Source organism: Electrophorus electricus, chromosome 15 (assembly GCF_041902795.1).
Source record: "Electrophorus electricus isolate QZ-2024a chromosome 15, ASM4190279v1, whole genome shotgun sequence".
In the NCBI taxonomy this organism is placed as follows: Eukaryota; Metazoa; Chordata; class Actinopteri; order Gymnotiformes; family Gymnotidae; genus Electrophorus; species Electrophorus electricus.
This window is the reverse complement of record NC_137511.1, coordinates 6,061,398-6,322,500: the sequence shown is the minus strand read 5'-3', so window position 1 is coordinate 6,322,500 and position 261,103 is coordinate 6,061,398. Positions and strand designations below refer to the sequence as shown.

The following is a 261,103-nucleotide window of genomic DNA, read 5'->3' as shown; positions in this document are numbered from 1 at the left end:
CCCTGAAGTGGAGCACCATAAAGCATTAAGCAAGTGGGGGGGTTGCTTTGTTTTCAAACTCAACACTTGTAGCTGTGCTATTGGTTCCTGCACAGCAATGTGACATTCAGTGCTCACTTACAATATGGTACCATAGTTCATTTACACTGAGTTTTGCAAACTTTCCATAAATGTCATACTAAATAACGCACAGCAGCGAAGATAAAATGGTATCCTAAAAGCCATGGGCACACAGTTTCTGGGAAAGAGTGTGTTAGGTAATAGGACCTATGTTGAGTTAAAAGGGGATGTAAGATTAAATGAAGAAGTGGCTGAAACAAACCATATACGAATAATACAGAAGGTATTGTTTTGGGGGGATGGGAGCTTTGAGAAACAGCGGTTTTGCTCACAGAGGTACTTTTATTACCCCTGCAGACATTATACTGCAACCTTGCAAATCTGGAGCACCTATAGCACAATGATCAACCACTGAATCCTCATAGTAAAGTAGAAGTTTCCTTTTTATGTACCACAAGCAGGAAAGCTTGTGTTTGAGTCAAAAATATAGGATGTTTGCTCCAAACCAGAGAGATCTACAGTTCCCCACAGATGGTGTTGTGACACTGGCATATCAAATAAACAAATAGACCTAAAGGCAGAGGCCAAAACATCAACAGATTTAAAGGATACTGCTGTTATGTAACAAACTAAATAGTTCACCTTACACAAGTCCTACTCCTCCTTACTCAAAATTACTTTCATAAGAATTAAAACACATATTCAAGGTGACCACAGTTCCTCATTTGTCTGTAATGTGTTTTCATAAACATTGTTTAAATTATGGCTTTAATACAATGTTTACAGAAAGCAATGAGAGATATTTGCACTACTGTGTGTAATGTAAAGAAGATTGCTGTAAAACCAAACATAAGGCTAAAACATTGTATTAGCACACTGTGGGATAAGTATTGTTTGGTTACTGGTTGTGGTTTTGGGGATGGATAGAATTTTTAAACCAACATTCTGCAGTCAACATTCTGACTGTAGACTATTTGTACTGGGGGGAAAACGCTAATATATGAATCATGCTTCTCTCCGTCTCTCTCTCTCTCTCTCTCTCTCTCTCTCTCTCTCTCTCTCTACTCTACTCTCTATTGATAATTCCACATAATCAATATTCAGTATAGGTAGAGAGACAAAACAAAATGGCAGGATCATATGCAAGAAAATTTGCAAGGCATAATAGAAAGTGACAGCCATGAGAGGAACTGCAGAGAACGGTGGAGAACATCAAGGCCAAGATCCTGTGGGACTACAGATCCAGACAGATTTTTACATAAAACAGTATGGAACAGTATGGAAAAACAAAAAGAACTGACTTGTTTATTTTATTCATCCTGTACTAGAAACACTACAACATGTTGTGTTACTTTGTGAATTTATGCTAATGTGTGATGTATTACTTTGTAAATGTAATGTTTCTAACAATACTAATTTAGTGGTTAACTGTAACTTCATCTTTTCTTTGAATAACACCTATTAAGTGTTTGGGCACTGAAGGCATCAGTTCACTAAGTTTAGCACAAGAAATGTTCCCCATTATGCACATCTACAGCTGTGAATTTGGACAAGGACTTTGTTGCCATATTTTGCTCTTAATAATGTGCCACACGATCTCAGTTGGAGGTGGGTCAGGGCTGCAGGCAGGCCAGTCTAACACCTGCACTGTTTATGCAGCCATGCTCTTATAATGCATACTGAATCTGGTTTGGTGTTGTCCTCCTGAAAAATGCACCTATGTCCCTGGAAAAGATTTTGGATGGCGGCATATGTTGTTCCAAAATTTGTGCATATATCTCTGCATTAATATTAGGACAGATATTGGCTTTTGGCTTTTGACAGCCTTCATGGTGCATGTCTTCTTTGGCCCAGAGAACACAATGGCTGTTTTTCCCCCAACAAAACTATTTGGAATGATAACTGATTGAACCACAGAACACACTGTGCTACTGTCCATCTCAGATGAGGCCATAAATCAGTGCTGCATCTATATAATGTTAGTGTATGGTTTCTTCTTTGTATAATAAAGCTTTATTTATGGATGCAACTATGGATGCACTGGTGAATGAGGGTGACTAACAAAATCCTACTGATGTATTGCCAAGCCCATGCCATAATATCCATTTCAGATGTATGTCAGTTTTTAAGACAGTGATGTCTGAGAGATCTTAGATCACACTTAGAAGTGGTTTTCAGCCTTGGCCTTTACACACTGAGATTAAACCTTATTTCTGAATCTATTGCTTATATTGTGTACTGTAGAGTGTCTAAAATCCCACCAATTTTTCTTTGGAAAACGCTGTTCTCAAAGTGCTGGTTTATTTACTGATGATTTACTTAACATCTCTTAAACATATTACCATTAGAAGCGTAGGGGCAGCAGGATGTGATGTTCCTGTGTAAAATCTATGGGTGGTAACAGATTGTGGCCCTTTTGTCTCTGGAGGAAACAGGCACAGCTGGGAATGTGTGCCTTAAGGAGTTCCCGCAAAAGGGCATTAAATTGACCATTTGTATTTTGGTTATATAAGTGTATTTTCCTGGCATGTTTGATCTTGTTTTGTAGCATTGTTTAGTGGAAGAATGTCTTCAGTAGGGTCATACAGGTTCATTCAATAAGGGTTGCATAGTATATCACATAACTCCTGAACATAGTCTTCCCACCAAAGATGGAACATAAAAGCATAAAAGTATAATAAGTTATATGTACCGCCAATACTGTTGTGATTGGTTAATCTGGTGTTGATAGCTGCTGTTATGTTTATATGCTGGGGGGTATAAGAGAAGGTAAGACATCTGTGCTGGGGGCATTTCTATCACCAGGCACCCTGCACCGTCATGTCCAGCTTGATGCATTGGTTACATAATAGTTTGTTGCTTTGCTTTAGAGTAGTTGTTTTTCTATTGTTTAATAATTTAGGTGTCGGATATGGGTTTGTGTGTGCTAACACCAATTCCCTTAGTCATATTGTATTTCCTCTGCCCATGTTTATCAGGGAAAACCTCGAAGTAATATTAGCAATACAGTAAGGTTCTGACAAACCAGGCTACTGTTTAGTAATAAGGAACTTTATAAAATTGGTTATGTATATTTTTCATAACCTATACTGAGTTATCTCTAGTAAAGTTAAATGCCCAAACTTCGACCAGTCGTTATCATATTTTGGAGTCAAATTCAGGATAAATAAATAAGATTATACATGCATTAAACCTTCAGCTGCACCTATCCATTCTTGATTGTTGACAAGCAGAGTATCTTAATTAAACTAAAACCCCTACAGAATTATTGTTATATATAATTAGAAATGTTGTATATTTTACTCCTCCTTACAAAAGTATGACTGAAATGTATGTTTTTAGAATGAATAATTGCTTTTGAATGTTTTAAGTGTGCTGTCTCTATTGAATAGCATTTTTGCTTCTTGCTCTGAATAGTCAAAGTTTAATGAATTAATGAATTAATTTCTATTTTATATATTTTCATTAGAAAAAAAATCCAAAGGATGATTGTGTAAGTGATAATAACACCAGAGTCAGAGTATGGCAATGGCATGGCAGTAGCAGTGCGATTCACTGGCATTTCAGCATGACTTATGTAATATGGGAAAGTTTTGTGCAAGATTTCCAGTAAAAAAAAACCTTTTCATTTGGTTTGTCAAGAAATTTCTTAACTCTAAATTGTCAGTTCTAAGTTGTTATTCCCTTTTTTAGTAAATTTTGTCAATGCAGTATGTTTAATGCAGCATGTTTAGTATGTTCCAGCAATGTTCCAGTTTAATGCAATTTAGTTCCCCATCTCACAATGCACTCCACAAACACTAGTCATATCTAATGCATTCACCATGCTCTGTCTTTAAAAGGTAATTAAACATGGTATACGAAATTTTCTTGGACTTGTTGAATTATTGTTATTTTCTGCTAAACTGAAAAGCAGGGTCAGTCTGGCAGATGCTGATGCTGTGTGGAGGAATGTGAACGAAACTACCACTGGTTCCTGGAATACCTCTCACTTTATCTACAATGGCTTTCGTAGAATTACATAGCTACAGTTCCTGGAACTTCAGAAGGTTCTTTGTTACAACAAGCGCAACTGAGTAATGGTCTTTCCACAGCTGACTACAATATTTGTTCTTTCAGTTGTTAGATACACATGCATATAAATTAAACTGCTAATCCACCAGCCATTTTCCTCCTCCAAAGTCCATAACTCTTATTCATATACTTTGCTATTTAAGGCACTTCAGAAATTTTAATGTGAAATCCAGCCTTAGGGTCTTGGTTGTTAAAGACTGTGACTTGACAGGCTGTTTTTTAGCAAACATATTTTGTCATTGGTTCTAAGTACGAGGAAGACCAGTAGGTATTTTTGTAAAACTGTTGATTTTTTACCTAATCAGTAAAATGCTAATATTCTCTGTCAAGTGAAACACTGTATATTCCAGAGTTAATCCTAAAGACTAATAGATGTAAGCAATTTTCTGGTTGCAAATATTGTATAACACTCTGATGTTGGAACGATGTTGAATCAAACACTGTTTATTTGAGACATAAAAAGTTTTCAAACTTTTCAAAACCAAGGCACTGCAGAGGCATTAGCAACAGTGTTGACCTATCTGTTGTACAAGTATAGAATCAAAGGGATCAAGTTATGGCTACAGAGAACAGAGAAACATGCTAACAACGCTTAGCTGAAACCTTTGCCTGAGGGAGGAATTCACCATAGTTTTACACTGCAGGGAAAGCATGAGTCATGCTTCTCGGATGGTTCTTTGGCATGAGCCAGGCTGGAGGCTTTTCCTCTGACCGCTCCTCATTCTCAGCAGATCTACCAGTACCACAGTCAGTGCAAAAGAAGTAATGTTGCTATGGGGACAACTTTTATTTGTATTTAATTTAAACTCAAAACCCCTCTGTTTAGGCCCAAGAGACAGTTTCATAAACAACAAGTATCAAGAATGCGTCACGGTGAGCACGTGTATCCGTGGCAGCTGCTCACAAGAGAGCTTTAACCCAAATTCCAGAGCTCTTCATCGAAGAGTAAGAAAAGAAAACTTTTGCATTTGTTAACATTTTTCTGCAAGGACATTGTTATGTTCAGATATGTTCTGTTTATTACTATGCTAAGTACAGTGAAAAGACAATAGTTTCCTAATGTGGCACCATCACATTGCAGAGAATAAGCTGTATGAAGGCTTGGATTACCATCCAAGAGTGAAATGCAGTTCACCACTTTAAGAAGCAGATTTAAACAAGACCTGTAATGAAGATGATGCTTATTCTGCTTTTCTAAAAACCTGATTGGTCAGTATTGTAATAATAGAGTTGCATCAGTGAACACTGTGGGAAGTATTCGCATTATGCATGAGGACTGCGACACATCGTGGCCTGTATTGTTCCAGTGACGTCACTCTGAAGTGTGATCAACCAATCAGTGAGGTATATGGTGATAACCCACTGCCAGTCAGACAACCTAAAGTTGGTAATCAAGCTCTACAGGCCATGTCTTGCTCAAGGCAATTTGTGGTGGGAGGGGGAAGGGTTCCTGACAGGGAGTATGAGTCATCTCAGTGTCTGCAAGCAATTCCTTGAATGACTGAATTGGGCAATGACTGGTTAGAACATCTCCTGGCACATGTAGAAATTGCACCTCCTAAATCTACCACCACCACCATTACACATACTCACACGTCCAAACACATAATACTTCCATTCACAAAGTGAATACTATTAAAAGGGAGTGACATATTATGCTTCATGAAAATAAACACGGTGAATCAGTTTTTCACTCCAAAGCTTTGTGTTGCTAGGTAAGTATAATTAAATTTTTTAGCTATCTTGTTCACTGTCCACAGGGCATGCTGTCTCTTTGTTCTTATAGTGAGGTTTAGTTAGCCATGTAGTGCCCAGGTATCCCTCTTTCACCACCTAACTTGACATATTGTTACGTTTTAATATTTGCGAATGAACTTAGATGGGTGTTTTTTTTAATACTGTCCTTTTGAAATTGTGATTTCTGCTTAGTTTCATTCAGCATCTGGAAAACAGGCCCTTTGCCCTCCGAATAAACATGCATCCCTATTCCCGCCAACAGTGGCCCAATCCTGTGGTGAGCTATGACCCCTCACTCAGTTTCAACAGTGAAATGCAGAGCTGGAGATCTACAATGAAGAAGCCAGTAATACAACAACCAGCAATGTATAATACTTAGTGAAACTGGTACCACAACTGTGGGCAACGTCCAACCACACGGGTGCTGGAGAGGCCTGTGGGACCAGTAAGTGTTGTTTTCACAGATGAACTGTGCATTAGCTAATGTATACTGTATATTTGCTTTATATATAACATGAGCTCGCCTTCAGATGGACTATGTCCTCTAATAAAAAGAAACTTTTATATCCAATAAAAAAAAAATCACACAAAATGTCAGTGTTTTGAATAACAGTGTATAGTTTAAGTGTAACTAATTTTAAATATATAGTTTTGTTTTATGTATAATGGAATGAGGTTAAGAGGTTATAGAGGTTTACATTGTTTTAATTGCATTAGTTGTAAAGTATGAATGTTCTCACTTTTTTAAATGCATGTATTAACATGCTCACCTCAGCTTTAATCATTTCAGTCAGTCGAAAATATTGGAAAATATTGTCTTTTCAACATTGTAAATATTCAAATATTTGTATTTGTGATAATGCATTTGCTGCTACTTCCCACCTTTTATCTTAAATCCTTAACCTAGTGCAAGTGTAAGAGTTATTTTGGATTTTGCTTTACAGGTATGTCTTGTTATTAAACCAATTTGTCTACACACAGACAACAAACACTCTCTTCCCTAATTATTAACTGGTCTGAAATTCCATGGTGGTAGTGGTGATGTGGAGGGAGGTTAGTAATGACGCATGGTGGGGCACATAAAGGCTGAGTGTAGCGTGTGAGAACACATCTGTTCCTGAAGGTGACTCAGACCTTTCTGTGTTCTCTCTCAAAGCTTTTTTCTCCCAAAGCTTTTTTCTCCCAAAGTTTGCTAAAAGTCCAGTCAGGCCTGAACCTCAATCCAAAACCACCTCAGAATCTTTGATGAAAGCTTACTTGAAGAATATGATCACTCTTTGAGGGTTTTTCTGATTCTTGACAATTTGTTTATGTTTGATTTGTGTTTAGCATTTTCTATTTGATTAACAGAATAATTAATCTCTCTCTAGGTTGGTGGAAATTTGTCTTATCTCTCCATCCTGCATAATTAGATCAGTGTGTGTACATAGTGTCTGTCAGGTAACTAATCAAATTCTCATTAAATCAAGAGGCTTTATATTACATCTTTGATTCTCAGTGGCTGAGTTTCCTAGTGTAGTGGTTAGCGTATAGCTGTTCTGTGGGGTTAGATATGATCTGCTGTGAAATGAGTCTGACTCTGCAGTTTAGGGTGATGTTCAACTGCTGGATCACATGTGTGTTTATAATCATTCCTCAACACAGTCCATTCCCCCAGCCCCAGCCTTAGGTGTGGCCATATTTCATCTCTAAAGTGAGAAAAATCACAATATACATCATGCTTCTTTAATTGGGGTATGCAATTTTTGTGTGTGACATCTCATTCAGTGTCTTCATTTGAATAAGTACTTTCAAGTTTTGTTTTACCCCACTTTCTAATACCAGTCCACTAATTATCCACAGGAATAAAACTTTTAAAATGAAGAAAAAAATTAAATTATTAGTGAATACAGTCTTTTTCTTTGAACATTTTTCTTTGTCAAGTCTATGGTTTTCCCAGTGAAGATTTTCTATGGCCCATTATGAGATGTTAAAATGTTTGATTGTTTCCCATATTTTTAGTGAAAACCATGCCACGGTGTCATAGAGGTTTTTGTAAGCATGTTTTTAGATTCTTGGTGCACCTTGCATTGTTGTCTTACACCATTTTGTCTTGGAGACATACTTCCTTTCCACACTATACATTCCCACAATAAGAAACTTTTTTCCTGTCTTGCTGCTACAGAGACATATGGAATATGGCAGTTTGGGGACTAACTGCTGCAGTTTTTCCACAACAAACCACAAACAAACCCAACTCAACAAACAACACAACTCCTCATGTGTCCCCTGAATTGTGGCTGCCATCTAAAACATGTGACAGGTTCAAAACACATTATTAACATGCTAGAGCTCGGTGTACTGCTCCAGCATAATCTAGAATGTACACAGTAGGCTCAAAGGAATGGGTGTCATTAGAGGTTTCCAGTGGAGCAGAGTGTTAGTTGATAAAAGATAATATATGCATGTATTGTTTTACATCATAATTACACTTTTGCTCACTAAAATTTTAATTCAGCTCTCATTTGTTTCTATCACATATTTTCAGCGTTTTAAGTTACATAAGTGCATAAATAGAATTTTGCATACAGTGAACAATTGATATTGTGTTAGTCATTGTGACTAATTTAAAGAAAATATCTCTTTTTGAAGTTGCTCTATTGCAGCCTCATGGTAGTAGTAGTAGTAATTTATTCTGTTTCTCATGAAAAATGTTCCTAAATGAATACACATAGAAATATAAAATGGATTTAGTTTAGTAAAATTGAAAAAGAAAAAAATTTAATAACAAACAGGTATTAACAAAAAAATGTAATAACAAGGCCTTAAGCATAAGACAAATCAAGCTTTCACATCTGTCTTTATTTGCCCTTTTTGCAGTTATCTTTATGAGATCTGTTATCAGTTACAAATACACAAACTAGACAGCCAGTATATCTGGCTGTATATCAGTACATAGACAGCCAATATATCTGGCACCAAAGCTCAGGAATCAGGACAGATTTTGATCCCTGAGGTCTTGGCTCACCTGCTTCACGAATCATCTCCCTCCTACTTCTCACTTTTTACTACACATGTTTCATACAGTGGAGTCCTGTCTTACTCACAGATATACTACAGACCCACAACAGCTTCACTTTCACGAGTGTCTTGACTGGGATTTTTATACTTTAGCTTCTTAGTCTTCTGTAATCCCATTGTTTTCCGGTGTTGCTCTTTTTATGTACTGCTAGGTGTTACTTAACTGATTAGGTGGACTGTGCAAAATTGCAAAGCATGTTTAAAACATGAATTGTGCTCCATATATGAGATTTACTATTTACAAAAAAAATCTAGTGGAAAATTGTAATAAAATTGGATTTCAAGATGGTTTCTTGATTAATCTGTTTTATATATGCATGCATTTCTGTGTGTGTGTGTCTGTGCATGCGTGTGTGTGTGTGTCTGTCCACTGACAATAATTAGTACCACTACCAGTGTTACTAATTAATATTATGAGTTTACATTAATTAATAGCATTTTTCCTCCACTGGAAATATTCTGTAGCTGCACTTGTATGGATAGCATAGGCATAGAAAAGCATAGGATATAAGGTAAGTAGAGTAGATTTAAGTCAGCTCAGCAGTAAAACAAAACATTATCTTATATAATAGAGCATAAACTGATTAAAAATATTCTGTTTTCTTTTTGTTATTACCGGCAGTACTGGAAGAGGTTTGCAAAATGTGTTGGTATGAGGCCAAGTAGTACATGAAGCTAAGGGTCACCAGTAGGGTCTACCTTTCTTTTGAAATGGTAATTGTAAGTATATAATTCATATTATCCAAGAAAATGTGATTAGTCTAGTTTACAGAGTAATAATGGGTCTTTGTAGGGCAGGAACAATCTTATAGAGCTTATGCTAAACACAGCCAGTGAATCTAACACGCACACTCACACACACTCATGCAGAGAAGGCAAGTAGCAGGATTGCCTACTCTGCCTATCCTAAAATGACACATTACCACCAAGGCTACAATCACCACTCAGTAAAGCCAGGAAACCATACTCTGTTTACGGATCCAAGCCAAGTAAAGAGGGTTTGTCCCATTTTTCCAACAATGAGCTTCTCTTATCTCAGAACTAACACACCCTACCTCCCCAGGCATGGGGCACTGAGATGTCCTCATTACGTCACACACTCAGTGTGGGATCTGGGATCCTGCCCATCTGTTAGGTGTTTCCAGGAAAGTTGGCGGGGATTTTGTTTTTGTCCTATTTTCCACAAATAGTGAGGTTTGGACAAAGTAATGAAAAGCAATCAAATAAATCAGAGATGATTCCTACCAAATAGGATAGGCACAAGGAAGTATTTGCTGAGCTTCATTCACATTTTTAACATACAAACAAAATATTTAAGGCAAGTGAAAAATTGGTGAAAATTTCTTTGAACCAGTGGAGAAGCCATGCATGATGGTTTTTCACCATGACAATGTCACCTAAGGACAAGCTTGTCCTGTAATGCACATTACTAGTGCGGTGTAAACAAGCTTCTCTATTGTTGGATGCTAAATCAATTGAATAACCTTGTCTTTTCTTTGTCTGTACTGTCAGTATGTGCAGTATTGTCCGTAGGTTTCTAGTTACTGTTCATAATAATAGCACATCATGTGTAAAAGAGAAGCCTGTGCAGTCGGTGATGGTGTGGGCTGGGGTGGGGTCGGGATAACGTTGTGGAAGAGAGCTTGAATCACAGTCTCCCATGGATGTCTTGAGGTAAGGGCTTTGACACATCTGAACCAAGGGAGACTCCTATATCCTTCACAAGCTGATTCTCTTTCCTGCCCTGCCAGCCTACACTTTTCATGCATATCAACAGCTATCTCAGCATATCCTACAGTTTTTGTCAACACCTTCCCTTTCATTCAGTTTCCTTTTGCTTCCCATTTGTCACAGATAGCCGTACTTACCATATAGTGCATTGTACTTATCCATCTGTTTTGGAGAGTTTAGTAGCCGTCTGAATGCCCTTCTATATTTGTGCTGCAGCTTTATTCTGGTGTGCTTTAGGAAGGAAGACACATTGTCTTATAGGTATTCCGTTTGCGTCAGTTGCTGTCAGCAGCCACGCCACATTCTTTTTGGAGGATGCGGCGGGGGGGGGGGGGTTGGGCAGAGATTGAGAAAACATTTCTGCATTTCTAAGTGATAGTTTTGTGAAAAACACTCCACATTTCCACATTTTCATCTGGTCTAACATTCTTTCTAGCTTTAGATTGGTCTAACATTCTTCCACTTTTTAAATTTGGGTCGTAAAATTTTATTTTATTTTACAAGAAAGCTTTCTGGCAGCAGAATGGTTATGACCATTGTTGGCAGCAGAATGAAGAATGCTATTACAGCCTAGCTGTTTTTATATGATAGTAACATATTTTAATTGCATTTCCTCACCTGTTAAAACCGCAAACCCTTATAACAATATTTAAATTATTAAAATATAAATTATTATGTTTTGGGAGATCCCAAGGAAATACCAGGATGAAGCTTTGATCCAGGGGGGAGGATGAATAGCTAAAAATATTCAAACATGGCCCAAATACATCCAAACATAATATTTCTATAGCCATTCAACTCAACTAAATTCCCACAACAATCAAATAACAAACTTGCAGGTCAGTTAATTAGTGAAAAGGAGCAAATTACTCACAATGTATGTCCTGTAGTGAGACAATGACAGAGAAAGGCAGAGAAATATGCAGATAAAATGCTGACAACTGGTTAAGAATCTCCAACTTTGAACTTGCTAAATGTTATTCATCATCTGTATAACAGTGGCAAAGTCCTTAGAAGCATGGCTGTAGCTAACCTTTATGTTTCAGACATGCACATTCAAAATGTGTATGTGTATAGTAACCATTGTGTATCAGTGGTTGCTGAGGGAGAGGGGGTTGAGGGGATGATTTCTTGAAGAGTACTCTAACAACAGAAACAAAAGTATTGATTTGATTTGACAGAAGAAAGCACTGCCTGTAAATAGACTCTGCATAACCCACACAGTCCAGGCCTAAATCCAATACTAGGTCAGATTTGTATGGTATGTCACTCAGCTCTGATGGCATGCTTGATTTCAAACACACAGATCTATGCTGCTTGCTAGATAAAAACACCCCAACAGTAAATTTCTTGAAATGTTTTGAGTCTGACCAAATGCATTATACTACTTTACTATGTTTGAGAATGTGTGTATATGTAAGTGTATATAATGTGTATATACACTTTACTTTTTACTATTTCTGGTGTATCTAAATATTTCTAATGTTACTTGTTTCTTATAAATGGAAGCTATCAGACTATGCTGAATAATGTGTCATGAGAAAATGTGCATGTACTATCTTTGATACGTCATGCCTTTGGTACACTATATGGTCAAAAGTATGTGGACACCTGAACATATCAGACATTCTATTCCAAAATCATGTGCTTTATCATGAACTTGCCACCCACCTGTTCCCCCACAACCCACCTCTTTGTGGTCATAACAGCCACCACTCTTCTGGGAAGGCTTGCCACAAGACTTTGGCATGTGTATGAGGGAATCTGTGCCCATTCAGTCAAAAGAAAATTCATGAGGTCAGGCACTGATGCTGGACGAGAAGACAATTGACATGCCAATTCATCCCAAAAGATGTTGAGTGGCTTTGAGGTCAGAGCTCTGTGCAGGCCATTGGAGTTCCGACGCAGGGGCAGTCATGTTGGAACAGGAAAGGGCTTTCCCCAAACTGTTGCCACAACATCGGAAGCATGTAATTGTCTAAAATGTCTTCATATACAGGAGAATTAGTATCACCCTTCACTGGAACTAAGCAGCCTAGTCCAAACCCTGAAAAACATCCTACGCCATTTCTCCTATTTCTCCTACACCAAACTTCACTGCTAGCCCTGTGCAGTACACTAGGTAGCCTTCTATTGGCTGACAACTGGAATACAAACCCAGATTCATCCATCAGACTGCGTAGTGAATTGTGCTTCATCATTTACTTTTTCACTGCTCCGGACCACAGTGGTGGCGTGCTAAACACAACCCCAACTGACACTAGGCATTGCATGCAGTGAGCCTAGGCTTTTTGCAGCTGCTTGACTGTGGAGACCCATTTCATTAAGCTCCCAACACACAGTTCTTTTGCTGATGTTGTTTGCAGGGGTAGTGTGGAACTCAGCAGTGAGTGATGCAACAGAGAATTGGGGATTTGTGCACGCTGCATGCCTCAGCACGTGCTGCAGCCCCTCTTTGAGTTTGCATGTTCTGCTATTTTGCGACTGAGCTGTTGTTGCTTGTAAATGCTTCAGCCATTTAACAGGGCCACAGATCTAGCAGGCCAGGCATTTCACGCACTTGTTACTTGTAGCAGCTGTAGCATCAGTGACACAGTTACTGAGCTCTTCAGTCTGACCCATTATACTGACAATGTTTGTCTATGAAGAATCTATGGCTATATGGTTGATTTTATACACCTGCTAGCAATAGATGTGTCTGCAACAACTGAGCTCAATTATTAGAAGGGGTGTTCACAAACCTTTGGCCACATATTGTACATTATAATTGTTATTTTATTATGAATCATAATTTTTACAAGCTCAAAGATTCATGCTAATGTTTATGAAACAGGCACAATGAATCCACTGATCGCACAACCTGCCTATTTTAACAGTTATTCCGATTTCAACTTTCATTTCATATTTCAAAATAACCCTAGATCAACATAGAAGCATTCCTGTAAGGAAGCAAGCTCTAGTTAGCCATCACATATATCTAGGAAACAACACATTCTGCTGTGGCTTCTCCATTTTCAGGAAATATGAGGGTTCAAATGTGGCCTAAACCAAGTTTTTCTTTAAAGCTGTAAATGTGGGTTGTGGTCACTGTTATATGAATACCTTTGGTAATGGGATAGGAGAAAAATCGTGTCAGATATCAGCTTGAACAGAAAAGATGTATGCTGCCCATGTTCTTCATGTTCCAGTAAGCTGACTCTCTACCACCACAGAACCAAAGGTGAAACAGAAGTCAAACAAAGCTACCAGCAGGAGCATCTACCAGATAATCTATACTGGTACATTAGATTATTTTTTTCTCATGCCTTCTTTATTTTCAGTTCTCACACTATCTGCTCATTTGCCTCTCACACCCTCAGGCATGTCTGCTGTATCTCTGCATCACATGCTACTTTGTGAGAATTCTTCGAACTCACTTCCACCCACACATGCCCTCTAACCTCCTCTCTGCAAAGCACTCATTTTAGGGCAAGTGTGTAGGCAATAGTGTGTATGCAATACAGACATATGCACAATTCTTAGTATAACCAGTGTATAAATTGCTTTGGTGGTGTTACAGGTGTGTATGGTGAGTGGGTTGATATTTATCTGTGAGGTGCGTTAATCAAATGTTCTGGTGTCACCTTTTATTCTTTTAAACTAAGCAGACAGAAAGACACTTCTCTGGTTTCAGTCCTCTTAAGTCTAGTATAGTCTGCATTCCTCTACTCATCTTTCTTTTTTCTAGCACGTTACTCTTTGTCTCTGCCACATTGGCATCATAGCTTTTTGTTGTGCTTTCATGTTATAGTGAACATCAAAATATACTGAGAGTGACTCAGGTCTTTTCACATCTTCCCATTGTTTATCTTTTTAAGTTGTCTTCATAAATTTGTGGCAAATATTTTAATGTTAATAATATTTGTGGCAAATTTAGTACACCACAGCCAACTACATAATTTAAATTGGTGAATACAGAAAGAAATAGATTTACTTTTTACAGTTGGTGCTGTTAAAAAGTAACTAATATACATTACATTCATTACAAAGCATAGTTGTTTTTGCATATTCGACGACCCTTTGTCAATCTTTGTGCAAATACACAAAACACACTTTGACTTTGCAGGTGTATGTCAGTGCAGAATGCAAGAAGGTTTGTGACTTTTTCAGACAATGTTGAGTTTTGCTTCATTTAATTGTGTTCCCACAGTGTTATTTACTTTCTGGATCGACTTGGTTACTGTATTTAGGTGCTTATTTCCTGTTGGTGTCTTTGCAACAATACTGCACAGCACACGTTATTCATTTTGCACCACAAAACATAATGAGTAATGCTCATATCCTTGGAATATTCTGATATACTTAATTATATTTATGGACACTGCTATGATACCAATATACCAAATATTATTAAAACTTTCAAGCAGTGAAGAGAAAAAATGTCAGTTGTCAGGACATTGTTCAAAACAGAGAAAAGAAAGCATGGAGAAAGGGCACAGTAAGGAGGGGGGAAATGAGGTCTTACAGTAAAGGAGCGTGAGTTCGAGCTCCGCTCTACCCCGCCCCTTCCTGCCTGCGCTCTCTAACTCTCTCTCACACACACACATTCTCAAACATATGCACTGCCCCCTTTCTCTCTCACTCACTCATGCAAACAAAAATTCTCTTTTATTCTGTCTCTCTTTCTTACACGCATACACAAACACACACACACACACACACACACACGCACGCATGCACACATGTGAGCAGTAAAGAGTCAACTCAATTAAAGAGACTCTTTCCTGGAAACCAGGCTCTGATGGCACAGGAGGTATGTAGGGAATGGGAACCATGTGTGTTAGTTGGGGAGGGGCTGGAGTGTGTGTATGTGGGTATATCTGTGTGTGTGCATGCATGTTTCTTCTATGTGTGTGTGTGGGTGTGTGTGGGTGTGTGTGTTCGAGTTGGACAAAGGAGTACAGGCAGAGACAGATAGAAGTAAGATAAAAGAATCGCATAAGCAGAGGGTTAGTGAGGCCTCAGTGTTTATGAAGGCAAGGGAGCTTGGAGGCACTCGGCCCTTTGCTATGTATAATTACCTTGACATTACGTGGAATTCATCTTAGCCGTGCACATTATTCTCCATAACTCTTTTTCTGTCTCACGTGCGAAGACACACAGCTATGTACTGCCATAAGCCATTAACTGTTTGACCACAGAGTGCCTATTGTAAATCTCTCCCACCAGCAATCTTTCATCTCAGCCTGCACACTGTGACCTCCCACAGTGCAATAACCCCTGAAAAAAGGCCCAGCCATCCACTCTCTCAGTGGAAAAACTTCATACTCTAGACAACATAGATCCAACCCAATAACTCTTACTGGTTTATCCCACTAGTCCTCATGAAGTAGAGTGTTTAACAGTTAAATCACATTTCCAGGCTATAGAACGTATGTGTAACATTCACATGTAATGTGTGTAGGCATCTGAGTGTATTTACGTATATACGTCTTCTCCAGTTTGTATGACTGTGTTCAGGAATGCTTTCACAGCAGTTTTCTGATGCTGATGTCATGAACCAGTGGAAATGATGGCAAATCAGAACTGCTTTGCAGAATGTCACACCAGCCAGGCGAGGACCACATATGGATGTGGAGGGGTAGAGGCTGTAGTATAATTAGTCTGAAGAATATGTACTTAGCACATTTTATTTGTCTAGTTTTTTTAAGCAGGAGCAACCACTTACAGTAAATGCATTTGAGTCTGATGACTGTCTGAAAGGAATGTGAAGTGATACAGTACACAATGAATTCTTTCTCTTTGGTGACACAGTTGACATCGATATGCATTAATGTGAATATGCAACACAAGTAAAGCATTCATTTCCATGCGCGTTCCACATTCCACTCTCTCACATACACAAACATACACATACACACACATACACACACACAGACTCACACACACACTCAAAACGTAGTCTTCTCTGGGCCTCTGCATTCATACAGGATGTATAAAAAACAGCCTCACATTCCTTTCCTGTTAGGTCAACCACAATATGGGGCTGATACACGAGAGAACTGGACTACTTCCCAGTGTACACAAGCCCTCTGCACTCCTGTTACTCCCAATCTCTCAGTTTTTTACGCATACACGTGCGCGCGCACACACGCACACACACACATAACACACACTCAGGTGAATACACAACAGAAGATCACTTATTCAGAAATATCACGGGACAATTTTAGCAAAATAAATTAAAAAAACTAAATCAATAAATCAGTAATAAAGTAATTGCCTCCATAACCAGTTATCTGACTAGATGATAACCCTTTAAGGATATCAAGCACAAATCTAAATATTAGAGTGTATTTATAGTTGGGATTTTAGCAGTCATTTGTATTTACATACATTTCATTGCATAGAAAAAAAGAAAAGTTAGTTAGTGAAGACATTCACTTTCAAATTGCTTTAGTGTGAGCATGATGTCAGTTTGACAGGTTTATAAACATTAATAGAATGAATACTTGAGTATGTATAGTATTAACAGTAGTATAAATATTAGAGGCATTCTTCCACCTTCTATAAAGCCTTTATTCATGTTACTACCTTTTGGTTCCTGCATGTTGAACATGCATGTAAAGTCTCTCTGCTTCAGTTTTAAAAGAGAACAACTGATGTGGTCACACTTTGCATTCTAAAATCACAGGATGTGCTGTACCTTCAAAGCAAAATGGTTATGCATGACAGAATAATTCACAGTGACAGTAATTGTGTGTTTATTTCACACACACACTCACACTTGTCTGTATAGTTTTAACCATAATGCTAACCCAACTGTCATATGTGTGTGATTATCCCAACCTAGAACTTATAATTTGATAACACTCTGATAATCATGGAAACTGATGTCTGAATAAAGAGTTTCAGTGCAATTAAATTGTCTTCAGGAAATTAATAGTCCTGAATAAACATCCAAGTCTTCATAATGCAAACTCAGGAGAGTGCCAAACTGTAGTGTATGGTAATGTTTCCAGTAAGACCATCAGAATGGTTTACAGGAATGGTAGAGAATGGACATCTGTGAGCTAATCTACAGGAAAGCCCTGATTATAGCTCTTGCTGATAGCAGAAAATGTCAACTTTCAGCCTGTCAGTTTTGTTATACATTTTTTTTGTCTTTCTGCAGAGTGTATCTAGTCTAGAGGAAGGAACATATAATACTTTGCATATGCAAAAACAATACTGTATTTGAGAGGGAGGATAGAGGAGTTGTCGGGAACTTAGTGGCCTCCGGGGCTTTGTGTTTATCAGGCGTTGACTGCTTGAGCCATGCTCACAGCTTTGTAGCTTTTGTTTATGGACACTGCCGGAGCTGAATGGAAAGGAGGAAGGTTCAAAATGAATGTTTAAAAAGTGAATATTTCTTAAATTAACTGAAAAGAATACACCAGGAAGTAGTGGCAATGTACAATGCAATCAGTACATTTGTGCATGTGTGGGTGCATGTGTGTGTGTCTGCCACATTTTATTTAACATAAAAATATTTCCCCTAATATAAACCAACAGAATCTACCTCTCTTCCCTCTGCCTGGGCCCTGCACACACACTAACATACATATCACAGCTTCTGTTTGGATGGCTGGCACTAATGAGCATGGAATTTGCCCATAATTCTCAGGCATGAGCAAAAAAGAAAAGAAAAAAAGAACAGAAGAATTCATTTTTCTTTTTTTCCACTCTGAGCAGGCAAGTACAGAGACTGAATCAGCCTCTGATTTCCCTTGGGCCTACATCTGAATGTAGACTATAATATATATAAATATATATATATATATATATATATATATATATATATATATATATATATATATATATATATATATATATATATATATATATATACATACACACACACATACATATATATATATGTGTGTGTGTGTGTGTCTGCAGAGACCCACTGCTGTGTACATTCCTATGTGCCCCTGGTGATATTTCGAATGTGTAATGTATGCCTATTAGCAAAATGACAGGAAATCTTACCAAAGAAATTTATGATTTTCACTACAGGGGCCGGCCTGTAGTAAAAAAAAATCAATATCTATGTACATGCTACCTTAGCCAGCTAACTATGAACATGGCATACCTAATTGAAAAGCTTTTGCCAAGGTTAACCTTCTGTGAAAATACCAGAATAATTCAGTGAGCTTGGCAAACTGCATAAATCATTATTATGAGATTATTGTGAGATGCCTGGTTAATATCTAGTCTGCAGCATAGGCAAGTTGTATTTGAAGATTAATTTTATTATTGAAAAACTACAGTGCTCTCGGACAATCCAAAATGTAAATAAACCTCAAACCTGAATATTTAAGAAAGCGTAACGGCCAGAGTGCCGCAGGGCAAGGAGCAGGACGTTCAGACTTCCTCGACGGTAATAGACGTTTATTGTCAAACACAGAAGACAAAGGCACTCACATAAACGGTGTAAACGTAGTACATGAAATACAAACACCAACGAGTAACGATACACGTACGTTCAGGTTGAACGACTGACAACACAGGAAACACCAACGTCTGTTTAAATACACGCAGACAATACACACTATACACTCTGCAGGTGTGCGCAGACACCATGGGCGGGGCTAAAACAAAATTACAGTAAATTCCCACTGCACGCGGGGGGAGCGGGGTCGAACCACGTGACCAGTGGCAAGCGGAGCAGTCCGTGACAGAATGTAAAAGGAGAATATCTATGTTTGTGTAATTATTGGGCAGCTATTACTGTGCAGAATTATTATGCAACTAAATGAAAAACAGACATTTTCCCCACCTCACTTGTTTATTTTCATCTGTTAAAGTGAGAATAATAAACAAACAACTCAAAATTTACAAATAAACATTTCTGACATTTCAAAAAAATCTGACCGATATAACACCCTTCTTTTCAATAACAGTCATAAGCCTTCCATTCTTGGAGTCTGTCAGTTTCTTAATCTGTTGACAATCAACTTTTTGCGCAGCAGCAACCACAGCTTCCCAGACACTCTTCAGAGAGCTGTACTGTTTTCCTTCACCGTAATTCTCCCATTTAAGAAGGGCCCACATGTTCTCAATAGGGTTTAGGTCAGGTGAGGAAGGGGGCCATGTCATTATTCTTTCATCTTTAAGGCCTTTAGAGTACTTCGATGCATATGATGGAGCATCGTCCTGCATGAAAATCATGGTCTTCTTGAAACATGCAGACTTTTTCCTGTACCACTGCTTCAAGAAAGTGTCTTCTAAAGACTGGCAGTAGGTTTGGGAGTTGATTTGAGTCCATCTTCAACCTGAAAAGTTCCAATTAGCTCATCTTAATACCAGCCCATAGCAGTACCCCACCTCCACCTTGTTGGTGTCTGAGTTGAAGTGGGACTCTGTGCCCGTTACTGATCCAGCCACGAGCTGATCCATCTGGTCCATCAAGAGTCACTCTCATCTCATCAGTGCATAAAACCTTTGAAAAATCTGTCTTTAGATATTTCTTGGCCCAGTCTTAACGTTTCACCTTATGTGTCTTATTCAGTGGTGGTTGGTTTTCAGCCTCCCTTACCTTGGCCATGTCTATGAGTACTGAACGCCTTGTACTTCTGGGCACTCCAGGTAGGTTGCAGTTCTGGAATATGACAGCACTGGAGGATAATGGGTACCTGGTCACTTCACGTTTGATTCTTCTCAAATAGACAGTTAACTTGCTCCTTTTTTTTTCTCTACACGTTTCTTGTGACCCTGTTCACTATTTGCAACAAAACATTTAATGTTTCTGTGATCACACCCCAATATCTTATCTTAAAAATTAAAAAGTGCTGCATCCCTCTGAAAGACTTTTTACAATTTTTGACTTTTCGGAGTTAGTTAAATCTCTTTTTTAGTACATTTTGCCTGAGGAAAAGAAGCTGCCTAATAATGATGCACTCTGTGGTATAGGGTGTTGATCTCCTTAGGCCACACTCTCCCTCATTATACAAATACACATCACCTGATACACTTAAGTCCAATAAGCATTCAAGTTTATATGACTTGGTGTTGGAAAATATGCTTTTGCCTAATAATTGTGTATATAAATCTGAAGAAGATTCTAGGTGAGTAGCTGCAATGTACTGTAGTACAACATGTAGAGATATTCAAAATTGTTGTAAATTGTTGTAAATTGTTGTACTAATTCAGAAGCACCTCATTTGCACAGCTGATAAAGGGCCTCTGTTTCTCTGGAAACTATATTTACTTTACTGCAAGAGAGAGAGGGAGGGGTTCTCCAGAGCATCAGGACATTTCGGAAAGATGTCCTTCATTAGCTGTGATCCAAAACCCTGAACCAGCCTAGTAACTGATGATTAGCACTGGGATTGTTCCGCAGTCAGGAGCACAATTTGGCTCTAGACTGCTTCACTAGCTTTGCTTTTCACCAACCTTGCAGTTTATGTTCAAATTTAAAGCACTGGCAGTAGTGACAATAATGAACAGAATAACACACTAATAGATTCAAGTTCAGTATCAGGTGTTAGCGTTAGCCATCAAGACTAAGAGAGCACTGTGTGTTCTTCAAACCTTCAGAGAGCATTGTGTGTTCAGAACATACATGTGTTACCCTTTAAATGAACTATATGGTGTTACAATAGTTTTGTAAAATGAGGGTCATGATGATATAGGATATTCAAATATTTCAGATAGAGGATTAATGAATTACAGGATTTATCAAAAGATGGTTTTAGATAAATAAAAAGACTTAAATGCTACTCCGTCACACATACACACAAACACACACACACACACACACACACACACACACACACACAAACAAACACATACACCCACACACACACACATACCTATTGTTAGCCTTTGATTACTTTGATGACCACTGTCCACTACAAATGTGTATATTCTGCATTTACCAGTTTCGGCCTATATTCAATTAATGTTATAACGTTATTAAAATTATTATTGTAACGTCCAAAAGAAGAGGACATCAAATAGACTCGTCTTTTTTTAGATAGTTCTTAAAAGATTGACTATATAGTCAAAAAGATTGACTATATTGCCCTATTGTACAATACTCAATGGTAAAAGTTATTTACAAATGAAGTGTGAAGAGACCCTATTTAACTGGTATTACTACTTACCTGCTTGGAAGGGACCTTAATATCATGGAACATTATGAATGTATTTTATAATATTTATGACAGTAATCTTCTAAAATCCTTTGTAATATTTCTGACAGTAATTCTCTAAAATGGTTGAACCAAGTAAATTTGCACTGGTGTATCAAGCACTGTTTTTCTCCAATTTAATAATCAAATTAGTGCCAATGCAAACCTTCTTACTGTCTCTATGTTACTGATGCGTACACAGAGCAAGTAATGCTTTGATGATTGTGTGGGTAAACTGAGACTATACAAACAAACAATGCAATTAATTACTCTATTGATTTAATCCTCTCAGAAGCACTTGTCTATGATAGTGTTGTAACAACAGCAATTGCTAACTGTTGTTCAGTTTTGTGAAAGGAAATAACCCCTTTATAGTCAAGCAAAACTATTCTTTTGCTAACCTGATTTGCTACGTTGCTCAAATAGATTATCTTACCATTTAATGCATCTAGCTTGACTTTGGAATTCATTCAGGACTATAAATTGCATTTCATTCTGCTTTTAAATTGTGTTTTTTTAACTGCTAATTTTACAGTGTGAAAGGAAATCTGATAACAGCTTTTACTTACAGTGCAATATAATCAGTCTGTGAGTTGGTAATCAGTGAGACATTGTTAAGTGCCAAGATCTGTATATCTTGGAATCTGAACCTGAGAACAGAGTATAAACATCTCTATGTCATCTAAATGCAGTGGTAAATTACCACTTGACAGATGGAAGGAGGTCATCTGTAACAATAGTTAAATATTTTTGACATATTTAATGTTTTCAGAACTGCTTCATTCTGATTTCATGATTTGATTACACATTTCTTTAAAGAGTTTGATATGATGTGGGACAAACCTATAAAGGAAGTTATTAACATTGAGGTGAGAGGAGGCACAGAGTTGGGTTTTGAGCTGAAGAGAATGCACAAGGTGACATCCTGTGAGCACGCAAACAAAACATGAAAGAGTTGAAAAAGGTGAACTTCAGGCCTTTGTTTATGACAGAGAGAGAGAAAGAGAGAGAGAGTTGTGGTGTGGTATTTCCATCAGCGTGTATGTGTGTGTAGCAGAGGGGAAATGTATTTTTTACACAGAATGCTTAAGTGAAAAAAGGATTAGTTAAACCATATATACTATCATCTGTAATAGACTGATGAATAAAAAATTTGCATGCATTTCCTCAAGAACTTAAAGTACACAGTAAGATCTATTTTGTAAAAATATTACTCTTTAATATAAATTATTGAAATATTTTATAAATATAAATATGTGCAAAGTTCCTTGCTGCATTTTCTGTTGTAATGCCTTTGTTTTCAGATTTTCAAGCTTGCACTCTGGGTCATTAGACTAGACCTTAAGATGCCACATCTTTATAAAAGACAGAGTACAAAACATGTTGTCCTCTTGTGGTGACACATGTAAACAGCTTCTCAATTTGTCAAAATACAAAAAAGCAAGAAGTACAAGTGGAACCATAAGCCCTTCCATTGACTCACAATACATTCATTTAACTGTAGACAGCATGTCCTGTTGAAAGAAACACTATGTTACTGTTATTGAATGGGCAATATGAGGCATGACATATTTCTCATTAGCACATACAGAACAAACATGTTCCTCTGTTTTTAGAGGAACATAATCCTCCATGTCAAACTCCAGGATCAGCAAATAAGGGTGTTGCATACTGTGCTTGGCTTTGTTTCACAGCACATTAACTGTCAACTCTTGGAAGTTTGCACTGTATTGTAATTTCATCACCAGCATGTTGATCTATAATCATCTGCCATTTCCCAGCAAAACCAAAGCCTTGGCTGTCGAGGGCATAGTTACAACAGTCCACTGAGTTTTCCTTCAGAGCGAGCCGGGGGCTGAAACCGCCTGTAGTAACAGGTCTCTCCTGTCTGCTTTGATCCTTCCGTATCAAATTCTTTTTATTTTTTCAAGCGTCAGTCTTGTGTTGTGACCGGGCACGGTGGCCATTGTTGACACAGCAGTGCCAGTAGTGAGTAACTGCCCCCTTGGCCACTGCATGCCTACTTATGAGGCAGTTACACTTGGCAAGCCTCAGTGGAAATGTATATGTTACTGCAAACAACCAGCTCTGAGCACTCCTTTAAACACATGTGGCCAGAACTCTCCTTTCAGCATAGTCAAAATGTCATCTGGGGATGAAACAGAGTGACTGAGCTTTTTTTCCTATAGCAAAATGCTGCAGAATCCCATAGCAGCACGCTTAACCCTTGTACTGACTATCTATCACTTGTGTTAATCTTCAACAAGGTCCATGTTTTCCAAATGAACCTGGAAACTAAAAGTTGGAGGCAAAAAGATATAACTGTCACCTCTGCTTACTCCTGTCCATGGCTGCTCTGCTGTCAGTTCAACAGTTTGTCCCGTTGCATGCGAGTACATACTTTGTGCTGTCCATCACACAGCAGCCGTCTGCCAAAGTTCACACTATAGCGGTCAAAGGCACAGTAGGCCACAGCTGGCCAGCAATACTGATAGATGCTGAAAATGTTTCAGAGCAGTTCACTCAGACCCTTAATAAATTCCAGAGTTCACAATACTGCCCTGCACTCCAGCTTCATATGGGGTTTTGCTGGTCAATTCCACGACTGCTCAAGCAGTTCAGTACATCTGAAGACAAACCTGGTTCTGCCTCTGTGCTCCAGAACTATGTGGTGATTATTAGATGGGCGCATCATACTCATGTAGAAACTCTTGGAGCGTTTGAGGCAGCTGGTCCCGTTTAGTGGACACGTCTATGTGGCCATTGAGAGTCTTGCGGCAGAGGTGCTGCAGTGTAGACATGCTGGAGGCCAGAGGCCGTAGCAGCTCCAGTGGGATTTTCTCTCCTCCAGAGTAGATAAAGTATGTACTCCCATCCACTGCACTGCTGCCCCTGACACTGTCCACTGCAGCTTGTGCCACAGATGCAGCCCCTGCGCCTTCAGCAGAGGGCATGTAATGGTGTACGAGTTTCAGGACACAATCAAAGCGTGGTACGGGCACTGCTTGTGAGCTCCGGGGGTCCGTCTGCAGGAAGAAGGAGCAGGTGTCACACTGGATGCGCAGATTCTTGGTGCCCGTGGCTGTTTTCACACTGAGGGTGAAGAAGTGTTGGTGATCCGAGCTGTCACGCACCAGGAAGGTGCCAGGAGGCTCTGCATTCAGCAGGGAACTGGCCTCCTTCCCGCTCAAGGCACCCCAGTAGAAACCGCTTTCCTGCAGTTTCCGCACAGCCGCCAGCACCATCTGATACTGGGCCCTGGAGCTGAACGTTTTGAAGCGGTGGTGGGGCCGGCACACTCCGCTTTGAAAGGGGCTGCTGCTCATGACGCTATCAAGCCTGCTGTGCGTTACCATGGCGCTCTGCTTGCGCCCTGTCCCGCCCAGCCTCCGCTGGTGCTTGGGGTCCAGGGCCGAGGGGCCGTCCCAGCCAGGGTGCACATGCACCAGGGAGCAGCAAAACAAAGACCAGAGCTTCGTCGCCTCCTCAACATCCAGAAGCAATAATATTTCAATGGGTATGGAAAACAGCTAAATGAAAAAGCAAAAGAGAGGAAAATGTATCAGTATTTGCACAGCAGACAGCAGTAGATGCATGACAGATGTTTGAGTACTTCTTGGTGCCAGCTCTGATGTTATCTGTTCAATTCAGATTAAAATTTAAATGGGACATATTCATGAACAGGGAACACTGTGTATGTGTAGATGTATATTCCACAGTGTAACTTGCAGTGTCTAATACACACACACACACACACACACACACACACACACACACACACACACACACACACACACACACACACACACACACACACACACACACACACACACACGGTAACTGGTGTGCAAGAGAAACTTTTAGTTGCTGCTCTGCTATGAACACCTAATCCAGGCAACACTTCGATCGCACATGGGCTTTTGAAAAGTAAGATATGTGAATGAAGTTCTTCATTTATTGTTTATTGTGAATGACCCGATTCATCATTCATATCCAAAGGCCTCTTTCTCGTGTTGCATTATAAATACACCCTGACACAAAAGCATGGAAAGGCAACCGAACATCTTTCCTTCTATAAATGAAAAATGCTATTTTTTTTCAGCATATTCAGGAGAATCAGGATATTACTCTAGTGAACTCTTCACCCAAAGGCAGATTTTAGGAAGGCAATCGCTGATCATCGATGCGCTTTTCCGTAACTCAAAATCAGCTGGTAACATCTCACTGCCGGCGCCTAAGAGATGAGTAAATCTAACACGCCAATACAAATCACGCGCGGTTCGTCACAAAATGCATTGCAATGGACTGCCATATGCATCACGGATTAGGTGTACAGAGCTTTTATATGGTTTGCATACAGCATAATTTCTAAATGGACATAATAAACGAAACGGTTATAATTACCTTGAAAGTCTTATCCGACCGAATCTTGAACTTGCGTTTAAACACAGAACTATATAGCTTCTTGTGTGATCCTTTTATATAGTCTACGCTGTAAAATGCGTTTGTAAAGTGATGGTCTTGTAAAAGGTTTCGTGTCAGACAATTTGTATTCACTTTGAGCACCCTCTCACGTCTCCCCCCGATGAGGGGTAGTGGAAGTACTGTTCTCTTCATCGAGTGAGCCTGATATTTCTAAAAGGCTCCACCCCTCCGTTTTTCCAGTAAGCAACCACACACGTACATACGCGCGCGCGCGCGCGTGCACACACACACGCACACACACACACGCACACACGCACACACACACACACACGCACGCACACACACACACGCACACACACACACGCACACGCACACACGCACACACGCACACACACACGCACACACGCACACACACACACACACACACGCACACACACACACACACGCACACACACACACACGCACGCACACACACACACACACACACACGCTTTCTCTCACTCTCTTGGCGGACTGCCAATAAATAATCAGCGTGACCTTTTTCTACGGGACGATTCCTGGTATTCGGAGTCCTCCCTTCCCCCTTCCCCGTCAGGCTACAAGGTAAAAAAAGTTGAAGAGCCCTTGCAGAATTAGCTAGCTGCCTACATACCCTCGGATGACCGCAAATAAAACGCTTTTAAAAGACAATTTTTGCAATGCCTAAAATTAGTCGACGCGTTAACACGCAGCCAGCCACCAGTAATCATGTTCTTTACATGCAATAGCTACCATTACATATAATTACCATTACAATAATAATAATAACAATAATAATAATAATAATAATAATAATAATAATAATAATAATAATAATAATTTGTGTCGTAACCAGCTTTCTTGAAATTAACTAAAATGCTCACGGTCACCATGCCTAGAATGTATGCATGCTCACTTGGTGTACTGCCCTGTACGCCATCTATAGGGTAAAGACGGAAGTAAGAGACCGGGTGGTTCATACGTTTAAAATCCATAAATAACCAGTTATAATGATGTGTACAGCTGATAAACATACTGTGATGTCATGAAGCATATTATCTTTAAAGATCAAAATAGCCTAAAATATGCTTACTTAGCAAATGCATAATTGTAGAACGCATTCGCCAAGGATATAAAATCCTATTTTATTCTCACATGGAAATATGACAGTGTGTATGTAATTTCTACTCTAATGTCCAGGACAATTAAATAATATGTAAAGTGTAGCCACACTGATGGGCTTCTGACGCTCGTCTCATGTACCTAATGTCATAAACATAAAGTTTCGAGTGTTCAAAAAGGCTTAGGAAAAAATGGCGGCGCCCATGACTTGGAGGAGACTTGTGAACTTTGTTTATACTCCTGCTGTCTTTGGAGTATTCTCTAAACTTTCGGACAGACTATTTAGGAAACATGACAAGATCAGAGGGTAAATTCAGACTACGCCTATTCAAATTGGGAAACAGAAGTAAATTAACCGACAGCTTCGCAAGGAAACGTGATATTTTGCTAGGTCGTTGTCGTATATTGTGGCTACCGCTAGCTAGCTTAGTAGCTAACGTGCTGCATTGTTCTGTCTAGTGTGGTTAACCACCTCAACACCAAATTGGTTTTAGCACATTTTATTGACGTGAACTTACAACATTTATTTCAGTTTTTTATTCTAATTACTGATCGATTTTATGTGAAATACTGCACTAACAATTGTATGCTACTATGGCTCGCTAATAGGATGTTTTAGAAAACTTATCAATTCAAACTGTAGCTACATGAGTATTATCATTTAGTTTAACAGCCCAAAATAAAATTACGCTGTGTTTAGGCTTTATCTGTTTGTATGCTTGGTTTTTTGTTTAATAGACTCATGAGAGTCTGTTAAGATAAGAAAGACTAACATTTGTCTGTTGGACTTGCCCTATCATGGATTTTCCTCTTATAACCATTCCCTTTGTTGGAATATTCATTCATCTTAATTCATAATCACTCATAATTTGTTGCAACATAACCAACTGCTTGAAATGGTTTTTTCTTCAAGAGTAGAGTGTAACATGATCCTGATGTAGTCCCACAGAGCAAAAGTCAACACCATGTACCTGCATAGCACTGTTAAATATCATACACCCAATACAATGTGTACAGGGAGCTCAATTGCGGGCAGGAAGATTTGTTTTTATTCTTCACAGGGTTGCTTCTGAATGATGCTCTTTTGGGACTGCAGCCATCTTTAGTTTGTGCTTAACCTTTTAGTCTTCAGTCTTCAGCATGTGAAGTGCATGCTTGGTTAAGTTTAGATTGGACTTTTTTGCAGTGGTCTGTTTGGTGTCACTGTCCTGCCTGCATTAGTCTAATACATTGGGTTATATTTGATCAGCCATGATTCTTATTGAGAAGAGAACCTGCTGTTCCCCACAGCAGCCATATCACTGGTGAAGATAAGTGAAGTGAAACCAGTAGTAATACAAACAGCAAACCTAGTTGCTATCATAGTTCTCTCTTTGCTGTGTTTTATATGTAAAGTGTAAAGGTTTGAATCATGGCAGTTCCTTTTTTTGTGGGCCACTCTTATTTTCCAGATAATTTTGTTAGTTATATATTGTATAAATTGATTGAATTAAGCAAACTGCTGCATTCTGTTCTTGACACATATTAGTGACTTGTATCTTGGGTGACTGACATTATGGAAGTGTGGTCTTCTGATATATGGTTTTTCTCCCTCTGTCTCTGGGTCTGTATCTTGAGGGATTTTCTAGATAACTGAAAGGAATCTGTTGTCATCGTAAAGTAATCTTTCTGCAAGAGTCATCACAGGTTTCAACCTCATTGTGCGATGTCAAGCAGTTGGCATGTCTTTATTATATGTTCTCTTGGTTGTACTGCTTATGTTCACTTCCATCTGCAATTCTTTTATCTCAGAGTTGTCAGACACGAACCATTTATAGAGTCTAGAGAATAAGCAATACCTATGGTTAAGATTGGAATGAGTGCCACAGTCATTTATCACATATGGGTGAAAATACGTTTCAATTAAAGCTGACAATCTATTAAGCAGTTTAAAAAACAAATTTCAGAATGGTAAAAAAAAACAAAAAACATGTCTCGTAAGCATATATTTAGTTTTGTTTGCTTGTTTACCATGTTAACTGGGTTGCTGAAGCATGCCTGTAGCAATTGAGTACACAGGCTGGTTAAAAAAGTGGGGAGGGTATAAGTGTAATATCAGTTAACAATATCTTGATTGGCCTGTCTAGACTTTTTGCACTACTTCACTGAACTATATTGACAAATATACTGATATTGACAAATGTCTGGACATCATCTGGGCATTTTGAGTTATAATGCATAAAAAACAGGTATGTGCATGTATAAACTAATTGGTAGTGGTGTTTACATTGTGATGGAATATGGTAGCAGAATGCAATCTGAATCTGCTGTCAGAAGGCATGTCATTCATTGGAATTATCTAATAATTTGTCATAATTACCTGTGGCACAGCATGTGGCATGCATGCATTTGCAGTGACTATATTGAAATGGAAAATGCATGCTGCTTTGTTCTGATTGTGAACCAGTTACACTGACCAGTAAATTTGGGCTGATAGACAATGTCATCATCAGGGACTGAGAGACTTCTTGATGTTGAGCCAGTGTTTTGACGTACCACCATGACATCAGGGATTATACCCTGCCTGCTATAATTCCATTGTCTCTGCTATAATCTAGAAAACTATATTTATCACATACCTGGAGATTAATTTGAGCCATAGAGCTGATGAATATGTATTTTAATGAGTCTTGAGTCCTTCCAGTGAAATGAACTATCAGCTATTTCCCTTTTTCTGTGTAATCAACTGTTTTTAAACAATGTCATTGAACATTTAAGTGATTAAAAATGTCACATATATGGTTTTTAATTGCAAGGACCCAATTAACTAATAGTAATTAATGTCATTAATTTAATAATTATTGAAAAAAGTATCTAAAAATGCCTCACTACACCCTTCTTCCAGCCATGTTCTCGTCCTTAACAATGTTTTCCTGTAGACATTGTCATATGCCAGTTACGTAGATACTGCCCAACACCAATGATCAGATTTCAGAGAGTAAATATTAAAATATCAACTGAAAGTATAGACAGAACCATTCACTCATGTGTTCTGTTGCATTTTATTTATTTGCTTTTGGGGTATCTCCCATCTGTGCTGGGTGATTGATTCCTTGCATGCTGGTCTAATAGATGCCTCCCAATTTCTGTTTGTAGAAGGAATTGTACTTGTGTGGTGAGAGTCAATTCAGCTAAGAAAAACATTGTCTGGAATTGGGGTATGTAGAACTTAAGATAACCTTGGTGTTTAGCAGTGAATCTGTATAGGGCTTTAAAGGTGGTGTTCATGCCGTCTCTCACAGGCAATGTTCTTGCCCTCCTGTCATCTGAATACAGCAGCCTCTGGCAATGAACTTGCTATTCTGTTTAAGGACCATTGCTACTGTGTTGTTGAGCATATTGAAATAATCAAGTGTTGGAAGAAAATCAAATATAGTAGTAGCTTCAAAATATGTAATATTCTGCCCAGTAAACACCAAGAGTCTACTCTCAAAATCAGCATTTACTTAGAAGGATCTGATACAAGCTCTTAGTATTTTACCAGATGTTTTGTAATGAAGCAGTTCTGCATTAAATTACATTTAGAGTGTCTGAGGTTTCTGTTGTCTAGGACTGCCATTTTACCAACATGCTGACATTCTTTATAACCGCTGTCACCGACCCAGCAGGATCTGGCAATGTGTTGTGGGATTGCTTCTGTTGGATAATCAGTATTGTATTAAGAAGACCCATCTGTGTTCACAGTACATTTATCCTTTGGCAAGATCTTGAAGCCTTAAGACCTGCATCTCACAGTGTGATTTCACTTTACTGGAAGAGAATATGTGAAAAGGTTGAGTAAAGGTGCTTTGTTTTTGTTATTTTAAGTCAATAGAATTTCCAGAAAGTACATTGGAGTTTGAGCATGGAGAAGTGCCATCTCACCAAGTTACTTTGTAATATGGCCTCCATCTCAGACTGCTTTATCACAGTTCTGGAACTGATCAATCCTTTCAATTATTTATTGATTATTTATATGATGTATACATCAAAAAGATGACAAATAAATACATAAAAACAATTATCAAACGTTGCTGCCATCAGGAGGAACTGAAATAGGGGAAAAAAATTGTGATGTAAATGAAATAGGGATGTAATTGTGACAGAAGAAATTAACCAGAAATGACATCATTGTCTCAGCAATATTTTTTGAAATGCCAGAATTTAACTTCAATGTAAATTTATCGTCCTCACAGATTTCTGTGCAAAGCTTTAGTCTGCTCGATTCATGGCAAAAAAAGATAGTATATAGATTAAACTTGTGTTGGAAGCTTCTCTTCCTGTATGAGATCCTGTGACTGACTTCTGCTAACTCCTAGTCTTTTGTTTTCTTCTTGCGGTGCCCCATAGGTCCACCCTGCTACTCCTGCCCCCTCTTCTGGCCGGGGCAGCTCCTGCACCACTGGCCTGCTCCAGGCTGCCAGGCTCCACTAGAGCAGAAGGGCTTCATTCCCGCTTCTACTGGATTGCTGACCATGTTCCAGCCTTCAAGGTGCCCGGGGGTCGCATCCGTGTGCTCCGCTCCCCGGATGAGTTCTATCAAGCTATGAAGGTGTGCGTGTTGGCCTCTGCATATTTCTGGGTGTGAAAGCTAGATCCATAACTAGTAGGCCTATGCCTTTTTTTTGTTTTAAAACTAATTATTACGTGAAGGCCTACCATTCAGCCAGAGAATATGCTTTGTGACTTTATGTACCTAAAAAAAGAAAAGGAAAGCAAATGTCAAGCTATTATCACATCTTTTTCTCAGAAAGGTTACAATACTTGATTTGCCAACAGAGTGTGTTTTGCCTAGACAGGTTTGAATGTACAATATTTAAAAAGGCTGATTTTCTGGTCTAGAAAGGTGTGCAACAAGTTATAGAACCATTTATCAGAATTAGCCAAATCACATCCAGTCCAGTTTGTAGATTTTCTGGAAATGTACTGACTATCTGTAAATGTACATGCCAGAAGGTGATTTAAGGAATTAAACAGTGTTCTGAATTTTATTTGATCATAGTCTGACCACTATTGTTAATATATAAATAGTGTGCAAAAAGTGAAATATGATCTTTCCTGTATTATGAAACCTAGTTTTTATTTGATTGTCAGATATGAATTGGGATTTGAATGAGTATTACGTAGTATAACTACCACAATTAATAGCTGCTAGGTTTTTTTTATTTGTTCTGTTAATTTAATCTGTTGACAAATGATATGATATTAAGGCATTTTGAGCGACTGCATACTTTGTCTGACTAGTTTGTGAACTGATACTAGTGTCTGTTTCATTTCCAAGCCATGAAAGTTTTGTGTTTTGTTAGTACGCCTGATATTTTTACTGATTGCATGGCTTTCTGGTCACTGATATTTTATATCTTTTCATCACAGTATAATATTCCGTACCTGCTAACATCATTTGATCTTATTGCCATTTAAGCAATCTTCATGTAGTGTTGGCTTTGTAACCACAGATGTCATTATAAAGCCTGTTCTTGATTTCTTGCTTGTTACTGCCAAAGAGTAATTTTGTATGCACTAGGCATGTGTTTAATAGGATGTTTCATTGATAACAACCCTTGTAGTGTTAGTCCTTGTGAAGCGGTTAACTTCACTATTCCCAGTATTTGAAAGGCTTATAAAACCTTGAATGGGACTTCAGTGTAGGAAACATTAGTAGGCAGCTGGGCACTAGCATGGTAACATGCAAACTTAAAAAATTAATAGCCACTGCATAAACTAGCTTCTCAACAGCCTAACCCATTTTATTTGCATTATCTTTAATGAAAGTTTGTAAGGTAATTTGTATAATGCACGGTGCTCGTAGGTCCCATAATTTTTCAGTTGGGAAATCTTGTCTCCTACAAAATTGAAAACCCCTCCAAGCTGACAAGCAGTGTACTGTAGAAAATACTAAGTTGTACAATAAGTTTTATTTTAATAACATGGTAAAGATATGCTACATTATGTGTTTATGCAGGTACGCATCAAGACAGCCAAGCATCGAGTGGTGATGGCCTCCTTGTATCTTGGCACAGGACCACTAGAGCAAGATCTTGTATGTTTTCCTCATGTACTACAAGTTTCAGTGAAGGTCTACTTCATATATGAGTTACATATATGAGGGTAGCCACTGCTGATACATTAAAAAAAAATTAGGCTGACATGCAGACAGTAGCTTGTTAACTTAATAAACATGCCAAGAGTAGCTGGTCAAGTTTTCTGTTGTTTTATTTTGTTTTGTTTTGTTTACTTTGCATGAAGGTTGACTGTATAGAAGAGGCACTCAAGCACTCGCAGGAAGAGGCTGCTGCTGATTTAAAGGTGTCTGTGCTGCTGGACTACACCAGAGGATCCAGAGGCTAGTGTCGTCCTTCACGTTATTTCTCCTGCTCTCTATGACCAAATGTTGCTCTCCACTTCAGTTTGAAGTACACAGTACACTTGTTAGCATGTTATAACATGAGCACTATGACTGTATTCCTGAGAAATGGTGAGAAGGAAATAGAAGCGCATAAGAAATCCCCACCAAGTTCCCTACTTCCTTTCTGTGGAATGATTGTGGCCCATGCGTGTAATTCATAACATAATCTGCTTTGCTTATTTTGCAGTATGCTTCCATCATACTGCATGCACATTCCACTGTAAAGGGTCTTTTCTTGTACTAGGAAGAACAAACTCTTAAGGGGTCACGTTATCCCCTTTTAATGCAATATATATATAAATATGTAAGCCATAAATATCCCTGTCAAGGTGGTGAATTATGTGCGAATTTGCTTTCTCTTTTCCAGGAAAGAATAATTCACGTACAATGCTGTTGCCTTTGCTGCAACGTTACCCGGAGCAAATGAGAGTTGCTCTATACCACACTCCAGACCTGCGGGGCCTGTTGCGCCTCTTTGTTCCTGACAGGTTTAATGAGACCATTGGCGTGCAGCATATCAAAGCTTACCTGTTTGACAACAGTCTCATTATCAGTGGGTATGGACAGTCAGACAAAGGCACACACCCACTTCTCATCAACTGCAGATACCTACAGTACAGGCCTTGTAGTAGATGCATGCACATTTCAGTTTACTACACTTAAATATGTTTGTTTCTGTATGCTGCTGAATGCACCATCCACTCTTCAAATATTGCATATTTTGCCTCAAGTATGCTTCATAGTTCAGTTATTGCTTTAGGTTTCTTATTATACACTGACATGTTAAAAGTCATGGGACAGAAGCTAGTATCGTGTAGGATGCCCTCTAACCCAGCAAATTGCAACAACTCAACATGGCATTGATTCCACAAGTGGACAGAAGTCATCAGAAGGGATGTTGAGCCATGCCATCTGAATAGCCATCCACAACTCTGTGGTATTTGTAGGTACAGGATCACATGTGTGAATAGACCTCTCCAACACATGCCATACATGCTCAATTAGGCTCATGTCAGACAAACATGCAGGCCACCCCGTTTGTCGGAACTCTCCAGAATGCTCCTCAAACCGATTCTTGACAAGCTGGGCCCAGTGGCACAGTGCATTTTCCTGCTGTAATATCCCATCATTGTGGAGGTACTTGAAGTCCATGAAGGGCTGCGAATGGTCACCAAGCAGTGAAAAGTAGCAGGCACTGGTAAATGATGCGTTTAGGCAGACCGTCGGACCCAAACCATGCTATGAGAACACATCCTACACCTGTATAGAACCACCATTAACCTGCATAGTGCCTTGTTGACAACTGGGGTCCGTGGCTTCATGGGGTCTGCACAACATACTAACCCTACCAACAGCCCTGAAACAACTGGTACCATGACTCATTGGATCATGTCACATGTTGCGAGTCCTCTAGAGTACAGTTAGCAACCTCACAAGCCCAGGTAAGGTGCTGTGTCCAATGTAGTGGTGTTAAGTTCAAGTTTCAAGTTTGGTTTATTTAGCACATACATAGTCATACACAGTATAACTCGCAGTTAAATGGTTTGAGAGTGCTCTGTCCAAAATGAGGAAAAAACAGGGGTGCATATGGAACTATATATATATATATATATATATATATATATATATATATATATATATACAAAAATATATTAACAATGTATGTATAATATATGTATAATATGGATATACACAATGTACAATGTATATATGGATATGTATATATGTATGTACACAATGTACAGTTCCAGCTTACAATTGACATATTTACAGTTACATCGTGGTGGTGGTCCCCACAGTTTATCAGTTTCCCTGATTCAGGGCCTGAATGGCCTGTGGGAAGAAGCTCCTCTTCAGTCTCTCTGTCTTGGTCTTCAGGGAGCGAAAGCGCTTCCCTGACCTGAACAGAGAGAAGAGCCTATTGTTGGGATGGGTGGGGTCCTTCACAATCCTCCTGGCCTTGGTCTGGCACCGCTTGTGATAGATGGTCTGCAGGTCAGGAAGTTCCGTATGAGTGATGCGCTCTGCTGAATGCATTACCCTTTGGAGTGCTTGTCTGTCCTGCTTGGTGCTCTTCCCAAACCAGACTGTGATGTTCCCTGTGAGGATGCTCTCGATAGTGCAGAGGCTTCTCTTAACAGAGGCACTCTGGTGGGTCTTCTGCTCTGATATCCCATGGAAGCTAAAGAACGCTGCACTGACCTGCAGTATATGTCACCTCCATTGAATGTGGATGTGGTTTCTACCAGAGTCATTCGTCTGTTCACAAGAACAATTCTAGCCAGATACCAGTGGTCACGATCACAAGCACCCGTGGGTGGCCATTGTTCTGTCCCCTGTAGGTGATGTCTTCTATGACATATTCCTTGTACACTTGACACTGTGGCTCGAGGAATGTTAAATGCCCACATAACTTTGTAAATGGAATGTCCCATCTGTCTGGCACCCACTATCATACCTCATTCGAACTCTGATGATTCATGTCATCTTGCCATGAGCACTCTGGCCTGTTTTCAGCCTCACTCACAAGATAACACCTCACAACTTATACAGGTGTGGGCATCAATGCCACTTCATAATCTATTTACATACTGCATTCGCATGACTTTTAGCATGTCAGTGTATTATTGATTTGCCATACAACCCAGTCATGATAAAGTTAACACAACCTCAGGTAGGGTGCAGAGATAAACAGTGATAAACAACAGTGAGTGGATAGAGTCAGCATGAAGTGGTCATTTGTATTGTGTCCTCTTGCAGGGCCAATTTGAGTGAATCGTACTTCACTAACCGGCAGGACCGTTATGTGTTGGTGGAGGACTGCGCAGAGGTAGCCAATTTCTTTGCTGAGCTGGTGCATGCTGTGAGTGACATCTCACTGCAGCTGGAGCATGATGACACTGTCCATGTGATGGAGGAAATGGTGCACCCCTACAAAGGCAAGTAATAGTGTTGACTGAACAGTTACAGAATGATGAAGGTATGTAAACAAGTATGCCATCTAGATCATGAATTCCTTCATGTGATTGAGGAAGTGTTAAGAAGACTGACAACTCATCAGAACATCTGCTACACAACTGAGTTCTGGATTGTCTTCACTGATGCATCATGGCACTCCCTTGTGTCCTCCCACACTAACTCTTGCCTTTTGTCATTCTTGAGCGGCTGTTTCCATGTTGCACTTTTTCACATTTCCCCATAGCTGTAGGTTTGTGACCATAGCCGCAGGCTTCAGAGATGTTGGTTTTAGCAGTGCCAGAAGTGGTGTGTCTTACACTCCAACTGCTTCGTGGGCTCAGAGGGGATCACGGACAGTGGTGTGAGTGATTACGCGTAACCCAAGCGCCCAGCACTGTAAAGCCAGTACCAGCCCATGATGTAACCACTCCAGAAGGGGACTACAGTTTGTCACAGAACCCAGAAATAGAGTGATGATGTCACTTTGCTGATGGTAAATGATCTGTAGAGGGAGGGAGAGTGGAAAGGGGAGAAAGACGGGAAGGTGGAATATAGGCCTCATTGGAGTCTGTCGAGACTGTGGTAATGTCAGGGAGAGAGAGGCTGATGGGCAGAGTGTGGAATCTATAAATGAAGGATAGGCATAAGTAGGATGAAATGCTGTCAAAACATGTATGTGGACTTGCATTACTGACTTTGTTCACGCTCAAGCCCCCATGCCTTTTAAGTGTAAAAAGAAAAAATAATTATGCAGAGGCATGATGAAGGCAGAGCCTGCAAGTTCTCCTCCCACTAAACTGGAGCGATGCTTCATTGAGAAGTCCGTCCGCTGAGTCTGCAGTTCATTGCCTGTGTAGATCCAGTAATTGGATCCTCCTGCCTGTCGGTAAGAGCGGCTGAACTCCACGGCCCTCTTAACTGGATGTGTTTGGTCCTCAGAGGCTTCGAGGGCCTGGGGTTGCTGGTCTGCAGCCTGTGGGGAAAGCCCCTGTCTTTGCCATCAAAGCACAGCTTGTTTTGCTCCACACATATTTGTGGGTTTTCTTCCCTTCTTTAGACAGCAAACAGACTTCCGATCAGCCTCTCCCACATCATTCTCATCACATCCTTCTTGTGGAGTGCACAACCAAACTGGCCCCAGATCAGGAGGTTTTGCCCGTATGTAACGAAAACACAGCGCTTTTGTACAGAATCTAATTCATTATTTACAGATTGCATCTCTTTCTATGACTCACTGTGGCACATTATGTCTAGCAGAGGCGCCAGGCTTTGACAGAGCGCTTTCCAGATGGTCAGCAGTTATTGACCCATGTCTCTGAGGTTTGCAAGATTATGCATTTGCAAGATCCTTAGATATGAGCAACAGCCTCAACTGAAAATGTAGTATTGGCAGTGTTCAATACATGTATCTACATCAGCCATGAAATGGACTGTATTTTGCTTCAAGTCTGCTGAATTTAAAAAAAAAATACTAAAAGTGCTGAAAGTTGTTTGCTATTGCAATACTTCTTCACTTGATGTTAATGCTAAGATTATTCACACTGGAAGCAATGTATCCAAAAGTTTCACATCTTACTCTGATTCCCAGGTAATCGGGTGGACTTCTCATCCTCAGCACATCAGCGAATTATGGGTGTGATAAGTGTGGCCAGGGCTCGGCAGCAGCTACTGGAGTTGGGGCACTTGAGAGACTCGGACTCAGAATTTGAAGGTGGAGAAGAGCATAGCGACACCTGGCTCTTCCCACTTGTGCAGATGAAGCCTTTGGGCATCCAGCTGGATGAGGAGGTAACGCAGCGTCTGCTCATGGAAGCAGGCAAAGATGCTACAGTCTACTTGACATCTGGCTACTTCAACCTGACACAAGCTTACATGAGGCTGGTGCTGGGAGCGGCATCAGACTACTGCATCCTCATGGCTTCCCCAGAGGTCAACGGGTTCTTTGGGGCTAAAGGAGTGGCAGGCGCTATTCCCGAAGCTTATGTCCACCTTGCCCATCAATTCTATAGCAAAGTAAGCAAGATTATTTTAATTATTTGCTGATATTGGTTTATCTTTTCTCCCTATAAAGTTTTTAGGGCCATGTTCAGTACATATAAATAGCTTTTATTTAACCTGTTTTTGTAGTAAAATGTAGTACTGCTGCTGCTTTCCACCAGGTGTGTAAGCTGGGTCAACAGGGTCGTGTCCAACTCCATGAGTACCATCGCCCCGACTGGACATTCCATGCCAAGGGTGAGTGGTATTTGACTCTCTGCCCTGTGTTTACACCTTCACCTTTAAATACACTGTATTATTAGAGGCACCATGGGGTTAGGTTTCCATTAAACCCTGCGATGGACGCTTCAGGATACCTGGAAAACTCATTTTTAATGCACGGGGTAGGTTTCCCAGCATCTCTGGGCTGCCGGGATCTCCTCTGATCCTTTCCCGCTCGGCTTCAGCCTACTGAGGCTCTGGTGTTTTCTCTGTAAACCAAAGGAATGCACAGACCAGATTCTTTGGCTTTTCCTTAATTTTGAGGCGTTTCAGCCTTACTTTTCTGAGACATCCATTAGGACAAATTGAAAGCAACAATGGAGCCAAAAGGATCAGTATTAACCTGTTCCTCCTCCTGTTCCTGATGTTTTCCATAGCTGTGACTGCCAGGCTATTTTTCTTAAACTAAATGATTATGATTTTCATATGCAGTTTCAAGACGTGAATATTTTTAATATTCTCAATGGACAAAATGGCCTCAAATACACATTTTTGTACAGATCTCTCTGACCTGGAGCTGAGATAGAGAGAAGCAGGAGTGAGAGAGCAGAGACTAGAATAGAGCAAGGAGTGAGAGAAAGTGAGCCAGAGTTCAGTAAATATGGGCAGCATCAGTGGAATTCAATTTCATGGTCCTGTTGAGAAGTCCTGCTTATTAGATAAAGCCTTGTCAATGCCGTCATTTCTAGTAAACAGAGAAGCAGAAGTGGGAATAGACAGGGTGCAGAGGTCCCCTTTCTTGAGCAGGAAAAGGAATCAATGACCATTAGCTGGCATTCTGACGCTGGCCCTTGGCCTGCATTGGTCCTATTCACCCCGGGCAAAAGACAATAAGCATCTTGACCTAAGTGAGGATGAGAGAAGAGAGAGAATATGGATATGAAAACTCTAACTAGTACGGTTGGATGAACTCCAATTACCTTGAAGGCATTTTGAGATACATAATTGATAGTTTTGTACATACAAGGAAATCCTGAGGAATAAGTTTCTTCCCGTCAGCTGTGCAACCTTATATTCAGCTTCAGCTAGAAAGAATGCTACCTTAGGGCAAAATAGTTCTCATTGTGATGGCTTTGTGTAACTAAGACAAGGTTTTCCTTGTTTGAAGTCTTTGCATCATAGTTTTGTTCTTGTTTTATCATTTGTGATATAAATTGGGGGAAAAAAAAACCACCCTGCATATTGTTGGTGAATCTTCTGTCGTTTGAAATGAAGACATGGAAAGGTCTGTTTGTTCTGAAATGCTGAGGTATCATATTTCATATTCAGAGTTTCCTGTAAGAGCTGAATGGAGGCCACGTGGTTTTAAGTTCACAAATCCTGTGCCAGCAGTGAAATGTAGCCAAATTGAAATTATGCTGTTTAAGCCGGGTAATGCTCACACAGACTCTAGACCTTAGAAACACTTGTGCTTTCTCCAAGAAACCACATGTAACCTTGTCTGACTGGGCAGAGCATATCTGAATATTTCTTTGAAATGCTGTTTTTCACTAGTTGACTTCATTGGAACAATGTTCATGCATGTTTGTGTGCAATGAGAATGATTAATGTGACTGTTCTTCCAAATTCTTCCTCTTTTCTCTTCTAATTTCTTACTAGCCTATTAAACCTCACTTCCATTTCTCACAGGTTTGTGGTACTACCTTAAAGGGAAAGACGGCCCTTGTCTCACTCTTATTGGCTCCCCCAATTTTGGCTATCGCTCAGTACACAGGGATTTGGAGGCACAGATTGCCCTAGTAACAGAGAATGAGCAGCTCCAGGCCCAACTACACCAGGTTAGATTGTCTCTCATAATGGAAATATGGAACCCTAAATTTGAACAATAATTCACTAATTGCAAATATTTATACATATTGGGTCTTGTATAATCATTTATTGATGGTACACAGTGTGCTCCCAACCTTTCCCTTATTTATTTTTTGCTGAGGCTGGTTAATAAGCCCATTATACTCACTGCAGTTTACCATTTAGTATCCTTAGACCAAGGCCACATGATGTTTCTGGGAAACATATACAAGTGGTAATAAAGCCTGAGTAACCATAAATGGGTTCAGAGGCTTTTTAACTCTATGGATGACTTGAATTTCCTGTCACTTCTTATCAAATGGAGGTTATGTAAGTTTACTGCAAGGTCAGTCAAGTAATGTTCACTGATGAGTCAACACTCCAAACTCCGCCTCTAACCAACATTCTAAACATTGGCTAATGTAGGCAAAAGACCAGTCCAGAAGTCAACATTATCAACACTGATGCTTGTATACAAATGTGAACAATTAAGCATAGATGTTTCTTCAGCTCCAATAAGTAGAAGGTAGATGTTTCCATTCACTGTACTGCTTTCCAGTAATAGCAGCAGTAATAATAATACATTTGATTTATACAGTAATTTTCTTAAACCAAATAGTTTGACAAAGATTGGAAACACAGTAAGTTGTCAATGAACTATGCTTTTTTTCCCCCCCTCTTGATAATCTTTAAATATTTCTGCCATTTCCAATCAGTCATTGAGGCATAATGCTTTTAATTACTGCTCACAACTGCCAGTAACAGTCAAGTGTTTTTGACTGCCAGTAACAGTCACATGATAATTCATGCTAATAACACTCAGGTGCTTAAGTTACTGAGTCTTTTGAGTCTTTTTCATACTTGTTTAATGTTGAATATTCATATAAATAATAATAATAAGTAATACATTTTTATATTTAAGTGATTACACTCACATCTGTTACATTTGTTTACTCTCTCTCTCATCTCCAGGAGCAAGAGATGTTGTACCAGAGGTCCACAGAGGTTTCACACTCCACCTTTAAGCAGCCTGACCGCTATGTTAAGTTATGGGTGAAGCTGATCACTCCTCTCATTAAAAACTTCTTCTGAGAATGCACATTGCCTGAATTGCTGAACTTCTTACAGTTCAAACCAAGTTGGTTCATCAAATACAGGAGTTCTCTAGAAGGGTTGCCCTCCACAGTTTCATTGATTTAATTCAATGAGTGTGTGGTAGTTTACTAATGAGTTAAACCAGATGCAGAGCAGGAAACAACATTCCTTGCTATTGTAAGAATTTCAAACCTGAATGCCACATTGTATTCAATGACCAGGTTCTTTGGATCCATGTAAAATAAATGTATATAGTTATTTATGCCAGATGTCAACATCAACACCTAACTGATGGAGAACAAATGAGACCAAAGTCTCCATCTCTGTGGATGAAGTTCACAAATGGAGCAATCAGTATGTTCCAGTTTCTAGACTTCTCTGTGAAGTTCTTTTTACTGGGCACATGCCAAATGTCTATGAATATACTTGTAACAAACCCAAAGCTGGCGGACAGTGGGTTTTTAAGAATGTGCATTGTCACTGCAGTGGTTCTTCTAGCCCAAAGGCCATCACATTGTTGAGTGTCAAACTAGCATGGCCAGACCACAGCACCACAGCCTCAGTCATACATTATTCCAGTGCTATCATGCTTCAGCTACTGAACTGCATTGTCATTGACCACCTTAAGGCCTCACTTGCTAACAACTTAATCAGACATAATCTGTCTGTAATGCTAAATATTGAGATTCAGAGGAACTAGCACTGTCTCCCATTTGAAGATTACAAAAAGATAGGTTATTTAGTCACAATTTAGAACATATGTGGTCCAATGGATAAAGTTCTTTAAGTCAACAATAGCACTGGGTTTGTAACCCTCTAAAGTCTAACACATTGCTGGTTATGTGAAAAGGCATGTTGTAATATTCTATTTAATAAACAGAACACAAAAAACTATATATTTATTAGTACAGCAAAGAATGAGAGTTAAAGCTTACTTTTAAGTACTAACCTTTCAAAAATATGCTGATTGATGACCCCACAACAACAAAAAAACAAATGGTCTCTGATTCTTAAAGTGCTGAAATACCTTTTTATAATTTTTTTTGTTAGTTGTTTTTAATAGTGCTATTAGACTGCCCCCTTGTGAATGTGCCTGCTGTCAATGACCATAATGAAGCATCATGCTTTTGGTAGAAGTTAATATTTTTTGTTTTTATGAAAGTGTTGCCAAAAAAAGGATGTGGAGAAAAGTAATATTTTAAGTTAAATTTCAGTCTCAAATATGAGCAAAATTGTTAATTTAAGATTTTAGCATGTTAAATGTCAAGCACAACATTTAGTCATTGTAAACTGTAAAAATAAAGGCACACTGATGTAATCAGAGTTCATTGTCTAGACACTGAGAAGTCGGCATACAGCTGCTAGCACCCACTTGTTCGGGTTTTAGGTTAAAGTTCCAAACACATGCGTGTCTTGGTCATACACGTTCTTGGTCTCCTGGCAGTCCACTGGAATGGCTCTGATGAAGATAACAGACATGGCAGGCATCATCTCCTTTAGATGAACATCAGCAATCACACCAGACTGCAAGCCCCTGTCACCAAAAAAATTAATTATTTTATAGATAAACCTTATTCCAAAACATGCTTGATAATTATTTAAACGCTGAATTTGGCCATCGCTTCTTTATACAACAATGCCACTCTTGTAACTGTCACTAATAGTAACCTCAACTCTTCTGTGTTATATGTGAAGTATTGTCTTTTTTATTTGGTGTGTCTTTGGTTAACGAAAGTACAAAGGTAACAGATGGGTCACAGCAAATTGGAACTTTCTATTAAAACTAAAAGGTTTGGCATAGTCTGAGAACTGGGAAGATTCTGGGGAAGTGGACTATGGTTAAAGCAAACATGGTTACTTTTTATTGTGATCATATTTAAACCCTATTGGAGTAGTCCTGTGAGATTAGTAAGAAAAGGTTTTAAAATCCTGCTCTAAACAGTAACTGATTTCTCAACAATTTGCTATGCACTGGTTGAGCGTTTGTCAATTTGGAGGTGCATTTAAATAGTTGCTGATTGATACTGCTTGAAGTAGTAAGTAAAAAAATAGTTTCTTTTGTAGTTCTTTCTGTTTGCCTTTCTGATCTTTTAAGATGTTCACTTAACTAAACCTGAACATTGATGTAGACAAACACAAATGATCACAAATGTTTTTTTTTATTCAGTGACATGCTGACTTCCACACCTGGAGTGCTAGTTAATCTGTTGTACTTGGAGTGTATGAGGCTTCATGTGTCAGCCATTCTAATTAACTATACCATAGACTAAGTACAGAATGTCAAAATATCCCTCACCCTCACAAAGGAATTTGATGGATGATAAGCTATAGCATGTTCATGGGGACATTACACTTATCAAAGTCTATAAAAATCAGTTTACATTTCAGTTTATTTGAATATTTATTGGTAATAGTAGTTTTTTATTTGTATTTTTGAAAGACTGTATGAATAGAACATTTGTCCACAGGTTGTTAAACTAGTGGAAGCAGTGGATTTTTTAAAATCTCATTTATAAAGTCAGTAAGTGTTTAGTATGTTTGAAGGAGACCAATATGCAAGTTATGGAAGTTTTTTCAAGCTGTCTTGAGTAAACACTTTGATGCCCTACTGGAAAAGCTTTGACTGTGGGTCAATTGGTCTAACAATACAAGCTTTAAAAAATAGATTTCATTCTTTCATGCAGTCTGAGAGTATGTATTAATTTTCATTGTAAAAATGTGTTTTAGTTCAGTAGGTAATGTTTTAAAAAAATAAAAGTTTGGTTGTCATTTCAAGTGGGTTATTTCACCTTTCTACAATAGTGGTGAGATCTTAACAAATGATATCACAACATATTAGAAAAATGAACATCTCAGTTTCCATAAGTCCATGGACAAAAGCACCCTTTCTGAGTGTACTGGTCATGTCTTCCTTATTCTTTTTAGTCACATCTATGGCCAGACACGTCTTATCTAAAGGCCATCAGTTTTTCCTGGCCATACACTGCAAGATGGCAGTGAGGAAATCTGGATTGAAAAAGAAAGCCAGCCAAACTGTAGCAGGCATGGCAACGTCAGCTATCCATGTCTCCCGTTCCTATAGAGAGAGAAAGTGTAGAGTCAGTTTAACAGGCAAACTTGACTATAAATTCTCATGGGAACTTTGGAGTGCGTTTGGCATAATAGGACTAATTAAAGACCTAGTTCTTGCAATTGTATGTGGCAATAAGAATAAGTATTTCTCATACCTTGACCCTCAGAAGGAGGTCAGCATACCAACCTCCCAGCCCCTGAAGAGCGGGATAAGCGAGCTTTGTCCGGGACTCTGGAAGAAAAGGGCATTCTGTAGCTCTTCCATGGCTGTAGTGATGGTGAAGTCTCCATGACGACCACAAACAATGTTTCAACTTGGCATGACCCAGAATTTTATGTTTGTCATCTCTTGCCAGTGATGCTCCATGTCCCAAATAAATGTAAAAAAAAACAAACAAAAACAAAACCTTAAGACCTACATTGAGTTGAGAACACCTTGGTTAGTATATTCATTCTCTCACATTCTGCAAAATTGACTGCAAAATTGTGTTCAATTTTTAAACGGTCAGCATCATTCCTTTTCTTTATATTAATATTAATATTTTTACCTATATGGAAAGTTTTAATTATTACATTATCACAATTCTACAACTAGACTGCTGATAGAAATTACTAGGGCCGTAACTTATACATGTCTGTGTCTTGTACGTTATTTTTGACCCCCCACCCACACTTTTATAAATGGACTTTGTAGCATCAGATGTTATTTACAGCAAATAAAACTGACCTTGTAGTCTAAGTTGGGTGGTATGGGAAAACCAGGAGAGAGCTGCAGTTCCCCCTCTGGCATCTTTGGCTATAAATACTCTTGTAGATAGGTCCTGCATAGCTTTCAATCCCAGTCATCAGTTATCCATCGTACATGATCTCACCAACTAAGAAGCCGCGATCATCCCAGGGAACCTAATGTAAAGGAAACAGGATGGTATGCTAGAGTACATTAAAAATGGAAAATCGTCACTTTTTTTCTTTCTTTTTTTTTAACCTTTGCATTGGCTTCTAATTAGTTGTAGAGCACATTGATAAAGATGGTCAAACCTGTTCCAGCCTTCGGCTACAAACTCGCGTCTCTCTGCCACAACAGCATGGAAATAACACGGAGCAAAGAAAATGACTTTGAACTCAAGACTCCTTTGAGCACATCTCCAAGGTGTCCTTAAAAACATTTTTAAAAACTGAAAAGCAATGTGTCTGACATCATGAATGTGAATATGCTTATACTAAATTGGCTCAGTTTAAGATGTTGTCACATCTTTTTGTAACTTAACTTCTTAATCAGTTATTGTGAAGAACAACACTTTTATTACTGCTAAGTATACTTAGAGGCAGCAACTTTGGTAGTGTTCACTCATAAACACATGGTAACCATCATGGCTGCCAGTACTGTATTTTTCTACCCTCTTATCCAGAGTCCCCAGCCACTTTTCCACCAGACGGATGTTCTGAAAAGAAAATGCACAATGAACAATTTTTAATTCTACAAAGAGGAATTAGTTACATGATTTGAAGTTTCTAAAAAGTGACTGCACTGCCCTCTGCTGGTAAGTACCTGCAGAAAGACCCAGTGTCCCTTGACTACTGTTCAGTCTCAACGTTTTGCCCCAGCCACAACCTCTTGACCCTGACAAAGACACATTGTGTATTTTCCATTATCAAATGTAAAGCCCATCTTCTAATCTGCAAGAAGACAAGTTGTTTTATTAGATTTTTTTTAGAAGGGAAAATAGACAAATGCAGCATGCTCATTTAAAACAAAGTTCGGTTTACTTTAAAAAAAAAATATTTTTTAAATTGATGCAGCCTTTTGTTATATCAAAATGCATGTAGCTAGTCTACTCTTCTTACTAACAGAATATATAGGCTATTTCTAAGGTTATACATAACTGATCCAACAACTTAAAGGGCTCACAATGCTCATTCATCCAAATTCAAGTTACAAAGATCCATTACAAGCTAACAGACATTTACTTATGAAGTCAGCAGAATATTAGTGCTGACTCTGTCTCTACAGCTTCTACAGACCTACTGCCTCTACATCCTTTAAGGGATCAACTCCAGGAGAGACGATGAAGAACATCTGGGCTTCAAAGGACATGCAAACTCCACATTGCGGCCTTCCACATACTTGGTCCCTAGCTTTTCCTCAACAAAGTTTCTGCATGATTCATTATAGTTAGTGATGATACATTCGTACATAATCTTTATTTATGTCAATGTCATTATTTAAAACACTTTATTTGGAAATAGAGATTCTTCATTATATGACATTCACATATATGATAATGCCTATATTGTACAATCTATAGCAACTCAAAAATTATATTCTTGATGGATATTTCATACAAACAAACAGATCACATCAAAAAGGTCATTCTCCCACCTGATAGCATAGCACATATGGTCAGGTCTCATGCCTCAGTTTCTGTAAGCCAGTCTTGTTTTCCCACTCTTGAGGAAATTTATCCTTCTCTGGAGCCTCAGACTCCATAAACTTCTTCCAGCACTTGGCAGAGCCTTCTACGTCTCTGTCCAGGTTCTTAAACTCATCCATTCCAGCCAAAGACTACAAGGTACATGTCAAATCAGTTTTTCATTTAATCTCTATTCTGAGTGGTGGTGATGGTTTGCATAATTAAACTATGTTGAGGTCATTAAATCAGTGTTATCTAAACCTTTATGCCACCACATTTTTGGTTGGAAAGGACATCAATGGGTGATACAAGGCCTGCTTTAAAGGGGAATCTCAGAAGGAAATCCAGCTTTACAGGGTTGAACTCTTTCTTCATGACTAGTATCTACAGAATGATAAAGAGCAAATTAGAAATGTATTCCAAGATGACTGTTATCTGACTGTGAGATGAGATTCTAAGTTAATAGAGACACTAACATAGTCCTTAGAAAGATATCTACATACTTGGAATGTCATCTTATAACTCTCAAACAAGCAGCGGTTGGTGTACATGAAAACAGAATAGATGATCTCATTAATAAGGTTGCTCACTCTGTTTTACATCCTTTGCTGACTCGTGTGCAAAATAGCTACCTCAAAACCATTACATTTACAGCATTTAGCAGACACTCTTATCCAGTGTGACTTACAAAAGTGCTTTGTCATTTACGTATAGAATACATCCTAGCCAGTACAGCAGGTTAGAGTCCAAAATACTGTAGAAATACAGGGATCACTGCTGATGTCTAGAAGTACAAAATACATAAGGTCTATCTTAAACAATGATAAGTGTAATAAACAATAAATGTTTGTTAATAAAGTTTGTTAAACAACATCAGTGTAGTAAACAATACCCTACAATAAGTATTAATTTAGTCAGTCAATATAGGAGCAGGGTCAGTTGTCATTTAAATATTCCAAGAATAGAATGGCTCTGCGTTTGAAGACCGCAAAGGACTCTGCTGTCCGGACAGCAAGTGGGAGTTCATTCCACCATCTCGGAGCCAGGACAGAAAATAGTCTAGAGACTTGTCTTCCATGACACCTGAAACATGGTGTTTCAAGCTGAGCCGTAACTGAGGTTCGATGTACTCAAGGTACAGATTGAGCTTTGACCATTGACCTCATGTATGAAGGGGCTGGTCCATTTTTGGCTTTGTAGGCAAGCATCAAGGTTTTAAATCTGATGCGTGCAGCTACTGGAAGCCAATGAAGGGAATGCAGCAGCGGAGTAAAATATGAGAACTTCAGAAGATTGAAGACCAGTCGTGCTGCTGCATTCTGGAGAAGTTGCAGAGGTTTGATGGCTCTTAGAGGAAGACCAGCAAGTAGCGAGTTGCAGTAGTCTACCTTTGAGATCACAAGAGACTGCACAAGCACCTGGGTAGCTTCCTGTGAGAGAAAGGGTCGAATCCTTCGTATGTTACTTATGTGGATTTGATTGCCTCTTGACAGTTGCTCTGACCTTTCCCTCAATCTCAATTGCAGTGGGCTTGATGGTTTCCAGTTTCACCACTAATGCTGTGTCACCAAGGAAGCTACCTGAGAGACGCTGAGAGACAGGCCAGCAGAGAGTCCTCTAGCTGCTTTAGTACAATCTTAAAGGTGTTTGGCCAGTTCTGCCTGAGGGTCAGTAAAATGTAAGAGGACGTTTTCCCTTTTTGCTAGTTGACATCATTTAATTAGCTAATTATAATAATAAAATATAACATAAAGCTACAGCTATCAAAAACCTTGTGGAAACATACAGTATTACATACTACAAATAGTGCATTAAAAGATGCAAACACTGAGCTGCACCATTTCTTGGTTCATAATAACAGAAAAGCTAGAAATGTTGGTAGAAGTATTAATGCCTTGTAATACTAGACTGAATTTATGCAAAAGTTCTGGGTATGAAAGTATTACTGAGCTGTATAGCAAAACATATTTCACATTCACTTTCACTATAACACAATATCCTTCTAAATGCTTCTTACTAATTTTTTTATCCGACTCACTACTCTTACTCATTCTCGGTAACTATGCCTGACTCCCCCACCACCCCGTGAGCACTTTAAGGCAGCTCAATACTGGCAAAAATAAAACCAATGTCTGGAAAGAAAAGAAATTAGAGAGAGAACTGTTTCTCTCTCTGGCCACTACAGCAGCTAATAGTTGATCCTCCAGCATGTCACCAGAAAACTGACCATTGTGCACTGTGCCTGCATCTCTGGTTTGTAATGAGAACTGAAATACTTTGAAGAATGAGTCAAAAATTAGGATGACATTCTACCTCCTAATCACCAATACGAATGTATCTGTGGATTTAGGCCAATTTTAAAACTGTCAGTTTCACTTGTTTAAAAAAGGCCTTGAGTGCACCACGTTTCAGTCACAATATTTACTTCTTAATGGTGCTCCTTCCAACCAGAGGGTTCAACACAGGTTCTTAAGTCTCACTAATGTTTTCAACCAGTAATACATATCCACTGAATACAGCATTTTCTATACTGTCAAGGTATCTAGAGAACAAATGTCCCAGAAGAATGATTTTGAGGTTGTCTCCATATATGTTCTTGATCCATTTGATCCCCTGAAGCTGAGCATCCACTATCAAGGGCCAACACAGAGGATGTTGCAGAGGATGGTGGTATTCTCATCAGACATGTGGTCACTAAGGAGGCCCTGTTTGCTTCATGCTGCTATATCAACATCAGTAAGAAGTGTCAGATGACACCCTCTGTAATAGGAATGAGGACCTGAAATAGATATGTAGGAGTAAAATATACTAGCAGTTTGATATACTGTAAAGTTGGACAATATAAGTTCCAAATGCTTCTTGCAAATTACAAACATTATTACCTTAAATTCCTTGAGGTAAGGCAGCCAGTATCTGTCCATGAGTTCTGTGTAGTACTTATTTGTGAAATATCCAACGTATGACACAAAAGCTGAAATAAGCATGATAAGCATGATGAGCAACTAATTCTGACTAGCAAATTTTCTCAAATGCTAAAAAGTCTTAGTCAGCAATTAAACGTTTGAGCAAAATTCACTAGCATTAATTTACAATTCACATTTTCAAATTCTGATGTAAATTAAGTAATATAAGCATTTTACCTGTTGGCAAGGGAGTCTTTTTAGTAGTATTAGCTTCATCCTGGCAGTTCAGCATCTTCATTTGTCTGTTTGAGTTCTGCTTCTTGAACTGCCAGTTTAGTTTTTGGATCATCTGCCTGTCATACATTTAGAAAGAGGTTTTTTGTCAATACTCAAGACAATCACAAACTTCTTGATCTAAGTAATTCTACAGTTTAAGTAATTTAATTATTTCTAACCTCAGCTGAGGTATTCTCCAGTTTGGTCAGTCCATTCTCAAGTCTATCAATTTTTGAGAGAAGTTCTGTCCTTTTCACACTAAGCAGATTTTGATAAAGCCTAATTTATTTCAGAAAGGTTTTTGAAGTGGTGTAATTATAGTGTCAATTTAATAGGAGGTATAACCTTGACATGTCATTCACCGTTATGTGGACATAGGCCATTAACTGACTTAGGGAGTCCTTGATTTCAGGCTAAAGAGAAGGAGGAATGCATCTGTAATTAGCTGTAATATTGAAACATACGTATTTTGGTCAAAACAATCTGCACTGCCATGTATGCAAACTTGTATCACACATAAAAATAATATTTACATGTGCATCAACCTTTTTCCTTTTTTTTTCATGTTTTTGTTGAGTTGATAATCTATGAAGAGGGGGCGTGGTACAAGAGTTCAGGGCTCATCCCCTTTCTGAGTAGATCACTGTAGTTGGGACTGATCGCTCAATGGGGAGGACGATCGTGAATGGATTGACTGAGAAATAGGGAATCCCAAGAACGAAAGAGAGAACTTTTTTGGACACACGAAAGTATAAGGTCGTGGGATTTCACTTGGGACACCTTTCGTGTCTTCTCCCTCCATTTTCGCTCAATGGAAACATACCTGGAACTATATATATTTTTTCCTTACCCTGGGGAATTACGAAGTTTGCTGAGGGATTTGCAAACATCGTTTTCAGATCTACCAGGGTGGACCTTTGTGTGAGCTTTGAATTGGGAAAAGAGACCGCCGAGTCTCCACCCCGGTTTGACTTGCTCACTATTCCCCGATTATGAACGCTTTTACTGTTGACATAAAGGTGTGTTAGTAGTAGTTCATTTTAGGACAGTTCCTGTGAATCCAATGCACTTCTCAAGTCTATGAGAATGTTATATATGTTGTTTATGGTATAAAAAGCTGCACTGATGAGCAGTAGTAAAACTGATGCTGTCAGTCTGGTGGTTAGCATGTTTGCCTCTTATCGTTAGGGTGTTGGATTTGAGTCCCTATAAAGGTTAGGTTGATTGGATACTCTAAATTGTCATGTGTGTATGTCCAGTGCTGGTTGGTGCTCTGTCCTGGTCGTAACCTCCGCCTCTTTGCCTGCAGGCCCCCAGGGGGCTGTGGCTTCTGATCAAGAGTACGCTGTGTGCAAAATTGGCTGCCGCTTCTCATCAATTGTGTGAGTGTAATAATGAAAAAAAGTGATATTTGTAAAATTGTCCTTGAGTTTGAGAAAAGTGTTATATAAATGCAAATAATAATAATGTTAGTATGAAATTTGTCGAGGTATCTATTTGAGGGTACAATAAGTTGGCTGAAAATTATTTTGTCAGTGATTTTCCCAATGAACGGTAGATTTTAAATGGGTCTGTAATTATTTAAGAGCTGCTTCCATATTTTTCTTTTTTAATAGAGGCTTCACTACTGCGGTTTTAGTGAGTTAGGAAAAATGCCCGATAACAGTGAAGTGTTAACTATCTGAAGTAAGTTGGCTACTATTAAGTAAAAACATTATTTAAGAAACTAGTCAGTAAAGCATCAAGGTTGCAAGCAGATTGTTTAAAATAGCAACAAACTGGGACATTTTCATGACAACTTTGCGTGGTTATGGACAAATTGCGGACTCCTCGGGGGATAAAGACTACTGGCTTGTCTGACATTGAGAATTGTAGTGCTAAAAAAGGGTGCAAACCCATTACATCGTTCAGTTGATAAACAGACCCTGAATTAGTATGTTGTCAAAGTTCTTCATTTGTCAACCACCGTGAAGAGTATTTTGCTATTGTTAATGCTATTGTTGATAATGCCGGGGCGGGGGTATGGTAGCATTTCTCAATAGTGCTTTCTGCTAGCATAGCTTTAGCTTTAACTGGATGAATCATATCCATAACACTAACTTTCTTTGAGTTGAAGTTACCCAACAAATTACCCAATGGTGCCCGGCACATTTTTGCACCTGTGCTGTCAATTATAAAAGTGATGCACTGGGACTTAAGTTCTAGTGAGGCCCAAATATCAAAGATCACACAGTAATTATTTGATAAAGCTGCATCCTTAACAGCCTGATATGTTAAGACCATTTGAAATCACCAAATCCAGGGTGTGACCATGATGGTGAATGCTGCTAGCCACATGCTGAGAGAGACCAAAAAATCCAATAAGGCACAGAGATCCTTGGCATAATTGTCCTTGGGATTGTCAGTGTGTATGTTAAAATCACCAACAATTACAAAATGTTGAAAGTCAGTGGAAATAAAAGTCTGCAAATTCATCAATAAAATCTGCATTAAACTTTGGTGGCTGTTACTGTTACTAGTAATATTCTTGGCATCGCTTTCAGAACTGCACACAGATACTGAAAGGATGTAAAGTAACCAAATGATATCTACTTGCATTGGAAGTAGAGCATTAAGTAGAGAAGCTGTACCTTTCCAGCTAGTGCAAGAGACATAACATTTGGTGGTTCTGACTCGATTAATACAGTTGTGGCACTACATTCATTTAACCATGTTTCAGTTAAAAGCATAAAATCAAGTCCATGAGCTATAATAAAATCATTAATTAAATGAGATTTGTTTGTGAGGAATCTAATATTGAGAAGAGCTAACTTAAGGTGTGTGCTTTGCTCCAAAAGCTGTGGTTCACATCTTACATCCTGCAGATTGGACATATTTACAGTATCTGGCATGTACTCCCTGTTTTTGCTATTTCTGATAAGCACTGGAAAGGGAGACATTTACCTCATCAAGGGCAAATTTATATTAGTTCAAAACAGTGGTGCTTGGATAAATTTAGTTTTGCACTGGAGCTATAAGGCTAACAGCTAACCAGTAGTAGAAGTTTATGGCCACCAATTAGCTTCATGCACACTGCATGCTGAAATCATCCTACAGTGGCCTCATATTACATCATTTTGCTAAGAAATACCATTTCTACATAACAAAATCATAAAACAGCAGATTTAGTCTGTATTTAAAACTGCAAATATACAAATCAGATTCATACTAAGTCTACCTTATACTCAAATCACTTCTAACTTTCCATACAATCATGACCTCAGCACATACCTTTCTGCCTGAGTGTTGTGCTTACATGAAATAATAAAGTTGACTAATACCAAATTATTTGCAAAAAAGTAACATTATTCAGGCTTTGAGACGGTTGCTAATACATTTTGTAGCTATGTAATGTACTTTTGTTCATTTTTTTAACCTATCAATTTGTTCATACAGTATCATAATTTAATATATACTGCAGTGTATAACTGTGTTAATAATACTGTTCCAAATTTTAATTATAATAACCACATATGCTTACTCTTATAATAGTTGCTGTAGAAGTAAATAGCCTATTTCTACAGTCTCTCTGCAAAGCATGCTACAACACCATGCAGGCACAAGATGCAATGTTTGTTTAGCAACTTGCTAGTTGTAAAGACATGGTTAAAAGTAATGCTAGTTCACCCATGTTGTTTCACAGTGTTGTCTCAGCTGTAATCTTTGTATTTTTGGTTAGGTTTTTTTTATTATAAAAATACTTAAATAAATAAAATAGATGGACAAATTGATAGAGAAATATGTTGTGGAATGATTTTAGAGATTTTGTGTTTGTTCAATATACAATATTCAGTATATTTTAACTATACAATTATAGTACCAAAGACAATGATAATTTTACTCACATATATGATGATTGGACATTTTCATAGCATCATACTTTCATACCAGAAAAAAAACTATAAAAACAAGTTTACTTGTTTTTTACTAAAAGATCTCTTCAAGTTCCAAGTAAAATTAATAGCAACAATAACATGTGTAACATTCTTCTAGTTCAGTGAATGAATGAATGAATGAATGAATGAATGAATGAATGAATGAATAGGAGAAGCATATGTGCAATGACATACACGTTTACCTTGTAACTAGATTTTTTTGTCATTGATATACATGGGATAAGTGTGGTAGTTTTTAAGACATCATTAATAAGGTTTTCAACAAGATCATAGAACCTATCTGAAATCCCAAGAGATGGATAGAAGGCAGTACTTCCATCCTCTAGTTCTTCAGAAACACTTCAAATAAGGGAAGGTTTATCTGTTTACAGAGAAATATAAACTTAGTTCAACAAAGTCTGCTTAAAGTCTGTGATTATATGATGGATTATAGGAATATATAAGTAATTCTAGACCACTCTTAGCACTGCATGCATATTTGTAACATGGGCACTGAGAGATACATGGACAAACTTAAAGAATCCACCCAGAACTTTATCATCAATGTAGTCAACATAGTCCACCCAAGAGTCAGAGCTTTCCTCTGCTCTAAATCATCTTTTATTTTCCTAGACATAAGGGAAAAAATAAATTAATTATACAGGTCAACACAATTAACATGTTTTCATGCTTTAAAATTGGATGGATTAGTACTATTGTCAAGGCATGAAGCTTTTCTCCAGATTTCTTAATACTTTTGTACTTTTTCTCTACAGCAGGCCTTCTGTCAAAATCAAGAAGTGATTATTTTTTATTGTCTTTCCTCTCAAACATAGGACTTACTGTCCATCCCTATAAAAATATTGCAAAATAAAAGACAAAATTCTCATAAATTTTGGACTAATAAAATGTGACAGACATTACACTTCCTTACATTAGATTTACACTGCCAAACATTTAGATTTTGCCATTTGAATCCTGCTATGGAAGTAATGCATTGTGTCTCTCCTCTTCTTTATGTACTCTCACACACCTAAAAGTAACAACACAATAGCTTTCAGAAATCACTGTTTGTAAACATACAAATTTAATTCCATTCATCATTAGTTTAGTAAGTTTTTTAATAGTCATAATCACAATAATGTGCTATTGTTCAACAAACAGAAAGGTTCTTTATAAGATCGTCACCTTATAACATCACCTTGTTAGTTATAATGAAGAGACGCCTTAATTAAAAGACACCCAGTTTTCAGGTCTACATTTTAATCAGTCCAGATGCTCTAAGTTCTTAAATCTTAAATCTTATGTCAAAAGAAAAGGAAAAGAGGAGCTCAACCAGTCGTTCTTTTATGCACTGCAATGCTATCACCAAAACCTGAACCCGGGTCCCAACTCTGAACAGTAGAAAAAGTATCTTAGTTGATTGCCACTCTAAACATGGGCATCTTCCAAATGCTGTAAATGTGAATATACATGTTATACATAACTGAGATCCAATCACAATGTACAGAATAATCATGGTAGATGTTACAACTTTCAAATATATACTGTGGTTCCAGTATAAATTGATTATCAATTTAATGCCATTCTTATCATTCGATACACTAATATGAGCAATCAACCTTTGCTATTCCAGTATAGGGAGCTTCAGCATATGCTAACTGCTCATTTATGCTTTTCAGTTCTTTCTCAATTAGTGGAAACTCCACAGGCAGTACTGTAGCTCAAACCTGAAAAGCAGCACTCAAAGCATAAGATCACCCGAATATGCATTGCTTTTCATCCATACCTGATTGTGCCAGGACACAGCAAGGTCCAAACTGACAACATATTTTCTTAAAATTTCATATTTGTGCACATCATCTGTGACTACCTTAACCACTGATCCATAATGAAGCCAAACATATCAAAGAGCTGTTGACATAAAAGGAACAACATAAAAACATGCAAGAGGTCATTAGTTAATATTAACTCCCCTACTACTTAGTACTCTCAATTATTATATTTAATGAACAAAAGAAAAATGTAGAAATTGCTGAAAAGTTAGGGGTTTTGGCAGAAATAGAACTCTGTGGGCAGTTGACAGTTGATTGTATATCTAGGAGATGTACAATCATCAAAAGCCTGGCAATGGATAGTCCCAAGCCTTCTCTCATGGTGTAGAATTTGGTTCTGAAGTTCTCCGAAGTCTGTATTGAAGATCTGCAACATTAGAAAGAATTCTAAATCTTATTGTGCTTTGAAAGCTCCATGACCTTTTTTGGTTTTGGTTATCAACATTTGTGTCAAAGTACATATCTCAAACATGAAACATTGTAAAAGCAAATTAAATAAAGCAGGTGATACATGCAATAATTAGTTAAAAGGCAACAATATTGCAGACTTACCTTACCAGCTATCTATTGCATATTTGCATTCAGCAAACATCTTGATGAGCTCAAGAACTTCCTCATAAATTCAAAAGACTAAGGTAGCCACTTTGTAAACCTCCTAGAAAGCAAAGGTTTAACATGTACTTAATGTTGAAACCTTTATCAATTTTGAAATATGTTGTAACCTTATTTTGTGAACAGCACAACTGCTATACACAAATTTATCTGCACCTGAGTTGTTTGGATACATTTTTTGCAACATTTGCAATCTTGTGAACACAAGATATGAGGGGAATTCCCAATTTTGTTTTCCCATCCTGAACAGTAGATTTATAAGTATTATTGAGCATGTAAGTTATGTGAAGACAATATTATAGATATTTTAAAATCACAAAAAAAGAGCAGAGCTTATATATCACATTTACCTAAAGTAGTTGTCCATAACCATTTTACACTTGTCACAGGTTTTTCTGAGCACAAACAATCTAAAGACAACTATGGTGTATACTAAGATACGTTTGATACATACCTGCTGGTGTATGCATTCTAAATTTATGAGTCTGTTATTGCAGAAATCTAATTCTTCTTTAGGTAATGGATTGAATCCATCTAATATTGGCTGAGCTGAGGCTTTATTTAGAACCTCTGATACTTGATGGGTCCAGTCAATTATCATTGTCTCAAAGGCATGCATCAAGCTGCTGTCAGTGGTGAGACATTCTGAAATGATGAAAATGTGAACGTTCAGTTAAGCCAAATAAACTGATGAAACCAGTTTTATAGTACTGTCAATGGAAGGTATTAGATACCATAAACTGGCCATTACACACCAGTCTATGTTAGTTCACAACAAATAGATATAGCTAGATTGAGTTAAAGTAAATCTAACCGGTATGTGTCTCCAATGGCATTTGAATGTTTAGGTTATGGAAGGAATGTCCTTCCTTCAGTCTGACCTCCCATTACAAAAACTTCATTCTTCAACTTATGCACACGATCTACTGCTACACTGGGCCAAATTTTCGTGTTGTCTTTATTTTTGCGCGAACGTTAAATCACCTGTAAAGGAAAAGCGTAGTTAACGTGAGCTAGCTGCAGTAATTTCAATAGATTCTAATTAACTTCTCTTCTGCTAAACCAACCTCAATTACACCGATCACTACATTCACGGGTTAATTGTAACGTCTCCATTCGAATATTATCCTTGTTTATTATTTCAGTTTCCTTTTTAACAAAGTAAACAATTGTTTTTAAGTGTCTGGGGAAAGCCGAAGCCAGCAACAAGTTGGCAGGCAGCAAAGTTCTGGTTTTTCAAAAACGTTCCCGATGATGGTACGATTCACCTCGGCGGCAATTTTTTTTGCCAGGTATCTTGTTTCAGCTGTAACGACTTTGAAGTAATATTTTGCAAAAATTAGATTCTTTCGTCCTCGACCTCCATATCGTCATCTGGGGTTTACTAGCTGGTCAGTTATGCTAGGTAGCTACCTAGTTTTAAAATAACGTTCGCTTATTGCAGTAGACCACTGAACTTGTCGCTTAGTTGTCGCTGTCCCGGTCTTATATCTATGTAAGGAAATAATTCCGTCCTCTTTGATAAGGTGCGTCCCGAATATGTACTACACACAAATACTATGAAGTAAATAGTATATACTAATCTTAATAGCGGGGACGTCAGTACACATATATGAATAGGGCACTAAACCCCCCAGGAGATTTGCAGAAATTAAATATAACCACACCTGCCCTAAATGCTGTATTGGTTAATGCAAAAATCGTTTTTGGTTGCTTTTTAAGTAATGTTACATTAGCGTTTGTCATCAGGGTTCCTCTGTTATCTTAATGGTATTTTCATTAGCATGTCAGTGTGATTTTATTTTGGACAATTATAACAGACATCCAGATTTTGTATTTTGTTTACTTTTATGTTTAAGTTACATAGTCTTCGGCAACATTCTCTGATACGGAGATCCTGTCTCGCGCATAGCGAGACAAAAAATTATTGAGATTTTAGCAAAGCAGTACAGAGCGATCGTAATTGTCAGAGGTTGCCCAAACTTTAAATCTTTCCGATTCAAATTGTGATTTCAGAGATGTTGTACGTAGCATCACCTCTCCCAGGTCCAAGTGCCCCTTTATCTCAGTATATTCTAAATTTGGACACGATGATACGGTTGAATAACAGTTACGTTTGCTCACAGAGAAGCTCACGGTACTGCACACTGACTTGACGTCCTTAGACTACTTCTCCTGCTGTTTTCAGTTAGGCTTCGGTTTGCGGTTGTCAATTAGCTGTCACAAATCTGTTAGCTGGAACTGTCTTGTAGGTGATATAATGCGGTTATCTGATTTTCATTGACACACACACACACACACACGACCCTTCCCTTCTGTTAATATCTTGCTCTACAAGTCAATCTGTATTCAAACCAGACTATTCAATTAAACTAGACAAAGTGGTTTTCACCCCTTAATAGACTAATCATTGAAAAATGGATGATATACCAGAAAGGGATATTAAGTGTTCACCTAATTTATTGATGTAATTTGAATACGCAATAGCTTTAGCCATCTTAGGTAGTAATATTCCTGTTCATCTTTAGATAAATCCTTTAGACCTGAAATTTCTACCATTGGAATGACACGCGACATCTGTGGTTTACAGGCTACTACACTGATAACTACTGGAATGCAATTGATAGAATGAAGATCAACATGCTTACTTTCTTTGAAATTTTAACATGTACTAGTCATGCTGATTTGAGTACCTACTCTAAAAACCCAGTCATAGAAGCGCAGAGCAGGGAACGTGTGTAGTTTTAACTTTTTAAAATACTTGATAAAATCCCAGCCAATACCAAACCACTGGTCTATTTAAGATATAAAACCAATCTAGACAACCTAAAAACTATTTACTCAGCTTTTGTGCAGTAAACTTGGTGCCATCTGTGTACCAATTTTATTTTAGCACAAGATAACATTGACAATCAAATAACAAGGGAAAGTTCCTCTCAAACTCATTTTTATACAAACATACATTCTGACAAAAATATAAATTATTTTAAGTATATACAGCATTGATAAATTATCTGGGATGTAACGTTTCTCAATTATCAGTGCACTTGAACTGAACAAGCATATGTTAGTCTGAGGCTTACACACTGAATTTGTACTCTGCAACAACAAAAATCAATGAATAAACATTTAAACCAAACATTTCTTTTAAAAATATGATGGCCTGATACACATTTTGGAAAATAACTGTTTTGAATCAGCAGTTTGCTTTTTGAAATTTAACGTTTCATCCATGAATAGATCCCAGATAAAAACAACCATTCCACAGTGGATTTCCACAGTGAACAAGGTCTAGTTACTGAATTATGACAAGCTAAAGCAAAAAGCAGCCAAGAGAAATAGTGCTAAAGTGAAATGCATGAAACAGCCTTTGTTCCTTCAAAGCCTACTGTAAATGAGTACTGTAAGCATCATAGTACTATTCTAATTCATCATTAAAACGTTGGGAACAGCAAGAAACAAACTGATTTTAAAAAGGTACGATTTGTACGTCAGGCAAACAAACTCAGGCAGATATGCAAAAATACAAATGTGATCTCCCTTTTAAATTTTTTTTTTAAAAGAGGAGGCAGCTTTAGAGCAGCATCACAGCAGATATTAGAAAAGCAAAAAATTACTGGAGGCAAGTCAATTATTTAAATGCGGTTATATAAGATACAGAACTGCAGTGGTTTATTAGAAGTTGTGGAAAAATAAGTACATTTTCTTCATCTACATATGTATTAAAGAAAAAATAAACTCAGAGGAAAGGTTTTGATGGTATCTAGGTTAGAAATGTTTGATTCATATGCCACATTGTCAGACCTGCTGATCAGGGTATAATCTGGGATGTATTCAAAGTCCCAAGCAAGAAGAACAGCCTTGGAACGACTGACTAAAATAATCAAGTACACAGAAAACATATATTGTGTAACGTTCTGCCATTTTGTAACACTGTTTGAAGGCCTCTATTGTTTAAAGACCACTCCATTGTCTCTCCAGCTCCATCACATCACATACTGATCTAGGCTTTACATGCCCACTTATGTAATGATCACTTCAGAACCATAGAAGCAACCCTGATGAAGCATTCATGAAAAGAAACTAACAGACTTATGGCTCACACAGACTCCCAGTGTTGGTAACCTTCTCCTCAAAACACCAGGAAATTCCTGAGCAAAACAGGTCCAGTGCAGGCTCATGGGTTTTGGGGGTTAATTTGTTCACTTCCCAAACCATAGGCCTATTTTCAGGTCCACACATGTTCTTTGTTAAACATGGAGCAAAGTCTCAGAGATGAGTGCTCCTACTGCCTCTTTATAGAGGACACCTTCTTCTTTCTGGCTGCAAGCATTTCATAGAAGGGGTCCCTGCTGATGGCAGCTCTGGAAAGAGATGGTAGAAAATAAATTATTTACAACAGAACCCTGTCCAGTCATTATAGACAGACACGAAATCTTGGACCACATCTCAAATGTATGTGTATGACTTCTAAAACTGTTTACTTTTTAGTAAATATATTTAGAACACAAGTTACTTTCTCTCCCCCCCCCCCCCCCCATGTGAAAACTCTCAAGAAAGTGAAAAGTATAGTATATTTAATATCTCATTTTAATTTAGGTTACAATCAAATCCCCCCCCCCCCCAAATAATAAATATATTATTAGCCATAAAGGCTAATAATGTATTATAAATATAGTCTTTGAACTTTGAGTGTTAAGACCAGAAGACCACTCACTTGATACTGTTGATCCACTCCTCCTTTTCCTCAGTGGTTGGGGCTGAGATTCTGTAAAATGTATGATTACCTTCCACCACCCTCCCATCCGCTTCAGTCTTACAGGCCTTGATCACTTGATCCTTACTGTCTGGGATAAAGAGCTCAAAGCAGTTCTGTAAAGAGAGTCATTAACTAGACTAATAGAAAATAGCAACCTGTCCAAATGTGTAGATAGGTATGCAGTGCAAAAGTAGTACATATACAGAGATAACAGGACAACAAAAGCATACTGGTTTCTTTGAATCCTCCACTTCCCTAATGCTGAGATTTTCCAGGGGAATGATCCCTCTTGGTTCTTTATCCTTAAAAACACAAATTAATAATAAGCCTAAAAAGAAAACAACTGCAAACAATCTAATTGACCACAAAATGCTGGGTTACTTACTGTGGTGTATTCAAAGTAATAAAGACAATTATCTGTTAAGATGAACCATCTTCTTTTCCATGTTTTTACTCGTCCTCCTGTACAAAATGGGTTAACAGGTCAGTGAATTAATGTGATCACCTAATAGTAAGGTGAGTCAGAACTGGGTTAACATTTGAGAAGCAGATGAGAGCAGCAGCAGCAGAAAAATGCAGAATGATGAGGTTTGGGGTACTGCAGCAGACAGATGTATGTATGGTTAAATCACATTAGGGCATTTAAAATGGTTTGCTTAGGATCCCAACAAGAATTTTTTTTAAAAAAGCACTGAATACCTCAGTATGAATGCAAAGATAATTGAAAAGTATGAGATGGGGGTGGTGGGGGGGGGCAGTAAAATGTGAATTCTCATTTTATATGGGTGGGGCCATCAAGTTTTCGATTTGGGTGGGGGTAGGAACCCTACAAACCCTACGCAAACAAATAAGTTGTTTTGTGGGAGTAAATATTTGTGCTGGGTTGGTAGACTAACATGAGTCAGACTCTTTCCCACCTTTTCAAACAGATCCATGGCACTGACAACTACTGCATAAAATTCTACACAAACTGGTTTTAGTCTAAGCAGTCTTTCCTAATTTTTCCTAATATTTTAAAAATGAATTGGAAAACTAAAAAAGACCCCACTTTGTGAATTAGCCCTCAAAAGTGATGAAGTAAACTTCACCCTCTAAAACCTAAAGTAAAATTCCACAATTTTTGGTTTTAGGAAAACCAATTTGTGCATGTTTTACTTTGACATTATGCAAATTGTGTTTTGTGGAAATGCATGCTTCTAAAGATACAGTAAATAAATTATCCCCCATAGACCTCCATAGCACATATGACTACATCTGGTTCCAGGTTCACAATGGTCTTATGCAGCTAAACAGTTTAAACAGTATAACCCCTACTCCAGGTTATACAGGCTGTGTGGAATATGAATGACTATCATCACATTTTCACAGATTAACTTTGGAATTAAGTCATTATTTACCCATTAGCTTGTTTATTTAATATTAACTTTAGTTACCATTGTTCCACCATCTGAGAAAGAGGCATGATCAAAGATCATTTCTGAGAATCAGACCTGGAGTCAGTTTGAGCATATCCAGCTTTCTACAAACTATATACTCAATTGATTACTGGGGGGAAAAAAAATATGTAAAGATCAGCAGTAGAATACTACTCAACATTCAAACAAGTCCAGAAACTATTTCTGTTCTAGATCAGAACAGATCTTACCATGCTGGAAATAACAGCACTAGTGTTGGATAACACTGTGCACATTCTTTTTTTTTTTAAAGCAATGTTGCCATGTTCTGCCTTGTGGAACTTTATAGGAGGTCATTTTTGCACTGTGTGTCACCTTAGAAGCAAAATTCCCTAGGTTTTTTTTTTTCCCCTTTAAACCAATATTAGTTCAGTTATATGGGACAGAGGGAGCACATCAATGATGAAGCTCACACATTGCAAGCACTGCAGAAATGCACAGGAAATGCCACATCAGCCTTATGGAACAAATGAAATGAGACCATAAGCAAAATAAATTTCATTTGAATAAAATGAAATACTTGTTAAATTCAAATGGCCAAAAAAACCCAATTCAACAAAGGAGTTAATAATGAGAGCAAGGCACCACAAAAGCACCCAGAAGCATAGCTTTTTGGCTAAAAGAAGAATCAGTTTACATACCTCCTGAAGAAAGAACATGGAGAACAAAAATAAATAAAAATGGAAGAAAAAAAGTGAAAATATATATGAAAATCATAAAAAAAAAATCATGTTGTATAAATTTTCACCATTATGAATTCCCACCAGATGGCAGCCTAATCTTATAATATTGACCTCCTCTACATGCTATTTGATTGGTTTCTTTGACTCACCAAGCAGTGCTCTGAGCTGACACAACATGAGTTGATATGTGCACACTGATATCAATTTTTTAAATTCCAATTAAGTTCATGCTTTACTAAATTTTTATAGGCTGTGTAATCTGGAGATCATTGCTGAAATAAGCATTCATAGCCAAATGTTGCCACTGTAGAATAATATGGGGAGGTTTTCTCTGCTGCAGTTGAACTGTTTAGTTGTACCAGTTGTATTTGCAACTTTTACTGAACTGAAAAACTCTGGGGGGGTTTTAAATTCTCACAAACCAATTTATATACAAGCAACACAGAATATCACTCACCACCAGTGGAAGTCACAAAGCTCCTATAGCCAACTGTTCTAAAACCTTTTGGGTGGTGGGACCCTGCTCTGGACCAGACAGCACCCCCTCTGCTTACCCTCAGCCTCAGAGTAAGCCTAGACGCTCACCTAATTTCAGCAGCCATCCCTCCCGGTCTGGGTTAAAGAATGTGTGGGTCAGGTCATTGCCATCATCCTCAGGTATCTTAAAGGGTTCATTCTTGATACTCTCGTACAAGTTCTGTAGGTGTGGGTGAGTGGCGGATAGGCAGATAAAGATGTGAAAAATTGACCTGTGCAAAAACCCACTGAACAGGCACCATGGTATTTGCCGTACATGTATAGGTTAAACTATTTTTTTTTAAATTATTTCTCAGATTTCTATCTGATTAAGGCAATAGAACAGAAGAGGGAGTTATAGCAAATAACATCATGGCTATGATTTAATCTTAGATTATTCATAATTAAGTGTTCTATTGCTTTTATGGAATGGTTTTAGTATGTAAAAAAATGAGAGTTCATGTCAATATCAATTTCTTCTGTAAAAAAAAGAAGTTAGCAGTAGTTTGGAGAAAAGCAACAGTTGTTACTTAGCAACCAGTGGTTAGGAGCATAACTAATAGTGAAGTAACCATGCTGTTATCAGATATAACACCACATATAAAATGCTTTTCAGCTAGTCACATTGGTCGGAACGGACTACTGTATAATACACATTTAAATGTGTGATAAGATGCAGCAGTACTGTAACGAGGAACTGACCCTAAGTAAATCCTCTGGTAGGTCCCCACCATCGTTGATGCCTCTGTTCATGGCGATGAAGCGCTCCGCTGTTGGCTTGTCCTTCACGTTAGGGTTGTGCAGGCTCGTATTCAGCATGATGATGGCAAACGAAAGAACATAGCAAGTATCTACAGAGAACATCGAAAGACAATTTAAACTAGTGCCATCAGCCTTCAAATGGAATAAGACTCCGCATTTATGGAGGGGTTTTTTGCATTTATGTAATAATTTTAACAGTTTAGCACATGGTCATAAAGAATTCACATGATGGATGTTAAGATTATATCCACTCACTGTCTAACAATCTTTCAAAATATAAATGTTGATCATGATAAGCCAAATAGCCTGGTAATAGGAGAGCACTGTAATCATGCAATTCTACAAGTGCTTTCCATTCCCAGGAAAGACCACAATCGGTGGCATTCACAGACAAGAAAGCACATTAGCCTGGCAGAGAACAGTGCTGATGAGGGCTGAGCAAGAGGGCAAGCTCATGTATGAGTAACTATGTGAGTGGGTGGTGAGAGAACGCAGGGGGAGGTTTGGGGCTTACAAAAGAAAATGCACCAGTAAGAAATGTGAATCGGAACTGTAGAATGATATAAACCAACTTCCAGCAAACAAATGCACCCTCACCTGTGGACTGAAAGACTCCAGGGTTGCACTGACAGTAACGCTGGGCAAAAGCCTCCATCATGCGATCTATCTTCTGAGCTTCGCCTGGTAACCGGAAACTCCACAAGAACTGTCTTTATGGTGCAATAAGGCAAATATACTTAATCATTATATCACTATGATATTAATATATTATGAAATCATTAAAATATTAAATGTTACTTTAAAAAAAGAACTACCACTCTAGTTCCAACATCTTTCTTATTTATCATTATCATTTCACTATAGGGTGAGACATGCTCTGTTTGATTCAAACAAATAGTACATGTCCAGAGGTTTTTAAGAGCAGTTAAAACTAAATATCCCTGTGATGGAGACCATCACCCCCTGAAGAAGACGGCAGTGAAGGAGACTAAATGGGTACTCTGGCTGCTGGGCCAGAGAGAGGGCTCTTTGGTCCAGTTGTCAGAGCACATGCTCACTGCTTGTAAGACCTGAATTTATGACCAGGTGTGCTTGCTGCCCTCTAATCGATTCACACACAAAAGCAGCTTTTTTTTCACCCTCGCTATCCTCACTGTCCTCTGTCAGCGACACATATACTGAGTTTATTAATGTCTCCTAATGCTTGGAAAGTAAATGTTTGCATTAAACATGAGCCATAACTTAGATAGTTGGGCTCTAGCACCCTTACAGGTCTACAATGTCCTGTAGCACAGAACTGCCAGTAGTTCTTCAGATCACTTTCTTTTACGTGAGGTCAAGTTATTAAGCGTCATACACCGAGAGAGAGTTTCAGAGTACAGGTGCTATCTGACTGATCTACCATTTCTTCTTTCAAACTCAGTCTAAAAATCTCTCTCTAATTTGTGTTATTTTTTATATTACCTGCTACTTCTCTGTAAGGTGTTCAATACAATTTTATTGTTATTGTTGCTGTTTTTGTAATTATTAGCAGTATCGCCTAAGAACTGTTTCATAGATTTTTACCTGAGAGCCTGGACCAAGTTCAGATCTGTGAATTCATGAAGTTCCACGAAGGCATGAAGGACCTCTATATTGAGCTCATCTCTGGAACCAAGAGGATAAAGAATAAATGATCACTGGTATAGTATGATGACCGAATAACAAATTACAACACCAAAATATGCTCATCAACCATTTGTACTACATTAAATTACATTATTGTTGTTCATTTTGTGAGACTGCAAGGCAGGTGGTGACCCTAATACTAAGTCAAAAGGATTAAGAGTATAATTGATCTAGGCAAGTAAAGGATTTTTAAAATGTTGCCATCTTAAAAGATCAACGATTATACAGGCTTCACAAATCCACAACTGTGGCTTTAATTTAACATGCATAATTCTCACAGGCATTAACTAAGAATAATCAATTTTTCGATTATCCATAAGATGAGTTATCCATAACTGAATTCAGAATTCAGAGAAGCAATCTGTTTTGGAAATGGTGTCCATGGTTACCAACACTGGCCCAACGCACCCAGAAAGAAAATGGGACGTGTCAGTTGATTTCAGTGAGCTGTAAATGGATTAGCCTACTTTGACAGAATAGCCATTTGACACTCCAACTCCCCAAACTCCTTCCTTCCTTCCTTCCTTCCCTCCCTCTCACTTACGCTCGAAGACTATGTGCATGCCTCACCATCATATTTCCTAAGTGTGTGTGATGGGATAGGGATGGATTGATGATGAGAACGAGGGCAGACACAGTCTCCAGCCTATTTGTTGGTGTTTTTGTTGAAAACAAGTAAATATCTCTCTTTTCTGTTTTAATACGTTCACAACAGAAAAAAAATTTTTTTAAAATCAAACTGAACTTGTTGACAAACCCAGATATAACTGGAAAATAACAAAACTGGACACCAGCTCCAATGTTCTTAGTTCTGGTCACCTGGTGCTGATAATCCATTTGCATCCATGAAGAAATGTGTACTGGAGCTGTAAAGAAAACTACAGCACTAAAAACAGAGGAAATGGCCATTCCGATTGACATAGATCAAGGCTTGTGACAAACAGAAATGCTTTTGTTGAGGGCAAACTAATGACAGCTGATGTAATGTTCCCTTGAGCTTAGACTCCAGGAACAGCAGCACAATCTCACCATGAACCAGTGAAAACAGAATTAGCTTGTGCCTGGTTCCTCTCAAACAATGTATTCTTCTTTGCCATCTCTAAGTTTACAGCGTTTAGCTGACACTTTTATCCAAAGCGACTTACAATTATGACTAAGTACAACTTCAGCAATTGAGGGTTAAGGGCCTTGCTCAGGGGCCCAACAGTGGCAACATACCAGTGGTAGGGGTTGAACTGGCAACAAGTTGAGTACCTCAACCACTGAGCTACCATTGCTCTGAGCTACCATTAACCTCTACTTGTGTTAAATGCTAAACAGTCCATTCTAGGATAAAATGGTTCATGGCTTATGAACCATCTGACAGCATAGCTACTTTGTGTTCAGCACAGCATATTATCGTCAAAGCGAATATTAACTTTTAAATATTAGCTGTTTAACTTTCATAAATAGAAAAATTATGACTCATTCATAATTTCTCCATTTATCAAAGGTCACTTGTGAGGTCTCTCTGATGTCAAGCAATATGTGCATAATGAAAAATGACAAATCATCTGGTAAAACACTGACTCAACCTATATAAGTTCCAAGGAAGGGAGAGGTAATCCACACAGGGATGGTGGTCCAGTTTCCTTTTAAAGTAACCGCCAGATGGTAATGGTAACACCTGGGGAGCACTAAAAGCATTCAAATGTGACACTTTACACTACCAGTTTACCAACCGTTACATCAGCTAATCACTCACCTTTCACCAAGATAATCTCCAATTGCCGTCTTGTTGAGGCCCTCACCCTTGTAAAGGAATTGAGCAATATCTTCACACGTGTTTTTCAGTAGGTCATTCTCAATGAGGAACTGTATCCCCTGAGAAGAGACACCACAGTCAGATCACAGATGGACTGCCAGCATCTGTGTCATTACCAGAACTACAGCACATGGCTTAGCTCTAACTAACTTCATAAGGCTATCATAAAATACTACCTATATTTTTCTTCTGAGTTTACCTGTATGTCTAACTTCTGTATAAGAGTAATATTGGATATATTATTTGGTATATTACTCAGGTCAAATGAGTGACCTGTGAAGTGACAGGTATTTAATGATACCAAAATTTTAAAAGTAAACCAGGTGAACTATATATTGGGGAAAGGCATCGTCTAAGCATAAGTAGACCATAAAATGTCCTCCATGTCAAACACAAAGGCAGATGAAAGAGGCACAAATTCTGAGACACAATTAAACACACACACACACACACTACCTTTTTGGGATCCATATTGAATTTCTTTCGGCCCATGGCAACCTGCTTATTCCTCTGCATGTTTTTCCTGTGAGTATGAAGGTGTCAGGGCTGAATCAGAAACATTTCTTTCTTCTTTAGCAATGCATGAAGCGAGCAAAGAGCAAGAGCCATATGATGATATGATGAACCTCCTCAATCACCTCAATCACCTACTGCCTTCCTATGTCTGTCTTATTTTCCTAATATGAGCATTAATAACCACTGGGGCCCAGTGGTATTGCTGGTTGGATGTATTACTTTTAGCAGTGGGGAGTATCTGGGATGTTGCAAAAGTAGAAACGCTGCTGCTTTTACATGTAAATCTTTAAACAAAATCTTATGCTTCCAACCAACAGATTGTGTAGCATAATCCTACTAACTTCTAGTTTTGTAATTATAGCTTGCATATTGACGATGATAATGTCAGTATGATAATTCTTACTCAGATTCTGGTTTATGATAATACAGATTTGACCTTCCAATTCCCCTGCATGCTATGAGATCACATTTCATTTTTAATGTATGAGCTGATGTGAAAGGTATGTATGAAGTGTTTCATGTTGTACTACAATGTCAAACAGCACATCATTAAAGCACTATGTTTACATTATATCTACCATGATCTGAATGCATCACTGAAACAGTAAACTGCTCTGGAAGGCTGACAAAGGGCAGGGTTTTGTACCCAAGCCTTTTAGGCAGGAACCAATTCTATATAAACTGTATAAACATCTGATACAGTTTGACCAACAAGAGACCAATTTATGACTTCTGATTTGATACAATCTGATTTTCCAATGCTTACAAATTACATTAAGAGCTTGCATTACTGAACAGTGAGTTTTGCCATAATGTAAACGTAATGTATATTTGAAATGTTTTATTTAAGGGAGCCTATAAAGCTTATGAAATATCAGATCCAGCATCAAAACCTTTATAGCCAGAATCAAAAATAGGTAGGAAGAGTGTAGAACACACTCCACCAAAACATGTACAACAGTAATAGCAATACTACTATTTCTAACAAGAACAACAACCACAACCACCACCAACCTTTCTTCAGTGGAACCCAGGTTTTCAATCTCATTCGTCACTTCTGCTATCTCATTCTTGAGTTGCTGGGGGGGACAGGACAGAGGGAGAGGGACAGAGGATGAGTGAACTAAAACAAGGAATATTAATGTTAAGGCTGGTCTTGCTAAGCTCCCCAACATTCTTCTTAATGTGACAAGGAATGCTTGAGACTTCTATGACTCAAAATGAATATTAACATTACAACAATGACTATGCAGGCATTAATAAGACATTTCACTATATCAGCCCCGGTCTAGCCCTTGCATATAATCCTCAAGTTAAAAAGGGTGAGAAAGTAGGCTTAGTACGAATGAAACAAAAAGAAGGGGGGGGGGGGGGCTGTCATTTTAAAGGCGAGGTTATGAGGAATTCTTTGAGCTCTTTGACTAGCTGGTGATTCAGTAACTAACATGGGGTGCTTGCTGGTGCAGTGTCAGGTGTAACACACTCACTGGGCAGGTCATCACACACACAAAAAAGCCCTAGAAGATCAAGTGACAAAATAAGTAAAGAATTGGCTGACAGTGGCTCATTCATGTGTGCCATGGGTAGCATATGGGACTGTAATTGGCTTTCTGCGGTGTGGACTATTATATGGATGTGTGTGTGAGTGGATAAGTGAATTACTGTGCATGTAATCCATTGCACTTAGGACCAACCCATTAGCTCCATCCTCCTTTGTAGTGGAGCTGTAGCAGTACCTGGGTATACACCAACTAGGTGATTGTGTGGGGGCTGGTTTGCAGACTCTGTCTAATATCCATACTGCCTGCATAAGCAAGCTACAATCATCTAGCAGCCCATGCCTGGATCAATACTACTCATATTACAAATCTATACAGGATACATACCGATGCATAATTACCCTCCCAATGGCCCATACTTTAACACATACTGAGGTGAAAGCAAGAATCCTTTTAACACCAGACCCAACCCTATTATGGCCAAGCACCTCTCCTCCTACAGTGCGTGACCCAGAAACCTTGCTTCAAACTCAGCACACAAACTGTAAATGCCAGGCCTGTTCAAAGGCAGCAAGAGCCTGAAATAAAACACAAACCTGATAACCTCCTTGTTTGAACAGAAAGAACCACATGCATTTATACAGTTAGAGATGTGACTATGGGTATCTTAAGTCAATCATCTAATAGAAAATAATTTCAAGCCTACAATAAAGTTTATTAAAGAAACAATTAGTGGCAGCATGAAAGAATAATTTTATAAGAGTACACGTGCCTCTTCCACTGACCTGTCTCATACAGGGAGCATTTGAATAATTAATTTCAGTCACAGCACAGGCTCATAAAAAGATGAATTAGGAACTAAGTGAATGCTCTGGTTTGCTTTTTCACTTGAGGGAAGACATAAGGCAATTACTAAGGGAAAGGAAGGCATTTACAGACTGAATAAAAATGGTTGCTTAACAAAGTTGCTAGGTTGTGAATGTCTCTGAATGGCAGCCATGAGCTCACCATCTTGACATTTACGCAAGTCTCTTTTTCATGAGCATCAACCATCAAGTCTGGATCACAGTCCCACCTGAGAATGTGCTGATGTCTGACATGTTTTTATGGATTATACAAACACTAAAAAGCAGTCCCCACATACACAATCAACCAATAACCATTGCAATATCATGAAAGAAACCAAGTTCACAAAGCACACTGGACATCTGATCATTCAACCTTATCACAATGAAACTAACTTTAGCTTATCAATATATTAACCTTGTTATTTCGACCTCTTCGAATGAACAAAAACAAATATATAAATAAATAGTATTTGAACTATTTATTTTAGTCTAATTACAAAATTCCATATAGTGACAAACAGAAAGGTAAACAGAGAAATATAAAGATTTTTTTATGCCCTGCACTCATTCATATACACTGAAGACTCTCTGAAGAGATAAATGGACAGGAAGCACTTAGACTGATCAGTGTTAAGCTTAGGACAAGAAACATCGGCCCAGAGAGGGAGCATCAGATCCACATTATCAATCAGCTCCAGTTATTCCCAAGTGGAAATGACAGCTGCGCTGGATACCATCAGTAACTAGATTTGTAAAGGAACTTAACTGCAAGCACAGCTTATGAAGTGAGTTGGATCAATTCAAAATCTGACCATTTCTGGTTCAGTGGCCAAAAACAAACTCTAACACAGAGGGCTAATGATTTCCAGTGTAACTTACTACTGCGTTAGAATACATTAGGATGGCAAAACATCAGTGCTATTAACTCAAGGTAATTAATTTTACATATTTCCCATTTTGAGGTTGGTGCTAATTCTACATAGCATGCTTCATATAAAACCTTGTAAAGCCTATGAAAATCATAAAGAAAGAGAAATATTGATATTTTTTTAAATAATAAAATGTTTTTTGTTAGTTTTTTTTTTTAAATACTGTATTGGATTTATTACACCCTTACTAATTGCTTATTATTTTTTCAGTACTTCCGTCGTTGGCAATGCTCTATTTCTGGTTCAACCAGCAAACACTTGGAGAACAAGCCCTGAGACCTATCAAACAAGTAGAGCTGTTTTACTAGCCCTTTGTCTTCTAGGGCAGTATGTGGGTGGCCCTCTCCTCCCCTTTTAAACTGTGGCAGCTGGTGCATACAAGTGTTGGGGCTGAGGGTGATCAGGGAATGATGAGTTACATGGTACTGGAATGCTGACTGAACCAGGTTGCCTCACCTACAAAAAGTCTCTGAAACAACTTCCCACCAGAGCATCACATGGCTCATCAGCTTGGAACATGTGAAGTTCTAGGCACTGTAAACCCTGTACATTATCCCAGCCAACAGTTCTTCAACAAAGTTGGCAGCGCTGTACTCAACAACTGCCACTTACACCCCCCCTTACACACACACACACACACAGTCAGGATGGGATAAAACTAAGGCATGTCAAATACTCAGTACATAGACTCCCTCACTGTAGTTCATCATGAGACTTCATGTGATGCTCCAAGGGGATCGAGTTAATAAAGCAGTGCTTTTATCAACTGTTATGCCAACAGAATTCCTCATGTGTTTTTGTGGTGTTTCCCCAACATTACTTTTACAACAATGATGCTGAGATCACTTGTGGTCAGAATAGGGAAAAAAAATGTGAAAAATGTGCAATCAAAAAGGATGATATTAAATCAAAAGAGAGGGGAACACAATGAACAGTCAAACAAAAATTCCCTAGTCAAACTGTGTGTCTGTCATTGTACTAAGGACATATATTGTGTTTATATTAAATTTCCTGCAAAGCTCCAAAACTATGCTGGTGTAGTCACCTGTACGGATGGAAAGACATCATTTTTTCCTCAAGCTGTTACTAGCATGCAATGCAAAGGGCACTCAGGGAATGACAAATGAATGAGGGGTCACACGGTGCCGATACCAATTCACATGGTATGCAAACAAAATTCCATTAAGGTTTACTCAATTGATTAAGTCATTTGAGGAAACGAAGAGGCCAAAGAGTTCAAGCCTTAGAAGAACCAGAGATCAGTATTCCAACTGCATAAAACAGCAGCGTAACTGAAGTTGCAATACCATCTGTTTTAAAGTCCATTGACCCCCATCAGCAATGCACATCATAGTCTTTTACTCAGCCATACATGTGGCCCATCATCCCTTTACACTAAAACTGAAAATACCACAGTCTTGCCTTTGTCCATCCGAGCCTTTTGATTCATGGCTTATTAAAAGTGCAAACCTAGACACTGCAAACTTTAAAGGGGTAATTAAAATATGCCTCTAAGATTTTAACAAAGAAAATAAGTGCAAATGTTTAAGACCATGGGCAGTTGGACCCACAAGAGGATGGCATTATCATTACAAACTAGTTGGTATTTATGATGAAGTTACATAGTAAGACCCCCATGAGCCTTTGAACCATCCAGTCTTACTATGTGTTTAAAACACCTCCCTGTGGAGAGGCTGCTGTAAAACGGGTAGAGAATACTCACCTGTATATCCTCAAGCAGCTCCTGCTTACGCCGTCTTATGTTTTCCAGCTCCTGCTTCTCCTCTGGAGTTAGGTCATCTGGTACTGGGAAGCAAAGGGAAAGAATGATGAGCATGTGACAAAGATTAGAAGCCAAAGCACATTCTCCAGGTGCAGGTACTTGGTAGAGATTCTGCATCTGAAGGAAAGACAAACCTGTATGCTGATTTTAATGATACAATGTTCCAATGAGCATCTTTGCCAAGTTTGTGACATAAATGAGGCCAAGATGTGTGTGCAGACATGCACAGTGCACACATACACAAATAATTATCCATTTGAGACAGATATTAAAGAGAAGACCCAGTCTTGCACACACTTTCTCAATAAATATTTAAAAGATCATACAGACATGACTGAATGCCCAGTCAGTTCACTACACACAGAAAAATAGGTCAGTTTGGGACATACACCTGCCTAGTGTTTCACCTCTCAATCTGCTGCACATACGTTTTAGCTTGAGTATTTTTATTTCATTTTGTTGACTATGCAACAAACTGTAAAATAAAAATATCTCTGATAGAAATAAGTGTCATCTGTTTATTCACCAGTGTTTTACTGGCAACTGTTCATCATCATTATCCTCATCCTTCTTCAAAAAGGTAGAAATATGAGTCACATTTTTGATCACATTAGGGGACACAGAAGAGCATGGTCTAGTTAGTCAAATCACAGCACAAGACAGCCAATCCAGCATATACTCTGCATCGTTGTTCTCAAGCAACTGAGAACCAGCAAAATGCTTGTTAGAACATAGACCAATATGGAGCAACAGGAGAGATTTTTTTAATGTTCTGCATAAATGCAAATCTGCAAATCTTCAAAAAAACAAACAAAAAAAAACATGGCATATAAACCAGTCCTGAAATACAGGGGGATCTTCTAATAATAACAACACAGAACCATATTGAACAGCATATTTCAAGACCTTATTTGTGGGCCAAATCCAAGTTAGCCATTCTCTGTCGCAGCCTAAGCAGAACGGTCAGCCATTCTATGGAGAGCTTTGATATAGGGCATCGCACACATCCTGTGCCTTTTACGCTAAATCCATAAAGGCACATGTTGAGCTGTATCAGTCTCTTTTAGGATAAGTGCACCGCCAAAGGGCAGTCAGAGAAAGAAAACCACATATGGCCTATGTGCCGCAAACCTAAAATAAAAATAGTGCCAACAAATAATGATGACCTCTCTCGCTTACCTCAGTTCTTAGTAAACATTTAGGTCATAAATCTTTGAGGATTGTAGCAATCACTTCTTTTGTGAACAACTGACCAGCCACAGCTTTTGGCCTTTTGTCTTAACTGAAAATTATTAAATTTCAAACAAACACTCCTGTATTCAGTTATACTGGCCCAGCACCAAATTGGATCCAGCAAATTCTGTAGTTTTCTCTTAAAATAATAAAGCAGATTGAGAAGCATACATATAAGTATTTTGTCCCAGACGTACCTCTCATAATAAAACCAGATACAAAACATGGTGTTTGAGAACTTTGATAGAACACAAAACAATAAATAAATAAAATGCTCATGTCATTAAGGCAGTTCTCTCAATCATGCCATTAGCTGTTCTGATTGAAATCCTTAGTCTAAAATTATTGGCCTGCTTAAAGCTATAACACAACCAGACTGGTGGGCTACAATACTAGTTAGCCCCTTTTAGACTGAATATAAAATGTTGCTGGTGTCAGGAATTGTCCTGTCCATAATGTCTGGACATCATTAGAAATTCCTAACTGGCACTTGTGTACTCCCTGTAAGCAAATACAATTTTACTACAAATACAAGGAAATGTTTTTCACTTAGTGACCCCCTAATGACCACAGTAACACACTTCTTTTACCACCCATTATCAGCCCTTTGTCTGGGAACCAAGATGCTTGACAGGCAGGTTATATAGAGGAATGAGTAGCTCCCCTCCCAAACAGCCCTACACCAACATCTCACAACTATACCAACCAACTAAAACAACTTCCTTCTGTCATGCCTGAGACGAAGAAAGAAAACTACATGCAGCACAATTCTTATTCACAAAACACATTAACTTAACAGGACCAATCCAGAAAAAACCTGGAATGGTTTTCATTTGTACTGGTATTTCAGGGGTATTGGTAATATCTATGTGGTCTATTTGTTATTACTGCCACCAAAATGATATATCCAATTCAGTGGAAACCATAGCTACAGTTTCAATAGTACTCCAACAGGAAACACTGTGTAAACAATGAGAAACTGAAAAGAAACAATCCATTATATAGCAATGGCATCTTAACATAGAACAAGCTAGAGCTTGCCATAATGCAGCCTATGGGTTTGCCAGGGTCTGGCATCATTTTTAGACCAAATACCAAATATAATTTTGGATACTTTAGTCTAAACAGCCTTAGAGCACTGCACAACAGCTCTGACCACACCATCATGTACAACAATTTTCTGCACCAATGTTCATGCAATACAAAATCTTAAAAGTGGGCTTAAATGAGGGCTTAAATTCTCATGTTTCCAACAAACAGCAAAGCTTGCCTTCTCTCAACTGAACCCATGTTAAAATATACCAAATAAAGCAACATGATAACATAAGGGGTTCTCGGAGCTTTAGGTTTCCTGAGACGCCCTGTTGCTGGATGAGTACAAAGCTGCCAGACAATGACAAATGTTAATCAGGCAAATTCTCTCGATCATCAGTTTTTCTGTTCAGCCTCCAGACACCAGCTGACAGTGCAGAACTCTGCAGTCAGCAGCCAAACAGAAAAACAGAAAAGAGGTTCCACTGAGGATTCTTCCTACACTGAGCCTAAATGTGTTAATGTGTAGATTTTTTGTTTACCTTTTAAATGCTCGAAAGGATTCAAGATCTGGGGACATTTTATTAAAGAGGACGCATACATTTAACATGAAATATGTAAAAAATAAAAAGGAGCTTTCCACAGAAGTAAAACTTTCAAGCTCAAGCACTTAAAAGAAATATCCTTTTGTGGACTGTGAACAAATGCGGGTGCACGAGAACACATAGCTCAGCAGCATAGTGCGAAATTTATCTGATCTGACAGAATAAGCTAATGGTTATATGCCATTGTTACTGTTTCCTTATAGCACTAATAATGCTAGTCATTAGAATATTCTAAACCAAATCTGTTGTATTTAACAGCTTCGAAATCCTATTGAACATGTGGCAGTTTGTCATGTCATGGCATTATATTCAATAGCTTGCTATGTAAAACTGGTTAACATTAGTTTAAAACACAGTGCAATCTGCAAAGATTTGTATTGCATAACCTCATCATAAGCTGTAAATCAGTAAAATAAAAAATAACAATAAAATGCTATTTCTCACTGAAATAGAGCTAATGTCAGTACAGTATCCAGTTGTTCATAAAAGTTACAATTTTACATCATTTTACAATAGACAACAACAAAACAATTCTAAATGATCTGATACAGCCTGTCATCTACAAGCCACATTTGAGATTAATTAGGCCTACTGCATATGAATTATCAGTTATCAATTTTTTTCACATTTCTTGCAAACATATACATTTTCAGATTAAATCAGGATTTTCATTATTAAACTTTTTTTTTTAAATTAAGAGCCTGTACTACATAATACAATAGTCCTGGCCGTCCCGCATCTGCACATATTCACACATTTTCCCATTACAATTATAGCTGAAATGAAAACAGAAGTGGCACAAAAAAGAGACAATAGAGATAGCACAGATTCGAGTTGGAAATCGGTGAAAATTTTTAAAGAAACTGATCTGTTACGATCACAAATCCAGACTGAAAATAGCACAGCAGTGCTTTGCAGCAGCGCAGCGCATGTGATAACAGCCAGGGTAGTTTTAGCAAGTCACATGATAACAGATGGGCTAGTTTGTGCACACACCGCTGTAGACCTTAACTTTGTAAAAAAGCATATATAGTAATAATATTTTTTTTTTAAATGCCCCCAAACAACTAAACTACAGCTCCACTGTGGTTTTTAATGGAAATAATATTGGACAATATTCAGATGCAAGATATCGGTATCGGATCAGTAACGGAAAAACTGGCATCACTCCATCTCTACTCTACACATTACCCCTACGTTATTTTGTGCTACAAAATTGACACACAAATTTTTGTTTTAATAAACCCTAATGGCTAAACCAAAAGACATCTGATGGATAGCGATCCTAGTCTGAGTGTGAAGAAACACCGGTCTTACCCTTCCATGTCATCCCTCTGCCTTTCTAAAACTAAATCATTGCCCGTTGGACATCTGCAACCCATCAGCACTGCAAGTCATAGACTAGCACAGATCAGTAAGCTTTACGTTCTCTGCACAAGTCTTTGAATATCAACATATGCTGGAATCAGCACTAATATGATGAATTATGGTGACATGGTAGTATCAGATTTGAGTTCCATGAGTTTAATTTTGTGTTACCCACTTAGTGACTTTAAACTTGGGCTATAGGCAAGACCAAACCAAATCAGTAAGAAGAGACAGTTGTACCTTGAAGGAAAACCCCCACAGAATCATCCAGCAGCAGCGGTGATAAATATGTAAGACACAGCATAAGCCACATGCCCTTTGTCTTCTGAGAGTAGGTGTGTCTGATTGAGAGTCTGCTGGAGAACGCTGCAGCTGCCCTGTGCTCCAGGATGCCCGAGTGCTACATCCTGGAGACTCAGATGTATCTCATATCCTTAAATTCTGAGATGCTCAACTCCTAACTGTAATGCACAACCTTGCACACCTTCACATTTAGGCCAATAAAATGATAAAAGGCCCCAAGAAGGTCCATTGGTTACTTTAATCTGACTAAAAATATCACACAATAAAGCACTCTCTCAACATGCCCTAATTAAAAATAAAACAATAGTATCTCAGTTTAATAAGTAAAATTCTTTATCCACTCAATAACATTAATGAATTATTAGTTCTCTATAAGAGTTCTGGGTTGAGAAACCGCATGGTAGCATCAGGCCAATCACAATATAGTGGGGGGGGGGGGGGTGCGCGCAGAAATGCCATGCCAACTACAGAAATCACAAGCACTTCATTTCTCTGCCTGTTTCATACATTATGAAGCCTAGAAAAATATGTAGCTACATGTTTAAAAGAGAGGTTGCAGTACGTTTTTATGCTAGTGCACCAAAAGGGAAATGTAGTTTGTTTATTCAAAAATATACACTTATCAATCTTACCAATCTTTACTGAAAAGCATACCATACACCAGCAAGCCTCTGGGCAGGCCTGCCTCTGTAGAAGCGCAGAAGGAAATCAGCAGGGCACAATCAGGCTCACAGAGCAAGCTCAGGGTGATTGACTAAGACAGAACCAAAAAGGCAGGAACACAGTCTAAGCCTTCCATAACACCTGGTAGTCTTCAAAGGACCAATGAAGTTATGCTGCAGCAATATTACAATACACAAATGGACTATTGCCTCAGAGCTGGTACTTTAAAAATACAGTGTACTGTATACAGTGTACTGCATGTAATATTTTTTCCAGTATTATGCAGATATTACGCACTGACAAATTTTATGCACTATAACTAAAAAAAAAAAAAATTTTTTTAAACAAATTGGTGCAATGTGCTCTTATGGACTTATATCATGGAACTCTCATTTTAAATCAGATTAGAATTAATTAGCTTGATTCCTTATAAACAACCGTCACATCAACAAATTAAACCTCATAGCATTTTGCTGTTTAGCATTACGCCTACTATAAGAGTTTCACTCTAAATATCACAAACATGATCTTTGTTACTAGGCCTAGATCATAATGGGCTAGAAATGTGATACTCCTATCTCCTACTGAATGTCCCCAGCAGTATGGCCTCTTTACACACTAACAGCAGTGCACCTGGTGGTTAGTCTCACAGGGCACAGCCATGTGACAATCTGAACACTATGGTTTTGGCAAGCTACATTCACACACTATCACTACATACCACAGAGAACACTGAGCATCCAATGACCACTTGGTATGCACAAATAAAATCTGGTTCATTGGTAAGAAGATTGTGCACAGTGCCTTGTCTTGGAAAACTGTCATTGTGCTAATTAACCATACAATGGAAACCATTTTCAACAGGCCAAATGGAAAATGGTTAAGTTCCTAACCATTGCATAATTTACCATTATGAAAAGATAAAGAGTGTGTTACATTATTAAAAACTTTACATTCAGGATAGTTAAAAAAACAGGTCCCAAGCTCAACATATTCTTCCTAATGACTGAGCAGAAACATGCATGCCAAACACACGCAAGAATGTCATTATACATATTAAAGATTCTCCGCAATTTGAGGTTAATTGTCCTGCATCACAGTGAAACTGAATTATCTGTGAAACATTAGGTCAAAGCAATGGTACAATGCTGTATTAAAAGAACTGAAGTTTTAGGGAAATTAAAACAATTTTTCAAAAAGCTACAGTGATTCTGAATTGTCCTGCACGTCAAAGAACAACACTTAACAAGCTGGTTAGAATGAGTCCTATCAAATTAAGAAAATGACAGATAATAAAGAGTTTATACTTGGCTAACAACTTTCCAGATCTCAGTCAAAAGACAACAAATAAAAGAAGCCAGGCAAGCATTCTCTAACATTTGCAACATTTGCTCAAAGAAGCCAGAATTCCTGCACACACACTGATAAGAGAAGGGCCAACAAACAATAGCCAAACAGAGCAACTGAGTCATCATGGACATGCATGCACAAAAGCTTATCGAAACACAAAATGTGCTGGGTTTGCCCCAATGTCACTCAAGTAACAATTCTTGCTAATTGTATGTGTGTATGTGCAAAGGGTGTGGATATATACGAGTGACAAAGCTAAAGTAAATAAATAAATAAATAAACAAACAAAAACCAATGCAGATCTTCAGTTAAATTTAGGCCTATTTGCTGAAAATCTATCCAAGAGTCCTTCTGTAAAGGGTGAGTACAATGAGCACTTACTTCATTCTGTTATCATGAGCTGTGAATCAGTCAGTCTGCCTGCCCAGATCAAAGGACCAGGATGAGTTTATACATACTACTAGCAGTAGGACCACTTCTTGTAATCCCCAGTGACCTGTGTACTCACTGAGTATGCTGCTAGAAGAACCAATGCTATCCAGTCCAATAAAGAGCAGAGACAGGCCAGAGGAGAGACCAGGACAAGCACAGGAAACTAGCACTACTGGCATTAAAGCCAGTACAGTTGCTCTCCCTATAACCGCCTCCCCCCTCCGTATGCCCACCAATCAGTGCAAACCTACCACCACTCTCCTCCCCCCTCTCCTCCAGCACAACCACAGGCATTAGTAGGCTCAGCGCCACCCTGTGGTTATTCTGTGCACTATCCCTGAAATTATTCAGTGAGGGGACACTAAAAACAGAGTAAGTGATGCAGACAAAAGAGAACAAGAGAAAAAGGAAAAAGAGGTATGATGGTAAACACAGAAGTAGGACAAAAGTCACTACACAATAGCTATTCACCATGTTTCACATCCACTTTGTACCATCTTTCTCCAAGTAAGTAGAGAGTTACTAAACATGTCCCTCTTAAATGTGTTCATGTTCAGATAGGTGTACTGTGTGTTGTCATTTCTTTCTCTCCATGCATGGAAATGAACTCTTGACTCTAATGCAAACATACAACTGAAAAGCATTTCTGTAACTAAACAAACGAACAGCTGGTATCTGCAGACACTGGGTAGACAGACAGGTCCTCTAGGAAATTGGGCTATGCTCAGCAGGATCACAAAGGCAGTGAATAAGGCTAGCCAGATCAGTGTGAAGTGTGAGAGCAGTATTTTACTGGTCACTCAACATCTGTCACTATAACCAATACTCTTCAGTATACTCTGCCACCAACAGGCTCCAACTCACAAGTTCATTTGACATTTTACACCTCAGTGAAGAAAATGCCTTTGAACTGTTATTATCACCTGCTTTGGTACAAATTAAAGTGACAGCAGGTGCACTGGAGAGGCAACAACAAGACCCCCCCCCCCCCAAAAAAAAACAGGAAATGGTTTTACAGGTGGTAGCCACAGAAAATTGCTCTCTCCTTATACTTCCTGACTGATTGTTCTCTACAGTACTGCGTTTTGTTGTGTCCTTGTCAATATTGGTAGTGAGGCGGTACCTGCAGCCCACTCAGGTTGCGCAGGTAGTCCAGCTCCTCCACAATGGCACATCCATACATGCCATCACATGAGGGTTTGCTGGATGTCCCAGCACAGTCTCAAGAACGTGGAGGACATACCAGGACATGGGCACAGACTCAAGAGCATGGAAGTGATACGAGGATATAGCCCATTACATGAAGAGTGCTGGACATGGCCATAGAAAGGCATCATCCCAGCAGCAGTACTGATCTCTTCTCCTTTGTGTAAGGAGGAACAGGAGGAGCACTGCCAGTGTCCTATACAATTACATCCACCATTCTACTTGTGTGCATGTTTCTGAAGAAACTGTCAGAAACAAAATCCATGAGGGTGGCATGAGGGCACAACGTCCTCTAGTGGGTGGGACCTGTGCTCTCAGCCCAGCATCTTGCAGCTCAACTGCGATTTGCCAGAGAACACTAGAATCGGCAGGGCCGCACTGGCAACCTGTTCGCTTCACAGATGATTGTAGGTTCACACTGAGCACATGTGACAGAGGTGAAAGAGTCTCGAGGTGCTATGGTGAAAGTTACGCTGCCTGCAACATCATCCAGCATTACCGGCTTCGCGGTGTCAGTGAAGGCTTGGGGAGGCATATCCTTGGAGAGTCACACAAACCTCCAAGTGATAACCAATGGTACCCTTACTACTCTTAGGTACTTGGATGAAATCCTCAGAGCCATTGTCAGACCTTACACTACTGCAGTGCACCCCGAGTTCCACCTGGGGCAGGACAATGCCTGGCTTCATGTGGCCAGAGTTTCAAGGCTATTCCTGGATGCCACAGACACTGATGCCATTGACTGGCCCTCATGTTACCCAGAACTAAATCCAACTCTGGGAACCTCTGGGACATTATACAACAGTGCATCCAACACCACAGACTGTCCAGGAGCTCACCGATGCCCTGATCTAGGTCTGGGAGGAGATCCCCAAGACACCATCCACCGTGTCATCTGGGGAATGCCCAGAGGTTGTCAGGAGTGCATACAGGTACATGGAGGCCATACACACTACTGGGTCACATTATGAGTTGCCATGATGAAATTCACACAAATTGGATCAGTCTGTGATTTCAATTTTAATACTTTTGATCTTTGGTGCGATATTAAATCCAACCTTCAGTGGGTTGATAATTCTGGTTTCCATTAACAGTTGTTAGTCATTTTGTTCTCAACGAAGTACACAATTTATATCAGTAAAGATTTTCAACTTTTGTTCACTGAGATCCCATGTGTGATTTAAGTGTTCCCTTAATTTCTTTTGAGCAGTGTATGTGTTTTTTTTGTTCTATCAGGCTAGGGACACACCAAAGTGACAGCAAAAATCTAATGCCAAGTATAAGCGACTGATGATCTTCCCTCAGCTCTGTTACCTGTGTGTTTATCCTCAAACACACCAGACTAGATGATGAACAACACACATATGTGCACCTGCACAAAAGAAAATAAATGGAATGGAAACCACTGCTTCCCGAAGTGTTCGCTTTTATAATGAGTGTACTGACTTCTGAATGACTCCCACTTCTTCTGGAGCTCCAATTCCTTCCATAAAATCACATATAGTAATGTCACAGTAAAGACAAATGTTCTCTCTGTTCTCTACATAGTCAACACAACAAAATTACTTTCAGTATAGCATACTATGATGTTAGCCAAGCACACTGCCTTGGTAGATCAAACCACAATATGACAAAAAACAAACAAAAACAAAACAGTTTATGTCTATAACATCTCATTTTAAATCAAAATTAGACTGAACAGCCACTCATAACACTCCCTTGTGAATGACCGCTGACACCGATTCAACATGCACAAGCAGCCAACAGAGAGCTGACAAGAACCAACTACAAGCTAATGGTGCAGAACACACTGCCCAGGTGATTGTTGGGCACTGACACCATCTGATGGCCAACAGTAAGGTCAGTGTGTCCCTAGCCTCAAACATGAATCATCTTACCAAGGGAGCAATAATTAGAACACAAGCTGTTTAGTGCTGTGGCCCTTTTAGAATAAGATTTACAGAATGCTGCTTCAGGACATTTTCTCAGTTATGGATTAAGGAACTAATTGAATTTGAACTGAATACGTAACCAAACTGAATTTGATCACAACAAAATATATGATCTGAAGCCCATTTTGGTCTGGACATTATTTTCTAACATCCTTTCATAAAATATAAAAACACCAACACTACTACTGTTAACCATAAATAAATAATATATGGGTAGGAAAAAACCCTTTCAAACATTTTGTTTGTTTTCATGTATTAAACATTACAAAGATCCAACACCAGTGCTATCTTAACTGTTGACCATTTTACAATAGAATGTCCTGTTTTTGTGATATTAAACTGGTACTGTTAACACCCTCACAGGCCTGAACAGAATGGCGTGAATGGAGTGGAAAAGTAAAAGTGCAAAGCAAAAACAAAATGTAGAAACAAGCTGGCGTTGTGAGTAGTAGATAAGGCATGATAAGCACACAATTTATAGCAAGCACTGGACTAAATAGCATTTTAATGTATATTTCATCTATTCCAGAAGGCCAGCAGATGGTAAAACACAACTAACTTAAATTAACAATTCGAATTTAGTTATTAATAAAACGTCATTCAAACCATCTCAGCGAGATGGCAAGAAAAGCAAAAATAAGCGATCGTGTCTCTCAAACTAGATTACCTGCTTCTGTCTCAATAGTATCATACGAGTTCACGTAACTTATAAAAAATAAAACACAATAGCGAATATGCCAGAGGACAGTCGAAGGTTACTCTGTTGGCTAGTGGGCTCAATATACTCAGCTAGCTATCTAACGCTAGCTAACCTAGCAAACTCAGTTTGAAAATACACACAACGTACCATAGGTTTTTATTCCAGTTTTAGCAGAACCTTATCTGCACCTTTACTATGTTATACAGTATAAAAAAGTTACATGACGAATGATTGTCAGATATCAACAGTGCACATTCCGTTGGCACAAAACTATCCTTAGTTAGCGATAGCTTAACACGAACATTATTAAACATGGATATTTTGTTCATTCGCGTTTAAAAAGAGGCATGGACCTGTTACACTTCCGTGAGCAATCGACAGTCATTAGACATCAAGAAAATGTAGCTAAAAAACAAGTGGCATTTGAAAACTGAATTAATTTTTTAAAGTAGCGAACAAACAAGCGCTAGCTATAAGGGACCAGTAACGTTAACTAGCTTGCTAGCCAACAAAGTCTCGATTTACTCACCGACTCCATCTTCCGAGTTCAGCACCATCGTTGACAGCGCTTTGGGTGCTCTGTATACCCGAGCAAACTTATAACCTTTGCTTGGGTATTGGTAAAACTAGCTGGATTATGTTTACTTAACAACTAGAAACGTTTATAATTTAGCTAGCTAGATTCTCTCACCCTAATAGCAAAGTGGAAAGAAGAAACTTGCTTCAAAATACCACTCTAAAAACTTTCGGTTGCTGCGGTAAAACATACATGGGTGCTAACATGCCATGCTTTGCAAACTGGGAGTTACCACGCATTAATTTCTAGCAGCCAATCCCTTCCTTCACTCCAATTAGACTCCCCCTTTGGGTGCAAGCTTGTACTCCGCACGTAGGGTACGCAATATAACCCTGCCAGCCCCTTACTCCCACCAATATGTAAACGTAAAATATTAATGTAAGCACCGGGAAAAATCAAAATGCTTCCCAGCCAACATGTCCACATGGGCTCCACATGGGTTTTAACTGGGCAACGTGAGCTTTATCTGGGCATGGTCTTAGAGTGGGAATTTAATATTTTATCTGGGCATGGGCATAGAGTGAACATTCTGATGGGTCGCATTCGGACCCCGTTTGGGTTATTTACAGGACCAATTGGATTATAGTTGCAGGCCCCAGTGAGATCCATATGGGCCCTATTTGGGCCATGTTTGCATTTTCTTTTTAAACATATAGCCCATATAGCCTTATTTAATAAGCTACTACAAAGGTGATATATTTATAATACATAAGTTTGTGCCACAGCTCATGCAAAAGAATGGCAGAAGTGGGACTTTCTCTGGCACACAAACATAAAGGAATAGGGTTGGTCCGCATGCCATTTCAGTATAACTCGTGAACCAATTTTAAGAACTGGTTCATTTGTTCAGAATGTTAAAACGTGGGCAAAGCTAATGAACCATTCTCTGATTTGTGGAGTAATACATCCACTCCCCCACTACCGCCCCCACCCTCCTAAATTGCTGTGGATTTTTTTCACAACAGCCAGAGACAATTGCTGAGGAAAGAAAGCAACATTTCATCCAATTTCTCTCCTTTTGCTATATCTATGTAAAAGATAATTATTTTCTAAAAATTTGATGTTTGGTGTTATCTTAATTTCTAACAAACCTAGCTAGAACAACCATAGCCATGGTGTAATTACTGCAGTACATGGTTGGATTTTTACACTACTAAATGATTTGTAGTGTACTACATTATCATAGTGTACTTATGATAATATGTCCTTGAGTGCTATGCTCTTATCCAACAGTTTTGCAAAGTAAGAAACACAACCCTGAAACTGTTTTAAGTACTAAATGCAGCAGCTGGAAGAGACCAATTGTTCTCAATAGACCTCACCTGAAACCCACCTTGGTGGCCCACTTGGCATAACACAAATAGCATCATTTTAAGTGTGCCCCAGAAGTGTGATGCAAGTTGTCATATACATGTGAGCCTCATGTGGGATAGTGCTGTGCTGATATTTGAGCCCCCTCTGCACAACCCATATGGGACCTATAAATATTTGTCCATTGGCTTCATATGGGACCCATATGGGTCCATATGGGATTACTGCCCAATAGGGCTCCATTGTTGCCCACCTTGGCTCCATCATTATCCCACATAAAGGGATAACAAGGGGCCAGTGGATCATTGCTCATACAGGCCCAACTGAAGCCCACCTTGACCCCATTATCGGCCCACAGGGGCTAACACATTTGGGGTCCATATGGAACTGATGGATTTTTGTGGGTCCCAACTGGCTGCCCTAAATGGGCCCCAATGCCAGCCCATTTCAAACCCTTGTGGAGCCCACATGGACATGCTGACTGGGCTATAACCATGGGCAAAATGTTTTTGACTAACTTTTTTTCCAATAGAAGAAAGACTGCTGCATATGATAAAACATGAACTTCAGTCTAGATTTAACTGCAAAAGGCACAAATTACTTTTTTTTCACAAATGAACTTCACTAACTAACCAGACTATACATATTTGTGTAGGGCATGGTCCTTGCCTATGTCACCAAACATAAGCATGTAGACAAATTAATCAAAACCTCATCTAAAGAAGCTAGCTAAGTGGTCTGTGGGGACGAGGTCATATAAATCTCTACTGAGTTACAGTCCATCACATGGTAAAATCAGTAAAATACAATGTCATACATATAATTAACAAGGAGCACTATGGTGTAATTACAGTACAAAACAGCTGGAAATAAACAATTCTGCACTTAAAAGAAAGTCTTATGTGACCAAAAATGATTGGTTTGAGTTTGAATTAACCACAAAAGATAGAACTCTTTATGGGAGAACCTTTCCACAAGAGTAAGTTATACAGAAAGCTGTACGGAACTCTCACACCTTAAGGACATAATAGAGGATAAAAAGATTACCCTTCAGCTACAGATATAAATTCTCATTTTCTTTCTCTTCTCTTAAGTAGGTTATTAGATCTAATCCATGACCAGCATCTGATTATCCTGTAACAAATTCTCTGTTACTTAAGACCAATGAGAAACATCTGGGACAAGTCTGAGAAAAAGTACCACAGTAATGCAGTAGAACACCTTCTAAAAGTGAAGTAGATATACACTGTGGCCTAGCTGGACCTAGAAATAGAAATGTCCAGTAAACCTGAAACAAAGGAGGTACTGGGCAAAGGAGGTACTGGTGACAAAATGCAGATCACAGTCTTAGTGGAATGAGAACTGCTACTTACAGAGCTTAATGTCAAAGAACATTCCAGAGCTTTCAGGAAACAAATGTATCACCACAAACAGCAGCAGGAAAAATAATGCTACACAAAAAGGTAATTAGATTTCTAGAAATATGCAGCATCCGAAAGGTTCACTAGATGTGCTACTCCTTTGTGTAATGCCTTGATTTTAATAGTATGAGATCATTTGCATTTCTAGTATGTATATATAAAAACCATTGCTATTCTGTGTGGTATAATTGTGTTAATTAGAGCATTTTGTAAACAAAGTGTATGTCCGGTTTTTGTACTGTCAGTCAAATTAGTGACATATTGATATGTATTCAGAGAAGCTAAAAAAGAGAAGAAAAAAAACACTAAAAGACAGTACACAACACTGTATTTTCAACAAGTGAAATAAGAACATTGGATCTACATTGACCTCTAGTGGATTAATTTGGTATTACAAATCATGTTCTTTCTAAGCAATGCCCAGCAGCTAGTCCCTAGCTAGTGCTCAGTTGAGAGAGCCAAGAGTTAATTATACAAAGGCTGGATATGCTGGATACACTTTATGCAGGATCCAACTTTGATTAAAAAAAGACTGTGGTTTCCTCAACAATTATATGAGGTACTTTGTTGTCATGGCAATAATTGCTCTCTTTTCCTGAAACTACAATTTAAGACGAATAGTTTGTGTTGACCAAAAAACAACTACATGTGCATACACATCCACCCCAAACAAACACCACCATATATATATATATATATATATATATATATATATATATATATATATATATATATATATATATATATATATATATTTTTTTTTTTTTTTTTTTTTTTTAATGTATTTTTTTTTTCATATTCCAGGTGAGTAACTGTAGGGTACTGCAGAGATGTAAATTGTAGTAAAGTACAGAGTTTCCAGAAAACCAGGACATTTTGGACAGAGGTCCTTCATCAGCTGTGCAAGCTAAGTGCTTCACACATATATTACAAAGCAAAAATATATAAACGGCAGAAATGTTACATCAAACAGCTTTGTTACCATGGTCCTCACTAGACCTGAAATGAACCTCTATCAGAAACTTCTAAATAAATGTTATGAAAATTGCATTCTGTACGCCACAAATGCAACATAATCTTCTATAATAATGTGCCCTTATGTCATGATAATAGGAGTTGGGTTAAAAGTCTTCAGCAAGCTACACTTGAATGTTCTGCCATTTATCCATTTATAGCACCATGATGACATTAAGCTTGAATGACACACTGAAAGTGGCATTCATACACCAAAGACACAAAGTACAAAACTGGAGGGAATACTGGCTGAGGAAAACTAAATCTAACAAGAATGCACAAATCAAAATTTGAGTACCTCAAAAAGAATTTGTACATATTTGTGAGTCGTGTGTTTATACATATGTGTTTAGATAACATTAACCAATCCCAGAGCAGAGTAAGTTAGCCTGTCTCTAAGAAAATATAAATGCCTAAGTAAATCTAAAGCCACAGTCGTTCGCTCAGGTCCAGAATACTGATTTAGAGTCAGATCAGCAGGGAAAAACACCAAAACAATTTTCATTAATCCAGCCAAACTGGATGGAATACAACCTTGTAAATACAAAAATAGCATGATAAGTGACCACAAGGGAGCATCTTTAGCTTGCCCTATGCAATTTTCAAAGACCTATTTTTCTAGCAATTTTGTGCCACTTCATACCTTTTATGAGAGACTCTTCTCAGCTGCTGTTCCATTTATCTAAGAGTGTTTGAGAGTTTCTGCTGCTGAGTGATTAGAACCTCAAACTTCAGAGCTGTGGCATTATTAATGGATTATCCATAATTAAGACAAGCAGTCCATAATTAATACCCATCGGAGTGACCTCCTGAAGGAGACTAAGATGTCTAAGGCAGGAGCAAAGACTTTGTAACCTGGTATATTGCAGCATAACGACACTGCAATATACGAAGAAAAAAAATGTAATACTAAAAAAATATTTTCCTTGTAAAATGTATTATCTTCTCATCTTACAACACTTAACATTATCCCATATCTAGAAATGTTTATTTGTTACTTATTTTAGAATATGCCCCAAACAATCAGAGCAAAATGATAAACCAATCGTCACATATAATAATGCATAGTACAATGAGGAATGACCGTATTAGGAGTGTTTTTGGTGAAAATAAGCTACACCCACACCAGTAAATTTAAAGTAAATCATTTTATCTGCATATCAGACAAGGAGCAAAAAGTAATTAATTATTTTCTGTAAGATATTGACTCTAGACGCCTTGCACAGAATTCACAAATTCACAGCTTTTCCATTGCTAAGGGGAACACGTGTGTGTTTGGGTTTTTTTGGTTTTTTTTGGGGGGGGGGGGGTGCGTGTGTGTGTGTGTGTGTGTGTGTGTGTGTGTGTGTGTGTGTGTGTGTTTATAAAACTCTGTGTCTGGGGTAATGGGCTATGCCAAACCTCAACACACTGAGTTTTTTGTTTTAGTTCTCCCTAGCAAAACAGATGTGTGCCTTCATCAAAAGCACTAGCAGCACTCTCTGAATACCTTTAAATATCAGTGTTAGCCAGCTCTCTAATTGCATGCAGGAGTCATACCACTCTTTCATGCCTATATCACTTCCATACTGATTATAGATTATAGTGCAGGGACTTGGCCTTCATTTAAACATCCACTTCCTGTTCACACTGCTGACAAAGTGAGAATTTAAAAGAAAAAAACAGTGAAGACTACTATTAATAATATTTTCATTCAATGTGTGACAGTTTTATAAAAATCCACATAAAATTAAAACCAGAACAAATGTAATTCAGCACCTCTTCTCGCACTCTTTGCATACAGAGAACAAAGTGCTATAAAATTTTGTTTAATATTGGTTAAGTAGTCAGTGGCCAAAATGTTAAAATATATCTTTCATTGTTGCATATGTTGCTTGGAATACTATAATCTATCAACATCAAAAATCACTCACCACAGTTGAATGCACGAGTGTAACCACATCTTGTCTTGTTGAAGTAATGCTGCCTTGATTAGTAAAGTCTTTCTTTAAACTCACTACGCAGTTACTCAGTGTACCCTGAAGACAAATAAACAACCCTTGAAGTAACTCTGCCTTCCAGCTGTCAAATGAGTAGCATATTTGATCAAGGCTCAGATCCATTCAGGTATCTAAATGCAAGATAAAAATGATGTGGCTGGGAAGTGTGAAGTGGAAAGTATCACTCAGTGAGTGGCCTAGTCAAACAGTGAAACTCTGTTCATTGCTCATTTCAGCATAAAAACATCTGATGTCAAAGAGGCAGCACAACTGTACAAATGCTATCATTAATTATTAGTCTCTACGGTTCTCTGAAGACATTTTCACCACCCTGACATTTTTAATTTTGTTTCAATTTGTTGCATTTTTAAGTAGAGGTTAAAATAAATGTAAAGCAAATAATATGCTCTGCATCAAAAAGTGTAAAAATTGGTTCATCTGAAATCTTGCCTTTCAGTAATGGAGAAAAAAAACATTTTGTGAAGTCCTGTTACCATGTTTAAGTTACATGGACAAGTAGAACTGCGAATATACAGTCCTCCTAGTCTCAGATGTGGAGGTAAATGTGAAACATAATAGTTCACTCATACTGGAAGCTGAGAATATGCTATTAAGGCTCACTCATAAATGTGCCTGATATGGACAACCTTGAATCCTGCTTAATGTCTGCCACACACCAAAATAATCTGCCCAACACCAACATGCTGCTGGCTGTGGAAAAGACGGACTTCTTATGAGACGGAGGGATTGCAAATCGCTCCTGGGAACCATAGATCCTGCGGTACTATGGTAACAAATCATCCCACACTGCATTTCCTTGAACTTTAGTGAGCTGAAAAAAACATCTACCGCAAGTAACAGAACATCTGTGTGTCTGTGTGGTTTGCACACAGATAGGGGTTGCTTCATAGAAAACAGGATGAAGAAAATGAGCGTTGTCACTCATTTCAAATGCATCAGTAGATGGAGCAGGGCTGGGATACTGACAACTTTCTCCAATAAAGGGTATGTTTGGAGCAAAGCAACAGAATCCCTGCAGCTGCTGGTGTGTTTACGACCTCATCGCTCTGTCTGCTGTCAGGTGCAGTCACAGGCCTTCACTAACTATTCTGCACAAAATGATACGATTGGCCCTTTCTTTATAATAACACTACAGATGAACAACAGCAGTGTGCACTACGTGCAGGAGAGGAAAGGTATGAGAAGAGGCTGGTATTAATCGCTGATTCAAGCACACAGAACAAACAAGAAATAGATGGAGATGAGAGCCAAGGGAAAGCAAAGCAGCAGAGGAACTCAGTTCCGTCCAAGCTTGCAGTGTATATTACAGTCCATTGGTGGTGCAAAGGCAGTAAACACTCAACATGAGACCAATTCACTATTAAGTGGCCCCAATAGTAGCCCTCAATTTCAGGCAAGCTCTCATTTATTTGATCCAGGTGTACACTACTTATACCTACTTACACAGCAAGGCTCACAGAAACTGCACATAGAACATGGTGTCAGCTGCTACTAGATAGTCAGTCTTCAAAAGGGAGGTGCCAACCCTAGGGAATAGTGCAACGCAAAGTTTGACACATGACACAGCAAGCAATGAAGAATATAAGATAAAAGAAAGTACCAAAAAAGTTTAACAAAAAACACCAATACAAGATCACAAAGATCACAGATATTACAGTGTATGCGGTAAAGTGTGGCAGAGCAAGAGCTGTACACAGGAACATGAGAAACATAGAGAAGCAAGAGATAAACAGGGGAATGTAAGAATAAGGCTATTTTTGATGGTGCAATCTGTCTTTACTGTTTCTTGTCACAGACAGTAACTGCCTCATATGGATGTGTGACTCAGTGGGCCTCTACAGAGGCCTCATGGGAGATCCATCAGTGGGCAGCATGGATGACTAGAGGCTACAGAAGCTTGCAGCAAACAAAGTGTCACTCCAGTCACATCACACCTCCACCTTCTCAAACACTCATCCCTCCAGCTTGACAATTTACTCTCTCTACAACTCATCTGTCCTCTTAAACTAATATATGTACTGTACAAACATGAAAAAGCTAACCTTTTGTGTGGAAAGCTAAAATGGCCTGAATGTGCCACCAGAAGCCCACACTATGCTGATGGGTACATGTTTAAATATCAACTTGCCATTTGTATCTGGTAATGCATGATAACTATGGGAAATAAGCTATGTCTTCCAACAGAAAGAAGAATAGAAAGTAATGCTTGAATTTGTTTTACAAATTTGTTCTCCCAAATTTCAGTGTCCTTGCATGAGTATGCTTCAAGAGGCTACGAAGACCAATCAAACTGTTTGAAGTATTCATCTTATATACCATAATGCCTACTGGTTCTTCTGGTGAACATTGTTGTGTATGCTTCCAGTTTGTGAGGTGGAAGAGCATGGAGAGTGGTAGTGGAGTGGAAGACATGGCTTTGCACTGGCATGCAATTAGCATGCAGAAAGGGGACAGCAGCACCCACTGACACGTAGAGGGTGGTTTGTGGAAAACAACACGGAGAGTCTGGCAATGAATGCTGAAATCTATGAATAACCAGGCAACCTTTATGCTCCCTATGTGCAAATCAGGCACAAAAATACAGCTTCAGAGTAAGAGACAGGCAAGGTAAGATCATCATCAAACATCCTCCATGCCGAGAAAGCAGGAAAAAAGCTGCTTAAGTTTCAAGGTGGTAATTATGTGAACAGATGTAATAAATCATTTTTCAATTAGCATAAGACTAAAAGGACAAGGTTCTCTACTAGTCATTGCCAAGATAATAGTGTAAGTCTTATTATTTTTAATTGTGTTTGTGCATGCGTGTTAGGGATTATTCAAATGAGGTCAAAGGGAGGTGTTAAGTGTCCCATCAGAATGTGAATCAGAATGACAATTTTTCTTTTATTGGCCATGTATATAGACTTTTAGGAAATGCAAGTTGGTGTTTGCTGACATTGCACATGGATGGAATAAAATGTTATACACCTATAGAAAGTTATACATTGTTACAAATAAATGTATATTGTACCTAGTAAAAGAGTTTAGCAAATTCATCCCACCTAAATAATTTTAGTGTATGATAGTAATACTAAATAATATATACAAATGATCTTGTGGAAAAATTATTACAGAATACAAAAGGAAGTGTTCTCTACACCATCAACTGGACACATATGTTGCTTGTTATTCTCTAAATATCCATTTTTTGGCATCAGCGTGTCGACACAATATCATGGCATTACACTGTCTCCCCCCACACTGTGAGTATTTCTATTGACTTGTGCATTACAATAGCTAATTATGACTCTACCCCAACTTAACCTTAACTTCTATAGCCAAAAGTAAACAATTAAATCTTTCCCAAAAAAAAACTGTATTTTAGGTAAGACAAACGTCGTACCAGTGGAACCAGTCAAATGGATTCACAGCGCGCGCGCACACACACACACACACACACACACTGTCAGGAAGGAGGAGGAGGATGTTAAATGCCACATGCACAGAAAAAGGCTGATTGAGATTGTTATTGACTCATCATCATTACCATTACCAGTCTTCGGCTCTATCAACAGCTAGTCCCACCGCCTCTGAATCACAATCCGCTTGCATGCATGTTTGTGTGAGTGTAGAGGCTTCTACGTCCTACACTTTTCACCTTTCACATGTTGTACCTTTTTATCTACTCCTGTGTCTCTAGGGTCATGTTCCCTTTCACCTTCTTTTATTTCTCACTTTTATGGACTTCTGTAACCATGCCTTTTGCAAAATATGCAATTAAATGTACTTTTCCTATACTGATGACCACAATGAATAGTTTTAATCTCATGTAATCACACAGTAGTCAGACATGGCCTACCCAGAAGTAACCTTTTCTCCCTAAGAAGGAAGAACAGAATCTCTCAAGCTCCCTCGACAGGACACCTGAGCACACTTCCTGTCCCTGCATGGTTACACCTGTCCAGTGAAGTGCCACAGAGGAGCTTCCTAGTAGAGCTGGTTACTGTGAAGCTCACCTAACCTTCATGGAGAGTGGCCTCCGTCCCAGAGGCATCAATAGGAGAACATTATGAAAGATTTGGGTCAGTTTGAGCTTCAGCAAAAAAAAAACCTCTAGCTTTTCACTTCCTTGTTTTTTAAGCAAAATGCAACAGTAAGCAGAATCCAACATAAAACCCTGTAATTTAAAAAGGTTCCTATCCTTAAATTCAGTTACAACAAAAAAAGCTTATAGCAGAGCATGTGACAATGCTCTACTGTATCATTTCCCTTTAAACTAAGCAGAATAAGACAGTAAGCAGAATTCATGACAAAACGAGAACAGAAAACATATGCTTACTCAAAGACCCAACAGGTCATATGACTTTAGATAAAGTCACTGCACTTATCCCTAGAAGTAAGCCCAACAGTCCAATATTGCTTATATTTGCATTTGCATTGTCGTTTATTGATTATTATAAAGGAAAGCTTCAAAAGTAACATTACTTATGTAAAAAGGTTTCACTTTTATTGGCATGGATGCAGCAGGCTTCCTGTTCTGCTGCACATTTAGACAAACTTAAATGGATACAATAATCCAACAGACAATATTAATTAATTAAGGCCTGTACACAGATGACTCTCTCAAGAAAGCTTTTAGTATGCTAGCTTAGAACTACATATTTATGTATCTCAGAACAGTGACAGTAGAACAGACAAACTATACTCCCATCAAAACTATAACACAATGTTGGAACCCTAGAAACCCTAGGCACCTGCTCGACCTTGTTGGATGTAAATGCAGAGATAATGCAGGTGGCAGACAGAAGCGACGATGGACGCGTGAGCTGCAGGGCACAGATATTTGGAGCACATAAATAAAACATCTTAAAGGTTGAGTCTGGTGTGTCCCTGACACAGAATTATAGCACAGGATCCAAACCAGCATGGGATGCATTCATACCACGCACATCAAATCACAATGTAGACACAGCTAATGAATGAACTTGTACAGAATGTCAGCAACAGCAGGTTACTTACAACCTCCTTAAAGAGCTGAATTTTAAAAAACAAATCATTTGAAAAAAATGTTTTTTTCTCTTTCTCTGACACCTACTGTCAACCTCATCCTCACTGTTAGATTTATCTTAGGTGCTACTACTAAGACTTAATTCACTGTGACTTTCTAATGCACAATAACAAGTAACAGGTAACACAATATGCATATATATTTTGTCTACATGAATCCTTTTATTTAAGTGGAGAGTAGTGACCATAAAAGCTGTGCCTTTTTTTACTCTGTAACACATTATTTTCACATACACGCTAATGACCACTATTTTTCCCTTTTTTAAACCTACAATACTTCCACAATCTATAGACTCTGTTCATCACCACGGCAACAACACAAGGCTGATATAACATTCTGTCAGAAAGAATGATTCAACTGTGAAGCCAGAGGGGCAGCAAATATCTCCTTTTCTCATAAAGGTCCAAGTGCAATTTTGTTTTTATAACAAATGTTTATTTATCAAAAACAAAGTCAGAAATATCAAATGAAAGTATATTTTAGAATATCACAGACACAGTGAAACACACACACACACAAACACACACACACACACACACACGCGTGCGCACACACACGCACACACATATGTTGAGTGCGGAAGGACCCACCTGCTGGTGCAGATGTACACACAGTGGGACACAGGAACGCCTGGAAGCTGGAAGAGCAAAGTTCGCTCACCGTTCCCATCTCAGAGCTACACGCTTAGAGCCCTATGACTCACTACAGACCCCGATTCCACTTCATTGACCGCGTCAGGGGATGGGAGTGAGAGACGGGAAAATCTGCCTTCACACACAACCAGCGAGAAAGACGCAAGAGCCTCCCCTTGTTTCCTCTTATTTGTCCTCGCAGCAGAAAATGAAACTTGTGCAGATTCAATTCCGATGGTAGTAGTTTTTGTTGTTTTTGTTAACTGTCAGTTTTCCATTCAGCTGGAGTCAGTGAGTCCAAACGAAAGCACTCAGAGAGCAGCAGAGGAGCCAAGCAGTGATGTGTCCCCCAGATCCCCTCCACAGTGGTGTCTGCCAGCCCTCTCTCACACTCACCATCACGCCTTCCTTCTGCCTCCTTTCTCCCCTCTCAATAACTACATCTCCTTCTTTCTGCTCCTGACACTTTCTCTCTTCATTCATTTCACAGAGCTTCCCCTCAGCAAATGCCTCACTCTTTGTCCGTCTTTTTGCTCTTCAAGCGCTACGTTTACATTTGTACTAAGCTGTATTGTTATTCTGCAGTCTTGCCTTGAAATAATCTTGGAGCAGATAAGTGTCATGCAAATACGCATTGAGCTCATTACCACTTCTCACCACACCTCCTCACTTACACCCACATATGAGCACAGAGGCCAGGTTAGTCAGTATACAACAAAACTAAGTCATGCTTGACTATAGATAGGCTTTATATTTTTATATTTATATATATATATATATATATATATATATATATATATATATATATATATACACACACACAAACAGTTAGTCATGAGCAATGATGTGTGCAATAACAGTTTATCATGAAACATAATTAGATCACTACTATTTGTGATTAGTGTGGTTAGGTCAAGTTAGGCTTTATGCTACATTTCCTTTTTAATATCTATATGTCAAGAAGTACACAAAACATTGTATCATGTATGGTTTTTAGGCCTCAAGAGAAAAAGCATAGGTTTAATTTTACTGTATAGATTTTATTAATAATACGTAGACATACTACATATCCTATTACGTAAAGGTGTTTACATATACATAAATGAATGATCTGAAAATGAACAAAAATAAACTGTGTGTGTGTGTGTGTGTGTGTGTGTGTGTGTATGCCAGGGACTGTCAAGGTTTGTTTTGCATATTTATTCAAATTTAATAAAAGCTATCCTCTAATAGACTCTAGTCTAAGAATAATTAAAATAATATCTCATATTTAATACTGGAACTCATTCCAAAGTTTGCATTATACCTGTGTTCATTTATATATTGTTTGTGGAAAGCATAATTGGTTCAGAGAAGCACTCAAAACAGCATTACTAGTAGTCTCCAGTCAGGAAACTGTTAAGAGACAGATATCGGAGATCCTGCAGGAAAGCCCACCCAGAACTTTCCAGATCCCTACCCAGCAATCTAGTCATACTCTAGCTCACTCCCTTCCTCCTCTTTCATCCTACAGTCTTACTAATCTATCACACCCTTTGCATCAACATCTGTGTGGCATTATACACACACTGAGTAATCACCATCACACACACACACACACACTCTGAGTAATCACTTATTAAGAACTTCTACTCTATAACTGTACCTATTAGGTTGCTATACCATGTTTACGTATGCTATACCATGTTTACTCTATAACTGTACTTATTAGGTTGCTATACCATGTTTACTCTATAACTGTACCTATTAGGTTGCTATACCATGTTTACTCTATAACTGTACCTATTAGGTTGCTATACCTTTCTTATAGGTACATTTTACAAATGTTAACTTACAGTCTGAAGCCCATCCGTTATCATACATAACATGCCAGTCTGTCAATCCATGTATAGTTGTAACGATTCAGATAAAAGCCAGACACTCACAGATAAAATTAGGTGTGGTTTTAATCAGTAAGGAATAATCCAACACGGTAAACAAAATACAGGCATGAACCAGAATCATAGAGGTAACAGAGACAGAGTGCATCACAAACAGGGTATACACAGTCCTAGTTCGAAATCCAGAAAGACAATATAATCAGGCAGAAGACAAATCCAAATGGGGCAGGCAAAAACAGGAGAGTAATAGGATAAAGAACAGGACTCGGTATGCACTAACAGTTCAATACTTCGCAGTGTGTGTCTGGTAATGTCAGGTATAAATGGGTACCCCCCCCAAGGAGTCTGGGATGACCACCTCTGTAGCTAGAAACCGTTGCACCATTACAGGATCCCCTAGACGACGTGTGGTGTGGACGACCCCTAGGATGGGGAGCAGGTTTGTCCAGGAAACAGGTGTGGAAATCAGACAGCAGACTGGAATTCAGTATGTCATTGTGGGGAACCCAGCTCTACTTCTCATGGCCAAACCTCTCCCAATCTACCAGATATTGGAGAGATCACCCTCTTCTTCAACAGTGCAGGATGTGTCATACTGCATACACTGGGGCCCCATCATACTCGTTCGGTGGAGGCAAGGTGTCACAAGGCAAACCTCATCCAACGGACCTGAAACCACAGCCTTGAGCAAAGATGCATGGAAAGAGCGAGATATCCAGTATGGAGGTGGTAGACCCAACTGGTCGGTGACATTGTTTATACGCTTGAGAATTTTGAATGGACCAATAAATTTGGGGCTCATCTTGTGGCAGGATCCTGGGGAGTGAAAATTCCTTGTAGACAGCCAAACTCGATCCCAGGAATGATATACCAGAGTCTCATTCCTGCGCCGATCGGCCAGCTCCTTGTAGTGTTTTAAAACTTGTTCGGTTGCATTTGCAAGTCTCCTCTCACAATTTCTCGCTGTTCCTCATCCATTCATTCACCACAGGGATGTTGTTCACAATTGTAGTCCATGGGGCCGTGGGAAGTTGATAACCTAAAACACATTCAAATGGTGTGATACCAGTTGTGGAATTGGTTAATGAGTTTTGTGCCGTCAATGCCTATGGCAGGAACCTGGACCAGCCAGATGGATTGTTAAAACAGAAACACCTTAGGAATTTGCTTAATTCTTAGTTGGCATGTTCACACTGGCCATTGGATTGTGGGTGGTATCCAGCAGCCAAATTCACAGCGACTCCTATATGCTTCAAAAAAGGCTGACCAAACTTTGGAAGTAAACTGACATCCTCTGTTTGACAATTGATCTTCAGGTATACCGAAGATACAGAATACGTGATTCAATAGTGCTTCTGGTGTTTGGAAGGCTGTAGGTAGATCAGAAAATGGTATGAAACTTAGCCCTTGTGAGAAACAGTCTACAACAGTTAAAACGGTAGTATTCTCCATGGAGAAGGTCAAGTACTGTGGCTCCTTATAATAGTTCTATGGCACAATCATAAGGGCTATGAGGCGGCAGTTGGGTGACCCTGACTTAACTAAAAAGAGGTCTTGAGAGGTCCTGATATTTATTGGGGATGGAACAGACCTGGACTACTGCTGGACTTTCAATAGTAGTGGAACACAAACTTAAGGCAGGAGGTTTTATTCAGTCCTTGAAGCAATGAGGTGACCAGTGAAGGATTTCCTTTTGGGACCATAATATGACGGGGTCATGTTGTTCCAACCATGGTAGGCCAAGAATAATCAGGAACAAGGAGGCTTTGATCACCAGGAAGGACATGAGCTCTGAATGAAGTGTGCTGGTAGATAGTCTTATGGCGTTAGCACGATGTTTGATGGATCCAGCCCCTACTGGGGCACCATCAAGGGCAGCCAGATGAAGGGTTTGTCGTAGAGGCTCTATGGGAATGCCCAGTTCCTTGATCATGTGAGTGTGCAAGAAGTTTCCCTCTGCTCCTGAGCCAATCAAGGCTGTAAACCTAACAGGAGAGGACTGAGAGCCAACCAAAACCAGGATCATAAAAGATTAAGACACCAACCCTTTTGTGGGAATCCTCACTACATTAGCATGTGGAATGGATGTGGAGCATCTTTTAGGTCTGACACGACATTGTCTCAGGACATGACCTCCTGTATGCGTCATCTCCTTTCTTCAGCAGTAAGGTGAATCACATTACTTGGGTTCCATTTGTGTCTCCTACCAGGTCTCCACTCAGATCCTAGTAGCTGAGTAGGAGGGATGAATACTGCTTGTTCCTCGTGGTTTCTGCCCCTGGAGAAAGTGATCTAGACGACTGGCCAGAGTGATGAGTTGGTCAAGGTTTAAATCATAATCTCTGCCAGCCAATTCAAGTAGTACTTCTGTGTTGAGACCATTACAAAACGTGACCAGCAGGGCAGCTTCGTTCCATCCAATCCCGGCACCAATAGTGAAAAACTCAAGGGCATAGTCTCAAACCAAGCAGTTGCCTTGGCAGAGTTTTGATAGCATCTCACCACTTGCTCTACTCTCATGTGGATGGTCAAAGACTGCTTTGAATTGCATTTAAAAAAAAGGTCTCATAGGGTGATGTTTTTATGTCGTTCCATAGAGCAGTAACGCAATCAAGAGCTTTGTCTGTAAGTCGAGAGGTGAGAAAAGCTATTTCAGCTTGATGAGAACAAGAAGGATAGCTACTACAATACAAGGAACATTGCAGCAGAGAACCTCGACATTTATCTTGGGAACTGTCATACTCATCTGATTTACTGACATGAAAAATGGGATAATTACCGATGGGAAGTGCAACAGTAGTTGAGAGAAGATCTCTCAGAGAAGATAAAGCCAAGGCTTGTAGTTGGGAGGTGAGATCTCACATGTATCTCCCAAGTTCCACCATTTGAGTCTGTTGTTCAGCCTGCTGTTTGGCAATTCCATTCATTGAGCATGTAGCTGTGGGTGTTGTCCAAGTAAACATCCTTGAGCGGACACTGTCTTCTTCAACGCCTCTGAATCTGCCGTCTGCATCAGAGGCAAAGTATTCTGTAATGACTCAGATAAAGCCAGACGCTCACATATAAAATGAGGTGTGGTTTTAATCAGTAAGGGATAATCCATCATGGTTGTCAAACTACAGGCAAGGGTCAGAACCAGAATCATAGAGGTAACAGAGCCAGAGGCAGGCATAAACAGAAGAGTAATAAGACAAAGAACAGAAATACCGTAAGACTATCAGAAATAACGCTCGGTATGCAATGACAGTTCAAGTGGCAATACTTTGCAGAGTGTGTCTGGTAATGTCAGGTATAAATAGGGAGTGCAAATGAGTAGCAGGTAATATTAATACTCCAGGTATGATGAACATGTGTATGGTTGGTGATTGGCTGGATGTTCTTCATCATCGTAATGCTGGGAATTGTAGTTAGCCAAGGAAACTGGTGGCAATACAACAGTGTGTTACCCTGTTAATGAATGATTAGGTACTATTTAGGGTGGCAGACAGTTCTCAACATAGCAGTGATATTGACATATTAGATTGAAATTATAAATCGCTCTGGATAAGAGTGCCTGCTAAACATATGAATGTAGTGGTAGATGTCTAACCCCAGCCCTCAGACACACCAGTGATGCTGGTGTTTTTTAACTTGTCAATATCACTGCTAGGTTGAGTGGCCTGACCACTTATTAAGTTAGACAGATAATACGATCAAGGCTATAGTCTCCAGGTGTAACTATACAAACTGTTTCTAATAAATGTTTCAATATCGTATAGAATTACCTAAGCACAAATTTAAACAAATGTATTGACAGCTTGAGACAAATTGACACCTATACTTCTTAATCTTGAAAAAAAGATAGCACTACTAGAATAACAAAAAAAATAGCACTACTAGAATATTTTTGGAATATTTCTGCTCTGTTCTATGTTTTTGTTGACTTTCCTTCACAATTAACTCTGTTAACTTTAGTTCACAATCCTTTGAACTCTCACTACATTCTGAAAAGAAAATCTCATATTTCTACTGAAATACATGTTCTCGGACCCTCACTTTCTATTGCTTTGACTATAAAACCCTACAGCCACACCTACCCACGCTGATTTGCAGTGTTTTAGTAGCCAGGTTAGCTAGCTTAGCTATCTTAGCTAGCCCAGCCTGGAAAAGTTCTTACGTCTTTCTTTTTATTACTTATACAATTTACTTGTACTTTTGATACTTGAGTACATACAGTGTCACTGTATTTAACAGATCTAACATTACCCAAGGCTCATTGTCCTTAAAAGTACCTACTTTTACTCAAGTGACTATTAAATAAAGTTATATTATCCAACACTCCTATAAGAATATTCTCTTACTTTTCTAATGGTACACTATATTTATACCTACAAAAAGAGAAAAATGCAGGAAAAGTAAATTAAATTTGAATGTAAATGTTATCTAGCAGGACCAGCTTTTCATAAAGATTTGTGTTCCCAGTTTGGCGGTCTGAAAATACTGGACAATATTTTACTACTCAATGGGCAAATGCTCTGAGGTTATTGTGTTTTGATACTCCAGCAACGTTCATTTGAAACTTTCACATATGAACTTCAATAAAATGATATAAAACGGCTATACAACATTTGCTATATAAGACAATACAACAGTCTTATGCCTAATTTAACCTCAAAGGCTTAATTTACAATTGATTAAAATGTTGTCAAAAATGAGTCCATGAATCTAACTCACATATCACCTCACTATATTGCAGATATATTTGCCGAACATAGGTTAATCCTATGCATGTCCTAATATTTTATGTAATTATAGCATATACCATAAAAATCAATTAAGAATATATTTTAATAATTGTCCTTTCTGAAAAATGAAAAGTATTGTTAAAGTAGAAAGAGATGCCGTGTCAGGAGTTTAATGAGAATTGATATTGCAGTACCACTGAGTCAGCAAACCTCTGTCCATGTTATATCCCACTTTGTTTTCTTTTCTCTATAAGGTGAAAGATGAATATCTTTTAGAGGACATTAATGCCCAGAGACTTTGTTTGTTCTCATTTATTCTAGGAATTGGTTGTTAAGTAATAAATTATAGAGTACATTTAAAACCAAAGTGCTGTACACATATGATCAAATAAACAAATACATAAACGCACAACATGTAAACCAATTCACAAATAATCACAAAAATCAATATAATTCAAACAGCTAACTGATAAAAATAAGTTTTCAATATTGCTTTAAAAACTGAGGCAGAAGGGGACAACCTAATGTTATACTGTTACAGAGTCTTGGTGCTGCACCTGAAAGTTTGGTCACCCTTAAGCTTTAGTCGAGAATGTGGAACAGCCAAGAGCAAGTGATCTAAAAACCTCAGGAACCTGGAAGAGTTATGGAGTATTAGTAATTCTGAGCTATAATGAGGTTTATATTCATTTAGGGCTTTAAAAACAAATTAAAAAACCTTGTACTGAACCAGGTAATGAACAGGGAGCCATTGGAGTGATATGTCCTCTTTTCTTAGCACTCATGAGCAATCTGGCAGCAGCATTTTGCAGTAAATGTGCCTATGAAGACTTACTGATGCCAACAAGTGCATTTATTACCTCCAATTTATAAAATCCAGAGGAGTAAAAAATGGTTTAATTTCAGCAATTGATCAGATTTAGTAGAAACTACTTTTGATGAGAGAATTGATTTGCCTGTCAAACTTAAGGTCAGGATCAAACACCACACCAAGGTACTTGACCTGAGGTTTCACATATTCAGTACACTAGTACACCAAGATTTTTTAGTAATCTTGGGTGGGCCAAAAAGCTTATATCAGGGTTTTTTAGACGTACAGATAAGTAGCCACAATACAATATGCACACCCTTTTCCCTAAAGACTTATTAAATGCACACACATACTGAAATCCAGAGATTTGTCTTAGAAGACTGGAGGCAGAAGTGTCCCAGTCAGTTTTTTACCGCTCATCTCTCCCTGCTGTGTGAATAAATGAGGTTACTTAGAGGAGGGACAGCAACCCAATTGCTCATTCACCTCATAAAATGAGGATAACATTCTGGCAACCTGCCAGTAATGATTCTTCAGCGAAAAGCCCTCACTTACAAATGTCCTGGAAACCCAATATGTCATGAAATGAATAGCACATGGGTTTCTCTGTTTCTTTTGCCTCTTCCACCTCCTACCTCCGAGTCATTGTGAACACAGTAAAATAGTGTGAACAGTATTCCAGCTGTGTGCACTATGAGAGCCTCTCAGAGAATGAGGAGGACTTGTGAGAGCCACACACCCTCACACCTATTCCCAGTCTCCATGCCAACCAGTCAAATCTGATAAGTCTGGCAATCATTTCGTCTGTCCATTTTCTCTTTTGTCTGTTTTTCTGTTTATCCCTCATCCATCCTTCCATATACTACAAGTATGTTTATGTGATACCCCAATTAGTACAGTATGAATTGCAATGATTGCTCACAACATTTCAATACATTTACCAACAGGGCCACTCAATTACAGTGTTGTAGTGTATGTCACCCCCTACTGTACTTTCTGAGTAAGAACAGGATTTGTGAAAAATACCCAAACCCTCACAAACGATTCATATGTAATTTTGTGGGAATAAAAATGTACTCTGGAAAAAATGTTTCTTAGAATGTGAACAGTCCTAGTCAGTTACTCAGGTCAGATTTGTTCAAAAATTAGCTGAGGGGGTTGGTGTGACTTGCTAGCCACAGTGAGGTAAACCAAAATATCTGTCAACAATGTCATATTCTATGAGAAGATGACAAAGCACTTTTGTAAATTGCTCTGGATAAGAGTGTCTGCTAAATGCCATAAATGTAAATGTAACAAAGACTTCAGCAGTACGTGCAAGTATTCCCATATATTATTGTCTAAACAAAATAATGCAACAATAAACTATATAAGAAAAAATGTTTTTTGAAACTCAGTTTTTGGAAAGAACACATGCAAATAACACTGCCATTCACAAGCATGAGCGGGAGGAGTGAAGTGAGTGGCTGATCAGTTGAATGAGGTGAAACAAGGACAGGCTCAGAGGTTTCCTGTACAGCCTCGTTCTTTCCTGAAGCCAACACACTGCCACGTCTGCAGCTGCAGCCATGGCAGTGGTAAGCGATCTCAGGTCACCTTTGTGTGCATATGCATAAACACTCAAACACTCAACAGCAGGGTACCTAAAGCTTCTTTGTTGTCATTTTGGACATGACTATTTAAAGATGAAAGACATTCCAACACTAGCTAAAATTTGTTATGTTTATAAACACTCAGGCCAAACTAGTTACAACAGCAGAACTTCTCTAAGCTATGATAAGAGCTGCATCAGGGCTACTGTTCCACCATAACTGCAGGATTGCAGCTTCAAATCCATTCATATTACCCAAAAGAACATTAAACTGTCAAACACTGTAATTTTCACTGTACTCTATTAGCTGAACAGCTGATTCATAGCAATCAGATGTTGGCTGAAGTTCAGCTTTAAGACTTATAAACACTAAGTATTTTATTAACTTTTTAACTTTTTTTGCAGTATAAAATGTGCATTTTTAAAATTATTTAATTATGTTGAAGGTTTTTCTGTGGAACAAAGCCATCCATAAGTGTGTTGGCGTGTGTTACTACCAGCAACTGATCTGAGACAAAAAAATGAAAACTAGAACTCATGAATGGTGGAAATTTGAACATACATTGTCAAATCAGAGTTACAAAGATGTAAAATACTATGCTGTGGTCTGTAATACAAATTTGGCAGGTACTTGGTAAATAACTACACTTACTGCAGCAGCAAGGTGATGAGGAGTTACTGGTATGTGAATTGGAAGGAGGCCAAGTACTTCAAGTTCCTTTTTGCTGATTAAAATGATTTTCCTTGTCTATCTGGTTCATGTAAATTTTATTAAAACTAATGTAACTAATAAATATTTTTATCCACTCTGACACAGGTGGCATAGATAAAAACCATCTTTTCCACACACACAATCAAAGAGAGAGAGAGAGAGAGAGAGAGAGAGAGAGGGAGGTGCCACGTCTGTTAAGGCCTCAGACAGGAAATCCTGTTACACCATTTATGCTTGTCTGACACTTTATGAAGGCACCACATAACACACAAGAAATAGGTCACACTAGATAACATTTACAAATAAAATTTCACTACTGCTTATGGTTATTTTTATGATTTATGTTTACATTTATGTTGAGGAGAAAACAGACAGAGATAGTACTCTCCGTCACACACACAACAACAACAACAACAACAACTGAGAAGGCCTTCCTAATAAATTTCAACTGGCCATACAGTTACAGATTACACACTTTACTCATAAGTAGCTAATGAATTTATAGACAGAACATAAACTGCATTTTAGAATGTAATCGGTACACTTTGATCCAAAAAGATGGATAGAATGGGGGCAGGTTCGGATGGCACTAACATCACATGACATGATATCACACTAATTTTTATAGCAGCATACACAGTTTATCATTATTCCCGTAATAAATAAATATATTGTTGTTCTTAAATTCCAATGATTCAACACATTATAATATAGCCTACTACTGTAGCACTACTGTCACTATTTTAAGGTTTTGTTGTCTGTGAAGTATAATTTAACACAAGTTAGTAAGATATAGTTCTTGTAAAACATATTTATCTTTGACTACTGATTGACATGTTAGAATTCATCAGCTCCGTTAATGTCATGTTCACATAGTATCGACATATAGAATACACTAAACGATACTGTACGGCATGACAAACAGGGTATAGGTTACATTCAATTAATACAGTCACAAAGGATAGGAAGTGCTACGTTTCTGTCTCAAACTAATCCACACTTCTCGAACAATGCACGGGGTTGTTGCCGAAATTATGCTTTTAAAATATTTCAATTTACCGTGGTTGTCTGTGTCCATTCTTCAGCTGTTCTGATTATATATCCTTGCCGGTCTTTACTCCACCGGGTTTGCACATCACTTGTCTTGTCTCCTGCACTATTTCTGTCTTTCATTACTTCCAGCCCACTCGCTAACACGTGGCCTACACATCCTCTTTGGAGTAGGTTTTTGCAGGTGCGGCACCACCGCAACAGCGTAAGGCCAACCAATATCTCTCTTGCAAGCAATGTAATAGGTCTAATTATGTTTATAATATGAAAAAGAAAGCTTTGCACTCAAATATTTTCTGTAGTGCCATTGTTGTTCAAACCCAGCCTATATGGAATAAAGCTCCGAAATGGCACGCGTTTTATCGAAATTTGTGAAGTACAAAACGTTTCACCGTCATTTATATTTCTTAATTTTGCCAACAGAGGTCGCTCCACGTTTATCTTAGAGTGGCATTGTTTAATTCTGCATACCATTTTAAAAATTTTTGGAACATTTGCCCTTTAATCGGAAGGGATATGTGAAAGAATCTATTGGTCTCACCTCAAGAAGGTTAAAAAAATTATTTGCTCCTGACTTTGACACATATTCCCTTATGAAAAAGGCACAGCAGCGCCTTCACTTCCTGCGAAGGATGAGGAGAGCAAACCTTCCATCTCCTATCCTCACGATGTTCTATAGAAGCACCATAGAGAGCGTTCTGACCAGCAGCCTCCCAGTCTGGTATGGCAGCTGCACTGTCTCAGACCAGAAATCTCTCCAGAGAGTGGTGAGGACAGCAGAGAAAATCATCAGAACCTCACTTCCATCCATACAAGGTCTATACCTGTCACGCTGCCTCAGTAGATCCTCCAAGATGGTCAGGGATCGCACCCATCCTGACCATGGACTGTTCAGCCTTCTGCCCTCAGGTAAACGTTACCGCTGCATGCAGTGCAAGACTGCCAGACTCAACAAGAGCTTCTTCCCACAGGCCATTAGACTACCCAACTCTCTTTAACAATACACACCACATTTATTTTATTTTACTTTATACCTAGAAACATAAGGGAATAATTTTAATGTTCTTTCTGTGAGCACCTTATCAACATTTTCCAGTGCTAAGTTTACAATACCGGTTACACTGTGCAATAATCAATAGTTTCTATATACAATGTGCAGTATTTTATTCCTATGTGCAATATATATATATATATATATATATATATATATATATATATATATATATATATATATATATATATATATATATATATATGTACTATTATATATTTTTTATATATTTCTTGTGTATTTATACTGTGTCTTGTCTATGCTGACTAATGTCTTGTCCACTTACCTTTATGTATAGTGTATATTTGCACATCGGAGTTTGGAGAAACGCAATCTCGGTCAGCTGTGCACTACTTGTTGTATAGTTTGAATGACAATAAAGCTGACTTTGACTTTGACTATGACTTTGACCCATGTTCTACTCATAAAGGTATACACTACACGGTATAATAATTTAAACAATGAACTGATATAAGATTATGATAAACGTTATACATCACCAGATACTGTTTATTTTGAATTATACAGTAACCAGTAACCAGTAACTGATTGTTTACATATTAATCCACGCCTACTAAGAACATTGCAAATATGTTATGGTTGCTGATTTACATGAAATACATACTGAAATCTGAAAACCCACAAGCCTGTAAGATTGTATTTGGTGGAGTTGCAGTGCAACTAGTAGTACTCTGATGAAAAAAGACCCAGATGTTCTGAGTTTAACCATGACAAAATAATTAAATGAACATATACTGTTTACAAACTGACGATCTCTATAAAATGGGGCAGGGCACTAAGTCATCCTGTTTTTTATTATTTATTGTTTTTTGTTTGTTTGTTTGTTTGTTTGTTTCAAGCAACCCAAAAATCACAAAGCATTCATTCTGGGCACCAACTGCACATTTCTCACATAGTTTCCTTGTTAGGTATCTCCACAGACGTTAAATTGCTTTTGTCGGCTACGCACTCGCTGAAATACACTGACATACACACACGCAGGAACTTAGTTATAATACAGACATTCACAATGACTTTTTTTTAATATAATACAATATATTTAAAGCCACAGTTCACAACACAGTGACATCAGCAGCCATAGAAAGACGAAAGTGGCAGAGACTTGGTACGAAATATGTTAGTTAAGCTGCATGCTAAAATGGTACAGCATACTACTTTATGATTTTAAATGGCTGTGTTTTGATTTACTGATATTTGTGTTTATAACACTTGCTTTCACAGGGAGGAACTTATGAGGAACTTGATCATAGTGTAAACTGTGTTTGGAGTAGAAATTGCTGATATGCTAGCTCAAACATTCTTCTTCACTTTTGATATCACGAAAGAAAACACCAGGAGACATAATACAAATAAGTAAAGTTCTGTGACAGCTGCTAAGACTATGACTAAGATGTTCACAAAACTAATAAGGGAATATTCAGACAAAAACACGACGTGTACCAGAAAGGTGATGTCAGAAATGAACTTATCTGCAGTAGCCTTCTCATGAGATTTCCAATCTATGCATCTCTCTCTCTCGCTCTCTCTCTCGCTCTCTCTCTCTCTCTCTCTCTCTCTCTCTCTCTCTCTCACACACACACACACACACACACACACACACACACACACAACCACAGTGTAGATTTGTTTCTGTCAGAGTGGAAATAATGAGAGTGAGCCAGACCCACTGAATACACCAGACTCATTGGGCGTTTCCCCTGAGTGGGAAACAATACAATAAAATGTACTTCAGTAGGTTTATAAATGAGAAGGCAAATTCTTCATAGATGTGATAGTTGATAATGTTACCAATCCCTCATCTCTGGTGTGCTTTTGTCCATTTCTGTGAATAGGAAATAGACCTTTTACTGAGCAATTTTAGGGTATTTAGGGTAAAATAATGTTGAAGCAAAAACCTGCCTAGTTTTAAACTTGTGCTTTGCTTTTATTTCATAGGTACATTATAATATTATACATACAAGTTAATTATCTATAATTATAGTCAACTGGTGTTAACCAAAATTAGAATGCTTTTCTTGATTGAGTTTCATTAACCCATAACATGTAATAAATAACTAAGACACAACAGATTTAGCTGGTGTTTTTATGAAGCAATAAGTTTTTGTTTTTAAGTGCAGTAAATAAATCAGTAAATTGATGGCTAATACATAATGGCTAATAAGAGAAATATAGTATGCTAACCATCAAAACGTGTACAATTTTAAAAAGCTGTAGAGCTGGCAGACCCAAATAAATTGTGACATTTTGATAGACACAGAGTGAGTGTTCAAAAAAAGGAACAGATTTTAATAAGGATAATCCAAAAAAACTCAAAGTATCATTAAGAAGAGTAAGCAAAAAATAGGGTACTTGAATAACAGGCTTGGCAGACAACTCACAAGCTTGAATACGAAGCATTGGAATGAGGCACTTGTGGGACTTAATTTTGTAAACGAAACTTAAAACAAGTAAAGGGAATAGCTAATAATCGGGTGATTTTGATCAGGTAAGGGAACATGGATGATCATTGGTGGATGGTTGACTGATTGGTGACTGAGGCGTGACATAAAAAAATAAAACCTGAGAGGAGTAGACTAATTTTCCCTGCTAAAGAGTAAAGCAGTCTCTAGTTAGAAGCTGCTGGGAAGATGAAAACTAGCAAATAAAATAGCACTGCAGAACCAAGTCAAAGAATTACACATCAAGGTTTTTCACAATGTAACAGAAGTGGAAAACAAGCCCCTCTGTAGCTCCCCTATGGTCTGCATCATGGGCCAGTCACATACCAAGCTGCTTCATCGAAGTTGGACATGTGTACTTCTAGGCCGTCAAATTATACTTAACACTGGCTATATTGATCACTTTCTCTATTAGTCAGTCGAAGGTGGTAACGGCATTATAGAGTCCAACCTTCAACTGCCATAGTCTGTGCCTAAGGGGAACAGGCTGGGGAACTAACACCACTTGCCACTAGTTGCTGTGTAAGTGAAGGGCACCAAAAAGTTACGAATCTGTTTTGTGACCGGTGGCACAAATCCATGCAGAAAAATAAATACCAATCTTACTTTTTGACTAAAACCACTGATGCTGCCCTCAGGATGCTAGAAGACTGGTTGATGCTGTGGTTTTGCTGGGTCTTTTGACTCATTGCACTTGTCTTATTGAATTGCTGAATAGGGTGACTGGCAACTGCCCTAACAGAGCAAACTCCTGCTCGTATTAATGACAGGAGATTTATATCCACAATGTACAAGACTTGGATTTTAGAAAACCAGAACTTGTGCTTGTGGTGCAAATCCCCCACTAATGATTAATGATTAATGACACAAATTCTCAACCCTTTCAGCACTTTGCAGTCCATCTTAGATGTTGCAATTATCTTTGAGCACACCTTCCCTGTTTCCTCCTCCGAAGTGCTCCATCAGGACAAAAACAGTTTCTAGTTACTTTGGCTAATGCCTGCCTCAGTGTGACAAGAGCTGCAATAATTACTAACAGCAACATTTCTGGTGTGAGAGCACTGGGGAAGGCTTGTAACACAATGTCTTCTTACACTTCTTTCACAGTTATGGTAGAAATGCGTCACCAGAGAGTGCAGATTGTCTGCCAAAACCCTTCGTTTTTCAGATTCTGATGTAAAATTACTTGCAGCCGGCTGAAATGGAGTTGTAGTGATGCCTTCGGCCCTGAGTCTTTGTATGTCTTTGTGACTTGAGACATACAATGACAGTGGCCATACGTCTAGTGCTTTCTGCTCCAGTGCCAACCCCTGGTGCACCATTGTTTCACTAATTCTAACAGTGTCATCACTGTTGCTGGGGAACGTTGACCAGCAAGGTTCAACAAGGGTGACAGGAGGGTCAGTACCTGTTACTGCTGGCGTAGTGGTGTAGCGATGAAGGCTCGATACAAATTTTCTTGCTTTATTTATTTATTTATTTATGCTAGCTTTGAAAAATACTAGAGAAGTGTCAGAGAACTGCCAGAAAATAACTGAATAAGGTTCCCTCTTATTATCTTCAGGTCCACAAAAATCAAAAAGAGGGTTATGTAGCCTGTAGCTATGGTGTGCTGGGAAAACGCAAATGCTAATAAAACAGCAAGAGCCCCCAAGCTGTGGACTTGGACAGATACAAACAATTTAAAGTGCACAAGAATCACATAATGATCCCATGAGAATTATTTTATATTTTCATGAGCTGTATAACAGTGTGTAGCCTACAGGAAATTCATCAAAGTTATATGTGAAATGTTTGCTACATTAAAAATCCATCACCACGATGTTGATTCTAATGATAAATGAAACTATCAAAGAGCCGCTAGGTAGCTTTCAATAGCAGTGAGTGTTGTAAGCGCCCACCTCTGGCCAAATCTGGATATAGGGGAGGAGTCCGAACGGGCAGTCTAAAAGCATGAACCAGGTCTCGACAGTCTGAAAAAGCCCCATAGAAGGCAGTGGTACTGAAAGGGTATAGTTCAGTGCAGTGTAGCACAGTACTCCTTTTGTTATCAACAACCTATTCGTTTTCAGTATTTTTAAATCACTAAGGCGAACTGCAACTGCATCGGACGTTGTACTTTTTGATTTTGTTATTGTAAGGACAGTGTGGTGTCAAGGGCAGTGTTGACATTGCAGACAGCTCTCAGTATTTAGGTGCTGTTGTTTTCTCGGTGAAAAAGTAGGTAAGCAGAGAAATGCCATATGTAAGCGGCTTCATTGCCACACTGGTGGTGCTGATTCTCTGTCGGGTAGAGGAGATTGCAGAAGCATGCAGTTGCTCGCCCGTCCACCCTCAACAGGCGTTTTGCAACGCCGACATCGGTAAGTCGTCTAGAGCTATAAAATGTCCCAAACGCTTCTGTCTGTTAAGTGCGATGTGGCTACTGTTTTCTGTGCGTGTGTGTGTGTTTGTTTGTTTGTTTGTTTTCCCATGATTATTTTCATTTTAGAGTTTGGTCTGTTACCTTAATACTGATTACTGCGTAGTTACTTTAATACCGGTTATTGTACGGTGTTGACATTATGCTACGCTTTAATATTATATTATTGCCGTTCTAATAATGTAATCTGCAGTTATTATCTGTAGATGATGGGTAATGACTTATTATTATTATTATTATTATTATTATTATTATTATTATTATTATTAATGCATTCTTTATTATAATTGTTGAACCCGTCAGGAATTTTGCGTTCATTTCAACCCACAAATCAAAACTTCCTAAATTGATTTCCATCATTCAATTGATTTTAAAGTATCTGATAACCTTCAGTTGTGGCAGCAAACTGAAGCAGCAATAAGCATCAAATGCAGTATACTAATTCTAGACGTTTTGATTTGATTGCTCAAACTATTTGCCTTATAGTTTGATGCAATCTACTATATTTATACAGAGAAGTGCGTTGGTATGAGGTTTTTATGATTAGAGGGTCTCACTGTGATCTAGGTGCTGTGTTTCTCAGTCCTTCGTCTTGACTTCCTTCATTAGTAGGCTTATCCAGAGCACCTTCCACTGCCATGTCCTCTTTACTCATCATTTATCTAAGCCTGCAGCCCAGATGAGTCAAGATGGCACTTCGGGGTCCCGCATGGCGGAGAGTGTACATTTCTAGACTTCAAAAATAAATGAAGTCAAACTAATTCTCTATTTATATCTGTCCTCTCTATCCTGTTCCCTATGCATGAAATAAACTCAAGCTTCAAAAGCAGGTCTCTCTGACACCTTTGTGTAGACCTTGGAGGATGAGTTACTGAGTTACACAACTGTGTATTTAGCATTCAGAGTATGAATGCTTTTTTGCTAGAGTCTGTAACGAAAGCGATGTCTGTCATATAGTCATGATGCTGCTGCAGGATTCAGTTCAAACAGCAGTACCCAAACAGCATGACACACTGACACCATGCTGCAGCTCTGTTTACTCACAATGATTCACCCATCTAGGTGTGGGCAAACAGTTCTTCAGTGATCACTCCGAAGTGACGTTTTTGTGGCCTTGTTAAGAACTGCCCTCTAGATGGTGAGTGGAGCTGCTTCCTAAAGCTTGCCTTTGTTGCGGTGCAGTCTGAGACAGAGTGTGAAAAATGGCAGGAATGCTTTGAGTCCCACTGGGACCACCCCACTCAAGCTTAATTCATTGCTGTCTAAAGAGACACTAAGCTAAGATACTGCCAGCAGCAGGAATAGGAGCTGAAGCTTTACTGCGTGCTGGTAAAATAACACAAGGCAAATGCAGACAGCCAGGCTCTCTCTGATTTTGTTTTTATAGAGCTCACTGGGTGTAGTTTGATTAAAACACCACCCGCTTTCAGACAGGAAGTAAAACCATCTTAGAACATCTGACATCTGGCTGACAGTTTTAGATGTGCCAGAGAGGGAAAAAGCTATATGAAAGTAGAGGACGTTTCAGAAATATGCATGGCATTCTTCAAACAGTGAGAAAAGCACTCGCTTCCTTTCTGGATGCTCCGCCCTCCCTTGACTGAACTCACTGGCTCTGAACCAGGGCTTCTTGGATCAGGAGAGAGGGTTTTTTCCATCTATTTGTGAAAGGTTAACTTCTGTGGCTGTGCTATGCGGCTCCCTGCTTTTGTGACTTTTGTGATCAGCAAAGAGCAAACAATTCAGCGTGTGAGCATTTTTACATGAGTATGGGGGCTTGCCTCATTAATACCGTGTCAACAAGCAAGTCAACAACTCAGTCATCTAACCTCTGACAACTAGCCTTAATATTAATGGACTCTGTGATTTATGAGTATGGAGAATGACAAATTGGAATCACTAATGACATATTCACTTAACCTTCAAATGGGCCCATTTAAAACAACACAACTGATTCTTATGGGGGCCATTACTTACGTCACAACTCACTGTTACTGAGTCATGGAAAAACATGCAGGGAAGCAGGACACTAGACAGGACATTCCTTTAAATCCTTTACTGAAAACAGCATGCACTGTTGTACATATATGTTTTTAATCTTTCATGAGCTGCCAAGATCTGTCATCAATGGTACAATTTAAAAGGCTTATTGTTTTCTGTCTAAAGAATTGTTGACATACAACTACTCATTTGCAATAACAAAATAGGTGACATGAACTAAGCATTTATTAAGTGTGCATTAATATGAAGAATGTGGTGAGAAGTTATTTTTTTACAGTATGTGACAGAAAGGGTGGGGCTAAGCTGTGTCTATCTGGCACCAAGGGAATATGTTTCACTGTTGTTTATATTGAAAGGGCACATCTGCCCACTGTTACTGAAGCAGTCATAAAATGTATTGTGTTTCTTCCTATATTGACAAGTTAAGTGTATATTCTGCAACAACAAAAAAAAAAAGTAAATCTGCCCAAGCCAGTTTTAATACACGGGTCATCAGGATATTTATGTGCTAAAATCCACTTGATCTTGAGTCATCCTCCAGCCTGCCCATTTGGCAACGATTAACTGAGCTCTTTGAATTTAGCCTGGTCTAAAGAGAAAGCACAGATCAGCCATATTGCTAAGAGTCATGTGAGTTTGAGTGGTAGTGCAGGCACAGTCAAAAATGGCAAAAACAAATGCATGCGATGCTGCGTCTGCTGAATTGGCTGTTTTTCAGGTGTTGTATGTAACTGGACCTTTGGGACATGTCTGCTTGGTCACAGCCTGGATTATCCTAAAATTAAGAAACTCACTGTGATTATATAAAAAGATTTAATTCGTGAATAATTTTAAAGTGGCATCACTACATTTAATTGTCTGAGACTTTAAAAAGTAAAACACCTGAAACTGATTTTTGACTGAGTTTGCAGTGAGAAGCAGTGATTTGAGTTATTTTTGTAGCTCTGCCATGAACACCTAGTCTAGCTCGTTAATGAAAGAAGGAACTAATTGGAGCAACTTTTCATTGTTAAGAAAATGAATAAAAATAGTTACACTGTTACAGGAAACATACAAATTTCAGTGGGAGTCATATCTGCATTGAAGGTTGTTCAAGCACAGAATTTACAACCAAGACAGTGTAACCACTGGTGTGTACTAATTTCACATGTGGTTGATGTGCTGTGTAATGGCTAGTTTAAAAGCTGTTTCCCTTCCTGCATACTCTGTCCATGTCAGCTCAGTCCTCCAATTCTCACAGATTACATTTTTGCCTGTGTATGCGGTAGTAAAAACTGGGAAATGGATGACATTCTAGACTTTGTCAACAAAACTTCACTCAGCTCTGTGTCCTTCCACATCCTTTCTATCCCCCTCTTTGTTTGTGCACCTACGCTGGGCAAGGGCACTCTCCAACCACTAGTTAACCCGTATAGTCATTTTCCATGGTGGTTAACCCCAGGGTTTTATGAAGTTGGCTGTCTTTTTATTTAGTGACAATGCAGATGAAACCACCTGGCTGCTTTCTCACTTTCTCATTTTACTCTAATCAAGCATAATCAGTTTACCAGGCCTGTCAGACTACATTGGTAAAGATGAGGAGAAAAATGTTCTTAAATGAAAAACACTGATTCTTACATTTCATGATGGCTTTCACAATGAGAGCTGACTTAATAATGCAACTTAGAATTTCACAGAATCAGGCTTTTGACTGGCATAAAAGATGTTGCCATCCCACTTACAGGGTCTCACATGCAATAAATTCATATTAATAATATTGTTAGCCAAAATAAATGTTACTTCAAATATTTTAAAGCAGAAATGAATCAGTCTATAGATGTGTAAAGTGTAAGAGGGTAAATAAGAACACAGCTAAAGGATCAGGTGATAGGGGTCATGTCCTTATTTCTTTAGCCATGCTTTTATCCACAGCATGTACCAGAAATACACTAACTATTGAACAAATCCAAAAAAAAATCTAGACTCCTAGAAATCTAGGGGTAGTTAGACTTCACAGAGAACAGCAGATATATGTCAGACTAACTTTAACCAAAGCCTACTTGATTTAAGACAACAGTGCACATACAAACCCAAACCACAAGACAGCTGATTGCACAGTGAGAGTATATTCAATATTTGGTTTGTACTGAATGCTTTAGACATGACTTCATGAGGATCTAGGGGTCAATAAATGATCAAGCCACATGTAAGGGCTCTTTTGCTGTGACTGGCAATGAGCCTTCACGAATTCACACTGTGAAGAAGGCAAATACAGAGTGATGAGGACATATTGAATTTCTTTTCTGAATTGTGTCAGGAGTGCTTGGCAGTGAGATCATAGTGAGAATCAGTCTGTGCAGCTGACAATGCTCAACTTTGATTCTGCTGTTTAGCTCTTTTAACTTTGTATTAGGATATAGCAGCATTCTTCTGTCATGGTTGCTATGCTATTTGTTTTATTAATAGTTATGCGTGGCTAAATGTTAGTGGTAAAGTGGTAAGAGTTTTACATGTACCAGTGGTGCAGCTACAGTATATATGATTTTGTTCTGATCTGAGTTTACATATATTATAGCATTTGGAAAGACATACATTTCCACCTTGTTGGCAAATTAGTGTTTTCATTTACAGGACTTCCCAACAGGTCTTTTTTGGTATTGATTCTAGTGAAGTCCATGACTCCTGTCAGTAAAGGTAGGGGTGAGTTGAACCGTTTTGTTCTCAGAACTGGTCATGATTGCTAAAAGCTGTGGAGTGGAATGGACCCTCAGGATGTGGCTTGCACTCATGGTGGGTATGTTTTCATGGAAACTATGACACTGTGATTATGTTATGTGCATATGTAAGAGAGTGTGTAAGTCATCGGCTGAGGGAGCGGGTGTTGTGGGTTATGCTCGATTATTGGGGAGCAGGAATGTTGGTCAGTCCAAGAAAAGAGCTGAAGAAGTGAGAATATGATGGGGACTTGCTGTTGTGAAGAAATTAACTAAAGGTGGTTCCTGTGAGTTGTGGGTAAATGTTTCATGAGCTGCTTGCTTGAATGGTCTCCCCACAGTGCATTCACAGCTTCCACAGTGCAAGGTTTACCACCGGAGTTCAGTCATTTTAGAATGCAGTTGGTGGCGTTCTGATAAGAAGAACGTCAGTGATGACAACCAACCAGCACCTTGGATGGACTGAAGTTTATAGCCGTTGTTTTGAAAAGCTATGGCAGCAAGTTTCATATTCATATTTCATTCAGATCTGACATGATAGACGAGTTGTTACACTGGGATTCAAGAAAGTGGGCAATAATGATCAAATAATGCAAAGCGAGGGATTTTAATAGTATTGAGCAAAGCGTTTCACAAGGTGCATGATGGACTAAGTAGAATATTAGGGAGAATTTACTGTATTCTTTTGAGTGACCTGTAGAGATAAATAAAGTTTCACTTCACAGAATAAAAGAGCCATGACTCATAAGCAGTCATAATATTGGCTTTATATTGAGAATATTATATTATTCTAAGGAATTTAAAAGTAAATGCAATTGCCTGCTAAGAGTTGTTTGGAGGCATGTGCAAAATATTCCCTCCCTCTTCAACCCATTTATTTGAACTGCTATAATTAAAAAATGGTTAACTGCTGCAGGAAACAGTTTTAACTGAGATTTAATTTGGTAGGACTTTCCTGTTTGTAACTTTTAGCACCTTACCATGCCCAGGTCTCTAGACAGAGGAAGCGCTGACATACATAGAAAAGCATGCTACTTGGAGTGGACTCTTGTTAACTTTAAAAAGCAGCGAAGCCTTCATACTTGTGTCTTTTCCAGCCCATAAAGTGAACCCATGGGTGAGGAATGATAGCTGCTACTCCAGCGTAGTGTGTGCATGCTCACGTGTGTGCATGCTTGTGCGTGCACGCGCGTGTGTGTTTTCCTTCCACTGGTTATTTTATGTCTCTGCATGTTATATCCCTAGCCTCATATTTTCCATAGTGAGCAAATTCTCTTAAAAATGGCAGCCGTTGCACACCACAACACCACAGCGTTGTCTTTCTGTTCATCTCTCCATCATGCTTCCCTCCTTTATTTGCTTTCTTATTGTCATTTCACTCATCTTTTGTACACTTGTTACCTTTAACACTTTAACACTTTAACCTTTAACACTTCTGAATGTTTATGTGATATAACCTTTTCTAGGCTATACCTTGTCAGTATGCCATAGCCTCATTACTGTCATCAGAATTGTCTGCTGACCAGAAAATCATTTTTGTTGGTTTTACTGTAATACCTAAGGTGTAGGGAGGCGTTCTATGATTTGAATAAAGAGTAATTGCTTTACTTTGCAGAGAACTCTCATAAAAGCCTGGCTGAGAAGCTTTTTGCTTAACTTTGTCCAGGACTCAAAATCAAACCAGTAAATCATTTGTTCTCTTGTATTTTTTACATAGTTAATATCCATTGCCCATGTGCAGAGCTTCACTGAAACCATAGTATAGGTTTTGGAGTTTTAATTTAGTTTAATATTGTAAAAAATATATTAATAGTAAACATAAATGGAAAAATAATAATTTGAGATTTAGACTGTTTTACCTATATGAGCAAAGTTGGTTACCATCTACTTTTTGTTTGGTGAATCTCACTTTTTTACCTACTATTATCCCCACAGAAAATATATGTCTGCATACTTGCATTTCCTTTAATTTGGTCAATATCTATTTACATAAGGGACATTCAGTAGCTGGGTAATTTGGAAAAATTGAAAAAGCAAGACTGCTGTCAATATATCACTAGATTCTTAGTAAATATTTCATTAACTTCAACTCCTTTCACAATTTTGCACGTTTCAGACAAGTTTATCCAGACAAGTTGGCCCAGAGGAGGTTAGCCATGAGGAAAACATTAGCTTCTAATTGTTTCCATGTTTGTTAGCTTGGGAAATGTGCACAAGAACAATATGCAAACAATACTAGATTCACTGTTCTTCACACAGTAGTAATACTAGTATGATAAGCTTCATTACAGGCTGCCACATATACCTTTTAAACATTTTCTCAAGCAGGCTTTTATAAATCTTCTCTTGGAACACACTTTGAGGCAAGTTGCACATCAATCCTACTCAGCAGACAGTTTTTCTGCTTTCCAAGAAGACATGGCACTGATCGGCCACCTCTAACCAATATAGGTTACGGATAGGTTTCCGATCTGAAACCCAAGCTGCATTCTTGACCACACCAAATCCAAACACCACAGGGTAAGAATACCGTGCTTCGGACATCTGTTCAAACAAACGGGTTTTATCAGCGTTTTCAAAATCACAAAATGAAATAACACCACATGTCTGACCAATTTCCCCACAGTTAAGAGTTTAACATGGTGCATGTGGGTGTCTATACATGTCTACTAGGGTGTTTGCATCATTGTTTATTCTTGTGTGAGTAGAGTATTATCATCACTGTGAGTCAGGTTTCTTGACACACTTTGGTGTGGTTGAGATGGGTGAGGTATCGCAAATGTTAAACCTACTAAACCCAGTGTGGGCAGAGAAACAAGTTTAGTTCCTTTGCTTAGCTGTTACAATATGACACTCTCGTGTACTTCTGCAGGGTGGAATAAAAGCAGCTTTAAAAAAAAAAATATCAAAGAAAACAATATAAAAAGGCAATATAAAAAGCGAGAGAATGAATGAGTCAGCGGAAGGTTGCCATGTGTCAGCTCCTCGTGTGCAGGCGTCTCTCCCACATGTTGGCTGACCTGACAAAGGGATCTTAAGACGGCAAGGCAGCTGCAAGTCCTCAGCCTGCAGGAAATGGGATTTGTGTGTCTTTATGAGAGGAGAGACCACTCACTGCTCTTCAGGCAAGGCCTCAGAGAGAGAGTGAATCCCTTACATAAAGTCATGGGACAAGATAAGGAGCAACTTTGTGCTATTTTTTATTTACCTGACATACACTATATACTTTGTGGCATATGCATTTAACTGAACGATATGGCTCTTTATTTATCTTATCTGGAGGCTGTGGGCTCCTTTTTCAAAATGCTAAGATTTGATGTAATTATGAGTGGAGTCTTTGTCTTTTTTGTCACAGTAATCAGGGCTAAGGTGGTAGGAGGAAAAGAGGTGGATGCTGGGAATGATATTTATGGAAACCCCATCAAAAGGATCCAGTATGATATCAAGCAGATCAAGGTGAGGGAGTGAGTTGTCTGATCTTTACATCTTGGTCATGTTTACTTCCTCATACATTTTCAGCATGTACATAACAGTTTTTATAAATAGTTTTTTTTTTTCTTAATTTTGCCAGATGTTTAAAGGACCAGACCATCACATTGACATGATCTTTACTGCACCATCATCTGCTGTGTGTGGGATAAGCATGGAGACCAATGGAAAGAAGGAGTACCTCATCTCAGGTACGTCGACTGAATTTCAACAGCAAGCCTCAGCTCGAGGTTTGTTTAGCAGGGCCTAATGTGTTGCTTCAGGATGCTTAACCATCAACCCCAAACCACAGTGTGCTATCAGTTTTTGGATAGTAGTGAAGCACTCTGGGACGATCCAAATTTGTTTTGCAGTTTGGAAGGACAGCCACCAGCTGAGCGATATAAAACTTAAATTTGGATCTGAGTGCTTCCATCTTTGAGCTGAAAGAGTTGCTGAACAGACAGCTGAGAAAAGAAAAGGTCATGAAAAGATGAACACAGACATCCTCTGGTTTCTCCATCTCAGACTGATTCAGCATTGCCCAAATTACAGAGTGGACGAGTCCGAGGGCTGTGCAGGGTAGCAATTGCCTTTAAAGCTGAAGTTTTAGGGGAGGAGGGGGGTGGCATAATGAGGGAAGTCTGATCTTGTCGCACACAGTAACTGCTGAAGTTGGGATTTCAAAGCACACATTCCATTTTACACACAAGACAGACGCTCGCTATGTTTCATAAAGCAACTACAGCAGATCAAAAAAAGAATAGAAATGGAAAACACTGCTCTGAGCATTCTGGTGATGCATCTTTTTTCTTTGTCATGTTGCCCTTCTTTCTTTAAAGTTCAGTACATTTCTATTTGTGTTTTTCAGTGTTCCCTAGTGGTGTTTTCTAATCAGAGTTTTGAATTGATCTCTATCAACATCATAATGCACACTGACTGTCCCTAAAAGGGTACACTATGATTCTAAACAAAACAAGGTTTTGTCTATCTGGTTTCACAGCAGTGACTATCAAATGCTGCTTCCTATTGTCTGAGGCATTTTCACACTGTTATGTCTACATATTATTTTATCTGACACGTGTTCTCCAGGCAAGACAGATGGTAATAGGAACATGTATGTGACCCTGTGTGATCTCATCATGCCCTGGGAGTCCATGAGTGCCACCCAGAAGAAGAGCCTGAGCCAGCGTTACCAGATGGGCTGTGACTGCAAGGTGATCAACCTACCAGCTCTCTGTCAGACTCCTGAAAATCAGAGCGGGTCCATTTCTTCTCCTGTTAGATAACTAAATATCTATTGAAATAGAGATGATTACATTATCTACGTTCATGTTTCATAGTCTGTCTAGGCTTAGGATTGCTGGGTTAGAAAATCTTCTATTAATAAGAAATGATACTAAATGTAATGGCACAAAGATGGAAAATGTGCAACTGTATGTGTATGAACTAACCGATGAAAATATGATGCAAATAATTCTGAAGTTTAGGCACCAGGTAAGCTGTGTTCATGGGTGCTGGAGGTAGGTAGGTTTTTATGTTTTAGGATGAAAACATATCTCTAGGCCAGCTCTGTGGCGGATAAAAAAAAATTGCAGACTGCATAGACTTCACTGCAAAATTGTAACGGATCTGATGGACCGAGTGCCGAAGGGCATAGAGCAGGACGCACAGACTCCCTTGATAAAGTGATACATTTATTAAAATCACATACGAATAACAGTGGCACTCACACACAACATTAACGACAGACATAACGTACACATTTAACTAAACACAGACTACAATAACGTGTAGTCAGTGTAGCTTCATCCAGTGCCTGTTTAGATATATTTCGAATTAACACTTCAGAGTGCAGTATTGGTGTCAATCAGGATGTCTTGATTTATGTGAGACCCTGTGGCCTATAAAATCTAATTTAATTCTTAAAGAATCTGTTACTACAGTATAATGACCCATATGTACAAACATTAAAATCTTAGAACCATCTCAAACATGCAAATGATAAAAACTAAGGCTTTTCCTCACTAAATAGCTTTTTGCTCACTAGCTAGACTGCTTAGACTTGAAGAGGATGAGTAAGTGGAATTCAAGAGTATGTGATAGGGGAAACCTAAGAGTAAAACTTATTAAATAGGCTTTACGCAGCATAAAGACCAAATTAAGTAAGCTTTATGCAATATAAGACATTCTGATTAAATAAATGATTCCTTATTGGATACTGGACTTTGTATATGTACATTGTATGTTCAGAAGACCAAGTATAACCTAATTAGAAACAAACAGATTTAGTTTCCCTGGGGCTTTAAAGGAGAAGACTTTGTGCCATAAATAGCATGTAAAGTGTATTCCATTAATAGTTAATCATCACATTTTTAAAATTTTGACCAGATCACCCGATGTGCAGCCTTGCCATGTTTGACCAATACTCCAGAGGAGTGCCTGTGGACTGACTGGGTGACAGAGAAGATCATCCATGGACGCCAGGCTGACCACTACGCCTGCATCAAGAGAGTAGATGGTTCGTGTGCCTGGTACCGTGGAAGTGCTCCACCCAAGAAAGAGTTTCTGGAAAACGAGGACCCATAATCTAGTCCTATATCTGTCTTCATTGTCTGATCTGAAGTTCTTTAAAATGCCATATGTTAAAGATCCGACATAAGTCAGAACAAACGAAAAGAGAAAACTACACCAAACTGAAGTGTATAGATAGTATAGATTAGTTTACAGTCATCATTAGATATTGAAACATGACACAGTGGAACTGGTCAAATAATGATGTAATTTCTCCTCCAAGGCTTGCAGTCAAACCCCCCACCATTATATGATGGACAATCCTAATTTGTGAGCACTTTCTACCCCTAACAGCGCTTAATCTTTCCTTTTTTTTTAAAGGACTGAAATGGCCTCCAAGTCCTGCAAAGCTGCAGACATTTGCAGACTCTCAGCTCATTTCACATCTTTAATTTGTTGAGACTTTGTCCAAACCCCAAATAAAGAGACAGCTAAAATATTACTCTTGCTTAGTTTAGTTTCCCATAGCTATGCCAGTTGGTCCAGTCAGATAAATGGTGAGGCAGGACTTCCCAGATAGTTCAAAGATAAACTGAGACCAAAAGAAGAGCATTAAAACAGGCAGTTGCATGGGTTTTAGAAAAAGAAAATTAGAGACCAAAGTTAACGTCACTCCACACTGATTTGTGAGGGACAAAGAAACTTAGTTTGCTGCTGACCAAATTCCAGAATGTGTAACTCTAGTACATGGAGACAAGTTTTGTTTTTAACAGAAGCAGATGCCTCTTTTCTTTTAACCACAACTCTAAGGGATCTTTAAGCCCCAGGTAGGAAAATGGAGGAACAATAATATAGTACCTTAAAAGCATTGAAACACTTGCTTCTAGTTCCTTCCTGATTTGGTATATGGTATTGTGTAATGGAAAGGAGTCTGCTTGCGTGGCATCCTCATGTCTTTGTCAAGTGCTTCTTGTTAACTATTCGATTTTGTCTATGCCTCTATGCATGTAGTCTCTCCCTTAACTACATGTATACATTTGTGCTGTTATTTTTGTTATATATCTGCTTTTTAAGAAGTCAATTCTCTGAAATCAGTCTTGTTCCTGATTGAACTTTGCACTTTTGTGGGAATCTCGACAGGAGGATTAAGTCCTCTTTTTCAGGATTTGTAACTCTTCTCTTTTCCCTTCTCTCGGAAGAACGTCATTTAATGCCTTTACGCTTATTTTGCAAATGTTTTTGTGATGTTTCTATAAAACATAGGATAATGATTCTGAGATCTTATTATCAAATTTTTGACAGGAATTTTCCAGTCATATGTTGTAGTATGCTATCACCTTCTCAAGCATATTTTGTTAGCTGACATACAATAAGAACGAGTTTCATGGGACTCCAATAGGCCTATGTAAGCCTTTAGTTGCCATGGTAATGGGTAGGCCCTAGTTTTGCCCCACAGTTACCAGACTGATTAGATTAACATGCAAAGACACAGTTCTATAGCATGAACAATTTCTTCTGCATTGGGAGGAACAAAATGAAGTCAGGTTTCTTCCCTCTGTGAGGTCAATAAACTCAGTTTATCGGCTGTCTTGAGAGGATGGCACAGTGAATTATCTTGTTGCAACCATTCCCTGATTGGGCACTGCCAAGTCATGTGATAGACAGAGTAAGGTGTGATCATAGTAGTTGCTAGGCATTTCATCAGGGTGAACCATGTGCCACAATGTGGTCAGACAGAAAGAGGGACAAGGAGGAGGGAGGCCAGAGTGGACCTCTGAGGAACTGAGGAAAACAATTTTTTAGCAGCTTTCAGACAATAAATGAAGATGGATTTTAACATTCCTGTTTGAAATAATAGTGCTTTGTGTATGGGGCAATTCATTTTCAAGGTACTTCCAAAACAGTATAAAATCAACATGGTGATAATATGCCAAACAGAAAGGCGCATTGATGGGGGTATTACTCAAATTTATTGTTTTTCTGTTTTGGCCAAGCCAACTTTGTGGTGGTCAGAGCTTGATTGCTTATGGAGTTGTCAACAGCTTCCACTGTTCTAGAGGAGGAGTGCTTTAAATTAAACTTTTATAAGTAATCACCTTTTCCTCTGACCCTATTAGGATTTACCATAAACAAGCGTGAACATCTATGACTGCCTAAATAAATCTACAAGGGTAATGTTGGCAATGTTTAATATGCATCAGGCTATATCTACTTAACTGCTTTGTATTAAATGTAATGGAATATAATGGCATAATTTAAATGTTTGTTGTTGCCATGTTTCTACATTTTTACTGTGTCAATACCTTTTGGTTTATATTGTGTGTTATTTTACTAGTCTTTGTCTTTCTTGTAAACATTTTCTGAGAGTACAGTAATGTGAGATCTCTTGTGTCAACCTCACAAGAGAACAGCGATATGATGAGAACCAGACTATGCATGTCTTTGATGCTTTGTGTAATTCCTATGTGGACATTCACTTGATGGGCAATTATACGGTATTATCTAATAAAAAAAATTTAAAAAAAAAAAAAAAAAAGTTAAAAGAACATTAGCCTCTGTCAGGTTTTACAGTTTGCTGTATGTCCCGAAGTCTCCAGCTCTCTTCCTGAAGTTTGAATAACTGGAACTGCACTGCGTCCACCCCTGCATGTTGCATTACTTGCAGCTTTTCTTTGACGCGTACAACACACCCGTTACATTCCCCCAGCACAGCGGTCACCAGCTGTAAATGAACAGTAGCTCAAGATAAAATGTCTCACAGAAGCCATCATCTACTTCACAAATGTTTTCCACAGGACTTTCTAAATGCTCCTCCCTGGCATGACGTTTTTTGCTCTAAGGGACGTTTTAGGCACACGCAGCCTCCACAACGCAGCAGAAGACTATGTTGCTCATCATTTTGTAGACACCTCCCCCTTGTGGTGAGATCGTAACATTGCATTGCCATATCAACATTACAATGTTTCTCTGCTGATTTTAATATCTCGGTAAACAATTCAGAATAGAGCATAATGGTACATCAGTGTAAAACTGACTGCATTTATTTCACATTTGAAAATTAAGATAGGCAAGGTATGCATGTGTATCTAATTGTTGCTATGATTAGGATAGGACAAACTAGGATAAAAAGTTCCAAGCATTCCAAGTTTTATGTATACAAGGCACATTATGAAGGATGTACAGCAACATTTGTGCACCGGACATTAAGTTTTGCATAATACATTTGGCCTTATACACACATTGTAAAAACATGAATAACAAACTGACTGATCACTAATGAGTACTGGTACACTAAATATTTTCATGCATGGTGTTTCAAGTATTGAATTGAGCATTAAAGCTTAAAATCATCAAATTAAAAATTCCTGAGACTGGTATGCTGAGAAATGACATCAGTCCCCTTCTCTTACTCATAAAAGAATGGTTAAAAGCCACAGTCTACTTGAGACATCCTGCTGAAGGCCGACTACAAGCATCAAGAAATGCTTATTGACCAGTTTTTGCACATTTATCTCGTCATGGACAAATAATTTTTGAAAAGTTAAAAAAGAGAGATCTCAGTCATCCACTGTAAACAGTCCTCATCAAAGCAAATAAATTACATTTCCACTTCAGGCATAACACTGAACCTATTCCACTAGAGCTACCATATACTTTATCCAGCTGCAGACTTTCCTCAGCCAGGTGATTAGCATTCCACAGCTGGCTTGGATCAGAAGCCTTGGCGATGGAACAGAAAGTAAAACCAGAGACTGGTTGAAGGCCTAGAGAGATGGGCTAAAGTTAAATGCTGCTAAATTAAAACTACAGTCGGGGAGGAGAGGAGGGCACAACAGCACTCATCATATAAGTAAGAAATGGTAATTCTATGGTCCAGCTCAAGATTGCTCCAGCTCAGGAACGCTCATGTTCCTCAAACCAGGAGCAATGGACAATCAGTATCCGAGTATCACAAGCCCTTGTTGAAGTAGACATGGCTAATGCGGTCACCATACTGGGAGTTGATGGATTCTCTCAGATCTGGCTCCAGCTTGGACACAGCCATAGAGCTGAAAACAGAAGCAAATGGCATCACAATTCTTCACAGTGGAGTTGATGAACAGTATTATCCATGCTGTTATATTAGTGATTTCACCAAGTTTAATGTGTTAAGACAATAAAAATAATATTTGACAGTGATATTGTGATCTTACCATCTCTGTGGAAACAGTGAACAGGCTGCAGGCACCATGAAGATGAGGCTGAAGAGGGAGTGAGGAAATTTAATTTTGTTTTCAAAAACCATTTACTGAACACTACTCAACTGGTAATTGACAGCGTATTTAAAATAATTATAACAGCGGCCAGTAATAACTGCACCTAATCTTAAATTAAATTCAAAGCAAATGGATACCACTTACAATACTCCCACCATCATCACTTGCAAAGGTGCATGGAGAAATGTGATTTTCTGTAAATAAAATATGAGCTGTTCATACATGTGCATGAATAAAGAATAGTGTCCAAGCCCATGCCTTGCCTAAATATTTGCTGACAGTTCAATGAAACAGAATGTTGCCTACCTGCATAAACCTGTGTTTTTCTAGTCGCTGCATTATTATAGGTAGGATGACTGTAGAAAGGGAAACAATTTCATGACTTAAGACGGTTTTGCTGTTTTTATAAAACATTGACATGATTGATGAGTCATTCTGTCAGGCACTTCATCATGGCATGAAGCTTCACAGTGTGGGTAGAAATGTTAAAATTCACCAAAGGCCAGGGGCATGACTCTCCCTCAGTACCAGCCTTCTCCACTGTATCTCAGTATACTTACTCATGCCTGGTGCTGCCATGGTTACTCTAGAAATGACCACCTGTGTGATGCCCTTGACTGCAGCTTTCTATGGCACATAGAAGAAAAGGAAAGGTAGCTCACTATCTGACCCATTCAGAAAAGCTCAGCCAGGTACAGTTACAATGTTATCAGTACTTACAACAGTTTAGCAGTGGAGTTTTAATCTAATCTACATTTATAATCTACATTTCTGTTGTGTTCCAGCTCCAAACAAGGCTAGTCTCAATGTCTGAGCTGTTACTCACTGTTGAATGACCAAGCTTATTGCCATTTTCATCAGTGACTGCAATGCCATTCAGGACCTCCCTGCATGTTAAAGCAGAAAAATGAACATGCTTAGCTGAGCCTAGGCAAAAGACATAGATGCAGTATAGAAGGAGGCCAAGAAAGATAGCACTCACTGTTGCCTCATCATGGGAATGTTCACGCAGTTAGCTGCAGCCACCGCTACAAACGGCACCCAGCGAGCCACCAGAGGCGGGGCTTTCTGGACGGACAGCAAATGGCCGCACAGTCAATCATTAAGACTTTCTCCATTCCATTAGATGAATGGTTGATACATTGATAAATTGGGTAATCAACAGTATCTTGAGCAGCAATACTGAAGTGTTTATTAATCAATCCTTATCCATACACCTGCAGACTGAGAATACCTTTGTGTAGAGGTTCAGTCCCACTGCCGTGGCCAAGGCTGTGCTTGTGGCAGTGACATAAGCCACCCCGATCTGTCTGGATGATGAGGACAGACATGCCATCCATTACAAAACTATCCAAGCATGCACAGAAAACTATTCATTCAGAGTCCATTGCACTACTGCAGGGTAAACTACTATACATAGAGACAATTCTGACTGAATTGTATATATGTATATCATCACTGAAAAATGAATGAACAAGTAATGGTGCAAAACTACAGCTTTACTTTGTTGTGATGGGGGAGGCAGCATTGCGGTTGGTGTAGTTAACCAGAGCGTTGAACGACTGATTTACCCACTGCCAAAACACCACAGCAGGCACTGTCCTGGTGTACAGACAACAGGTATTAACACAAATAAATGTCATTACAGCCATCTTCAAAATATATAATAAAAAAGTTGATAATGGCCAACTGAACCTTGGGTCTGATTATAGATGTATTACTTCATTGTTTAAAAAGCCTAGCAACTCAAACTACAATATACAAGTATGAACACATAAGTGATTTTCAGCTTTACAAATTAGCATGTGGGTACCTGTAGAACTGTAGCATGAAGCCAGTGATGGCCATGCCCCCAGGCACCTGAAAAGACATTCTGCCAATCAGATTCATCCTGTCCCCACTGTCAGGATGAAATGCTGAGTCATAGAGCTTCTTAGCATAGTGCATCTGTTCCACAGTGGTACCTGGAGGTATAGACCCTGCTCTAAAGAGACAGATGCAGAAAAATACACATTCGGGAGCATAAGGAGAGGGGGAGGAATAATTGGAGAGAGAGCAAGAAATAATTTCTATCAACCAAACTGAGACATTATGAGTCTCATAAAAAAGGTTTGAAAGCCCCTGGTCTAAGTGAATACATATAAAAATGTTCAGAGCAAAAAACAAATATAAAAATCTACTGCCAAAACACAGCTTTTCTTCATGACTGATCTGTTCACTGACCTCAAATTTTAAGATGGTTAAAACTGCCATATTAGCCTACTTGATGTTAATGCCATACACCAACATTTGGCTTTTCTGTTCTGTGTTATTTACCTGCAGCTATCCACTATGGCCTTAGCTTCATCTAGCCTGGACGCAGACAGAAGTGCAGTGCGACAATCCGTAATGTTGAAGAAGTGTTTGAGACGGCCCATGAACGTGGACTGATCCCAGCGTGGGGCATCGATATCAAAGCCATCCAGAACCGCCATGGTGCGCTCTCCTATCCCACGAGACCAAGGCACAACGTGATGGAACCGAGCATGATGCGTCACTCCAATTTTGAGCAGGTTTCTGAGCAGCCCAATTAGAAGACTTTGTGCACGTTCTATATAAATGGATAGGAATCTTCCTATATTTGAAATCTTTTGTATTTTTTAGCATTTAATTTTCAGGAAACCAGCAATACTGCACATGCAGAACCTGTTCACTAACTAAGCACCCCATAAAATAGGAGTCTGCTGTTAAACATACATTGTTAGTGTAAGCTAGTCAGGGCATTTTGTGGTTTGGCTTTTTTTTTTTTTTTTTTGGTAAGATTTTAGATTGTCAGTTAAAATATCTGACGAAAACACTAGAATTTTTAAAGTAATAATGTACTTGGTTTATTTGGGTTCTTCTGTCACTGGCTATTATTGGAGTGCAGCCATGGCTGGTGCGGGAAGTAAATCAAACAGGAAAGGTCAAAATCCAGTGAAATAATAAACCAGGAGATGAAGAAAGTTGAGTTTTGAACTGTGTTAGGGGTGCATTCTGCTGCGTGCCAGTGCTGACCAAATAACTTAGGTTTGCTCAACCCAGTCAAACATTCCCTTTGCAATCTTGTCAGCTCTTGGATTCACAACTTTAAATTTAAAAACTCTCTCTCAAGTCTGTATTATTTAAAATTGTAAAAGATTTGGCCTTTTTGCCCCAAATTACTTACAAAGACCATCTTAATAACGATATTAATGTTATTATGCAAGAAGGAAATGTAGAAACGACGGTTATAGTACAATTTTCCCTTTTCAAGTCAAGCAGGTTTACAGACAAATAAAAGACATCTGCTATGCTATTATTTATGCTATGTAAATTAACCTAGCTGATGCTAGCAAGTTTGTAAGTTTCTCTTATTACTCGCCATGCCGCGCCATGCTGTTATTGTTATTGCCCTGCAACATACAGCTAAGCAATGTTTCGATAACGTTACAGGGATTAAAACTGCACTAAAACAACAAAATAGACTGCTAGCTAGCTATCAAACTTAATTAACAGGGTTATACTGCTGCAAGTTGTTTTGTAACCATTCGCTACGTCTGGCTACTTAAAAACATGGAAAGTTCCTATACAAATTAAACTTGATCATTATAGACTGCAAACGTAAATGCGAGTTTAAAAAACAACACTTACAACTTGATATCGCTGCTTGTCTCGTGGTTCAATGGCACTACATGGTCCAAGCGGAGAGGCGATGACGTGTTAAAGGGTTAGTGAAACACGTGGGTCCTACTCTCCCAACCAGGCATAAGGGCAAGCTCCCTTTTTTAGGAGGATATCTTAATAATGCATTTATACGCGTTCAGTTTTACTATAAGCCATGTCAATAACACCCATATCTTTTAGCACTTTCAGTGTTAACTCTAGTAGATCTATTAACTCCATCATTTCCGCGCAGGGAGGCACCACTCCTGTCGTAGCATGTTTTACTTTTTAGTGCCCTTTTCATGCACGCAGACACACGTCCATGCTTAGAAATAACAATGCATTTATTATCATTGTTTTTAAAACACTTTCTCTTACAGTCAGTCGACTGCGGCTCTTTGGGTTTTACGCGTGTTTTGTGTATAACGTCATCATCGCCCCATAGTAACCCCCGGTAGCGTCTCGAGGACTTAGCTAGAATCACAAGATGGTGAGTAAATCCTTGGTAATAACATTGTTTATGCTGTAAATTAAACAGCACGCCTACAAGAGTAGTACAGTTGTCATTTTACAGCAACTCTTTAACTCAATGATACTAGTCAGCGGAAATTGTGTTTTCGTAGAAAAGAAAACATAAAGACGTAACTAATCATCCGCTGCAGTTCTCGGATGAGATTAGCTTGCTAACCCTTCACTAATGCGTGTTAGGTAAAACAGTATCATCACTATTCACCAGTGGAGGCGCTGATCATACCAGTTCTTCGTTCCCAGTGTATTTTCTTTACTGTCAAAATCAGGCAGAGGCAAATAATCTCTTTCAGGGTTTGCTGTCGATTTTGCGAAAACTGAAAAGTACTCCGGATCAAGAGGTTCGTATTTTACTTCTTGGTCTGGACAATGGTGGCAAGACCACTCTGCTCAAACAGTTGGCATCGGAAGATGTCAGTCACATTACACCGACACAGGTTAATCTCAACTTTTCCTTCATCTGGCTATTAAGTGAGACCGAATGAACTATATATATATATATATATATATATATATATATATATATATATATTTTTTTTTTTTTTATTTATTTTTTTTTTTTCAGGGTTTCAATATCAAGAGTGTGCAATCTCAGGGTTTCAAACTGAATGTGTGGGACATTGGTGGCCAGCGTAAGATCAGGCCCTATTGGAGGAACTATTTTGAAAATACAGACCTTCTGGTGAGTGTTCTTACTCATCGTATCTTGTGAATTAATTTTTTCTTTAAAACACATGTGATTGAAAATTCCTATTTCAGATTTATGTCATAGACAGTGCAGATCGCAAAAGATTTGAAGAAACGGGACAGGTAATGGATGTTATGGATGCTTGTATACAGCACCCCTAACTGTTATTTTAAAAGTTTTTTGAAAAAATTCCATTTGTGTAATGTGCTGCTCTTCACAGGAACTGGCTGAGTTACTGGAGGAGGAGAAGCTCAGTGCAGTCCCTGTTCTCATCTTTGCTAATAAGCAGGACCTTCTGACCGCAGCCCCTGCATCTGAGATTGCTGAGGGCCTGAATTTGCACACCATCCGGGACAGAGTGTGGCAGATCCAGGCCTGTTCTGCTCTCACTGGAGAGGGCATCCAGGTGATTAGGAAACATCTATATATACACACACAGAAACATGTTTTTCAGACATACAACCACCATCTCCCCCTCCAGAAAAACCTTTGTGTAAGAAAGTTTATTTGCTTTTGTTTTGATGTTTTAAACATAATTAAATGTATATTTTCTACACAGTACAAGTGTGACTAGATAATAATAATAATATTATTTCAGAGACTGAAAGATGCATTACAATAGATTTATTAATAGAGTTTTAAAGATCTTTTGCATTTTAGGATGGCATGAACTGGGTGTGTAAGAGTGTGAATGCTAAGAGGAAGTAGACCTGCATATTCCCTCTGCAATACCTCCAGGGAAGGTTCTGGGCCTGTCTGAATATACAAACAACTGTACATCTGTACAACTCTGAAAACACTTAAAAGTCAAATGTAAATTAAGACATCTCTCTGAAACAAAAGAATATTTCACATTTGCCTCTTCCTTGAGGCCTGCTGTGTTTAAAAAAAAAAACTCAAGCCATTTTATACTCCCTACCTCCCTTTTGATCATTTGTGTCATTATGACAATTATGGCATTTTGTCAGCCACATTTAATACTGTGTTATTTCCCTAAAATATTGTTTGACTCATGTTCAACCTCTTGATGCAGGATGATCTTTGGTACATTTTGGAGTAAACAATATCTGCCGTCATATTATGGAATGTCATTCAAGACTTTACGCCAATGCCCATATACACATTTAGCAGAAGCTAATATCCTGATGTGTAATGTAATCCACACATTCCCTCTTGTTTTGAACCACAAGCCTTGTTTCAGAAAGGTTATTTTATTGACTGAAGTTTTGGTCATTGATAGCATGAAATTCCACCTTTTTTGACTAAGGTTTTTTTTTTCATGCATATTTTTGTAACATTTATTAAAAGTGCAGGATGCTTTAATAATAGTGGTGTATTTCATAGAATACCCGAAAAGGTTGTTGTGCTCAAATCTAAAATAAACATTAATATATTAAAAAACATCATTTGGAAGTTATCATTTTCTGCAAAATCTGAATACACTGTCATGTTTGTGAAATCTAAATAAATGCTTCACTTATAGAAAAATATCAGAATCCGAAAAATATCAGATTAACATTAAAATCTTCCTCATTTTATCTTGGAATATATCAGTTGTATTTATAATAACTGGTACATAAAATAAATATTGAAAAACATCTAACTGTCATTTTGTTTGAGCCCATTTTAACCTTAGTTTATATATACAAAGATTATTAATAGAACTTGATTAATATTTGTTTACATGTGTACTCAATTGCTCTCCCAGATATTATATATTTACCTCTTTCTCTGCCACATTCTCCCATTAAACAATGAAACAGATGCAGCTCACCTAACCTAGATTCTTGGGGGGGAGTTGCTTGTTTGTTTTAGCTACCTTGAATTAGTTAACTTCCATATAAAATAAAATTCGTAACAGATACTTATTTTCCATTGAAGCGTCATGTAGATGGCGCCATTGTCTACAGACCATTCTTTTTATTTTTAGTTGCAAGTTCATTTGCTGTGTTCAATATATTGTCATTGTTGAAGATACACAGGTGTAGGCAGACATCTGGAAAAATGCACCTAAGTTCTGCACCTAATGAACCTTTGGTTATTCAATTATTAGACACTGTGATTCCCCCCAGTGCCCACTTTACCATAAGAAATATTTGTATTTATTTTTAAATAAAAGATCAAACCTAAATCTTAAAAAAAAAAACAGACAACGGAAAAGCTTATTTCATGAATCAAAAGCATTTAATAATTGTAATATGTAATGTATGTGTTTGATCCCCTAAATGGAAAATTAACTATCTTTAAGAGAATATGTGTTTGTGTGTATGTGTTCATGCTATTAAAATTTGAAGAACGGATGATACCAGAATTTTTTCTACCATTCCGACCTGTCACCCTCTCCCTCTTTCCTCATAATTCTGAGTCGGTTCCTTTAATGGGGCCCTGAGAGGTATCACACAACTCTACACTTGCTCTTCAATAGTTAACACCCATCATGCTTGAATGTGAAGACACCCACCCGGTTTCACTTATTCCAAACACTCGGCTTCGCCGAGTGACATTCTGAAGCGGAAACATGCACTCCCTCTCTGTGAAACACACAAGCTTTATTAAGCCTGAATGAATCCTCTGAGTATCCACCTCCAGGAGACAGGCAATTAGAAAGGCCTTCCCATAGCCCTCCTCCTCCTGACCCGTGAGCCAGCTAGAATTGTCTATCTCTGGGCTTATCCTTCCATCTGCCCCTTAGACAAGCCACAGTGCACTGTCCTTCTGGAATTCTAGTCATTGGAGAAAAGGCCCATTTATAAACTGGGATGTAAACTGGGAAGCTGAGACTGTTGACAGACATAGTCTAAAATTGACTGTGCATCAAAATTGTGAGCAGTTGTATTATAATAGGTGAGAACTTTAGGAAGGCTGTATAAACAGTAATATGTTGAATATTCACTGATGCAGATAGCTGAAGATAAATCAAGCTGATTAACTGTAAACCACAAAACACTATTTTGCTATATGTTGTATTTTTATGGGTTATGAATATAGTATTCAACTTCTCGTATACTTAATTTTGTTGATTAAAATTTGCTTTCTTTCATGTTTGTGGTATTAAAACCATCAATCTATTAACAAGTCCTCTCCATTCAGTTCAACCATTGAGTAATATTCAAATTCAATTGATATAATTTTCTGTGGATATGAAAATAACAACCACAAAAAGGGTAGCCACAGAAATGGTTATCCCATCTTCTTCAACTGTCATATAGATTATTTTGGCCACTGAAGGGAAATATTTTGCTAATAGATTTAAAACAACAAACAATAAAAATACAATTAAAAACATCACATTAAATAACAATATGCAAGATTATTTTAATTTTGACACAGTATTTTATGTATTTTAATTTTGACACAGGATAATTTACTAAGGATGACTAAAATAAAAACAAGCAAGACATAGAAAAATACATACTCATGAGACATGAATATGCAAAAAATAACAAAATAAACAAAAACAGGAAAACAATGTAAAAATAAATAATTATATTGATTTGAATAAATTACAATGTGATGATACCATGTCTCCATTGATCTTCTAAAAAAGGTTTTACATTGGTAATCCCTTCATTTCTCATGCTCTATTTCCTGCACCAGTTAATATTAATTTAATCAATGTCTGTTTTTTTCTACTATTTTTGGATTTACCCTTAGTGTTGGAACATGAACAGAATCAATGCAAAGTGATCATAAGAAACATTGCAGCATGTTTAGAATTAAACTTATGGGTCCAAACTTTACTAAAACCTAGAAGCACTATCAGAATCAGAGAACAACAACAACAACAACAACAACAAATCTAACAGCTTATATATATATATATATATATATATATATATATATATATATATATATATATATATATATACCAGTATTTCAGTATACATTTATATATTACTTCCATCTGTGTGGGCAAAACACTATGTAACCATGGAAACTCAGTGACACCTGATTATGTTTTCTAACAGTGCAAAAATAAAAGGCATCATCCATTTTTGTTCTTCCACAGACACAGCCCGCCTCCATTTTTTAACAATTACTCATATTACAGAAAAACCAGCACGCTACAAGAAGACATAAATATGTGCAAAGAGCTACCTACTTATTTCCTTAAGAATGACTGACAGACTTTATCCTGTTTCTGTCTGAACGTGTTATATGTACATTATATGATGTAGGCTTTACAACACAAGGCCAAATGTTTAAAAATATTATTAAATGATTGTGCTTATGTGTGCAACTGAGGACTAATACAAATTTCATGGCTTTGATGCGTGCACACATGGGCTTAATATCAGTTTAGGCACTCGCACCTCCGTTATTGAGTGCCATTAAGATGCTAGCTGTCAGAGGGGTGCAGTGGAGGGGACATAATTATGCACCTCAGCTAGACACAAAGGGCCCAACACCCACACAAAGCTCAGACTGCGCCCCTCTGCACTATGCATCCAGCCCACTCTCCCACAGACAGCAGGACTCATCAGGACAGCCCCCACAGCTGTCGTAATGCTATGTGTATGGAGTAACAGAGCAAAAGTTTTATCCAAAATGTTCTATGGGCCTATCGCTGTGTGAACATGCTTAAAATGCAGGGTTGAGTCTAATGGGACATGGCAGTTACCACGTGAGAGTGTGACTGTTTGTGCGTGGGGCTGATCGGAAGGCAGGGTCAAATTCTTTCTCTAATTTACAGTATCTTTGTACTGGGAACTGGGCAGCTGTTCCACAGCTGCTATTTGAGCTGAACCACCCTGCGGTTTTACAGTGCTATGCTGCCTGTGGCCCATCCAAACCATACATTCCACATGTCTGCACCTATCAGACGCCATGTCGGAATAAGAAACCAACCAGTGGAGCAATCAGGTTTAACTAATGCTAACAGACCTGAAATTCGTGTTGACGTAACTCATCCTAGACTAAAGTGATGAAAAATGGAGAGTCACCCTTAATATCATGCTCCAAGGCATTCTCTCCTACAAACACACATACAGAAATCCTTAGATCTTTTTTTGAACATTTTATTTGGGAACAAATGATACATACATAAATATCCAATTTCATTGACGCACACACAGAGAAACATATACAAGCTTAATACAATTGAGTCAAAAATCTGTTATCGGTTTTTAGTCTAAAAGGATATGCAGTATCCATGTATGCTGTATTTTCACAGCAGTTGAAATATTTGTGTCTAGGGCAAGGATATAACCAAAAACAATGTTGCAGAACTGAAGACACTGAAGGGAGACGTGAGCAGAAAAAAGAAAGACAGAGAGAGGGGGAAGAGAATCTAGGCAACACCCAAAGCTGCTGGCAGGTGTGTGTGACGGCTCAGTGGGCCCTGAGAGGGTAGAGGGAGGGTGGGGTGTAGAATTACAGAGGCTGCCGTGGAGGGATGATCTGGGTCACGGGATTCCCAACATCTCCACTGACACACACAGGGGAAAGGAGAAGATCATCATCAGCACCATCCTACTATGCACTCCCTTGCCAGCCAATAGTATCACATTACAAAAATGAAACAATTATGTCACTAATCAAAGGACAGCAAGACTGCAGTTTCAATCAGAACCAAGATGTCATATTTCATAACACATCAGAAAATTTGTATTCTGTAAATTCCAAACAATATTTACAGACTCACAAACAAAAGGAGGAGGCAAGTGAAATGTTCTTAACAGAGCAGTGCCAAATCTGTCTCTCACAGGCAAATTAAAGGGGAATTACTGTTAAAAAAATAAAAAATTAAATTAAAAAAATTTAATGGTGTAAAAGGCTTGAAAATACTCTGCATACTGTACTTTAAAACACTTTCAATCAAACAAGGTAATGTAAAACTGTATACATGTTCTGGATAAAACCCTAACCCTAACCCTAACCCTAACTCTACATATAAACAAAGATTCCCCCCAATAAAAATGATTATTTTTAAACATTACTTGTAAACTATGCCTTAAAGTAAGCTGCTTGAATTTATTTTTCTAAATTTACTTCATTTAAATTTAGTCTTGCAGCAATTAAATTATTTGAGTAAGGTTCATGGTTTGCTACATTAGTATGATACAACATCAAGAAACTGCAATTTACCAGTAATAATACAACAGTTTTACATCTAATTACTGAATCATGCATGTATTTAATTCCACACATTTAATTCTGTTGTTGACTGATCAGCTATGACCACATAATTGCTTTTATTCCATAGACTTTTAAAGGTGATCCATGCACATTTAATTAAATCAAAATGCGTTCTTTCTCTATCTATGATATAATGTATTAGTGGGTTTAATAGGGAGATTCAAAAACCAAGAATATTAGTTATGGCTGAAAGTTTCAGGCACATGTTCTGAAAAAAAATGACATGTAGAAAATTTTCTTATTTCAAGTCTACTATTACATCTTTATAACATTAAAGTGACAGAATGTTTTCGGTCTATCTAATAGTGATAGTGATTACTGACTCTCTCTCTTCTGTTCATCATATTCCCAGGGTATGTTGGCAGGCACTGCAGCATGATGCATTTGATTATTTAGCAGGCCATCTTTTTCCCTGCAGTTGAAAACGACATCATTGATGCATATACACATTCATTGATATGAAGGTAAAACACCTTCGGGTCATAAAGGACTACACATACTGCGACTACACATACAGCCCTACAGCGAACTGAAGAGATAAATTTTGTGTCAGTAGAGACAGAATCCTGTGAAATATGACCAAAGCCATTTTAAAAAGGCACACATGCGGCAGAGATTCCCTTCCCCCACATTTTACAGTAGCTAGAAAAGGGCTACAATGAGAAAGAGCTGTGGGGAGTTTCACCAGCACAGGGTCCATACTACATGATCTAAAAAGAGCACACACTCTGTGCTGGGCTACTGTCAAAATAGATCAATGAGCAGACACATCTTGAGCCTTGTGGGAGACATTCCAGCCCATTAGGAGGATCTTTAAATGCCTCTGTGGCCTACTCCCTTCTCAGAAGTACCACTAAAAGCATTAAAAAGCGTATGAACTGTAAACACACACACAGAATCAGTCCAAATCAGTCAAGCTGTAGGCAATCCTATTGAATTATTTCAGCCCACTGAAATAGGTTTAGAAGATAGACTATTACCATAGAAGAAAGCTGTCAGATTACTTTAAAAACACTTTATGATACCTCAGACACCTGTGAATAAAATATTTATGCCTTAGGCTACAACATAGCACTAGCTACTGAAGATATTAAACATAAACCTTAAACATGTAAATATGAGTTTTAAGTGACCAATCCATCATGAAATTGTACAATGATTGAGAATTCTTTGAACTTCTTATACATCCACCTGCTGAAACAAAATGGTTCCTATGAGTAGCACTCTGAAGGCCTTCAGAGAAAGCATATACTCCTGCAAAAACCTGCTTGTCCTTTCTCAGCTACTGGCTATACTTTTCTGTGAATTTCTTGTTTTTTGAAGCTCCACAACTGCCTTACCCATTTGGTTTAGTTTTTTTCTCTGAAAAATGCAAACACAAAGGTAGACAAAAGAAGTGTAGCTACGCATGCCATAGAAACATTTGAGAATCAGTGACATCCATGCAGCCTATTCCAGCTAAGTTAAACATGTGTGCATACATGAGACATTTATAGCCTCCATTTCAGTCACAAAGATCTTTAGTAACCCTTCAGATGAACATTGTCCCTCTCCCGTGCACTCATTATCACTCAAGTATATTAATCTTACATTGCCTTAGCAGATAAAAATCACACCTACCTCTTACAGTTAAGCTGTAATTTTTCTTGCCCTAACAGCAATGATGAATGTTCCTATCTGCAATTAAACATGATCTGTAGAGCCCTATTCTAAAGTACTTGTGTCATTTCTTTGCAGGTCAACTCAGAGGAGCAAACCAGACAATATCACTTGTTGACCTCAATTCCTTATTTAGAAACTGATGAAGTAGAGGCAAGTTTATGACTCACCTGCATGCTGGTATTATTGTTGTCCTCTTTTTAATACGATCCTTCACCAAAGGCCCACCTCAACCTTTAACAGGATGCTTTAACAGATTCCATCAACCATTTATCTTCAAGATAACTGCCTCAAACTCCACTTACAACTGCTTCAAATTTCTCAGAGTTACAGTAATTTTATCACTATAAGCATCAAATAAATCTGCAAGGCAAACATATATTCAAAATAAGAAATTCAAGGTTTTAAACCATCCATTTTTTTATGTCATTGTTTATTTGGGACAAGTCCTGTTTTAGTTTCACAAAATATTTACAAAACAAAAACTGAAATAAAAGCAAACAAGAAAAAGGTTTCTCACCTTTAGATTCATTGGTCAGTGCTTGCCATTACTTAAGATCTTAATTTTTTTATTACATTTTCATTCCCTGTTTCAGAAGTCATTTTAAATTTCTTGCAGTTTCATTACTTTGCTACGAGTAAACTTGTTCCCACATGCAATCAGTAACAAACAGGAAGCCATATACTCATGTTTGGTGCCAGAAGTGACAAGAATAAGGAGAAATAATTACAGCGTTATAATAAATGCTGAGACATGTAATAGAGTTCAAACTTTAGAATGCAGTTTGCTTTTCACCATCAGATCAAAAAATAAAAAATAAAAAATAAAAATCTATGGTTAAAACCACAACCAAAATATCAAATATTGACATGAGCAACAAAATAATGTACATCTGGGTTTCACTTAAAGGGCAGATAATGTGACTTTTTAAGGGGGCGAGGCAGGGCTGTCTGGTGGAACCTTGCTGGGCAGCTGGTCAGCTGGTCAAGGCCTGGAATTCTAGTCACAGCTGCACCAAAGGAGCACAAGACAACGGGGCACTGAGAGAATCTCTCAATAGGGCAGTACATACAATGGTAATAAAGAAAATAATATTGCATCATCAAAATTCCCTTTCGAGTCCATCAAAAACTACAAAAATTTCCTGTTACAAATACAGTTAACCTATAGCAAGTAAGTATAGCTTTCTCTTACAAAAATTGCAGAGAATAGTCCAACCTTTGCCCAAGGAGGCAGAAATACACAAGACTGTGAAAATAAAAACATGTTGCTCTTACAAGGATCTTCTCAGTGATAACAAAGACTTACTTATGTTGTCAAATAAAATATAGTGGGCTATACTTTCAACAGTAAGAAGGAACATTTTTGTTGACAGTATATTTTAAGAGCTATGCTGACTTAAAAATAGTAAAACTTTTTTTTAAAATGATCTGGAATTCACAAAGTGCCAACATTACTTATGATTAACAACTACTCATACTGTTTTGTCTCTTTCATTTTGCAAATGTTCAGTTTTATTCTGTTGTATTAAGAAGTAACTTAAGATGATGCAACATCATTTGCTCCTAGGTAATGTGCAAAGTTATGCTTCACTTTGTAATATTTACTTGTTTCAGTCTTTAAAAGAATTACACAGTCTACCTAAGTAACATTAAATGACTGATTCGATTTATGTACAAAAATTCTCACTCACTCACGTCATGACATTCCGTAACTGATAAGCATAATCTATCCTGTGACTGACAGCAGTCACCGGAGCAAGGGTTAACTGGTGACATAATGCTTGGTGGAAGACTGCCCATAGAGGCCATAGAAGTCAGGGTGTCTGTGTGGTTGTGAGGCGTCTATCCAATCACGCATGGACAGGCTCTGTAGGGACTGAGACATGGCCGGTGTGGAGGGAAGAGGAGGGTGAGAGTACTCCTGTGAGCTCACTGGCCAAGGGAAGGAGCCAGATCGAGGGTAGGGCGCGTGCCCCCTGTGGTTAGACACAGACGGCACCCCTGAGCAGTAGCAGTTATCTACCGTGCACATCAGAATCTTCCTCCCTCCATACTGGGGCAGCTGTGAGGTGCTGCTGTTGGGGTAATGAGAATGTGGAAACACGGAGCTGGAATGGCGTGTGGGCTGAGAGCCAGTTGCAGTGCTGGTGCTTCCCACATGCTGGGCTGAGGTGCAAGGCCCTAGAGCTGGCTGTGAGGACTGACCCTCACCAGGGGCAGATCCTGGAGCGAGACCCGGGCAAGGCTGTTTCGATCCAGTGACTGAGGAGGACGAGGACTCCATAAAGCTGGAGCCAGTCCTGCTGCTGCCAGCGCTGTCTGCGAATGCCGCAGTGTGTCTGCGCTTCTCAGCGCACACATATGCTGGAATAGTCTGGAAGAAGTTTGCAGGAGCACTAAAAGGTGCTGACATGGGCAGAGGGGGGGAGGGAAAAAAAAAAAAAAAAAAAAGTGGTAGTGTTAAAGGTGATCAATTACAATGTACAAGATTGAATAAAAAAAAAACTAACAAACAAAAACAAAAACCATGTGTTGAACAAGTGGTTTTTGAATAATTAACAAATGCATGTATTATTCATTCATACCTACCTTCAAGCATTTTGCAAAGGTTTTTCTCTCTCTTTGAGATCTCTGAGAGAAACAGCTTAGAATTGAGACTGCCCACTTTGTAAGGTGGAAGAGTACTGCCAACACATGACTGAGACCTGTAGGGTCACATGTGACTGTCAGACTACCTAATGTTTCCATATATTTGACTGATCACATCATGGATATAGTGTGTCAAGAATGATGACACAAAGTTTTAAAAGGCTCTGCAGACTCACCTATCCATTAATATTTTCACAGACTTTGTATTCTAGAGGAGGCAAGAAGAAAAGCACAAATTTTAGTGTGTAAACTGTAACCATCTCTATATGAGAAACTTAAACACTTCATATTCATTGTTCATTCATGAATTTATTCTCTAGAGCATTCATTTTTCAGTACAATTTGACAACTAAGGTAGTGATAAGGAATAGTGTAATGGTGCTATAAAGTCCAATATATAAAAGTAGTCCAACTATAAAGTAGTATCATTGTGTAAAATTCACAGATGAACGGGTACTGCTGAAGGGAGTGTTAGCTATTACTTAACAGTACAGTTATGGCCAAAAGTTGAGACTAGCAATTTTGGTTTTCACAAAGTTTGCTGCTTCAGTTTTTTATGGTGGCAATTTGCATTAACTCTAGATTGTGAAAAGTGTTCCGATGAATTGCAACTAATTGCAAAGTCATTTCTTGCCATGAAAATGAATAATCACAAAAATTACTGCATTCCAGCCACTGCATTTCAGCCCTGCCACAAAATGTCCTGCTAACATCATTTCAGTGATCTTCTCGCTAGCTCAGGATAAAGTGTTAACAAGGACAAGGCAGCGCAGACTGAGTGCTTTAAAAAAGGGTGGTGGTGCTTCTTCTCTGAACCATGGTTACCTCCAAGGAGAAACATGCAGTCATCATTGCATTGCATCAAGAGGGCTTCACAGGCAAGGACACTGCTGCTTGTAAGATAGCACCTAAAATCAACCATTTATCAAGTCATCAAGAACTTCAAGGAGAGAATGTTCATTTGCAGTAAAGGCGGCTTCAGGGTGTCCAAGAAATAAGCAAGTACTAGGACTGTCTCCTAAAGAAGATGCAGCTATGGGACCACGTCACCACCAGTGCAGAGCTTGCTCAGGAATGGCAGAAGGCAGGTATGAGGACATCTGTACGCACAGTGAGGCGAAGAATTTTGGAGGATAGCTTTGTGCCAAGAAGGGCAGCAAAGAAGCCACTGCTCTCCAAGGAAAAACTGAAGGACAGACTTACATTCTCCAGGAATTATAGGGATTGGACTTCAGAGGACTGGGGTAAAGTTATTTTCTCTGAAGCCCCCTTCAGACTGTTTGGGACATCTGGACAAATGGAGAAGAAAAGGTGAGCGCTACCATGAGTCCTGTGTCATGCCAACAATGAAGCATCCCGAGACCATTCATGTGTGGGGTTGCTTCTCATCCAAGGGAGTGGGCTTGCTCAATTTTGCCTGAGAACACCGCCATGAATAAGGAATGATATCAAAACATCCACCAAGTGCAACTTCTCCCAATGATCCAGGAGAAATTTGTTGAACAGTGCTTTTTTCAGCATGATGGAGCGCCATGTCACAAGGCAAAAGTGATAACCAAGTGGCTCAGTGAACAAAACATTGAAGTTTTGGGTCAATGGCCAAGAAACTCCCAAGATCTCAATCCCATTGAGAACCTGTGGTCAGTCCTCCAAAAGAGGGTGAACAAACAAAAACACAGAAACTGTGATCAACTCCAAGCACTAATTGGGAAAGAATTGCTTGACATCAGTCAAGATTTTGCCCAGAAGCTGATATCCAGCATGCCAAAGCAAACTGCAGAAGTCTTTTTTAAAGGGTCAACATTTTAACAATATTTAAAGTCTTTGCTTAAACTGGATGTATTTGTCAATAAAAAGTTAAACTTATGACATGCTTATAATTGTACTTCACTATACCATATAAACATCTGACAAAAGGATCTAAAAAAATAAAAAAAAATAAAATAAAATGGAGGCAGTAAATTTTGAAAACCAAAATGTGTGTCAGTCTGAACTTTTGGCCACGACTGTAGCCAGACGAAGAGTGTAGCTAAATCACGGCACCTGGCAGTGCTTCCTTTTCAGGACAGTAGTGAGTCACGTAACTTTTGTTAACTGCAGGGTTGCCAATAAAATGCCTCAGAAGGCAGCAGCCCCTTTTATACTCATTTAGACTTAATATAAACTAAATGCGCAATAGACTTTGCTCATCCGAGTCAAGCATTTCTGCTAAAAGTTAGAAAAGACAGACATTGTGCTTTACCAATATGTATAAAGAAAAGAAACCCAATTAGTGAGGATTAAGCCTGCATGTAGACTAGACTATGAATACACCACACTTTGAAAACATTAATATTAAAAATGTCACTTTAAAACTTCACTAATTTCATTGTGTAATATATTAAAAATAAAGACAAAGAAAAAACAAAGAATAAAATGAGTCACCCTCATGAATTTAATATCTTCTGCCTTATCAAAGACCATCTGTATAGAACTGAGAAGTTTCTTGGCCTCCTGCCGCTTCTGGTTGAGCTGTAGGGACTGTGTGGAGTTCTCTTGGCAGAACTTGGAGTGGGCCTGATCCAGCACATCCAGCGTCTTCCCCAGGTCTTCTTCCAGGAGCTGTTGCATCTTCTGGTAGTGCAACTGAACTTCTTCTTTGAGCCGCTGCACATTGTCCTGAGGAGTAGAGACAGGTACAGTAAAGCAAGATGAATTTTGTATCAAGACGAAAAGAATATCTGCCTGTGACGATGCAAGAAGTTGGTTGTAACCCTGAATGTAAGTTTGGAATGGAAGACTAGACATTCCTTACTTTAAAAAAAAACAAACACCACAATCTTCACCATAAACCTTTATGAAATAAAGCAAGTTGTTGAGAAGAAACATGAATTATAAGAAAACAGGATTATCTGGATTAAGAACATAGGTTATAAAAACAGATTATGTGGCAAACAAAAGTGTTGTGGCAGACGTCATACCCATGGTAAGTTTAACAGTTGTACAAAAGATAAGGACAAGGTATGGAAACACACCTCAACAAGACATTTGTCTGACTCAAGCTTGTAAATCTGCTCTTCTATGTCCTGGACCCGGTCCTCAATCCGGTCCTGCTGCTTCATTAACGTTTGCTGTAGAAGAAGAATTTAGGTGGATGTCATTATGCCACCATAGGAAATAACCATCCTAAAATAAATGTCTCCTGAGATCTGAAGATGCAAGGATGCACTAAAAATATGGAAGTTCAGACAGGTTTTATTTCTGTGTGAACCATGTTAGCTTCTTAAAATAACTAATTTTCTTTAGAAAAAAGAAAAAAGGGAAATCATGTTTTAAAAAAGCCTTATTATACAAAGAAATTATCTGCAAATCATTTTTCTTAAATATTAAAGCTTATATTTATGTTTGTTTTGCACAGTTAAGACTTCTAATGTGAAAAAATCTTTTATTATTATGAAACAGAATGAACAGCTATCCAAACTCCCTCAGCATAAGACAGAGTGAAGAGGAATTTCAATTATTTTCCTGTCCCTTTCTTATTCAGGCATAAACAATAGAGAAACCAATCAACAAATGGCTTGCAATGCCTGATAGAAGCACAGTGGTAACTATGGAGAAAAAAAGCAAATTAGTTTTAATTAAACTGACGCTTGATACAAGAGGCAGTCACAAAGGAGAATGTGGAGGTGCTGTCATGGCAACAAAGCTGCTTTTTAATTTCTATGTATTCAGGAGAAGATTGTGCAAGAAGAAAGAATAAAAAGACAGAAATATCAAAACTATACAAAGCAAAAAGGACAGAAAGAGAAGAAAAACTTTCATTTCACACTATCTTTCCCCATTTTGTCTTTGTCGGCCTTTGTGTCAGAGACAAATTGCCGTTACCCTCACTGTGAGTATACTGGAGCAAAGCTCTGTAATGAATGCAAGCTGGCTAGCAGATAAAAATGCTTCCAGTACAAACTTCAACCACACAGTCCTATCCATGCTTTAAAGCTTTGGAGGGAGCTCAGTGACTTATTCAGAGACATGACACAATGAATCTTTAACACTTTATGCTTTGTGACCCCCAAAGCTCCCAAACTGGCATCTCTGTACACACTTGGGGGCAAAATAGTCATGTAAATGTTTAGACAGATACCCAAATAGCACTATCACAAACAAATTAAGTTGCACTGACCACTTACACTCATCGGTTTACTATCCCAATGGAAAGTCACTTTCTCTGCATCTTGTCAAAATGTAATTACCTTTAATGCTGAACATGGATGTACCAACAAACAAAATAAGACACACAAATTGAAGGAAAAGTTAAACCTTCCTAATAAACTGAATAATCAATTAATCATAAAATACACTTGGCTATATGTCACTTTTCAAAATAAGGCCTTTTATACAAAAAACTGGCACTGTACCGATTCCCCACTTTTTAAACAAACAATCTAAAGATCTCACTGTTGGATCTTACACAGCAGAGCAGTAGCAAAGAAATATGGCTTCCCACCTTTCTGAAGGGTCTTGGGAGCACAACAACCATGAAACAAACACCATCAACCCAGAGTGGTGGGCCCCGGAGTGATGCTCCTCAATCACGCAATGTGACTGCCACTGATAACAGCTAACTCTGCCCTCAACAAAAATGAACTACATCAATCACTAAGGGAGACTTGCATAGCTGGGCTATTTCTGTCTGAGACACTGTTTTAGCAAAACAAATGAATCCATAATGACAGTGTACTCTATGGCCTGATTATTAAGGAACCAGTGCTAGATTAACATGAACTGTATCTTATTATTACCACAGTATATCACCAATATATACTGTGGAATTGCACAAAATACATGTTACTTGCTTGTGGGAAAAGAATCAGGACATAGAATTGTTTTTAATGAGATTTTAAAACAATCTGTTTAGACAATTTTTTAAAGAATGTGCATTCCTCTTAAGTATTAGCTAAATCCTACTTCGGAAAGGTAATAGCATGAACTAGGTATGCTTTAGAGGAATATGAAAAGCCTTTCAATGCTGAAAGTATGCCCTCCCCCTCCCACAATAATTACTTTAATAAAGCCCAGAGGATGGAACCTAATTCAGCAGTGATCCTGTGGGGCTGTTCCTCTCTTGTGGGGGAGAGGGGGTACAGTGCTCAGGTCTGGGTGAACAGAAAACTCAGCCACACCTTCAAGTACCCCTGGGACTCTGCTGTTTCAACCATATACAGACACCCATGTGACAGACTCAAATTTCAGCTAAGCTGCATCTTCTGTAGATAACTAATTCTTTACCTTTACAGTCTCAAGAAGTGTTATATTTGCTATATGCTTAACACATATGGTAAATTTGTAGACTCCAAGACAATCTTTCAGTAGCTACTCTCTGACAAATCTTAGCATGAACAAGCTTTTGAAATACACATATTTGAAAACTACACTAGCCTCAAACACCCAGGACTGTTTATTAACTGGCCAGTGCTTTGATGTCTATATATAGACCTACAGCATTATAGTCAAACATAAAGAGTCTCCATTATCCTGCAATAAGGCCTAAAGGAATACAGGGATTGTTAGCAGCATATGCAATCCAAATTAGGCCTTTTCCTTCATCTGTGCCACAGAAAATAAGACTCCTCATTAAATTCTTTGGTCCCAACCCCTGCTCCCTTCCCAAATGCCACACAAGGATGCACCTGCGCTGGGGAGATAAGCCCAGAGGAGGGCTTTAGTATTGTTCCCAGGGCTACCCAACTGTTTACCATTCAAATGGAAGTGAAGTAAAGAGAGAGAGGGAAATTATAGGATTCATAAAACAATTTTCAACAGAAAGATGAGTTTATAAGTAAAGCAATAAAATAGCAAGATATGATATAGTAATAACACAATTAAAACAAATAAATATCAATAATAAGGGCGTGCTTTAAAAATATTTTAAGCCATGCAAGGTTGATTGACGTGGTGTATTGTTTAATTAGAAAGCATAGTTTGGTGCATACGATTTTTTTAAGAATCAGTTCCATAGTGCTATAAAGGTGTGGTCACTCACCCTGATATCATTGCGCCGAACCTCCACATCGCAGACCGCATGTCCATGGTTGACAGCACATCTGGAGAAGCAGCAGTATTGGCACACCGCCACATGCTCCGTCTCGCAGTGATACAGTCTGTACTCGTCATGCTGCGGGCAGCTCCAGGCTCGCGCATCGGCGGCATCTACTAATAAGTGCCCAGCGTTGGAAGAGGGTTGCTGAAGATGAGTCTGAACGTGGGAATGACAGCAAGGTGCATTACACCTGAGGCATATCTTTTGTGCGGGAAGTGGTGGTCCCCGGCGACAGAGGATGCACTGCAATACTGTAGGAGTCTTCTCTACGTTCAACGCATTAAACTTCTCTACTATATTTGACAGTTTGTGGTTTTTCTCCAGAGTTGGTTTCTGGCTGTAGGCATTGTTGCACTCCGGGCATCGAACCATTGACACATCCTTGGCCCAAGCTTCGTTTATACAAACGCGGCAAAAGTTGTGTTTGCATGGCAGCTGAACCGGCTCCGAAAACACATGCAAACAAATTGGACATATGAGCTCTTCTTCAAGACAGTTTTTCCAGTTGTCTGCCATTTCAGCTCTTTTCAACTTTACCTAAATTTTTAAGTGCGCATATAAAAAATATAGTCGGATAAGTTCTGAGAGGTACAAACGTGAACTTGCAATTCCTTTAAACCCATGCAGACAGAACCTGTTCTACTGCACAAAAACTGTACAACGGGAAGTCACAAGGCCTACTTTCATAGGCTCAAAATCACAATGAAGTTTGCTCCGGAGACGTAAAAATAGGCTAAAGCACAGCTATTGTACTGCAGCGATTATGCAGTACATTTGATGCCATATTATATCACCCAACTACTTATTCATTCTTGAGTGCCAAGTGTAGAAACCTAGGGAGTTTATTATTGCCGAATAAACACAACTACCTAGCTACATTGTGCTTCTAAATGTCAACAAGGCATAATCAATGCTGTCTGTGCTACAGTGACTCCTACCAGACCTTTTTAAAAACGTCAACCAGTACGTTAGTCTGTTCACACATCTGAATGATATCTCATCAGTCTCTCGTCTGCTGTGTTAAGACACGTTGATGGGCCTTTTGAGGGTGGCTCAAGTTAGGCTTGTGAATCGCTAATGGCACGGTTGTAAGAATTTTATTGCGTACATTCAATTTGCATTCAACTTGAAAGTAAACGGTTGAGAAGTCTGTAGTATATAGTTATAGCTATTAATGAGGAAAACCGTAGGATATAGTATATATACACTAATGACGGGTTGCACTGTCCGTTAAAACGACGTGACGTAGCGAGCTAAGATAGCTATATCATCTAATTGGACTAGCAAGACAATAAAAATCTATAGCCTATTGGCTATGATAGCCATCTTACTTTCATTTAGTGAAAATAACAGATTAGGTAAGATGAACAGTCAGTAAGGTTGCTAGCTATTTTATGATAAATTCCTAGCTATCGTAGCTAACTAACTTAGCTAGGTGGCGTTAGCAAGCTCGGTTAACATATGTAGATACGCGCACACCAGCCTACACGGATATCTGTCTATCTATCTAAAAATCCCTATTACTACAACGAAGAAATGCACAGAAACCATGCACTGACTTGAACGTATTGACACGTCATGTGTTTCAAATTAAAGATAACTAAACGGGCCAGTCTTTTCACTTCTCCTTTCAAATCGGAACACAAAAAAGGTGTACACAAGCAATCTGGTCTGTGCACACCATCACAGCTCGAACGGGACCGCTTAACAGATGCAGCAGGCTAGCTAATGGTCTCAAAAGCTTTAACCTACTTTAATAGCCCGTGTCGTACTATGAGGAAGCAAAGCGCATTTCCTTTTAACGTTATTTGTAGCCAGCGAGAGGGAAAAAATGTGAAGTCGAGGCAACCAGATAGCTAGTTAGGTGTATAGTTCAGAAATGCATCTGAAATTTCTGTGCAATCCTTTACATTTTTAAGGGAACGATACCGTTCTGTCCTTCTTATTTGGTCCTGTCATCTGCCATCTTGCGTTCCTCTTTCAAAAAAAAAAAGATAAAAGAAAAAGAAACGTCTCTGGCTAAATTAAGCCTCTTGTTTTCACTGCCTACAAGGCATCGAAGAGAGAAATGCAATAACGCGTGTCCTCAAATCTGTCGTTAATTCCTGAGATTATCCGTCCATGGATTGCAATTCGAAACCGCTCCTATTTTACCATGTTAGCTATAATTTATGATCCCCCCTCCTTTCCTTTTAGGCAGGCTTTGATGAGGGAAGGAATGCAGACACAGAGCTGAGTTTCTGTACACCGAGCTCACGGTCCCTCCTCCCCACAATAACCACTCCACAAATCACGTGACTCGTCACGGCATCGAGACATAAAAAGGAGGTGCCTAAAAAGGAAGAGCCGGGATTTTATTTAAAAGAGCAACCACGAGAAAGCAGCTACGATGGATGGTCCGAATGGCCATTATTACTCATCGGCAAAATCCAAGGTTTTGTGTCCAGGGATCTAAATGAAAACCCTCACTTCGGCCTATAATAGTTTTGACAACACTCTCTCGTTGTTGACTGATAAACTCCAACATATTATTACATTTAGTTCACCTAGTTTATTCTACAATTACTTGCGTTTGGATGACAAAAGTGTGTGTGTGTGTGTGTGTTGATGAATCTCTGTATGGAACTATTCTAAACAAATAAGTAAACGTACCTTGAGTTCGTTTTGCTTTAAGCACTTTGATACACTAAGTAAAGAAAGCAGCATATCTCATGGATTCGTGGTGCCATTATGTGATGTATCAGAACAGAAGATTGGGAATTGAAGACAAGATTGGATGAAAACTGAAAATATATATTTCTTATAAAATTTGAGACATCAAAACCTCTCTAAACCCAACAGTGTTTGAGGATTAGAAATGAATTATGGGTATTTTAGCCACATGAAGACTGTTTGGGAGGAAATAGATTACAGCGAACATGTTGTAACTGGTGTATATCATCACCAATGCATCATCGGTCTTTCTGCCTTTCTCCCCTAAAATATTCGTACGAAGAAAATAAAGAATTAAAATAATAAAATAAAAAGGTGATGAGAATTACAGGTATGAACCAACTACAGTAGTGCTTAACCCCATTTTAGTGTTTTCCCTGCTTAACTAAAGCTGAATCTTATCAAGTACACATTTCAGCATTTGCTAACTGTGATGGACTCCAGCCTTTGACGATTGGTTTTAGGCACCACGGGTTTAAGGTATGTTGCAGCTCCAGAAAACTGAATGGGAACACCTTTCTGGACCAACTTTGCCACACCCGTGTTCACGGAACTTCAACTGACAAAGCGCTTTTGAATGAGGTGGAACCCAGCAGTGGTGGACTGGAGTTAGTGGCTTAATCATGCTAGTATGATGAATGCATGAGTATGTATAAAAGAGTGAACTGAGGCCAAAGAAGTCTTTGTCAGAATGGGATGTTGGCTGTTTCATTCAGTGAAGGAATTTATTATGTTGGCTTGACAAAGCCAAGACTCTGTTCTTCTTATTATTATTCTATTCGCAAATTTTCACACTTTTCACAGGTCGCAGTTTTTATTGTAGAAGCACGACATTCGGCACAAACGTAGTTCCCATACGAGAATGTGTGTGTGCTTTTGGGAAAGATCCACTTCCGGTTTTTGCGTGACGACTAGGTCGACTAGGGAATGAATGGTGGAATAAAAAATCTGTGATGTCATAGTAGACCATTTTCACAGGACCCACGCACTGACCTTCTTCTCTCCCTTATTCCTTCAATCAGAACTACAAGCACATCTAAACAACCCCTCAGCCTCAACTATCCCACAGCCAATTACCCCTCAACCATAATTACCTCCAACATCCAAATAGCCCTCAAGCACAACTACCTCCACAACTAAATAACTGACACCATAATCCATCAGTTAATTAACACTTCAGCCTCAGATACCTCACAGCCAATTACCCCTCAAACCAAATTATCCCCACATCTGAATGCCCTCAGAGTCAATTACCCCCAACACCTAAATAACCCCTCGACCACAACTACCCTAAAAGCTAAATTTAAATAACCCCTCAGCCTCAACTACCCCACGGCTAAATATCCCCTCAGCCTCAAGTACTCCATACTCAATTACCCCAACCCAAATGAATCCCCACAGCCAAGTGCCCCTCAGCAACTATCCCCTCAGATAAATAATCCCTCAGCAACTACTCCCTCAGATAAATAATCCCTCAACAACTACCCAACAGATAAATACAATTAACCCCTCATCTTCAACTACCCAACAGCTAAATAATCCCTCAACCACAACAACAGCTAAATATCCCCTCAGCCCCAATTACTTTATAGCTAATTATCCCAACCCAAATTAATCCCAACAGCCAAGTGCCCAACAGCTAAATATCTTGAGCGCCAACTGCCCCACAGCAAATTACACCTCTACCCAATTATCCCCACAGATAAATAACTGCTCAACCATAACTGCTCTAAGAGCTAAATAATTCCTCAGTCTCAATTAGCCCAGTCAGTTAGCCTTCAACCACATTTATCACCCACAGGCCCTCAACAACTACCCCATTAGCCAAATTGCCCTCATCAACTGCTCCCACAGCTAATTAACCCTCAGCAACAATTACACCATTTGACTAAAAGCCTTCCACCAAAACTACAACAGCTAAATTGCTCAACTACCCCACAACAAATTACATTTCATTTTACATTTAAAATGTCAAAATTTCAGGATTTCATTTTATGTTTAAACAGCATTTTATATTATGTAATATTTCAAGATAGTGCATCTGTGAGTAGAAAAACCATTGCCTAGATTACTAACTTGCTGTTAAGTACTGGAACCTCATTAGCAGTCTTTCTTTCTCAATGTTACTGAATTTGTGAGTTTTAAAAGGGGGGGGGGGGGGGCTGATGGTCACTGACAAAAAAACAAAAACAACCCTTAGCCACAACAAAGAAACAATTACTCAATGAAGCAACATCTGTATCTTTATTTGTTACAAAACACATTTTGAACAAAGTATGAATTCATGGCATATTACTAAATGAAACGTAAAATTTATAAATGTCAGTTCCTGAGTCACATAACCCTTTAACTGAAACATAAATAATAACTGCAGGCCTATAACTTGCAACAAAAAGGTAAACATCAGTTACTGGAAAACAACGAAATATTCAAGATTGTAAAGTACCCCCCCCCCCCCCCCATGTAGAAATCACAAATACAAGATGTATAAATGAGTTAATGCCTTAAAGTGTATGAATTTTCCTTTACACAAAAGTACTTCCATCTTCAGAGATTTTATCTATTTGAATAACTAACAGAATATAATTCTTTGATAAATCATCTGAGTTTTCATTGTTACCGTGCTCCAACATTAGTTCATGTGAAATATTTAGTATAAAAATATATATAACTTTTTATGCAACATATGGAGAGCAAGTTTTCTAAACTTACAGTACCACTAAAGTCACCAGGAATGATTAAACTGAAACCTGATTAAACTATGAGCACAACATACAGTGACTCCTTCATGGTAAAGGAAACTCCACAAAGACCCATGCAGTTTATATCAACTGGATCTGGATTGCAACCAAGCACAGCCTAATTTATGCCCTTTACGGTAAGTGTCCTGTCACATTGTAAAAATACACAATGAAGAGCCAAACAGCCCATGATCTTACAGTAAAAGTCACTGGCATGGACACTCAATGTTCTGTTCAATGTAGGGGCTGTACTACCCAATTCTTGTTTTTTCTGTGCAGCTTAAGGGGAAAGAGATGGTACTCTTCCATATGCTCCCATGGTTGTTTTAACTGTTCATATTTGGTCCCTAGTTCACAGAGGTAATAAATACAGACATGCAGATAACTTCATTTTGTAAGAAAATAAGGCAGATTTCATTAAAATCTCATTGTCACTTAGTCGTTTTATAATGAAATGTGACACCAGATTCCATCTTAAGTGAGTCTGAGGCAGTGAGAAATGTATCAGATGGCCTTCACATCACTGCAATGACCATGTTGGGCACCCTCTCTCAGGGCCTTGATGCCCTGTAATCTGCGACCATGGAGGGTGAAGTGAGACCATGCCAGAAGTTGCAGCAGGGCACAGGTGATTGGCACAAACACTAGAAGATAAAAGCAGCCCTGCCGCAGTGGAACAGAGCTCTCTGCACCTGGCACAACTACAGCTGCCACAGAGTCCTTGAGTGGATCCCTCTCAAAGATGTCGTAGCCTGAATGGAATGAAAATGTGTGAGAACAGTGAAGATGATCTTCTGTCACCTTTATCTAAATAGTGGTTAACTTGCTATAATTAAATATAAAAATCTAGTTTTAAGAAATACCAACAGTGAACCATACACAAAAAGTGTTTCAATTACAATTCACCAGACTATATATGAAAAAGCTTTTTAAAAAATGTAAGGAATAGACATAGGTGGGTTTATTTAAGCATAACAAAGCTGATATATGCATGAGATATGAAATAATACCATGATTAAATATTAGTATGCACAATGTACTATTGCTTAAAGCAGGAAAATGGAAACTGCATGCCAATACTGTCTGACTATCAAAACAATAAACATGTCTCCAGATCAATGTAGCACCAATACATGCAATATACATGGGATACATGTTTGAGTAAAAGTAAAATTAACCAAATGCCATTAAAAAAAAAAAGAGTAACATTTGCATTTGGATAACCCCATTGACACTAGACCCTGTGGTGTGGTGTGATGCTTGGTTAAATTAATTTTAAGACAGGCACCTGTGGATTAGGCACAAGACATGTTGCCAAAATGTTCTTTGGAAGGTTGTTCCACTTTGATAAACATCACTATCAAAAAATAGAGAGAGAACTTCCACTCTCCTGATTAGCCTGAACTCCTTATGGCTATTTTTTTTTTTTTTTTTAAGAGTGGTATTCAACACATATATTAATACCACACATGATATCAGCATCACTGATCACACTAGCAATAAAAATTCCTATAAACTTAAACAAACTATTCTTTTGCTAAACGTTATTACTCAGCCAAAAGCTAGTGCAGTCAGCTTTCCTGTACTGAAAGTGAAAGCTAGACTGGCACATTATATCCATGCTATATATAAAATAGAACATGTGCACATCCTCATGTACGTAATTACAAAGCATGATTTTCTGTGACCACTGTTTACTGCAACACCAAATCTAGACAAATTATCAAACTCTCACACTTACCGGTGTATACACACAGCAGCCAGGTGCCAATTAGGGGTGCAAAGGTCTGGCCGGGCTTTGTTACCAGAGCAACCATACCAAACAGCAGTGCAGAGGCTGCATGTTGTCGCCGGTTCAACACAAAGTCCTCATCAACCAGGTCTGTGATTACCAAGTTCAACAGCTTACAGGTCCCCTCTGTAAACACTCGATTACTGTACAGAAAGGTTTACACTTAGGACCGGATTTAATAAAGAACTCAGAACCTAAATTACACACACACACACACACACACACACACACAGAAATGAAACAACCTAGAACATTGTTATGTACTATTGTTTTGAGAATACTATAAAGTTTGGTTTTTTTCAGAGCACCTTTTCCCTTCATTAGTAAATTCTTAACATATTAACATAGAAGCTACATAAGGAACACCTTAAACAAAAGTCCACTTATCCAACTCAGGCACAGATTAACAATCAACACTTTCATTTTTGTAAATAATTGTCAATTTGAATATTAGGTAAAAGGCAAACGACACCTAGTCTAGTAGTATTTGGACATGCATTATAATGTGAGCGCAATATTGAGTTCCCACCTGGCAATAAATAGGCAGAGCAGGTAGATGTGGTCTGCTCCTGCTAATAACATTGCCATACTAAGGCCAAGCTTCAACAGAAAAAGCCAACGAATAACTTGGTAGACACCTATTCTTCGGCACAACGTCAGAAAGTAAAGGTTGTTGAGATGTGGAGCTATGTAAGATATCCCTGAAGGTGTTGGAACAGAAAAAACATTCCATTAAGACAATAATTAATGTCTCAGATGTGCTTCTGAGAAGCCAGACATGTTAACATAAACAGCTTTCATCACAGGAGATATAAGTTTCTATATCTTAGATTTACTGAACAGATCATGCCTATTACTGTTTTCTAACAAGCACCATTAGAGAATACACAACTGACAAACTTTAAAGCCATAAAATGTTTAATATGACATGGTCCTTACTGAGAAGTTGGTGTAGCAACTAAAGTTCATATGCATAAAATACCTCCTTAATGGGGAAAACATTTCTTAACAGGCACATGCTCTTACCCAGCAAAAAAGAGCCAGTGGAGGCAGAGATCTGGTCTGATAAGAGGTGCTCCAGAAATAGAGGGAAGAAATTGCTGTTAAAGTGGCAGTGAAACACCTGCAGAGAGGAGATGGCAGTATAAAATTGTCAAGCAATTAATGGTTGCATCAAAGCTAATCATCTATGAATACACAACATTAGGAGTACATTGACAATATTCACCTGTATAAGATTCATTGAAACAAACCACATAAAGTTGCTGTGGCGCGAGAGCTGCTTCAAATACTCCCCAAGAGAGATGGGCTTCGCAGCAGCAGCCAGGGCCACATGACCAACAGTCAATCTGGGACAAACATATCAATAGACACACGAACAGAGGTAGAATAAGAAAAATGATAGACAGAAAGGGAAGCAAAGACAGAGCAAAACAGAACAGAAGGATGCGTCTGAAATTTCAGTCTCTCTCATCAGAAAGTAGCTCACAGAAGAATGGGACAGCTTGCCTGTAACTTGAGAAGCCTTTCCTCATCACTCCGATTGTGAGACTAAGTGCCTGTCTGACTCACTCTAAATTGCTTACATCTCAGATACACACAGCCACCTCTATCATTACCCCAAACAATAGCAATCTATAAACCTACAGCCATAACAGAACTGAAGAAAATAACAAATATCGGTTACTCTTGCTATAGCACTTCAGTAAAACAAATGGCTACAGTGGATACACATTTTCAAAATGATGAGTGAGGAGAGGCCTGTTTATAATGGATTCCACAGCTTTCACATTCCTTGTGATACGAATCGCTTTCAGGTTAGGGGGGAAAAGAGAGAGAGAGAGAGAGAGAGAGAGAGAGAGAGAGAGAGAGAGAGAGAGAGAGAGAGAGAAAAAAAAAAATCAATATTGCATCCAGAGATCTGAATTACAGTCCCTTGAAGCGCTCAGACCTATAGAAAACACTCAACATTTTCTGATCTGTAACCAGTTTCACAACCTGTATTTTTCCAAAGTTAGTAAAATTGTTATACAAAAAGTTTTTTTTTACACTCAGCATAAATTGTTGTCAACTGTGTGTCGTGTGTGTGACAGACTTGTGGAAGGCTGCAAAAGTGAACATACTCTTTGAGCAATTCCCCTTCATCCTTTTGTGATCGTACTTCATTCTGGAACCTGTGACGCAGAAGACGAGATACCACAGCAAAGCCCAACATTGACATGGCAGCCAGTGTTACACAGAAGAGCCTGAAGGACATAAAATCTTCCTTGTCCCAGAAGGAGTAGGAGAGGAAGACAGAGAGTGAGCCCAGTGCACTGAACAGGGAGCTGTGGAAGTTCAGGCGTGTACGGTCATTTGCTGACACGGCCAGGTCAGCCAGCAGGGCATTGTGGTTGAGGTCCACCAGTGTGAGAAAACCATCATAAAGGCACAGGCAGAAGAGAAACTGCAGACCAGGGTGGGCCCAGGCCACCCAGAAAACCAGAAAGGAAAGAGCAAACAGCGGCCCATTCCTGGAGAGTGAATGCAGCCGCTTCAGCACTACCTCTGGCGAGGAGATCTGACCACCGGACCTGAGTCAGACACATGGGGAGAAGATATAATTTGCTGTTCATAGTGTGTCAAACTCAATGAAAGAAGACACTTTATAAATAATTTCCCCTGTGTTTTAATAGAAAATAAAAGGAGAATGTTTCTTCACAAATACTACAAATTTGGAATACATTTAAATATTCAGTGTCAGTGCAGAGAAAGAACAAGTGAGGAAGGTACTTACTGGTTAGAACTAAGGAAGGAGCGGTCACTGAGCCAGCCAAAAAGAGGGTCATTTAGGCTATTCCATATCAGAAACACTGTCTGAGTGAGCAAGACAGAAAGATTTAATGTCAAACCAACAGAAAACTGCTCTGAAAATCCTAGTCACTGAACAACATAAGGAAATTAGTACTTTAGCTGTTACTGATAGCACCATCTAATGACTCAACTAAATGTAAATACAACGCACTTTATCATTATTGACAGTTATACACGCTCTGATATAGTCATGGTGCAAACCAACTTACCTCACCAACCCAGAAAGAAAGTTTGTCGATCTTGTAGACAGACACAAAAGTGTCCACATAATAAAGCAGGAAGACATTATGGAGGATGGAGACAAAAAGGGAAAGGGAGCCATACAGCACAGCTGTGGAGACACCCAGGCAACAGATCCACACCCTCTGTCCCATCCTTTTCACATTCTCTCTCTTTCCCCTTGCTTCTCCTTCACCAACAAAGCTTCACTCACACCACAATTCAAGCAGGTTATGGTCATTGTCCTAAAAAGGAATAGTGATACAGTATATTCAATGTCTATCTAACAATAACAGTAGCCAACAATGGTATTTTTAATGCAGTTTTACTAATGGACTTGTTTAATTTTCCTGATTATACTTTTTTTAATAATTGTGAATTGATGACATTCAATTATAGCCATTATTTTCTAAACTATTTAACTATTTGAATATTGGATAGCTGTAGCGCTCCTAATCTTTATATTTCTAACCCACAAACAAATTCCACAAATTAAATTTTGCCCACTGGAATGAAGTTGCCTAATGTTACATATCTGCTTTTAAACAATGAGCAGTTGTGTGCTTAAGAATGCAAGATGTAACAAACTTCTCTGTGCCAGAGACCATGTTAAGAGATACATTTGTATTTCGGTTGTTGCATTTAACCTGACAAGAATACCCTAGACAAGCATTCAACATACTCTTGGCACAAAGATAACATAAGTATTCCTGTGAAAAATCCATGAACATCTGTCTCAGGTCAGAACATCTGTCTCAGGTCAGGACATCCGACATCCACACTAAGCAAGTTAGTACAAGTTCTAACCTTGACTTGTTTAAGGAACACAGCACTGGGTGATTTTATCAGTTATACAGTCATGTATAAAATCGTATTTTAAATAAAGATTGAACCAGAAATATTTCAGATAATTACTAATCCTATCCAAATCCATTCTGATTCATACTGCAAAGCAAAAATTCTGACTAGCCTTCCCTGGATCACATCGCACCAATCTCAATAGAACAGTACCTGGCAGAACAGGTGGTTGCTTTCTAATGGCCATGATACAGAACTCTGATCCCAAAAAAAGATCATGTACAGCTATGGAAGAGAACCTTTATACATTTATCTGAGTAAGTAAAAATATCAGTTGTCTTCACATTCTACCATCATAAACAAACATACCTGTTGCAAGTTAAATATAGCAAATGGTTTAAAGTTAGTCCTTGTTCTGATATTATTCAGTATTGTAACAGGTTCAAGAAATCAGAATAGTTAGCTAGCTAGCCAATTTAATACTGACTAGACAGATATAAAAACAAATTAACCAGGTCATTAGCTAGTGAGTAACCATCAAGCTAGCTAACCATCTCGGCTAGCGTTAGTTTTCAACCATTGCTGATCAAGCTTGTAATGCTATCACTAGCTGGCTATGCAGAAAAACACGTTTTATCATTTCTAGCTGATCCACTGACTTGCTAGGCTAAATGGAGGTTTTTAAAATGTTATCTTATCTATCTTAACGTCGGATTGTTTGAACTGTAAGAAACGAGTTTACACTACTAAGATATCCTAGCTAACTAACTAGATAAGCAAGCTATCTAACCGAGCTAACCTAGTTAGCATCAAGTATATATTTAACCTAATTGTATCAACCAAACCTATAGGTTAGCTAACGTTAGTTTACCCTAGCAAACTAAGCTACCCAGTTTAGCCTCCGAGTTTACCATCGCAAACTAAGCTACCCAGTTGAGCCTGCGAGTTTATCATAGCAAACTAACCTACCCAGTTTAGCCTCCGAGTTTACCATAGCAAACTAACCTACCCAGTTTACCCTCCGAGTTTACCATAGCAAACTAACCTACCCAGTTTACCCTCCGAGTTTACCATAGCAAACTAAGATACCCAGTTTAACATCCGCTTTCACGTCCTGTGCTCCCGTCACAAAATGCCCAGCTGGCAAACATTTACACCCGCCGTTTCTGTGTCTAGCTACTTATCAGGACGTAATAATCATGAAATACTCACCGTGTGAACTTAATGACTGCACTACAGTAATCAAAATGCTAACCATACAAATATATGTTTACGATAAACAAACAAAAAGGAGCCCCTAAACCAAATTCGCCTTGTCTTTCTGCGGAAAGCTCCTCGCCGAACGAGCACATCCAAACTGTCATGTATGCGCGAGGAAGCTCGTGACGTCAAAAGCCCTCGCTCTGCCTTCTTCCCCCTTCTCCTCATCATTTAGCAGTTTAGTTTGTGTCCTTTCCTGCTAATTTTCTATCACTACGCTTAGATGAAGCTAGCTTTTTGTTTTTCTATGTTGTACTAGCTACAAAGTGAAATAAAACAACTTGTTACTGATGTGCTCTGGGTGCCGTATTAATCTTAAAGAGTACGATGTTTTATCTACATTTGCTACTGATTTCATTTCAGTATTCACTATATTTTCCCCCTGAACCATTAAATACATTTACGCCAAGTATGACGGATGAACTCATCTGGACATCGTTGAAAATAAGAAAAAGCATTGAAACTTGCAGTCATTACCAGCAGTACAGAAAGTGAAAGCACACAGTGCCATTAAGAATTACCGCTACTCCTTTGCGTTTATGGGCCGGATCTTCACACAACAGACCAGTACCGACACGGTATCCCGATCTGGACCAGCACTGAACCGGCATCATCTCAGAAGTTTTCTTTACCAGTGTTCGGCCCAAACGTGGAACAGATCCGCAATGCTTATTTCAGATTTGGATCAGTTCCGAACCAGATCTCTAATCTCCATTAAGTTAGTTATTTAATTTTAAATTCTATTTACTTAATGAAAATGTGTGAAATTATTACTAATATTTTCATTTAAATTACAATTAAAATGTGTTTCTTCACTAAGAATGAAGGAAATTATTTCATCATTAAATGGTGGTATGATAGCTTATATGAATTGTTTTGTATATGTTTAAACGGTGCATAACGGTGTCAAACATTCTGAATTGTAATTCCTATTTCCTATATATCATAAAACGTGATAAGTTAAAACCAGAAACTATCTTGAACGTGTAGGCTAATTCAAGTGTGAGTTACAACACGGAAACAGGAATTTCACATATGCTTTATTTAACAAATACGCTCATTGGTCACTTTATTAGGTACACCCGTTCAACTTCTCTTTAACGCAACTATCTAATCAGCCAATCACATGGCAGAAACTCAATGCATTTCAGCATTTGGCCCCACTCCGGTACGGTTTCGAGTCCAGATCCGTTTTTTTTTTTAAATCGACGGTGAATCTCAGTCGCACTTATTTCACGCCTTCGATACAACTTCGAAACGGATTCAGATACCGTATGTGAGTTTGGTGTAGTTATACGGATCCTGCCCAGCGCCACGCAAGAACGCAGCAGCTGGACGATATGGCAAAAAGTAAGATCACGATATTTATCATGAAATAACATTTTATAATGCTGCCAGCTTCAAGGGCATCCTGGAAATGACTGAATATAGTTTATAATAAGAACGCCTGATGTCTGATCTGGGAAGCTAAACAGGCTCAGGCCCGGTTAATACTTGGATAGGCGATAACGGCCCCTGTAAGATTCTCGTGCGTCACTTTAATTTACTTTACAGCTAAAATGATCAAATAAGAAATTAAGTGGGTTTTTTGCTTGTTTTTTTTTTATTTTTTATTATTTTTTAAACCCTGTGTGTTAGTTTGGCCACTGCTCTCATTTGCTATCAATAGGCTCTCTGACTACATACACGACAGCCTGAGAACACCTGAGCTTGGAAGCTAAGCAAGTTTGGACCTGCTTAGTACTTTAGTGGAAGACCGCCTGGGGATAACGGGTCTTTAAGATTTTCATGTGTCAGTTTAATTTACTTTCCAGCTAACATGCTCAAATGTGAAATACATTTACTTTGAAGTAACTACCTCAACCCTTGCAGTGGTAAATATTACTTCTTAGTCCGATTCAAAATGTTTTGTTTTTACAATCTTTTGAATTTGTTTGCTTTTTAAAAAAAAAGAGTGCCTTAAGTTGCTGCTATTGTATTCCAGATCAGCACTAAGTAGATAACCAAGCTCGCTGTTTAGAGCATGTGGCCTCTAACACATTATTTAAATTTTTTTATTTTTTATTTATTTATTTATTTTGCTCCTGAAATAAGATTACTGATTTATTTACACTATTCAAGGGAAATGATATTTTGTATTATTGATAATTTAAAATATTATTATTGATGTTAATTCAGTAATTAGGAAGCCTTGTGTAAGTAGCACAAAGGCATGAAAAGACTCACTTGGCCAGTCCATGCAAAAAATGGGTTTTATTTTGCTTTATATTTTTTATTGTATCTTCTTTTTCTTTTATATTCTACTTTTTATTTATCCTTGTTTTATTTGTCATGTAAAGTGGGTGGTTTGCTGGTTTGATCCCGAGAAATGCCGGAGCCATTCCTGGCCATGATCCAAGACAGCATAATTGTCCTTGCTCTCTGAGTGGAGAAATATTGGGGAAATCATGTGCTAGTCTTCCCCCTCCCAGTTTGGTGAGTCATGTGATGGGGAAGACTTGGTAAGCTAGAGGTTGGAATTGTAACCCAGTAATATTGGGACAAAAATGTGACTTCCTTATTTGACATCACCTCTGTGATTCGACCACATAAAGGTTTGCAGGTGGATACACAGCAATTCAGTGTTTTGGGGAGTCTCTCTGTTTCAAGTTTTAAAGTTTCAAAGAAGGACCCCACCCATCCCAACAATAGGCTCTTCTCTCTGTTGAGGTCAGGGAAGTGCTTTCACTCCCTGAAGACCAACACAGAGAGACTGAAGAGGAGCTTCTTCCTGCAAGCCATTGGGGCCCTGAATCAGGGCAACTGATGAACTGTGTGGATCATTCTGTGCACTGCATATGATGTCAGTAACTTCATAAAAGACTGCAATAACTATAAATTGCAACTGGTAATTGTACTTTTTGTATATACATATAAATGTACATTGTGTGTATATATACATCTTATACATATACTGTATCCCTGTATCTCCTCAGCTCGGACAGAACAGTCACGAAAGCATTTCACCATGTATGACTATGTATGTGACAAATAAAACTTTGAAACTCTGTATAACAAACATGAGGTTTAAGTATCAAGACTAATGATGACTAACAATGACTAACATGATACAGGTGAGTACAATAGCAGGTAGGTTAATAGAACTAACTAGGTGTCTGAACCAAAATAATCCAAAACAAGGAAACACGAGGAAATATAACCAGGTAGGAAATAAACAGAGGCATTGCTGTGGGAACCATGATGCCTGGGAGGGGCAAATGTGACAACTGATTAAAAATAATACGATTTAATGCATTGTTTTAGTACAAAATTTTGAGGAGACTTAGCGTCCCTCCCTCACTAACCAAACAGACTCAAAATAAGCTTACAGTCTCCAGTGACAAATTGGCACTGTTGACTTTCTAGATGTGCAGATCCTGTTCTGACGTAACTCCTGAGCTTGCTGTCAAGCCCTTCATGAGCTGGGTGGGACGAGGCACGTAAGGAATATTAAAGCTGATTCAAGAACCCTTTTAGTAACACTAAGGCTAAACTGTCCTAATAGCTGTCACTGAAGTTGTGGAAATGGTCTGATGAAAGATAAGTGTCTGTGACTATCTTGACTTTGTAATCAGCAACTAAAAATGTTAACATTATCCAACTTTCTTCACGAGGGACTTGGTGTTCTTTGCCCTTCCATGTTTTGGCATGTGCATTCAGCACATAGGAAGGCATAGGTTAATTACTGAGGTAGAAGGTTGGGATGGAAGCCGTGGGATTGAAGAGAGGGGTGGACTCATTTTGTAATTAAGTTTGGCAGAAGTAAGCAAGATCTCCAGAATCACTTACAGCAGCTTTAACTGCCGGAGCAAGCTTAAACTGGATTTGCCTTTAATATTATGGAGAGACAGTCAGTCAGCATGTTACGTGGGGGGCAGTAAAACACAATGGGTGGGCATATCTTTAGTCATATTTTGAAAGCCGGAACTATATGCAGAGCTTGACTTGAGATGCTAGGAGATGCCAATCCCCCAGTTAAAAAATGGGGAAAACCACCTCTTTCCACCCCTTTTTGATTAATGTGATGTCATTTAAGATGTCTTAACATTATATTCATTCTAACCAAACTTTCTCTTTTCATTGGTGGGGGATTTTCCACCCCAGCCAGCGCCTAGCACCGGCCCTGCATAACTGCATGGGTTTATGGTATTGAAACGCCAGAGTTTAAGTTTTATTGTTTTCAATAAGTCTAATTTACAGTTCATTTTTTAAAACTTCTGATTATTATGCTATTTAATTTAACGGATTGTACAAATAGTTTAAAGTGTGTGAAAATGAGTGAACGTAGAGGGATATCACCGAAGATTACATGAAAATGTTGGAACATGTAAATTGAAGGGGGTGTAAGTGTATTTTGTGTTAGTTTTTCATTTATAGTACCATTGCGCTAGTGTTGGTCTTTTATCTAATGTTCGCTTGGTTCTCTAGCTAACAGTGGTTTAGTGGTTCTATTGAATTGAGTTCGTGAGCGCTCACTAATTGTTAGCTAGCAGCTTGTGAATATTAGCTAGCTAGCTGTGCGTTTTAGTGGCGCCTTTGGCAAACTGAGCTAAGATGACCTCGCTTCACAACTGCGAAGTTGTGATTCCATTCCTTGTTTTCTCCGCTCCTGAGTTTCACCGGTGTCTTGTTAAATCTTATTATATGTGTATTTAAACCCTGCCTTGTTGCCTGTGTGTTTACTGGTCATTGTGAGTTTATAGCCTCCATTTGTTAATCCATGTCTGTTATCTATTCATAGTTGAATATACTGAGCCCTGACGGGTTTACATTGCCTGTTATTATAGCTGTGTTCCGTGTCGTACATTTCTGTTGAGCCTGTTTAGTTATTTTCCTGTTATTGTGCTTTACTTTGTTTTTCATCATGTATACTGGATCGATGCGCTTTGGTAAAATGACAATATGAATTTGCATATCATAAAACTCGCTCTTCTCAGCGTATGCGTCTGCTTCGTGATCCCTCCACATTACATACAGGAGTACAATGCTGAGGTGGACCAATGGGAGAGCGCCCATGATGAAAGGAAGCAATAATGGAGAGACTTGTTCTCAAAATATTTATTTATTTTTCATTTTGTTGTCACACAAGCACTATGGAATCTGCTCAAAGAAGCCTGACATGCATATTCTATCCAATGGAATGGGGGGAAAAAAGACCATTAAAAATACAATTAGAATTTATGTAACAGTCGTGATGAAATTCGGGTTTCTTCATACCTTTGTGTGACACAACCACAACAAAGGACATTAGCTGTCAGAGAAATACCAGCACAGACGACAGATTTCTAGTGCTCACTGGGATTCATCTGCCATGTAGTCCTATAGAAATACAAAACGACTTAATTCTCTCACATTGTCCACTTTATTGTCTGGCTGCTTCTACGCACCATTGAAAGAAAAACAAACGGACCCAGGTCTGGTCCTGGCCTCAGAGTAATCAAGACCATCTGGGAATAGCAGGTGCTGTAAACCTTTCATGTATCACCATTCAAGCTAGAATCAAATTCATTCATTGATTTATAAGGCGGATTGGATCAATTGCGGGATCCATCTGATCAAAGTCTATATCTGATCAAATTTCACAAAATGTGAAATGTATGGGAAGTGCACATATTGTGCCAAAGGGTGTTGAACCATGAGGTTCACATATATAGCAACTGTGCCCATCTCTTGTCCCAATGGTTGCTATATATTTATTAAATTAGCTTCAATTTACAGTACATGCACCATACATAATACAATTATAAAATTATTCATCTAACGGTGTTGTAAAAGCACCAAAATGTTGCCACCAGTGTTAGTAACGAGTTAGCTTTCTAGATAATAAGGCCCATTGCATATTTGCCAAGGAAATTTGCTAAACATGCTTTATCATCCAAGCAAGGGTAACGTTAGTGGAATCGTGGAAAAATAGTTTATGCTATCAACAACAGTTTGCAAAAATAAGACTGATTAATGGCTCTTTTAGATTAATTCTTTACCAGTACCAAAGATTTATAACATATTAAGTCTCACAGATACAACAAACAATTCCATAACTATCTAGAACCATTTAGAGTGTAGGCCTGATGTTTTTACTTTTAGTTGATTTTGGCAGTGTTTTAGTCTGATTACTCATCTATATTGTCACCCCACCCACTCATTAAATAAATATAAAATTGATTGCTCTCAAACCTGTGCCCTGAGGTCCTCCCCCAACATACAGCCCTCCCCCAGTTTCTTTCTAAAATCTGTTCTTTCTAGTAACCTCCCCTAAATGTCAAATTCAAATTTATGTATATCTCTTTTTACAACAGATGTCACAAAGCAGCTATACAAATGTTTGAGTCCAAGCCCTCAGTGAGCAAGCCAAGGACGACAGTGGCAAGGAAAAACTCCCAAGAGCATGAGGAAGAAACCTTGAGAGGAACCCATGCTCCTCTGGCCAACAACAGTCACCACAATATTAATACTATAGACAATAAGGAGCAGAATAAATAGTGAAAGAGGAAAATAAACAATAATAAAATGAAAAAAACAAGCAATTAATGTAAAGTCCTAGTCTGGTCCCGATAGTGTGCACATGTCCAAAACCCATCCCACACTAGAATGTCCATCAAGGGCAATGGGGAAGTAGTTGGCTGGGGTGGAGCTGTGGTGTGTTACAGCAGGGGACATCAGGGGGTGGTGGGAGTAGCCATGGTGGCTGAGACAGGTTGAGGCTCAGTAACATCATGACATCGGGGGTAGGTGTATGTTGTCATAAAGACAAAATAGATTATTAGGCATGTCCAGGTACAAGGGTGTGTAAATTAGGGAACTATTATATGCAATGGTGGACTCTGGCAGATCTAGCTATGGCAGCACAGCTAAAATGATAAAGCCAGAAGAAACCACAGGCATGAGGGCACCCTGGAACGTCAGCACTCCGCTGCTCTCAGTCAAGAAACTTGAGTGGCAAAGGAGAGGTGAAGTGAGAGCATCATAACATCCCAGTTTACCATAACACTCAATGCCCATGGAACCCCAGATCTACACATTTACCTATGATGGGAAGTAGTTAATAAAATGCCTGACTGTAGAGATAGGTTTTCAGCTTAGTCTTAAATATTGAGACTGTATCTGAGTCTCAAACATTTACAGGAAGGTTAAAGGGTGAAGAGTAAATCTAGCCAAACATCAGGAGTAATATAATGTTGTGTGACTGCAGCAACGTAAGAGTGGGAAGACCACAAATATGTCTTTATGAGGTAGGAGAACATACTTTTCAAAGATCTCTGTTGCTTTAAACACTTTATGGCCATTGAGTTACTGACAGAAAATAAAATTTTGTGAAAATTTTATACAGAAATTCTTACACTAGTGTTCACTGGTATACAATACATATATGTTTGCATATAGTAAAAACATTCTCATGTGGAAACTCATTGTCCATTTTTCACTATAGTTCTCTGTATTGTGCTATTGCTTCAATGCCTCCAAGAACAGGTTCAACATGTTGTATTCTTAATTTCTTAAAAGGTAGCTCAATACTGAGGTTATTTTGCAATTTAGATAACCATCTAATTATCTGAACATGGGGTAGTCTGGCTTTTTTACAAGCCTCTTCAGCTTATTAAGATAATTGCCATATGGAAAAACATAGAAATATCCAACAGCCATGTATTTATGCATTTACAGAAAGGTAGACCAAACAAAGTACATTTTGTACCAATCCATCTCTGCCATTCAGCTCACCAAAATGACATACAAAAGTGGTGAGTTACTGTACAAGGAGCAGAGCTGTGGACTAACAAGGATAAAAATACCTGTACAGAGAAGCATATATACATTTTCTTTATATATATATATATATATATATATATATATATATATATATATATATATATATATATATATATATATGTATAATTTATATACATTTTCATCTACATATGGTACCAGAACAATAGGGCCTGTATACAAGAAACTGGCTCTTCCCAATTGCTTTCCAATGGTCCAACTCCCCGAGTGACCTTAGTTTTCTTGCAAACTCTGCAGGTATCTGTAGACATGTCTGAATTGGACCTTCTGAAATTCTGTCAAGAAGACTACAGGGCAACCTAAATTTCAAAGGACCCCTCAGTCAAATGTTGAAAAATTGATCTAAACACTCAACTACCTAAACTAATTTGAACTGTGTGATCATACCAGTATCTAAATTATTAAAACCATCATGGTGGTGACTCATCAGTTCTTTGCATAAAAGATGAGTTAATTCGTAACATGTGATCATTTATGGGATATGTTGTTTAGTTACTGACATGGCAACATTTTTCATAGCCATAATAGGCATTGTGAGCCTTGGTGTTTTTTTGGTTTTGTTTTTTTACAAAGGCAGTAGCAGGTGTGTCACATATAACAGAATCAATTTTAATGAACACTGTTTTACCTATGAAATCCAATCCCCTTTGTAGCTGCTCTATTTTGAGTGGAATCTTTTAAAAATAGATACGGTACCCTAGGCTTTTTTTTTTGTTACCACAAAAAAAGCCAATAACAACAGATTCCTTCACTGAAACACTTAACATAAGTTCTAAATTAAGCCATAGCTGCATACTTGAGCTTTTAAATAAAGGTAAACCATCGGCATTATCTTAACTATGAACTGATCAATTGTATCGCTGTTAAGTGATGCTAAAAAACTTTTTTTTGGCTATTTATGTGTTATAGCATATTTATATTTTAAGGATTCTTCTTGCATCCTTGAACAGTTCTGAGAGGTACTCCCTCAGTACAGCAAGGGGTGCTGTCAGAGCCGCTAAAGGTATGCTAGGCTGATTTGCCTCAAAGGGTGGCGTTGAGTAGAACGATTCAACCTTTAGATGGCGACAGAGTCACGTTGAAGGATGGAAGAGCGCGCACACGCAGACTACACGCGCACGCACATTTATAGAAATTAAAGTATAGGGCCGGGCATAAAACAGTTGAAAGTAGGCTAGCACGCACAGTCAATTAATAACTAATTAATTAAACGAATGCCCAATGATCCTAAAAGAAACCAGGCGCTTTGCGTGTGACAAATGGAAAGCAATTGTTTCATCCTTTTAATAGGTTGCCAAAACGCGTGTAAGCCAAATTAGCAAAGTTGCACATAGAACCTAGTTGATAGAAACCCTAAGTTAACATCAGACCTTTACAGTGATGTAAGGTAAATACGGTTTCTAGAAATTTGTAGATATGCTTTTAGGCAAGCTCTGTTACATCGCCTGAGCAGCATGAGCTGCTACCAGCAATAAAGCGCTACGAGGGGGCGGGGAATCGCAGCTGAGGTACCAAGTGTTTATCTACAGGCGCGTCCTCACCTGGGACATTGAATCAGATGTACTTGCGCTACGTTACATCTCGGGATATTCCCGTGGGCTACAAATAAGCTGCTTCTAGAAGACTCAACAAAATTCTACGGAAACGCACTGCATTGTCCATTGCCGTTGGATGCAGGCTGCCAGGTACAGTAACTGGAAAACGTATAAATGTTTTTAGGTTTAGCCTGTTCTATAAACGACGCATTTACATGTTTGATTCGGTCTTAACAAATCAGTCTGCTTATGTTATACAATAATCTTACTGTGCTAAAAACGCAGGTGAAGGTGACTTATTAAGTGTGAGGGAAGTGCCCTTTAAAATTGCCGCAGTGGTGTGGAATCATGCCTAATGCAAAACACAAAATTATACGTTATACAAGGAGGTTTTTTTTGTGTTATTATTGCATGAAACTTCATTCATTTAGCTTCTTGCATGCAGTAATTAGCCAGTTATGGTTAGAAACATATGCAGTCGCAGCTTATTAACTCTGAAGTATAATTTAAGAGATGGCATACTGACATTTTCACAAGAAATCCCTCTTATCTTGTTTTAACTCTAATCTATGTGTAATTTAAACTGCTAATAAGTGGCTATTTGGTCACTTTCTCTACTGTGCTGAAGTGCTGCGGAGCTTTCCCTATTACATATGTTTTGGCACTATTTCCATCAAAATAATGGCTCACAAAACTCCCTCATGGTACAAACTGATTAAACCGCAGAAGAAATGGCAAGACATAGGCAAGCTAACTGTAAATTTGTGTTTAGTGAAATGTTTTCTCCAGAGATTTGCTGAAGCAAATCATATACAAGAATATAACTGTAAAAAAAAAGTGCTGGAAAACTGTTTTTGGCCAGCCAGATTTACTAAATTAATCAATAAATTAATCACACAGTTACCATCAAGAAAGCAAGCAATATCACCAACCATAGGCAAAAATGTTTCAACATGAATGTAATTAAATAACTGAATTAGGCACCCTTAAAGACACTGAAAGTAATACTAATACAAATGTAACAACATTACAACCTTTCCCACATAAAGCCAGGTGTCTAACAGTGTATAAAGTGATTAAAAGTGATTGTAACCTGTAATTCTTGTCATTGATTGTGCTGTAGTCATGTGCAGATGTTATTACTAAGAATGGTGAAAGCAACACCACAATGGCTTATACTTGTACAGTGGCCTAATTTCATAAAGTTCATATTGCTCCTGGGTTTCATTAATTTTTGCTATATATGTAATGTAATTTTTTCCCTATTTTTTTTAGGAGGAAACACAGTGTGAATCCATGACATTATATGCAACACATAAAAACAGTGAAGGGTGTCAGTGTAACATTGTTACACTGTGGTATTATGAAGATCTTCCAGCGTGTTTCTGTTTTTAATGCTCTGAAAACAGATTTGCTGCTGATGTTAAGGCTAACATTGTAGCTAGATTTTCTTATACTTAAGAGAATGAATTGTGTAGGTTGATCAGCACCTACATTAAAAAGGTAATTTTAGCCGGCATCTTAGTAGAACAAAATAGAGCTAACAGAAAAAATGATTGTAAGTTGTAGTACTAGGATAATTATTAAGTCACCACATGTACATATTAAAAAGCATGCAGTGCTGTATTGGAGACTTAACAGCACAACAGTCTGTTTTTTGTTTTGAATGATGATGCCTGTACACTTGGATCTCTTGGCTCCTATGAACTGTGTGGGAGATGATCTACTCTGGTATATCACAGAAAAATCCAGTTTAAAAGTCAGTACGCATTTAGTGTATGACAGACAAGTGAATCATGAGATTCTATCTTGAAATATCAACATTTCCCTTGTATTCAACAGCAATATGGCCACTACTTGTCCTGGCATTTAATTATGCATGATCATGTTATTTCAGGTCAGTATTCTTTTCTGACCCCCATCATACGAGCAGGTTAAGCACTACATAATTTAATAGATTTCAGTGGAGTTAACATTATTTGGGAGATTGACAGGTCAGTTTTGAGTATGGAAATGGCCCAGACATGAGGATAAAATCAACACAGTCACAAACAAACCACAGTGCTTTTACATTTACATTTATGGAATTTAGCTGATGCTCATATCCACAGTGATTTCCAAGAGTGCTTAGTTGTCAGCTCCGCAAAGCTATTTCAGCTGTACCTGACTGAAAAACTTCAAGCAAGTCATGAAGATAAATTTTAATGTTTAAGGTGGCAATTAGGTATGCATATCCCTAAAATACGCACATGATAAAATAAATACTATGATGTCCAGTTTTTTAGTTGTTGCTTATCATATGGTTATTTCTGGGCAGCAAACCCAGTATTATTGATTTATTTGTGGTGGCCTGATATACGTCTTTCTTTAAAATTAACTGCTCTCAGATGGAGAATTAACAAGCCATAAAAGCACACATTTTGGTGACTGGATTTCAAGGCCATCTGTGGAAATGTCAAACTGGATACTAAGTGTGTATTTTGGTTTGGCTAACAGATGGCCTTATCAGAAATGACCTTTTTTTTTTTTTATCTCTCTGCAGTATTTTAATTATTTGTTATACATTTTGAGATTTTATTTAAGGAGTAAAGAAGTTAAGAAGTTCTCTTTGTAACGGTGGTGAATGTAAACCTTTTGATATTGAGAATAATCCTTTGACCCCATCAACCTTGATCTTAAACCCCAATATTTTTTTTTTTGGTAAACCTCACTGTAAACAAAAGTAGAAGTTACTTTTTCAGAAAAAAAGTGGACAAAACTAATATATGCATCACAATTCAGTATCCAGCAGCAATTCAGGAGCCAGCAGATATATTTACCTTTCTGTACTCCTAGCCCCCTTTATTGTATATTGTTATGTTTGCCTTTGTCATTCAAACCAAGGCACAGAATGCTGAGGATAAATTGTCAGCCATAATATGAATATGTGAATGGATGAAAGGTGAAAGATGTATACCAAACTGCAGGGAAATAAATGACGTATTCTGTTCAGTCTTAAATATTCAGAGTACAAAAAGTAATCACAATTAATTGACGCTCACTAAAATGATTATGACTACAAATCAGGCATATGTTAAGACTACAGTTTGATGGACAACTACTGTATAGAGCATAGAATAGCATAGTAGGCTGTATCTGTAAAGGAGTAAAGGATGGTTAGCGAATTGTGCATGCACACATATAAGCTACTGTAGGCTACACTTACAAAATGTATCTATCAGAGGTGCCCCTAATAAGGCAAGTGAATGCATTCATCGGTTTATCTTAAATTATCTCCAGTCATTACCCTTTAATGCTTTGTAGTGTGATGGCTCATGGCACTCATGGGGAAAACATTTTCTTACTTATGTAGCTTGGCAATGGCATATGACGTTCACTAACTAATTCCTCCTAAGGAGTCATGGGAATCATGAGATTCCTAACTTGCTCCTGTAAGTAAGTTAAAATTTGCACAAGTGACAGCAACAGCGTACAAGTGTGGTTCATTTTCTTGAAAATTCATCGTTGATTATAAATAATTATTTTTTCTTGATTTTCCATACAGAATGAAACTTGACAGCAGGAAGATGAGTTAGCAGCCAGTAACAGCACTGCTGAAAGTATAATGGTCTCAGAAGGATCTGAAAGGACTGTAGTTCCCATCTGTACTAGCATTATGGCAATCATGCAGCATTGTCACCAGTCTCTCATCACTATAACACTTTTCTGCTGTCTTACCCCTGTTCTGTGGGCTTTCCCATTTGGGCCTCTTCTTGAGCTGGATGTCACTCCTAGATCCACTGTGTCTTTCAATGGTAAGACTACTTTCATTAAATAAGCCTATATAATAATAATAATAATAATAATAACAATTACAGTATTACTGCATCCTGTTGATTTGAAACGTTTACTGTGAATTGCCAATTATGAACATGATATGTACATGATATTACAAGTAATTTGTGTTTAGCTTTAAAAATGCTTGTAATTTGTGTTTGAAATATTTTAAGTCCCCTGTTCGCTTTAAACAAGTGACACAGTTTTATGTGGAGTGCTGAAGACAGAGCTCTGGGCATTATTAGTGGCCTCTTCTTAGCCCTGACCTAGTTCATACAGTTCAGAAAATGCCTACTGTGAGGCAGAAAAGACAGGCTAGACTGCTGCTTCTGCTGCAAGACCCATGCAACTAACAGGTAAATGTGATCTGTGGGAACAATGTTAAAAACCAAAATATTGTATTCAATTCTTCTGAATCTTCTGTATTATTTGTGTGTTGTGCATTTGATGCTTTGTTGGCCCAGTGGTGAACATGAGAAGAGCAATTGCAGAAGTGAGCATATATCGATCAAATAAATAATGATTTGACACATGCAAAAATTGTGCTGAGTGATGGGTAAATACCGGCTAATCTGGATTAACGTTCCTAGTTTGGGATAAAGCCAAATATTTCACAAAATGATTGACATGACTATCACAAAATCACGAGACTATCCAACTGCCGCTTGTTCATTATATATATGTCTTCCAGCTACAGCAATGAAGATGAATGTGAACAAAGAAATTGTTCACTCTATGAAGCTGCATGCCAAAGACAATCTTTTCAAAGGGGAAGGATTTGTGCCTTTGAATCAAATTGAATTATTATGAAGTTAGTCTATTACATGGGATCATAAGTATATTACATGGTCCAGTAAATAATCAAGATGTAAAGAGTAGATTAATAATGAAACATCAAAGCATTACAGCAACTTTGCCTAAATTTCATTAATCCACTGAGATGCCATCCAAGGTAATATAATTAAGTTAACACTTAAAGATACATTTTATTTATGATTTTACCACAATCCTTTATATTGCAGTGGAAGTGTACATAGCATGGAACTGTTAATAACTTCCAAATCTTTTAATGAGTGATAGTACATTTTCAGATCATCTTATTTCGCCCCCTTGTTTAAGATGTCCTTGACCTACATTTGTAGTCTCCTGAGGACAGAGAGTTTATTGTGTGTGTGTGTGTGTGTGTGTGTGTGTGTGTGTGTGTGTGTGTGTGTGTGTGTGTGTGTGTGTGTGTGTGTGTGTGTGCATGCGTGTGTGTGTGTGTGTGTGTGTGTATTTCAGTTCTTGAGGTCTCTGGGTTTAGTGGTATCTCCCATGCTCAGGATTGTCTGTTGTAGTGCCTAGCAGACCTGAAGTAATGTTACAATGAAATATTAAATATTTATACATAACTTGTCTGGTGTAACAAGCAGGAGAAATGAGAATGGTAGGTCCTGGGAGACATTCTGTTTTTGATGATGGTAGATTGATCTGAAGTCAATTATTGAATTATTGTATGTGCAGTGTATGGTTTTTTGTTTTCGGTAGGAGATGCAGGAAGACAACTAATGTTCTTGTTTTTTGGTTAATATCTGACAATATAATAATAATATCTTTTTTACTGAGAACCTATCAATTTAATATCAACTTTACTAAGTAGGGTGCATGCTGTTTTCTAGAAAGTAATGTATTGCTTCCAATACATCTGCAAGCTTGAAGTATTGATTCACTGCATTGTTTTCTGGGCTTGTTTCCATGTAACAAGCCTCCTCTGTGAATAGCAAGATTTGGGCCACTAGAGGTAGAGAAGATCTGTATGTTGATCCGAGTGGAATGATGGTGAGATTTGAATAATATAGCATTTTTTATTATTAATTAGCATCAGAAATTAGTTATGCTTTCTGTCATTACTTTCTCTGGTTCATCCATAACCTTGCTTATGTGGATTCAGGTGTCTGTGTTGCTGGGTAGATGGCGTTTCAGAATCAGACTTTTAGTTGATTCGCTTTTGCGCTACTTTCCACTGGTGGCGGTGCAATGTTTATGACATAAATAAAGGTGCCTGTTCTGTTCAACCCTTTTAACAGAAAAGCATGCCTTCTGGTTCTACAAGAATTGCTAAGGGTTGTTGTTTAAAAACATGCCAGTGTGTTTCAAAAGGTATGCCAGTGTTGTTGAAAGTAGCACACAGCAACACAAGGTCCAAGAGCTTGTAGTGCACAAAGTGTCAGTTGAAATGTTGCGTCACAATGACTACCACAAGGTTGAAGGCTTAAATCCTACCTGGTGTACCCACAAATTAATGCTGTAAAATACTGGATGGCTGTATATGGACCTTACAGAAGCTGTTTCATCCTGTTATGTATGGACTGTATGGAGATTTATTCATGCGAAAGGAGTAAACATCTGCTCATATTCTTTACTTGTTGGATACTACGGAATATAGGCCATGTTGTCTATGCCTGTTGTTGGAGCATGAGTACAGTTATACAGTGCTCATTAGATCTGCTGCTGACATTTTTCAGCCATGTCACTAGTGTGTTAGTGTCTCCCAGTGCCTGCCTGGCTCTGCTTGGAACAAGGGGAAAGAGTGAGTCATCAGTAACACATGTACATGTACACCCATACACACACACACACACACACACACACACACACACACACACACACACACACACACACACTATTGCACAGCCTCAGTGACATATAAACCGTTTCCTTACTCATAAAGACAGTCCTGCAGTGCACTATACTGCACATGGTAGGCCCAGCAGCAGATTAGATTTTAGAGAATCCATCTGAAAGGTGTGTAGGGAAGCAAAGACAATAGTGTTTTTCAAGCAAACAGAAAGCAAAACAGTCCCACTACACGTGAGGTGGAGAGGTGCACACACCCACATGCTGTCACACTGGTTTATTCTACTTGTGTGCACATGTTGTGTTTCACCATTTTGGGGCAAAGATCAGGGTGAAGCCTAAATACTTGAGTCAACATTTAGCAGCAACTATGTAAGCATGCACACGTAAGCACAAACGAACAGAATATGTTTTGAGAGGCATTGATCATTGTGTTAATTTAGAGTTTCTACACAATATTTTGCTTGCAGAACCTGAAACCCAAACTATACAATATATATGCTTTATACCAAACTATATATACCCAAACTATATTCAGGGAGAGTTAATGTTTGAGATGGCTCCTTTTATATTATACAGTATTAAAACAGTGTTCCCATTTTCTTTTAAGGATCAACAGTAATCATTTACATTAACAAAATGTATTACTTGAAAAAAAAATTTAACCATTATTACTGGCTTTTTAAATCATTTTCAAAATGGCAAAATCAATATTTTTGGTGTGTGGTCCTTCCCTTTGCCCAGAGGTCCATAAGGTCAGTATTTGAGGAGAGTACAACTGGGTTTTGTCTGTGTGTGTTTTAACAGTGTTCCCGGACCAAGCAGGTCCAAGGACACTCTGTATGAGTGCCTGGGCACAAGTGCTCCACTGCGTCATGCCACTGCTCAAACATGACTGCACCGTGTTATATCAAAGGCTCTCTCATTCTAATTTTATCGTCATTACAAGGGGCTTTGTGTTTTGTGCAAACAAAAAGTGTATATATATATATATATATATATATATATATAGAGAGAGAGAGAGAGAGAGAGAGAGAGAGAGAGAGAGAGAGAGAGAGAGAGAGACACACACACGGGTTGCTTTGTGGTCTAAGATCTTAGATTATTTATAGACTTTTGAGAAATATTCTGAAGTGTGTCTTTGGCTTATGCTGCTGTGGGCATCTGTATGTGGGTGTGTGTGGGCTAGCATTCCTATGTTTGTCTTAAGAGCAGTGCACACCAAGACAGATCACACCAAGACTGCTGCTTAAAACCATCTTTCTTTATTAATTTCCACTGCAGTGCAATAGCTTTAATATGTTTGCTATTATGGAGGTTGGAGCATTTGAGTTTTTGGTGGTTTATAATGTAAATAGGAAGGGTGTTGATGATGGAAAGGAGGAGATAAGAGTAGGATGTTTGAAGCACACCACATGACATAGTACTGCCAGGTTCCACTGTTATGGTCAGCCTCTCACAGTATGAGTGTGCCACAGTATGAGTGTGAAGTTAACCTGGAGTGATAATCTGAAGTGACCCATGCCATATGAATATTTCAAAGATGCTGGCCCTGGAAATACAGCAAGTTGTTTTCTTCCTGCCATTAAAAAACAAAAAAACTAATGAATATTTAAAGAACTATACTTGTATACAACCAGATTCCCCACATCACAAGAATTATTTGCCATACTGTTGTTCTTGCAATGAATTGCTAACTCTTCATAATAATGTTTTCATTTACATATACAAGTTCTATCTTTATAGTTGGCTCTACCTTACTGAAATCAGTTTTGACTGAATGTATTTAAAGCATGGAAGCATGGTGTTTTGTCTCCATGCTGTCTGCTGTGGGCATTCAACTAGAATTGTGGATCAGTGCTTGTGGCAGTGCAAAGTGTGGGATGGACAGTTCAAGTTAGAAGAATGACAAAAAAAGATTTAAAAATCAGCATGAGTCATTTTAATGCAGATTAACCATTTTCTTCCTCTTCTCTGCATTTTATAAGTCCTGTTCCTCCCCTCTTTGTACTGCTCTTGGAGCTCTGTCTTCTTTGGAGAATCCACTTCATCCTCTTTCATTTATTGATGGATTCAGTTGTGTGATCAGCTGTGGAATGGATTGCAGTCTCTTCATTCATCTCTGAGAAATTCCCCCTTGAGTTTTGACATTGCATGGACCAATCTGGTGTAAGTGTGCCATTATTTTGTTGACACCATTTGGCCATGTGAGTCCTTGTTTGTTAACTGTGTCTCGGACTGTTCACAGGACTTCTGGGCTGTAATCATTTCCATGGCTCAGCTATAAACTACAGTACTCTGCTGCTGGAGGATGAAGCTGGGATACTGTACGTGGGGGCCAGAGAAGCTTTGTATGCCCTGAACTTAGCTAATATCTCAGCTTCCCGCAACAACTCTTTTGTGAGTAATGTCATTCGCGCCAGTATCTTTCAGTTCCACTTCCCTGTGATGCTCATTTTTTCTGTCTTCAAAACAGATTGACTGGGCTGCATCTGCAGAGCAGAAAAGGCAATGCTTAAGTAAAGGAAGAGACAATCAGGTATAGCCCTCCTCCCACATGGAGCTGAACTGTATAAATGTCTCCCCCTCCTGCTCCTCCTCTAAATGGGATCTCTTTAAATATCATCTGTACCTGAGGCAAATTTAAGCCCAATTGGTTCTCAAGCATTTGTTATACATCCACGTCTTCCTACAAACTCTACTAAATATGCCTTTATTGATCTAAAATCATGTGTTAGGGGTAAGAAACTTGTATGAAGAAACAGAATTTTATCCTCAAAGCCAAACTTGTACAGAGTGGCAGGTTTGTTTATTGTTTCAAAAAACTCTGTTGAGCCTTGTTCCCCAATTATTCATTTTTCCTGTAGCTTTAGGCTTAAAGTTAACTTTAATATACACATTATATTCACACAAGATCCAGCTCCTCTGACCTTCCACAGACAATTTTTAGGTGGATGTGTAGTGTCATCTAAAGCCTAAGAGCAGACCTGTTTCTAGTCATACCTTGGTTATTTCCCAAGGATCTGTGCTCATGGAGTAATTATATAAATGCTGTTCTGCCACAGACAGAATGTTACAATTACATCCGGTTCCTCGACCGTTATAATGAGACTCACCTCTACACCTGTGGGACCCATGCCTTCCGCCCTCGCTGCGCATACATAGTGAGACATCCAGCCCATTATGCAGTACTGAAATGATCTCGGAGTTTAGCAGACCTCAGAGAAAACGTTATATCTTTGTGCTGCGTTATCCAGGATGTGGAGCGCTTCAGCTTCGTGCGTTTTGAGGAAGGCCGGGAGAAATGTCCCTATGACCCAGCAAAGGGTTACACTGGTCTCATTGTCGGTAAGCAGTGTCTACATAGAATACCAGAATATCACTGGAAACTGCAAACATTTCCCTGGTCTGTTGTACTGCTTTATGTATAAAAGAACTGAACCCATGTAAAGGTGCTGTTATTCTTATCAGATGGTGAGATGTACTCAGCCTCTCAATATGAGTTTCGTAGCAACCCTGACATTCGCCGTAACTTCCCCTTTCCCAACCTGAGGACAGATGAGGCTCCAACAAGATGGTTACAGGGTAGGTAAAACACTCCTATTGGGTAGGAGCTGGGAAGCCATCAGACCCTCATGCTGTCGGGCTCTTCTATGTAGGATTTTCCCCACAGAAAGGTCTAGTTCTTTTAAAGCGGTTACTGTCTCAGTAAGACAAGGCCATAGTAACCATGTACAATGCTTATTAAAGCCCATAATTGTTCTGTTATTGTCTGTGTGGCTGCTAAGTCAACTGTGTTCTCTGCAGAGGCGGACTTTGTTGGATCAGCATTATTGAGAGAAAGCATCAACAGCTCCACTGGGGACGACGACAAACTTTATTTCTTCTTCACGGAAAGAAACCAAGAGCAGCCCGCCTACACAAGTCAAACCAGAGTGGCGAGAGTTGCTAGAGTCTGTAAGGTAAAGGCTTAATACTCAATTGGGAATCTATCTATCTATCTATCTATCTATCTATCTATCTATCTATCTATCTATCTATCTATCTATCTATCTATCTATCTATCTATCTATCTATCTATCTATCTATCTATCTATCTATCTATCTATCTATCTATCTATCTATCTATCTATCTCTGTGTGTGTGTATGTGTGTGTATGTGTATGTGTGTGTGTGTGTGTGTGTGTGTGTGTGTGTGTGTGTGTGTGTGTGTGTGCAATTAACTTGTTGGTTTGTGTATAAATAAAATGTCGTTTTAAATATTTAATATTATTCATGTCCAGTTGCCCTCATCTCAGCCTGTCTTCCTGGGAGCTCTGCAGTGTGCCACGGTTGCCAGGCAGAGTAGACCCTGCCTCAGTCTCTGAGCACATAGACAAAGACAAACAAACAGACACACACAATCACACTTTCCTGTCCTTCCTGTTTGCTGTTACAGCCCCTACTTTAATGCCATTTATTATGCCTCCTTTATCAACTCTGCCCTGAATCTTAGCTGCTCTGCTCCAGCTCTGTTAGTAGCCCCCACTGTTCCACTCCATCGGTTAGACCTCACATCTCTGTGAAGCAGCTCAGGTCCCTCACTAGCTGGCTTGGCAGAGCAGAGGATTCCAGAGCAAAGTAGGCCACACTATGGGAGCACACAGAACGTGCACATGCACTCACCAACATCTCTTTCCTGCCACCATTGCGCACACAAACATCTCTCATGTGGGTCTCAGAATTTATTAAGTTTTCATTTGCAGGAGGAGACTTGAGTTTCCCAAAAGAAAACATTTGCACATACAGTTGGCCCATCCAGTGCTAAGATGGCTTCAAGCTGCCGCTACCACCTGCCTTATTCTCTTAGTTTCCAACAGAGTCATCATTCAGTAATTTCATTGGTCATTTTAGTCAACATTTTAGACCTTTTCAATTAAAGGATTTAAATTAAAAAGAGACTCCTGAGAGTATGACTGAAAGCAACCAGGACTTTTACACATTTGAGATTCCCACTTTTCTTGCATCTGTTTGATAACACAAATAATGAAATAACGGTCTGAGATATCTATTAAGGGAGCAGTTGTATGACACCATGATTAGTCATTACAACAATGTTTTACCCTCGAGCTACTGCAGGAGTGTGATGGAATCTGGCAGCAGGCTGTCGTTGCCTTATTTAGGACAGGGACTCTGTAGGTCCATAACTGTGTCCTCTCAAACGTAATATTCAATTTAGATAAACCTACTTCACCAGAAGGCTTACCTGATGCTTTCTGCACTGATTCTCAGAGAATGATGAATTATGGAAAATGCTGCTTGATGGGAGAAATGTGAGAGAGGGAGTAAATCTGTATCTTTTAAATATTTGCCCACATGTCTTAAACATATGGCAGTCATTCCAAATCTGTCAAAATTGTGAAAAATTACATTTTCTTTTTCACAGAAGAGGTACATTGTGGTTATAATACCAAATAATTATTTTAATTCTGTATTATTCACTGTTATTTCCTGCGGTTTGTCTTTGTTCATATCTAGTAAATAGATGGTCTTATTGATTATATTTTTGTATATTAATTGTATTAATGATTAGGAAGAGATTAAGTAATTTAGTGGAAACTCCCTACAGGGCAGATCACTGCAGGTTATCAAGATGATGGATCACTGCTGATTTAAATTATTCCTGATTTATTTTATACTTTTTTTTTTTACTGAAAAGGATAAATATATTAATACAGGAAAAATACTTCCAATTCAGTTCAAGCTTCCATTAGCTGAATCTGAAAGCAAAACATACAAACCAAATGGAGGCAGACCACTGTCTAAAAATACTCCCAATAAGTAAACAAACAATTAAACAAACAAATGTGTTGACAGAAAAATAGGCCAAGCTTGTGTTATCAATGATGTCATGTCTCTGTCAACAAAAACAGAATGAAGCAAGATTTCTACACAAGGTTTTTGCAAATGAGTAAAAAATACACCCAAATGAATAAAAGATTTACTATGAAATTGTATGAGATATATGCGATATATTACAGAAAAAAATATGTTTCCAGTTGTTTATACAGACTGTAGCCTCTGCGATAAGATGAGATCTATGGTTTTGCCTTGCTCTATGCGGCTTCGCAGATCAATATCAGCCACTGTACTGAGACGATGTTACTATCCTCAAAGGACCAATGACAAACTGCAAGTGTAGAAAATAGGCTTCATACTGATACCATCAATACTATAATACAGAAATCCTCTCAAGCAGACATTATGCATTGTGGGGAATATAAGTATCCTCTTGCATTAAGTCAGCCAAAAACGCAGGAAAGAAAAGAGACCTTTGTCTGTTGTATAACATTCTGCACCCGAAAAAGTGGAAGTGTACAGTTCACATTCAAGACGTGAAAAGGGCAACCCTAAAAGAATGGTTGGACTACATCGCTAGAGAACTGGTCAAAAAGTGCAGGAGGAGTGGTAGGGCTTGGTAATGAGTCAGGGGCTCTAAACGCTATTTATGCAGTAGCCACAACTGAGACTGCAACATTTTTCTAGACTCTCCTCATGGGTGTGGGAATAGAGTAATTGTTGTATTTGGTGGCTCAAACAGGCTCAAAGCAAGCCTATGAAAATGGCCAAGATGGTATACCATACTGAAAGAAAATAGAAAATTCACTTTTAAATGCAACCCACAGAAAGTTGTGATAATGGAACATAAAAAGTGAACATGCTGTAGACAGTGTCCTCTCCACGTAGAAGCTGCAGCATCTATCCATATAGTCTTCATAATTAACGACATTAGGTCACCCGGAACACTTTCTTTTTACATTAAAATGCAAAGTACTGCTTATTCCTTTAAAGTAACCAGAATTTAAATAATTCTAATTTTTTGATTGGTAAGTTTCTTAACACGTTTTAAGTGGTAACGTGTCTAGCAAGATTAGGACTCTGTTTAGATATCACACATTGTAGCAAGTGTAAGACCTTGAAAACAGTCTCTAATCAGTTTACACCTCACCTGTATTTGGTCAAAGAAGGATTTTGGAATCATGTTTCGTGTAATTTTCCAGCATAACAATCGGGGTGGGGAGAGACTAAAGCACTCTGCAGTCACTGCAGTCTCTACGCTTGGTAGGGATGCTTAAGCAGGAACAGTATAAACTTAAACAATCACCCCCTAAACATTCACCCCCACTTTCAAAAGACCTCATATCAGTCTCATGGTTGCCTTTTGTCAAGATTTTTTTCTCTCTGAAATTTTGAATGTATAATTCATTAATTTTGCCATTATTCATATCACAGAATTACAGTATCACATTAATTATATCACAGTATTTTAATGTTACTTTTTCCCATCTCTTTCTTTAAAAGAACAAATTATGAATGTTAGCTCTTTAAACATATCACTTTTTTTTATCTATATTTATAGGGTGACATAGGAGGTCAGAGGACTCTCCAAAGGAAGTGGACGTCCTTTCTGAAGGCGCGCCTTGTGTGCTCTGTGCCCGAGTATGAGCTGCAGTTTAACGTTCTGCGCAGTGTTTATGTGCTGGAAGGAGCTAGCGTGCATGACAGCAACTTGTACGCTGTCTTTGGACTTGATTGGTGAGAGAAACACTGGATCAGAATTATACAGTTGACCTTGAAGCAGTCAGTGAGGCAGTACTGGTGAAAACTGAGCTAATGTAGGCTGCCTGCTTAACTCATGCTTAAGAGGAATTATTTTCAGCGAAATCCTGCATACATAATGAGGTTGTACAGTGTAGTGGGTAACAACACTGCTTCTCCTGTAGGGGAATAGGGTTCATTCCCTCTCTGGGCGAGTGCTCTATGTTATACTGATAAGAGTCCTTGCATAACACTTCTACCACTACACACGCCTACCTCTGTAACATGATTAAAAATTATAAGTCACACTGGATAAGTGTGTCCGCCGACTGCATTAAATGTAAGGTCTCTTTTAGGTAGATTCCAGAGGGTATGGGAAAAGGTGTTCTCTGCCCCACTATATTCTCTCATTAATGTGATGTGAACAGAAGCAACATTAATCTTCTAACATGTGATGAACTGTTGGATTCCCAGCCAGAGGTGTTATAATTGAAGAGGCTTTTTAAAAAAAACAGTTCAGGGAGAATTACATTAGCCAGCCTACATGCTCAGTTCTCCACACAAAGACACAAACAGTGAAAAGAAAGGGCAAATGAACAGAACAGGAGCAGATGTGTAGGTGTGTAGGTTAAAAAGAGGTGACTGTGAGTATATATCAAATTGTCAAATTGTCCTTTAGATTGTATAAGTCTCTGAGAGCATAATTCACTCATTTTCTCACCACATACTAGCCAGCTTTTATGTTCTGCTTCTATCACAGTAATAGAGATGCTAAGTTTGCTGCCTGGGCTTTCATTTTGGATTGTGATGTGAAGAAATATGAAGTATAGAAAGTGTTGTGATCATTCAGGATATGATATAATAACAAGCACTGGCAAACAATTATGTATAGAGTACTTTTAAAATAATATTCCGAAGAAGTAAATGTCAGGGAATTATCGCTTCTAATACATCTAATTACAGGCCACTCTACACCCTATATACAAACACACCTGTGATCATTACTTACTCACCAGGCATCTTTATGTTCATGACAGTGATTCAGCTATATTTGAAATATGACGATAGAGGCAGTTACAGGTTATACCTGAAAGTGTTTATTATTGGTGGAATGGTTAGTAACAAGTAGTTGCCTGCCTAACATCGCTCTCCTTTCTCTCTGCTCTCTCTCAGGAAAAATGTTAAAACATCTGCAGTCTGCCAGTACTCCCTCAGAGATGTCAAGGCTGCATTTAATGGGCCCTACATGGAACTCCAAGACTCAAAATGGAGGGAATATACAGAGAATGTTCCAGAACCAAGACCTGGCTCAGTGAGTGTGCATTGTAAAAATGTTTCAGACTTTAACCAAAATTAGAAACAATGTTCATCTATATCAATCTCTCTCTCTAAACACCCCCCACCCCCAGTGTATAATGGATCAACATCGTGCTCAGCTCATAAATTCATCACGTGACCTTCCAGACAACGTGCTCATGTTTGTTAGGAGACACCCTTTGATGGCCAGAGAAATTCAGCCAATAGGAGGGCGACCCCTACTGTTCAGAAAGAGTGTTGACTACACCAGAATTGCTGTTCATAAAGTCATGGCCTTGGATGGAATAACCTATAATATGCTTTTCATTGGAACAGGTACCTTAGCCTTTTTCATTACTCTTCTCTGTGCAATGTGGATAATTGTAATAGGATACAAGGCTGAAGTTTATTGACACACAGTGGAAATATCACATACAAGCACTATGTACACCATACACCTACATATGAGTCTATGTTTATGTTTGTGTGTGTGCGCATGCAAATACAGATGAAGGCTGGCTGGATAAGGCTATAGCTGTTGGTGATCAGGTGCACATCACTGAGGAGCTCCAGCTGTTTAAGGAACCACAGCCCATAAACAACATCCTTCTTTCACATAAACAGGTACGATAAATGCTATCATAAACCTGCTACTCATACTACAGTTGCAGCCACCATCAGCTATATAACTGCAAGCTGTTATCCCCTCAGAAGTGTTTATTTGGTCTGTCTACCAATAGTCTGTTGAAATGGCAGTACAGTAAAGATGCATTTAGATAAACTAATAGTCTTATGGCTTTTTTCCTTATTTTGGTGCACAGAGGAGTGTATACGTGAGTGCATCCTCCGGAGTGGTACAGGTGCCCCTCTCTGCCTGTGTCCGCTACATATCATGTTATGACTGTGTGTTTGCCCGAGACCCACTGTGTGGCTGGAATGGGGCACAGTGTGTTGACATATCATCCTATCCGAACAAGTGAGGGCCAAGATTTTTAATGGAATTTTTTTTCTTTTGATCATTAGAAGTTTAAACACACATTCCTGGCATGTGGTTGTATATGGGAAAAGCCATGTACATATTGCGTAGGTATAGAATTTGACATAAGAATGCCTGCTGTCTGTTTCCCTTTTCAGGTCTAATCTAATTCAGGATGTTCAGATGGGGAATAGAGGATGTGACAACATCACAACTGATGGTGTGTAAATAAGTAGAGAAAGAGTTGGGTGATTATTAAAGTGAAGTTTCTCCAAATTTACATCTGCTACATATTTAATGCAGAACACCAACCTAGGATTTAAAGACCACAATTATGTATGCAGATATCTCCAGCTGAGCACAGTGTAAAACCATGTAAATAACTAAATCAATTTGTTGGTGCATCTTAATGAGATTAAGTGTTAGTATTTATGTTTTGTCTGCCAGGTTTAGTGTCCCATCGAACCCGTTCTGTGATGGCTGGAGACGATGTACTTTTGCAGTGTGAGCTTCGATCCAACCTTGCAGTCCCGCGCTGGACCCTGAACGGGGAGCAGCTGCAAGGCTACGGCATGGATAAAGGCTACCGAACTGGCACCGACGGACTCCTCATCATCGGGGCTCAGGGCAGGCAGAGCGGCCGTTACTGCTGTTATGCCGTGGAGAACGGTGTTTGGATTCCCATACGCAGCTACGTGGTGAGGGTGCAGCCTGTCGCCCGACCTTCCTTCCAGCCACCCATAGACCCCACTGCACTCCCTGAGAGTTTCTTCACCACCACCAGCATGCTGCCCACGCGGCCCGCTGGTAGCCCCAAAGAGCAGCCGCGGCAATCCCCATCCGCTGCCTTCCCCTTTGGGCCAGAGTCCCAGACCAGCCGACACAGAGAGGCCATGTACATCTCCCTGGTGGCCGTTTTAGGTGGGTTATGCCTTGTGCTGACTGTGGTGCTGCTGTACATTACCTTCTGTTTGCATAGCAGCCCTAAGGGTGGGAAGTACACTCAGCAAGGACCATTGGTTACTGCAGCAATGGATCAAAAGTGGAGTTGCCACATGGAGCTGAAGACTATCTCCAGCCATTGTAATGGGAGGACTGAGCACAGTGAGGCAGCTTCAATGGATGGAGAGTTCCTTCAGATAGGTCAAGGGCAAGGACTCAACACACCTAGCAAGGAGCCCCCTTCTGCACCCCAACTCCCCATGCCGCCGCCCCTGCCATCCACGGAGTATGCAAATGGATTGTCAGCTGCATTGCCAAGTGTCTTGAGGAAAATGAATGGGAACAGCTATGTTCTTCTGGGGCAGGTGGACTCGGATTTGACCTCTCCTCTGTACCATTCCTTCACAGAAGAGCTCAGCAGAATCTTGGAGAAGAGGAAACACACACAGCTGGAGGTCCAGCTAGATGAGAGCTCTCTGTAGCCTATCTCTTCCTATTCAGCACTGCAGACACCCAAGATGGGAAGCTTAACCATTGCCTGAGATAGTGTTTTATTCAAATACAAATACCCATGGTGGTGTATGTATCGTATTGCATTTGTACTCTATCCAGAGGTACACCTCCATTATATCATACATAAACCTGCAGTGTGTGATTATTTAGTATTTAATTTTATAGTTTGCCTTGTGAACTACTGTATGTTGTGAAACACATTTATTTTATCCACAGTAGAAGGGGAGTTACCTTTCTCTAAGGACTGCTGACTAACAGCCTGACTCTCCAAGCATAAGCATGCAAACAGAAAACCCCCCCCCAAAAAACTAGACACTGGAAAGGAAAAGTCTTGTGTTATGGTCCAGTTTTAAACCCACATGTTTTTATTTATGGTGTATTGCATTTTATTGTCTACTGATTGAGTAAATGCATAAATAATTACACTGTACACGACACAACAACGATGTAATACAATGACATTAATATCTGGAGTATTTTTATGTGCCAACATATATAACACTAATTTCACACTTGCTACCAGTTCCTACTTATTGTATTGACATACATTGATTGTGATATAACAGGAGAATTTTTGCAGTCCCATAGGGGAATTTGCAAGAGTAATAAGGAATCATTGTTGATGCCCTTTTTTGGATATTCTGTATAAAATGGAAAGAGAAGAAATCATTCAGAGGATTATTTAAGACAACCAGGAAAACTGAACTTGAGTGACAAATTGAAACAGCAGTCTCAGGCAAAGGATGACATAAGAGCAAGAAAGAAAACCAAAAGAGGAATATATTGTTACTATCCACAGGAACACATCTCTGAAATCAAGAGGATACCTTTCATATTCTGTGCTATTCTATGCCATTTTAAACACTTTTTGTCAACCAATGTGTAAATGTGTTTAGTTTTTTTTAAGCTTCAAGCACTGTACATAATTTTATTTATGCAGATCAAAAAAATAAATAAATTGACAAAACAAAAACCCCAAAGCTATAAAAATTATTATGTTGTTAGAAGAGCAGTTTAATGTAGAGTGTGTAAAAACATGTACCTTCTACAGGACACTGCAGCACTACTGAAGTGTTCTGTCTTGGCCTTCTGCCACATGAAGCAAAATTGCTGTAATTAGAAAATAATTTCCTTGCTCCATGACAGTGTTTAGCTATTACAGTGCAAACACACATTCATTATATGGAAAAAAGTAGTTAACTGCTTTTGCCTCATGTAACTTCAGTCTACATATTGTATGAAGTACACTATATCAGAGTATATTTGAATTCCTCCAACAGGCTTTCTTAGGTCATAGAGCTCCATCATATTTCAGGTTTTAAAATAGTCTTGTACAACCACAAGCATTAAAAAATTTTTTTTTTTTAAATTTGAATCATCAATGGGTGTGTTAAATTCACAAAATATTTTAGCTTAACATTGTTACATATAAGCTTGAATCTTAGTATTCTGGATCTGCTAACATCTGTGCTCTCAGCAAGGTCTTTTTTTTTTATTATCCTGTCTTACCTTAGAAATGTGCAATTCTCTTACATACAAACATGTAAAACCGTGACTCAGGAAAAGCGTTTTCTGTTAGTGTTCCTTTAAATGAGATGAATTGTCTGCAGCTCAATGAGCCTGCAGAAAGCTAGTTTTGGTGTAGGTGATGTACTGTATGGAGTAAAGCACACCACAGTATGACCTTTGTTTTGCACAGTAATATTTGGCTGCTGTAAATGCTGAGTCAGCTTTTGCACTTTTCCCTAGGGTTCTCACTGCTTCACATAGCTGACGGCATCAGCACTGCTTTGGCCTTCTTTTTTTTTTACTACAGCAGAAATAACAGACCAGAACATATGCCTAACTTGTTCATTCAACTGAACTGACAACTCAACACAGCAACAGCCAGGCTTAGTTCCAGTGTTTCTCTCTTCTTGTGTTGTCTTTTTCACATATCTTCCCCTTGCTTTATTCCTTCTATAGCCATCGGCAGCTCACTTGAATGTTTAATTGCTCATTTTCCTTACAATTGCTTGTGACCTTTTATCACTTCCTGTCTACATTAGACTTAAGGAGTGGTTTACCTTTTTCATGTTCATTAAGTTGTCAATCAATCCAAGTCATTAATTAATTGTTGAGCTGCCCATTTTTAAAGTTTGCTGGAACACTTGAAGTAAGGTTATTTTTGGAGGTATGTGTCTTAAGTTTCAGGTTGGTAGGAAAAGGAAAGTGCGTATAACTATAAACTTCCGGCACAACCAATTGTTTGAATTACTTTAATGAGATTTTTTCCCTATATTGTTGCTCATCTATTGTTTATGTCTTATATCAGTATTAAACATGGTCAAATTATCAGTCATTATCATATTACACATTGAAGTAGAAAAATAATTTCATCAAAAACATTTATTTAAAAAAAAAAAAAAAAAAAAAGACTAACACTAGTCCATTTGGTGACAATCCTGTATGTACATAGTTAACCAAGCTTTTCTAGATGTTTAGCAGGCCCATTTGATTGTCCCATATATAGCTGTTACCTAGCAACAGTACTTTACTTAGAACTTTCTTTAATCCCCATAATAGGGCAGCCGAGCTTTCACTGAACGATGTGACTGGAGTATTCTGTTCTAATCTGGCTATAAGAAATATCATGTATTAATATTAATCTCTGCCTACTGTTTTCTTTCACAATCAACTGTCTCCACCCGCAGCCTTTACAACCATGTATTAGTTCTGATACCCTTCTAAATTACTCCACATAATGTAGTTAATTACAATATATCAAGAATTGACCAGAAAATGAAATGCCTGCTCATGCCACTGAGCAGCTGACCTAACAAAGCAGCTCTCAAAGACGTTACTGTACTCCAGCCTGCATTTCACAATTTTTAATCTTAAGCACTTAATATTATCTTTTTATTCAAATTTCTTTTTTTGATATACAGCTTCATTACTTCATAATTATCCCCATTAGATTATCCTTAAAACACTGGTTAACCAGCTAACTCCTTTCTAGTGAGAGTAATCATACCCTTCTAGGCACACAATTTAAATGTGTCCTATTACAAAGTTCAGCATATGACCAGGTCACTTCACCAGTTTCGCCCCTACAGAGGTGATTTTAATGTTGGAAAAAGCTTATGTGAGCTTTACTGAATGTAGGCTACAGATGTCAAGTACTAGAAAACCCAAGGGTAATCAATGCTAGTTCACACATTTAAAAAGACATCTCAGAACCTGCAACCTTACCAAGAACAGAGCAAAGCTGCTCCCCAGTCTATATTATTAGTGGCATGTAAATGAACAAATGTTCCTGAACAGTCTTGTAAAAAGGAAGTTAGTAGCCATAATGATCATATTCACATTGCAGTTTGTAACCAGTATACAAATAGAAATGCATAACTATGAAGTCTTTATTCAGCCTGCGGGCCAACTGGATCCTTGCTGGGTAGTCGGTTGGTGAAGGGATGCCACTGTCCTTGGATACTGGGGCTGTTTGTATGGAAGGGCTTTCTGATACGGATAATGTCCAGGCCTGACTGGTTGGACATCTTGGTAATCAGTTCTGCAATCTGCTGTGCCGTTTTATTGGTGACAAGCTCTTCCTTTACATTACCATTGACTGTATTGAAAAAAACAGAACAGTTCACTTAAGATTTCCTACAATTTCGAAACTGCACTTTTACTAAGGATAACCTTATGGACCAGTTTCCTAGACCCAGATCAAGCCCTGACCTAGAACAAAAATATATCTCTAATTTAGATGGCTCAACAATGCTTTATATTGTAGTTATATACATAACAAATTGTACTTACGATATTCAGCAACCACTTTTGGAATTCTACAGGACTGTGGAGACACGTACACAACAATTCCTTGGTTCTTTTTGGCGAAGTCAACTACACCATCCTCAAGAAATTCCCTGCCAAAAAAAGAACCAAAACACACACAAATGCGCATAATCTGCAATAAAACAAGTGGCACAATAGTTGTAAATACAGCAGTCTTTTTTTTTACGCGCACTTAGAAATGCGACATGTTCATAACCTGTCTTTTTTGGGTTTGTAGCTAATGTTAGACAGCTTCACCCCAACAGCCCATCTCCCTCTGAAACCTACCTAACTCCTAAGGAACTCTGCGCATTCTTAGAGAAAATTATGGACACGCGTTTCAGCTGACACACGTATCGACCAACTCCATTTTGAAGAACGCTTTGTAAAAAACGACTAGGAGTGCCTCGAGCAGTCATGTCAATCCTCCTATTTCAAGCTGTTTTAATATAACGCACTCAAAGAGTTTCTGAAGGAAAAAGCCTCTTGGATTACAGGGAAGAAATATAATTTCGACCTATATCTATAATAGCTAACGATTGGTGTTAAAGGACATCCATCCAACTACATATGCGCAGTAACGTATTAAAGGTTCGACGGCAATAGTTTTCCGGGGAGGAAAAACAACATAGAAAGTTGTTCCCCCCTTATAGGTGTATTTGTTTCGTTAACATGCACAAGCGAAAAAAAAATACAACTTATAAAACACCTTGGATGGCGGAAATAAAAACTATGAAAATTTAATACATTTACTTTAATATTTGATTAAAGGAGGTTTGGCTTCAGTAGCTTCATTCTATGTTTCACACGGGCTTTTTTGGAACGCAGACACGAAGGTTGTTGGCGGGTGAAAAATTTTCAACATTAAAGATAAATGTTTTGTCTGACCACGCACTCTTGTACAATATTTTAGCTGGTTATCTTTTTGGCGTGGTTCCGCTATTGACAGATCCGCGGTTTGGGTAAAACGTAATGCTATTTACGTTTTCTGGCTTTTTTGAAAGCTGGCACGTGTTCCTTTGCGAGGATCCTTATTTAGTTAGCGTAGCTAGCTGGCTAGCTTGTGTAAGCATTAAACAATTGTTTATTATGCTAGTGTTAAAAGACAGTGAAGTGGGAGATTTTTTTTAAAATTTTGTAGATCTGTTGCCTTGAATTAGCGGTAGATGTGGACAAGACATTCCCAGATGGTTTCAGCCTGTCTCTCAAGGGCAGGCTGCATTTTCAGACATGCTCAGTTTTCTGGACAGAGACATCTTTCCTACCTTAAGGTGCAAAACTGCTCCATCTTGCGATATTTTGTGCGGAACCACTCTTGGTATCACCTCCGTGGAAGATCAAGGCCTACGGTTTTGTTGGATTTTAGCAGAACATTAAAAAGGGATACAAAATCTACGATAGAACCTTCTGTCCATTGCATCACAGTAACCGACATCAAGCAGTATTTACGGTCCAAGGCTATTCCCTTCCATGATGGCTTTAGCTGCTTACATGCTCCCAGTATTTTTGTGGGACCAAAATCAGATGTACTTGAAGGAGGTGGGAAAGAAAGCTACTCTATGTTCATTGACAAAACTACTGGGCAGTTTCTTTGTAAGGACACCCTAGTAGAAGGGAGCTGGGAAGACTTGCAGGACTGCTTGGAGGTGATGCAGAAAGAAGGGCAGACCTCAATCAGTCCTGATGTGCTGCTGGTCTACTCTGAGAGCCTGGAGGAGCAGGAGGAGAAAGAGACGGAACTGAAGGAGGTTGGGAGGATTTGGAATGGCTCTCTGGCTCTCTCAGATCTCTTTGAGGAAGAGGTGCAGCTTGTTAAAACCATGTTCCAGATCAGTAAGCTCACCAACACAACCCTGAATAAGTTTGGAGTGAGATACTTTAAGCCCACCAAAAGCCTGGTGTTTCCCTGGTTTAGTTTTGGAGGCGAAAGCATTCGTGGCATAAAACTGCTGTCTGCTGCCGTTAAAGAAAATGGGAAGGTTATCTACACGGAAGCTACTGTTCCAAAGTCAGCCAGCTACCACAACCTTTTTGGGCTCCATTTAGTGGGGCATAAAGATGCAGAGGTGGTTCTCACAGGAAGTGAAGTTGACAGCATGGCGGTGAGTCAGGTGACAGGTCTACCCACGGTGGCCTTGCCGCGGGGGGTCAGCTGCCTGCCCCCGGTGCTTCTTCCCTACCTGGAACAGTTCAGGAAGGTCACGTTGTGGCTGGGAGGGGATATGCGATCTTGGGAGGCGTCAAAAATCTTTTCAAGGAAACTGGGCCTGAAGCGTTGCTCTCTCATACGGCCAGGGGAACTGCAACCATGCCCCAGTGAGGCACTGATCCATGGTAGGAACCTTGCTCGTATTATTAAGGCCTCCATCCCTGCTGCACACAAGTCTATAGTGTCCTTCAAGCAGCTCAGAGATGATGTGTATGGAGAGCTGATCAACATGGAGCAGGTAGCTGGGATAAAGTGGGCCCGTTTTCCTGAACTAAACCGAATCCTGAAAGGCCATCGGAATGGAGAACTGACCGTATTCACAGGTATGGTACATACATGATGAATTAGGACAATTCTGCTCAAATGAGTTTACTTTTATCTCTTATTGTATAACATATTTCTAGAAATACTTTTTGACATTGAAAAGGCAATTGACTAAGCACTAATCTACAAATTACTATAGATTAAATGTATCCTTCTTACTCAATATAATATTTTCTTATGTTTTCAGGGCCCACTGGCAGTGGGAAAACCACTTTCATCAGTGAATATGCCCTTGATCTGTGTATGCAAGGAGTGAACACACTATGGGGCAGCTTTGAGATCAAGAATGTGCGTTTGGCTAAGATCATGCTCACCCAGTTCTCTATGCAAAGATTGGAGGAAAACCTAGAGCAGTATGATTCCTGGGCAGACAAGTTTGAAGAGCTTCCACTCTACTTTATGACCTTCCACGGTCAGCAGAATGTTAAGTAAGGCTTAAGTATTAATGTCATTGTTTTTGAATAAGTCAAATAACACTTTTGGAGCAGTAAAGTAACTAGACTCGATGTCAGTTTTCTCACTTGGAGTCACCATTTAGTTGCAGTGAAATTACTTCTAGCTGTGACACCACTGACCTTAATTTCAAAACACTGCTTTTCCTCTGCAGGACAGTGCTGGACGCCATGCAGCATGCTGTTTACCTCTATGACATCAGTCACGTGATCATCGACAACCTGCAGTTTATGATGGGACAGGAGAATCTGTCTGTGGACAAGTGAGACCAACATTCCAAATAATTTAGGCCTAATCTCTTAAAACCTGCTTCCCAGTTGGTAAAATGCATCATGCATTACTTCAAGTTACTTGTGCATTATTTCAGTCTGCAGCTAAATACATTTTGTGACAGCAGTGATGTAATGCATTCCTGTCCTAGGTTGGCTGTACAAGACCACATTATTGGAGCTTTCAGGAAGTTTGCAACCCACAATAGCTGTCATGTGACCCTCATCATCCACCCTAGGAAAGAGGAAGATGACAAAGAGCTACAGACAGCATCCATATTTGGTACAGCAAAGGTTAGTACATTCAGCTACAATGTCCTTATTTTATGACTTATTTTAAAAGAGGTTATAAATAGTTAAATAGTATTTATGTCTGTGTGCATGATTTCATTCAGGGAGTTCACATTTTGGCATCTATAGAGAGTTATGCATTGGCATGTTTACCCTTTGAACCCATTGCATCTGGAAATATGGACTGGTATGGCTAAATAATAACTGATGTGCCAATCTACTTTCCCACAACAGGCCAGTCAGGAGGCTGATAATGTGCTCATCCTTCAGGAGAAGAAGCTTGTGACGTGTCCAGGCCGCAGATCCCTGCAGGTCGCCAAGAACCGCTTTGATGGGGACGTGGGGATCTTCCCACTGGAGTTCAACAAGACCTCGCTTACCTTTTCTGCCCCACTGAGGAGCAAGCAAAAACTACGCAAGGTCAAAATGGATAACCCAGAGCAAACAGAGGAGACTGAAGTCCAGGACGAAACTAGGAAAGCCCTAAAGCCTACCAGGGCTCCCAAAGGTCCCAGGACTGGGAAGGGTTCAGTAGCTGGAAAGAGTGAAATAAATGAAGAGGGAAAGAAACGGTAGTGAAAAGAATAAAATTGATGGGACTCATTTAGTAAAACTTTGGCGTTGGTTGTTTCTGAAGAAGCCTTTAAGATTCTAACCTGTAATGGGTACTATAATGTTTTCAGAATACCGACAAAGCTCATAATTCAAATACATTTATATACGGCTGTAACGCAGCAAAATGGTCTTGGCAAGAGATTGATCATGTAAATGAGGGGAAACGACTCTTAACACCTTACCCTGCAGAGTCCAGATTCTTATTCGTCATTCTCGTAACTACATATTTTTAAAATAAGTTTCAATATAATTATCGATTAATTCACAGAAGTACTGAATATGTCGTAAAATTAATAATTAAATAATAAACCTTGAGTAAAATTAAGCGCTAGTAAAGTGACCTCAAGACAGCGGTTTGTTATAACAACTCATGTGATCTTTTTCCACCAATCAGAGCGCTCATTTTCGTTATAGGAAGTGTTTTCGCTGATGACCATACGGTGAAAAAAGTCATTTTCATTTTCCCGAATTTGTGGCTTTTAGCGTGACTTTAAGCAATATTCGACTTGTGGTTAAACGTACTTTATTTGTGACTTGTGCCGGTTTTCTTTTTTAATTTTAAATAAGATTACTGTATTTTGAACCCAAATCCGTGTGTGTTACAAAACACAACCTGGAAACGCGATGTCCAGAAGCAGCGCTGAGCGTCTTTCCGACGTAGTGGCCGAAGCCCTCCGGGCGTACCAGGACAGCTTCGAGGGGCGTCCAGCTGTGGCAGTCTGTGCTCCCGGACGGGTCAATTTAATTGGAGAGCACACCGATTACAATCAAGGATTTGTTCTACCAATGGTAATTCAGAACTACAAGCATCGCTACTTTATTAAATGGTCGTGTTTGCACTTAAAAGAAAAGGGGGGGCTAGAGTTGATTTTGCCATGAGGGCTCTTGGAATTAATATCAGTTGTGAACAAAGCTGTGAACAAGCTTTGAGTGAGTTTGACGAAGTAATAGCATTGACATTATTGACTTGCCATTGTAACATCAAATGTCAAAGTTTCTGAAGGAGGATGGAAAGACGAAAGATGGAAGGATTAAATACACTAGTGTCGCCATGGAATGCAGTTCGGTGTTCGGGGCTAGCTACTGGGTGCGCGTCTGGTGGCTATAACTTGACAATTCAAAAGGTATCAAAGGCAGTGGGTTTCTATAGGTGAATGGAGGGATACAAGAAGTAATCGATGGGATGGGTAGCGTTCCAACGATTTAAGCACTTGCTTATACCAAATCTGATGGCTGTAGCTTGAGGTGTCGTGGACTGAAAAACAGTGGGTTCCGGACAGGATGGAGAGATACAGATAAAAAGAATAAGAAGGCCGGAGGAAAACAAATGGATGGGTTACAACAGCCTTCCAAATATATTAGAGGGCATTCTGTATAAGAATGGGATAACAAGATGCGTCATATAAATTAAAAATAAACAGGACGTAGGGAATAGAAACGTGCAAGTTGTTTAAGAAAATTAAAATGGCCTAACATTCTATTTCCTGCATAGATTAAAATAATACTTATTTATTGATCAAATAATTACAGGCTTTACCACTGGTGACAGTAATGGTGGGCAGCAAAACCTCTGGCCAAAGTTGCTCTGTTGCAACCACTGCAGAAGGTGCAGATGATCCCAAGAAGGTGGACTTTGATCTACCAACAGACAGTGCACCTCTGACAAAAGGGGAGCCAGCCTGGGCCAATTATCTTAAAGGAGTGGTGCAGCACTACCGAGGTATGTTTCGTATTTCCAGTGCTTCTACAAACTGCCTGACCCCACTGAAGAGATGATTCATTGTGAAATTGAACAAAACAAAAGTGATCGTCAAAAATTAATTGGACAAAATTGTTAGATGTTTTTGCTCTTTGTTTGGACATGCTTAGTCTATTTCAAATAGAAGCTATAGAACAGCAAAAAGTAATATACTGATTGGGTTTGTATACAGCACACCCCTTGCCTGCATTTAAAGCTGTAATTGCCAGCAACGTGCCTCTGGGGGGTGGACTGTCCAGCTCAGCTTCACTTGAAGTGGCTGTGTACACTTTCCTCCAGCAGTTGTGTCCAGGTAAGAAGAAACTGGATGAAAATTAGTGATACACCCATATAATATCTGATCATTTGAACATCACGTCTAGATTTATTTTAACATCTATGAAGTGTAACTGTAATGCAGATGAAACAACTGTTAAGCAGTAAAATAATATAGCAGTTTGCACCTCCTCTAACAGATGATGGGGATAAAGTAGCAAAGGCAGTAGCCTGCCAGCAGGCAGAGCATACTCACGCTGGGATGCCCTGTGGGATAATGGACCAGTTTGTTTCAGTACTAGGCAAGGAGGGCCATGCACTGCTTATTGACTGCAGGTAGAATGCTCTCTGCTCATTCAGCCATTGTTCTTTCAGTGCTTGTTTTTAATGGCTTGTTGAGCAGTTTATGCACTCTTGATCCTTCTTAGATCTTTGGATGCCACTGCTGTTCCTATGGCTGATCCTGGTGTGGTCATCCTCATCACCAATTCCAATGTGAGGCACTCACTAACAGGAAGTGAATATCCCAGCAGACGAAAACAGTGTGAAAAGGCAGCAGCCATTTTGGGCAAGAGCAGTCTAAGAGATGCCACAGTGCAAGATTTAGAAGGTAAGAATGATGCATACCAAAAGAAAGGTTTAGGGATAGTAAAAAAAAAAAAAAAATTTATGAACTGCACACAAAATTGCTCACCTTTTAATAGATGCCAAAGAGAAATTGGACAGCACCACGTATCGACGAGCACGCCATGTTATTGAGGAGATTAAGCGCACAGCACAGGCAGCTGAGGTGCTTAGGAGAGGGGCTTATCAAGAGTTTGGAAAGCTAATGGTGGAAAGCCACAATTCCCTCAGGTACCCAGCAGTGTGCTAGCAAGACTATTACATATGGAAAACAATGGGAAAGAACTCTGCTAAGAACCATGGATGTTCTTTATTTCAGTTTAGTTGTGAGAACAGTCATACCACACAAAGAACATTCTTTTTAAAATATTATGCAAGGTTGTCCTCTCAATTTTAATAGCCTAATTAATAAAAAAAAAATACTGTTGTCCAAGATGAGCATAATGCAAGCTACATATGTGTTTGATCAAAAACTTACATTAAATACTCTTATATAACTGGGAAGAATACCACAAAATAGACAAACTAGATTATAGATAGGTTAATTGATAAAGTAAATAACGTTATATGCTAGAATGTTTGTTGGTCCATAACACTGCCTTAATAATAGTAATAATAATAATAATAATAATTTTGCATTTCTACTTTTAGAGACCTTTACGAGGTCAGCTGCCCAGAGTTAGATGTGCTGGTAACTGCAGCAGTGGAAGTTGATGGAGTCTTTGGAAGTAGAATGACGGGGGGAGGATTTGGTGGATGTACAGTTACACTGCTCCAGGCTGAGGCCGCAGAGAGAACTATAAAGCACATAAAGGTATATGGAAGTTCAGATGAAATTTACGCTTTTGACACTTTGCCTTGTTTGACTTTAATTCTTTTTTTTTTTTTTTTTTGTGCATTATTTAACAGGAAAGATATCGTGGATGCCCCACCTTTTACATAACTACACCATCAGAAGGTGCTCGGGTTCTCAGTGTGTAAGAATCGGTACTGAAATTAACATTCTGATAGCTCAGCTTGTGTAGTTGTCAACTGATTTCTTCTGATTTTATTAACAATGAATTTCATCCTAATCCAAACATCTGTATAGGAAGCATACTGGTTAAAATGGCTTTTCTCAATCAAAATAACATTTTCTGTTTGGTAGTTAAAGTGACAAAAGAACATGCAGAATTAGAACACGTTTTTCAAATAAAGCACACTTGTTCTAGTTATGTATTTTGCCTCATCTTTAAAAACAATGTGTATTTATTCCGCAAAACAGAGGGACAGATATATATTACTGAAGGTCAGATATGATATATTATTATCAGATATATGCGTACTAGTCGTTTCCGTCTTGACATAAATGCGCTTACACGCCCTCTAGTGGAGGAACGTTGCACAACGCTCCCGGAAGTAGCTGTACAGGGAGGAGCCACAGCCCGGTGCAGTTAGCTGGTTGGCACTGGCTGTTTTGGGGGGGGTGGGGGGTGAAGAAGATCAGCGGGCCTGGGGCTGCAGTAGCTGACTGAAAGCTGGGAACCTTTACCGAAGTTAGGCGAAGCCTCGAAAATTACAACGTAAATTTGCTGTTACCGGGTTTAAAAAATATATATATATATAAACAAAGAAAGGAAGCTTTGGTAAAGTGCCCCAGTACCCCCTCAACGGAAGAGCGCCAGGATAACAAACGTACGCTGGGAATCAGGTGAGTGTGTGACGGGGCCTCAGTGTTGCCCAGTTCTGCTTACTTGTAGCCGGCTAGCTAATGTAGCTATCTGAGGCGCTACAGGTGCCGACTGTCCCTGGGTGACAGTAGCTAGGTTGGCTAACTTGAAACTCAGTAAATAACCGGGTAGCTGTGTTTTGTTCGTAAATACGCGGTTGGCGTTTGAACCAGCTCCTTAACACTGTCGTTAGATTAGCGCATCTGTCCCAAGTTAGCTAGCCAGCTGGCGGAATGTAGTACCTTTTAGCTAGTGCTAGCTAATTAACCAGACTAACGATATGGGGCAAATTAAAACTCGCTTAAAGCCTACAAAATCTCAAATCCCGATTCCAAAATACCTGGCTGTGTTATCGATTTCATAAGTAGAGTGACCCGTACACAGATTTCAAGCATGCGGAACCCTTACTCTGGTTTCTTTATCGAGCTTGTAGCTAGCTGGTTTATTTTGTGTTAGCTAGCTTGGCTGTTTACTGACCTACCAGTACATTTAACAATCAGCCCGTAAGACATGCTATAATGAGTTTCGCAGATTATTTATTTAGCTAATAATATGCAGTTTAGAAAGCTATTTTAGCTAATAATATGCAGCTTGGGAAGATGATAAAATGAACAAGTCCGTGAATAATGATTTGTTGTCACAAGTATAATTTCTGTGTTAAATAAAATGTGTAGTTAATGAGGTGTGTCAGGATCACCAGCTCCAAGCATTGGCCATTCTCCTGATTTTGGCTAGGGGACGGAGTAGTTTACCATGTTTCTGCTCCACCGGTTTGTCAGGTTTTGGCAAAGATGGCAATCACATCCGCCTTAAAGCTGCTCGTATTACTTTGTGGTTGTATCTCTTAATTTTCCTAGGTCTCGTTCGTTATGCAAACTAGCAAACGTTGATAACCCGTGTGGGGTGCAGGCTTGTTCATTAACGTCGTCTTAGATTGTAAAGATCTATTACTCAACGAATTAATGTTTTAGGTGTTCAGTATGTTTGGAGGGTTCATGTAGGTTATGAGTTAATGTATATCAAACCTGCATATTTGATTCATTCTCATTTTATATTATGCCGAATTCTATATTATGTACAAAACGAAATGGTTTGTGCTTCTAGCTTTGTACAAGTGCACACTTACAGCACTCGGTGTGTAGGCTACATAATTCTGTTTTACCATGTGGGAGAGGCTACATACCCACTTAAATTAGACTGTGGTTGCTACAGAAGTGACAAGCTAAATTTGTTAACCTACATAGGTTATATGTGCACCTTGAAAATGAGGCTTTTGTATTTTAAAACTTTCAGCAGATTGCTCTCTATACTAAAAGGGCACGTTGATGCTTCTTTTTTTTTTCTCCTGCAACAACAACAAAAATGCTTCCAGACAACCTAAACACCACTAAATCTAACTAATATTTAACTAAATTATTATAACTAAATAATAGTTCGGTTTTTTTTCCATTGTATTAGACATTCAATATAAATTTGTGGTGTAGAATTTCACTGAAATGTTTTGCAGTATCTGCAGTGGTAATACCAGAACATTTACTTAGCTTGATGTTATACAGAATTAGATTTAATGGGTGGAAAAAATCCTTAGAATTATTCCTGGATTAACAGCCTAGTGGTCATTCTAACAATTCCATTGAGAGATTCTCTGGCAGCATGACCAAAAAAGCATATTATTTTTCATTCTCATGACTTACTCCCACTTTTCTCTCAGTTCATAAATTTGTACAGTGACCAGACTTTTAATGTCATGCTGCTTTTTAGAGATGTCAGGAAAGAGCTGAGTCTGGCTAATCTATTATAGTTTATTTATGCTGTACCATATATTCATTTATTTAATCTTGTCTTTTCTGTAGAAGACAGGAAAGGGATGAGTCTGGGGACTGGTGTCCTGTGAACCACACCCAGTTGCTGTTCTTATTTCTTTTTATCCGAGAGGGGGTGTAGCGAGAGGAAGAGTGAATAAATGAGACCTTTGCACATCCGTGGTAACATGGTCTCTGACAAGTTTGTTAGTGAGTGTGAAGGCAGTCATCACTAAGAATAGATTTTCATGCTGGCCAGTGGATGATGGAGGAAGTCACCTACTTCCACACTTCCACATCCTCTATGGATGTTCTGTTTAGGCAGCATAAATGAACTGAATTTCTTCCTGGTACTATGATAACTCACATTGTCCACACTTGGTGACCAAGTGTAAATTTGAGATCCCTAATTCATACAAAATGTCCTGTCATGTAGCATATAGTTTGTCTTTTGTTTTGGTCATGCTTTAATATTTTAAAGAGGATATTTGTTGCATTTTCCACACACTGAGAGAAACGCATTAAGACTTGATCAGACATTTAAGATTTAACTCCATGTGAAAATCGGATGCTATGAGCTTCTTCTACTCTAAATAGCTCAGACTGCTTAGCCCCCCACACAGTGAGGAGAATTAATGGAGCTAGTTTTACTGATAATCTTCTCAAGATGTACTTGCTGCCATTTCAAACAAGAAATTAAGGAGTTTATATGTTGGTTAACTATAGCTAGCTTCATTGCAAATATGTATCTCACCAGATAATAATCAAAGATGCATATAAAGCTATGGAAGGAATTGTTGTCCATGTAAACATTGTAGCTGATGTAATGCCTAGGATATCCAGAAATCCTGCACACATGTTGGCTTAGTGTTGGTGTTTTTGCTGTTTTATTAAACTTATCTAAAGCTGGAGTGACAGATAGTGTAGATTGAATGAATGAGAATACTAACAACACTGGTGTATCATATAGATTTCTAAATGTAGGTTACATTTAACCCTCTGGTCTTTTAAATTGTGATGCTATTACTTTCCTGTGACTTTTATTTTCACTTTTTTTTTCTCAGTGTGTAATTGACTTTGAATTAACCTCAATTACAGAAGTGAGGTTTCAGAAATTGGGGGAGTTTATTGATTGTGCTTCTCATGTTGGGACAAGTTGTAGTCTTGTCTTTATCCCAGATCACTTTTATTTTCAGTGAAATATTATGCCAAGAATGTGGTGAAGTCAGAGTTATAAAGAACCGTCATGTTGTAGTAGGCACCGTGGTCATACTTTTCTAAACCACATACTCCCTTCTAGTCAGTTACAGTCCCTGAAACTTGACGACTCTATCTACAGCTTAATTTGGTGGTCTAAACATATATCGGACATAACCCACAGCAGATGCTCTCTATTCTAATATATGTTTAAAAAGCTCAGCTATAATGGAAACATGCAATTAATAATAACATTGGCAGGTAGGTGTTTATCTGGTTTTAGCTAAATAGATGGACTTGTGTTTAAGCACAGTGCTGTGAAGTTGGGACTGCCAGAGATTACTCTTTATATGTATACAGGTGATAGTTGTCCTTACAACAGGAGATGTGACTGAATTCCCAGTACTGGCATGGGCATTTAGACATTTCTTTGCAGTTTCTTTGTTTTGGGAGGTAGTGGAATATTAAAATACTGACTAAGTGACTCTATGGTGTTTGTTATTTAAGCAAAAGTCTGCTTAGTGGCAGTTAAACAAGGTGGTGTCACATGATTATGCGGGTGATGTTTGGTTGTAGCTTAATTCAAGGTCACCTTTCATGACCTGTTCCACAGGAATCCCCATGACAGTTGTTTCCTAGACCCACTGGTGTCCCTGATCATTGATCATATCACATGCACAAGTACCAGAAATTCCAAAAAATTATGCACAAACTCATAGCTGCCTTACGGCTGTGCATGTGTGGACCTAATTTCGTGCCAAGTTTTTCTGGTTTATGTTCTGGGGCAAAACAACAAAAAAAACTTTGTTGATCCTTATGCTAAATACTAAAATATACATATACTAAACAGTATACTAAAACAGTACGGTTGTTCTGTTGTTTTCAAGTGGTTGAGCACTTCCCTTTGTTTGATGTACACTGAAAATTTGGGAATCGTCCAAGCATGGCCTAGTATATGATAGTAGTTCTATTTGTATAGTAATTGAGCTGAGCTAATTAGCTATTTAGATGAACAGCTATGTGGTGCAGAAATTTAAGAGCTTTATATCTGTAGGCGCTGATCTCTGAGCTGATAATAGTGTCGGGAGGCATCTATTCCTGAAGGAGCTCTGGATTTGGTACTCCCTTCATGGGCCTCCCATCACTAATTTAGTTTTGAGACACTGGTCCTCCCATCCTTGTTCTTCCCTCTTATGTCAGTTCCTGTTGTTAGATAACAATGTTTTAGTACTGTACAAGCTTTTGGAATACCACATAAGAATCATTCTCTTTAATGACAAATTTTTATTTTTTACCATGCACTCTTTTATTCTAAGCAATAGCAATTTTTTCTTCTTTTTTCCCCCTTTTCTGCCAGTTCCACTACTGCTGGTCTCCCGCTGCGAGGTTTCTAAATGGCTTCAGAAGGCGAGCTTATTCTTAAGTGAAAGACCTCCCACTCTGTCATTGTCCCAAAGCTGAGGTTCACAGACGGTCTTTCTGACAGGCTACTCCCCTCAGGTCCCTCTACCCCCTCTGTCCTTCTGAATGAGGAAGGCAGAGTGCAAGTCCTGCCCTGTGGCCTGGAGCAACTGCATACACAGCCAAATGGGTTTAGCTAATAATGCAAGTAACTTCAAAAGGGTGTGTCTGTGTTGATCTGAAGTGCAGAGTCACATGGAGGGTTTTGAAAGGTGGGGCAGGGGGCAGTGAGAGTGTTGATGTCTAATTCTCCAACTCGCCTTGCTGACGTGGCCATTTGCTTTAGGGATTGTTTTCGAGAGACTAAATTACTTTGTGGAATTCTGAGATGGTTAAACTTTGGTTTTTGAATGGTTATAATTGTACTTCTTTCCATTTTGAATTTTGGTGCCAGTTGTTTAATTGCTTTTCTTGATGAAATTTTTAGAGGCTTTTTAAAATGTCTGCATTTTCTGGCAGTTCTTGTTCACTTCACTGTGTCCTGCTACAAAATAAAATAAGTCAGGCCTTGGCATAAACTTTTTGATGTCACTCTTGTTTATGAACCCAAAAGAAAATGTGAATGTTTGTTGGAAGAGAAATGGTGCAGAGACTGCATGTTGTATCATGGCCACTTAAGTGTTGCCCGAATGCTCTTATTAAAAGGGGAAGCTAATGCACCTCCTCCAGTCTCTGTTCCTGAAACTGACTCCATTCAACAGGTGTTTTCATCAGCTGCTGTTTGAGCGGGGGTGGGGTGGTGGGGGTGGGGGTGTACAGCTTAACTCCATACTACAGGAGAACAGTAGGTGCTTCAGTTCAGGCTGCGTTGACCTCCAGCCCTCTGTTCTTGTATGAGACTGGGCAGTCCACTGGGAGTGGGGGCTGAGAGTGGGAAGCAGAAAGGGAGGAGGGAGAGTTTCAGTCAACAGTTTATGGCTCCTCCTCTTGAATTCCTGAATTTTATTCATTTATTTATGCTGCTAATTACGTGTTTTATTGTGTGAAAAGAACACTTCCTATGTCCCTTTTTTGATCTGCTTTGGTTTCCAGTAGGTTTGTCTATTGGAAGAAAATTTGTGACTTCCCTGATTTTATTTTATTTTTTTTCTTTTTCTTACTCTATCCGGCACTTCTTTTGTGTCAGGTGGCTTAGTGAGAGTGTGTGAGAGAGAGAGGGCAGTGTGAGGCCCTTGGTCGTCCCGGGAGGATGAAGAGGTTCCGGCGACACGGGCATGACTCTCAGAGGGACAGGCTCAAGCAGGAGCTCTTCCAGTTCAATAAGGTGATTGACACTCGCACGTCAGCTCTGGTTAAATGTAGTTTTATTTTGTTTCTGTGAATACTACTCTAAACTGACCAGGGTCAAGGTTGGTATTATGTCAGCAAAGCTTTCTTGCCTAGACATTTTGTAATTGGTTTCTGTATTTGTGTTCAGAGTAATTGCTGTGCTCTTAATGTTACCCCTGGTTCACTTTTTTTCTCTAGACCGTGGAGCATGGATTTCCCCACCAGCCAAGTGCGCTGGGTTTTAGCCCCAGTCTGGAGCTCCTGGCCATTGGTACCAGATCTGGAGCTATTAAACTGTATCCTCTGCTTTATGGCCAACATGTCAGATTTTGTCCCACCTTTGCCTACTTTTGTGCTTCCGTAATCATTTCTACCAACATTGAAATGTGTGTAATAAATCCATATCATTTCAGTTCATTGAGAGGGACCCTTAGGCAGAATAAATATAGTGCAATAGAATTTTTCATTCATTTCCAGTACATCATCTTAGACACACCCATGATTGCTACGCTCTGTAAGGGTGTGTGTATTTGTGTATAAAATACCTGCATTCCCATGGAATTGCATCATAGCTATCTGAAAATCAGTTGCACAACATGAATTGTTTCCCATTTACTATAGCCGGACTGTCTGAACTCTATAAGCAGTGATGTGCCCTTGTGGTAACACGTATTGTAGGTTGAACTTTTAGTTAAACTGTTCTGTATTTTTTTGTACTGCCTACTGAATTCTTGTTTTTCCTCCATTTATCATGTTCCTTAGCTTATTTGGCAATATGTATGGAAGTTTGTTTCCTTTACAATTCTCTTAGCTATGGAGCTCCAGGAGTTGAGTTTATGGGACTGCACGATGAGAATGCTGCTGTTATGCAGGTGCACTTTCTCCCACACCAGGTATGTCTTTGAACTGTACGACCTTGGCTTACGGCGACATAGTCTGCCTTGGAATCTGTCTGCAGCACATTTCTTCACCCAAGTATATTTCTCTTGCAAGTTTCCCTTTAATGTGTGTACAGGTTGAATTGGTGACATTGCTGGATGACAATAGTCTACACATGTGGACTCTCCGAGCCCATAAAGGTGTATCGGAGCTGCTGGAAATAGGACGCTTCACACTCTCAGGTCCTCCTGGGTGAGTCAGGCTTGATTACACACACACACACACACACACACACACACACACACAGTGTTACACTTAATCATGTGTATTGGGAAGACACCATGGGTGTGAGGCATAATACAAGCACATGGCCACGCCCACATACCCACACCAATTCACTCAACCAGCTACGCTGGCTCATGCACACCTAGACCCTGCTGTGAGACTCCCACACATATACATCATAACAGATAAAGATTTGGTCATGGAAAGAAACTTAGGGTACTCTTACTCAACAGACTTTAGAATTGCTGAATAACATGTTTGTACAAGTGTATGTAATAACCACTTGTGCCAAATTATTATTAACAGCTAATATTTGTACTATATCATAGAAGGGGTAGAGCCAAGTGTTTAAAAGTTACATAATAAATTTGGCAGGCACATTAACAGATGAATTAGATCTTGGCCCTTTTTCAAGCTGGTGCTGAAACGTTGCAGTTGCTATGTAACACTTGCCCTATGCGGGTTCCCTGGCAGTGCCATCCCTAGTGTGACCCGGGTAACGGCCGTCCTGGCCCACTCCTCGGGAGAGCTGCTTCTGCTGGGCACGGAGGGTGGCCACGTGTTTGTGGTGGAAGTGCCTGGCTTCAGGGAGCTGGAGGAGAACAACATCAGCGTGGAGGACGTCCAGAGCAGGTGCTTGGGAGGGAGCGCTCCTTCTGGGGAAGGGTCTCCTCGCTCATGGTTTTAATTTCCCACGGGTCACGACTCAAGTTTGTTTTTACTCGGACACTTTGTGTTTGTGTAAAAACATTTCCTTACTTTTCTTATAAAGTGAAGCTGTCCAATGGTACCAAGAGAGAAAATAAAGGGCTTCTATGTTGGTGTAAAGCAACATGGTATTTTGAGGAAGAAAGGGAAATTGTTCATTACCACGAAAGGTATAAACGTTCACTCAGAGTAAAGGTTTTGGCCTTCTTTATCACCTAGTTTGCTTTGCTAATTGCTTCTGTCTGCTCATTTGAACTGATTACCAAAGTCAGGCAGCTGATGGAAAAATGCTGAAGAGATTTTTTTTTTCTTTCTTTCTCATTCTGAACTATAGACCTCAGGTTATCATTCATTATTGTAATATTAGAAGATGATAAGGTAGATACGGGTCTAATCATGCATTGCAGGACATTTAAACATTTGCATCAGTTTGATCTCATTTGTATTCTCCCTGTCTTTGTGCTGTAATTTGAAATTGTTGAGATGTTTCAGATAGTCCTGCTGAACTGTGTAAGCAGCATTCTTGCATGGCCTACATAAACAGCATGCTTCATTTTGTTTTGTTTGTTTTTTTCTCTCCCGTGTTCACTAAAATCCAATGACACACGTGCACGCGCCCGCACACAGAGTTCCTGAGGAATATGTGGGCCGTAGAAACCTGGAGTGTGTGGAGGCTCTACAGGAAAACCCTCTAAATCCACGGCAGGTGTTGATTGGCTACAGTCGAGGCCTCATGGTCCTGTGGGACCTTGATCGCCGTTGTGCCATTCAGCACTTCCTAGGCATGCAGGTACTACAGACACTGGAGTCCTTAAATAGTTGCCCTTTTAAGTACAGTGTGTCTGGCTTTTCTGTTATGTTGAAGAATAGGAATTTAATTAATTGCCTCAGACATTCCTTGCAGAACTTCCTCTGAAGGATTGTGTTCTTGTCCTCTATAGCAGCTGGAGAGTGTGTGGTGGATGGAAGATGGAGGAAACATTCTCAGTTCCCATAGCGATGGCAGCTACTGCCACTGGACAGTGACGGGAGAGGACCCACAGACTGAGCCCGACAAACAAGAGACTCCATATGGTAAAAGTGCCATTGGTTGCTTTGACATTTCTATCACCTACATTGCTTTGCTACATTCTTCTTAAAGTGTCTGTTACCCCTCTAAAATGACCTCTTATTGTGCTCAGGCTCCTTCCCATGCAAGGCTATTTCTAAAATTCTCCAGGTTTCAACAAGGCAAGGGTAAGTATATTCATCTGAGAGAGAGAGAGAGTGTCTGTTTGTCTGTCTGTCTGTTTGGTCTCCTGGGGCAGGTGTGTTTGCTTTTGATGTCAAATGTTCCATTGTGATTCACTGTGGCTAGTTAATCTTTAACCCCTGCTGGGAACTTCATATTTTTCACTCCAACATCATATCATATTCACCATGCATTACTGTTATTTATTTTAACTTTTATTTATCCAGTTTATTTCCTTTATTCTTAGCAAACATATGACACACACACTACTTTACATATGTTTTATCGCTACACTGCCCTTTGCTTTGAAGGTTCAAGATGTTGTTGGGCTGCTCTGTTCAGGCTTTCGTGTTCTCTGTCCCCAGCCCCCCCTTTCTCATCTTCAACGGTGGCATGCCAAGAGCCAGCTACGGAGACCGCCACTGCATCTCTGTCGTCCACAGCAAAGCGCACGTAGCGCTGGACTTTACCTCCCGTATCATCGACTTCTTTGTTATCAGAGAGGGAGAGCACCACAAAGGTAGGGATCCATTTTTATATAACCCAGACTACTAAGACACCGTGATCTCAGCTAGTCACGTTCTCAGTAAGCGCTGCTTGGCAAGACTGTCAACCATGTAAAACATGCAGTGTAGATTAAACACTTGCATCAAGTTGCGTGAGCTCACCACTGTCGTCCTTTCTAACCTCATGAGGACCATAGGGGCGCCTATCTGGGCCAGTAATGAGTGTGTGACTCCATCCTATAGGGGATCCAAGTGCCCTGATGGTGCTGGCAGAAGAGGAGCTGGTGGTAGTGGATCTGCAGAACGAGGGCTGGCCCGTCTTCCACACGCCCTACCTGGTGCCATTGCACTGCTCAGCCATCACCTGCTCTCACCATGTCTCTGCCATCCCTCTCAAGCTGTGGGAGAGAGTTCAGGCTGCTGGCAAACTGCAGAACACGCACTACTCGAGAAGGGTATGCATTCAGAACCTGAGGCACAAGGACACTACCCCTGCACACATGAGGTTGCGTAGCGTAAGAACGGATCATATTTGTTGAAAAACTTAAGAGGAGGTACAGTGGGCAGCTGGTACCGCACGAGTTTGTCCAAAACCACAGATAATGTTCACGAAGGCCCATGGTATGCTATGAAGACAAGTTGGCTTATGTGTTGACCTTCCTTTGATTGTTTGTTTATTTCAATGTATAACCAAAAGTATATCGCATGTTATCTTAATGATTTACTTCTTGCCAAAATATTTTAACTCTTTAAATTTTTATTGCCTCTTTCTTCCTGTCTCCATCCCTTCATTTGCTTTCTTTGTAGCCTTGGCCAATAAATGGAGGGCAGAACCTTGCCCCAGACCCTCCCCAGAGAGACCTGTTGCTAACTGGGTGAGTGAACTGTTTCCGTGCAGTGCATTTTCTCATATAAACACACTATTTTGACATTGTTGCTCAAACCTGGCTGGGTAGGGCCACACCTCTGCCCAGTTCAGGGTTCCTTTTGCTCTTGTTTTAAAGTTTAAGCATGTTTTCAAGGTCAGATGAATTGGATTGGGGAACACATTCAACTCTGATGTAAATGTGAAGCCTGCTTTACAGCACTGTCTCTAATTGTGTCGTAGAAGAAAGTATATGGGCAAAGGTCTTTTGATCTATTACTGTGGAGCCAATACACTGAGAACATTGTGATGCAGCAGTCAGTATCAGATTGTTTACCGAGCACAACCATCAAGTTACTTTCAAAATAAGTGGAAGAAGGACTGCCAGTAATTCCATGGAATGTCTCTAGAAATTTACCTGACACACTGCACTTTGATATGAGGAAGTGGTATGCCTGTTAAACCTGTTGTGTATTAAACACATTTCAATCCTGCTTTAATTCTGTAGCCATGAAGATGGAACGGTACGTTTCTGGGATGCTTCGGGTGTCTGCCTCTACCCTATGTACAAGCTGAGCACGGCTGCAGTCTTTCACACCGACACTGACCCCAATGACAACATGAACCAGAACACCGAGGGCGAGTGGCCCCCCTTCCGCAAGGTCAGAAGTCCTTAGTTGTTAGTTATAGCTCTACAAACGAGGCATTAGTGGTTTCTTATGTTTGATATGGCTTCATTGTGCCTGCATGGTAGGTATTTCCTTCGTCAGTCTGAGGTCCCGTGGTTTACCATGTTATTGTACTGTGTTTAGGTGGGCTGCTTTGACCCATATAGTGATGACCCTCGCCTCGGCATCCAGAAAATTCATTTGTGTAAATATAGCGGTTACCTGGCTGTAGCAGGAACTGCAGGGCAGGTAGGTTCTTGTGCAGGCTTATCAGTTGTTTTGAATTTAGCTTAATTTGTGTCATTTGTCTTATAATGTACATAAATGTGTTTAATACTCGCTGTACAGTTTATTTGATAAGTAAATAATTGAGGTGGTTGTTTGTTGAAACCCACACCCATATTCACATTTATTTCCCCTGCTGCAGTTCCCTTTTCATAGGGAACACAGTCAACTTAAAACACATTGTGACTCATTTTAGTAAAAATCATTATTTAGACACACATTTTCAAATTTTTTACAACCAAAAAGCCCTGCTACACATTGTCATGTTCTAAACTCTTTGACACTACCCCCCACCCCCCAAAACACACAAACTAACAAACGAAAAACAGAACAGTGACTACATAAGTAACTGAAGCGGTTGTTTCTCAGATCCTGATGCTGGAGATGAACGACGAACTGGCTTGTCAGACGGTGGAGTCCACCGTGGTGGACCTGCTGCAGGGCCAAGAGGGCTTCCGTTGGAAGGGCCAGGCACGGCTGGACCTCCGCCAGGAGCCTGTCAACTTCCCCCCGGGGTTCCAGCCCTTCACCCTGGTGCAGTGCCAGCCGCCTGCAGTGGTCACGGCGATCGCCCTGCACTCCGAGTGGAAGCTGGTGGCCTTCGGGACCAGCCATGGCTTTGGCGTGTATGACTACCAACAGAAGAGCAACGTGCTAGTCAAGTGAGAGAGGTTTTTTTTTTTAGTTTTTTTTTTATTAAGTGTCTCATGAGAGTGACTCCGCTCTCTGTGGACTTCTGAGTAAATGTTGCCTTGTGCCTTGTAGCAACATCGACTTGGAAAAATTCCTGTTAATGGCTAGTCATGTGGGGACAGTTCCTTGGTTGATGTTAGTCATCCTGCCTAGCAGAGCATACAGTAGCTTACTGGTGGGAAAAAAAACAATACAAACAAGCCCTGATTTATTAATCACATGATTATTCTGATTTCAAGCACTGTTTCAAAACTGCCAGGTTGCTACCATTCAGTACTACTGTGAGGGGGTGGGGGAAAATGTTTCTTTTATTTATATATATATATATATATATATATATATATATAAAACATTTTTTTTACTGGTTTTATTTATTCATCTTTTTTACAGTACTACAAGGTGTCTGAACTTCTAATTGTTCTTTTCAGAGGTGACCTTTCTGAACTAGTTAGTTCCTCATTGACTGTGTCCTGCCATAGGTGCACTCTGAACCCCAGTGACCAGGTGGCCCTGGAGGGCCCACTGTCCCGAGTGAAGTCCATCAAGAAGTCCCTGCGCCAGTCCTTCCGCCGAATCCGCCGTAGTCGAGTCTCCATGCACAAGCATCACCCCAACAATGCAGCCAAGGTGCTTCTGCCTTGGTCGTCTTCTTATTTTACTTGATTAATGCTTGATAGCTGATTAGGAGATGCATTTAAGCCTGGATATATTTAATTACTATTATCATTATGGCTTGTCATTTTGAGGAAATTGCTGAACTCAGAGATCTACATTATTACTATTTACATTATAAATAACAGTTGTAAAAATGTTTGCCACATTTATTTTACATAAGTGATTCTTTTCTGCTTCTATCACAAACAGTAAGAACAAACAAGCAAGCAAACATTAGAAAAGGGGGACATGACAGGCATATATACATTTTCAATCTCTTCATTTAGCAGGGGTACAGGATCATATTAGTTTGAGAATTGTAATGGGCTGCCTATGAATTTATATAGCATATATACAGTATGTGGAGGTTTAGTTAAGACCTACCAACAAAAAAGTCTTCCATTTATCCCAGTGTTTTGTATAGATGTTCTTTTGTAATCATAGCGAGTATGTCTTTACATTTCACAAATTTCTTTAGTAATTTACAGCCATTGTATTATTGTTGAGGGGCACCAGGCTGTAAACATCGAGTTATAGCTTATCTGCCAGCTGCCAGTAGAATCTTTAATAAATACATACCATGATTTTGTATAGGTTTTGGAATCAGACCAAAATATAGAACAAGAGATGTTTCCCCGGATCTGATTTAAGGATGTTGTTTGTATATTCACTTTTTGCTGCTTTTATATTCTCTATATTTACCTGTGTGTTGGTGACTGTAGCTACAGGAGATAAATGCACGGCTAGAGGCAGAGGCTCTGCATGAAATGGAGCTGGCACCAGTGCAGAGGAAGATTGAAGCTCGCTCTGCTGATGACTCCTTCACTGGCCTTGTCAGAACACTCTACTTTGCTGACACTTTCCTCAATGACAGTAAGTGAATTAAATTAAATTGAAGCGACTTGTTAAAAAAAGGTTATTTTGTATTAACTTTTTATTTTGCTTGGTTGAAAATGATTTTTATAGGACTGAATTATGCTATGGTCATGCTGTACATTAAAAAAAAAAAGCTTTTGCACATTATATGATGGTGGTGGTGGTAGTGATGGCAATCTCTTCCACAGGCTATCATAACACACCTGCCCTGTGGGCAGGGACCAATGGGGGTGCCATCTTTGCCTACATGCTTCGCCTCCCTCCTGTAGAAAGAAGAATGGATGACCAAGTAATGGCTTATCCAGGTAAAAAACTCTCGTACATGGTGTGCACATGCACACACGTGCACGCAACCAGATATTGTTCAGTTTTCTAATAGGATCTTTTGTATTATTTTTGTACTATTAAGAGACACACATTTAATGAAAACATTCATATTAACATAGCTTTCTTATTTTCATGTCTCTACCCCCCCCTCCCCCCCCTCAGTTAAAGAGATCCAGTTGATGCATCGTGCCCCAGTTGTAGGCTTGGTGGTGTTGGATGGGAGGGGAGCACCGTTGCCAGAGCCGCTGGAGGTGGCACATGACCTCTCACGCAGCCCTGAGATGCAGGGTTACCACCAGCTGCTCGTCATCTCAGAGGAGCAGTTAAAGGTGAGAAAGCTGCCAAAGTTCCATAATTTTTGCCACACATTTCACATCATAAAGATTAGATATTCAAGCCTTGTTTTGTACAACCAGTCTGGATTTTTTTTTCTTGTCTCTCTTTTTCGTCCTTTTTTGTGCACTGTATGATTGACTACAACTGCACTACAGTCATTTCAACATATGGGTCATTTTTCAGAAAGATTGGCTTAATCTTAAAAGGGCTTGGTTGGCAGAACAGAAACATCTCCAGTAAAAACCCCTCATGGCGGCTGTTGGCCTTTTAAGGCATTACAGCCTTTCTATGCTCAATCTTTAAATGCTGCAGCAATTACCCCATATTATTATTTTGTTAATATGCATAATAAAAACTAAGCTATGAAAGCCACACATTCATGCAGACATGGGTACAGTGGAAGCAAAATAAATTGTAAATCCATTGTGGATGTCTTGTTTAAATGATGCTATTATGTTCAAAATAGATAATCCTGAAGCGCTCCCTGTAACACACTCTTGTAATGCACTGAACCATGAACCTTCTAACCAGCAGTGCATGAGCTTCATCCTTCTGATTCATTAGTGCTTTTGTGAATGGTCCCCTGCTGTTTTTAACAGTAGCAGTAGCAGCTTTGTGATTTTGATTTGAGTTTTTTTTTTTTTTTTAAATTTAATTTCCTTGTATTTCCACAGCTGTTCACATTGCCTAAGGTGAGCAGTAAGGCAAAGCTTAAACTGACAGCTGTTGATGGTTCCCGGGTGCGTCGAGTGGGTGTTGCCTGGTTTGGCAGCAGTCGGGTGGAGGACTATGCAGAGAGTGGCTTGGTGGTGTTGACCAATCAAGGGGATCTGCATGTCATCTCCTTGCCGTCAATCAAAATGCAAGTGCACTACCCCTGCATTCGAAAAGAGGATGTCAGTGGGATCGCCTCTTGTGTCTTCACCAAACATGGCCAAGGTGGGTCTTGGACTTTCCCCCTCAGGTTCACATCAACTCACACATGGATCATTCAATCCAGGCCAGCATTTCTTAAACTAACACTTGCCACATGATTGGAAGTACGTCAGTGCAGTAAAAACTAGTTCACCCAGGAATAAATTTTGTTGAGTGATGGCACCCTCTGAAACTATAAATAGTGCTGTGGATGAGGGATAATGTTTTCAGTTTGATGGTGTATCTTTGCCACCATGCTACACCATGCTAGTAACCATTATCCTGTGTTTGCTTAAACATAGATTTGTTGTTTTGTTGTGTGGAAGTTTCTATTCCCCCCCCCCCCCCCACCCAACAATAATAAAATAAAATAAACTACGCAGACATACCAGCTGTTCAGTTAGCAACAGCTAGCCACAACCAGTTTCAAGATTAGTAATACATTAAGTTAAAGGTGTGGGATCTGCTACACTGCACAAATAGAGTTGGTGCTAGCACTGTCATAAATCTGGTGGAGCAAGCACATGCTAGTCCTGATCCTCAATGATATTTCACAGACCTTAACCTTCAGATACATTTTAGATGTTGGGTAGTTAATTCCTGCTGTGTTTATGCAACATTATCTTGACAGTATAAAGCAGCTTTATGTACAGATACATGTACAGATTTATGTGCACAGTCAGTAATGTAGCTTAGAATTTTATTCTAAATGATTGTTTTTAACATGTGTATATAAGTCTATCAATATGTTCATACTTTTGTTTGCATATTTTTACTTTCATCTATTAATGTTTACATTAAAAATACCATTGCTCTTCTATTTTTGATTTCCAGGGTTCTACCTGATCTCTCCATCTGAGTTTGAGCGTTTTTCTTTGTCTGCGCGCTGGGTAGTGGAACCTCGATGTCTGGTAGAGGCGCCCTCCCAATCCAGGCCCACCTCACCCTCAAGCCAGCCTTACCGAGACCAGCTCGATGGCGCATCCACGCAACACAGGTACGTTTGTCCACTAGTTAGTTTGCATCAAACCTAGTTCATAGAGACGGAGCTGAGTGCAAAGGTTTTTTAGTAGTATGCAACTAGAATGCATCAGGAACCATTACTAAAGCTTTCTGTTGTCAGCAGTGCACAATTTATGTTATCCTTTTGTTTTTACAGAAACTTTACAAGGAACAGTGAAAACTGTGGTGAGATTTCTGTGATGACACATGGGTGTTAAATGTCAAAACGCACGCCATCAAATACTAAAACATGCATGTTGTCAATGATTCATTGGATATTTCACCTAATTCACTTGTTCATGCTTCATTCTTTTATTTATTTGATCATAAGTCTTGGTACGAAAATGAGCTGCTGGGGTGAAGATGGGTTTGTTCTCTAAATAACTTACTAAATGTTTTTTAAACACATGTGGCTATTAACTCAGATTTTACATTATAAATTAGGTTTTGAAATATGCCCTTGCTACCCATTGGTTTTAATGCATATTTCACATCTGCTTTTTTCTTTTGATAATTTCCATAAAAATAATATATGATTAACTTATGATTGGTAAAAATAATTATATAGTTATTATATTATGTAATTATAATCATTACATATTTTACATACTGAGTTCATTTATAATACATTAGGGAAAAATTAATGTTTTAAATAAATAATAAAACTAAATATAAATAAAATTAAATCCTTCACTTCAGTAGTTTCCTCACTAGGTGATTAGTGCATGCCAAACAAGTGAAAAGTGAAATTATTCCCCAAGATGCAGATCATGTCTTTTTAACTGAAGATGATCATAACAAAAGATGCTTAAGTGTTGCTGACGAGCTTCCGCTGAATTGACCCAAATGCTTGTATGTTCCAGAGAAATCAGCTAGACAAGTAATGGAGCATGCTTTGCTGAATGATGAGAGTGAGTACATGAGAAACCAGTGGCCTATTGGCACTTAGCAGCCAAAATGCAGTGACTGGCTGCCCACAGTTTAATATTGAGAATGATGCAGCCTCAGGGAATTCTTCAGTTTCTTTCCATGTTGCTTGCTTTGTGTCTTAATGTGTGACATGCAACAATTGGCTCAAGCAGTGTGCTCAGCTCTATGCATATGCAAAATCCTTGCTTGTCCAATGCAGTCATTTGTGTGAGCATGATCCATAACAAACCCATACACCTGCACTGTAACAATACAATCATGTTTTTGTTTTATGTTTATTGTGCTGATAATTCGGTTCAGTGTTTTGATTCAGACATGCAGTTGCATATCTCTTGAACATGCAAGGTCACGTAATTGCTGGGTGAGAGAATCTCTGAAGTGCTTAGTCATGTGATTTATGTTCTTCACTACCACAGAGGTGCTTCAGGAGATCCAGAAGTCACTAGAAAGTGATCAGATGTAAGTATTTCAGTTCAGTCTTCATTCAAAAACACATTTATAATTGCATGTTTATATTGACATAGAGAAGCGGTTTGGTTTTGTGTGCTTTTAAGGATGTTTCTGGAGAACAGTCTGAAGACTAAGCCAAAACCAGGCAGGGTGCTGAGTAATGGAGGTAAACTTCAACTTGTGCTTACTCACTGTGGCCCCATTACCTTTCTCATCTTGCCTCATAAGCGAGATGAATGTCATGTTATCTTTTTTAGAGGTCTATGTGTCACCTGTAATCATTTCCTTCCCTAGATTGATATAGATTGATTCTCGTAATCCCAGTGCCTCAAATGCCTACTCCGGCCTTGAAGACCTGAACACTACTGCTAGTATCACTACTGAACCATATGAAGCCCGTGTGGGAGAAATGGGAGTGAGAGCAAGAGGGACCACCGCTTGTGCCTACCAAGACCAACCACTGTATCTCCATCGATCCCATATACAGACACCACCACCAACCTCTACCTTTCAGCTTGTGCCCTGCCTTAATGTGGGGCAGCAGCTACACCATTCAAAAGCTCAAGGTTGAGGCGAGGGCAATGTTTTCTATGGTTAGTTTTAAAATGTCTTTTTAATTTAACTTTTACACATGATTTTGTATATGTGATTGAAGACTCAAATCTTAATAGATGGTGTGTCTCACAAGCGAAAAGATACCAACAGTTATTGGACATAAATTGGAGTATGATGATAAGACGGTTTTAGGATTTGTACTAAAACGTGCTAAAGCCATAAGTGCTGATGAACCACATGTATATGGAAAAAAAACTTTGAGTACTCTAAAAATATACCTTTTTTTTCACCTGGAAAGAGGGGAAAGAAAGGTATATAATTACATTTGTTGTAGGTACTTTTCACTACTGTGTAGCACACATGCTGTAATTCCTAAGGGGTGCAACTTTCTAAGGGGTTTGGTTTTTAATCTTTTTATAATGTCAGCTTTTTATGCCAGTTATGCATATTGTAATTTAGGAATGTAATTTTAAGATATTGTAGTAAAATGTTTAATATATATGTATATGAAAATCTGTAACTGTTTAATGGTGTTATTTTCCAATCCAAGGATTTATTTTGGTACTGTCTTTTTGAATGCTTTCAGCATTTCTGGGGTCTAGAATATATTTTTGTAGTTAATTGATCATGTACAAGAACACTATGATTTGTAATTTGACACTACTATTAAGTAAAAATTTTCAAATCTTCCCCACAACTGTGTTTATTGGTTTATTTGTAGGATGATGTTTGTACATTCAAAGAGCAATATTTTGGCACTGTTTTTCATCAAGTTTGGATTGCGACTGGATTTCTAACCTTTTGACTCCTGCTTTTCCTTTGGGTGATGAAAGATTGACAAAACTATAAAACTGGATTTGGTGCCATAATTATTTCACATATATTGGATATCAAATTACGTGCATTTTAATCGGTAATTTTAGTGAGCGTTGGTAGTGAGAAATACAAACTGTCAAACAGTGACGTCAACCACGTCATATCCGACTTGTGTTTTTAACTACCGGCGTTCAGTGTCCGCCAGATCTCCAGCCAAAATTTAAGTCGTCTTGAGATGATGAGGTTATACGCCAAAATAATGTATTCGGCTAACAATCCCGTCCGTTAGAACACCAGTCTGTAGTAATCGGCTTAGCGAGCTAGTTGAACAGGAACGTCATGTGGGTCTTCGGCTATGGATCGTTGATTTGGAAAGTCGATTTTCCGTACGAGGAAAAGCGTGTTGGGTTCATCAAAGGCTTCAGTCGCAGGTTCTGGCAGGGAAGCACAGATCACCGAGGTGTTCCTGGAAAGGTAGCAAACGTTTTGTTGTTCACGTTAGTCGTCAACTTAATCAGTAGATAGCTAACTAGCTCCTCTCTGCTACTAATGTTTATGCTTCCTCGTTTCCAGCCTGGGCGGGTGGTGACACTAATTGAAGACCCCGAGGTAATGATGCCAGTGGAAACTTTGATTGATGTTGAATAAGTAGTTAGTAATGTCAAACATTGTGGATATTTGTCAATACATCCGTAACAAAGTACCCAACGCATCTAACACCTTGTCCTTCTTGAATACACGTGTAGGGCTGTGTATGGGGAGTTGCCTACAAGTTGCCCACAGGAAAAGAGGAGGAGGTGAAGAGGTATCTTGACTACAGAGAAAAGGGTGGATATAGGGTAATGACAGTAACTTTTCACTCTAAAGAAGAGAAACATGAGCCAATACAGGAAACATTGCTCTACATCGGGTCCTGTGACAACCCAAACTACCTCGGTCCAGCACCTCTGGAACTGATTGCTCAGCAGATCCTCAGATCAGCTGGTCCCAGTGGCCAAAATACGGAGTACTTGTTTGAGCTTGCTGACGCTCTCAGGAAACTGGTACCCGAAGACTCGGATGATCACCTATTCTCCTTAGAGAGGCGGGTAAAAGAGCTTTTAGCAGACTCTGTAGTGACGAACTCGACTACATGAACCGGATGCTTATTTAGATGTTTATCCATGAATTCTCTAAACACTTGATGTGGAGTTAAACGGCACGTTTAAACTACTATACTACACGGTCAGAAAATACAATGTTATTTCTGCAAATACTGAAGTCTTTTTTGCTTATAAATTAAATATTGCAAATCAGAATGCAAAGTGTGTGTGTGTGTGTGTGTGTGTGTGTGTGTGTGTGTATATATATATATAAAATTAGGGGTGGGACTCAATAAAAACAATTAATCGAATTAATTAATCTTCACAATAACCTGTTTTATTTCCCTTTCCTCATCATACAGCTGCTGGATTTTTTTTTCGACATTGTCTTTCTGGACGGCAGTTCGTAACTTGCATCACCTGACACAATTTGCAGCGTCTCTTGTAACCCTTTATCTTCGACCACAGAGAGCGGTCTACAGTCCACAGCAATCCATCTCGCCAGTGAATTGATCAATTTGTCTGACGTGGACTTTGACATTTTGTTTCTGAATGTGAACCGCGACATGTGGTCGAGTGTTGACTGGCGACACTGTTTGCTCGTACTAGGAATACTATCACATTTAGCAGCTAAGTTAACATTACTGACCTGCGCGCTAGCCTCAACAGGTTTTGCGTTGAGGTGCTAACGAAGGGTGGAAGTGCTCCTGTGATAAGCAAACTCCTTCCTGCATAAAGTACAAATAACATTTTTGTTTGTACTTCCATCTGGAAGTTTCTTGTATTTAAATTTCCCATCCACCAGCGTAGCCTCTTCCGTCATCTCCATCATGCTCATCACATTGTGCGTCAATATAATCTGTATGCCTGGAACTCGTGCACTGAGAAACGTTCCATGGTGCAAAACTGATTAAAATGCGTTAAATTTTTTAATTCGTTATTTTCCCTGTAATTAATCGAAATTAACGCGTTAAAATCCCACCCTAATATATAAATAAAATGTGTGTGTATATATATATATATATATATATATATATATTAATTGTAAAGTATTTATTAGTTTGCTCAGGAAGGAAAATATTTCTAATGATGGTAGTCACAGCTGTGATTGTTTTACCTTAACCTTATGATGTTGCCATAATTAAAAACCATCCCATTATTATTATTAGAAAAACTATAGTAAATGTAGGCAAGGGGGCATATACTTATTACATGCCAAAGGTGCATGGGAACCTTACTTGCCATACTACATGTACACTATTTTTTTTAGGTCCTTAGCTTTGTATTTGTAGTAATGGATAGTAGCAATATAATCTCAATGTGCCATTGCCATCCAGTAAAGTATCTGCAAATCTGGTGACTTCTGCACTGGCAGCCTAAATTAGTCAAAAGCCAAAACTGATTCTTTTTTAGATGAAGCAAATTGTAATGTTACATTCCAGCCATGAACAGCAGGTTATTGGTAACCAAGACCATGTGGAAAATCTGTTAATTTTAAAGAAGGAAAAAAAGAACACTTTAAAAACAATGCATTTATTGGCTTTTTTTTTTTGTTTTGTTTTTTGGGTAAAACAAGCAAACAGTACATTTAAAAAAATAGAGAAAAATCACTGCAGTTTTGGCACCAAGCAACAATGGTTGTGTTATGGACATTCCATAATGCAGACCAAACCTAACCAGGTTTCACTCCTAATTGGAGTTAGCTCTTCGTGGTTGGGCCAGCGTGTGCTTCAGAGGATGTTACTGCTTTACATATGTGCGGCTGGTGGTACAGGAAAAACGAAGATGTCTGTGTGGGGTTGGAGGATACTGTGAGGTTTCCCAGTCACATGCCACATAAGTAACCTGGATCAACATGGTGGACACAGTCTTTGCTCTAAACTGTGAACACACACACACACACACACACCCCAACATGCTCATGCACTTCACATCATGTCATGGGCTTGTTAACAGTTTGAACTCGCTCCTGACTGGTTGTTCATTTTGACCCAGAACTTTTCCTCCTAGAACTAACATTTATGCATAAATAAATGCATGTGTACGATACATAAATACATACACATATATAAATACAGACACAAAACTTATGAAGGCATGTGAGCTGAGAGATACACAGTAGCCATCCGGAGCTACCAGTTATTAAATATGTACCACAAGAATGCAGAATAGCACATCCATTATGTGGTGGTGCTGGTTTATAGTGGTTCAGCCATACAACATCCTACTATACTGGAAATTCCCAACATCTGGCTAGCAGACCACCTTCAAGAAGGTTTCATTCACACATCACTCATTAAAAGAGTTTCGATGAGCTGCCGTACTGAAGTCTAGACTTCATTTGGCATTACTTACTGAAGAGGGGTCAAGCCACTGCCTGCTGCTTCAGAGCAGTCAAAGTCATAAAGTAGATTGCTAAACAGCTCTATAGCTGAGTCTGTCCTCAGACTTTATGAACAGTGACCAGACATTGGGAAGCTCTGTTCACTGAATGGCTGGGAGAGGGGAGCTCAAAGATCCACAGGTAGTCTGTCCTTGTCCATGCATTCTGGGGATAAAAAAAAACAAAAAACAAAAACAAACAAACAAACAAAATCTATCTGTACAATATTACAGGCTGCAGGCCATTCATCCCTGCACTGAGAAACCTTAAATATTAAGTACAGCAGAAATGCAAAATGTGGGTTATATACATACAGTACATACCCAATCACCCCTTTGTCCATCTGTCTAAATTCAAGGTATTCTCCGTGCATATTATGTTTCTTCTCCTATCAGGTATGCTTAGTCCATAACCACTTCAGAGTATAGAACAGTCAAAGGGTTTGAAATGAGCCCCACACAGACCTGTTTCACCTGTCTAAGCATAGTAGCAGGGTGACACCAGCAGGTCGGTGAGCACCACCAGCTGGTCATCTGTGAACTGCTGCTTGTGCTCCAGCCAATTGTCGTGATGAGTCCGGCGGAAGTTCGACAGGGTCTTCTTCACGGTCATCTAAAAACACACAGGGCAAAGGTTTCAGCTCAAATGCCATCTGAGGGGCTTCAGAAACGACTGGGCCAGGGAGAGAGATAATGTAGCCCACCTCGATGGGCTGGGTGTCGTTCAGGTGGGCGCTGAGATCCATGAGCAGCTGAGGCATCCAGGTGGGGACGTCGTAGGGGCTGGAGAGGACGCAGGCACTGAGCCCCAGCACTCCTGCGTGACGCCGCACCAAATCTGAACACACACACACACAATGTGCCTCACACACACTCACCAGAAACATTATTAGAAACTACCTGTATGTGTAAAATGTAGAGCTCATCTTTTGCCATGAGCAATTCCTGTCGTTTTTTTTTTTTTTTTTTAATCAAATGGTCAGTTTCTGACCACAGGGATGCTTCTGACTATGTTTTTGTGTGATGTAATACTCTACTCAGCAGTAAGTTTTTTTTTTTTTGTTGCTTGTTTTTTTTCCCCATGTGTCAAGAGTTACTGCTGGGTTGAGAATAGTTCACCATCCAAATAACAGTCTGCAGTGGCCCTGTGGTGAGAAATGGACCACTGATGAATAATGCATGTCAATAGAAAAAAGATACGATAATTGTAGAGCTACAATTGTGCATCTACACAGACAGGTGTAACTAAAAGTGGCCAGTGAGAGCCGGTATTACGTGGAGCCAATAAAGAGGTTAGTGTACGTAGACAAAATATGCGCTGATAAACACAAATAATTACTGTACCGTCAAATAGACAGCACCTTACCAACTGAGGGTATGGTGTCCACAACAGAACCCAGGTCTCGCTTCCTTTTTTTAGGCAACCTGGTTTTGCATAGAGCCTCAAAATGAGTCTGCATGGACACATCCATGGTCAAGAAGTTACACTGCAGGAAACCACTGAGAGTGGTGGCAGCCATCTCCCTCACCTGAGAAAAAGCAAGTAGACAGGAGAACACTGAGTGAACACGCACCGTATACGCATTATCGAGCGCAACCAGCACAGCCAGCAGGGGGCAATGTGTACCTCCAGCTGCTCATCCTCCAGCAGGCTGATGACCAGTGCGCGGATGTTCTGGACGGCCTGCTTGTTGCTCAGTATGGTGAACAGATTGTAGAAGACCATTATCTGCAGATAGGTCAGCACTGAGAAGCGGGCATGCCAGGAGCTGCTGCCTGCCATCTGTGAACACACGCACGGCCCTCAGGATCAGCGCCTACAGCCCAGACGACATCCCTACAGCACACAGCAGGCTGTCACTCTCAGTGGTGTGAAAGCTCACCTCAGTCATCACTCTGAGCACCAAAGGGATCTGCTCTGGGTAGAGGAGCCCCTGGGACATGAGGGACAAACAGGTCCTGGCATCCCTCTTCAGCTCATCATAGCTGTCGTCGTTCTCCACTGGAGCAATCTGTGCACGCGCGCGCAGAGTTCATACAGAGAACACAGCATGCAGAAAATGTGATGCAGAAAGTAAAAGAGCACAAGCAAGAGAGGTAGACAGAGAGTGAGAGAAAAAGAGAAAAGAGAGAGAGAGAACCTTAAAGAGGAGAGGCAATAGCTGGAGCTGCTGGGGCACCGGGGACGTGAAGGAGCGCCCGGCACTGGCCATAAGCCACTTGAGCACAGTTTTCAGCAGTTTGATGGCCTGTGTCCTCTCGTCCTGCTCACCCACTCCATTCTCCTCCACCACGTGGTTCTGGATCTCCTCGTCACCCTCAAGCAGGGGCTTCAGGCATGTCACCACCCGTTGCGTGAACTCGGCGATGCGGGGGGACTTGGTAGGGCCAGTGTTGGGCAGAGCAACGTCGATCATGAAAATGTACGTCAGCACACTGCGAAGAGAAGAGGGGAGGACAGAGGAGAGGAGGGATAAGAGGGATGATGAGAGTGATAGAGAGAGTAGGAGATAGAGGATCTCACACAGCAATAAGCTGAGGAATCAGAAGTACAATATGAGCATGGAGAGCGCTAGCATGGGGTTCCTGATGTACAATATTCTCTCAGATTCTTAAAAATGTGGGATCTCAACTACAGTAAAATCAACCCACACAGTTTCACTTTGTAAATATGTAAATATGGAGGTCCACATTTGAAAATTCCCATGCCATTCACCTGCCTTTGGGAATTGTTTTGTCTTTTTGGCCAACACTGCTAGTCTGAAAGGAAAAAATAAACATTTCTTTCCCTTATTTATCTAATGCAAACTACTAAAGTAGAGTTTAGGGCAGTATTCTCATTTGAAACCCTGATAATCTATGGCTCATTGTGGGCATAAGGACTTTATTTGTCACATGTCAAACCAAAAGAGATATGACTAATGTAGCCCACTTCATCAGAGGTATGACAGGAAATGAAGATGGAAACAAACACTATGTATGTAGTCATGGTTGTGTGTGTGTGTGTGTGTGTCTCACCTGCCAATGCGCTCTCGCACATTCTTGTACACCTGTGTGAGTTTGGGCTCCAGGTAGGTCAGCAATCTGTGCAGCAGCTCAGACACTCGCCACTCCTGCTGTGCCAGACCACCCTGCAGCACATACAGATGACTGAGAGAGAGGGAAACACACACACACAGGTTAATAATCATAATTAAACTTTTTCAGTTATGAAGATTTATATACACATCATTACAAGATGATTTTACACATACAATGGGTTTTACTGTTTACTGGAATTACAGTCAAGTCATTTTCTTTAAGCGTCAAAATGATTCGCTGTACTTCCTGTTGCTCTCTTACCAAGCATCAACAAAAGAACCCCCTTCTCCACTAAGAGGACACTCCATTAACAGGTCCAGCAGCCAATGGAGCTTGCGTGGGTCTCTGCTCTCCTGTGAGGCCAGAATAACTGATCGTTACTGGAGTGCTACGCCTACAATAAATGGAAAATGAGGCGAGCACAGATTTAGAACATACACAGGCTGTAGCCACGCATGTGCCCCAGTCTGTGTAGGTTTCCACGGTGATGTTGGATAGGGCTGTTCGCATCAAAGGAATCAGGAATTGCCATAAAGCCTCCACCTTTAGAGAGAGAGAGAGAGAAAAAGAGAAAATGCAAATCAAAAAAGTAATTGGTCTCGAGACCTCACCAGGTGAGCGTTGCGTGTATGTCGCCCTCACCTGGCTGAAGCTCCAGTGCTTGCTGCCTCTCACCAGGCCGGCAATAATCTCAGCCACGCAGCGCTGGGTGCTCTCGTGGGAGTCCCCAGCCAGGCGCTCCATGTGCGGCTTTAGCACAGGCAGGAAGGCGTCGCTGTAGTTCCTGAACAGGCCCTGCTCGGGCGAGAGCGACAAGGCCTCGTGAGAAGCCCGCCTCACCTGGCAGCGTGCTCACCACACGCCTCTGTGGCTTGTTCTGCGAGCGCGTACCTTGAAGAGGCAGAAACGGCGGGGGTTGAACTTGTCTTTGCCCTTGCGGTCCTCCAGGGATAAGAAGCTGACGAGCTGGTTGATGAATGCCGGGTTGGAGAAATGGTTGTAGATGATGAGCTCACTCTGGAATGGGAGAAGAGGGGGTTTTTGTTAAAGCCCGTGAGTGAGGATGTTACCTGCTGCATATGCTCCACACAGGCAGGAGTAGCGCGGGCAACCTCTTTCATCTCCTCAGGGCTTAGGTCTTTAGGCTGCTCCTTGATTGGAGCATACAGCAGCAGCTTCCTGCAGGGAGACAGAGAGACAGTAAAGACAACGCTTCGGTCCAAAGTCGAGCGTCTCCTGGTGAGACAGACGTAGAGAGGCACATACTTTGGCCAGCAGTAGTAGCCCCAGTGAGTCTTCTCCACGAAGCGAAAATTGTCCCAGTCCTCCTGGGTGCGAGGTAAGCTGTCAGCATGGTACAGAAGCCAGTCATTTCCTGGCCTGTCTCCCGCCACCAGTCCCTCTAGCTCCATCACCCCACCTACAACACACAGGAAATTTGATGTAGGAAGTCTAAATTTTCTTGCCATTGTCCGTAGTAGTAGACATGGAAAACTGGCTGCTTACTGATATCACTGGGTGTGACGGCCACTTTCTTGCGAGGTCTCTTCAGCTGCTTGAGAATGCCTGCCACAGCAGAGATTGCCACCTAATGGACAGAGAGAGAAGGGCAAAGGGTCAAAACAACAGCGCTGCACCACCACTGCACAGGAACAATGGCACGGATGTTCCAGGAATAGCTGGCTAGGCACCTTGCGCACGATGAGCGCATCATGGTTGAGGCTGCGGACAAAGAAGAGCACGGCTCGAGTCGGGAGTGGGTGGTCGTCTCTCAGTAGCAGAGACAGGAAGCCAATGGCCATGTGCTCAAACTTCCACGGCCTTAAGAGAGACATTTGAGATGCGCGTTTACATACAGATCACGTTGCACGGGCACCTAACTTTATTCTACAAGGCAAAACTTACAGGTCTCGGTCATCCAGGCACTCCAGGAGGTCAGTAACCAGTTTTTCATACCTCCTGCACAGAATCAATAAACGAACGGGTGTGAGAGACAACAGCTCTGTGTAAGGGACTGCATGGTGTTAGCTGGGTGCAGGTCTGGCCAGGTGATGTCACTCACTGCACTGCTTCCATGTTTCTGGCCTGCTGCAGGGCATGCCCCGCCTCCTGCTCCTGGTCTGAGGGAGGGCCCATGAGAGGGGGCGGGCTGGCCGAGTCCGTGATCTTCCGGCCCACTTCCAGCGCGCTTTCAGGCACCTGTGCAGCCGCCCAAACAACACACATCCATCAGAGCTAGGCGAGACACGAGCAACTCCACAATGCAGCCCGAAAACCACCCAAATCACTTTAAGGGTCTATTGTTTACGCAGTAGGGTGGAGGCAGAGCTTCTCACAGTGAAGTCTATGCCGACAGTCTCGTACTGGCGGTGGATTTTGTCAGCGAGGTCATCAAAGAGCCTGACGATGGAGGGCTTTTCCAGGGACATGGCAGGGCTGAGGCCCGAGCGCACCATAGCTGGCCAGGTCACACTTATGCAGTCCCAGTCATGCAAGTTCGCTAGACACACCCCTCCATGGTTCCCCAGCAGGCAATACAGGGCTCCCTGGAATGAGCATAGGTAAACAACATTAATACACTATTTAAAGAATTACAAATATTTCTGATATTATAGTAAATTGTTATATTTCCCAAGACACTTAACAGATTCCACAGACATTTAATAGTGACCTAGACCTGATGCTATGAACAGTGAGTGTACTGCTACAGTCACACAAATCTACACTACTCCGAACATACTCTGGTTCAGTGTCCGAAAACAAAACCAGTCAGCAGAAACGGCACCGGGGTTCACAGGATCTGTGTACCTTGAGCTGCTGCTGGCTGACGTCAGTGAGCGTGGGCTCCAGCAGCTCCAGCACTCGAGGTGTGATGTCTCGGCAGCAGAAGTTATACGTGCTCAGGGCCGTGAACAACACGCTCTGGGCCTTGCTGCGGACCTGGTGGCAGGTGAGGTGATGCTGTTGACAACTGCAAGGGAAGGATGGCTGCTGCAAGTGGATACCTGTATTCCTTTCTTACTCCAGCTCACCTGACTGTAGGTGCTGGTAGACAGACGCAGAAGGTCTCTGAGCAAATCCTGGTGAATAGTTTTGTATTCAAAACCTTCCACTAGCAGTTTACGGATCTGCCAAAGAAAATAAGATAAAAAAAAAATGAATGTTTCACACGCACTTATGTGATATTCTCTTACTAATATATAATTGATACCTCATGTTGGAGAAGCACCCGGTCTATGAGAAGAGCTCGAATGTGCTGTTTCTTTCCATGCAGCTAGGATGCAAAACATTTCAAATTAAGAAATCATAGCTCGAGTATTAGTGGCATATATAGCTTCAAGAGCTTTTTATTTTGCTGTGAAGGGCCAGAATTATTCTTCTTTCTAGACAGACTAAACAGCCCTGAACTCACCCTGTTCTCCATAGACTTCTTAACCAAAGCAAAGCTCTTCCAGCGAGAGTCAAACTCATGCTTATGAGAGCCTCTGAAATGCATCAGGTCATTGATGATCTGAAAAGGGGGACAGGTGAGAGTAATCAAATGCGTCTGCGTTTCTGCTTAGATGAGGTCACTTTTAACCAATACATATAAAAACACTGCAAATGTTCACCTTGATTATAGAAAAGAGGGATTTGGTGTCATCCTCCGAGTGCTCCAGAATGTAATCTAAATGAAAATCAAGAGGCATATGCAGTAGAGACAAAAAAGCTACAGACGGGGAAGACCAAGGAACTTTCAAATGAAAAATCAGACTGAGAACTTACGCAGCAGCTGTCTCATGACTTTACAGATTGCCTCTCTATAGTTTTCTCTGGAATCATCTGTGGGAATTCCAGCATCTTAGTCAGAGGCTATACATGCACCTGCTCTAATGCACTGTAATGACAAACTAAATGTCTACACCTAACAGCAAGGAAAATCAGTAGAGGAAATACTGATAAGTAGCTTACCATAGTCAACCCCAATGTACAGACTAGTCTCCTCAAGACTAACCATGCTCTGAACTCTAAGAAATAGAAAATAATCATATATGAGACCATGTTTTTCATATGCACTAATTATTGTGAATTTTTACGAGTACATATGATATCCAGGTCAAGTCAACTCCATACAGGCCAGAGACAGGGGTGCCATCGAGAGGGGGCAGCATGCCGCCAGCGCCCAGCAGGCAGTGCTGCACGATGGACAGGCTCTGAAGAACATCATCCCTTAGAGGAGAGGGCAAAGTGCAAAATATTTTAATTACACGTGAAACACAGATTTAGTTGTTCATCAGTCAACTATACATTAAGAGAATATTTTGAACTTTGCAGTGCCAGCACGAGCATAGATAGGTAACTGTATAACACCAACATCTCTGTTTATTTATAAATTAGTTCCAGTTCTCTCATTGACCTTTACTGTCCTCCAACCCCACTCTCTGACCTGCTCATGTCCTGCTGACCCTGGGCGTATCTCTGCAAGCGTGTAAGCTCTGGCTGGAGCAGCAGGTCCAGTACGTAGAAGACAAAAGCCATCTCCTCTGCGCTGGGCACGTGCCACTGGATCTGCAGATCCCACAGGTTGCCTGGACGCCCCCAGTCCTGCAGAGATAGGAGCGTGCATCACATGCAAGAAACAATGCACTTCCCTATCAATAAACTCACTGTTCCTGAGCCCCATGCCATACCTTAATGGGCAGGTAGTGAGACAGGGGCTGGGTAAAGCCCCCCGGCACACTGCAGTAGTCGGTGGGGTAGGTGAGGGCGGTGGAGCGCAGGATGTGGTGTAGCAGGTTGCAGGCCAGCGTGTAGCCCTGCTTGCAGCGTAGACGCAGGGTGAGCTGCAGGATCTGCACCAGCTGCGTGCGGTAGGGGAGCAGCTTCCCTCCATCCACACGCGTCACCTGAGAGACGGACGAGGGCAAACCGCTTCAACGTCCTCTGCATAGTCATTCAGACCTTTTTATTTATTTTGGCCATGCCAGATTTTTACCTCAGACAGCAGCTGGAGGTTCCACAGCAGCTCTTTATCCAGCTCCTCCTCGTTCAAAACATCCTCATCTATAAAAACCCAAAATCTTATCGTGGGACCTGCAGCAGAATTCATTCACATGCAAAACGGGATAAACACTCCAAGAGAGTTGCACGTACTGGCAGTGATGTGAATGATGGCACTGCAGCAGTGGGGGACGAACCGCTTCAGGGACTCAGCAGGGTGACACTAAAACAACAGAGGAAATTGTTGAGCCCCTAGTGCACACAAGCATGCTGTCATGAGTCATGTCGTGGGCTCAGTGCGCACCTTCGCAGCCGCTCGGCACATGTCTGCCACCATACGGCCTGCCACACGCGTCTCGAAGATGTTGCTGGTGGCAAAGTTGAAGACTTTCTCAAGAGCCACCTATTAACATGGTCAGCAACAGGGAAGACCAAAGCCAAAATGAAACGATGTGGAAAGTAGGTACATCAGTGTGTAACTTTTCACTGAGAGCCCAAAGTACAGCTGGTGGTCATGTGTTTTGCATGTGTATGAGCAAGGAAGGGAAGGTGGAGACCTGGAATATCTCCATGGAGCACTGGGTAAGTATGGTGCTGAACGTGGAAGACAGGCCCAGCTCCACCAGAGTCTCCAGGTGAGTCATCTTTTCAGTCTCCGTCTCCTCTCGCGTCTGCTCTAGGGTGCTGCTGTCGATCAGGGCAAAGCACCTGCACACACAGCACATGCCAGTGAACACCTCACAACAACTATTACACAAATATAAACAAATAGTCACACTGACTCTGACATCCTTACCTAATCACTCACTCACCTGTCCATAAACTGCAGGACAAAGTCCTCAAACTCAGCTGAAGCTGAACACAGCTCTCTTTCCATCTACATAAGACAGAAGACTTCAGTTTACCTGGTGGGATTTGCATTAGACAAAAAGGCCACACCCAGGGACATCCATTAGGCTGCCATATGGAGCAAGAATGCAGACAGTCCTCACCTCTGTCAAGTCATTCTGCTCATGGAGGGCAGAGGAGCAATCGACCAAAGGCACAAGGGTGGTAAAGGTAGCGATGAACTGGAACGTTATCTAAAATGGACAGCGACATTTTAGGATCAATTAGCAGTCCCATTAAATGAAATTCTCAGTGAGAACCCAGTTTCTGCATATTTCACCTTCGTGACATACAACACTTTTAAAACAGAAAACCGATCTAGCAGCTGTGAATCCACTGGCCTGAGCTCTGTGGAAGCCACGGTCTGATGTTCCAGTGTCCTGAGTGAACTCCCAGATATTTTGATATACAGGTTACAAGGGGGTGCCATGTATGCATTATCTAGAATATCAAGACAAACCATGCATTTGCTGAAGTCATTTGGGTCGACACCAGGCAGGGCCCTCATGAGCAAGGGCAGGACATGGGCAGGACCTTCTGGGTAGTGGTGCCCACCACTGAGCAGGCTGCGAGCCATGCCAATCATGCAGCTGAGGGTGGCCGTCAGCTGGTGGGGTTCAGTCAGGGTTTCCATCGCAGGGTACGTTCTGCAAGGAGTGAGCACAGGCACACAGGCACACACACACACACACACACACACACACATACACAGTTTAAGACAGCAGCTAGATTACTAGCAGCGAGATTACTAGACAGTCAATCATGTGGTGGATAACCTTAAGTGCATAACTGACAGCCGACTAAACTTTAAACAATCAATTAGCCCTTATGAATATGCTCATGGTCCACATCCCCAGCAGAGGCACTCACTTCTCCAGCACAGGAGGGATGACCAGCTCGGGTCTCATCAGTGCCAGGTTCTGCAGTGCCTGGGCAGCGTCCATGCTGCCCGTCTTGCTGAACATGGCCATGAGAACGGGCTGCTTCATGCTCTCCACGAAATGAGTGACGTCGTCGTCGGTGAGACGGTGGCTGGTGGGTATGGGCGTGATCCAGCACGGCTTCTTGTAGCGCTCGCGGTGTAGCCGTCGCACCACGCTGGCTGGCAGACGCTGCAGAAGCTTCATCAGCTTGACCTGCATAGACCGTGCAAACACACACACACATACACGCGTGTGCGTGTAAACATACACGCATGCAAAAGGAAGCTCAAAAGGAACACACTGTAAAAGAACATACTGGCACAGGCAATTTCAAATACTAACACACCCCCATACACACAGACACCATCAGATGTTGGATACTGGGTAGGCTTCAGTGGACTTCAGTGTGAGATATATTATCTGTCCACCAGGACCATATAGAAAAACAATCTTTTTTTAGGATAACACATACATAAAAAGGGCATCTGTGATGTGTTGGCCTAAAAGTGAGACCACATTCCTCTCTACTGTTAAATCTCAGATCTTGTTGGTTACTTATCTGTCTTCTCCATCAGTCAGTGTTAAATCTGATAGCTTCAGCAGATAATTGTTAATAAGCTACTACCATTTTACCACCAACAGGATGTGCAATTAATCAGAAATTATCATCATTTGGCCTACATTAACACTTCACTAAATTCAGTTTTCACAGGTCAACAGGTCACCCTTTCTTTTTTATAATGGTGGTCTTATTCTGAAGTGGTACCGGCAATGCGCAGGTCACCGTTTCCCTTTTTACTTATGTAAAAATGTATTAGTGACTTTTAAGATGTTTATGACGTAATTAATAACCATTAATAAACACCATTATTCAATTAATTTTAAACTATTAAAGAGCATCTGTTGCTTCAGTGTGAGCAACTGAGCTCTGTCACGTGGCCTTCTCGCCAGCGCATGTAAACTGCTAGCAGGCCATGTACAGAGAGTAAACATAAACCTGTGCTGACAGCACAGACCAACAAATGCTCTGGAATGAAGACCACTGAGAGGGGATGGGCATCCCTGATGTTTGCCTACAATGGTAAATGGAACTGCACAACAATCTTCAAAAAGCATGCTCCCACTACTTTTACTCCACAACCTGAGAGTTCAACTGAACCAAACATAAACTTGGGTTCTTAGAAGGTGCAGCTGAACATTAGCGAAACATCACTCACCAACCAGCGGCCATTGTTGGAGGGGTGGTAGAAGGACGCAATACTGCTGAAGAGGCCGTTGAGCTGTTTCTGGGCTGGATTCTCAGCTCCTCCCTAATACAAAAGGCCACAGGGAAAATATTAAACTCTAACAAGACAATGACAATGACCCAAACCTACACCTATCCCTATAAAAATAACAATGATACAGATTTACAAATCTGTAGCCATTTCACTTCAAAGGGATGTGGCCCCTGACACTAACCAGCATAGAGGAGATCCAGAGGACAACATGGCCAATGTCATATGAGTTGGTCATGTACCTGGGCACCACCATCTGACTGGTACCTACAGGCAAGTTGAAGCTCCGTAGAACCCTGGTGAAGATCTGACCATGAAAAGAAAGGGGGGGGAGGGGCAGAGTTGGAACATACTTTGCCAATAAATGCAAGCTTAACTGAATAAAATGACTTTTACTGCAGTACCTTGGGAATATAAGGGTCCCAGTTTACATATCCAATGTTGTTGTTGGCCAAACGGGCAAAAAGGTTCACAAGACTCTGGGACAGAAAATAACATGTGCTCAGCAAGCCAAAATGTGTTGGTTTTAAATAGGAATATTTAGTAAGCGTTCATAACAACAACAAATACTCACCCCCTCCCAACTAGGCAGATTTTGTACTGAGACCCATAGACCCATCAGTTCATCAAACCATAACCTACACACACACACACACACACACACACACACAGAGAGAGAGACAACACAGTTGAGTCAGGTGTGATGATAAGGGAATCCCAGCAATTATTCTGCATTTAAATAGACTACCGCTTAGTGGACCTACTTGAAGCCTTTGTGGTGTAGCTCTGGGGGTAAGATGGTGGGCAGAAAGAGTTCAAAGTAGCTGATGGCTTTCTGCATAGTGACATCAAATGGGCACAGTAGTGGTCTCCACTCGTCCAGCATCTCCTGAGTGGCAGACACCGGGAAATATCTGCAGACACACACGCATGCATGCACACAAACAAAATGTTGCCAAATTATGTCATAAAAATGGTTGATAACATTTTTGATAACTCTTTCAATGCAAACTGCTGGTGGGAAATGCTTGGCATAGTAATGTAACAGTCAACTGTATAATGTCTTAAGAGAAAGCTGTAATCAGCTCAGAATGAAAGCTGTGCACAGTGTGTACTAATGACCTAATTACATTAGTCTGCATCACAGAGTGTAATGCAGATTACATTATATGGGAACCCTCAAAGATGCTAAAATGATGACACATGACAAGTGCCGTGTACTCACAGTCTACAGCTCTTCACCAGTGTCTTTAGCACGTTCTCCACAGAGCTACGGAGATAGTGACAGGCAAAGGGAAGAAAACATGGAGAGAAACAAGGAAAGAGGATCAGTGGAACATCATAGACGAAGTGTGTACATAAGACTACGATGACTGTTTTGGGACTCTTCAGTAAGAGCACAGGATGCGATTAGACCACGTGCAAAGCAGAAGCCCAGCCTCAGTGCTTTTTGTGGCAGTCTAATCGAAAGCTGTCCAGTCCCAGACTGCACTACATCAACAATAGCCTGAAAGCACATGTGCAGCATGCCAACTTATGAGGGTATTTCTGTATCTTTTTTGAGAAGCAATTTTATCTCCATTTTTCCAAATCAAAAAATGAGACGATAAGGTATATATGCATACTAAACTGATCTCCTTTGACTCCCTAAGATGACTTTCTTGATACGGCAATTAAATGCATTTATTAAAACTTCACCGTCTTTAGAACACTGCATTATTGTAGACCACGGGTGCCCAAGTCTGGTCCTAGAGTCCAGCAGTTTGGTGATTTTCCTGCTTTAACAGGGCGGGAGGCGAGTAGTCCTGCTTTAGATATAGTGGTTTACTGATTGGGGAAAGTCAGTATTGCCAAAACACACTTCTGTGGGTAGGGAAGTGTATCTGTAATCAAGGAAAAAGTATGGGTGTAGTTGCCAATATCCTTCTCAACACACACCTCATCTAACTGTCAAGAAACACCAGAAAACTCACTAAGCACATTCTCTATGCCACAAGGCTGTTGTGGAGGCTGTGGTAGTGGTGGTGGTTTGGGGGGGGGGTGTTGGGGAGGAGTTAAATATAGAATCTTTACTGACACTGGACACTAAATGGAAAACTGGCAAAACTAAAGCAACCATTTCTTTTTAAACTGGAAGACAACTTATGCAACAACATATGACAGCAGTCTCACCCAGCTTGAGTAATCAGCATTCAGGACTGAAAATATAGGCAGTGATTGAAAATATAAGCAGTCTCTCCTGATCCAGAATGATGAGTGAGTATAACCTAAGATTTTTTTTTTTTTTTTTTTTTGCATAAATAACAATTCAGATAATTGTTCAGAACAAAGACTGGTCTATTGTATATAGATTTTCATTCCACTCATGTCAAAAGCCTGAGGAACCGTTTGTGTTGATCCACACTACAAGAGTTTATTTGGTCACTTCAACACACTTAAGTAAAATAAGTAAATTCTCTACTGGCACCTGTCAGCTATGCTTTAAAACTTTTTAAGAAACCTCTGATAAACCTCTAATAAAGTGTCTTAAACCTCTTCTGTATATTTTTACTTGAAGTTCTAGTTACTGAATCTGGTGTGAATAATCTCTTTAATGAGCGCATGAGCAGCCAGATGCAATGAGAGACCAGTGTCAATGTTTTTTATGACAGACCATTGTCAATGTCTTTTCTGGAGAAAACTACTGCTCTGCTTTAAACAGGTTTTCATTCAATTCTGTTAAAACCCTTCCCATGAACTCTTTGTGTTGATCCCAGCTATACGTTAGTTAGCCAGGAAAAGATATTTAGCTAAATATTCTTAACTGACATACAACTCTGGGCCAAAATTTAACCAAATAGGATGATACAACCAATGCTACAGCAACAAGGGGCACCATTTTCAGACCTGTGAAGCTTCTGTAAAGGCTATATGATTAAATACAGCTTAAACATAAGCCATGTTCAGGACTACGAGTGGATTCTGAATTTAATTTTTGAGTTTAATTTCAGATGCATGCAATTAACCCCAAAGATTGCCCTTGAAAGAGTACAATACAACATATAAAAAAAAAACACTGGCTATGCTTACCGCTTTCGCACATAATTAAGCATTTTTTGTTTAGGGGAGGCTTCTGCTCGATAACTGAATGTGAGAAAAGGAAAGATGCATAAGCCAACACTAAATACATCATCAACTAATATATCACATAGTAAATACCTTCAAATGCTCCCTTCCAAACTAGATGTTTGGCTACTTTGATAAGATCAAATTAAGAAAAATGTGAATGTGTACAAAGACCAAAAGTCAAATTAAATATTCTCCAACAAGCCGCAACGAACTGAGCTTTAAACCAGGGTCTGATTTTCATGACGCATGCACAACATTCAGGAGGTCCCCCCCCCCATGACTTCAACTTGCCTAGCAGACGGACCTACTTAAACTGTGTTAACTCCAACACTGAATCTGCCCCATGTGCGCATACCAAACAGAAACATTTGTCATGGCCTGCCAATGTCAATAAGGAACCCTCAAAGAGGAACTTAGTCATTTCAAGAATATTAAACTTCACACCTGCTAACCAAAACACAGCAGGCTACAGCTAGCAAGTCAATAACTCAGAGAAGGGCCAACATGAAAAAAACCTACTTTGGAAACCAGTTGAGACCAAGATGCTCAGTTTTGGAGTAAAGGATCTTCTCATAGAGTTCATACAAAGGCCTCCAAGGTAACTCCAAGTCATCCTGAGAGAGCAGTTCTTTTTTTCTAATATTTGGAAGAATGCACAGGTTTGACAGTAAAAAAGTTAATTAAATAAAAAATGAGCATGTCCATATAATTATATGCTATTTTTTGTGTTTTGTAACAGGCTATTTTTAAGATGCATACTTGAGTAGGTTGATGAGAAGTCGTGCAAAACTCTGCATCATGCTGATCTCCAGGTTGGGGATGGTGACCAGCTCATACAACAGCTTAACAAAGAGCACATGGTCCTCTTTACTGAACTTTCTTCCATAGAGACGAAGGTACCTGTCAGCATAATACAGGGGACATATTAGCTGTGAGGGTCAAAGTGAGAGAGCACAGCACAGGTAATAACACAGACTGCTGTCACAATCTGTAGAGATGTATTGCTGTTGCACACATTTATCAGTTCTGATGACTGTTGTGTTTCAAGTTTGGTTTACTTGGAAGTTTACTTAGGAAGCTACTCAGACTTCTAGACATCTAGACAGATGTTTATGTGCAGTAATCATGTGATCAATTAGCTACTGGGGAGATCTGCAAAACCATACAGCAGGGTTTCTCAACCATGTCCCCGGGGCTAACCAGAAAATCTGCATCTTTACTATAATCCAACTCAGACTACACCATTATCATATTTTCAAAATGATTAATGTCTTAGTTCAGGTTGTTGGGAGCTGGGACAGAACTACAATGTAGACCTTGTGATGGGCTCCAAGTTAAGAAACATTGCTTTGCAGTAAAGTCAGGTGCCTCAAATCAGTGATGTAGAAATACAGTCCTCAGAACAATTTAAGCACACATGCCGTCCAAATGTATCATAACAGGTTCTGGAAGGCATGACTGGGATTACTTTTCTTCAGACAAATAATTCCCTTCATCTTGGACAAGACCTTGAACTTGAATTTGAATTTATAATTAAAAATTAGAGCATTAAACGAGCAATCTGGAGTAGTAAGATGGTGCTAAACATACACATGCCTGTGTCATCACCTAAATTAACATGCCCGCTACATTTCACTTAAATTTGAGGTTGGGACACCGGTCAGGGAATCCAAACGTACGACTACAGCACTCAGCAACGATCATTAATCAGAGTTTTTGGTACAGGAGTAAGGCATCTTGCTTGCTAGCTAGCTAATATTAAACTAAATTACTAGTGCTAGATAGAACTGCGTTAGCTAAATTACCTTTTGACATAAACCCGTCTTGAACATTTTAAGAATTAGCTAATTATCATGAAGTTGGAAATAGATTCCAAAACAAGGTTTCTTGATTACAGGATTAAACAACACAATCCTACACTTTTACTTTTTAGGACGGTTTATTTTACTTATTTGCTACAATAGAGCTATGCTGTCTGGCTGTCTATTAACAAAGGCTCATACTAGCTTTTGAGATTAGCCACGGCTAACCACTGGTTGCAGTTTAAACCAGCTAGGTTAGCTAGTTAATTGAACTACTTAGAAACAGGCGAAAAGCAATGCTGAACCCATAGTTAAATTATAAGTAAATGAGCTAGGTACTTTTCTAATATTCTATGAAGTGCATACTAATAGAACTGTAAATACTCCAACTCCACACTTCACTTCAAGTCCAAGGCAAAATGCTAGCTAGCTAGCTAACCGATATGTAACCTGCTAGCTAGTTGCCAGCACTAAGTTGATTAGGATAGCTAACCTGGATAACTAGGCTAGATGGCTAAGAGCTCGCTAAGTACAAGTTAACTAGGAATAATGTCTCTCTGTCCCCCCAAATAATTAGCAAGGGTAGCTAACCTAAGATGCTAGCTACCTAGCTAGCGAAGTAGGCCCGATCTTTCACATCACATAACGCAGGTACTCCTTGTTGACGTTCATGTCCTCAGCTTTGACCGACGTTAAGGAAACACCACATTTACAATTAAAATGTAACGTAGTTACTCACGTCGAGAGTTTCCTCGTCCAAAACAAAACTCCGGGCCATAACTCTCTGAGTTGGACAGCCCGACCCAAGTTACCTTTGATTCTGGCCAAAATGTCATTAGATTCATTGTCTAGTTTATCTGCATAAGGAAGGAGCTTATTGTAGACGATGTCTTTTTGAGGAACAAAACCTAATGTTTCGGCCTGGATCTTTTTCATATTACGATTTCCAGAATATCCTCTTCTGACTTGTGTGGCTAACGTTATTTTCTTAGTCCTTGACAAGTTCCACTGACAAATCCTTTATTCAAAAAATCGCTATTTCCGGTCTAAAATTCCACTTATTCTGGTGCTAATCATACGCAAAAAAGCTAAACAGCTACTTCGGCGGACCTCAGCCAGACCTCCGGTGTCAAACACGTAACGTTATTTTGAGTCACCCACATTTAGTCTCCTGTCACAGTCCTGTACACAGATTAAGAGCCATACGAATACCATACCGGTGAGAGACTGAACCCCTTCAGCATTAAAGGGCGCCCCCCCTTGGTGGCTGTCTGTTACTTCATCTGGTAAGAGTAAGTGAAATGCATAGCCGGCAATCATTACTATTTATAATAGAGTATAATATGACCTTCCAAATAATTACAAACATATGGCACTTCAGATTTGACGATTTACCACTGAAACACGTAGTGTACAGATTAGAATCCTATATTGTATTAAAAATCTTGGCCATGATCTGGAAACCTTTAAGCAGGTCAAATTCTCCAATCACTAAGTGGATATTTGTAGTCATATACAGCCCTCGCCAATGGAACCCTGTCGTTTAATCATACCTGAAACGGATAATCCGTCTAACAAAAATACGTCCCGCAAACGTCTCCGAACGTCCTCTGAACGTTTTTCTTTCGGGTCGCCAAAAGATTATAGAGAACGTTAGTGATAAGTCCTGACAACGTCCATAGGACTTTGCCGGTACGTTTGTTGAAAGTCCTTTAAACGTTATGTATGATTTTTCAATCTCAATCCAATTGTCAATCTCTCTACATCTTTTACTAAAGTTACTGACATGGAAGCTTGGGTTCTCTACCAGAGACCTGGTAGCTTCAGGGCCCTGCTTAGAAGCATAGCTGTGCCCAGACTGTGCTCTTCTGGATGGAGAACTCGGGTGTTGTTCCTGGGATCTGCTGGAGCCACTCTCCCAGTTTAGGGGTCACAGCCTCTAGTACTCCACTTCTCACAGGGACCACTCCTGCCTTCACTTTCCAGCTCTTCTCTAAGCCCTTGGGTTTTTTTTTTCCAAGCTTTTCATGTTCCTTTGTTCTGATATTGTAATCACTTGGGATTGGTACATCTATCACTATGGCCCTCTATCCCTACATTTGGCCAGCTGATTATGCCAGCCGGGTATCTGATGACTGGCACTGCATAGGTGTTGATAGGCTGGATCTTGTTCTTCCTATTCAGTTGATTTCTCAGGACTTGACTCACTCTGTGTAGGCATTTGGCTGTAGCTGTTTTGCTTGTGGCCACTTCATGATTCCAATTTGACTGTGGGATTCCAAGGTACTTGTAGCTGCCCTCAACATCTGTTGTGTTACCTTCTGATAGTATGATCCCCTCTGTTCTAGCTACCTTCCCTTTCCTTGTAACTATCCAGTTCGAATGACATTCAGATATCATTGCTGTATATCCTGTAGAGATGGATTAGTGAGTCAAAGTCACTTCTGGCATACAGCTTGACGTCATCCATGTAGCAGAGGTGACTGATGGTTGCTCCATTCCACAGCCAGTACACACGCATATATATATATAATGTATGAACGTATGAATGATGTGATTTAAAAATCTACTTTTTATAACTCGCATTTGCTTCTCCTCCTAGAACTTCAGAAGCACTTTGCTTGCACAGATGATGGTTTCGTTTCTGATGTGTATCACTGCAATTTTGACTACACACACACACATACATTATATATATTTTTAAACAGAAAAAAACAAAACAAGTAATTCGCTATTAAATTTTAAAAAAGGGTAGAGTTGAACAAGTAAATATTCCAATAGTATTTAAAAAACGAAAAATGAGTGACTGCAAGGTGAGACAAGGGCAGGAATCAGTCTGCCATAACTCTCTTTGAAAATATTCAGAAATTATCCTTAAGTGTCCTAAATGCGTTTTTGTGATTTTGATTTGCTAGAGCACAATTGTTCTATTTGTACAATAAAAGTCATCTCATGCAGGCACCTCTCGACATATGGCATGTTTGAGGATTTCCGGGTCAAAAGTTTCACTTTTTTACCTGTGGTCATCAAGGTCTGCTGTCGTGTTTAAGGCAAGGAGAGTCTGTGCCAGAGCATCCAAAATGCGAATATTTTTGTTGAGCATTCAATATAGTGTTTTAATTAGTTTTCTGATATTCCAGACTATGTGGCAAGTTTGTTTCAGTGGTGTTTTTATGCATTTGAGGTGAAAAAAGAACAGCAGCTCTGTAACCTCTCAGTGGTTTGGTATTCCTTTCTGTTGGTCATGTCATCATATTTACCCTAAATCCCTGCCCTGTGAACTATGTCTGAGTGCTAAACAATTCTAGAAGGGAACAGTAATGATACTGATGGGTTGGTCAGCCTTTCCACATTTTATAAATCCAATAAAGGGTTATAAATTTGCAAATATAGGGTCTTGCACAGTTATCTGGTCAGTTTCTACAAACAACTGAACATCAGAGTCTATGAACTATGAAAAACAGACCCACTGTTAAGTGTGGCAGGTCACACAAAAACCCAGCCTGTCTGTATGAAAACCCATAATCTCCAACACATTACAGTACAAAAGTACAGGTTGGTGAGATTCACATATATAAATGTGGGCACACACCTTTTTCTGGGCATTAGGTCATATGTCTAGTCCAACCTCAAATCCACACCCAACATCTTTTGCCACCAACCTTAAATGTTACATTGTTCCTCTCAACCAATCTCATTTGCAGACTCATTCCTAGCCAATTGGTTGGTCTCTTTGCCTGAAAGGTCAGAAGAAGATTTGTCCTATTAGATCATAGGTATTCTTATTAAGATATTAGATTAGCCAGCCTCTTACACACGTCACCTCAGTTGCAACAGTTATACTTCAGAACACCTAAACGATCAGTAGGTTTTTTCTTTTTAAATTCTTTCAAGCAAGAGTAGTTTATAAACTCCAGCAATTTCCAGCAATTTCTATAGTGCATGACATATAACAGTAGTAGGGGTTTCATATCTTTTTGATTATGTCTAATCAACTGTTTACTGACATTCAGATTTACATGGTATAGGCTACTCTCAGTCCTTGCAGAGAGACAGGAAGTAGCTCTTTGACAAGGAGAAACACACTGACACCACAAATCACATTAGAGGACATTTTTAGCACTAATTTCAATTGATTCAAGTGACAATACAGAACTTGTGCCAGCACACTCCAGCAAACTGAATTCAGTATGACATATTCTTTTCATCTCATTCTCAGCATTTAGCTGACACTTTTATCCAAAGCAACTTACAATCATGACTGAATACAACTTGCCTTGCTCAGGGGCCCAGCAGTGGCAACCTGGCAGTAGTGGAACTTGAACGGTCAACCTTCCAATTACTATTCAAGTACATTAACCACTGAGCTACCACTGCCTACTGTATGTGCAAGTAACAAGCAGCATAATCATCCCCTTTGACCGAACAATACTTTCACATTCCGTCCATCTGTGTCTAAAAGCAACTTTGACATGCCTGCCCTCTTGAGGAAAAATTGGGAAGTTCCATGAACGTTTAAGTTTACACCTGGAGCAGGGAGTAAAATAAGCAATAATGAAGTTACTCCATAAAGTCAGCTATGCTACTAGTTATATTCAACATTAAATATTTATGCATACAGAAATGCTTAATACATACAGTGGAAGGATATAATTATTCAGATACTGGAGCTCATGCTCACGTAAGAACATTTGCATATTCATATCTTCAGTTTCTTGTACTTTAGTCACCTGATATGGCTGTGCACATCAAACACTTCATGGTTCACTAAAGCATCATAAATGACCTTCACGCCTCTGTTCATAAACATTATGAATTAGCATATTAGATGCTGCAAAATGCCTTGATTTGTTTGGAAGTGTCATTACTTTAAAATGTCCTGTATTTTATTTGTGCAACCTTTATGTTATGGTTCAAAAGTGATCCATATATAACAAATGAAACCGAATTCCTTTTCCCTGAAATAAAACTTTAATTTGGCCAAAGAATATGTATTGTTCATGTAATTCTCATTTTGAGGTGTTGTGTTTCTGCTAAAATGTGTTGCTCTTTATAAAACAGAGAAAAACTTCTTAAAAAAACATTCTTGAGATGCAAACACTCAATATCAAACCCAGAAGCTTGGGAACTTGCATTAATATGGTAATATGGTATCACATCAACTGCTAAGTTGCAAAGATATGATGAAATATGCACGGACTCTGTAATTTCCATTTTTTAATTTATGAATCAGATTAATTATTTATTATTTATTTAACATTAATTAATAAGTAAAGTTATTACCCTAACTTATACATATAGTTGCATGTTAATCAAATGTTTAGTTTGGGTCTTTTTTTTGGTCCCTACTCTAACAAACATTAACGCTTAGTCTCAACATCAGGTTTTAAGCCCAAATAATGAAAAAGATCATCACTTACTTACCTGGTAGTCCTCTAGAATGCCACTACATGAAATATTTATAATAGAGTGAATTGTATTGTTGCCAGATGGGGTTTTGTGGGTTTCCCCTGGATCATTTATCATAACCTTGGCTTAAGATACTGGGTCTACAAAGACTACATAAATATGGAGCTGTTTCTATTTCTGTAGAATATAGTATTTCAGTGAACACCTGAAGAGAATATAACCCCCCAAAAAGCACATAGCACCCATAAAGGATTTTAGTGACAATAATCTGTAGCAATATTCTTGAACTTAGTGTATTTACTGTAAGCAGAAGAAAAACAAAAACAACAACAAAATATCTCCCTTGCAAACTCATCTTTTTTTTGGTCATTGATCTCTGCATCTGCATCCTTATTTGCTATCTTCTATTTTCTCTGGGAGACATCTTCATAAAATAAAAGTCAAAAAGCTTTCGTACAGAAACTCATGCCATATTGGAAATATGTAGCAGTTGTAATACTGAAAAAAGAAAGCGCTTGTCATCACATTTTAGGCTGGAGAAACGACGTTTATGATTATTTCACAGTTGCTAACAGTTCAGCTGAGCCAATCATTATGTAAAAGACAATACCAATGACAGTAAATACTTATCTGTTGGTGTCATGTAGGCACAACTCACTTAAGTTGAAGGCAGAATCTAGTTTACCCAATAAAATTTTTTTGATTTCCTCCATTTAATTGGATCAAGCTAACTAGTGAATAATTAATGTGACCATTGTAGAATTACAGTTTTGCAAATAATTTAACAAAATACTCTTGTACAACAGGAAAAATGCAATGATTGGGTTTTCGCCACCAGTACTCTTTTAGCAAAACTGCAAGCATTTTCTGGACTATAAATAGCCAGGGACTCAAGCATGAAACCTGTGACCACAATGACCCAGGTTTCTATAAGGGCTTTATTCCTCTTTCTATTAATGGCTCAATTAGAAAGAGAGTTTAAGGCTTTAAATCATGTTTATTCTCTAGCTGGTTTCATGGTGAGTGTTCCCCCATAATGTTTTAAACAGAGCCATTGAGTAAGATGTAAGAATACAGGGGGTGGTGGACGGTCCACTGGGATATCTCCTCAGCAGTCTGATGTCTGATGCTTAGTTTAGCTTGTGGTTGTGGAAAGTCTGTGTTGTTTTATGGATGATGTTTCATGAGAGGTTACGGGAACCTCTGTGGAGGACTTCCACCCCCTCTCTGAAATAAGTGCATGAGGATCACTGGCTCCTAGACAGACTGCAGGTCATACAGATTCCACAAGGAAACTCAAACAGCAGAAATCTTGCAGGTCTTCAGATCATTGAGGATTGCAGGAGTAACATTCATATTCCATTAGGGGGCAGTGGAAGTACTTACGGAGTTTTAGATTTAATTTTATACATGTCCTCTACAGAGGTTTATAGATAGTGCATTTCTTTACAGCACAACACCAAATGGATGCACCAGAAATGTACAGTTCAGTAAATCCGCCATAAATATTCCGCATTTAATTCCATTTTCATTATTAAAATGACTGACTTGTGTTAATCCATCTGGCTAACTTTTATCTGTAAATTCTTTTACTCAGTCTAGAAAAGTTAAAGATCTTAGTAAATCTGTACTTTACTGCATACCTTTGTTTTTCCTGTAGCATTTGCATTTTCTCTTTTTGAACGTAGAACATGGACTGTTGGATGTTTTGTTAACTTAGTGAGCGGAATAAATTGCCTCATTTAAGATTTGATTGTATGGTAGTCATACATATGTTTGCTGTATGGGCAGAAATGAACACCATCTTTTTAATGCGTACCTCATGGCTCTTTTAAAGAAGAAAGACTTAATGAGTTATATTCCACTAGAGTATTGTCTTTCATGAGCCGCCCTTTCCACATGGAAAATACTGAAACTTCTGAATCTTCTCAGGGCGCAGTGCGAACTGTCAGAAGTAGACCTGTAGATGGAAAACTTGGTGCACACTCAGCCTGCCTTTAGCCCTAAAGCTGCACTTCAGCAGTACTTCAAAGCTATGGAAACCATTTAAAAAACCATGTTTTCATTTCCTAAAATATTGAGGGAGTATACGTCCTGTGTGCTTAAGTAACCTTCATCTCTTCAGCTGGCTATTAGTCAGACATCCAATGATCCATTAGGAACCAGCAGGCTGAACTCGTCCAGTCGACTCTCAACACAGGAAAAATGACAGTGGCAGAGCATGCAAGAGCTGAGAAGATGACTTAGGGTGCCAGGGCAGGGTGACCTAAGTGAGAATAGGAGCAGAATAAACAAAGCAGGAGCAGCTGCTAATGGGCTTCTAGCATTCCCTGCATTGTGAAACTTCTCTTATTTGTTTTCACTGGACACAGTTCAGTTGGAATTGGGTTTTTATGACAGTCATTTATGATGCCCATGCATAAAACATACTTACATACATGCATAACACATTACACTTTTGCATCTTGGTTCCATGACATGGTATTTAGACCTGATCTGATGGCCAACTGTTTTTACTTAAGCTTGACCACAAATGCTGCCAGGATCAGATGACCAAATAGCGCAGTCATGATGGACAAGTTAACACAGCCTTAACAGGGGACTGTAGATAGGAGAGGCTTGATGAGCATCTGAGATTCCATAAGGTTTTGTTCATTAACATCTGTCTAAACCTAACATTTGTTAGAGTTTAGATAACTAGTGGAACATTTCTCTTCATATAAAACAGATTTGAATTCAGATTCATATTGTGAGCATGAAAAGCGAAAAAAAAGCGAAGTGTGGGCTTCGCATTGTACAACCCTAGAGTAAACCCAATGATTACTTTCTTACTGACTCCCAAGGTCACTGAAAATATATTTAATTGTTAAATTATTTCTCTTGGCTTCCTAAAATGTTCCAAACCAAAAACTCTTTCCAAATATTTTGCTGGTCCCCCTGGTGTCCATTTATAGCTTTGTTGGGTGGTGTGTGTTTTCTTATGAGGTAATCCAAGGCATTTGTTCTGACAGTTTTTTTTCTGTGGAAAACAGATAAGAGAAAGTGGTAAGACTTTCCACACACTTTAGCAATATTTGATTGATTTGAGTACCCATACAAATAGAATTAACAAGAGAACACACTGGAGAGTTAAAAGTATTCCCCTTTTTTCAGTCCAGTGTGGTTTGGCCATTGTTTGAGTCTTTATCTTTTTCTTTCTAATATTTAGCATAAGCTTTAAAAGCTGCCCTTAAATGTTTTATATTAAAGAAGCAAAACAGTTATCTGGCCATATGCAGATTTCTATACCCATTTATCTGAATGTACAGTAAATTCCTTGTCCAGCTTGTAATTGGAGTGATACACCCTGTTATGTAGTAGTTAGACATTTTGAGGACCTCTAATGGCATAATATATTGTGGTGCATAGCCATTAATACTATAATATTCTGTGAGACATCGTGATTAACCTATCTGAAGCACAGTTGTTCAAAAACTGGTTTATCTTAGGATGACTTTAGTTTCAAATTTGTGAAATATGTCCACTTCCCTTACTTTTAAAAATTATTCAAAGTGGAAAAATATCTCACTATAAACAATATTTTACAACCGTATTTTACCAACATTTACAAAAAAAGATCCTAATTCCTAGTTCCCATGTGATTAGCCATACCGAAATGATTGTTTGACACAGTTATGTGGTAATATTTATCAAGTGTTTTGAATACAGTGGAGAGACGAACCATAGAAACCAAACAGTAGACACATCAAATAACGAATGCTGTTCAAAGGCCTGGACCCATTGCTTTTCACCATTAAGGCACTAATGTTCCTGAACCTATGAGGGACAGAAGAGATGAAATAGCAAAGGGAAAAAAAATGAGTCCTGTATTTTCCTGTACAGATGGTACTGGAAAAATTACTGCAAGCCTAGACCACAGTGTCAGCATATTCTTTATAACAGACCATATTTTTACACCACCACCCATCCCTATTTCCTCAGTACAGTCCCAAACACCTTGGACAGCAGCCTCCTTCTGATGACATTATGACTGAGTTTTAGCCGTTTGACTTGCATAATGAACTGTGGGTGCTACTTGGCCCTGCTGGACTGCATAACCTGGCTCACATTAAGTTAAATGCCACACCCTCCACATGCCCCTCATACCACCCCTGCTTCATTCACTTTTCAACACTCCACATTATCTACCTCGCACATTTAATTTGTTGCCCACTGCTTTGGATAATTCTGCTTGCTTTAGGCATGTTCCACTGCATGTTGCATGTTCCGCTGCATGTTGCATGTTCCGCTGCATGTTGCATGTTCCGCTGCATGTTGCATGTCTTTTTCGCTGTGCTCTGTCCACCCTGGTCACGAAAATGAATGTTAAGTCGCAGCTCATTTTCCTCACAGGTTCTGTAGCGTATCCCCCTGCAGGGGGAAAATTCTCCTGATGCGAAAATGGAAACAAAAATGATATATCTCTAGTGCAAAGCCAGCTCTTGGCAAGCCAGTTAAAAATATTTTATTACAGTTAATAAAAGCTATTCTGCCTTCTCCCCTTCAGTCGTGGTTATGATAAGTAGCTCTGGTGTGGTGGTGTGGTCTGCACCCCAACCTCACCCTGCCATTAGCCTGCACTGCTGGGGCTGCTAGTCACTGCATGTCACACTGCTTACACGTGCCAATTCAGCAGCACTCTCATGCCTTCAGATAGCAACTGTGGAAATATTATATAAACACATATGTATAACTCTAAAAGGTCAAAATGGACGTTTTAGGACAAGTTGCTTGAGTCTTCCAGAAGTGTGTATGAACTAAAATAAATCATGTCTGAGGTGGAGTGAGTTGCCAGCTTTTCCAAAAGTGTGCTAATTTTAGAGCAAGACTTGTATTTTGTAAGTGGCTAAAAGGTTTGCAGCCTCTGTTAGCCTTTGTGATGTTTTGACATCCCTAGCTGCTCCTCAGTAGATTATTTGCAGTAAATTACCAGAGTCAGAACCACAGCCACACAAGTCAAGGACTACCTACGTCGTGTCAGTCAAACAGGAAATCTGACCAAAGAAGTCTCAAATCAAAACTCGAATGAGGTTTCCTTTTTCTTTCGGTTGTCCAGAGTCAAGCAAGGATAACTCGATGTACTGTATTAGTGTATTGTCTTTTTCTATCTTATTGTTTCCAGATAACCAATGTGTTTGTAAACAAATGAGGAACCAGTGACAGATGTAAAATCTCAGTTGGACTGGACATGCAGATATAAATGACTAAAGCATGTGGTTCTCAGCTGCAGTTAAGGACACCAGTATGCCCCTGTTTTGCCTCTAGTCCAGTGCTAACTATTGAGCTCACAATAGAGACCTTGAAGTCCACAATGGACACCTTGAAATCCACTTTAAACCATTTCAGTTTAGTCTGAAAGATTTCTTGCCATCTAATTTAATTTACTGTAATTACCTACCCTACAGAGGACCTAAAGCTCAAGAAACTCATCAGAGTAAGTATTACTTAATTACCATTTAAATAAAATGTATGTTTCTTCTCTTCATCTCGTGTGTGTGTGTGTGTGTGTGTGTGTGTGTGTGTGTGTGTGTGTGTGTGTGTGTGTGTGTGTGTGTGTGTGCGTGTGTGCAAGAGAGAGAGAGAGAGAGAGAGCAATGGACAGAGTGAATGGAGAGAGAAGTTTGCCATGTCCAAACTCATGAATATGTGCCAAATCAAATTAAACAGGTGTAAGAATCTGTCATCAGGGTTTGCAAAACTTGTAGACTCAAAAAGAAAAATGCACAGTCATCTTCCATTATATTTATCCAAATTGACCATAAAACACGCTGACTATTTAAAAATGTTTGCCATTGTTTATACCTTTCCATATAGTTAAATAGGCTAAATAAACTGTGCAGATTTTCCTTTTATAAGATTTCTTACTCTTAATGCTAAAATGACCTGGCATTACTCTCTTAATGCTAAAAAGGGGAAAGGGAACAAACCTAATACTATTTTTTTTCGAAGGTTTAATAATATATGGATATAGCCCTTGTGATTAATTGTGGAAGTTGCCAAGTGTAAGCTTCCAAGCTAGGTAACATCATCTCCCAAATTTCCACAAAGACTGAACAGTTCCAGAAGTTACTGACAGCAAAATTTGAGGCTACCAAGAGAGATTTCTTGAACCAGTACTGTTTCTCTTGACCCAAATTTTCCCAACACAATAGCGCTGGGAGCACGCTAGTGTGCCACTGAGCCTGCCTGGTGTATGTTGTTGCATTGATTAGTGGTGTGTGGCTGTAGACATTTGCAGCTACTGTAGCTCTGCATGGATTTACTGGAGGAAATCTGTAAAGGGTCACAGCTGAGCTGCAGTTAAAGACTCCAAGCACAAACAACACTGATGGAAAAGAGCAGGGTGTCACCAATCCAAAGAGAGACTGCAGTGCTGTGAGGTGAGGTAAGGAATAGGTCAGCAGCACAGGCAAGTCCCGGCTAATGACTCCATACATCTCACTACATTTTCCACTGTAATTTGTTGGGTTTTCTTTTCTGCTCTGCCTTCAGCCTACTCTGTGAGCTCCACTTGTGGCATTTGGCCCTTGGGGACCCTCCCTAACCGTAGCAAGCAAATGCTTTGTGAAGACAGAGGATTGGTGCCGTAATGTTCATGATATGTTATCTTAGCATCAGATCCAGGTTGACGCTGTGTTCGAAGGCAGCCAAAATGGAAAACACCTGCAACAATCTTGGTGATTTTCTGTCTGAACATCTGGTTTCATCTGAACTGGATGCAGACGGCAGATCATTCTGAATGCCCTGTCCATCTCTCCAGATCATTTTTAATGCCCTGTCCATCTCCCCAGCACTCACTCGTCTCTTCCTTTACCTCATCCCATTTTTTTTCTTTATTCGAATATCATATGGAACATTCCTTTCTCACTTTTGATGAGGACAGACCAAAAAAGAAAAAACTCTGAATACCTCCACAGCAGCAGCGATGATTGATAGAGATGTAGCTGTTTTCATCTCTAAATGTTGGACAAAATAAACAGCCATAAATCTAGCAGTGTGCATGTGGGGAGACTGGCCCAGGAGAAACCAGTGAAGAAATCCGTGAAAACTTTATGGCAGAAGCAACATTAATGGCTTTGGATGGTTTCTGCGACTCAGTGGGATAAGACAAAGCACTGATGCCAGCAAATGCTGATTGCATTTGTCTCCCATGATAGACTGATCCCTCTTTAAGGAATACCTGAACCCACAGTCTGGCATACCAAACAGCTTACATTTACACAGTGATGTAACTTATTTAACATATGGCTATAATATCAAAACAATTATTCATTTTTTTATCCAATGAAAAGGAGAAAAATGAGAGTGTCCCTGGTGTGGCTTAGAATACGGACAGACCATTTTTTGTTCTGTGCCGTTAGGGCGTCAAGCCACAGACTCTGAAAAGGGGGAGAAAGCTTTTTTTTAACATTTACTATTTATCCTCGGGTTTTAATGGAGCACCCCCACCCCCCACCCCACACACAGCTGTTAATGTAGCTCTGTGCACCTCGAACCGTCACTTGCATTCAGTTTCAACTCACGCTGTGTTTTTATTGTTCTGTGCAAAGCAATGTATTCATAAGGTCTCAGAGGCAACAGACTCAGAACAGAAATGAAGTTAGGGAATAGAAGACCTGTGCAGCACTGCGGGTAGAGTAGTGTTGATATAGTAGTGTTGGTATAGTAGTGTTGGTATAGTAGTGTTGATATAGTAGTGTTGGTATAGTAGTATCGATATAGTAGTGTCGGTATAGTAGTGTTGGTATAGTAGTGTCGGTATAGTAGTGTCGGTATAGTAGTGTTGGTATAGTAGTATCGATATAGTAGTGTCGGTATAGTAGTGTTGGTATAGTAGTATCGATATAGTAGTGTCGGTATAGTAGTGTCGGTATAGTAGTGTCGGTATAGTAGTGTTGGTATAGTAGTGTTGGTATAGTAGTATCGATATAGTAGTGTCGGTATAGTAGTGTCGGTATAGTAGTGTCGGTATAGTAGTGTCGGTATAGTAGTGTCGGTATAGTAGTGTCGGTATAGTAGTGTTGGTATAGTAGTGTCGGTATAGTAGTGTTGGTATAGAAGTATTGGTATAGTAGTGTCAGTATAGTAGTGTCGGTATAGTAGTGTTGGTATAGTAGTGTGGGTATAGTAGTGTGGGTATAGAAGTATTGGTATAGTAGTGTCAGTATAGTAGTGTCGGTATAGTAGTGTCGGTATAGTAGTGTGGGTATAGTAGTGTGGGTATAGTAGTATTGGTATAGTAGTGTCGGTATAGAAGTATTGGTATAGTAGTGTCGGTATAGTAGTATTGGTATAGTAGTGTTGGTATAGAAGTATTGGTATAGTAGTATCGGTATAGTAGTGTTGGTATAGTAGTATCGGTATAGAAGTATTGGTATAGTAGTGTCGGTATAGTAGTATCGGTATAGTAGTGTTGGTATAGTAGTGTGGGTATAGTAGTGTTGGTATAGTAGTGTGGGTATAGTAGTGTGGGTATAGTAGTATCGGTATAGTAGTGTCGGTATAGTGGTATCGGTATAGTGGTGTCGGTATAATAGTGTTGGTATAGCAGTATCGGTATAGTAGTATCGGTATAGTAGTGTTGGTATAAGGAGCATATGATGGAAAGTGTGGAAGATTTATTTCTGTGTGGAAAACAAGCATGTAGAATCCATCTTATTTCCACAGGTGGAGCAAAAAGAGACTAATTCCATTTTCCCCCAATTTCTAATATAGTATGGTTTGTGACATAATTGTTAAATCATTCAATTGCTAATGTATAGAAAATCTTTCAGCCATCTTGATCTACTCTTCCCTGATTTGAATGGAGATATTTGAATGGAGATGAAAAATAAACATTGTATGTTCTATATTGTCCATATTCATCCTTTTCTTCCTCTTTCTAAAAACATTCCACTTCTGGTCCGTCTTTATTTGTAATTAAAGAGATAAAATTAGTCTTATGGCTATATGGTCATCACATCTTTATTTCAATAAATCACAGTGTTTGATACAAAACCAAAATAACCTCAATAGCACAATGTATTGTTCTTGAAGAAACGCAACACTCCAGTGTGAAACATGAACGTGTGAAACATGTAAGGCCAAGTTTGGAGGAAATGTTGGCCTGGAAAAGTTTGTTCTCGGTAGTCTCCCAGCTTCCTCGAGAGAGCTCTTTTTAAAATGATCTCTTCCATCAAAGCCTGGCTGAGTTTCGCTGTGTGGAAATGCTTTGGCATGACTACACGCTTTCATGATTACTTCATAAATCCAGCACAACGAGTAAACAGAGTTATGATGATTGAATCCAAAGCTCCTGGAGTGGCCAGAGCCCTATGACTCTTGCATCAGAAATCATTCCTCTGTTGAGAAGATGATCTGTTATAATCTTAAAACAAAAGCAAAAGATATTCCTACCAACGCAGGCATCTTATTGCAATTAAAGTTCAAATCCTCATAGGCTGGCCTGATTTGACTACTGCATGTTCACATATCCTGCTGCAGATTATTCACCAGACTACAAAAACACAAAAACAAGTATATAAAACAAGTATGGAAAAACAACAAAAAGAGTATGTACATACAGAATGTCCAGGCCACACTGTAGGCAAGCATTTAAATAGTGGACTGTATTGTTGAAAATGAAGTGATGACCCTCAAATTTCACAAAACTCATGATGCTACTGGTTTGTAAATAGCTAAATAATAATAACGCAGCTACTTATCAAGAACATTTACAAATACAGATAATCACAAAATCCGAGCCTGTACTTATGTCACCTGAACACATTCATGCACACATGCATCAGCTTATGGAGAAATCCTATGCTGAAAGACTGAAAGAATTTATGTATTTAAGCAGCAGGTTTATTAGCACTGAAACCAGAAATGTGAAGGAGCAAGGAGAAAAAATAAAAGTGTCAAAAGAGAAGATGGGTAATACCGTATCATCTTATAAAATGTGATTTATAGCTTGAAAATTAAAGCCCAATTTCTCATCACGAAAGCCAGGAAGTCTGAACTCGAAGAAAAAGAGAAGCAAATGAGTTCAGCCAGCACTGCTCTGTGGGGCTTGGGCCTACTGTGGGTGTCGGGATCGTTCTTCTCGACACACATTCTAAGCGAAGTGCTGGTCAGCTGGGAGCTTGAAACATGTTAAAGTAATCATGATCTGGATGTACACCCTGCTACTGCTTGGTGGAGAGGAGCTCGTGTTCCTTATGGGGTATTCTAGCTCTCTCTAAAGGCTGTACCTGACTTGTAATTTTAGGAGCCGAAAAACAGATTTTATGCATACATGCAAGTCTGGCATCTGGAACAATGTCTATAACGATAGCTTTCTGCAATGCATGTCCTGAAAGAAGTACTGCATGCAATTAAGGTACTTGACTTGTAATTGGAAGGTTGCTGGTTCAAGCCCCACCACTGCCAAGTTGCCACTGTTGGGCCCCTGAGCAAGGCCCTTAACCCTCAGTTACTCAAGTTGTACTCAGTCATAATTGTAAGTCGCTTTGGGTAAGAGTGTCAGCTAAATGCTGTAAATGTAAATACTCCCAGGAGCTCCCAGAATGATGATTCCCAGAAATGCATGCACAGAAATCTCTGGTCCTATTGCAAACCCCTAAAAACTCCAGGCTTTGGGTGCTGTGGTTGCAATTTACTTTCGGTGAACGCAAATATGGAAAGGTGCATGCATAAACTAATAAAAACTGTTAACTGACCCATATCTATTACAAGAGTGCTATATAGTTGCATAGGAAAAGCATGTTCCATTTGTGGGGCCAAAAGGAAAGCGGGGGGGGCAGCTGACTTTAGGATGAGCTAAGGCTTCTTGAAAAGTCATTATGAGTCCGTAGCATGCTGATCAGGGGGAGACTCCCTGTTGGGTGAGAAAAGTGCTGATGTACTTGTTGTCTCATTTAGCGTAAAAGCTGCACAACATAAATGCAACCGAAATCCAAATCCAGATGGGCTCTTGTCAAGATCAGTTGCTTCGGGTCCAATCAGAACTATTTACTCTGCTTTTGCTGCAGGGAATGAAACTGTTTCTGGACGGCCAGACTCATTGGTACTGAGTGCCCTATGCAGTTAAACTGCACTTAACCCAATGATACAGTTTCCTGTCACATGGTTTAAAGAGAGTTGGACTTCATGTGGTAGCAGTAAGTTTACTGTAATTTATTTGAATGACCTCGTTCTTGGCCTTAAATTATGGTTAACTACCATGCCATATGCAGTATTATTGTGTACATGTGTATGCTGTGTGCAACGTAAGTGTCTTTGATCAAAACCTGACATTCTTTTTTGAAACGTATTTGTCTGGGGATCTACTATAAGTATGAATTACCTGTTCAGTATCATCACTAAAAGTGCGTGTTTGTGTGAGCTTTGTGTTTTTCACTTCTTATGCTTTCAAATATTTTAAAAAGAAATGCTTTGGCTCCTTTTATGTCCAGAAGGAGAGTGAAATAAAATTTTATGCCAAATAAAACCAGCCTAATATTTTATTAGTTTTGAGGAGGTTTGAGTAATCACAAAAATTCACATAAATACTGCATGTGTTTAAATTAGTAGTCATGCCTAGTCAAGGAGGTTTACAGGAATATTTTAGTTAGCAATCAAGTTAATTCTTGCCATCATTATACTGACTTTTGATATGAGGTGATGGTCATTTGACAGTCCAGATGTTACCACAAAAATGTTGTTATAGTCTCAGACGAATCTACTTAATTGTAAGGTGTGCTACTGATCCTGACTGGATCAGAGCTGGATTCCTTAGACCATTAGTGCAAATCATTACGGATTGTACTGTTGTCGGAAGAAGTGCTTTGATACAGCTGCAGTGGGCTTTCTTTGGAATGTCTTTTTCCTTCGATTTTACTTCAAACATCTGGATGATCAAATGAAAGTGTTGGATTTATGAGGACATCGACCTAAATCACTGAGAGTTTTCCCCGAGCAGTCATGTGCAAGCCTCCTGCTACAGAGCACTGGATAAAGAGGCAGGCTTCAACAGCGCCTTTTCTCAAAACAGGTGCACACCATTTAGATATATGTGCCCTTCTGAGTCAAATATGTATAACACAAAGATGAAAGGAAGTGAACATAAGTAAAGCTGCAGTTGTATGATTTCCAGGAAAGATGAACTTGACCGGAATGGTTGTAAAGTAGTGCTCAGTAGCACGGTCTCTTCCCCCTGTGTTTTTTTACAAGCTTGCTGTATTCCACTTGTACCACAGCATTGCCAGCACACTGGGTTTCTGCACTGTACTGTCCGTTTAAAACAGCTATTTGCTACCAGGGCACGCTCCACCCTATGTGTCACAATTGGATCTGATGTGTTATTCACTGTTAGATGACGTTTATCTACAAGAAGCACATGCATGTGCAGTCTTAGGTTAATATAAGAGGGCTTGCACAGTACACATATGATAACAGTCAGTGTTGGAAAAACTGATGCATATTACAAAGCCTGTACCCAAAATGTCACTCAGTGGCAACTCACAGGATCTAACAAGTGCTTATGGTGGTGATTCTATGTAACCTAATATGCTGATGAATTATTTTCAGAAAATAATTAATGTTTTATGTTGGATAGCTTATTTGATGTGGTATTTGCTGTGGCATACTTTAATATGTCATGAAACATCATGTGATCTACATGTGACATACTGTACAAAACTATATATACACTATTGCTTGGGTGGAATATCTGAATCTTGCAGTTTTGATTCAAATTAATTTATTTCACAACTGATGTTTATGCCTCAGTCTGCAGTCAATTGTATTCAATTTTTTGTATTTATCATAACTTTTTCTTTTTAGAACAGGGCTCTTTACATTACATATTTATCAGTTTTTACATGGTGTTAACTTACTATTTGACGTTGAGTTTATACAAATCTTTAAGATAAACAATGTACTTGTTTTGTTATGCTAAATCAACGCATAAAATAAGCCCCACTCTTACCCTGATCAGAGGAATTACCAGGTAGGCCAAAACACCATTCTGTATCAGGCATGATAATCTTCATCAATTGAAATTTTCTTTCTTGTATTCTTTACTCTTTTAGCCCCTCTCTGATTTGAACCCTGTGCTAAAGAATGAAACAGACTTCCACATTCAGTTTCACTGAAAAAATACCGTGAAACTGGAAGGGAAACATTTTGCTGCTTGAATCGTTGCTTAGCCCAGATGCTACAGCTTTACAAACCCAGCGGAGCCTGAGTACAAAGGCAGCTATGGTTTTTAAGTGCTATGGCAGCCACTGCTGCTGATAGCAGAAGACATCCACAGCCCTGTCCACTGGCCTTCAAAAGTGTTGCTGGTTTTTATGGATGTTCCCCACACACAGCACACACTTGACAGTGCAATAGCTGAAAGGAAGCAGTGGTTTCAATTACAGACATGAAGAAGAAAGTCTAGACGCTGCATGTGGCTGAAATGAGAGAGTCACAGCTGCATAAACGCCATTCCTCCTGTGTCGTTCTCATGGACACATCCCCTGAGCTGTGTTACTGTCCCACTGATTCCATAAAAAACAGACAAATGGATGTGGGGGCAGGGTGGGCAGGGTGGGTCGAGGGTGGGTGTTGCACACTCCGCCAATCTATTGTCTCAGGCTGCACAAGTGATCCAGACAAACAGTAATGGCGTGGGAGGTTTGGAACCATCCATGCAGTCCAGGCAAGCTTCGGACGCCAGCTAAGCCACTGGGCGTTCGAGAGTTCGCTGGGGCACGTAGAAGCAGGGCCTCTTCCCTTTATTTTCAGTAAGGCACAAAAACAGTGGAGGGACAGTTGTCAGTCAAGCTAAACTGTTCTGTGGAGAGCTGCTCAATTCCACAGGATGCAGTTGCCTGTGAAGCAATATGAAGGTTGATCTAACATTTGGCCCGAGAAGGCACACTATAGGGAGTTGGAATTTTTTTAAATAAGCGCCCTGTTGAGGGATGGGAAGAAAAGCTTGTTTAATTCCCTCTCTTACCTTCCACTGGGTATATGTCTGTGCAAGCAGCCTTTATACTATCAATCAGTTTATATATGTTTGCTTGCATGGCTTGTAGTGTTTATAGCATTTGAAAATCACTCCTTTCTCCATGGTCGTTTTTCACCCTCTAAATGTGCCTATATCAGTGTTCCCACTGTGGGTGAGTGAGGGTATGAAGGCTATGACTCACCATCTCCAGCCTTTCTCCACAGGAATGTTCCTTTGCCTCTCAGTAAATCACAATCCACATCTGGCTTAGGTGCTGCATCCACCCCCCCCACCCCCCATATTAACACTGTGACTGAGACACCTCCGCTCAAATATGGCACCCCTAATTTAGAGGTTAACTGCGTACATGTCTCAGCTCACACCCTTATTTCAAATCACTCTATTGTTATGAGCTCTTCAGGCCAGCTAGCCTCCCATTATGTGACTATTCAAATGATATTAATGGATCTTTAAGAGTTACACACCTTAACTGGCTTAACTTAACTGAACTGGCTGTTTTCACTCTTCTATCTATAGAAAGGCTGTGTAAACTTCAACAGGGTTTTTCTTGGTGTTTTTAAGACTTGAGCCAGAAGAACAAATCGAACCCAATAACTCATCCTTGTGAGCCCGCCAAACAAACAGAAAGCAACTAGAGCCTAAATGGTGTGGCGAGTGTTTTTGACAGAAATAACCTTTTTTATTATTATTTTGCTTGTGAGGTCCTCTGCATACTGCACTGGTCTGATATCCTTCTGGCTATCCAAGCTCTCCACAGAGAGCCAGTATGAGATATGGATGATGAGAGAGAGCGTGAGAGGCCTTTGCTACGCTGGAATGCTGACTTCCAATAGCAATATGGAGAGTCACGTCTGGGTTTGGTTAGTCCCAATTAACCCAAGATTCAAGCAGTCTCAACAGAGGAGATGAAGAGAGAGGGAAAGGGTCCAAGGGAAATACTCTCCTCAACTGATAGTTTTTGTTGTGAATAAGCTTCACATCACACATGCTTGGGGGAGCTTAAGGTTCGAGTAGATCAGCACTGTAGGCAAAAGGCAAGAAAATGGCTTTTCTGCAGTTTAAAATGCCCTCTCCTCACATGAGGTTCTCAAAACAGTATTATGTGGCTCAGAAGTCTCTTCAGAAGTGTAAATAGACAGAAGATCAGAAACTAAAATAAATACTGTATATTTTACTAGAAATAGGATAATGCCATATTTTTTTCTAGTGTTTCTAACTGTAATGGTTATCTGTCATCGTGACATTAGATGATTTGTCAACAGGGATGTCATGCTTATAATAATTAGTTAAACATTCAAAACAAACAAGTAATTATGCCTCAAGAAATGGTGACCTCTAGTGACCCCCATTTACCATCTAAATTAGATAAACCATAACCTCTCCCATACCTTGACAAACCCTCTGGAAATATTTCTAGTTTCCATGGAACTTTTCTCACTGGCATGAATTTTTAACAAACTTACGTCATTATGTCATTATATTTTTTATACCATGAAAAAATGGTGTGTGACTCAACCTGAGTAACTTCTGGCTTGAAAATGATTAGAGATGAATGGAGCAAGCAATGAGCGCATTGAAATGTGATGACTGCAGTGAGCAATGAGAGTGAAAAGATCTTATCA

The 261,103-nt window shown here is 39.3% G+C and overlaps 15 protein-coding genes, 1 long non-coding RNA gene and 1 pseudogene across 40 annotated transcripts; 8 read left to right on the top strand and 9 right to left on the bottom strand.

Annotated features, from left to right (window-relative positions):
* Nucleotides 1-22,778: 22,778 nt before the first annotated feature.
* Nucleotides 22,779-26,437, bottom strand: socs3b (suppressor of cytokine signaling 3b). The gene is made up of 2 exons (XM_027010463.3): nt 26,223-26,437; nt 22,779-25,348 (listed from the first exon to the last, which is right to left on the bottom strand). The coding sequence occupies exons 1-2, from the start codon at nt 26,433-26,435 to the stop codon at nt 24,497-24,499; spliced, it is 1,065 nt and encodes a 354-aa protein (XP_026866264.3). The 5' UTR covers nt 26,436-26,437; the 3' UTR covers nt 22,779-24,496.
* A 1,125-nt stretch (nt 26,438-27,562) lies between these two features.
* Nucleotides 27,563-44,682, top strand: pgs1 (phosphatidylglycerophosphate synthase 1). 4 transcript variants are annotated; one of them, XM_081697849.1, is made up of 11 exons: nt 27,563-27,690; nt 31,107-31,205; nt 31,752-31,953; nt 33,364-33,441; nt 33,648-33,744; nt 34,175-34,364; nt 36,568-36,746; nt 38,354-38,778; nt 38,925-39,000; nt 40,654-40,802; nt 41,785-44,682. In XM_081697849.1, exons 3-11 carry the CDS (start codon nt 31,948-31,950, stop codon nt 41,902-41,904), a joined length of 1,320 nt encoding a protein of 439 aa, XP_081553975.1. In that variant the 5' UTR covers nt 27,563-27,690; nt 31,107-31,205; nt 31,752-31,947; the 3' UTR covers nt 41,905-44,682. The 4 variants fall into 4 exon arrangements, with proteins under 4 accessions (XP_081553975.1, XP_026866246.2, XP_081553976.1 ...); XM_081697850.1 differs by having other exon boundaries at nt 27,575-27,729; XM_027010445.3 differs by lacking the exon at nt 31,107-31,205 and having other exon boundaries at nt 27,569-27,690.
* A 1,424-nt stretch (nt 44,683-46,106) lies between these two features.
* On the bottom strand, nt 46,107-50,374 carry LOC113577661 (dynein axonemal heavy chain 17-like; annotated as a pseudogene).
* Nucleotides 50,375-59,791: 9,417 nt separating this feature from the next.
* cyth1b (cytohesin 1b) lies at nt 59,792-107,910 on the bottom strand. 5 transcript variants are annotated; one of them, XM_081697626.1, is made up of 13 exons: nt 107,775-107,910; nt 74,092-74,174; nt 70,107-70,171; nt 69,033-69,099; nt 68,517-68,635; nt 66,671-66,751; nt 65,702-65,814; nt 65,045-65,193; nt 64,412-64,523; nt 62,075-62,151; nt 61,920-61,991; nt 61,648-61,802; nt 59,792-61,294 (listed from the first exon to the last, which is right to left on the bottom strand). In XM_081697626.1, exons 1-13 carry the CDS (start codon nt 107,791-107,793, stop codon nt 61,216-61,218), a joined length of 1,191 nt encoding a protein of 396 aa, XP_081553752.1. In that variant the 5' UTR covers nt 107,794-107,910; the 3' UTR covers nt 59,792-61,215. The 5 variants fall into 5 exon arrangements, with proteins under 5 accessions (XP_081553752.1, XP_081553749.1, XP_081553751.1 ...); XM_081697623.1 differs by lacking the exon at nt 107,775-107,910 and adding an exon at nt 96,956-97,346; XM_081697625.1 differs by lacking the exon at nt 107,775-107,910 and adding an exon at nt 85,525-85,805.
* A 5,334-nt stretch (nt 107,911-113,244) lies between these two features.
* On the top strand, nt 113,245-126,916 carry timp2a (TIMP metallopeptidase inhibitor 2a). Its single transcript, XM_027010444.3, has 5 exons — nt 113,245-113,638; nt 121,747-121,847; nt 121,963-122,071; nt 122,952-123,076; nt 124,251-126,916. The coding sequence occupies exons 1-5, from the start codon at nt 113,512-113,514 to the stop codon at nt 124,446-124,448; spliced, it is 660 nt and encodes a 219-aa protein (XP_026866245.1). The 5' UTR covers nt 113,245-113,511; the 3' UTR covers nt 124,449-126,916.
* A 466-nt stretch (nt 126,917-127,382) lies between these two features.
* sfxn2 (sideroflexin 2) lies at nt 127,383-132,344 on the bottom strand. The gene is made up of 12 exons (XM_027010390.3): nt 132,281-132,344; nt 130,946-131,114; nt 130,443-130,613; nt 130,133-130,231; nt 129,864-129,939; nt 129,612-129,697; nt 129,456-129,516; nt 129,190-129,256; nt 128,936-128,985; nt 128,774-128,823; nt 128,567-128,614; nt 127,383-128,422 (listed from the first exon to the last, which is right to left on the bottom strand). Exons 2-12 carry the CDS (start codon nt 131,101-131,103, stop codon nt 128,323-128,325), a joined length of 966 nt encoding a protein of 321 aa, XP_026866191.2. The 5' UTR covers nt 131,104-131,114; nt 132,281-132,344; the 3' UTR covers nt 127,383-128,322.
* A 162-nt stretch (nt 132,345-132,506) lies between these two features.
* Nucleotides 132,507-135,768, top strand: arl3b (ADP ribosylation factor like GTPase 3b). 2 transcript variants are annotated; one of them, XM_027010442.3, is made up of 6 exons: nt 132,507-132,782; nt 133,114-133,257; nt 133,386-133,502; nt 133,580-133,630; nt 133,729-133,914; nt 134,169-135,761. In XM_027010442.3, the coding sequence occupies exons 1-6, from the start codon at nt 132,780-132,782 to the stop codon at nt 134,214-134,216; spliced, it is 549 nt and encodes a 182-aa protein (XP_026866243.1). In that variant the 5' UTR covers nt 132,507-132,779; the 3' UTR covers nt 134,217-135,761. The 2 variants fall into 2 exon arrangements, with proteins under 2 accessions (XP_026866243.1, XP_026866244.1); XM_027010443.3 differs by lacking the exon at nt 133,580-133,630 and having other exon boundaries at nt 134,169-135,768.
* A 5,951-nt stretch (nt 135,769-141,719) lies between these two features.
* Nucleotides 141,720-152,293, bottom strand: trim8b (tripartite motif containing 8b). Its single transcript, XM_027010458.3, has 6 exons — nt 149,977-152,293; nt 146,972-147,067; nt 146,382-146,615; nt 144,134-144,165; nt 143,898-144,013; nt 141,720-143,714 (listed from the first exon to the last, which is right to left on the bottom strand). Exons 1-6 carry the CDS (start codon nt 150,547-150,549, stop codon nt 143,071-143,073), a joined length of 1,695 nt encoding a protein of 564 aa, XP_026866259.2. The 5' UTR covers nt 150,550-152,293; the 3' UTR covers nt 141,720-143,070.
* Nucleotides 152,294-154,970: 2,677 nt separating this feature from the next.
* Nucleotides 154,971-162,531, bottom strand: slc68a1a (solute carrier family 68 member 1a). Its single transcript, XM_027010461.3, has 9 exons — nt 162,361-162,531; nt 160,341-160,595; nt 160,055-160,134; nt 159,402-159,851; nt 158,507-158,627; nt 158,305-158,401; nt 157,808-157,979; nt 157,228-157,421; nt 154,971-156,238 (listed from the first exon to the last, which is right to left on the bottom strand). Exons 2-9 carry the CDS (start codon nt 160,503-160,505, stop codon nt 155,991-155,993), a joined length of 1,527 nt encoding a protein of 508 aa, XP_026866262.1. The 5' UTR covers nt 160,506-160,595; nt 162,361-162,531; the 3' UTR covers nt 154,971-155,990.
* Nucleotides 162,532-171,744: 9,213 nt separating this feature from the next.
* On the top strand, nt 171,745-190,322 carry sema4gb (sema domain, immunoglobulin domain (Ig), transmembrane domain (TM) and short cytoplasmic domain, (semaphorin) 4Gb). Of its 10 annotated transcripts, none has more exons than XM_081697673.1 (16): nt 171,745-171,914; nt 175,309-175,558; nt 180,445-180,596; nt 180,673-180,735; nt 181,262-181,360; nt 181,454-181,544; nt 181,668-181,781; nt 182,004-182,158; nt 185,596-185,771; nt 186,948-187,086; nt 187,184-187,406; nt 187,579-187,694; nt 187,892-188,046; nt 188,205-188,266; nt 188,494-188,967; nt 189,397-190,322. In XM_081697673.1, exons 2-16 carry the CDS (start codon nt 175,369-175,371, stop codon nt 189,468-189,470), a joined length of 2,283 nt encoding a protein of 760 aa, XP_081553799.1. In that variant the 5' UTR covers nt 171,745-171,914; nt 175,309-175,368; the 3' UTR covers nt 189,471-190,322. The 10 variants fall into 10 exon arrangements, with proteins under 10 accessions (XP_081553799.1, XP_081553791.1, XP_081553792.1 ...); XM_081697665.1 differs by adding an exon at nt 173,607-173,661 and having other exon boundaries at nt 171,746-171,914; nt 188,494-190,322; XM_081697668.1 differs by adding an exon at nt 175,776-175,936 and having other exon boundaries at nt 171,747-171,914; nt 188,494-190,322.
* A 1,541-nt stretch (nt 190,323-191,863) lies between these two features.
* mrpl43 (mitochondrial ribosomal protein L43) lies at nt 191,864-193,911 on the bottom strand. The gene is made up of 3 exons (XM_027010409.3): nt 193,603-193,911; nt 193,300-193,406; nt 191,864-193,105 (listed from the first exon to the last, which is right to left on the bottom strand). Exons 1-3 carry the CDS (start codon nt 193,731-193,733, stop codon nt 192,897-192,899), a joined length of 447 nt encoding a protein of 148 aa, XP_026866210.1. The 5' UTR covers nt 193,734-193,911; the 3' UTR covers nt 191,864-192,896.
* Nucleotides 193,912-194,136: 225 nt separating this feature from the next.
* On the top strand, nt 194,137-197,750 carry twnk (twinkle mtDNA helicase). Its single transcript, XM_027010407.3, has 5 exons — nt 194,137-195,846; nt 196,035-196,275; nt 196,455-196,562; nt 196,722-196,863; nt 197,095-197,750. Exons 1-5 carry the CDS (start codon nt 194,481-194,483, stop codon nt 197,434-197,436), a joined length of 2,199 nt encoding a protein of 732 aa, XP_026866208.1. The 5' UTR covers nt 194,137-194,480; the 3' UTR covers nt 197,437-197,750.
* A 164-nt stretch (nt 197,751-197,914) lies between these two features.
* galk1 (galactokinase 1) lies at nt 197,915-201,323 on the top strand. Its single transcript, XM_027010408.3, has 8 exons — nt 197,915-198,264; nt 199,006-199,195; nt 199,407-199,526; nt 199,690-199,825; nt 199,918-200,099; nt 200,194-200,344; nt 200,765-200,927; nt 201,023-201,323. The coding sequence occupies exons 1-8, from the start codon at nt 198,100-198,102 to the stop codon at nt 201,092-201,094; spliced, it is 1,179 nt and encodes a 392-aa protein (XP_026866209.2). The 5' UTR covers nt 197,915-198,099; the 3' UTR covers nt 201,095-201,323.
* A 257-nt stretch (nt 201,324-201,580) lies between these two features.
* llgl2 (LLGL scribble cell polarity complex component 2) lies at nt 201,581-220,413 on the top strand. 4 transcript variants are annotated; one of them, XM_027010420.3, is made up of 26 exons: nt 201,581-201,803; nt 207,409-207,546; nt 207,750-207,847; nt 208,363-208,444; nt 208,567-208,682; nt 209,190-209,348; nt 210,051-210,213; nt 210,365-210,497; nt 210,605-210,659; nt 211,020-211,174; nt 211,404-211,615; nt 211,968-212,035; nt 212,534-212,687; nt 212,838-212,942; nt 213,348-213,640; nt 214,151-214,298; nt 215,048-215,198; nt 215,390-215,506; nt 215,691-215,857; nt 216,539-216,803; nt 217,614-217,776; nt 217,939-217,967; nt 218,645-218,692; nt 219,128-219,170; nt 219,266-219,327; nt 219,456-220,413. In XM_027010420.3, the coding sequence occupies exons 2-26, from the start codon at nt 207,472-207,474 to the stop codon at nt 219,458-219,460; spliced, it is 3,066 nt and encodes a 1,021-aa protein (XP_026866221.3). In that variant the 5' UTR covers nt 201,581-201,803; nt 207,409-207,471; the 3' UTR covers nt 219,461-220,413. The 4 variants fall into 4 exon arrangements, 3 of the variants coding, with proteins under 3 accessions (XP_026866221.3, XP_081553781.1, XP_081553780.1); XM_081697655.1 differs by lacking the exon at nt 209,190-209,348; XM_081697654.1 differs by lacking the exon at nt 218,645-218,692.
* A 193-nt stretch (nt 220,414-220,606) lies between these two features.
* On the bottom strand, nt 220,607-222,588 carry LOC145651320 (uncharacterized). Its single transcript, XR_014117193.1, has 2 exons — nt 222,264-222,588; nt 220,607-220,998 (listed from the first exon to the last, which is right to left on the bottom strand). It is a non-coding gene; the product is annotated as an uncharacterized LOC145651320 (long non-coding RNA).
* Nucleotides 220,871-221,836, top strand: chac2 (ChaC, cation transport regulator homolog 2 (E. coli)). Its single transcript, XM_027010422.3, has 3 exons — nt 220,871-221,006; nt 221,106-221,141; nt 221,279-221,836. Exons 1-3 carry the CDS (start codon nt 220,872-220,874, stop codon nt 221,666-221,668), a joined length of 561 nt encoding a protein of 186 aa, XP_026866223.2. The 5' UTR covers nt 220,871; the 3' UTR covers nt 221,669-221,836.
* Nucleotides 222,589-223,131: 543 nt separating the features above from the next.
* psme4b (proteasome activator subunit 4b) lies at nt 223,132-241,258 on the bottom strand. Of its 5 annotated transcripts, XM_035533499.2 has the most exons (47): nt 240,795-241,257; nt 239,013-239,153; nt 238,773-238,889; nt 238,215-238,268; nt 236,371-236,415; nt 235,910-236,059; nt 235,720-235,783; nt 235,550-235,624; nt 235,330-235,452; nt 235,086-235,178; nt 233,816-234,081; nt 233,406-233,592; nt 233,050-233,139; nt 232,870-232,934; nt 232,615-232,765; nt 232,362-232,460; nt 232,211-232,280; nt 232,053-232,120; nt 231,748-231,963; nt 231,504-231,661; nt 231,191-231,286; nt 231,029-231,084; nt 230,843-230,899; nt 230,689-230,744; nt 230,490-230,588; nt 230,289-230,351; nt 230,110-230,205; nt 229,886-230,017; nt 229,414-229,623; nt 229,140-229,276; nt 228,983-229,036; nt 228,769-228,898; nt 228,584-228,665; nt 228,344-228,497; nt 228,190-228,256; nt 227,969-228,094; nt 227,720-227,872; nt 227,516-227,620; nt 227,339-227,430; nt 227,015-227,146; nt 226,138-226,432; nt 225,880-226,008; nt 225,624-225,779; nt 225,363-225,525; nt 224,701-224,834; nt 224,462-224,609; nt 223,132-224,162 (listed from the first exon to the last, which is right to left on the bottom strand). In XM_035533499.2, exons 1-46 carry the CDS (start codon nt 240,989-240,991, stop codon nt 224,475-224,477), a joined length of 5,538 nt encoding a protein of 1,845 aa, XP_035389392.1. In that variant the 5' UTR covers nt 240,992-241,257; the 3' UTR covers nt 223,132-224,162; nt 224,462-224,474. The 5 variants fall into 5 exon arrangements, with proteins under 5 accessions (XP_035389392.1, XP_081553911.1, XP_081553912.1 ...); XM_081697785.1 differs by having other exon boundaries at nt 223,132-224,609; XM_081697786.1 differs by lacking the exon at nt 238,215-238,268 and having other exon boundaries at nt 223,132-224,609.
* Nucleotides 241,259-261,103: the final 19,845 nt, after the last annotated feature.

Excerpts from the sequence above, each read along its gene's own strand:
- psme4b (XM_081697785.1), bottom strand. The coding sequence starts at position 240,991 with ATGAAAAAGATCCAGGCCGAAACATTAGGTTTTGTTCCTCAAAAAGAC. Across the intron at positions 229,624-229,885 it reads TCAGCCAGCAGCAGCTCAAG|GGAGCCCTGTATTGCCTGCT; the intron begins GTACACAGATCC and ends TGCTCATTCCAG. Across the intron at positions 229,277-229,413 it reads CTGTCGGCATAGACTTCACT|GTGCCTGAAAGCGCGCTGGA; the intron begins GTGAGAAGCTCT and ends GCGGCTGCACAG.
- timp2a (XM_027010444.3), top strand. The coding sequence starts at position 113,512 with ATGCCATATGTAAGCGGCTTCATTGCCACACTGGTGGTGCTGATTCTC. Across the intron at positions 113,639-121,746 it reads GTTTTGCAACGCCGACATCG|TAATCAGGGCTAAGGTGGTA; the intron begins GTAAGTCGTCTA and ends TTTTTGTCACAG. Across the intron at positions 123,077-124,250 it reads AGATGGGCTGTGACTGCAAG|ATCACCCGATGTGCAGCCTT; the intron begins GTGATCAACCTA and ends AATTTTGACCAG.
- trim8b (XM_027010458.3), bottom strand. The coding sequence starts at position 150,549 with ATGGCAGACAACTGGAAAAACTGTCTTGAAGAAGAGCTCATATGTCCA. Across the intron at positions 146,616-146,971 it reads CAGACAAATGTCTTGTTGAG|GACAATGTGCAGCGGCTCAA; the intron begins GTGTGTTTCCAT and ends TCTACTCCTCAG. Across the intron at positions 144,166-146,381 it reads AAGATATTAAATTCATGAGG|AATACAAAGTCTGTGAAAAT; the intron begins GTGACTCATTTT and ends TGCCTCCTCTAG.
- galk1 (XM_027010408.3), top strand. The coding sequence starts at position 198,100 with ATGTCCAGAAGCAGCGCTGAGCGTCTTTCCGACGTAGTGGCCGAAGCC. Across the intron at positions 199,196-199,406 it reads AGTGGTGCAGCACTACCGAG|CACACCCCTTGCCTGCATTT; the intron begins GTATGTTTCGTA and ends GTTTGTATACAG. Across the intron at positions 200,100-200,193 it reads CACAGTGCAAGATTTAGAAG|ATGCCAAAGAGAAATTGGAC; the intron begins GTAAGAATGATG and ends ACCTTTTAATAG.
- slc68a1a (XM_027010461.3), bottom strand. The coding sequence starts at position 160,505 with ATGGGACAGAGGGTGTGGATCTGTTGCCTGGGTGTCTCCACAGCTGTG. Across the intron at positions 160,135-160,340 it reads TTTCTTTCTGGGTTGGTGAG|ACAGTGTTTCTGATATGGAA; the intron begins GTAAGTTGGTTT and ends TTGCTCACTCAG. Across the intron at positions 158,628-159,401 it reads GAAGGGGAATTGCTCAAAGA|ATTGACTGTTGGTCATGTGG; the intron begins GTATGTTCACTT and ends TGTTTGTCCCAG.
- twnk (XM_027010407.3), top strand. The coding sequence starts at position 194,481 with ATGTGGACAAGACATTCCCAGATGGTTTCAGCCTGTCTCTCAAGGGCA. Across the intron at positions 195,847-196,034 it reads AGAACTGACCGTATTCACAG|GGCCCACTGGCAGTGGGAAA; the intron begins GTATGGTACATA and ends TTATGTTTTCAG. Across the intron at positions 196,864-197,094 it reads CCATATTTGGTACAGCAAAG|GCCAGTCAGGAGGCTGATAA; the intron begins GTTAGTACATTC and ends TTCCCACAACAG.
- sfxn2 (XM_027010390.3), bottom strand. The coding sequence starts at position 131,103 with ATGGCGGTTCTGGATGGCTTTGATATCGATGCCCCACGCTGGGATCAG. Across the intron at positions 129,940-130,132 it reads GCCTCCCCCATCACAACAAA|ACAGATCGGGGTGGCTTATG; the intron begins GTAAAGCTGTAG and ends CTCATCATCCAG. Across the intron at positions 128,423-128,566 it reads TCACTGTTTCCACAGAGATG|CTCTATGGCTGTGTCCAAGC; the intron begins GTAAGATCACAA and ends TTCTGTTTTCAG.
- cyth1b (XM_081697623.1), bottom strand. The coding sequence starts at position 97,034 with ATGGGAACGGTGAGCGAACTTTGCTCTTCCAGCTTCCAGGCGTTCCTG. Across the intron at positions 74,175-96,955 it reads GTGTACATCTGCACCAGCAG|TACCAGATGACCTAACTCCA; the intron begins GTGGGTCCTTCC and ends TTTGCTTCCCAG. Across the intron at positions 69,100-70,106 it reads CTGGGTTCCACTGAAGAAAG|GAAAAACATGCAGAGGAATA; the intron begins GTTGGTGGTGGT and ends TCATACTCACAG.
- llgl2 (XM_027010420.3), top strand. The coding sequence starts at position 207,472 with ATGAAGAGGTTCCGGCGACACGGGCATGACTCTCAGAGGGACAGGCTC. Across the intron at positions 208,683-209,189 it reads ACACTCTCAGGTCCTCCTGG|TGCCATCCCTAGTGTGACCC; the intron begins GTGAGTCAGGCT and ends GTTCCCTGGCAG. Across the intron at positions 211,616-211,967 it reads ACACGCACTACTCGAGAAGG|CCTTGGCCAATAAATGGAGG; the intron begins GTATGCATTCAG and ends CTTTCTTTGTAG.
- chac2 (XM_027010422.3), top strand. The coding sequence starts at position 220,872 with ATGTGGGTCTTCGGCTATGGATCGTTGATTTGGAAAGTCGATTTTCCG. Across the intron at positions 221,007-221,105 it reads ACCGAGGTGTTCCTGGAAAG|CCTGGGCGGGTGGTGACACT; the intron begins GTAGCAAACGTT and ends CCTCGTTTCCAG. Across the intron at positions 221,142-221,278 it reads CACTAATTGAAGACCCCGAG|GGCTGTGTATGGGGAGTTGC; the intron begins GTAATGATGCCA and ends ATACACGTGTAG.
- sema4gb (XM_081697665.1), top strand. The coding sequence starts at position 175,369 with ATGGTCTCAGAAGGATCTGAAAGGACTGTAGTTCCCATCTGTACTAGC. Across the intron at positions 180,736-181,261 it reads GTAAAGGAAGAGACAATCAG|ACAGAATGTTACAATTACAT; the intron begins GTATAGCCCTCC and ends GTTCTGCCACAG. Across the intron at positions 187,695-187,891 it reads TCCTTCTTTCACATAAACAG|AGGAGTGTATACGTGAGTGC; the intron begins GTACGATAAATG and ends TTTGGTGCACAG.
- pgs1 (XM_027010445.3), top strand. The coding sequence starts at position 27,575 with ATGGCGGCGCCCATGACTTGGAGGAGACTTGTGAACTTTGTTTATACT. Across the intron at positions 33,442-33,647 it reads GACCACTAGAGCAAGATCTT|GTTGACTGTATAGAAGAGGC; the intron begins GTATGTTTTCCT and ends CTTTGCATGAAG. Across the intron at positions 39,001-40,653 it reads CTGGACATTCCATGCCAAGG|GTTTGTGGTACTACCTTAAA; the intron begins GTGAGTGGTATT and ends CATTTCTCACAG.
- mrpl43 (XM_027010409.3), bottom strand. The coding sequence starts at position 193,733 with ATGACTGCTCGAGGCACTCCTAGTCGTTTTTTACAAAGCGTTCTTCAA. Across the intron at positions 193,407-193,602 it reads CAGAGTTCCTTAGGAGTTAG|GGAATTTCTTGAGGATGGTG; the intron begins GTAGGTTTCAGA and ends TTTTTTTGGCAG. Across the intron at positions 193,106-193,299 it reads AAAAGTGGTTGCTGAATATC|TCAATGGTAATGTAAAGGAA; the intron begins GTAAGTACAATT and ends TTTTCAATACAG.
- arl3b (XM_027010442.3), top strand. Across the intron at positions 133,258-133,385 it reads GTCACATTACACCGACACAG|GGTTTCAATATCAAGAGTGT; the intron begins GTTAATCTCAAC and ends TTTTTTTTTCAG. Across the intron at positions 133,503-133,579 it reads TTGAAAATACAGACCTTCTG|ATTTATGTCATAGACAGTGC; the intron begins GTGAGTGTTCTT and ends TTCCTATTTCAG.
- socs3b (XM_027010463.3), bottom strand. The coding sequence starts at position 26,435 with ATGAAGAGAACAGTACTTCCACTACCCCTCATCGGGGGGAGACGTGAG. Across the intron at positions 25,349-26,222 it reads GGTCGGATAAGACTTTCAAG|CTGTTTTCCATACCCATTGA; the intron begins GTAATTATAACC and ends TTTTTCATTTAG.